The 227104-nt window shown below is 43.9% G+C and overlaps 2 protein-coding genes and 2 pseudogenes across 4 annotated transcripts; 2 read left to right on the top strand and 2 right to left on the bottom strand.

Annotated features, from left to right (window-relative positions):
- The first annotated feature begins 14530 nt into the window (after positions 1-14530).
- Positions 14531-141269, top strand: Ralgps2 (Ral GEF with PH domain and SH3 binding motif 2). Of its 3 annotated transcripts, none has more exons than XM_032915575.1 (20): positions 14531-14553; positions 45852-45991; positions 51621-51725; positions 52694-52744; positions 65591-65674; positions 66217-66306; positions 70545-70637; positions 75469-75595; positions 110271-110408; positions 110525-110615; positions 113082-113149; positions 114639-114774; positions 115334-115485; positions 121913-121967; positions 124468-124545; positions 125913-126018; positions 127856-127948; positions 135031-135136; positions 137337-137428; positions 140163-141269. In XM_032915575.1, the coding sequence occupies exons 2-20, from the start codon at positions 45935-45937 to the stop codon at positions 140190-140192; spliced, it is 1752 nt and encodes a 583-aa protein (XP_032771466.1). In that variant the 5' UTR covers positions 14531-14553; positions 45852-45934; the 3' UTR covers positions 140193-141269. The 3 variants fall into 3 exon arrangements, with proteins under 3 accessions (XP_032771466.1, XP_032771468.1, XP_032771467.1); XM_032915576.1 differs by lacking the exon at positions 14531-14553 and adding an exon at positions 14742-14971 and having other exon boundaries at positions 140163-140523; XM_032915577.1 differs by lacking the exon at positions 124468-124545 and having other exon boundaries at positions 140163-140523.
- On the bottom strand, positions 85557-99108 carry Angptl1 (angiopoietin like 1). Its single transcript, XM_032915579.1, has 4 exons — positions 98289-99108; positions 89442-89635; positions 87533-87803; positions 85557-86211 (listed from the first exon to the last, which is right to left on the bottom strand). The coding sequence occupies exons 1-4, from the start codon at positions 99106-99108 to the stop codon at positions 86024-86026; spliced, it is 1473 nt and encodes a 490-aa protein (XP_032771470.1). The 3' UTR covers positions 85557-86023.
- Positions 141270-163707: 22438 nt separating the features above from the next.
- LOC116911648 lies at positions 163708-173347 on the top strand (annotated as a pseudogene).
- Positions 173348-199226: 25879 nt separating this feature from the next.
- On the bottom strand, positions 199227-200854 carry LOC116911646 (annotated as a pseudogene).
- Between the last annotated feature and the right edge of the window lie 26250 nt (positions 200855-227104).

Here is a 227104-nt window from a genome sequence, read left to right as displayed (position 1 = left end):
GGAACATCTTGGTAATGGATCTTAAAGGGAACATTTTCTAGTTTGATATGGGATAGTTTTTTTTTAATGAACACTTTGCCACAGTACATATCATTGTACAAGAAACCATTCCATTAAAAGACTAAAAATGACCAACATTTTATTATTTTTCATGATTCAGTGGGGTGGATTAGAGTTACAGTCTCTATTCTAGCTAGTGCCGGAAGAACTGACTGCTGTGTATATAAGAGAGTCCAAGATGACCTTACTGAAGCAGAAGTGCTTAAAATAGTGGGACTTCTGTACCCGAAATCTTGATTCCTTTAGAACCTCCCAGTATTCTCCTGCAGAGGATAGTCAGGAGTTTGTTTGTCTGTCTGTTTGTTCTTGGTTTGTTTTTTGTGAGACAGCTCAAGGGCTCCCAAGCGATGTCACAAGCATCAAAGCCCAGGTCTAGAAATCTGTACGTGGGAATCTGTTCTTCTAGCTGGGCTGCCTTGTCTGGCCAGCAACGGAGGAGGAAGGGCCTAGCCTTGCTGAGACTTGAAGTACCAGAATGGAGGGGGGGCCCCACCTGCTTAAAGGAGAAGAGGAGGGAGGATGGGGGAAGGATTGTGGGAAGGGGTAACCTGGAGGGGGTGACCAGGAGGGGAAGCAGGCATCGGGATTAAAATAAATGAGTAAAAAAAATAAAATAAATCCCACAGCCACTTCCATTGCAACCTGGTGGCCGCAACAGGCAAAGTCCCCAGTAAAGAGGGAGGAACAGAGTGAAGCTTGCTGGGAGAAGATGCGGGATGTGAAGGCCATCTCCCCCAGCCCCACACCACAGCCAGCCAAACTTGCTTAGAATTCTGATCATAAACGAACATTGGATGTTAGCTCAGTGTTAGACGGTTGCCTTGCCTGTGCAAGGCTCTGGGTTCAATCCCAAGTAACCACCATTACCACCGAAAGGAAAGAAAAAAGAAAAGAAAAACAAAATGACAACCTGCCATACGTGGCCCAAGTCTCATTAGGGAGTCTGTGGAGTCAACGTGTCTGCCTGTCTGCATACCAAAGCTGGCCCTGAGGAACAGCTGCCCCCAGGACATGTGCTCTGAGGACCTCAGCATACCACAGACCAGAGCTGACTGTCATTTATCCGCACATTGATGCTATTAGCCTGTCCTCATGTTTCTTGATGCCTTTCTAAGAGCATTATCAACCACTTCTCTTCTTTTGTTTTTGTTTTTAGTTTTGCTTTGTTTTTCAAGATAGGGTTTCTCTGTGTACTCTATGTAACCCTGGAGCTCACTCTGTAGACCAGGCTGCTTTCTAACTCAGAAATTTCACCTGCCTCTGCCTCCTGAGTCTGGGATTAAAGGTGACTGCCACCATGCCTGGCTCAACCATGTGTGACATCTGTATCTGTGCCAAAATTGGGAAGAGAAAGGTAGAATGAAAGAATGAAGGGAATTAGAAGCTGGGTGTGGTGGTATATGCCTTTAATTCCAGCACTCGGGAAGCAGAGACTGGCAGATCTCTGTGAGGTCTACATAGTGACTGATCTCCAGGCCAGCTACCACTACATAGTGAGACCCCATCTCAACAAAACAAAACAGTCCCTACTCCAGCTTGGCTAGGAACATCTTCACAGGTTGTGCCCATGGGAAGGAACATGATCTAAAATACCAAGGCGAAGCCTGCCCTGCATTTCACCTAACAATGCCGTGTAAACCTTTGAATTTTCCACAATGGCCTGGTGGCTGCCCAACCCCAGATTTTCTTCCTGAATCTACTGAATGGCTTTCTCTTCTCCTTGATGCTGCCTGAAGTAGACAGATTCCTTCAGCTTGAGAGGCACTCCATTTTTCAAAGTACAGAGCCTCTGGGAAAGTTAGTAAGAGACCACAGCATCACTCTCAGACTGCCTCAGATTCACACCCACCGCCATTACTGAGTGCAGTATGAAGACCAGGTGTAAGTCTTCCCACGATGTTTGCTGGGTTCGTTGCTCCTCTCTCACCGGCTTGTTGAGGAGCTAAAGAGTTGAAACAGGCTTGAAATGACCCCAGGCACCCAGGGAGCTGTCAGCTCTCCCTGGGTTTTACTCTCACAGATAATTTAAATCAGATTCCCTTCCCCCTAATCTGCTAAGGGCATCTCCACGGAGGGATTGGATGTTTGATGGAAGACAGTCTAGGGGCAAAGTAGGAACCAAAAGTGAGAGAGGTGATAGGTGGACAAGAGGAAGAGGAGGGTGGAGTTTTAAGTACTAAGGAAAGAAAGCTAAGGCCTTTGCAGGGTGGAAAAAGCTTGAATGGGTGGGTTCCTATGATTGGAGCCCTTGGGTCCCTCAAGTAAAAGGACGTAGTAAGGTGGGAAAAGGAAACAGACAGAAAATGGAAGAAGGCCCAATACACAGCCCACACACTAGCTTTGTCTAGTATTTGCTTGTATCCAGAAAAGGAGGAAGTACTTTCCCTCTCTTTTACTCTTGGACTAATCTCAAATTTAACTGTATTATAAGTGAATAAAATGCCATGGACAGTATTGAGGTCCCAGCCATCATTTATAATGTTGCTTCAGTGGGGAATAGTTCCTGAACTCCGAACGCCAGGCTTCTGTAGCCTTTTTGAACAGAACTTGTGAGTTGGGGGCTGCCTGTTTGCTGAGGAGGGAGGTTGCGGATGAACAGGCCAGACTGAGCTGATGTTCTACAGTCAGATACTGGAGCGGTGGTTGTAGACTGTTTGGGCAAATGACACAAACAGAACTAGGTCATGAGTCCCCAAATCCCTGCATTTCCAGTTCACAGTTTAACCTTCAGAACCAATGATATTCAGTGAAATAAGAAGAGTGATGGGGGAACCCGTGGCGGTGGCACAGGCCTTTAATCCCAGCACTCCGGATGCAGAGGCGGGCAGATCTCTGAGTTCAAGGCCAGCCTGGTTGCTCTACGGAGTGACTTCCAGCAAGGGATACACAGAGAAGCCTTCTCTTGAAAACAAACAAAAAGCGATGTGAATTTAACGTGCCGTACACTACAGAGCACACACTACAGTACATACAGCGCACACAACACAGTGTGCCCTGAAGTGCTATACAGGTTGAAAGGCAATGGAATCTCAGTTTGTGGACACTGCCGCCCAGTGAGAAATTGGTAATTGGAAACTGTCCTCTCTGTCCTCACACGAGCTGTTTGGTTGGAGGTTGGAGGAAAGCAGAGGCTGGGTGACACTTTGCTGTTCCTGGTGGATGAATCCAGAATCAGTTGGGAGGAAGGCAAGAGGCAGAGAGAATAGGGAACCAAACAGCTCGCTCTGGCTATACTTTAAAGAAGCTGCGATTCACCACGTAGAGATGTAAAGCCAAGGAGTCTGTCCATTAACAGTGTACATTCATGCTGCTTAGTTATGTGTCAGCAAAAGCCTCCCCTGTGAAAGACAATGGGGCTGGGGTCAGAAAGAACTCTGTATTTCAAGACAACCGTGTCTTCAAGGGACTTAGGTCTGTTTCATGAAGTTACCCATAGTTGGGTATGGTGGTACATGCATATAATCCCTGCATTCTGAATCAGAATCAGGGAGAAGAGGAGGCCAGCCTGGGCTGTATGAGAACTCATTTTTAAAACGAAGTCAACAAACAGAAAATAAAATGCAGCATAGAAAGTTCTGTGGAAATGTGACACCAGCTGGCACAACAATGGTTTCTAGAAATTCTATTAAGCACATTTTAAAAGTGGGTTAGTCTTTGGTGTACGAAGAAACCCAGATGCCCAGCGTGAGGGTGGACGTGCAGGGGACGTTGGTCTTTTCACACTTTTCAGGATGAGGAATTACTCAGGTTGCCCAGAGCCTGGTGAGACCACTGACAGAGCAAGGAAGGAGCCAGACTGAGACTTATTAAACACCAGACTGACCAACGAGACATTTCCTGATTCTCCTCCCCCACCTCTGTCCTTGCTGATAGATCCACTCAGAAAATAAATTCTATATCAAGGGATTGGCATTTTCCACTATAAGAATATTTTGGTGTGTGACCAATATGGGTCCTGACTATTCTTCTAAGCCTCTCTCTTTGTGTGTCTCTCTTACAACACTTTCTTTTTATTTAAAAAAAAAAAAAAAAGATGTCTTACATGTTACAGTTTCTCCATTCCCAGCTCATTTTACACCAGCTACAATTCTTGTTCCTTCCTGATGACATTCAGGGAAACTCCGAGTCTCTTACTGATGTATCTGAAATCATACTATAGGAAGAATTATGTTGAAAGGCTTTCTATCAAAAATAAATACTGGGGGGTGGGGCTGGAGAGATGGCTCAGTGGTTAAGAGCACTGACTGCTCTTCCAGAGGTCCTGAGTTCAATTCCCAGCAACCACATGGTGGCTCACAACCGTCTGTAATGGGGATCTGATGCTCTCTTCTGGTGTGTCTGAAGACAGCTACAGTGTACTCACATACATAATATATATATATTTGAAAATAAATACTGTACTAGTGGTTGAATTTTTTTTCTTTTCCTGGTAGGCACAGAGCCCAGCAGCAGAACACTTGCTCTGAGTTCAATTCCCAGCACCTCAAACAAAGTAATTATTTTTCATCCTGAGGATTCGGTCTTTATCCTTTTTCTCCATTTCTTGCTCTAGATCTTAATTCTTATTTTTTTTAAGATGGAGATTATTATTTGCTGATTATACATTTTGTATGGTTAGTTGAATCGGATTCACATCTTACTTAAAACCTTCACAGCTAAGCATCCATGGGGGCTTATGAAACCTAAGGAACACGTACTGCTGCCCCCACTAACAGGAACACAGGACTGACCATCAGATTGAACACCGGAGGAAAAGAAGTCAGAAAGAACTCATAGAAGGATGGGACGCAGCTTTGTCCTCCTGAAAGGGCACAGGTGCCGAAAGATGGTTTTCCTGACACCCTTGCATGGCCAATCTCCCTGAGACACTGAAGAGACGTGGCAGGAAATTCTGCAATGTGAATTTGGAACCTACTTTGGGTTTATCCCATGCACAGCTCGGGAAAGGATGAAGTGTGCTGATTAAATGCCGTCTGAGTGAGCCCAGTTAGATCTGCTTGCTGAGCAATTCAGCCGGTTCCCATCTCCAGGAGTGTAGCTTGGGTGTGGCTGTCATATCGATGGCCAGGGGTTGGTGATGCATGCAGAGGACTGATGTCTGAAAGGCAGTGTCCCCAGCTCAACGTGGGACAAGGCAAATGCAGCCCGGTCCACACAGTTACCCAGGGGTCCTGGGCAGCAATTTGGAATCAGAAGGAAGAAAATGGAGGCAGTATAGGTTTGGTACCATCGTGTTAGTAGCCAACATCTAAATTAAGTTTAGTGATTCAAGAAATGCTTGGAAATTGGCATAAGGGCATATTTGCAAGTAACGGTCCCTGATGTTCTAAATCGCTGCTCGGAGTTAATGTTGCTTCTGTGATATTAGCTAATCAGAATAAAGGATATGGAGACTAGGGAGAGTACTATCTTAATTGTAAAGTAAGGGATGCTAGCTGTGCAAGGAAGATTGTTGACTGTGGTTTACTAGGGGAATGATGACTAACTCTGAGTTTACCAGGTTTCCGCCATAATATTATTTCTACTGGGATAAACTGTGGGAGTATTCATAAATAAAAGATCGGTTCTTAGGGAGGAGGGTCAGAGACAGTATGTACATCATAGTTGACATTGATGTACATACTGTCTAGCAAATGGTCTAGTTAAAGGAAAGGAGTTACACCAGCTTAAGGTACAGGCACAGGGACAGGAGCAAGGAATAGACAGGGCGGGCTGGTGGGCCCAGGAGCCACCCCTCACGCAGCCTCTGTCCCTTTTCTGTCTTGTATTCTCCACTGGAGATGGACTTGCTCCCCTGTTAATTTATCTCACTTCTCCCATATATGGAGAGGCTTGGCTCCCAGAGTCAGCGTACTGTTTCATGTGATTCTGTTCCACATTCCTAGAGAAAGTGGAAAGAGAGTATGGCCTCGGGCGTCTCTGCTGGGAACAGTGGAAGGGTGTTTACCAGTTCACGGTAACTTGGAGCCATCATTTTAGCCAAGACTACAGTGGTGGCTGAAGTAGGATTATGAGGGCCAGTTCTCCATCTGTGGATGAAGGTTGGTGATACAGAGCTCATTTAGCATTTGTTAAGGTCCTAGGCTCTGTCCTCAGCATTGGAACACACACACACACACACACACACACACACGATATAAAAACTGAAAACAGAGGACGGTGTAGCTTCAGAGATGCCAAATTTAGCCACCCCTGTTCGTGCATGTCTTTGCTCCCAGCACTCAGGAGGCAGAGGCAGGTATAAGTCTGTCTGAGGTCAGCCTGGTTTTTGTAGTAAGATCCTGTCTGCCAAATCCAGGAAGAGTAGATTTATGTATGTAAAAATTCATCAGGAGCAGAGTGCCTGGCCAGCGACGCCTTATGCCCTGCTTACCACCAGCAAGCTGCAGGTGAGCTGGTGTTCTTGCTTTGGCTTCTCCTTGTCCACAGAATTCACCTCCAGCCAGAGGTAACCATTCAGGTCAGGCCTCAATTGCTCTGAATAGGTATTGCTCATTTAACACAGAAGACCCCTTCAGAAGTACAGTTCAAGGCTAGCCGCTATCAGAGAGCAGCACACTTTTGAAGTCTATGAACCACCGGTGTAAGATTTATGTGAACCCCAAGCTCGTGTGCGAGCTGCTTAGTCCTCACTTGTGAATAAATGTTTATACATAAGGCAGCACGTCCAGTAAACTTGTCACACAATGTACACGCTTCCTGGGCCAGGTTTTCAGTGGGCATGAAGTGAATGGACATGGCTAGAGGGATGGCTCAGCTTTTAAGCATGCTTTATCTTCTTACAGACGGCCAGGGATCTGTTCCCAGAATTCATATCGCGCATCTCGCAGCTGCCCAGTAACTCTAGTTCTAAGATCCAGTGCTCTCTGACCTCCGAGACAGCTGCAGGCGGTACACATAAACACACAGGCACATACACATGAAATGAAATGAAATGAAATAAACACATCTTTAAAAAAAAAAAAAAAAACAAGAAAAGGAGAATGTGTATGAGCACTGTTCATTCCTAAGATTCAACCAAAAACTGACTACAACATGGAATGGCCTCTGTTTACAATGGCTGTGGCCTCCCCTCCCCTGCCCTCCCCTTTCTTCTTCCTCTCCCTTCCCCTCTGCTCCCTTCTTTCCCTCCCCTCCCCTCCCGTCTCCCCTCCTTCCCCTTCCCTCCCCTTTCTTCTTACCCCTCCATTCCCTTCCCTTCCCCTCCCTCACAACTTTGTTTTGGTTTTGTTGTCAGTGATGTTTGGTTACACATGGCCGGGAAGTGTTGATGAATCATCTTGCAATGCTCTAAAGCTGTGGTGGGAACTTAGGTTGGCTTGCCCATTTCAGGCTGTCGGTTGCTAGATTCTTCCAAGGCCCTTGACCTTCCTAATGCTGCCACCCTTTAATACACTCTTGGAATCTGTCTCTGGTCTCCAATGCTGGGGTTACAGGATTTTAGTCATGTGGGTGCTGCTGGAGATTCAAAGTCATGGCTTTGTGCTTATAGGAAAAGTGCTTACCCACTTAGCCATCCTCCCAGTCTTCCATTTTAAATTTTCTTTTATTTGAAAGGATTCTGAAAGCAGTTCAATTCTTTGGTATTCTTGAGCTTCCATAACGTAAGTAAATTATAGAAATTACTTTTTAAACTAAACATGTGCTGGGTATCTCATATATTGCATGGTTCATTGTTATCATTCAGTGTTTTGTAAGCCTCATTAACATATATGACATTGTACTATGATCGACAGGAACACGTGAAGCAGTTTACTGGGAACAATATACCATGGGGATATGAGTCAGAATGCCTCAATCTGAGGCCAACTTTGCCACTTCCCAGTGGCATGACCCCGGGCAAGGCATTCAACACTTTTGAGGTGCACTATGAAAATGTATTTTTAAAAGACTGACTTTTCAGGGTCATCATGAGACTTAAAGTGACATTACATAAGGCATTGGCTGTCAGGCCTGTCTATTGTAAGTGCTCAATAAAAAATGAATCTAAAGAAAGTTATAGGTTATCTTGTCCAAGAACTTATAGTCTACTAGGAGACTTAGGAAATGTATGTTTTTGGCCAGGCGTGGTGCCAGATACCTATAATCCCACCAGAAGGACAGAAGCAGGAAGATTCTTGCAAATTCAAGGTCAACCTGGGTCCACAAGCAAGTTCGAGGTTAGCCAATGCTACACGAGGAGATCCTGTGTAAGGGGGACTTTACAAAACTGGAAAGAAATGCACGATAAACCATTATCTAATAGACTGCCAAAGCCAGAGGACTCCATGTGTGACCTCCACACCTCTGTGAAGGGAGAGATCATGGAAGAAGCAGAAGGTGGCTCTTTAGTTAGATCCTAAGAATCAGAGAGAGCAGAGGGAGGGAGGTGTGTTGTGAGCAATCAGAGTGTTATTTTGTAAGGAGAAACAAGAATTTGCATATTTAAATCAGCCAAAGAACCTGGACTACTTACTGAGTAAACCGGCCAGGAGGTGAATTGGTAGGGTAGACTGACTTATGGCAGTTCCCGAGATGCTACACGGGGTGTGGGGCGTTGAATTGGGTGGTGCGGGAGTGGGGGGTGGGGGTGGTGGTCAGGATTCATGATAGAGCAAAAATGGTGTAGGAGGACCAGCTCATTGTTTAAGGTGAGAAACGGCTTACTGCTTAAAGGGGATTGCAGCAAGTCTGACGACCAGAGCTTGGGTACACACACACATACACAATAGACATGTAGTTACATCTTTATTTTTTCTTTTTAAGAAAATGATGTAGGAAAAAATGTGCGCCGGTCATTTAAAGCAAGGAGATCTCGTAGAAACACTGCCTTCCACCCAGGGGCCAGGATTACAGGCCTACAGCCACACCTGGTTCAAATGAGAATTTTCCTGTTGGTTTTTTTTTTTTTTTTTTTTTAAAAAAAAAACCTTTGAGCAGGGTGTGGTGGCACAGGCCTGTGATCCCAGAAGCAGAACAGACAGGAATTTAAGGTCATTCTCTGCAGTATAGTGAACTTGAAGCCAGTTGATACTACATGAAACTGTCTCAAAACCAAAAATAACAAAAGATTTTTTTATTGGACACAATTCTGAATTTACAGAAAGATTGTAAATGCCCACTCTTTACCCACTCACCTGCTGTTAAAATTTTATCATTACGTATATATACATGCATAAATAATAAATGTAGACACTATTTTTAAAAATCACATATACACCTTGGCTTTTTACTTTTGAATGCTTCAGTGTATATTCCTAAGAATGTAACCAGATGTAACCAGTCATTACTAATGTTAGTGTCTTTAGTGAAGAGCAGCAATCTACCATTAGCTCCCCTGTTGACCCAGTAACGCCCTTCATTTCTTTCTTCCCGTGGAAGTCCCAGCCTAGTAGTTCATGTACTGCTTGGTGTCACACCACGTCCACTCTGGCATTTTCACAGCGTTTGTCTTTCGTGACATTAGTTCAACGGAACCAAATGTTGCTCATGGGGGACTGAGCATCACTGCCCCATTCAGATGCCATCTCCAGAGAATCAGATCCGAAGGCAAGTGACGTCTGTCTGTCCCTCATCTGTGATCCGACTGTGACTGACTTTGCCCTTGTAGCTAATAAACGGACAAACTCCCTACGACTATGCATGCATCTGGCTCCTCAAGTATACTCCCTCCTAAGGCTCACGGATGCTTCTCTCCAGGCTTTGCCATTTACTGCACAATGGTCTTTTCCCACCCTATGCTCTATCATAAGAACATTTCTTCTTATTCCTATTTTTTAGTAGGGTTTTTTTTTTTAATAGTGGTTGGGGACAAACTCAGGGTCTCATGCATGTTGTCAGTACTCTACTTCTGACCTGTATTCCTAGCCAAGCTCTTTATTATTAGTATGGATTTATGAATTCCTTTAAAAAAATTGAATCTAATTGATATTTTAAAAGGAAATGGAGGTGATATTGGACAATGAACTTCTCTTTCCACCACATCTGAAAAGTTATGCTTAAATTCCTCATAAGGAAACTTGAACGGAATTCACTTACTTGGAAAAAAAGCTATCAGATAAATACAATTATCCAAACTTAAAGACACAACAAAAGGACTTTCTGCTAAATAGATGGCCCCAAGTCAGAGCTGTTCTCGCATTCTTGTTTCATTTCAAATACTATTTTTTCCCAGAGTACTCCACATGCTATAAGGCAATTCAGAGGTAGGTGTGTGTAGGGGTATAGGTGTGTGTGTGTGTGTGTGTGTGTGTGTGTGTGTGTGTGTGTGTGTGTACATGACTATAGCAAGGCAGTGCTACAGTAGCAGGGACAGTACCAGGACAGCAGGAACCTCAGTTTTCAGTGTCAGATCTGTGATGCTGCAGCAAGAGAGTAGCTAAGACTGTCTATTGAATGGTTAAGAAAGTAAATATTCTCAGCTCTGGAGGATACCCTATGTCACAGTGGGCACGTCAGGGAAAGGTTCAGCCACACTGTGCTCTGTTTTCTTGTGATACTATGGACCAAACGCAGGGCTTTGAACATGCCAGAAAAGCACGGTACTGCTGAGTTACAAGCAGGATGGTATTTTATTCAAGTAAAAAGATAGTGAAATTTCAAAGAACAACAATCAATGAAAATGGTTTAAACTGTTTCTAGTACTTCAAGATGAAAACCCAGCTTATCTAGGATAACTAATTATAACCAAATCCCTCAACAGCTTCTTTAATAACCATGTCAGATAAATAATTGCTGAAACTGTCTTTATTCCTTTTAATATTTATTTCATGTATATGAGTACACTCTCTTCAGACACACCAGAAGACAGCATCGGATCCCATTACAGATGGTTGTGAGTCACCGTGTGGTTGCTGGGATTTGAACTCAGGTCCTCTGGAAGAGCAGCCAGTGCTCTTAACCACTGAGCCATCTCTCCAGCCCCTGAAATTGTCTTTAATGTTGAAAAGTATTTAAAAACTCAAACCACTTACTTATACGCAAACTTGCCCCTGAAGAGAATTCCGGGAGAAATGCTAATCATCTTTAAGTAAATAAACCCCTGCTGACTCATGTCTGACACAGAATTGATATAGAATTTCTCTTGTAAGCAGTGGCTTAATTGTAAATTACTTAATATGGAGCTCAGATTTGAATACTCTGTTGACCAACCTTATTCGGAAGCTACAGCATGTCTTTCTTTCTCCACTGGGTGTCTGAGTCTAGCGGACTCTCCTCAAACCATTTTCTGTGGAACCCTTTAAGGTCCTTTCTTATGTCTGTCCCCTCCCAGAGAGTTGTGAGTACCCGACTTTGCCTATAGTTTAGATCAGCGCATTGGAACCATGACAGGTTTCTTCAAGACGTCTGTCTGGTTGGTTTTGACAATGAGATGCATTGTTTGTTGATCTGCTTTTTGCTGTGGCGGTGTCTTGCCTTGGAAGTGCTAATTCTCTATCTAAATGGCTCCCCTGGCTTACCCTTTGGAAGTAATGCATAGTGATAAAACTGTTACAGGTGACTCCCCTGGAATGACTTCTAAGCGTATTGAATTGTTATCGATTTCTATTTTATATAATAGCACTTCTGTTATGCCCATTAGCATATTTTTGTTCTCAGACTCTGCATATTTCCTCTCTTTTGGCAAAAGCAAATGAATCTCATAGAGCAACTTATAGAACTGCAAAAAAAAATATAATGCGCTGGTAAAGAAACTTTGTTGCAAGCAGTCATTGCTTCATTTGCATATGAATGGATGGGGAACAGACCTTGAGAGATAACTCAGTTTATAAACAACAGAAAAGGAGAAGCTGTTTTCTATCCTTTTGGATTCTGGAGCTAGGGTCTTATACTGTAGCCCTGGCTGGAAGACATCCTCCTACCTTAGCCACCTGAGCCCAGGGATTACAAATCAAGTACCACACCCATCTTCTCTGTGTGTGCACACTTGGACACCTTCCACCTGATAGAGGCAGGGCCTCTCTCATTTCTACTGATGGGTTGGTTGAACAGTTGCATATTCTAGGCTACCCGGCCCAAGAGCTTCCAGCCAAAGTCTGCTGTTTCTACCTTCCATTTCCCTGCAGAATTTCAGGGATTACACGTGCTTGCCACATCTAGCTTTTTACTCACCATGTAGGGACTGAACTCTGACCCTCAGGCCTGCCAGCTTTTCACCTTCGCCTCTTGAGTCATCTTCTCAGCTTCTCCCACTTTTTTTTTTTTAAGAATTATTTATGTATGTGAGTACACTGTAGCTGTCTTCAGACACATCAGAAGAGGGCATCAGATCCCATTATAGATGGTTGTGAGCCAACATATAGTTGCTGGGAATTGAACTCAGGACCTCTGGAAGAGCAGTCAGTGCTCTTAACCACTGAGCCATCTCTCCAGCCCAAGTTGTTTTTTTTTTTTTTTTTGTTTTGTTTTTTTTCAATATATTTTCATACAGAATTTCTCAACTTTATCAAGTTCAGAATACACTGAACTCTTAAGGTTAATAAAAATGTGTTTTTGCAGGCTGTCGACATGAGCAACCAATTTTGAGTGAGTTATTCCAAATTCAGACATTCCGTAGGCATAGGAATCTATGGTACAAATTCGTGGACTCTTGGGCCTTTTCTCTTCAAAGTTGGAGTGAAAACTTCGGTGCTTTTACAGTAAACTGTGAAAATTACTGGCAGATGTGGGGACATGGGATCTTTGTTTTCATGAAGCCCCAATTCAAATTTAAAGTAGCTGAAAGACATTTATACTAAATGAAATTACCCGAGGTGCCTTACTTTTTCTATTTTAAAAGCAGTTAATAACGGATAATGGTATATATAATATATTATGTATATATATAATGTATACACATATATTTGAATGTACTTTTGTTGGCATATAGCCATCCACCTTTTCCTTAATCTCTTATTAACTTGGGGAAAGAAAGATCATACATTTACTCAGTAACTCAAAGGTCCCCCCCCCCCAATTGTCACTTCAGTTTGTTGTTTCTTTGGGACTTGTAGGAAATAGCATCTAAGTGAAAACTCATAATTGTCCTGAAGCCTTTTTCTCAATAGTCTGTTTCTTAGCCCCACCCCTTTTCTTTAGCCTATACTCAGGTGAAATTTTCTTTCTTTCTTTTTTTTCCTTCTTTTTGGTTTCTGTGCATCTATCAATGGTTCCATCACTATTGGTGAGACTTCCAATGTAAAATGGAATAAAAACCAGCACTGGGCTTTATTGATTTTCCTTGCTTCGTTTCTGTCTTACACCTACTTTTGCATGTGGGTGAATGAGCAATCTACATTCTCCACAGAAGGCAGACAAAGGGGACAGTGGTTAACTTTCTTCTGCATAAGAGAACAATCCGTTGTTTTTATTAGTTATTATAGGGAGGAAGGAAATCAAACGAACACTTTTGGTCCCTTCACAATCTACATTCGGTGCTGCTACAGAATCCACCCTTTACTGCACATTGCCTAGAAAAGGACCGCATCTATTCCAGAATGACCAAATGATACACCAAGGTGGCTCACTGAAAACCTTCCACTAAGTCACACTGCATCAAATGGTGCTAAGTTTAAGTAGGCCACCTAGGTGCATCCCGTGAAACAACACCCTTCCATCCCCTTTCATTCGCAGGAAAAAATTTTCACCTTTTAGAATCACGTTTCCGCAATGACGTGAAAATACAGTTCACCTGGAACTCATCAATCTGGGACTGGGGGTTGACAAAAATTCTGTTATTTGCTCATTAAACCAGGGGCAGCCACCCTGCTTAACACCTAAATACGCCGACCCAATACTTCCGGCATGATAATGTGTGAGAGTACTGCCTCCATCATTTAGGATCCCACAGCTGTGGGTTGATTCTTTATATTTGCAGCCCCTCCACTTGTTCGCCACGACTCCAAAGGACTCCGCCCGCATGGGCTGGGTATTTGATCTGGGGGCCGAGCGTATCCAGACTTTTGTCCTCTGGCCTGAGCGGTGAGCCGCGCCCGCGTTGCAGGCGCCAAGGAGACCCCGTGCCGGAGCAGCCGCGGGGCCCCACCTGTCCGTCCCGAGCCGTGGCTCGTCCCTGCGGCCCGCGCTGCGGCTGCGGCTGGGGCACGCGCCGCGGACACCGGTACGGGCGGCAGTTGGCCTCGGCGGGCACAGCCCGGCGCCCGCAGCGTGAGCCGAGACCCCGGCGACCCGGCGTTCCCGGCCGCGCGAGCGCGCTCGGTTGGTGCGCGCGCCGCTCCGCCCCGCCCGCCCGGCGCGCGCCCTGCGCGGCCGGGGTGGATCCGGCGCACTCCCCTCCCCGAGCGCCGGCGGCGGGCGCTGAATGAGAGACGCCGACTGCTCGGCTGGGCGAGCGCTGCCTCGGAGCTGCGGGCGAAGCGGAGGCGACGGCCGCGGCTGCACAGGTCGGCGTGGCGGGCGGCCGTGCGGGGAGGCGCGGGCAATGGCGGCGGCCGCGGTGCTCGGCGCGGAGGGCGGGCTGCGGGTCGCTCGCGGTCCCGCGGTGGCGGAGGCCCCGGCGTCGCCTCAGCCTTTCAGGTGAGCCGGGGCCGGGCCCCGCCGCGCCAGCCACACCCCCTCTCGGGCCGGGCGCCTGCACCCCTCACGGAGCCGAGGCGGGTGACCTGTTGCGGGGCCGAACCGCCCGCGGAGCGCGGGGTGAGCGGCGCTGCCGCCGCCGCCGAGGCCGCGCGCGGACGGTGGGGGGTGCTCCCGCACCGCCGCGCTATCTGCCCGCAGCTCCTGGAATTCCTTTGCTGTGTGGGCTTAGGCGGGCTCGTAAACAGCGGGCTTGGGAGGCGATGGGGAGCTGACCTGGAAGGGAGCCCGGACCTGTGCGCTGCCGCGGCTCCCCGCCCCCCTCGAAGCGCTTTTCCTGCCGCCGTGTGCGGTGTAGACGCAGGCGGGTTTCAGGGTGCGTGGGCGTGTTTGGGAAGAAGCTGCGAGCTGATAGGAGGTACCTTAGTACGAATGTTAATTTGTTTGAGCTGGGAGGGTTGAGGGAGGTGGAAGAAAGGGGCCTGATGGTGGCTGTGGAGGAGGGGCGTTTGCAACCCAAAATCTCTCTGCAGAAAGCGCTCCACCGAAAGCATCCAGCGCCTATTGTTTAAGATCGGAGGACGAAAGCACCGGCAGCAGTTAATTGAGCCTTTCCCCGTAGGTGCTCTGCATCCTCTCCCCCTCCCCGCCCCTTATAACGCTTAAGTGACTATAGAGCTTTGTTTCGGTGTCGCCGTTTGTTTTATGAATTGACTTTGGTCTTGTTTATGTAATGTTTACCATCCGGTGGACTCGAGGTCGTGTGTCTTTGAAGATGACCATTAGAATTTGGTGGAACTTTTCCCTTGCATGAAGGAGTACCGCAGTGCCACAGTTCGTTAACTTGCAAACTGTACAGCCTGTCCCACCCACATATGATTGTTCAGGCATCACAAGTGTAATACTGTTACTGCAGAAGTGGGATTTATAACCAAACAGAATTACTTTAATAATAATTACCTCTAGTGAACGAGTGTGGTCATGAAGCTTCAGAATGTGGAAAATTTCTTGTCTTGGCCATATGTATACATTAAATGTGCTTATTAAAGTTCCCTTGAGTGATTTTTAAGTGTAGTTATTTTGAGTTTAAGTTCTGGCATAGTAATTTTGAAATAGTAAGACCCAGTCTATCGATCACACCATGCATTGATTTCAGAAATTTGACTTTTTCTGGAAATACTGTTCTCTGTCTTTTTTTCCACCAGATTGCAGCAGAAGTTGAAAGATCTGCTTGTGTCAAGATCCCAGTATACTTTTCTGATAATACAGTATCGGGGGATACACCCAAAAATTCTGAGAGAAAATAAAATTTAAAAGATAATTGTGAACCAGACTTGTGTGGGTAATGCAATTTATGTAAAAAAGGGCATAGCTTTTTTAGTTTATTATGCCCTTACACTTAAAATTGGGGCAGTGGTTGCCTTCAGTGAAAGATGGCTTTGTTGATAATATTAATTTGATTGCAACTTGAGACTTTTTTTGTTTTTGTTTTGGGAGACAGAGTCTCACTGTGTAGCACTAACTGTCCTGGAATCCACTGCATAGACCAGGCTGGCTTAAACTGACTGAGATCTGTCTGACTCTGCCTATGGAGTGCTGGGATTAAAAGCTACTTTCAAGCTTTTGTCCAGATTTATTCTACACACATGGAGTACTCCTGCTTACTTCTGTATCCTGATAGATGTGGAGGGGACACCGCAGAATAGAATAAAAACACACGTGTGTTGGTGATGGAGAGAGAATACGTGGGCAGGTCTGTTAGAGTAAAAGTCAGAGTGAAAACTCAATGCCTTTCGAGTTAGGACATTGTTTGCATTTTTCCTTTTGAGATCAGCTAGTGAATAAAAGCATCAAGACAGTCGTCTTAAACTGTGGGTATGTTTATACACACTAGGTATCTGGTTTCTAAACATACTCTAAATATACTCTACCTGGAGTCAGAGGGTGTGTGGTTTCTAGGTGGCTAAACAATTAATCTGTTGGCTATATATACTTAAATGAAATGTGTGCTGAGAGTCTTCTCTCGGTATTTACTTGTTTGTAAGAGTCTTCAGAGAAGTAAACTGACACCCTCCCTCCAAGGAAACAGGGAATCTTTCTGTGAGAAATCTTACCGGGTGGGAAAAGTCTGAGAAGAGATTAGTTTATGCTCTGATTAATGAACACGGTGGCACACATTGGTGTAGATCTTTGCAGATTTCAGAGCTTTAGAAGTGTTTATGAATATGTCGTTACTTCTTAGGACTGTCAGTAATTAATCTTTACCCTAGGAAGGTTATTATCTCCATTTCCGAGGGGGACCAGCTCTCAGTGACCCCAGACCCAGACCATTCTGTTACTAGAGTGTGATGTCCCGCCTCTGGAGTGTAGACTTTTTGGGAAGATGCACAGCTAAACACTTAGTGTACTACTAGCTTCCAGAAGTTTCCAAGAAGCTTTTAAAGGCTAATCTAGTAGTTGAGATTGCCTTGCTTTCTCTAAAGTCCTGCTTTCCTTTGATCTGGAAAACAAACACACAGAAGGTTTTGAGAACAAAGTGCATTAAAATGGATCTTGGGTTTTGGATATGAGCTTTCGTTTAACATTTGCATCTGAGGTAGTTACTTCTGCCTGCGTTTCACATGTTTAATAGTTATTTAGTGTTCAATGAAAACATAATTCAGATAGCTTGAAATAGGTCCCCTGGAAAAGAGTGAGTTCATTGCATTACTCTAATTACTTCCTTAAGTGTGTTTTAAATTCCCATTAGTTCCTTTTTAATGAGGGAATGAAGATTGGATATGATAAGACTTAAGTATTTTTAATTAATCTATACTCTTTCCTTTTTCATGCTTTATAGTTTTATTTTCTTTGGTTTCCATGTTTTACTCAAGAACTCATTCTTAATATTCCAGATGAGTTTTAATCATCAGGCTCCTCCTCCCTCCTCCTTTCCCTGTTCCCCTCCTCCCTTCTTAGAAAAGTACCTAACACTTAAAACAGTGTTCAATTATTGGTTAGAGATTATGGCCAGAGAGTAAAATAATTGATATTAAATGATATGATCACTTTGTTCTTTTTTTTTAAGTTAGTACTTTAATACAGTTGAAAGTTGTCCTACAAGACTTTTCATAAAAACTTTGGTGCCTTGCCTCATCTCTTTATGACCTCCTTCCAAGGTCCTGCTTGATATTATCAGCCTTTTCTTTCGATATTTTGTATCTTGTTTTCTTTCTTCTGGCATGAGTGCATGGCTCTGTAGTTTTATTTTTCAACTTTAGATTTTTTTTTTTAAAGAGTATTTACTTATCTATTTATATGAGTACACTGTCACTCTCTTCAGACACAAGAAGAGGACATGGGATCCCATTACAGATGGTTGTGAGCCACCATGTGGTTGTTCGGATTTGAACTCAGGACCTCTGGAAGAACAGTCAGTGCTCTTAACCACTGAGCCATCTCTCCAGCCCCACCTTTAGGTGTTTTTTGTTTTTTTTTTTTTTTTTTACAGTGGCTTTGCTCTAGGACTCCTGTGGTACTTTGAACTGGTGTATTCCCTGTGTTGTGATGTCATGCTTTTGATTACAGGTTCGTTGTTTACATCATCATGGCTCTGTAAATATGTTTAATAGTTGAACATCGCAGTGTACTATGAATACATTGCTTGGCGTTAGGCTGTTTTCTTCTGTGATTTTACTCACTTTATTATTTGTCCTTACCTTTTTCTACAGTCTGTCCAAATCTACAAACACAGAGGTGATAGGTATTCAAACTTTTTAAAAATTGGGAAGGGGCCTTCTAAGCCCTCTGTTCTTGCTCAGATCCAATGTTCCTCTGCACTGGAGCTGCACAGCTGAGTCTGTGGCACTTGTGACAGGTGTCCTGTTTGACTGCATTGGAGCCCATGCTCTCTAGAGTCGTGTCTGCCCCCACCCCACCCCCGCCCCCAAACCCCTTTTCAGTTTATTTTCTTGTTTGAATGAGTTGCATCTTTTGTTGACTTTTAGATGTCTCACACTTATAATTCTACCACTTGAAAGCTGAAGCAAGAGGATTTCTGGGAGTTCCAGGCTGGTCTGGGCCAAAGTGTGAGAGAGATTGTTTTATAACAAAGTTATGCATGGCAAGATGAACCTTTTGAATTGTTTATGTTGCTGAAAATACTTTGTTCCAACTTGATCACTGTCTGGGCTAGATTCTGAATTAAGATTTAAGATGATAAATTTTCCTTGAAACTGAAGGGAGCACTGTGAAGAAGAAGGGAGCACTGTGAAGAAGAAGGGAGCACTGTGAAGAAGAAGGGAGCACTGTGAAGAAGAAGGGAGCACTGTGAAGAAGAAGGGAGCACTGTGAAGTAGAAGGGAGCACTGTTTAGAAGAAGGGAGCAGTGAAGAAGAAGGGAGCACTGTGAAGTAGAAGGGAGCACTGTGAAGTAGAAGGGAGCACTGTGAAGTAGAAGGGAGCACTGTGAAGTAGAAGGGAGCACTGTGAAGAAGAAGGGAGCACTGTGAAGAAGAAGGGAGCACTGTGAAGTAGAAGGGAGCACTGTGAAGAAGGGAGCACTGTGAAGAAGAAGGGAGCACTGTGAAGTAGAAGGGAGCACTGTGAAGTAGAAGGGAGCACTGTGAAGTAGAAGGGAGCACTGTGAAGTAGAAGGGAGCACTGTGAAGAGAAGAGCACTGTGAAGTAGCACAGTGGAGCACTGTGAAGAAGAAGGGAGCACTGTGAAGAAGAAGGGAGCACTGTGAAGTAGAAGGGAGCACTGTGAAGTAGAAGGGAGCACTGTGAAGTAGAAGGGAGCACTGTGAAGTAGAAGGGGCTGCTGTATGATTTTTCTACCTTCAAAAGTTGCTGAAAAGTCTTAGTATCGTTCAGAGTTTTCTTCCTTTACATGTGACATGGCCTTAAGATTTTTTCCTTTGTCATTAGTATGTCTGATGTATTTTACGTGTCCGCATGTCTTCATTTTTTTCTGCCCAGAATGTGGGGGGTTGTGTAGCCAGTGTGCTTTAAGGAGCTGGAGTGTGAGCAGTGGTTTGTTCACTAACCCCTAGTTTGCTCTTCTGTAGTGGGAAAGCAGCTGCAGGTGGCTTGCAGGTGGCAAGCTTGTGGTTTGCAGGCCTTGATCTAGCTTTGCATGTGTTTTACCAGCAGAGCATGCTGCTATAGAAATGGAAGAGAAGGTAGAACATGGACAGAGACATGATGGTAATCACTTTAAGTACTCTCTTGAGTGCTTCTGTTCACTGTATGGGAATTGGTCATCAGCGGGGAGTAAGGAGAAATGGAGAATGTGTGACAGATTTGAGAAGAAAATATGACATCATCAGAGTGATGGAGGACTATAGCAGGAACAGTAGTGTGGTTGCCAGGCTTCCCTGAAGAGATATTTCTGAATTTTGTAAATTCTCACTTATATTCTCTCTCTCTCTCTCTCTCCTCCCTCCTCCCTGTGCCTGTGCCTGTGCCTGTGCCTGTGCCTGTGCCTGTGCCTGTGCCTGTGCCTGTGCCTGTGCCTGTGCCTGTGCCTGTGCCTGTGCCAGCACATGTGAGAGATAGATGTGTTGCAAGTACATGCCACATGTGTGTGGAGGTCTTTGTTCTAGTCTTCCCCCTGCTTTAAGACAGTATCTGTTGGCTACAGCCAACTCAGGCTAACTGGCCTGCTTTTAGGGACTCATTCTCCTGTCTCTGCCTCCCATCCTGTCCTGTAGCCCTGTGGTTACAGATGTGCATTGCTGCCTGTGTCCAGCTTTACGTGGGTTCTGAGGACTCAGACTTAGGTCTTCACACTTGCTCTTCAAGTGTTTTACCCACTGAGCTATCTCCACAGCTCCATGGATTTTGCGTTCAGAACTTTACTAGGAAAACTCGTAAAGTTTATAAGGTATCTTACTATTGATTTCTAATATGTAAGGTAAAAGATCCCTGCTCCCCTAGGTCTATGAAGCCCTGGATCACCTGGAACTTGCTGTCTAGACCAGGCCAACTTGAAACGCTGGCCGTCTTTCTGCCACTCGAATACTGGATCACGGGAGTACCCCACCATGCCCATAAGCATTTTTTTTTTTTTTTTGTCTTTGATAAAAAAAGATTGAGAAACATTTTGTAGTGTCAGTGTTAGGTTTTGAAGTTTCTAAAACAGAAGTGTTGAGCTCATCTAGTCTTTGTGTTATAGGTAATCATAGATATTTTCTTGATTAATAATAGGCTGTGTTGTGCTAATGCTGCTTTCTTTTGAGCTCTTTCTGTTCTGGACTCCACAGCCTCCACTTAACTGTGATGTACTCTTCCCACTCCCCAACCTCCAGCTGGATTCCACTTGCCAGTGTCTTAGAGTTTGCTTTTTAAAATGTTCATTTATGAGATGTATGTGTATGCATTTTGGTTTTCTTCAGTTTTCCTAAGTCCATACACTATATTGTAAAGCATTCTCTCTCTCTCTCTCTCTTTCTCTCTCTCTCTCTCTCTCTCTCTCTCTCTCTCTCTCTCTCTTTCTGTCTCTGAAACAGTTTCCTAGGGGTTATGTACTCTGCTCAGAGGGTGAAGGGTGAACAGAAAGGTTCTAGAACTGAGGTGTGTCCTTGTGATGGGGTACTTAAATGCACCCCACATGTGCACGGTCCTGGGTGTATTCTCCCTGGTTCCCACTTAAAAGTCCTAGAAGAAAATATGTCTGCATGGCTCTGGTAGGTGCAAGGGTCATTTGTTGTTGTGTTTGTTTGCGTAGAGTACGAAAAGCACTGTTCAGAAGAGTAACGATTGGTAGTGTGCATTAACTGTATCAGTTCATCAAGTAGTAGCATTAAGAGAACAAAAGGGCAAATGGCAAATTAGAAAATGTGCTTGTAGTACTTATCTCTGCCAGAGGGCCTGCATTGAATGTACTTTAAAGATGCATCCTTGGGAAAGCATAGCAACAAACGGGTGGAGGATCTGAAGAGGTGTTTACAAACTGAAATGTCCTAAAGGCCAGGGTAACAGATCAGAAAGGTGCTGCTCAGAGAGACATTAGACTTGGAGAGTCCGTCAGTAGCATCTGCTAACACTCTGCGCATGCTAACACTCTGCGCATGCTTTTGGATCCAGCAGTCATTGCAGACTGGATGTAACCTGTCAGCTGCTGGAGTCCTTTCGGTCTCTGCAGATGGAAGTTATGAGTAGGTGAAGAACTGTTGGAATGACCAAACTGAGTGCCTCAGGCCTAGGAGCCAGAGTGGCAGACCCAGCTATAGCCCCAGTCTGTGAGAACTGAGTGCCCATTACACCAGGTTTAACCACAAGCAATAGTAGTAGCCAGCAGCCACAATGGCTACTCCTTAATGTTTCAGTTCCTGTCCAAGCCTCTCGTCCTGCTTTGGGTATTGGACCTATCATCCATCCAGTAGTCAGTGTTACAGCTCTTGGTCCTACCGAGGGTGTCATGACTGTTACCCTTGAGACTTGGCAGGGTCCTGAACTCCAGCACCTGTGCCCCACAGTTCCTCGCCTGGGCCGGGCTCCTCACTGCTCGCCCTCCCTCCAGCAGTCTGCACTCTTCAGTTATTTCTGGCTGTCGCTGCTTCCTGTTGCCATTGCTCTGCTGCATCTATTGCCGAGTCCTCTTCGTGTGACAAGCTCACCGTGCTGAAGGTGATAAAGATCACGAGTGGCAAGGACTGAGAAGCCAGGTGTGGGCCTAACGTTGCAGCACTAAGGGGTCCACACAGGAGAATGTCTCTTGGTTGACTCTAATGAGCAGTAGTCTGCTTCTAGCCAGGAAGGAGCGTTTGACAAGGGTGTTTACAGGTGTCATGGTACTGCCTTCATGCAGTCACAGGCCTCCTGCTGAAAGTGCTCCCTCTCTCCTTCCACCTGTTATATTCATAGGGGCTTTCAGGTCAGCCCTGACTAGAATAGAGCTGTAGCGGTCCAGAACTATGCCTGGACAGCAACTGTTGCTGTAGTGTAACCTCCAAGGCAAACCTAGAGTGCATAAAGCAGCTGGGTTGCTACTAGGGCAGCCCACTGGCTGCCAAAGGGGCTGTTTGGCTGGCAGTCTTCTGCTCCAGGCAGCCAAGCACCAGGGAAGGCTCTGACAACTGTCAGGGAGTCAGATCGTCCTGCCCTGTCTGAGTTATGTAATAGAAATAAATATTCATGGTGCTTACAACGAAGATCTACCATGGACTTCAGCAGTGCTTTGATATTATTTACCAGTGCTGTGTGGTCTTAGCCAAATATAGGTCAGGTCATTTTATCTGTCTCAGACATAATAGACATCAGACAAATTACAAGTGTGTTACTACAGCAGTTAGACTGCTTGTACATAACATTTCACATCCCTGGAGTAAGTGAAGGATTCTTAGGTATGGCACTAAATGACACCCAGCGTGTCTGCCATCGAGACTACAAACCATCTGGGTCACAGGACAGTAGTGAAAAGCAGCCTTCCCTCTCTTACACACATAGCCAGGTGTTCTCTAGTATTTAATTTGGGTTTAAAAACCAGAATGATTGACCTTCCTTAAAGAAGGAAGAATATTAGCTTGAACTTCGTTTCTTTGTTTTCCTTTGCTGCTTCCCAGCCTCCCTGAATTCACTCTCCCGGCTCAGTAGACTTCTGGTGGAGTGTAGAGGGTTCTGTTGGTTTTGTTTGAACTAGCTTTTGTCCTCCTGCCTCTGCCTCCCAAGTGCTGAGACTGTGGGCATGCATCTCCTGATCCTGGGTTTTGCATGAAAACTAATTGTATATAGTAGTGGAGCTCAGCGTTGGACTCAATTCTTTCATACATCATGCACCAATCAAATCGATCCCTGTCTGTATTCTCCCCTGCCAAACTCCGCTAACAACTATGCATTCAGGGGGACTTGGTGTGTGTATAGGTTTTAAAAATTTTAAATGCACTTTTCTCTTTCTCTTTTTCTCCTCCCCTCCCTTCCCTACTCTCTGGTGTGTCTGTGTGTCTGTGTGTCTGTGTGTGTGTGGTGGGGGCATGGCAACTGTGTGGAGGTCAGGGCACAGTTTCATGGATTCAGCTCTCTTGGACCTGTATGTGGGTCTAGGGATTGAAATGCCAGTCTGCTGTGGCAAGTGCCTAAACCCGGGCAGTGGTCTCACCAGCCCTAACTTCCCTAGTTAATCTTTTGTCATGACTTACTGTATCTTACTGATCTGAGTTGCTACTTACTGTACATCTAGGAATACAAATAAAAGTGACAGCACCCTGACTAGAGGTAGTAAAGGGTGAGAAGACGGAGACCTTGAAATCAAATTAAACCTTTTTTTGTGTGTGTGTCTTAGATTTCCTTTGGTGAGATCTGTTGTTGTTGTTAGTCAGTCATACAAGTTTTAAAATGAATTTGTCTGTGTCTGGAGAGTTGGCTCAGTGGTTAATAGCACTTGTTGTTCTCTTGGAGGACCCAGGTTCAGTTCCCAGTCTGTCTGTGTCTCCAGTTGTTTCGGTAAAATTAAAAAAGCGTGCACGTCCAACTCTTGAGAGTTCCCACTCCTCAAGGATCCGTGTGCTCTGACTGTTTCTCTGTCAGCCGTTTCCACTTACTGTCCCCTCTGCAGGTTGTTACCACGCCTGTTACCACATTAGCCCCAAGCATTCTATAGCCTAGCATGGCTTCCTGTCATGGACTCTGCTCATACTCCCAAATACACAGTGAAGTCATGACTCAGCAAACTGGAATCCAACAGATTTATGTGTTAAATGCTCAATGAACAATACATCCACACAGTTAACTTACAACCAGTTGATAAGGATATAAACCACCCACCTAGATAAGATATAGTTTATCTAGACACAGAAGTCCTGCACACATCCATCCCTTAAGAATAGTCATAACAACCTGTAAATGTACAGAGAGAAATCTTAACGTCCGCCTCCATGTTCTCTCGGCTGCTCTCCCCTCTCATCTCCTCTCCTCCAGTCTTCCCCTCCATTAAAACTTTTCTCCCGCCCACCCTTCCTTCTCGTCCAATGATAGGCCTCTTTCTGTCCTGTAGCTGCATAATGACATCAACCTACATCCAATTTCAGGAGATATGACACTTCTTAGTGTATACATATACATGCAAATAAAACATACACATAAAATAAAATAATCTTTTGAAAAAGATGATTCTGTGTGAAAATGCATTGGTGAACTAGATCTCTGTCCCAGTTGCTTCTTTTACAAACTGGTCATACTGTAGACTCATTGTAAAACTAAATGAAAATTGTAGGGGTCAGGTGCTTTTCACTACTGTCCTGTGATCCAGATGTTTTGTGACCTTCGAGGCAGACACGCTGGGTGTCATTTAGTGCCATACCTAAAAATCCTTACTCCAGGGATGTGAAATCGTATGTTTTCTCCCGATGTACATGTAGTCTCACTGCTGTAGTAACAGACTTGTAATTGTCTGATTTCCATTATGTCTGAGACAGACAAAATGGCCTGACCTGTATTTGGCTAAGACTACAGCACTGGTAAATAATGTTAAAGCACTGCTGAAGTCCGTAGTTTGTCGTCGTTGTAAGCACCATGAATATTTAGACTCATCAGACAGGGCAGTGTTAGTGAAGTACATGGAGAGCGCGTCTCTGAATCGCAGGGATTTGGTGCAGCTTCTCGTCTCTGAGATCAGTCTGGAGTTTTGGTTTACTCTTCCACTTCTGATATAGACGGATAGATAAGAATTGATTAGATCTTCCCTCGCCTGGCATTAGTTTAGAATATCTGTGTATATTCTGTGGCACCTCTGTGTGTGTGCCAAAACCTTAGTACACAGTGTAGGGTTTGTAGGTCGGTGATTTCAGGTGTGATCAACAGAACTCTTAGTCCATATGTGATCAGGAGTTGTTGTTTAGCAGTGACTTCTGCTTCTCTCACAGCTTGATATTCCATACATTTGTCTTTTAAGTCAGAATATGAGTGAGGGTACTGAAACAAGTATCCTGAGGGGTTTAAGATAAGCAACTGGGATATTTTTTTTGTTTAATGTGTACATAGTACTTGGGAATGCTACACAGGCATCATTGCTTACAACTTGGTGAAAGACAAAACCTTATATGTAAAACTACAGTAAATAACATTAGCTAAGACCCAATTACATGTCAGCTTAGAGAGTGCTGGCATTCCATGGGTGGGGCACCCAGGAGGGGAGTGGCCTTAAGGAAAGGGCATGCTAAGTACTGACGATAAGGCAGGAAGAGTTAGTCCTTGGCATGGATGGGGTGGGAAGTGCAGTTTCATTAGAGGTAAGGCTAGGCTTTGAAATCCCGAGGATGAAGCAGAGCTGAGGAGCACTGGGGGACATGCACTTTTAGCTACTGACTCTTGAGTTTCTCCCTCCATTTTCTTCTCAAGGCTGAAGAAAGTTGGTGATTGAAGATTGGAGACATCTAAACTGTTCAGAATGTGTCAACAAGAAAGATGTCTCTTACAAATATATTAGACAGCCTTCTTAACAGAAAAGCTTTAAAAACAGTGATAGAAAACAGCACTGCTGGGTCTGGAGAGATGGCCCTGTGGTTAAGAGCTCTGGTTGCTCTTCCAGAGGTCCTGAGTTCAATTCCCAGCAACCACATGGTGGCTCACAGCCATCTTTAGGGAGATTTGATGCCCTTTTCAGGCAGGCATATGTATATGCAGCAGAGCACTCATATATTAAATAAAATAAAATAAAAAAGAAAGTAACAGGGCTAAGTTTTTCTGTTTCTATTAACTAATCTTAGGTAGTTATGTAGTAGAAAAAAAATATAAATTTTTATTGCAGTAAAAGAGCTAGAAGGTGGAGGCCAGAACTCATTTGCCAAAGTTTTTTGTTTGTTTGTTTGTTTGTTTTATTTTCTTCTTTTGGTTTTTTGGTTCTGGAATTCAAACTAAGGGTCTTACATGTTGTAGGCTAGTATTCTCCCAACTGAACTATATTCTCAACCAGACCAGAGGTGATAAAGATTCCTCTGTGTGTGCTTAGACTTCAGGAGATTCACAGTTGTATTACTGAAAACTTCTTTTGTTGTACTTTTTCTCCAGCCAGTATATATAGCTAGGAATTGGCTACAATGTTAAAGTCTAGTGTGGCCCAACAGAAAAGCTATGGGAATGAACCTTTCATGTAATTAGAGTGAGGATTGACAGCAGACAATGGGGTTTCCTTCTTTTATTATTATAAATACAGCATAGAAACTCAGAACCCAAGGCCTGTATGGTAGAAGGACTGATTCCTACTTCTGCAGGTGTCCTCTGACTTTCACATGCACATTGGTTTGTGCACCTGCACATACAAGAACAGATGAATGATAAGGACATAAAATGCCATTTCAAAAATTGAAAAAGCAGTACCCAACCCATGTCTTAAATCTGTGATGCTGCTGTAAGTTACATGATCTCCTTAGTAACAACCCAATGTGTATTTATAGCTGCTTACTTACTATACCTAAACAGATTAGAAAGACTGGCAGGATATTTGAGCTCCAGATTAGCGGTTTATCTGACTCAGTGTCTCAGACATGCTGATTATAATTCTGGGCTGCCTATGTTCCTTTGAAGGGACATCTGCCTTTTCCACGGTACCCTGTAGAACTCCATAACTGTGCTTTATGGCGTATAAAACTGTATCTCAGCAGATGGTTCACAGTGGACATTTGACTTAAAGGTCACTAGAAATGGCTAAAACTCTGTGACAATGTGGGGTTATTTGGTTAGGGAAAGTACAGACAGTTGTAATAAACATGGAGTTAATTTGCTCTCAGGCTGTGTGAACTGAAGTGAAAGGTTGCATTACATTAGAGCCCTGTAAAAACTAGTTTCATGGAATGGAAGTAATTCTAATCAGAAGTTGTGAGTCACAAGAAACTTAAAAGTGAGAAGGAAGCTGTTCGATAAGCAGAACCAACAGCAACTTGGGAAAGAAAGGGCTTATTTCAGTTTACACTTCAGACAACAGTTCCTCACCAAGGGAAGTTGGGACAGGAGCTCAAGCAGGGCAGAAAGCTGGAGGTAGGAGCTGATGCAGAGGCCATGGAGGGGTGCTGCTGACTGGCTCGCTCCTCTGGCCTACTCCCCCTGCCCATGGATGACACCACCCTCCATGGTCTGGGCTTTCTCCCATCAATCACTGATTAAGAAAAGGCACTACAAACTTTCCTGGAGGCATATCTTATGGAGTCATTTGTCCATGAAGGTCTCTCTTCTCAAAACAACTCGTCAAGTTGCCATAAAAACAGCTGGCGCAACTACTGTTCTTGAGACTCTCAGCTAGAGTTAATTTACCTGTAGTTACTTATTTCAAAAAGAAGTACACAGTGTGACTAGCAGTACTTGATATTTATTGAGCACTAAATAGATACATGGTGGTGCTCTAAATGTTTTTTTTTTGAAGTGTTAATTGTATTATTAAAATTTATTCAATACTTTTGTTAAAATGTATTTTTAATTATTTGGGAATCTCACATCATATACCCCAATTGTGTTTACCTCCCAGTCTTTTTTTTTTTTTTTTTTTTTTTTTTTCGAGCTGGGGACTGAACCTGGGGCCTTTTACGCTTGCAGGCAAGCGCCTACCACTGAGCTAAATCCCAACCTCCCAGTCTTTTTATGTCTGCCCCTCTCCCCTGTGACTCCTCTTCCCCCTACCCCCAAAAAGGAAAAATAAGTCTATTCATGTTGTTCATATACTCACCAGAGGATGGTCAGATTCCCAATGGCCAGCTCCCCAGGAAGAATGAGTCTTTCTCAGCCCATTTCAGAAGCCAGTAACTGAGAAGAACTTTGTGGTGGTCTGGGAGGGGCAAGGCCAGCTCTCCCACACCCAGCAGCATTAATACGACTTCAGGCAGCAGCCAGGCTGCAGACATCTGTGTGGGCTTTGGCAGTAACATGGGCTTCAGACATCAACATGGCCCTTAGCTGGATCAGACCCGCTGACCCACTTAGGGCCGTCAGCAACTGCGCGGGCCAAAGGCCTCAACATTGCCTTCATTGGGTAAACTTGCCACTTACTTCATCAGATGGTTTCCCTGAGGCAGCAGGACCTGAAGACATCACCAAGTCATCAGAGTGTCAATAATGGTCCTTTGAGGAGGTCCAATTCAGAAAGTGAAGCTTTCCTCATCCCTCATTCCTTTGTTGCCCAGAGACAGGGGGATTTGGTGGCCAGGTGGCAGGTTAGGGGGCTGTGTCTATATAAGCTCCAGGCTGATGCACAGTGCCCGCCAGCTGTACTTGGTAATGACAGCATATCCACCAGCTCTCTCACCTTCACCACCATCAGGTCTCCAGTCTGTCTCTGTCCCTTACTCACGCTGCGTTTTTCTCTTTCCCACCTCCCTGTCACATGTTTGTGTATTGCAGTGACGCCAGCCTGCCCTGGCCTCTCGGCCCAGGGTAGCACTGGGTGTCTTCCACCTGCCCTGCTGGTCTGAGCGTTTTATTGGTATAGCTCGCTGGATCTTCGCAGTGACTTGGTGCAGTACTGTTAGCTCCATGGTAGAAGTTGAGGCACAGAATGAGGAATCAATTTGCTCAAAGTTATATGGCGTGTAAATGACACTGTGGTAAGTTAGTTTTATTAGTTTTACCAGACCTAATGTATGGCATTTTGTTACATGAATGAAAAAGACATACTGCAGAATGAGAGAGATTAAGTATCTAAGGAGTTGTGTATGAAGAACTCTGAAACTCTCAGGACCAGCCAACAATCTGATTTTTAAACAATGTGCTAAAAGCTTGATAGGCACATCACCAAAAAGATAAACTGTGTATGAAGAGATGCCTTTATATTAATATTGTTACTCACTAGCAAAATGAAAATTAAAATCATAGTAAGCTACCATCATGGAGCACCCTTCATACCAAGTATGTGAGAGAAAATTAGAATTCTATATATTGAGTTTGGGACTACCGTGGTATAACCTCCTTAGGAGGAATTTTCCAGTTATTTCACTCACGGATATTTGATGGAGATCAGGGCCGTCATGCCGAGTGCTCACAGAAGCCTCATTTATGATAGCTCCCCTGCTCATGGGTATGTAGATGAATGAATAAACTGATGAATTGTGAACGATCCATGGGCTATGGCGGCGTAAAGGCATGAACCAAGGTAGAGCGGCCGAGTTGACTGTCCAGAGCAGTGTTCTCAACTTTCCTAACGCTGCGACCCTTGGACACAGTTCCTCATGCTGTGATGAGGCCCCCCCCCCATAAATTTTTGTTGTCATTTCATAACTAATTTTGCTATGGTTATGAATTTTAATGTAAATAACTGTTTTCAGTGTGAAGGGGCTGTTTGATGCCCAGGTTGAGAACCACTGCAAGTCCACACAAACAGGCTAAGTGTAGGAAACAGACATGGGGGTGGCTGAGCACGTTCACCGCTTTCATTGTAGAGGCAGAGGTTTTCATGCATGTTACCTGTGTGTAAAATCTCAATCCGTCCGTCCTTCCTTCCTTCCTTCCTTCCTTCCTTCCTTCCTTCCTTCCTTCCTTCCTTCCTTCCTTCCTGTGGGTTCTTGAGACACAGAAGACCCTCTGTAGCCACCCAGCCCTGGATCCCACTGTGTAACCAGCGTGGTCTTGAACTCACAGTAGTCCTTGCATAGCCTCAGGAGTATTGGGATTACGGGCAGAGCCCTCATCACTCCTGCCAGTATAGCAAGTTGTTTTTAAAAAGTTTAAGAAATGATAGAGTAAAGCTACTTCTAGGGCTGTGAAATGGTATAAGATTGTACCTTTCACATAATTACTTTAAATACATACAAAGTAAGAAAAACTTGAAATTGTGTTCTTAGAAGAGTCTGGTGTGAAGGTGCATATTCTTATTGGTGCTCCCAGCTCTCAGGTGGCTGAGGTGAGGGAAGCAGAAGTTTGAAGCCTGCCTGTGCAAACCCTGTTTGCAGTTGGCCCTCTGTCTCCCTGGGGACATTTGGCTTTTATAGTTATCACTGGCATCTGGTGGAGAGAGGCATTATGTACTGCCAAACAGCCTACAATGCATAGCAGATCCTCAGCAAAGAGTTAACCAGTCCCACCTGCCAGAGTTGAGGCAGAAACCCTGAGGAAGTCAGCTGGCTGCTGTCCTTACACATTCCTGTGCCGAATGTGTTCATTGGCAGAACCAGTTGCAAAGCAAAGCCTTTGGAGAGATTGTGCCTTAGGTCTGTGGGGGAGTGGGGGCGATGTATGGATAATATATTCCTGAGACTTGGATTTATAAAATAACCAGTGTCAGGTCGCTCCTCCATGCTGCAGTGTTTTCCCATCTAGTGCGAAGCCATCCCTCATGCATGCAGTTCCCCAGCCTTGTCCAACAGAGGCCGGCCAGTACAGCTTCGGTTTAAACTATGGGCTGGGTATAATTTTTTTTGAAATAATTAGTGACTGTTTAAAGCATGAAATTTATATTTAAGACCAATGAGTCAAAAAGGCCTCTTTGGTCAGGTTTTTGCTGGTATTTCATAAATAGTCCAAGACTTCGATTCCCAGATCGATCTTAGTTTTTTCTTTTTCATTTAACTGCTCTTTAAAAGCAGAAACTTTTACCTATTTGTTGAGGTCTCCTGGTATTTCAGCAGTGTACACAGTGTGTAAATCTGGTTATATCTATCATTTCTTTGTGGCAAAAAATACCCAAACTACTTTGCTCAAACTGTTTGAAATATACGGCACACTATTGTCTTTTACCCATTTAAAGAGAAAGGTTGATGTGAGAGAGAAAGATGAGGGTCCAGTGATGATATGGTTGAGGCACTGAGCCCTAAGTCTTTGCTTATGGGGATGGGGATAGTCACTTCCAGGAGTTTGAATTCAGTTTGATTGGGATCTTGAATGGAGCTTGCTGCTCCTGCAGACTCCTCTCCCGTAGCTGCTCCTGGAGGCTCATGGTTGCTTGGTGTTCGTGTAGAATAGTGTGTTTGGGCTTGCCTTGCGTGTTCTTCTCTTCTGTCATATCACAACTGTGTTTGTTCCCAGACCAGGAGTGGCCGACTCTGTAAAGGTGCAGTACTATCTGATGTGGCCCTCAAAGACTACTCAGTGGCCTGTGGGGTGAAAGCACAAAGGGCTGTGCATGGGTGAATGTTCCACTGAGGCTTCCTGTGCAGAACTGCGACTGCTTGGTTCTGTCAGTTCTGGTTCTGTGTCAGCACTTCCTCTTTGCTGGAGAGTGTTTGGGACTGGCTCCCATGAGGAGGACAGTTGCAGTCGGAAGAGAATGGTTCCTTTCCCTGTGCTCATTCTTATCCATGGTGATGTGGAGCAAGCAAACAGCATGGACTTTAAGAGCAGAATCATAAGACAGCCTTAGCTAGCCCCTTCATTTCTCACACAGCCATGTGCAGAGAGCAAATTTGGGCAAGTTTTCCTTTGAAAATAGCCTTGGAATAAGGCTTTCCCTTCTGCATTTGGAGCAAGGCAGTGAGCTCTCCGCTTTCTCTGCTTTTAAGGTTCCCTCTCTAATCAACTACAGATGTTGCTTAAATAACTTTCTAAAGTAAGATTATTTTAGCTGATTTTTATTAACTTACTTCCTTTAGAAAGTCTTCTACAGTTGTATATTCATGAACATAGGATTTTTTTTTTCCTTTTTCTTTTTTTTCGGAGCTGGGGACCGAACCCAGGGCCTTGCACTTGCTAGGCAAGCGCTCTACCACTGAGCCAAATCCCCAGCCCCAGCTTAGGATTTTTTAAAATACTTATTCAGTACACCTTTTTTTTTTTTAACACATTGAACAGTCTAGTGGCCTGTTCTTCCTGATCTTTCAGTTAGGATGTGCTTTCTAGAGAAGAGCACGTACTTCTTCCCATAGCAGGAGCCTCTCAGCGGTCTCAGCGGTCTGTGAGGTCTGCTGACTATGCTTTATGTACATATATGCATCCTCCTTTCCCTCTCCAAATTACACATGCCACTTTATCCATTCTTAAGGCTTCGTAAAAATATTTCCCCTGGTGGGCGATGGAAAGAGAAAAAGGAGGCCATGACTGACTGCTCTAGGTCTGGTGGAGGAGAAAGTTTGTTGTAGATCTGTGGGAGAGCATTGCCAGAGGCAGAGACATCTGGGAGACCCCTGAGTGAACAAGATCTTGAGCTGAGCCTTGAGGAGAGGAGGGAGGGGAGAGAGGAGAATTAGGAGAGGTCGAAAGGGGAAAAGGATTTAAAGGACTTGCATAGCCAAAGGGGCTGGGTTATATACAAAAGGGCAGCTGGGAAGGGCAGCCCAGCCCCTGGGCTGGATTAGTTTAGGGTATGGGGCAGGGTATGCCAACCAGGAGGACCATGTCATAGGAGGGGATTGAGGGATACTAGAACTTGGCAGCCAGTGTCTAATAGACACTTCAGTTAGCCTTGAGTGACAGGTTTGAGACCTCACCCAGGGGTGGCCCATAAGCACAAATTTATACTCTGCACGTCTCTGCATGGATTCTGCTTGCTAAGACTCCTCTAAGACGGGAGATTTTTCTGTGAATTACCTGACATTTTCTCTTTGGCAGACAAATACGAGGTTCCAGCAAATGAAATGTGACAGAAGCGGTCCTTTGTTGGGAGGAGGAGGAGACTATGAGAAGTAGGAACTTCCTAGAGACTGTTGACCTTTTCCACCCCGAGCCCTGTAACTCCACTTCATCATTGGCATGCTAGTATTTACTTTAGAGGGCTATTAGAGCCAATAAAGGACAATATTCAGTGTCCAAAACACCTACCTCTCACTTTTTATGCAGTAAACTATCTTTTCTTAGTCATAACATGACCAGGAAGTTGTTCAGGAGTAAACGCATCATCAGAGAGCTGGTTCTTGGTTCTCAATAAAGACAGTCTAGCGGGAAGCAGACTAGAGCATCATCTCAAATATTACAGCCATCTAATGTGTTTGTAGGAGTGTCAAATTGAGGTTTAATTTATATTTTCTTAATGACTAATTGATAGACAGTTTGTATGTGTGTGCGTATGTATGTGTGTACATGTGTGTGTGCCTGCTCGAGGGTTAGTGCATGTGGAGGCTAGATGTCTTCCTCACTTTTTCCCCCTGTGTTTTAAAGACAGGATCTCTCACTGACCTGGAACTCATTGACTGGTTGGTGAACTCCAGAAATCTGCCTGTCTCTGGCCTCCCAGCACTTGTGTTGGGAGCTTGCCTGAGGGCTTTGGAGTGGATGTCAGAGATCAGAACTTAGGTCCTCATACGCCTGTGACAAGCACTTTACCCACCAAGCTAGCTGTCTGCTAAGCGCTAGGAGGAATCCTTCAACTGAGATTAATTAATTTAAGGGGTGTGTGTGTGTGTGTGTGCACACGCACCAGCGATAAAAATTTTGTAAACATAGTAATTCCTTCCCTTAGTATTAGTTACCAAAATCTGCAGATCTTCAAGTACCCTAATTTAAACAACAGTGCAGTTGCTGGGCATGAGAAGATTGTAAATTCAGGGTCATCCTGGCAACATGGGAAGGCTATCAAAAAAATAAAATGTTACAGTATTTTCATATAGCCTGCGTACATCTTCTTAAGCCCTAGATTATTTGCAATATGTATCTTTTTAGGGAATGGTAAAAAAAAATTACATGTCCAGTGCAGTTTTTCCTCATATTTTATAACTCGTTGAATCTGGACCGTAGAAGACACATTTATGTTGCAAACCAGTCACTCCTCCCCCTCCTTCCTTTACCTCCTTTTTTGAGTCTGGGTTTCATACTTGAGCTTATTACACAGCCAAGCCTAGCTCTTGTCTCCCGCCCTGTCTCTCACACACTGGGATTATAGGCATGTGCCAACATACCCAGTTTGATCATTTCAAATTAGTGGAGGGCTTTAGCTGTAGCTCAGTGGTAGAGTGCTTGCCTTGCATACCTGATGCTACAGGTCCACTCCAGAACTGCCAGGAAACAAACGCCCACTCTTAGTTAATGGGATGCTTAACGCTAGAGAGTAGTGTAGTGTTCATTTGGCTAGTTGGATGCTTGTGGAGTAGGTCTCTAGTTTTCACTTACTGCGGTTGTGGCTTTCACCGTTCTGTGAATGACAAGGAGAGCATAACGTGATAATTTATAATTTGTGCTGAGCAGAGATTTGAACCCAGTCTATCGCCCAGTAAGGCACAGGCACATTCCAGTATGATTTATTAGTATGTTATGCTGTGTAGTAGCCTTTGTTAGACGTAATTCATAGTGACCAGGAAGAAATCTAGAAGTTAATATGTGTTATTTCAGACTTCGTTGAATCATTAACTGTTTGAAAAGCTAAAAATAAAATTAATTATACCTTAATGTTTTGTGTACTATTATAATATTTTCAAAGGTGGGGATCTTTCAAGGTGTTTGAGGCAGATCTTGATAGTATCAAGAGTTTATTGTACTTGAAGTTATCATAAAGGTATCCATTTGTTAGAATGACTGACAGTGTTCTCAGTCTCTTTATCTGTATATTTCAACTTTTTAAGTAAAATTTGCAAGCTTATCAGTTAGCAGTGCATTTATAAGAACTCATTCTTACTGGAAGGCAGGATAAAGTCCAGACTTTCGTCTCTGTGACAGACTGTGATCACTCTTTATACCAATTTCTCCACACTTGGTACTCATACTTGAATTTCTTTCTTGAATTTTGTTCTCTGTTACACTCAAGCTATTGTCTATCATATAGAGGTTTTTTTGTCCCTCTTAGCCTTTGTTTATACTATTAACTATATTGTTTGTTCTTGTAATGAACTGCTGTTAAAAGAGAGTGAGCAAGAGAACAGACAGACAGACAGATAGATTAGTTATTTATCTCCTGCCACTCTGTCATTTTCAGCAGTTGAGCATATCAGAAACGATTGGTAAGGAAAGATGGTCTGGCAATGCAGAAAGTGCCAAGGATTAGCAAACAGATACCCAATTAAAACCCATCTCTGCCGTCAACGGTATAGATTGGCGTACATGATCTCAGCATTGGGTTGGTGCTCTCTCACAGAAAATCTTGAGAAATGGAGTGAAGCAGTGGGTTAGCAGATATGTTTATCTTTTCTTTCTTTCTCTTCCGTTCCTTGTAACACATTTGAAAGCTACGGCATTGTTTTCATCATGTTACAGCAAGTTTCTGTCGCTATGATTCTCCATTGGGAGCAGAAGGGTTGAGGAGCATGCCTAGGAATGAGGTGGTATCAAAATGCTGAAAGATCTGGAATTGGAAATACAACCTGAGTTGAGATCTTTAAAATACCTTTATCTTTTCTGTAACGTCCATCTATGTTATTCTTTCCTTTAGCTTCAGGTAAAAGTACTTGTATTTATGTAGCTCAGCCCAAAAAGCCATTCATGAGCACATTCTGACTGACTCTCCTGTTACCGAACAAGCGACTTCTATCGCCATCTGTTGGTAAGAGCTGTGCTTTTTATTAGACATGTAGTTTGCTTTAATAACTGAATTTTTCAAGCTGAAGAGTATTGTAATTCAGGAGAATTTAATTTCCTTTCTTTTTTTTTTTTTCTTTTTTTCGAGCTGGGGACCGAACCTTCCAGGGCCTTGGCTTCCTAGGCAAGCGCTCTACCACTGAGCTAAATCCCCAACCCCTTTAATTTCCTTTCATATTATGTATTTGGAAATAGTATAAACTAGAAGTAAAATTATAAGAATAGCATACCAGGATTTTTCACGGAAACAACCAAGAAGATAGGTAGGTACATACATACATACATATATACATACGTACACACACACACACACACACACACACGTGTGTGTGTGTATCGTATCGCTTTAAAATTATGTATATATTTTACTAGAAGATTTTTTATAGGTTAAAAAAAGCTATTTTAATGCCTTTTATACACATATGTACAACATGTATGCATGTGCATACATTAAGGAGCTGGGCCGTAGTTAGAGAGACTGAGAAGTCCCAAGACACATCCACAGCAAGCCAGAGACCTAGAAGAACTGGCCGTAAGTCAGCTTTGTTCCCACGCCATCGTGTTCTCTCATGGTTCCACAGCAGCATGCTTTGCCAGACATTTGAATCTACCTGGGATTCAGTTGGGTTGTCTCCATGCTTTGATTGCTAGTGTTATATAAGCATGCTCAAACAAACCCTCGGTATACAGTATTGTGAGTCAAGTGGAGCCACTTCTAAGAGCCAGTCTTGAGCACAGAATCTGACCAGAATGTATAAACTCCCAGCAAAACTACATAGCAAAACAATGTTTAGAGCACATTTATTTATAGTTAACCTATGTGCATACTTTGGTATAGTAGCGGTTAGAGTTCTTTTCTTTTTTGAGATTATAATATAGTTGTATTATTTCTCCTTCCTTTTCCTCCCTCCTATTTACTCCTTCTTATTCTTTCATATTTATGGCCTCTTTTTCCACTAATAGCTGATGTTATATATATAAATTATATAATTACGTAATATTATGTATAAATTATAAACATAAACATAGACTGCTCACTCTGTATACTTTTTAAAAGAATTCTTTTGTTATCATAAATTACAACTTCGTGTGTGTATGGGGGTGGTATTTATGGGCATGTGCCCACGCTGGTGGTGGGCCGGTGTGTCAATGTTTTACCTTTAATACCGTGTGCTGTGCTCCAGCTCAGGCACTAAATGGCTACAGGATAAAAGGGTAAAAGAAGCTGCCTCACCCCTCCCTTCTAATTTAATATGCTGACTTAGTTTGGAAAACCTCCTTTCTCACACTTCTTAATGTATGCCTTAAGCATTTAGAAACAAACGTAAAGTATAAATAGACGCTTAGCTTAAACAGTCATCGAGCGAGTGAGCAAAGCTTCCTGGGAAGTGGTTGGTGTAGTTGTTCTGACGTGATACTCTGCACATGGAGTAGGTTCACCTAACATCTCCAATCTCCAGCGCTTTCCCCCTTTGCTTCTTGGGTGGTGTGTGAAATTGCTAACCCTGTTATTATGGTTAGCTTCAAGCAATGGGAGTCTGCCCAGAACTCGTTTTCTCACACTTTCAGGGTGTGCTCATGTCCATGTGAACTACTACCATTGTTTGAAATTCTTGCTACTCTCAGATTTAGAGTTAAGTACAGCTTATATTTTTACCAAGGATAAGTGACATTTTAGTCCTGAACTGAGAATATATTTTATATTTTTGAATAAGCTGATGACATTTATAGATACTAAATATTCTTAGAAAATCTGAAACAATAGGAAGCTATTATTCAACTGGTAGCATCTGCATAAGTCTTCCAAAATCTGAGAAACTCTAAAGTTTGAACCAGTTAGAGCTGAGCAGGTTCAGCTGACTTAGAAGGCAGCGGTCAACATTGGAGGTCAGCACCCGCAGGGGATCATCCTTAAAGCCAGTGGTTTAGTATTGCATGGGTATACCACATACTGAAGACTTAGTGTTCTTATTAAGTATGTAAATTCATCTCCTTTGGCCTTACTAAATAATTTACCCAGAAAACATACTTGGTTAGACCTAAAGTTGAGGCTCCATATCCCCTGTTTTTATACTGTACTGTTTTATTTGACCTTTAAGCAAGGAGAGCAGTGTGAATTATTCATGGATTCAGGTAAATTACATTTTTTCTTTTGATATTATCTGTTAGAGACTGTGACCAAGAATTCTGAATTAGGTGGAGTGAGGAAGGCTGAAATCAAAAGGCTGGAGTGTGAACATTCGTGGTTTGAAGGAAAAATGTCTAAAGAAGGGTCCTGAAGAAAAGAGATTGCAGAACGTTGATGGGAAAGGGCTGCATGTCAGTTTTGTCTTAAAGACAGGACTGGTTTCCTGGAGTCATTTTCTTACAGACACTGCTAATGATTCCCAGTACCTGTCTGTCCCTGCTAGTCTACATTTCTCTGCCGCACGGTTGAGACTTGTATAGTCCTGCTGCTTTGGCTCTGCCCAGAGCTCGTCAGAGTTTGTTCATATGTGGCAGGCCGATGTTCCGTGTCATCTCTTTTCTTCATAACGCCTTTTACATTCGTGTGTTTATAGTCTACTTTTTCCTCTTGGTTTTGATTTCCTCTTACTCCTCAGCTTGTCTTCCTTTATTCTGTAGAAACCATCTGATCCTTGAAACTGAATCACAATACAGTAGTTTCTGGAACTTTGATTTTCTTGCTCCTTTTATTCCTAGCCATACTTTAAGTTTGATCAGAATAGGAGCAAACTTTTAAGTTCCCCCTCACCTGTCCTTTTTTCTCCCTCTTCAGGCTGTCCATCTCAACATTGTAAACTTGGTCAAGTTGTTAGCCCTCTTTAAAGTGGTATTGGTAACCATTTGGTGTATTCTTGTCTGGGGAAGCCAGTTTTTCCCTCTTGTTCCTTTGTTGCCTTTAGCAGTTGTTTGTGTAGAGCCGAGGCCTCCTGTGTTCCCCTCTCCCCTTCACTCGCACATGTCTCTTGTGTCCTGGTTTGTATCGGTGGGACATGGAGTGTAGCTTCTGACATATCCTAGGAGACACACTCTCACGGCAAACTCCCTGATCCGCTGGTTCTTTCTGTCCTTTCTTGCACAAGTTCCTTGAGCCTTAGCTTGGAGTTGTGTTGTAGATGTATCCAATGGGACTGGGTTCCACAGCTGCATTTTGATTGGTATTCTGTAATGGTCTCCATCTGTTGCAAAGTTTCCTTGATGCAAGGTGAGGACTAAACCTCTGTGTAGGTTTAAGGACAAATTGGTTATCCAATACCAAATGGTCAGCCCTGGAGACATATATGCAAGTTATATTAAATAGGCTAAACAGGTTGTATTTATGTATAGACATACATGCATCTATGTAATAAAAATTATGAAGAAAGAGGCTGTCAATTTGGACTAGAGTAAGGAGGGGTGTGGAGGGTTTATGGAGGAGAGGAAAGGGAAGTGTATATTTATTTATACTAGCAATAAAAAAATTTAAAAAAAGGACTACCTTGGAGGTTCATTGGGTGTACTAAGGATAAGATACTTAGTGCATGGCCTCCTAGTAGAAAAGTACCTCATAAATGTTAGCCTCATTCTTGTATATTATATTGTTGTGTCCAATGTATAAGATGTATGACCAGGCTTTGTATGAAAATAGTTGCTTAGCCTTCCTTATACAAGCAGAATGTTGTTATGAAAAGGCTGGTATTAGGAGTTGTGAACTTCTAGAACTCTTTGGCAAAGCAGCAAAAACATTAGTAATCTTAAACATGGTTAAAATAGTTATTTCTACTCTGAAGTTTTCTCCCAGTTAGTGTAAACTTAAACAAGAAATAGTTTTTCAAGTTTTCTTACTATCTGAACTATTGTGTGGTACACTAATCTTTTGAAGATGTATTTGTCGTCCCCCACCCCCTGCTCCAGCTGAAAACCAAACTCAAGGCTGTGTGCTTGGAAGGCAAGAGCTCTACCACTGAGCTCTTGCCAGTGATCCCCCAACCCTTGTTCTCCCTCTCTTAAAAAAGTTTTGGCTGTAGTTGTGTGTGTGCATGTTTGTGTAGTGGGGAATGGTATGTGCATGTGTGTGCAGATGACGGTGGCAATGATGATGGTGGCTGCTGGAAGTAGAGGTGTGAGGCTGTTCACGCAGGGTGCTGGGCACCAGTCCTCTGCAAGAGCAGCATGGGCTCCTAACCGCTGAGCTAGGTTTCTAAGTTGGTGGCTCTTTTCTCTGAGCACTTTGAAGCCCTTACTTCTTATTAGTGGTGATGTGAAATCTTCAGGATTTTGTTGTTGTCCCTACATAAGTAATTTGCCTTTCAATTCATTTGCATTTAAAAGAATTACTTGCTGGTTTAAAGCAGGACATGAAGAATATGGTTCTTTTTGTTTGTCTTGCTTAAGGGTGGTCCCATCTTCGGAGTTCTGGAAATTCTTTAGCCTTTGTCTTCAGCGCTTGCCTTCTTCCATCATCTCCTTGGACCTGCTCTCAGGGTGCTTAGGGTTTACTCTGTCTGTCACTTCTTACATGGTGTCCCCATCTGGGCAGGGCTTTGACTGTTACTTTTCTGTGTGTTTACTTCATGAGTTCTCTCTTGGGTAGAGTTTGGTATGATGCTTCTTATTAATTTTGTTTTAAACTCTTATTTCTCTTTGCCTTCCCTCTTTGAAGGCTAGCGAGTTCAGTCCTTTGTTTGACTGTTCTATATTATGTGTTCCTTGCTCAGATTTTGTTTTCACTGTCTGTCTGTATTGTAGAATTACAACTGTTGTGAACTTTATTTTAAGGCAGGGTCTTACTGTGTAGTCTTGCTGGCCTAGGGCTCTTTATGTAGACCAGGGGGACCTCAAAGTCACAGATCTGTCTGGCCATGTGAGCATATTTAATGTGGATTTCTCATGTTGAGGACCTTGGGCCATGATGGTAGTGTAAACTCAGATTCTGTGTCTGAGATAGCGTACCTGGAATAAGGAGGGGGAGGGGGTGTCTTCTGACCACAACATTAGCCCAGGCCAGCACAGATGAGTTTGCACACCTTCCTCTGCCAAGACACATTTTCCTCCAGAGCATCTTGCCACCGATGGGCCAGGCTTTGACCTCTCTGGCTCTATTTCAGATGGAGATGGGTGGGGATAGGGCTAGAAGGAGAGTGTATGCCCCAGTTCTATTTTTATTTTTTAGTGGCCTAGTCTTTTCTCTTCAACTGGGAGTTAGAATTCAGACTCTTATTCTAAGTTTCTCATGAAGCACAGTATGTTTTTAGATTATTTTGTCAACTGTGTTGCTAGAAATGCTCATCACCCATGGTAATTAAATGACTAAATCTTAGCGTCATCTCGTGGGCTTGTGTAAAATTTGAATACCATTTCCGGCACCTTGACTGCTTGTCTGGCTTGTGTATAATCCTGCCCTGTGTGTGGTTGCTTTATTCAGGCGCTCCCTCATTCTTCCAGCAGGAATGTATTAGGTAGATAATTAGGGGGAATACATATATATGAATATATATGATAATTAGGGGGAATACATATATTACATGCACATGAATGCAAAGATGAAGGATGGTGCTCTTTCATTTTCTTTTTTAAAATGCCATTCTTTAACGTCAAGAAACTAAAAGATGATTAAGGAAAGATAAAATAAGCAGTGTGAAAATGCCACTTTGTGCGAGATGTTAGGCAGGGAACCTTTTATAACCCAGATCTCTATCAGAACCTATTCTTGTGAAATTTGTATCACAGTAAATTGAACTTAGTGACCTATAAAGAGTAAACACGATCACATAGGCTGTCCCAGAAATGGCGGCAGGAGACGGCTGCCCTTCTTACGGAGCTCTGTCCTAAGCAGCTCAGTGTCAGTTACACTCAGCATTTTCATGACAAACTATAAAGACAACCTGTTAGAACCGCACTGCACAGGCTGCTCACACCTCTGGGGTGTCCCTGAGTGGCAGAAAGCATAGCTTTAATTGTTATTTAAAATAAATGTTGAAGGAAAACAAGCTGTCCTTCATGATTTAAATACGGAAGAGCGCTGTCCTAAGGGTTGCTTTCTCTTGCTGAACTGACGTCTCACTGTTGCTGCGTTTCCTTTTGTTATTAGTCTGTGTATATGCCACGGCATGAATGGAGGCTAGAGAACAATTCTGAGAGATTGGTTTCTCTCTTATCTAATGTGGGTTCCAGGTTTGAACTTCTATATCCAGGCTTGTGTGACTGCTGCCTTTCCATGCTGAGCTATCTCACCTGTGCAGTTTTTATATTTCTTACTTGTTATGATCCATTTGAATATTTAAAATGTAAGGTTTCTTTTTCCTGAAGCAAACACAATATTTTTAAATTATGGGATATCATTTCACATCAATTCCAGTAAAAGCTGAAAGCAGTTTGCTTGACACCAGATGACCTAACAGTATTTGAGTCAAACTGGAATCATGGGACTTTGATGAAGATAATGCAGATGCTTCTGCTGTAAACAGTCACCATGATGGCAGATCATTCTATGAAAAAGCCACCCATATTTTGATCCGATTCATAGATACTCAACATTTCATTGGTTACTGAATAGTATACATTTATTATTATATACATGAGCAGGATGAGGCTGACAGTTAATGGGTGTTGAAGAATAAAAACCAACAGTACAAACTGAAAGTTTTCTGATAAACTTCAAACTAGAGTAGACTGTATAACTGCAGCTAGAGGAGAGATGGGGAGGCATCGGAAACCTTGTCGTTATAGACTCAAGTCTGGAGACTTCCCTAGTCAGAGTAACGAGTCAAGAAGTAACAGCATAGTGGGATCTGCAAACCCAGCAATGATGACATCTGAGCCTGGCAGTAAGTCTCTGCAAGTCATGTTCCCTAGTGGAAGTCTTACAGTATAGTGTTCCACATAGAGAAGGGTGTATTTGTATACATAGACACAGGAGCTAAAGGAAATGAAGTTTAGTTACAAGCAAAAGCCACAGTAGGTAGCTCTGCACCGATCAATTGATAGGGAATCTTTTTGTCAACTTTTTATCCCTTATTTGCTTTTTTTTTTTCTTTTTTTTGAGCTGAGAACGAACCCAGGCCTTGTGCCAAGCCCTGGCAAGCCTCTACCACTGAGCTAAATCTAACCCCCTTATTTGCTTATTGAGGGAGAAAAAAACATCCTTTGTTTGGTATTGGAAGCACCCTGAAAAGATGGTCACTTTAGAGGCTAGCTGGTTGTGTGCAGTTTGAGGATCTAGTTTGTGAACTGAGGCAAGAGTCTTAAGAGTACACGCTTCAAGGTTTCCTGTCTAAGGACTGATACTGCTTGTTTGAAAGAAACCAGAAGGCAGCCAGAATAAATGTCTTTAGAAGTAGAAAACAGAGTAAGTTGAAATTAGTTGAACTTAATTAAGAAAATGGTTATTGTGATATTTGTAGTCACAAATGAGAACACTGCTTTATATTCCTAGGAAAATGAGATAAACTACAGTATATATTTGTCTCATTTGATTTGTATTTTTTTTTATTAGTTTGCCAGGTAATGGATTTAATATAACTTATTCTCATGAAATCTCATGAAATACTTTAATGACAAAAACTGGCAAAACCAGATATGAGGCTAAAGGATTACCATAGATTTGTTGCCAGCCTAAGTTCTGTAGTAAGTTACACACACACACACACACACACACACACACACACACACACACACACACACACACACACACACACACACACAGGGGGGAGAGGGAAGAGGGAGAGACCAAGCAAAGAAAACCTGATTCAGGTGTATTGACACTTATTCTAACTGTGTATTACCTCTATTCAGTAAATAGTAAATGTAATGTAAAGATTAAGATTAACATTAAGTTATTCTTTTTGCAATTAAATCAAAATATCTTTCTTAACACTAGGGGGCTCCCTAGATTTATGGATTCTTGTTATATGTCACACAGTAAGAAATCATTTGAAAACATTTCATTACAAAATGAGTGTTGTTGCCAGAAAATATCAGAGATCAGCTTGGGATCTATAGTAAGTTCTAGACCAGTCTGGTCTGCAGAGTAAGGTGCGGTTTCAAAACTACCCCCGTCTACCCCAGGAGTAAAATTGACAGCAGGCAAAGAATACCTGATTGAATTGTATTAATATATAATTCACTATAAACCTGGGTTTTAAAATACTTGTTTAAGATTGGGTCTTACTGAGTAGCCTGGGCTGGCCTGAAACTGGGTAGCCTAGGCTGGTCTTGGGCTTGTGACCTTTGATCTTTGCCTCCCAGGGTCAGGGTTACAGGCATGGCTCAATATACCCAGCACAAGCTGTTGTTTTCCATAGCAGGGCAAGTGTTAGCCTCATCCTAGCCGTGGTTTGTGAGGGTAACAAAGCCTGTGTGGTGAGATAGTGTGAGCTAGAAGGAAGTTTCATATTTATTTCCATACTGCCTCTGCAGATGGATCCTAGATCTGATTAATTCAAATGTATTTATTTTAAAAATTGTAGAATGGTGTTTTGTTCCTCAAAAATACTAAGGCAAATCTGAAGAAATGAAGATAATTTAACATGTGCTTGAAAGCTGCTGTCGGCAGTTATAATTTTGTTTGAAACCCCAGGAGCACGATTTGGTTCATCTGAGAGACATTATTTCTTCTGTGTTAGGATTTTCACGCTGCTCACCAGATGTACTCTGATTGCCTGCAGTGTTTACACAGTCTTGTCTTTTTCCTTTCTTTCCTTACATTCACTGAGTTGATAATGAGAAAGTCCGCATCCTCATTGCATTGTCGCAGGACAATGTACCATGCGTAAGGCATCTGTGCTCAGTTTTCTTCACCGCAGCTCTGTGAAGGACATACTCACTGTTGCCCACTTTATACATGAGAAAACAGTACAGAAAAGTTGTTATGTCATATGTAGACTTTAAGCAGTCTTGCTTCAGAGCTCATGATTTCTTTGGGAGATGGAGGGGAGTCCGCACTGGGAATCGAACCTAGATCCTTAGACTTAGATATTATACTACCAAGCTGTATCCCCAGCCTCCCTTCCCCCCTCTAGTAAGTTGTCTGGTGCCCTTGAGTTTGTGATTATCCTGCCTCAGACTGCTGCCTAGCTGGGATTTCCAACTTGCATCACTGGGTCCAGCAGTGCCTGAGCTTTGTAGAGAAAGCGTAAAATGGACTTGATAGAGTATCGTGGACAGTTCAGACGAGGTGTATGGTAAATAGTATAGAATACTCAACTTACAGTTTCTTTTATGGTAAAAATAGGTATTTAAATTTGGAAATGGACTCAAATAGCCCTGTTATTTTATGGAGAAGAAGAAATTATACTGTGTTATGTAGGAAAGCTAACAGTAAGATCTCAAGGGGACTTTCTGATATCAGTAAGGTAGAAAGAAGTAGCGGTCTGAATGGAGAGGATGCCTGGCTAGCTAGCATTTTAGATGAGCCATAGTTCTCTGTCCTCACCTGCCTGCTGCTGTCCCAGAGGCTGTTCTCTATGCTCTAGGGGAATAGTGAAGGCATTTTTGTCAGATTGTGAGTATGGTATTTTCTCTTAATTCGTGTTTTCAGTGGGGTGATGGATTGAGGGTATTCAATAAACCTTATTCTGCTACACAAATGAACATGTCTTGATATGTCCTATAATATTTTTAAGTGTTAGCGGTATCTTGGTGGAGAAATGATGGCAAGTCTCTTCTATATTGTTAATTTAGAGGTTGCATCTAAATCTTGAAAACTGAACTGAGGGATGTATTACTTTGTCACATTTTAAATGCTTGTTATTTAGTTTAAACTAAAAACACTAAGCAGTCTGATTCTTTCCCTCATGGCATCACTTAGTGAGTGAAGTAATAATTTTATTTCACGTATGCTGACTATAATAGTGAATACTGACACCATTGTACTTCTGATCCTTGGAACACACTGGTGTCCCTAGTGTGTCATTGGCATGGTTGTTTTCTTGAATTTAGAGAAAGACACACATCTTAATTTCTTCCTCTTTTTCCCCCCCCAACAGGAATGATGTATTTGTGGCCTTGGACATGAAGTAATCAGACCTCTGTTGCTGTTAACATAGGCTCAGGGGCTGATGAGGAAAGCATGGACCTAATGAACGGGCAGGCAAGCAGTGTTAATATCGGGGCTACAGTTTCTGAGGTGAGAGGTAGCCTTGTTACAATGTTTCTTACCCTGTTTTCTAAACTTCTAAACGTTACATTTGGTGACATTTAAAAATCACTGTGAGTGAAGGCCTGGGTCACTTCTACAGCTTGTCTTCAGGTACTCTTTCTTAGTCATCAGACAGAGTAATAGATTTTATTGTTATGTCTTTGTACCTTGGTCATATCTGTCCCCTTCCCTCTTCTCCCACTTGGTAGTTTCCTTCCCCTTACAAAGAGTGTTCTTTAGCTTTTAAAACACACACACACAAACACACAAACACACAAACACACACACACACTTTCTCTCTCCCTCCCTCCCTAGGTTCTCTATATATGAGAAAGACATGTAGTGGGTTATCTTTCTCCCTCCCATTACCTTCTCTTATTTTCTTCACCCACCCCATCCCCTCCCTCTTGTTGAGACAGGGTTTCTTTCTGTAGCCCTGGCTGTCCTGGAACTTGGTCTAAAGACACTAGTCTTAAATTTGAGATCCACCTGCCTCTGCCTCCCGAGTGCTGGGACTAAAGGTGTGTATCACTACTGCCCAACTTTCCCTTCTATAGATATCTTACTCTCACTTAATAGTCTCCATTCAACTTTCAGGTGCATGTGCATACATGTGTATTTATATTTAAATATAGATTTTTCATAATCCAAGAAGAGCATACAGTATTTGTTTTTCTGAGGACTGTTATTTGTCTGTGTGTGTAGTGTATGCAAATGAATGTACAAGCTCACATGCGTGTGTGTGTGTGTGTGTGTGTGTGTGTGTGTGTGTGTGTGTGTGTGTGTGTGTGTGTAGGCTGGAGCAGGACATTGGATGTCTTTTCTACCATCTTTTGCTTTACTACCTTGAGACAATGCTGGTCACTGGGCTGCTGAACTCAGGGCCTCTTAGAGAGCAAGCTCTCTTACCCACAGTGCCATTTCTAAGGGTTTGTCTTTGTTTATTAATTTGTTTTGAAACAGTTTCACTGTATAATCTTGGCTGGCCTAGAAGTCATTTTGTAGAACGGGCTGACCTCGAACTCACAGCACTCTGCTTGTTTCAACCTCCCAAGTGTTAAGACAAAAAGGACATGAGCTATCATGCCTGCTGTTTTAGTTGGGGTTCTCTAGAGTTACAGAATGTCTCTATTAAGGGAAATTTTTGGAATGACTTACAGTCTGCAGACCAGCTAACCCAACAATGGACAGCTCTGAATTGGAAAGCTAAGAATCTATTTGCTCAGTCCCAGGAGGCTGGTCTTTGAGCTGGTCTTCTATATAAGCTGGAATCCTGAAGAAGTAGGTTCTAACAGATGTGCTGACAAGTAAGTGCAAGCAGGGAAGAAGGACAACCCTTCCTTCCTTCTTGTGTAGGCCTGAGCAGAAGGTATGGCCCAGATTAAAGTTGTGTACCACCACACCTGGACCTAAGCTTGTCTTTACTCGGAACTTGCTCTGTCCCAGGCTGGCCTCAAACTCAGAGAACTGCTTACCCCTGTCTCCTGGGATTAAAGACCTGGGCCTAAGCTTTTGTGGCCACTATGTCTCAAGATCTAAATGAGAAGTGTGTGTCATTCCATGTTAAGATCCAGGTCAAAAGCCTGTGTCTTCCAGCCGCAGGATCTGGATCACAGTGTGCCTCGTTTCTGGATTGTAGTTCAGTCCAGATATAGTCAGGTTGACAGCCAGGAGCAGCCGACACACCTGCTAATTAACTTTAGATGCTTTTACAGCCAGTCTTTGATCCAGGACTAGCCTCAGGCTCCTCCTTGGTACCTTGTTAACCTGTTGTGTGTGCACTGGGGCGCTTGTGTGTAGGCCAAGAGGCAGTGGTAGCTGTTAGTTAGCCTTTGTCTTCTCTGCTTGTTTATGTTTTCAAACAGAGCCTGTCCTAGTTTGCTTTCCTTTGCTATGATAAACAACTTGGAATGAAAAGAGTTCCATTTGGTATACAGTCCATCACTGAGAGAAGAGAAGATAGAAGCTTGAAGCAGAAACTATGGAAGAATGCTGCCAAATGCTGCTTACTGGCTTGCTCCCCTTGGCTTTGCACAGTTTGCTTTTTTAGACAGGCCAAGCCCACCTGTCTAGAGATGGTACCAATCTCAGGGTGCTAGGCCCTCCCCCATAAATCATCAGTCAAGACAGTGCTTTACTGCCATGTCCACATCCAGTATGGATGACAGTCCACGTCCCGTATGGCACTTCCTTAATTGAGGTTCCCATTTACAGATGATTCTCACTTTTGTCAAATCAGATAGTAGAAGCTGACCAGTAGGGTCTTTCCCTGAATCCTGAGCTCACTGGCTCAGTCAGACCAGCTGGCCAGGACCCCAGGGACGGGATGACCTAAGCTCAGGTCCTCATGCCAGCCCTCTATATTTTCTTTCTACTAGACTTAATTCCCATTAGTACTGTTTAAAATTTAACATTCTGTTCAGAGAATATCCCTTCTATAGATGTTCTGTAGCCAGCTGGTGTTTCCCCCTTCTGTTACAACTTGCCTGTGTCAATTTTTACACATGGGTTTTTTCTTTCTTCCAGTGTTTCCTTTCTTTAACATAGAAATGAAATTTTGTCTTTCAAGATACATTTCAAATACTGTATTTTAACAAATCCTTTTCCTATAAGCAGATGGGAGTTATTTTTGAAATTGTAACTTAAAAAACAACTTACATTTTCTTATATAAATTTGTTCATAGTTTTTCTTCCATGAGACAGATTGTTTGTGTTTAATTGTTATATTATAGCCATATTTCTTAAATATCGCATGTGTCTTTGGTTAGTGTATTTGTAACTGTGTATCCAGAGACACCTGCTATAATTCACTGGAAGCAGTGTACAAATATCAGATAAAACAGATCCTTTTACTTGCATTAAAAAATTGTTTCTTCTAAAAGTAAGTGAATTATGTTAGGCTTCAGGCTAATATACTTTCTGTGTGACAGGCGAGGTCATCAAGGTCTATGTTTTAAATAGTTCTAGTGTGGCAAAACAGTATAATTAAAAACACGTACTCTCTGCTTCATTCTGAGTTTTAGATTTTTAGCATATCCATGCAGATTTCCTCAGAAGTGCTAAGTTTTGGGATACTTAACCTGAACCAATTGACCTCTTTCTTAATACTGTCTGTGGCTTTTAGGCCACTGATTTGTCAGACAAGTTTATTATTTTTAACTTGAGCTTCATTCAGGTTGTCAGGACGTAGACAGAATGCAGTTGTATTCTTTGCTGGAGCATCCTGTCCCCTGTCCATTTCCAGTGAGTGCTCGTTCCTTTCCGGAGCCTGCTGGTCTGGGCCTACTCTGTACCTTCCAGAGCTCTTCTCTAGTTAGCCTCCTCTAGAACGCCCACTTAGTTCTGGTGACGGTGCTCATTAGTTTTCCAGGCCAAAGTTCCAAAGTCTTTACATTCCGTCACCAGAACAGTTACAAAGTCCTAAAAACCACACAGTCAGATTAATCACAGCATCAAACCCACTTTGGTACTGTTTTCTACCTTAGCTTCATTTCCTGTTGCTGTGGTAAAACATCTGCACAAAAGCCATTTTAAGGAGAAAGGACTTATTTGGCTCACAATTGTAGATTACAGTCTGTCACCGTGGGGGAAATCCAGGCTGTAGAACCTTGAAGCAGCCAGTCTTGTTAGATCCTGAGTCAGGAGCACAGAGCAGTGAATTCTCTGCCCTGCTGAGCTCAGCGCACTTTCTCCATTCCTGCACAGTCTGGGACTTTCTGCTCCACTGGCCTTTTCAGGCCTCTCACTTCCCAGGCTCCAGCCCTTCTCAGGGTGCCAAGCCAAGTGCTCTCTGGGACCCTTGGGTTCTGGGGCTTCTGCTGCGAATGAGGCTGTAACTTTACTAATGCTACTCCTGGATTCTCTGCAGAAACACCATCCTACCATGTGGTGCAAAGCTTCAGCTACTCCATAATCTCTTTATTCCTTCCACTCCCGTGCCATGTAGGGCACTCTTACACGATGTTCAGCTTCCAGCGTGAGATTCAGCCTTACCCCACTGTGGGTGGCCTCAAGGAAACACTTCCCAGAAAACTTTTCCTCAGTGATGCTGGACTCCTAGGAATCCCAGATTGTTCTTCAGACAGGTTTATCCTGTAGGTCCTTAATCCAGAATATTACGTGAACAGCCCCGCTAGTCTATGCTTTGTTGAAACTTTACACCCTAGACTGCCATTATCTACGTTTTCTTTCAGCATCCTTACTGTCTAAGCTGCCATAGAACAGCCCTGTAAGTTCTGAGCATCCAGTGGCTTTTCTAGCGCAAAGATCCAGAATCCTTCCCCATATCAACATGGTCAGGTCTGTCACAGCAACAGCCCTACTCTAATGATACTGGTTTTGTTGTAGTTACTTGTTGTTGGGGTGATAGATAAATAATGTGACCAAAAGCAGCTCGTGGAGGAAAGGGTTTGTTTTATTTTACAGACTGAGTGAAGTTGGGCAGGAACTCAAGGAAGAAAACTAGAGGCAGGAACTAAAGTGATTCCTTAGAGGGAAGCTGCTTACTGGCTTGTTCCCAGCACCCTACCAGGTTTCCTACACAGCCCAGATCCATCTGCCCAGGGGTGGTGCCTCCCTCAGTGGTGGGCCCCATATGAATCATCAGTCAAGAATGCTTCACAGACATGCCCACAGGCCAGTCTGATGGAGACAGTTCTTCACTTAAGCTCCCTGTATGAAGTTGATAACCAGGACCAACCATTAACAACAAGTACACTGGCTTATGCCATTATTTAATAAATGGCATCCCTATTTTCTTCTGATATATGTAACCAGAGTATTTTGTTTCTCCTCATTTTAAAAGTTGCACGTTTAAATGCCTTGCATGATGGCATTTTGCTCAAAGCAGCTTCATGAATAAGGATGGTGCCATGACCATGTTGTAGCCATTGTAGATGTGTGAGTAGATGGTGATACTGATAATTGACAAGATTGTTTAACAGCACTTTGACAGTATCTGAATTGCTAAGTGACGTATAACTTCATTGTACACTGTTTTCTTTACTTCTTGTTAGAACTGCATAAAATCAGAATGTTTGAAGAGATATGCAAAAGAGTGACTTAACGTAGGAACCCAGAAAACACAAACTCAATGTTAGTTTTCCAAATTTCTGGCTTTATATAGCATTTCTCCAACCAAGCAGCATGTGTGTGCATGTGAACACACGTGTGTGTGTGTGTGTGTGTGTGTGTGTGTGTGTGTGTGTGTGTGTGTGTGCGCGTGTGCGCGCATGTACACGTGCGTATGTGTATGCATGCATGTTCATGTGGTGTGCCCATGTGCATGTGGACACCACAGGTATCTTTACTCTCAGCTTATTTTTGAGCGATCCTACCACTGGATCTGGAGTTTTGTAGCTATTTAGATTGGCCAGAAAACTCCATGGATCCTCTTACCCTGTGCCCTGCCTAGCCCTAGGGTTGTGAGTGTACACCCCACCTAGACGTTACATGGATGTTGAGATTCCAAGTTAGATCTGCATGTTTCTCTAGTGGACATTTTGCCAGTCAACTAGCCTTTCAGCCCGAGTTCCTCAGTTTTTAAAGGCCTGTCTACTTTCTGTGTCATGGGCTGTGAGACAATGTTTAAAGGCTGTGTTTTCTTCCATCTTGTCAGAGAAGTAGCAGCTCTGAGTCATTAAGTGAGAAGGGCTCTGAATTGAAGAAAAGCTTTGATGCTGTGGTATTTGACGTTCTTAAGGTTACACCAGAAGAATACGCGGTAAGCTTTCTCTCGATTTCTAGTTTTTGCATGTAATTTACATCCATCATCATCATCATAATTATTGAATTGGAATTTGTGGCCTCACAGATCTCCTCAGAGGAGGAGATGGATTTTTTAAAGCTGGATCTAGGAATTGTTGGGGAATAGCACAGGAATGGCACGTGAGGGGTAAGGACAGCTTGCTTTCTGAAGGGTAACTGCTTGTTACTCCGTGACATAGAACAAAGAGGTAAGAACTTGATCACTACTGTGCTGACTCCCAAGCACCTATTATCACAGCCACAGTAGTATTTTGGTTTTTTGTTTGTTTGTTTGTTTGTTTTGTTTTTTACTGATTTGAAATTTAAAAATTGAGAACTGTGATTTCTCAACCATTGGAATATGAGTACTATAAAATTATCTAGAAAATCTTTTTAACTGACATAAGTGTTCATTTATTTAGGTTTTTTGATCTCTTTTTATTAGCTGGTCTTGAACGACTCCTACATTCCAAGAGTGTGTTTTTCCTTTCCCTTGTTTGGAGTATGTGTTTCCTTTCCCTGGTTTCTTCTAGTAGCAGTTTTTTATTCCATGCATTACTTAATTTGTGTGAGAAGGGTTCATACACTACGGTGCGTATGTACTGGCCTGAGGCCACCTTAGAGCTGGCTCTTTGCCTCTGCCATGGGAAGCAGAGATTAAACTCAGGCTGCCAGTCTTCTGCTGAGAGAGCTGCTGAGCCATCTCATGGATGACAGTGCCAAAGTATGTCCCCTTCCCTGCCTTCCCTAGGAAGGAGATAACTAGGAGTTAAATCTAATGGCAAAAAGACTAAATTGTCTATTTTTTTAAGTCCTTAAAGGTTACGTATTCAGTAATTTAGTGTAGAGCAGAAAGTTTATCTTATTTTGAATAAATTCTGTTTATTTGTATTTATTTGTATATTGCCATTTAACCAAACCAAACCAAACCTTTTTGTCTTTCAGGGTCAGATAACACTAATGGATGTTCCAGTGTTTAAAGCTATTCAGCCAGATGTAAGTAGTTTTAAGAATATTCCTTTGAAAACAATAAACCATAGTATCCTTTTTGTATTAATTATTGAATGTCTAAAGCTTGTAATGTCAGTTACCTATTGAGTCCTTAGAGACTCAGCTGCCAATCATCAAAGTGCATTCTTCAGTTGTAAATGGGACGTTTGAATCTCTTGGTTACTGAAGAAAGTAATAGTTTTACAGAAGTGTTTGGTGGTGGTGAGACTTTAATGGGAAGGTGAAAATTAGATATAACTTAGTAATCTTTCCATCTACCTTAATTTTGCAATATGACTTATTTTAGCATATTTAACTTTTAAAAATTATTGTGTGTTCATGTGTTGTAAGTGGTGTGATGTATGTGTAGAGGTCAGAGAACAACTTTTATGAGGTCAGTTCTCTCCGCCTTCATGTGCCATTTGAACTCAGGGCCAGGCTAGGTGGTCCCTATGTTGGCACTTTAGAGGAGGACCACAAAACATATTTTTCTCCCAATAAAAAAAGAGACTTAATATTACATATCTACCTACTCATTATAAGTGGGTGTGAGTGTGTTTATAGCTTATCATTTTTAAGGCCTGTGGATAATAATAATTTTGCTTCATTGATGAGGGAATAGTGAGAGTTAATCCTTTATACACAGCTGTCCTGGTTTATTTTGTATTGCTGTAACAAAATGCCTTGATGCTGGGTACCTTATATAGAGGAGGCTTATTTAGATAACAGTTTTCAGAGGCTGAAAGTTCAGAACCAAGAGGTATTATTTGTTGGGCTTTGAGTGAAGGCCTCTGGCTGCTTCACAATGTGGCAGGAAAGTAGAAAGGGAATGGCATATGTAGCAGAGCCAAGCTTGGGTGACTTTAGGACACCCACTCCTGAGAGCCACCTCACCCCTGCGTGCTCCCCTGTGCTATAAGATTTCCCTAAGACTCGGAGAGCCTCCCCTGTCTCCCTCACTGGAGACTCAGCACAGCCCCATACTTCAGAGATACATTGAAGTCGTATCTAAACTATAATAATAGCTCAGTATTGACAGTGGGCTTAGATTCCGAAAAGACAGTTCTTGTGCTTAGTGAGTAAGAATATAAACTTGATTCTTGTCTCCCAAACAAAGCCACTTGATAATTCATTATTGGCTCTTTGGGAATAGTATGCAGTATGTGTTGTGTTATATGCAATCCGTAGTGACCCTGAATACTGTAGTAGCTAAGAAGTCCAGTACATCTGAGTGTGAACAGGCTGTGATGTCTTCCCATGTAGGCTACTTGCTGTGTTAGTATCTCAAGTTTGCGGCCCATCAAGGGAAGGGAGGGCTGGCTGCGTGACCTCTGGGCCCTGATTTCCATAAGCCCATGTTGTCCTCCTCTAACAATGCAGAGGGGCTAAAAAATAGAGTTGCTGGATTAATGGGAGACAGAGAAGAACTGTGTACTCTATAAATAATGGTAGATGGAGAATGATTGTTGTATTTAAATGATCAAAACAAAACCCCGTTTTTCTTGAGAAGCCCTTCACGCCTCCCCTCCCCCGCTACCTTACTTCAGCAGTCTTCTAAGAATCATGAACCATTTTTTCTTTTGAATGAAATAATATTTATTATTGCTCTTTCACCTGACCCATAACCCATGGAAATCTGTTGTCGTTTATTTAACCGTATATTATGTAGTAGCCACATTATACAATAAAAAGGGACAGGTGAAATCATTTGGTGATTTATTTAACTTCCAGTAGCCAAAATATTTCAGCTTGAAATCAGAATAAAATTTTTATTGAGTTATTTTATATTTTTCTTCCATGCTAAGTTTGTGGATTCCGAGTTTACCATTAGATGACTGCATTCTTTTACCTGGAGTACCGTCTTTGAGGTGCTCTGAAATGTATGACTAGGAGCTTGGACATCGTATGCTCCATTGTTATTTTGAAGACATAGACTTACATTTTAAGAGGGTCCCCCCCCCTTGGGACATCGAACAACACTTTAAACTGTCAAGCTGATTCCCACTCACCCACCCTTTTGAGACAGGGTGTTAGGTAGCCCAAGCTAGCCTGGAACTTAGCACTGTGGACTCCTGGTCGTCACTGCTCTCCGTCTACGTGCGGTGACTTTAGGTTGCACCCAGTTCTGTTGGTTTTACCTTCATAAATCCCTAGTTCTCGGCTGTCAATCTAAGATGCCATCTTCTCTCCACTAAGTCACGGCAGTGCTCTCACTTGATCTGTGTGTGTACTCCCCACTTTTCTGGTCACTGTGCCCAAAACCCAACAGAACCTACTTCCTGGAGGAAAGATTTGGGCTTGTGGTTTGAGAGAGAGTCTAGCCTGGTGGGAAAGCATGGTGGAATAGAGCGGTTAATACTCTGTGGGCCATAGAGCAGAGGAAGGGGTATGCTGGCACTCAGCTGGTCTCCCCTTCAGCCCATGGCACGGCGCTCCCCACATTCAGAGTGGGTCTTCCTTTTAGTTAATTACCGTTGGAGAACCCTCACAGACACACCTGGACACATGCCTCAGTTCCCTTTGACAAGGCCTGTAAACCATTACAGGGAACTTCCGCTTTTTCTTACCCCTGAGGTCTGTTTTGTCAGGTAGCCATGGTAAGCAACATTGAGATACGCTCATGTGACCTCTGCTCAAACCACCCCAGTGGTTTCACTTGCTTTGAAGATAAGCAGGATCAGAATCTCTTCATTGTTTTGCCCTCTTCTTGCTTCTAAGCACATTTTCTACTCTTTCTGGTCTAGCAAAATGACCTCCTTTCAGTCCTTCATCCCGAGCTCGGCCTGTCATGCTTAACTCCTTCTCTCACCGTGAGATGTCTGGTGACGTTAGACTTCTTTGCTTTTCTGCAGACTCCTGACACCTTTCTGATTTATACTTGTCATCTGACAGAACTGTTTACATTGTGATGTAGTCAGTGTACCAAGTGTCTGTTGTGTGTCAGACGCTGCTTTAGTTGCTGGAGACGCAACAGTAAAACATGCACTGAAATTTGTTCCCCAGATTGCATGTTCCAGTGAAGTGAGTTAAACAGTGTTGTGGGAAAAAGAAAGAGGAGAACAGGACAGGAGGTGTAGTGGGTTTCCATGTTGGATGATGTCATCAGAAGACTCCACTGAGAAGCAGTCTTCAGGGAGGCGAGGCTGCACACTGTTAGTGTGTTTGGGGAAATGTGTTTTGGTGAGGAACCAGTGAGCAAAGGCTAGTGAATTACAACCCTGTAAACTGGGTCAAAGGGCTGTGCACAGGCGAGGACTGGAGTGAGGCTGGGTGGGTGTGCTCCCCTGGAGACGTTTGTTGATGAAGGTGGTAAGCCCTCAGGGAAGGTGTTTTTAATTATGTGTAAGTTTAATTATGTACCCTCTCTTGCACTAACAAACAGGTCCTCTCTTCATCCGCAGTTGCTTTTTTATTTCTCTTCTTCTTCTTTCTTTTTTTTTTTTTTTGGTTCTTTTTTTCGGAGCTGGGGACCGAACCCAGGGCCTTCCGCTTCCTAGGCAAGCGCTCTACCACTGAGCTAAATCCCCAACCCCCTTTCTCTTCTTCTTTAACACTTGCACAGTCAGTTGCTATATGCTTTGCTGCAGCCTTTAATCTGTGTCCAGCACACAGTTCTAAATGCATTCTTTCATTTTGTTTATCTTTATTTTAAAATGGTGTGGGGAGCAACCTCAGGGCCTCACAGTGAGGCACTTCACCCTCATGCTAACGAAGGACATTCCCTCTCTCTCCCCTCCCTGCCCCTTCTCCCAACCCTACCCCGCCCCACACACCCTGTGTCTTTAAAGGTGAAAGGGTTGGTTTTGTTTTTGTTCAGTTTCTGAGGTTTAGTGCACCATGGCAGGGAAGGCATGGTAAAATGGAGTCATTTTTGTCAGGGTTGTCCAGAAAGTAGAGAAAGGGAAATGCCAGCACCTTACAAGTTTTTTTAGAAGATTTATTTTTATTTTGTGTATGTGTGTGCCTGCATATGTGTATCTGCAGCATGTCATGCAGTGCCTGTGGAGATGAGGATAGTGTTGGAGCTCCTGCTGCTGTAGATCATGTGGGTGCTGGTATCCAGCCGAGGCCTCTGCAAGAGCAGTAATGCTCTCAGCCACTTAGCCGTCTCTTTAGCCCATCTCGGTGTTTAAGCATTTCATTTCACATACACTTAGAATGACCAGTCAGAGGAGTTGCAGCTTTTGTCAGCTTTGCTGTTCATGAACTGTGCCGCTAATGTATTCATCTTTGACTTAAAAAAAAAAGTAGCTTAACCTGGCTGGGGGCTGGGAGCTGGGCGGTGGCAGTGGTGGTGGTGGTGGCTGTGGCGGGTGACAGTGACGACAGTGATGACTTGAAACTGCCAAGTCTTTGAGTAAATCTCAGAAGTAGGTGATTTGAGAACCAGAGCTCAGGTTATATGTAGATATGGCAGTCAGGAGAGCTTCTGTCAAAGCTACAGCCGTCTTCAGAAGTGGTAACAGTAGAGGGCCTATCACAAGTCACGTGCTTATGGATCGTCACCCATACAAAACTTATCTGGTTTAGTGGCAAGAAACTTTGTTTCACTTAGTGGTGAATTGAAGCAGTAATTATTAACTATTTCCAGCTTCTTAAAACATTTGTAGCCATTTTTAGAAGTCTGTTCTTAGTGTTACCTGATTTCTAAAAGTGACATTCTTTCTGTGAGCAGAGACTTCTGTTTTGTTTTGTTCCCTTCTACTAATGTAGAATATTTTCAAGTTTCTTCCATAACACTAAATCTTCCAATACTGATTAAGGACAAAAAGTTAGCTGAGAGGCTTTATACAGTCATTAATTTTTAATACTTCTGGCACCAAGCTCTTATTAAATTTTTTCTTATATACATGGATCTGGTAGTTCTGACTTCTCTTCGGATCATGAAGAAAACTGATACACATCATAGGCTCTCTCTCCATGTGTTATCTCATGCTGAAGCTTCACCTGTACTCTAATAAAAGTTCTCCATTGGGTTGATTCCTGTTCTGTTGCTGTGGTAATATTCCATGACCAAGCAGTTTACAGAAGGAGTTTGTCTGGAGCCTCTGGTTCCAGAGGGTTAAGAGTCTGTCACAGAGAGGGGAGATGGCAGCCAGGCAAGGTGTGGCTGTTGGAATGGAAGCTGAGGGCTCCTTATCTTGAGCTGCAGGCACAAAGCCCAGAGAGCAGCCTAGCAAGTGTGAGGCTTTTACTCTCAGAGCAGGCCCCATACTACCCGAATGCCCCCAGAACAGTACCACCAACTGGGAACCAAATACTCAAGTGCCTGAGGCGGTAGGGGACATTTATTACTGAAACCACCTACCCATCCTACTACATTCACAGGATTGGGGTAGTTCTGTCTGTTGTGATTCTCTGATGTTCGGCAAAGCTTGTGTTCTTCTGAATTCATTGTTGCATTTATTGTGGAGTGGAGTTTCTCTTCAGGGTGAGTTTTGTATTATTTGGTATAGGGTAAGTTATGCCAGAAAGCTGGCTTAGAATCCAGTAGCGACTGTCTAGTATTTCCATAAGCCTTAATTAAGGGTTGAATTGTAGTTGAAATCTGCGGTATAGTCATTGCCCTGCCTCTTAGAAAGTTTCTGTTGCTGTGATAAAAGAACATTCTCAAGACCACTTAAGAAAGAAGGGGTTCTGGGGCTTAGGGTTCCAGAGAGAACCCATCACCACCGCGGTAGAAAGCCTGGGGCAAGCCAGCTGCTGTTGGAGAACCGCAGCTGAGAGCTCACATCCTGATCCACAAATGAAACAACACTCACTGGGAATAAATATCTGGAGGCCTTTGAAGCCGTAAACCTTCCCCAGTGACAGGCCACCTCCGAATTCTTACCAAGGAGCCACCAACTAAGGACCACATATTCAGATGCCCTGTGTGGACATTTCATTCCAACCACCACACAAGCTTCTCATGGATTCTTAAAAAGGACTTAAAACATTACACTCGTGACAAAAACTCTACATTTTAATTCTAAGCAATCACAGAGCAAAACTATTTAGAAAAGGCAGTTCTGTCTCTTCTATGCACTGCCCAGTCCAGCCCAGTAGCCACAGGCTCAGTAGGCCAATCTGAAGGTCCTGATGAGTTTGGGATATTGTGGATTTTTTTCTATTTTTACATTAGGTACTTTCGGAAATTGGAAAACTTCAAATGTAAAACACTTCTTGTCTAAGCCTTTCATATAAAGCATATAATTAACCTGCATAAAAATAAGGCATGATCCACTGGTAAAACTTCACTGTCACTGTGAATGTAAATTTATTTAAACCTTTTATAGTAGATTTAATAATATTTATTTTAGTATGGGACAATGCTGGATAAACCTGTTAGGCGCGTTGTCTAGGTACAAGTAACCTAGAAGTGTGCTAAAGTATAATGAATGCGGGACTGGGGAGAAGGCTCAGCGGTCAAGAGCACTGGCTGCTCTCTTGCAGGTCCTGATTTCAATTCTTAACAACCACATGGTGGCTCACAACCTTATGTGATCTGATGCCCTCTTCTGTCTGATGTTCTCTTTTGTCATGCAGACATGTATGCAAATAGAGTACTTATATATAAATTATAAATCTTTATATAGTGGAGGGCATGTATAAGTCATATACAAATTAATTATTTTTATGGTTTTTAATCGGCGGGAGATCCTAGAACTAGTCTTGTTAGATACTCAAAACTGCCTCAGTCTTGTTATTTACTAGGAATAAATATGGCTCATCTGTGTGGTTAGACACTCTGCAGATTGTGGGAAATGCTAGCTAAATTAGGGAAATCTTATTAGTTAATTAAGAATCTTATTAAAATATTTCTGAAATAGTATTAAAATATTATCCTTTGAGACATTTCTTGTAGGATGTGTGAAAGGCTTTCTCTGCAAATATTTTTATGTCTGCCAAAAGACTATAATTTTAGCAACATAACAAAATTTTAAAAAATCTCCTGTTTAGTAAAAATATTCATTGAATTAAAATGTAAGCAGGTCATGGGCTTAGAGAGTGGGAGCTGTGGACCATCGTATGTTAGAATAGCAAGGAGCTCTGTTAGAAGCACGATGCAGCTGTCAGTGTGTGTCTGCTGTGCTTAACTTGAGCTTCTTAGGATGGTCAGGTTCCCAATGGGACCAGGAAAGGCGAAGAAGAAAAGTTGTTTTGGCATTTGCTTCTGTGGAAGCAGAAAATAGCTTCTGTCTTTATCCCTCATCTCAGTAGCGGGGCAGCACTAACAGACATGTTGGGAAGAGGGAGGGAAGGCCTGAGTACATTAGCAAAGAGAGCCTTAACCCTGGTTGGGGTTTTGTCTTTATTTTTATTAAAAATGCAAACGTGCTGAGTACAATTGCATCCGTATAACTGGGTACAAGTGGATGTCCTGTCTCTTTAAAGCTTCCACTCACTCTGAACACAGAGCTTCCTCACCAGCAGTTAACCTTCTCATGGACCCCCTCTGTCCTAGTCGCTTCCCAGTCCTCACCCCAGTCTTTGGGGTCCCACTGATTCTTTCCTCCCTCGAGCTCTATCTACATGCTGGTCTATATTGGCCTTTTCTCTTCTTCTGTCTATAGGTAACCCTACATCATCACCCTTAGAGCAGTCCTTTTAAGAGTGTTGGAACCTACAAGACGTAAGAGAAGCTGTGACTCCTGTGAATTGAGTCATTCTCTCATAGGGTAGGTAGCCATCAGCTGTGGGGTTTTGCCCTCCCTGTGCTTCTGAAATAAATGCAACTAAAAATTGATCTTGATAGGTAATGATTCACAGTGAGTCCATGCCTGTTCTGAAATTCATTTTGGCATCTATTATGATTGTTTTACATATTTGAAGATTCTCTTTCCTGGCTATGCTTAAGATGGCAAGTTGAGCACACTGGATGGAATGTTGTGTTTCGAGGCTGATGGGGAGGAGGGGGTGCGGGGGTACTTATACCCACACAGTCCTGTCTGTTCTTACACTAGACCCTTACAAAGTGTTGTTTGAGTCATTGACTCACTTCAGTTTTGGGGTGTTCGTGTGAGGTGCATTAGTACAGGTTTCTGTGTGACCAACGCATCGGTATAAAGATGACAGAGCAAAATGCATTTCTTGCGTGATACTATATTAATATTTGTAGGAAGATCCTAGAGTCTGAAACAAAAAGAGCGAAGAGACCATAGGGAAGTTTTAAATTTTCTGTTTTGCTCCAAGAGCTCAGATAATTGTAGTTTGTAAAGTGAACTAACAGCATCTAGATTAAAGAAAGAACAGCCGAGGGAATTGTTGCATGCAGAGTAACCAACCCTGGCTTTCCTGACTGAGCTCCCCTCAGCCACCAAGTAGCCTTTGGAATATTTCAGGTTGTTTATTCAGAATAACCCCAGCTGTGTAAGTTATAAGAGTGGTTCTGAAAGGTGTTCTTTTGGAAGGAAGAGAGAGAAGAGAAAGAATGGAAGAAAAGAAAAGAAAACATTTGCAGGTTATTATGGTGCCTGTTTATAATCCTAGCATCTGGAAAGCCGAGGCAGGAGGATTGCAGTGAGTTCAAGGCTAGCCTGGGCTATATATAGCAAGACTTCATCTCATAAATGCTGTTTTTCAAATTGATCTGCATTAAGTAAGTTAGGAAATGCTGTCGGAGCAGAGGCTCCCTGTTTGGGATCCCAGTACTGCCGGGGGGGTGGGACAACGACAGACAGACAGACAGACAGAGAGAGCACGAGTGGGCCAGTACACATGGACGGAGGCCACAGGTCAATGGTAGATACCCTCCTCTTTGCTCTGCACTTTGTGTTTTGAAGACTTTTTTTTTAATGTGTATGGGTCTTTTGTCTGTGCACCATGTACACGCAGGCCAGAAAGAGGGTGTCCCTGGAACTGGCTGTTACCCAGCATGTGGGTGCTGGAAACTGAACCAGGTCCTCTGCAAGATCAGCGAGTGCTATTTCCTGCTGAGCCATCCCTAGCCCTGCACTTTACTACTATTTTTGAATAGGTGCATCCTGCAGTGCCTCCCTGGGAACTGGGCATTGAACTTGGGTCCTCAGGATGGCATGGCATTCGTTTACACTGAGCATCTTCCCAGCCATGTATCCATTATTACAGTGTTCCTCAAAACGAGGGAACTTGTTTTCTCACAGAGAAATGAGGGGGCTGTTGAGAGGTAAGGTAAAGCAGGGCAAAATTGTCTTTCCGTCCAGGCAACTATGAATGCAGGCCAGCATTTAAGAAGAAAGTGGGGAGTCCTGATACAGTTCCAGCTTTGTAGTCCATTAAATAGATTTTTTCCACCTTTTAAACACTGTGGATTTTAGATAACTATAAAACATAGGAAGTTGTAGAAAATAGTACAGATACTAAAGATTTATAGAAAATTGCAAAACCTGTACAGAGAAATCTTCCGTACCTTTTACCTGGTTTCTCCTGCAGTTGCATCTTGACTGTAGAAAAGTGATGTTTGTGCCATGCTTGTTCGTGTAGTTCTGTGATGTTTTATCATGCATGCAGATCTGTACTGTCTTATATACTGGAAACGACTCTTCCTCGGAGCCGCCCTCCCCCTGCCCATTTTAAGTCACAGCTATCGCCCTACCTGCACCCCCACCCTCATCCTGACTTCTTGACCCTTTCCTCCTCCCTCTTGATATTTCTGACTTCTTCTCTTGGCTCTTCCTAAGATCCCAGGATTACTCTTTACTTTTAATCAGTGGGTTTCCAATTATGGTTTTTTCCTATGGCAGTTTGCTCAGTTGAAGATCTGTTTTTCTTTATTGGCGTTGAGAAATGAACCCAGGGCGCCTCACTAGTATTAGACATAAGCTAGGCCACCAAGCTACATCCCTAGCTGTTCTCTCGTTCTCTCTCTCTCTCTCTCTCTCTCTCTCTCTCTCTCTCTCTCTCTCTCTCTCTCTCTGTGTGTGTGTGTGTGTGTGTGTGTGTGTGTGTGTGTGTGTGTTGCACATGCACGCACATATAGGTATGTGAATGCTACGGGCACTTGTGGAGATCAGAGGACAGCTTGCGGGCTCTTCAGACCCTGTGAGATTGCGTTCTGGTCAGGCAGCAAGCAGATTTAGTCACTGTTTTGAGCCTGTGTCTACCACTCTCTGGGAATGAGCACACACAGCAGCACCTCTGAGGGTCGTTCCTGTCTGAAAAGGGTCTCCAGTCTTCCTTATTTTGGTTTTATTTTGCTGATTGTAGAATTCTAGACCTTTGAAGGTGTGGCTTTCAGTTGCCTAATAGCATTCTCTGAAGATAATTTGTACTTAAAAAAAATGAACATAAGATTTTGTTGTTATTGTTTTTAATCTCTTTGTCTACAGGATCCTGCTTTCTTTAATTTAAAACATTTTTTTGCTTCTATGCTTTGGCTTCTCTTCCACATACTTCATCTGTGTACTAAGCCATAGGAAGGTCAGTTGTTATCTTTAAGTTCTTGGCCATTTTCTTGTATTGCTATTTTCTTGCATCTCAAGGTTCTTGTTATTTAGATGTTAACACATAAATTCTTACTTAACACCCAGTTAGTATCTTTGTGAATTTTGCCAAGTGGGTGTTGTGTTAGTCAGGGTTCTCTAGAGGAACAAAACTGATAGAATGAATCTGTCTGTCCGTCCATCTATCCATTCATCAAATCCATCTATATCTAGAAAAGGCATTTGTCAGAATGACTTACAGGCAGTGGTCCAGTGGCTGTCTACCAACAGAAGTTCCAAGAATCCACTAGTGGTTCAGACCATGAGGCCAGATGTCTCAGCTGGTTTTCAGTAAAACACTGGAATCCTAAAGAAGCAGGCTCTAATGCCACTGAAGGAATGGACTTGCCAGTGAGAGTGAGGGCAACCAGGAAAGAGCAGAAGCTTCCTTCCTCCATGTCCTGAATATAGGCTTCCACCAGAAGGTGTGGCCTGGATTAAAGGTGGATCTTCCCACCTCAGAGATCTGGATTAAAGGTGGGTCTTCCACATCAAATGATTTAATTGGGAAAGTGCCTCATAGGTATACCTAGGTCCTTAGGTTTTAGTTGATTCCAGATGTTGACAACCAAGAATAGACATCATAGATCCTCCCCTTGTCTACTTGACTCACAGACATCTTATTTCATGCTCCATTTCCAAATTAAAATAATAACCAGGTAATAATTATGCCTAACATGATATAAATATCCTACATACAACTGCAAATTCTTTATAATTTTAGAATTATGTGGTAGTGTCCTTGAGGGGACATTCTTTTAGTATCTCAAAAATTAAATACAGTAAATGCTGATACTCTCCTAACTGGTGCTTACACTGCATGATGAAGAAATCATGGAAAACTCAGAATAATCTGCACAATACGTTTTGAACAGAATATAGCAGGTATAATAAATTTTCTCATCTATTAAAGGGTAATGATGGCCTATTTTTTTCTCAGATTTCTTTTGTTGCCTACTCAAAGGGTTTTCTTTTTTTGTTATGGGTCCTTTCTCTGATGGTTTTTGCTATATTATAGAACCTCTCTGATAGACCTAAAATTTATAGACAGAAACTCTCCTTTAAAATCAGATGAACTCAGTTCTACTAGCACACATGTGACAGAACATTTTGAATGGTGGAGTATACTAGCCACGGGGGTGTGCTTCATTTACATCAGTATGATATGGAGATAATAATCATAATTTTGAAGCAGCGAGGCAAAAGTGACATCTTTGAGCTATCTGTACCAGTTGTAAGTGTAGTTTCTTTTGTATCACAAAGAGTACATATATTGTTCCGTACTTTGCAGCCTATGTTTATAATTATGAAGGATTCAGTTATTTTTATTTTATGTGGATGGGTGTTTTGCCTGAAACCACATCTGTGTAGCTCTTGAGTGTGTGGTGCCCACAGAGGCCAGAAGAGGGCACTGGAATTGAATTTACAGATAGCTATGAGCCACCATGGAGGTACTGGTTAATCAAACCCTGGTCCTCTGTAAGATCAACAAGTGTTCAACGGTTGTTTGTTTGTTTGTTTGTTTAAATACAAGATCTTGAGCCATTTGATTTCTATTCTTTTAGACCATTAAGGTGATCAAGAACTTCCTTATTAAACAGGTTTCTTCAAATATTTGAAATCAACAACTGTCAGGTCAAAGAATAAGATGTTTTAAAACGATTAATTGTGGGGCTGAGAGTTGGCTCAGTGAGACCAGACTCTGAATTCCTAGCGCTCATGTGAAAGACCAGACTAGACTGTCTGTATACCTGCGCACTTGGTGGGGTATGGCTAAAGGGACAGATGGACCCTGGGGTGGCTGCGGATGGCTGGCTATGGCCAGTTCCAGGTTCAGTGAGAGACCATCTCAAAAACTGAGGTGGAGAGTGACTGAGAAAAGCACCCAATGTTGGCCTCTGCACTATACATCCACCTGTCCATAGCAAGCCCAAAGCACATGCATATGTGTATGTCACACCATATACTGTACAGAGGAAGAAAGAACAAGCTACTTGGAATGGCTCTGATGATTGAATAGGTTTGAGAGTCAGCAGTGTTTATTATGTATTATGAGATAGTCAACCAGAGGGCACTACATCATACTCTAAGAAATAAAAGTTTGTTTATATTCTTTTAGATAATAATTTCATGTATATATTTTAATTTGTTTTAGCTTTTACAGAATAATTAGTATTAGGTAGTCCTATTGGCTGTTCCAGAAAAGAATATACATAGTCTTTTTTTTTTTTTTTTTCCCCCCGGAGCTGAGGACCGAACCCAGGGCCTTGAGCTTGCTAGGCAAGCGCTCTACCACTGAGCTAAATCCCCAACCCCTATACACAGTCTTTACTGTTTAAATTCCCTGTTATAAGAAAATGAGCTGTTTCTTATATTTAATTTATACTTAATTTTTGTTTTAATTTTCTAGGAACTTTCAAGTTGTGGATGGAATAAAAAAGAAAAATACAGTTCTGCACCAAATGCAGTTGCTTTCACAAGAAGATTTAATCACGTGAGTTGTGCTTATTGGTGAGGGAGGGCTTGGCTGTCCTTGGTTGTGTATGCACACGTGGAAGCCAGAGAGTATTGTCTAGTGCCTCCTTGTATTCTCTTCATCACCACCACCCCATCTTCAGACAGAGTCTCTCAGTGAACTTAGAACATACGGATTGACTGTCCTTGCTGACCAGAATCCTCCTGTCTCTGCAGACCCTGCACCCCAGTCCCAGCCCTGTCTTCCCAGCTTTTTACACCAGTGCTTGAGATCCAGACTCCTGTGTGTGCACTTTACCCACTGAGCCGTCTGCCCGCCCCTCCCTTCTCACTGAGCACTGGGCGCAACCTCTGAGCCAGCTCTCCAACCCCATCACAGAACTTTTAAGTTTTTATTTTGTATTTCATAATATTTTATTTTAGTTGTAAGAAAACCATAGCGAAAGAGAGAAGAAAGTATGTTTCAGAAATAACTATAGCAAATATATCAAGAAGAGTTTAATGCTAATTTTAGTCTTGGAATTTCTTGCCCTTTGGTTATTTTTTAATTTTTCGTTCCAGGTAAGCTTTTGGGTTGTAAGAGAGATTCTCCATGCTCAGACCCTGAAAATAAGAGCAGAAGTTTTGAGCCACTATATCAAAACCGCTAAGGTAAGGAAGTGTGACTTGATCAGACATATTTTAAGCGACTCTCTGTTTATTGGTCCTGGAAAATGAGGCCTGATGAGTATATTAAGCGCCTCTTTTCTCTGCCTTTTTCTTTGTGCTTAGTCATCCCCCGGCCCATTTATGTAGACAGGGATTAGATTATGGTAAATTACAGTATGTTGCTGGAGACAGTCAAGTAGTATTCACTTGGAGAATACAAAATGCTTTTCCTTACTGGATTGTTGTTGGGGCTGTGCTATTTATTTAATTATTTATTTAAATTGTGAAATAAACCACCCAGCTATATAGGAAATAAGACTTCGCAGGGTGTAGAGATGGCGTGGTGTTGAAGAGCACTTGCTGCTCTTGCAGAGGACCAGGTTCACTCTCCAGTACACAGTTGGTGACATGGTGTCTCCTCCTCACCGCACGGTCACCAGGTGCTCAGTCGATACATGGGCACATGTGTACATGAAACAGGACACACAGACATTTTTTATTGGATTTTGTTTATTTACATTTCAAATGTTATCCTCTTTTCCCCACACAACCACCTACCCCTGCCACCTTGTGCCCTGACATTATCCTACATTGGTCTCCTACAAGGGGACCCATCCTTGGCAGGACCAAGGGCTTCTCCTCCCATTGGTGCCCAACAAGGCCATCCTCTGCTACATATGCAGCTGGAGCCATGGGTCTGTCCATGTGTACTCTTTGGGTAGTGATTTAGTCTCTGGGAGCTCTGGTTGGTTGGTATTGTTGTTCTTATGGGGTTTCGAGCCCCTTCAGTTCCTTCAATCCTTTCTCTAATGGGGACCCTGTTCTCAGTTCAATGGTTGGCTGCTAACATTTGCCTCTGTGTTTGTCATGCTGTGGCTAAGCCTCTCAGGAGACAGCTATGTCAAGCTCCTGTTATTCATGCACTTCTTGGCATCAGCAATACTGTCTGAATGTAGTGGCTGTATGTATATGGGCTGGATCCCCAGGTGGGGCAGGCTCTGAATGGCCATTCCTTCAGTCTCTGCTCCAAATTCTGTCTCCATATCTCCTCCTATGAATATTTTTGTTCCCCCTTTTAAGAAGGAGTGAAGTATCTGCACTTTGGTCATCCTTCCTCTTGAGCTTCATGTGGTCTGTGGATTGTATATCTTGGATAATCCCAGCTTTTGGGCTAATATCCACTTATCAGTGAGTGCATGCCATGTGTGTTTTTCTGTGATTGGGTTACCTCACTCAGGATGATATTTTCCAGTTCCATCTATTTGCCTATGAATTTCATGAAGTCATTGTTTTTGATAGCTGAGTAATATTCCATTGTGTAGATGTACCACATTTTCTATATCCTTTCCTCTGTTGAAAGATATCTGGGTTCTTTCCAGCTTCTGGCTATTATAAATAAGGCTGCTATGAACATAGTGGAGCATGTGTCTTTGTTATATGTTGGAGCATCTTTTGGGTATATGCCCAAGAGAGGTATAGCTGGGTCCTCAGGTAGTACAATGTCCAATTTTCTGAGAAACCTCCAGACTGATTTCCAGAGTGGTTGTACCAGCTTGCAATCCCACCAACAATGGAGGAGTGTTCCTCTTTCTCCACATCCTCGCCAGCATCTGTTATCACCTGATATTTTTATCTTAGTCATTCAGACTGGTGTGAGGTAGAATCTCAGGGTTGTTTTGATTTGCATTTCCCTGATGACTAAGGATGTTGAACATTTCTTTAGGTGCTTCGTGGCCATTTAATATTCCTCAGTTGAGAGTTCTTTGTTTATCTCTGTACCCCATTTTTAATAGGGTTATTTGGCTCTCTGGAGTCTAACTTCTTGAGTTATTTGTATATATTGGATATTAGCCCTCTATCAGCTGTATGAATGGTAAAGATCTTTTCCCAATCTATTGGTTGCCATTTTGCCCTAATGGCAGTGTCCTTTGCCTTACAGAAGCTTTGCAGTTTTATGAGGTCCCATTTGTCAATTCTTGATCTTAGAGCATAAGCCATTGGTGTTTTGTTCAGGAAAATTTCCCCAGTGCCTATCTGTTTGAGACTCTTCCCCACTTTTTCTTCTATTAGTTTGAGTGTATCTGGTTTGATATGGAGGTCCTTGATCCACTTGGACTTAAGCTTTGTACAGGGTGATAAGAATGGATCGATTTGCATTCTTCTACATGCTGACCTCCAGTTGAACCAGCACCATTTGTTGAAAACGCTATCTTTTTTCCACTGGATGGTTTTAGCTCCTTTGCCAAAGATCAAGTGACCATAGCTGTGTGGGTTCATTTCTGGGTCTTCATTTCTATTCCATTGATCTATCTGCCTGTCTCTGTACCAATACCATACAGTTTTTATCACTATTGCTCTATAATACAGCTGGAGGTCAGGGATGGTGATTCCCCCAGAAGTTCTTTAAGACTTGAAGACCTTGAACTTGTGTTCCCCCAACCTCTGATTCCCAGTACTAAGATTATAAGTGGGGCCCACCAGGCCCTCCTAGACTCTAGTTTAAAAGGATAGTACACTGAGGAGTTGTTGAGAGGCATAGGTGATAAATAGAGTCGGAGAAGCGGCATGGTTTTCAAATAACTCGAATTTCAGAGAGAGGAGCAGAACATTCCACAGAAAGGCACTAAAATCAACCTGTCATGACTCGGAATCCATGTCCAGTCTTCATCATTGTTTGTGATGCTTGCAATAGTCAAGTCTTCCCTCGCCTGTGAATTGAAAGGTGATAGAGTAAAGCAGAGGAAACTCTGCTTATGATTTAAGCTGGAGTTCTTCCTGTATTTTCCCTGATCACAGGAAACAATCTTACTCTAACATTCTGTGGCACTAGGTGGCAGGACTAGTCTTCCACATGTGTAAGATTTTACAGAAATGTTAAAGGAATTTTTAAAAGCATTCTTTGTGAAAAATTTTTAACTAAACAAAGTAATGGCTTTCCTTATAGGTTCTGAGAGTTTTTTTCATTCATTTGTAGGTTTTTGTCCATACAGCTTACAATTTTTTTTAACCAAATGATTTCTCTCCAGATTCTTTGACTTATATTTGACAGCCTGCAAAGGCCAATAAAGGTAACTTTATTGCCAGCCCCAATGCCCTAATGTTTTCCTTATTATTATTTAACCATATTCGACATTGTCTTTTGTGTTTATCTTGTAATAAAAGCTCATGCCTTTCTCTTTAATATCTGTTTTAGTCAGTATTCTCTAGTGAGACAGAACCAACAGCATTCTGTACAAACACGAAAGTGAGTCAAATACAAAATGCAAGACAAGGTTTAGGAAATCAGCTAACAGTATTGGTGGGGCTGGCAAGTCTGATAACATTGGGGCATAATGATAAGCCGCAGACTCAGGCAGGAGCAGAGGCGGAAGTGTGTCAAGGTGTGATTTCTTTTTTCCCTCTTGGTCTGCATGTTTAGGCATCCATCAAGTCTAACGTGGCACTTAGTCTCCAGTAAATGTTTACTGTGCGTCGCTTTAGTGACTAATTTCTCAGCTGCATTTTAGACTTCTGTGAAGGTTATATCCTGTTTCACGTGTATTGTTTTGTCTTTATTTGCTTTCTTTTAATTAAGTGCCCACTGTGGGGCTTATCTGATTGCTTGCAAAAACTGTAAAATGACTAAATTTTAGTACCACTTTTAGGGTAGAAAGTATTATGTGGTGTTTCAGAAATTTTGAGAAACTAACAGCAAATGTATAGTGGATTTCTTGGGAAATAGTAGAACTTACTGTTGGATGTTTACATACTGTAAGAACAACATGCTGTCAAGGGTCTTGAGCATGAGGAAGCAGGAAATGGAGGGGAGCACTAAAGACAGCAAATTGGAACCTAGCCCTGGGATAATAGGAGCACTGGGCAAGAAACCAACCCTAGTAGACCCACAAGATAGATGACCAGTCATATTTCATTGCAAGGGATGCTCACCAGGACCAAGTGCATGGCCGTTACAGTCATGCCAGTTAACCTTGGTACTAAGCCATAACTTCAGCTTTGAAAATATATTACCCATTTAGAGTTGGGCTTATTCCCAGAGCTGGGGTGAAAATGCCAAGGTAGAACATGGATATTATATTATAGGCCAAAAATAATTTACTGGGTACCCTAGAAGACAGTTCTCAATGGTGACAGTAACAATACATAGTTATACCATTCACTGCCTAAACTGTGTTCATCTGTATTTTCCTGCATTCATTTTTCTCAACAAACAATCCTTATCCCCCCTTTTCTTAAATCTTCAGAAACTATATGAACTCAACAACCTTCATGCTCTTATGGCTGTGGTTTCTGGCTTACAGAGTGCACCAATTTTCAGGTTGACTAAGACGTGGGCGGTGAGTAACCCTGCATAGTTTAAGGAAACGTAGACTTCTGTGCAAAGTAAAGATTTTGTTTCTTTTGTAAGTCTTAGTAAGACGAATATAACAGATAAGAATTTGATGACATCACATGTGATATTTACCTGATAATTAGCACTTAATTGGGTTCTATTACTTTGACAAAAACAAAGTAGGATTTTTGGCATTTGTCAGTGTTTATATCCCTGAGTGGTGTCATACCATACTCAATCTTCTGGGTTGCCTCTTCTTTCCCTTTTCTTTCTTTTATTTCTCATTTTGAAACTGAGACCTTGTTTAAGGTGTCTGGAGTTGTAAGCCTGATAAATCAGTCTCTAACACACACACACACACACACACACACACACACACACACACACACACCCATAGCCATATACCATGCTGAAAAGATTACTATATTTTTAAAAACATTAATGTGTTTGTTTTGTTTTGTTTTTCCAAGATAGGGTTTCTCAGTATAGCTCTGGCTGTCCTGGCTGACCTCGAACTCAGAGATCCACCTGTCTCTGCCTTTTGAGTGCTAGTATTAAAGGCATGTACCTACTTGCCAGGCTGATTAATACGTCTTAATGCTCTCATGCTAAAGATATTATTTACTCTATAAATTCCATTAGCCATTTTTTTTTCTTTTAATTTTTTTTTCGGAGCTGGGGACTGAACCCAGGGCCTTGGCTCAAGTGCTCTACCACTGAGCTAAATCCCCAACCCACAGCCATTTTTTTTTAAGACAGTATGTTCCTATATAGCCCAGACTGGCCTTGATGTGGGATCTTCTTGTCTCGGCCATTTGAGTGCTAGGACTCTAGGTAAATATTACTACATCCAGCAAAAGCTTTTTTTTTGTACTATCGTGTGTGTGTGTATGTGTGTGTGTGTGTGTGCATGCGTGCGTGCACGTATGTTTTTTGCACGTTTTCACATGTTTATGTGTTAATGTGTGCATTTTTTTTTCTGAGACAGGGATGGTCATTGGCCTGGAACTCACCAGTTAGTCTATGTAGACTGGCACTTGAGCTCCGGGGATTCTTTTGCCTCCACCCCTACCTCCCCACCTCCCCACCTCCCCACCTCCCAGGACTAGGATCACTGAACTCGTGGCCTTGTGCATTCGGTGCAAGTACTTTACTTGGTGTCTAAAGATAGGTTATGTATTAAAGGTAGTTTTTATACTGAAAAATTATTAGTGTGGAAGAGCTTATAATCTTTATTTTTCTATGATAAACACTCGAAGAAAAGATTTTTCTACTTTAAAAATTGCTTTTAATTATGATGGTCTCATACTTTCAAATCTGAATTCCATGGGTGGGGTAGAAATGACTGCAAGTACACAGTTAAGAGCTCCGTCTTTAAATTTTCAAGGAATTAGACTTTATTTATGATGTGATTTTAAAGTGGGATATATTCCCTTCAAGTTATTTTCCTTGAGAATATTTTTTGTTAGCCCCCATGTAGTTCTGTTAAAACGGGTGTTTTATTTGGTAGCAACTCTACTAATGTATAATGAACTTAATAAACTTTATAAGAATTTCATTCCTGTGAGTGATAGAGATCCCATTCTTACATGGCTGATGGTCTGCTGGAGAGAGGTGAACTGTAATTAAATTGTATGGAAACAAGTTATTAGAAAAAAATAGGATGAAAAGGAAGATAGGGCAGAACTGGGGTTAGTAATGTAGGATGAGGTTATTGGAGAGCTGGACGCTGTCAGTTCTCCATCACTAGATACCTAGTCAAGGAAGGAAATCACGGACAGGAGAAACAAGTGCTGTAGGAAAGTGGGTCACCCTTGGAAAATATTTTAATAGGCTGAGTACAGGGAGAGCTTTTAACACAACCATTGGATCTGATAGTTGGCACAAGTGGTGTTGCTGTAGTGGTGGGTGACAGACTGATTGGAGGTGAGAGTGGTGGCAAAGGACTAAGTCAGTAAGTGTAGAATGTGCCATTGAGAAAGTCTGTGGTAGCCTGGCAGTAGCTGGAGAGAAATAGGAAACTAAAGGTTTGTGGCACATGGGTTTTTTATTTTGGAGATGGGATCCATGACCTTCAAGTTCTGTACGCTATATTAATACTGTTTAAAATAGGTTTACTAAGCCAGCTGAATGTATTAATTCACAAAAATCTGTATTTGGGACAATTTCAAAGTATCACTTAAAAACACCATTGGGTTGCAAATATGGTTAAGATGGTAAAGCCTTTTTTTGGATTCCAACACCCATGTGTGTGTTAGTAGACGTGTACCTATCTGTATTCCCAGCACATGAGGAACTGAGGCGGGGGACTCCTGGAGCAAAAAGGCTAGCCAGGCTAGACAGAGCAAGTGAGAGACCCTGTCTCAGTATATAGTGTCAGTTGTAATGAAAGATGACATCTGACATCATCTCAGGCCTTGATAATATATTTACATACACACACACACATACATGTGCACATACGTGGCTAGAAAAAAATCAAGGGCCCAGAAATAAATTAATTTGCAGCCATTTTGATAAAGTGCATCAGCACGTTAAGAAAGGATAGTATCTTCAAACGATTGAGAAAACTAGATATTAACATTTTAAAAGTTATTTATTTTATTTTATGTGCATTGGTGTTTGAGAGTTCAGATTCCCTGAATGGAAGTTTCAGGCGTGAGCTTTTGTGTGGTTGCTGGAAATTAAACTCAGGACTCTGGGAGAGTAGCCAGTGCTATTAACCACTGAGCTATCTTTCCCACCCCTGCATATTACATTTAAAATGAAATTGAATACTATTTTATAACCATACGGCAAAAATGAGTGCCAAAAGGATTAAAGAATTAATTGTAAGATCTAAAGCTGTGAAACTACAAGAAGAAAACATAGTTCTAAACAGTTACATTTCGAATAGGACTCCCAAAGTGTTGATAACAAAACTGAAAAATGGACAAATGAAGTGATTCTGTCAAGCCAGAAAGCCCTGCCTGGGCAGCAAAGCAGACAGTCAACAGGGGGAGGAAGTGCTCTGTGAGATGGGAAGATACTTGCAATTATGTCTGGGAAGAGGTTAATGCCCAAACAATAAGAAATGCAGCCAGTGCAGTAGCAAGAAAATAATTCATTTAAAAATGATCAAAATATCTGTACAGATGTTTTTGGAAAGAATGCACCCAAATAACCAATAAGAGTGTGGGAGATGGCCAACTCCACTAATGATCAGGGTAGTGCAAGCCCAGCCACAGTGAGGAACCACCTCACCTACTAGGCTGCTTGCTACCAAAAAGATAAGCAGTCACAAATGGTGCGGGAACCAACCAGAAAAGGAATGATGCGTACCAGTGGTGGGAAGGAAGTGGTGCAGCCATGACACAATAGAAGTAGAGCCGAAGCCGAACTGGTCCAACAAAGGGAGCATTTGTCAGGATGGGGTGACTGGAAGATGGTTGTTGTTCAGTGGCAGATGCAGAATATATTTGAGATCAGAAGTACCAGCCTAGTAACTATGGGTCATAATGTTAGATTATATACCAGAAGAAAATCTTAATAGAACCCAGAAATAGATCCTTGCTTTAGATCTCCAATGCAGGACAAAGAAAGTATCATAAGTTGGTATCAGGGTGTCTACTGTTGTGATAAAAACCATGACCAGAATCCTGGGGAGGAAAGGGTTTACTTCATCGTAGTTTTCAGTCACGCTCCATCACTGAGGAGCCCCAGGCGGGGGTCTGGAGACAGGCACCGAAGCAGAGGCCATGGGGAAATGCTGCTTACCAGCTTGCTGGGCTTGGTTTCTTGACAACTGAAGGCTTCCTGCCACATTCTACTCCACCCACTCGAATCATTAATCAAGAAAATGGACCACACACTTGCATACAGGCCAGAAAATACTGATGGATTAGGTGTCAGAATGGTCCATTATCAGAACCAGTCTCTGAGACCCCAGAAACAGAAACAGAGCATCAATACTTTCTTTTACTAGCCATGTCCCTGACTCTCAGTTTCTGTCAACTCTAAATAAATACACAAACTTTTCTGTTAACCTGACAGGAGAATTAGATGAGAATTTTCTAAGTGAAGCATTTGCTAGTACACAAAGAGCTAATATTTTAAGGTGTAATAAAAAGTCATGTGACAAAATAGTATCTTCAGAGGTTTAAGAAAAAGAAATGTTGTCCATGGTCTTTGGACTGATGACAGAACAGAACCAGACAAACACCCGGAAGCTTGCCTCTTACCTCTTTTGATCATTTGCAGTAATCTCGAGGGCTGCACATTCCTCTTCAAGCCACTTGACAGTCTCTTGATTGTGCTACCTATGATAACCTCTGGCCAAGAAGAAAATCCATTGCCAGGAGTTAAAAAGACAAAACAAACAAACAAACAAAAAAAAAAAAACAAAGGCCATAGGAGGATCCCAGGTTCTGTTAAGACCAGTCACAACTTGACTTGTCAAGAAAAGTTGTCACTTATATCACAGAATTGAGGGTTTCTTAGTGATTATGAAAGAATGACTATTGAGGTAGTCAATGAAAATATTTGGGCACTTGAGCTGAATGTATATACATAATTATTTTAAATTAGATAAAAACAACAAAATTGTTTAATTCATAAGTTGGAGTTCACCACTTAGGTTCATCTTTGTGCATATAAAGGTGAATTTATAAATACTGTGAGTTATAAATAACCTGTGTCTGAATCTGTTTTATTTATGTCCTATCACTGTAAAATTAAGGAAAGTATAATTTTGAAATTAAAGCCCAGATTTAAAGTAAAACAGCTTTCATCTATATCTATATCTATACAATAAGATGGAACTTGTAATAACTTAGGCTTTTCTGTTTGCTTTTTAGTTACTAAGTCGAAAAGACAAAACTACCTTTGAAAAATTAGAATATGTAATGAGTAAAGAAGACAACTACAAAAGACTCCGAGACTATATAAGTAGCTTAAAGATGACGCCTTGCATCCCCTACTTAGGTGAGTGATGTCACTGTGTGTCTGTTTCCTGTGGTGGTTGCTTTTCCTCAACCAGTCACTTTTATGAAATGAAAAGTAATTTTTAAAGTACATGTGTCAGATTTCTAAGCTGAAAATAATAAGGTAGAGAAGTATTTCCCTTGTTCCCTGAAACGTTTTTCATAATAACCTAGCCCTTTTCTTCAGGTTTTCCATAGAGTGTAACAGTAACTTAGAAATGGGCTGTGTGGTAAGTGACACGTTTTAGCTATTTTAGTAATGCTTTTAAGGACTGACACAAACGGCACCTTGTCATGAAGCTTAATATTTGAACTGAAGACATTGGTCCGAGCCTTAGGTAGTGGACAGTGTGAACTCTGAGGAGGGTTTCAGTTATTACTGGCTTGGCTGTTTGCCTAATGAATCGTTTAAGTGTGGGGTTTAGCTTAGTACATGGCAGTTCTGTATCTATTTTTTCTTTTTCTTTTTTTTTTTTTTTTTTTGGAGCTGGGGACGAACCCAGGGCCTTGCGCTTGCTAGGCAAGTGCTCTACCACTGAGCTAAATCCCTAACCCCTCTGTATCTATTATTAGATTAAGAGTCTATCTTATATAGCTTGAGGTATTAATAAGCTCCAAAAACTATTTAAATATCATAGTTTTTTCAACAAAATATGAATAATGCTTTGTTGAATCTTGAGTTAAAAGAGGCCCCAAATAAACTGTACTTTTAAATTTGTATGTAAATTACAGACGGAAAATGCTGTGGATGACGCATACCTAAGTACAGCACAGTACGCTGGTTTGACTCTCAAGATTCAGCAGATGATGAGCATTTGTTTCTTCTGTCTCGTCTACCTTTCATTAGTTAGCTACGGTAGACTTCAAGAGAGCAGTTTCTGAGAATAACTATGTGCGTTACTTGTTTTGGATACTTCAGTGTCTCCTTTGACGTCTTTGTTAGTGACTAAAAGGCGGGCTGAAAAGGTGGTATATAAGCGTCCGTCTGTCAGAGAGAGCACCAGTCTTAGGTCACAGAGAAAACTTAACTAATTACAACATGGTGGGATGTCCCAGGATCCCTCTGGTGTGGGTCTGCATTTTGCCTTGTCACTGGGGTGTCATGAAGTCTCTCAGGGAGGCGAAACACAGAGGTGCTAGGCTATGTTTCTTTGGACTCACAGGACAAACAGACACGCTGCACGGGGAGGCAAACATAGCCTACGATAGCCACTTTGTCCAGGGGTGGGTGTGTAGGAGGAGGGATGGCACAGGCTGGACTGAGGCTTGTGGTTCTCAAACTCCTGAGCACCTAGATGCCAGTGGCAACCACAAAGAATTGAAAACGAGGCTCTTGGGCCTAAGATGAGCCTGGGGTGAGGGGTATTGGGACAATCTGGCTCAGCTCTCGATAAGTGCCAGGATGCAAGGGGCCTTCTGCAGGAGACTTAGGCATGGCTCTGTATGATGAAGGCTTTCTCAGGGCAAGCCTTGATAGAGGAGACAGACAGTCCTTGCTTGTCTACATTGTTTATTCATGTTGGTAAAGAATGCATAGGACTTACTCAGGGTGAACCAGAGATTAAATACCTCTTGCTGGAGGGGATGCCCAGGAAGGTAAGCTTGTTGGCTAAACTCTGGAGACCCATCTATATACCTCATTAGCAGAGAGAACTCTAGGCTCTGTGCTACATGAACAGTTGTCATGGTCCTCTTAAAGGGGTGTCATAGTCACATGCTCTAGGCCAGGAACAGGTCCAGAACAGATTCAAATGCCTACCATTCTCAATTATGAGAATTGCTGGGGGTCCTTAATCAGCTCAACCTTAACCACTTTCTCTGTCTGGTGGCACAGTTCTTCGTGCTCCGCTCTCTGGTAGAATAGAGATGCATTTCACACCCTGTTGAAGGCATAAGTAACCCAAAGCACTGATAAGTGGATATTGGCCCAGAAACTTGGATTACCCAAGATACAATCCACAGGCCACATGAAGCTCAAGAAGAAGGTCGACCAAAGTGCAGATGCTTCAGTCCTTCTTAGGAGGGGGAACAAAAATATTCATAGGAGGAGATCTGGAGATAAAATTTGGAACAGAGACTGAAGGAATGGCCATTCAGAGCCTGCCCCACCTGGGGATCCAGCCCATATATATACAGCCACCAAACCTAGACAGTATTGCTGAAGCCAAGAAGTGCATGCTGACAGGAGCCTGATACAGCTGTCTCCTGAGAGACTCAGCCAGAGCATGACAAATATACAGGCGAATTTTAGCAGCCAACCATTGAACTGAGAACAGGGTCCCCGTTTGAGGAGTTAGAGAAAGGATTGAAGGAACTGAAGGGGCTCGCAACCCCATAAGAACAACAATACCAACTAACCAGAGCACCCAGGGACTAAACCACTACCCAAAGAGTACACATGGACAGATCCATGGCTCCAGCTGCATATGTAACAGAGGATGGCCTTGTTGGGCACCAAAGGGAAGAGAAGCCCTTGGTCCTGCCAAGACTGGACTCCTCCTCCCTCCCCCTGCCAGTGTAGGGAAATGAGGGGTGGGGAAGTAGAACACCCTTATAGAAGGAGGAGGAGGGGGATGGGGCTTATGGACAGAAAACGGGGAAAAGGAATAACATTTGAAATGTAAATTAAAAAAATCCAATAAAAAAAATTTTTTTTAAAACTAACCCAAAGTTCTGTGTAGTTAATGACTGTCACTACATTGGTTTTTGTTTACAGTCATAGCTTAGCTCTGTCCATATTTAGGAATGTAATGTGGGGGAAAGAAAGAATAAAGGAGCTTTTAAAACCTTGCCTTTGTGATCTGTAAGGGCCTTAATAACCCTTTGTTATATGGGATCATTAGACTGAGAATTGGTGATCCTTGGTTCTAAGAAAGCTCAACTATGATTTTAATCTTCTATGATTAGATTTCAATATATTTCTTTTTGAGTCAGGTGATACCTTTAATCCACCTACTTCAAAATTGAGAACCAAGGGCCCTAGAGTAGAAATCTGACTTACAGTCCTAAGAACTCATCTATACTATCCACAGTCTAATGGTTCTGTCTAGCATGCTCCAGTTACACCTGCTCAACTCACTAACTCAGAAAGTTACTGATTCTATGATTGCCTTCTCAGTGAATTGTTTTTCTATATTGAATGCCATAATTAATTATCTTCTGGGGAAATTTTACTTAGGAATGAGAAAGTGACAGATTAATCCTATGTTCTGCTTTCCAGTTCAAGAATCTTTGTTCTACATTGTTTCTTAGTGGAAGTTGAATGTGTGCATATGTGTTTGTGTGTGCACAAAGTTGTGTATATTCATGAGCCTCTGTGTATTCAAAGAAAAAGAAGGGAAGTTGCCGAGCAAATCTGGAGAGGTTTTCTGATGGAGACAGCCCCTTTTCTCCCTGTCTTAGGACCTGAAGCACTGCCATTCCTTTGGGTTCAGGCAGACAAGGCAAAACTCTGACATGAAGGTGTTAATTTGTAGAACATACCAGGACTGTTTTCTTTTCTCTATGTTCCCTTTCTTTTCATATGTGCTTGTGTCTTGGAGTTTTACTTTCCCTGTAACCATGCTTTTGATTACCTAAGGAGAAGGACCCATTGTTGCTCTCTGCTGCTCATCATGCTGTTGTGTCTCCTCACTACATAACAGCGTCCTGAAACTTTCTTCTGTGTGCTCTCAGACTTGATCTTGATTTTGTAATTAAGATGCTAGTTATTTTTGCTCTTGGAAATTCTCCACAGTCACTCTTGGCCCACCTCCGAAACCTCTGGGCTTTGTTTCGTTGACTGCTCGTGCTCGCGCTCTCTCTCTCTCTCTCTCTCTCTCTCTCTCTCTCTCTCTCTCTCTCTCATATGACATGTAGTCATATAAAGAAATCTGCATAATTTTTTTACACTATACTCTTGAGTACAGTAGAGTGATCTCAGGATTTGAAATATTATTTAATAACTGCTCTAGGTTAGGCCTGTATGTCTGTCTACTTAATTTTTAGACACTAAAGTATCGACCTGAGTTATTTACATTGGCTCCTGGTTGAACTGTGCTCTGTGAACTCTTCCCCCTTCCTGCAGAGAGATCCTCATCTCACCTTCTATTTTAGTTCCTCACTGATGTCGTCTGCACACCATTCTTTTGCTGCTGCCCATTACAAAAGGAAGCAGTTCAGTACATGTTTTGTTCAGGGGCCTCACCATGTAACTCTGGCTAGCCTGGACCCCATAGAGATCTACCTGCTCTGTCTGGTACAAAAAGTGTGCTCCACCACACCCTGCTCGTACATAGTTGTTTGTTCTGCTAATGACCTGGTCCCTTTCTGACTTTCCCCATTGTTCAGCAGTGTTGTTTTTTTTTTTTTTTTTTCCGGGGCTGGGGACCGAACCCAGGGCCTTGCGCTTCCTAGGCAAGCGCTCTACCACTGAGCTAAATCCCCAACCCAGCAGTGTTGTTTTACTTGCGTAGAATATTTATATGACTCAGCACTACAGCCTGAAGTTTTTGTTCAGTCAACACCAGCATTGACTCAGCCCCGTGCTTGGTGCTAGATGCCTAACAAGAAATAAGATGGACTTTGTCCCTCCTTTGTGGATTTAATAGGACTTAAACACAAACCTGTAGTTTATTATATTTCACTTCTTCCCCTTCTTCTGTTTCTATATTCTGTAGGAAAATGAGATGCATATGTCTAAGAACTAAAAACCAAAGGGAAGTTGAATCTGGGGATACATGTATGTGAACTCAGCAGTCAGGAGAGAGAGACAATAGGATCGTGAGTTTGAGGCCAGTCTGGGTTACAGAGCAAGGCCTGCCTTAGTTGGGAATTGGCATGGTTCTGTTGAGACGGTATATTTAAGCCCCTACATGATTTTATGTGTTAGTCCTCTTATAGTTCATCCCCACTTTGTTCTGTGAAGAACACCCATTCTGGAGGAGAAGATAGGGTCCGTTTGACATAAATAAACCCTTGGCAGACTTGACAAATGAACTTGTCACATGAAACTTGTCACATAAGCAGTTATGACTCAGTTTACTTTCCGGCTTGAAAATTGTTCTTTACTGATAGGGACAGTTTTGTTCAGCGTTATCTGTCAAAGTGTAGGTACTTTTCTTTGTTTTGTTTTTTAAGTTTATTTGTGTGTCCATGTGCTTGTGTGTATTCTCTCCTTGAATATAGATGCACATTTGTGAACGACAGTTTGTCATATCCCTTGGAAGTAAAGTTAGAGATCCTTTCAGATGCCTAGCTTGTCACAGATGCTGGCATCCAAATTCCCATCCGCAGGGTTGCACAGCAAGCAGTCTTAACTGCCGTGCCACCTCTCTAGCCCTTGGACTTGGTTCTCTTAAGAAAATACTGAGGTAAACCTCATATGACTTACTGACTGCTTAGTTTACATTATAGACAAATGGTTCAGGTTTTTCATTTCAGATCTGTTGTATTGACGTGTGTTGAAGGAGGATTTACTGCTGATTTCCATTTATACTGGCATTTCATATTTAATTTCATTTTAATTTAATTAGGTCTTGATTTAATGTTCCTTGGTTTTAGAATCCTACTCATGGGAAAATAGACTTAGAACAGCTTCCAAAACAACAAGCTCTTATAAGATTGTGCATTTGATGGGACAGATTCCACTGAAGATGTCTGAAAGCAAATTCTCACTTCACTGTTCTTCTCATACTCAGTTTTCACAATGCTTCCCTTTCTCCCTTTTGTTTGTACAAGTTCTTAGAGAAAGGAGGTCATCAACCAAAAGGATCTGTAGTGCATAGAGAAAGGGTAATTGCTAAATAGCTGTTTCCTAACAGAGGCATTCTAAACCACTGGTGTTTTGGGGCCATGTCGAGGGCTATCAGTGGTCAGCAAACTTAGTCCTGTCACACGGTCCTGAACCCATATCAAGGTGTAAAAGAAAAACCTTGACCTCTGTTCTACAGGAACACATGACATACCAGCACACACATGCTAATAATGCATTTTTAATGCTAAAAAACATTAAAAGTTAGTAACCAAAACCAATCATTCATTGTAAAGATTTTTCTAAAGGAGTGTTAGGGATTTATATAGTAATGAGATTCTTCCATATTGCCAAAAGTAATTCAACATGGACTACATTTCAGGAAGTAGAAAATACTTTCTTGGCACTCCACTCCACTCTTAAAAATGGTCTCTTCTGTTGGTTTGCATTCAAGGTTAAAAAAAAAAAAGTGGAAAAGTAGTCAGTTGGACAATATAGTCAAGAAATCTTAAAACAAGGCTGCAGTTTGTGCTGAGAGGAATAGTTTGGCAAATGTCAAGGAAAACTTCGTTTTATATGAGAGTTGTTGCTTTGAATCTGAGAACCATTAGCAGCATTCATTTGTCCTTGTCACTGGAGAGCAATCTTAAGGGGCCTGTTGAGGAATTTGGCGTGGAAATTCCACTTTGCCGTGGAGAGAAAACTAGAACATTGCTCAAAAATAATTTAATTTTGTGAAACATGGTAAATACTTTTTCATGTGTATTTTCTAAACCTCATTTCTACTTAATCCATGCCACGGGAAAACGCAGTAGTATAACCAAATTAGAGTTTGTCCTGAGGAGGCCGTACTTCTAGCACTGACAGTAAGTTAGAGAAGCAGCGCACAGAAGATTGGTAAACTCTCCAGCCCCATGGTAGACATCACATAAACTGTTTTGATAAACAGATACAATTCTCCCCATCTTAAAGAGACCGCTCTTCCATGTCCCCTCTATATTTCAACGGAAATATCAGGTTCATGTGAGGACTCTGTTGGAAGAAATGCACTCGTGGTCTTTTGCCCTGCAGTGTTGGGCTCCTGCACTCCTTGCTCTCTAATACGTTCCTGTTCAACCCATGATGCAAGGCCTTCATTGTCTTTGGGTTGTTTTGTTGTTGTTTGGCTGGGAGATTTTATCATGTAAATAAAAAGAAATATTTAATAAATATTTGTTAATTCAGAGGATCCCTATCTGGCCTGTTTAGTTGTTTTAGAAACTTTGAATTAATCTCTGTTGTGATACAGAACTGTATTCATGTGGCATGTTTGCGGTTCTTTAGGTGCCCGTGTGTGTGCGTGTGCGCGTGTGTTTTTGTGGGGGAGGTGCTTGCCCAGCTCTACAGAGCTGGGACTGTAACAGCCCTGTTCCAGGGTACATGGAACTGAACGTGGCCTTCACAACAAGGACTCTGACAGATCGCTTCACCTCTGAATGGCTGTTTCTTGTGTTAGGAGATGGGTATTATTTCTCATATTGGATTTTTCTTTTTTTCCTTTTCTTTTTTTCGGAGCTGGGGACCGAACCCAGGGCCTTGCACTTGCTAGGCAAGCGCTCTACCACTGAGCTAAATCCCCAACCCCCCTCATATTGGATTTTTAATCCATGAAAGTTAATGAAAATTTTAAGGCATACCTAAAATTAAAAGAACCCTCAAGCTATGTGTTTTATTTTTCAGGAATCGATTTCAGAATATAGTTTTTAATATAGTGTTGGTGTTAGAAAAGTTTGCTATATGCAATTCTTTTTTTTTTTTTTTCCCGGAGCTGGGGACCGAACCCAGGGCCTTGCACTTGGTAGGCAAGCGCTCTACCGCTGAGCTAAATCCCCAACCCCTATATGCAATTCTTAAGGTTATAATTCTCAGTAATTTCTATTAAGATATTTCAACAGGTCCTGCTTCTTGCAGTTGCCTTTGTTGTTGTTTTGGGCTTCTTTAAGACCTGGTCTGGTTGTGTACCTATGCTAGCAGGCCTTGAGTTCAGGCTCTTCATATCTGTTCATGCTGTCTGTCTGTCTGTCCAGTCTTTCCATTCCCCGTCCTCATGCTGAGATTGCACAACATGCATGGCTAATGTATTCCCCTCCTGTTGGAGATTGAACCCAGGTCTTCATACATGCTAGACAATCTACCCCGAGCAGCTGGTCCTGTCCTGTAATTCTTTCTGTAAGAAGCTTGCCTTTTTCCTTTGATAAAGCGCTACACAAAAGTCACTGACAGTGATATCAAAATCTCTAGTGGTGAGAAACATGTAGGTATTTATGTTTTAAGAATTTTACTGTATTTTCATTTCTTTGGTTTAGTAAGTAATATACACTCAGGGTTAATTTTATTTATTTAAATTTTTGTATTTACTCATTCATATTGGGAGGGTATACAGAAGTCAGTGGACAGCTTGCTGGAGTCAGTTCTCTCCTTGTACTGTGTAGGTTCTGGAGAATAACCTCAGATCATCAGACTTGGCAGCTGGTGTCCTTAGACACTGAACCATCTTGCTGGCTGTGTTATTTTGACTTTATACCATGTTCTAAACCAACAATAGAGCACATTCTGTCATTTTCTTGTGGATTCTGAGATTGAACTCCTAGCCAGTGGCACATGGCTGTAGGTTTTCCTGTCAGGAGAACTTCGGTCTCCTTCCCCTCCCTCACACCCCTTTTACCCTTGCTCTTGTTAAGTAAGTTTAAAGTCCCGCAGATGTCCTTCTTTCTGTTGTGAGGATGGCTGCTCTCAAAGACTTGTGACAGTTGGGGATGAAGTGAGTTAATATTCTTGTGCTTATGGTTCTTTTTAAGAGGTTATTAAGTTAAAAAAAAAAAAAAGCAGATATTCAGAAGTGAATGCTAGCCATAAGCTGAATTCCTCTTGTTGACTCTTGTATACTGTGTTTTAATAACAACTGGCATTCAACCATATGTGCCTGATACAATTAATGTTTGTCAGTTCTTTAGCTTTGGTGGGTTTCTCTGGGTAGCCCTGGCTGTCCAGAGCTCGCTGTTAAAACTGACAAGGAAAGCGCATGGATCACTGTGACTCATGCCAAGTTGGATTGTTCATCTCGGGGACGGGGCTGGCGCATTTTCATTAATAATGCAGATGGTACTTCAGTCACCTTTCTACCTGCCCAAGAGCAGACCTGCATCAGCTGTGCAGTAGAGTAGAATCCAGCCATAAGTTGAGGCAGTTTGAAAACTCACTTCTGTTTTCTATTTTATGCTTACTTTCGGCTCGTTCTGGTTTTAATTCTGGGACAGTTCTATAGATTTGCCTTTGATGTCAGGTGAGGGTAAGTGGGATGCTGTTGATGACAAAGACGAATACCACTGCAGCCCAGTTAGGCCTGTGACCAGCGGTTTTCATTGCTCTGTGATGTGAGAAGCGCTGGCCTGTGGACTTGTGTTGTCTGGGTGGCTGTCTGTGTGACTGCCCCTGTGGGCAGGTGGCTCATCTTAGTCCTGGTTGTGTTTTCACTTCACCATTTGTCTCACATCTTTAAAGTCTCAGCTTTTCAAGTAAGTTAAGGGTTGGCTGATTAGCTGTAAGAAGTGAATAATTTTTTGGGCCCCGTATTGGTGTTGATTGAGACAGTGAGTTAGACAAAGTAGGACAAAGGTCTAGTCACACACTGTGAAGTAAAGTAGCAGTTGGAACCTGCCAAGGCCTATGGATTTGGCTCTAAGGCTGTTGTGTTCTCATTGTTAGGAAAATGTATTTAAGTGATTGTTGAACTTGTGTTAGATGTAAATATAATAAAGCTGTCCATTCTTTTTCACAAGTAACAGACAATTTTTTTTCCTGCCATCACTATAGATCAAACCCAGGCCTTCACTCATGCCAGGCATACACTGTGCCACTGAGCTGTACCCCTAGCCCCCAAGTTAGGTATTTTCTTTTAAGGTAAAGTTCAATAAATTGGATAAGGGAGTAAGGAACACATAATTTAGAATCATAATTCAGATATATTAAAAAATGGTATAGTGGTGATTTTGTGATACCGGTACCCTATTATTTTTGTCATTATATAACGTGTATTTATTAGCATATCATGACTGTTAAAAAATTAACTTGTTTTTATGCATTCCCCATTTAAGCAATGAGGGCGTTAGTTATGCATTGTTAAAGTGATACATTTTGTACTTTGTGTCCTAAATTATTAGAGGAAAATCATTACAAGTGATTCAAGCATAAATTCAATTTAAATTTTTATTTTAAAGATTTATTTAGTGGAAAACATTTTCTAGTGGCAAAACTAGACATTTTTCTCTAGTTTCCTGTCTGTATTTTCATAAATAAAATGCACTAATTGGCTGAACTCTTAAAATATTTTTTCAGTGGAAATTAGAGCAGTCTTATATTTTTTTAAATAAATCATTAAGTATCTTGAACATGTATTTGGATTTGATTCAGAATAAAGCTAAGATTGTGGCAAATATTTACATTTACCAATATTCAGTCAATATAAATTTTAAAATAACAAGGACTTGAATAATCTTCTGTAGCACATTGAAGGAAAATGGAACTATATTCACAGATACATTCTTATAGTAGTACAATGTATTTTACAAACTGTACCTGTAAAAATGAGTTGTGCAAAGTAACATGATGTTTAGACTTGGGGAACCGGACGTGAAGCTCTGTGTCATTTACTTGGAGCCGTCAGTCAATGGGTTTGACCATCATCTGCACTGCTCTCAAGGAGTAGGACCCGCCTCTGTACTCAGCCCAGAAAATTCCATCCTGGTGCTTGCTTCTGTAATGGCCACCTCTGTACCATACACCGTTGAGGTTAGAGTGTGCGCAGGCATTGTACCACCAGCCTCCTTTATGGAAGTGGGCGCAGTTTCCTGCAGGAGAAATACAGACAGTGAAGTAAAAGTCCTACCTGTGGCACTTGCAAACTGTCAAGGCTATGTGCTTTGCTCGGAGCGGTGTGAACGACTGACTCCAGCAGGGTTTGTCTTGGTTTTTAGGGTTTCTAAGGCAACCTCAATGTTCTTTGGGAAGAACAAGTTCTGGGGAAAGCCAAAATAAAACCAAGCTACACCCACTTGGAAATGAAACTCTGACTAACACTCATATACTAGCTGGACACCTACCATGTCAGAAACCATGGATGCTAGAGACTCAGTGGGGAACTAAAACTTTTACCCATTGGAGGTTAGGAAACAAAATGTTTTATTAGGTGGTGATAAATATTCTTAGAAAAATGAAACCAAGTAACATTTCTTAGTTCCTGTTTCTGCTGCTGTGATAAAACTGTGAGAAAAGCAACTTAAGGGGCAAGGAGAGGCTAAAGGTTCATTTCAGCTCACAGCTCCAAGCTACCGTTCCTCAGAGCAAGGAAGTCATGGCAGCAAGAGCTTGAGGGATTTGGTGACGTCACACCCATAATCCGGAACACAGAGCAATGAAGATGTGATGCTAGTGGCTCAGTTTGCTTTTTGTATTCTTATACAGGTGAGAGGCCTCTGCCTAAGGAATGATACCACCCACAGCGGCAGATCTTCCTACCCCAATTAACTTAGTCAAGATAGTCCCCCAAGAACATGCCGTAGGCCAACCCAACCTACACAATTCCCAGTGAGATTCCCTTCCCAGGTGATTGTGGATTATGTCAAGCTGGCAGTAACACTAGCAGCCATATTAGGGAACAGACTGTGGCGGGCATCAGGCCCTTGGGTGGGTACTGTTGTCCAGGGCAGGTTCTTATGAGATGGCATCATCTCAATAAAGGCTTATGGGACCAAAAGAGGTCAACCACTCAGCTCTATGGTCTAAGAGTATGTCTTAGATGGGAACAGAGGTTGTGAAATGCAGCACATTTCATAACATAATTCAAGAGTGTATAGACTTTTAAATTTAATCTACTATACTTCTGTCTTTTTAAAAACACATTTCTGTACTGATAAAGAGATACCTACCATGAATACTGACTAAATTTTGTATTCAGCTATTACCTTACCAAGTAGCATGTTGGGCACTATTTTAACTTAATTCCCACTGGCAAAAGAGGAAGAAGAGAGACAGGACTGGAAACCTACCTTCCCTTTGACTATGTCCAAAATAACCATTTTGAGATTTGAGAAGCATTTAGTACACTTTAGTAGCTTTGTTCTATTTAATGCACAGAGCTTGTTGACTGTACAGCCTTGTTTGTTTGTTTACCTGTATACATATCTTTATCTCTGTCCAGCGTGGTGAATTGTTTACCATTATGCCACATCATAGAATCCCCAGCATTCCCCTGGTAAGTCCCCAGGCGCAGTCTGTAGTAGTCACTTTCAGGCTCGAGACGAAAGCTGCTGTATTCCGCATAGACCTTCTTCTCACTCCAGTCTTCTAATTCAATCATCAGCTTATAATTGTCTTGATTACTAAGCTTGTAGATATTATCCAGTCCAAGCCAGTACTCTCCATCAATGTTTCCAAACCCTTTCTGTTGATAGACACAGAAGCATGAACATATTGGTAAGTTTAGATGGTAAATGTTGCTACTGCTACAAATGAAGTTTAAATACTGAGCAGAGTGAGGGGTGTCCATGCAAGGTGGTGTGACTCCATGGTAGGCGGCCTCATTTCTGTTAGTGCGTTTTGGTTCCACAGTGCCACTTTCTTTTGCTTTGCTTTATTTTAATGCCAGTGTTAGTTTTTGTGGCTTCAAATGCTACAAAGAGTAACAGCAAAAGACAATAAAATGTATTGATAGCTCCTAAAAATATTGACTGAAATACAGTGTGTTGAGAGCATGTGATACTGTACCCATATTATGCAAACAAAGTGTTTCTAAAATCATGATCATTGTTCAGTCAAAATGATACTGTGTGTGTTAAAACAGGTAATCTTTAATTTTATTATAAGTAAAATAGGGGTTGGGGATTTAGCTCAGTGGTAGAGCACTTGCCTAGCAAGCACAAGGCCCTGGGTTCGGTCCCCAGCTCAAAAAAATAAAATAAAATAAAATAAAATAACTATTATAGTAATATTTATAGTTTACCCTGTGAAAGTTGTAAATTACTGTCTGAAACAAATGGACTGAATTATTTTAATAATTATTTGACATTGGACATTTGCAGCAGAATAGATTTAGTAAACTTCATCTTAACACTGAAAGTTTGTCTTCAAAACGATTGCAAGGAAGTCACACACATACACACACACACACACACACACACACACACACACACACACACGAATTTGTAGCAGTTACTTGTTTAGAAATTTCTGGATATATTAACGTTTTACCCTTAACTGCCAGAAAAAATCTCACCTAAGAATGAGTAAGCACATGGTTACTTCACAGTTTTGAGCACAGAAGTTACCCTCTAGAAAATCTGTTCTCTCCTGTCTGCTGTCCTTAACTGATATGTAAATCTCACTCACAAATTACCACATAAACATCAGCGTTACCAGTAGACCAGTTGTTACTTCCTCACACTGGTATCACATGATCTGGTTCTGTCTGGAAATCTAGTTGTATTCATACCACTACAGTATATGTCATGATACAACTTAAAGCATGGCTATTAAAATTAATTAGTTCAAGAGAAGGAATCATTTTTAAAAGTTGTATAATTTGTTATTGCTTAAATACCACACAAATCATAATCAAAAAAAGCACTTGCATTAAAAAGTGGAATTGGAGGACTTGGAGATGGCTCAAAAAAAAGTGGAGATGGCTCAGTGGTTCTGAGCATTTCCTGGGCTGGGTTCCCAGTACCCACGTGGCAGCTCACACGCAGCTGTAAGTCCAGTTCTAAGGGTTCTGACATCCTGGTGTGCACACGTAAATGCAGGCAAAACAGACTCACAAGTAAATAGATTTTAAAATTTGAAAATGAAATTAAGTTACCTTTCAAAGTTATCCAGACTCAAAAGAAAAATTTAAGGTTATCTTTAGTTTTCTTTTCACATTTTAACTTTGGCTCCTCAACTGGAGAAGAAAATAAACCTTTTGCTAAATGATGAAAATCAAATGGAACAGTTCTGCTTCCTGCAGTCTCGCTTACTCCTGGGGTGGTCAGTATTGTGAGACCTCTCCGGTCTACCTTCCCCGGGTCTGAACTTGCTCATTTACCTTATAGTTTTCCCAGTTTCTAAAGAAATTGACAGAGCCATCTGTTCTTTTCTGAATAACAGTCCAACCCCCAGGATCCAGACTGTTCTCACACCATAACTGCACCGGACCGTGGCTGTTTTCAGGTTTAATCATGTAAATCCCACTGGCTGAGTGCCCGGCTTCTTTTGCTTGCTGACAGTCTTTGAATGGTCCTGTAATTTAGATATTGATATGTGAGAAATGTAAGAGATAAGTATTAAATAGTTGTGAAATCAGGCTTCTTACCTTCATTTGCTTCTTTACAGATAACTTCACTTATCTGCTGTGTGCATAATGCTCTATCAAAGCTGAGGAAACTAATTAAAATGATAGTGAAGCTGAAGGGAAGGGAAGGGCAGCATCAGGCCCAGGACTCAAAGTATTAGCTTGTCTCATCTCCCACTCTCCTCTGCTCTGTACACTGCAAACGTGCACTCCTGAAACACCGTGTGTCGTGTCAGTTCTGTTTTTAACAAATGTTTTCTCAAGCCCTGATCTTTATTCTAGCAGTGGCTTAGTTCCTGGTGCTTCAGTTCTCTAAGCTGAAGTTTGTTCTGATCTTTGCTATAGTAGATACTGAGCTGAATGACTATTCTTACCAGCTTTACTTTTTATTACATTTTTGCAAAATGCCATGGGATTGACTTGCTGGTATTTATATAGGTATTTTCCTGGTGCCAGGTTTATAGTGTCTGATTTTTTTATTTCGAGGGAACAAAGTTCATGTGTTGATGGAAGTGGAGCGCAGCCTAGTAAGTTCTGACAGTGTTAAGCCTTGTGTTCCCTTTTAGGAGCTCAGTAGTATTCGTCTGTGCACTCACTAATTGCTAAGAAGTTCTGAAATAAAGAAAGTAGAATCCTCTAAATTTAAATAATCTTAACTTTCCCTCATATCTATAAAGAATACATGTCAAGCCAGGTGTCACGCCACCCATTTTTAATCGCAGAACTCAGAGGCTAAGGCCAGATGATTACTGCAAGTATAAGGTCAGCGTGGGGCATATAGTGAGCTCCAGACAGCCTGGCTGCAGTGGAGACCCTGTCTTAATACTAGAAAGCATGTAGGAATGTTGGTCTCAATGTCTTCCCAGGAGACTGAATGAGTTATGGCTGAGTGTGATTCTCTCATCAGAGCTGCCCAGTGACCCATGACAGCTTATGCTGTTGCATAGGTAATAGCTAGTTAAGGTCTCCTCCATGCTCACTTCTGCTCCCAGGTAAATTCTGAATCGCTGCGTACTGTCTGCCCATTTATTTCATAGTATTCGCTGGGCTGTATTGTTAAATTTATTATTCTGTGCAAGAACGTCAAAGACAGCCTGCAGGAGCAGGTTCTCCCTATCAGGTAGGTCCCGGGGATCGATCTCAGGTGTCGTTTGGTAGTAGGATCTTACTTCCTAGACATTCTATTTTTAGCCAGCTAAGATATTTCAACTTCTTAAAAATGACAAAAACATGATGTTAAATCATTTATAGGATCTGATTTGTATACTGTGGGATCTAGAGAAAATATCGTCTCGTTCTACAGAACATCCTTACGTTTCATACTACGCCAAGGTTTCAAGATTTTTATTATAAAAGCATACAAAAATTATGACTCAGAAAAAATTTATGCTAAATATAGATATATTTGAACAGAGAGTTTTAAAGTCATTCATCAAAGATTTTTTTACTGAATATTTTAAAATTATGATGTGTAATTTTTAAGTATCTGAAAATAGTTTAGTCAGTGTTCTTAAAAGAATTTCTTCTGTTCTATAATTTCAATAGGATGGCTGAAGTTTTAAGAAGTGTTCCATACGTTGTGCTAATAACATAGTGTGGTTCCCATTGGATCTTGCTAAGATAAATTAATTTCATTGTGTAACTGTTGTTGTGTCTGTCATTGGAGGAGATGCTTAGGGAATGTGAGCTCTTCCTCCTGGATTGCCCCTTAAGGATGGACACTGTGTGTTCCTCCGACTTCATGTCTCCGTGTTGTAACTGGGCATCAGGCAAATTTGCTAAGTAAATGAATAAGTCTTTTAATTTTAAATCCAAGGGAATGGAAAGCTATATATAAAAACGGAGTGAGTCAGATTCTTTACTCCATTTTTTTATATTTTCATATATAGCTTTTTCTTCTTTTTTTTTCTTTTTCTTTTTTCTTTTTTTTGGAGCTGGGGACCAAAACCACGGCCTTGTGCTTGTTAGGCAAGCGCTCTACCACTGAGCTAAATCCCGAACCCCCTATAGCTTTTTCAAAATTTTAAAATTATCAGTGTCCATCTGTACTATAGATTACTAGTAAAAGCATAACCTGGAAAATGGCATCTTTTAAAAATAACATCACAAGGGCTGGAGAGAGAGCTCAGCACTGACTGCTCTTCCAGAGGTCCTGAATTCAATTCCCAGCCACCACATGGTGGCTCACAACCATCTGTAATGGGATCCGAGGCCCTCTTGTGGTGTGTCTGAGGACAGCTACAGTGTGCACATATACATAAAATGAGTAAATCTTTTTTTAAAGAGGTGACGTTAGATAATTGTGTTTTTGTACTCTCAGTTTCATTGGCTCATTTTTCTCTTCTGAGATTTCCTTGTATTTGTGTCTATTGTGAAGACCTCCAGAGTAAGTGCTACAAAATAAATATTTTTTAAAATTCTTGTTTTTTGTATTCCCTAGTTAAAGTTGTTTTTCATTTTGAGATGGGCTCTCACCCTGTAGCCCAGGTTGGCCTGGTACTGGTGATGTAATTCAAGCTTTGAAGTCCCAGTCGCCCCGCCTCAGTCCCCAATGCTGGAAGTACAGTCCTTTTTGCTGTAAGTGTTTTTTTGTCCAGAGTTCTCAGTCAAAGTATTCAGAGATTCCCTTTACTTTTGAGACAGACTTTGATCTCCAGAACCCCGTGCCTCAGCTCCCTGAGCGCTGGGACTGTGGTGTGTGCACTGTGCTTATCTCTGCTCAAAGCTTTCCACATAGTACTTAACAGAGCCGCCATCACAGGGACCCTCAGTCCCTCATCTTCACATGCAGAAGCAATGTACTGAGTATCTTCAGGACTTGTATGTGATCCATACATGCTCATTGAACTGTTTAGGACGGCTAGTTGAAGGTTACAATATAGTCATTTCTGTCACAGAGAAGTAAGACGTTACTGAACAGTCACGGTGGGAAGGCTCACACATGAGAAGTAATGGCTGAGTTTAGCCAGTAACATACTTTACACTCGGCTGTGTTACATGCAGCACAAATCATTATTGTGGGGGGGAAAACCATGGTTACTCATGTCACCCCTTTTCTTTCCCTTAGTCACATAAGAATAATTCACATTACAGAGCTGTGTCATAGTCAGGCAGAGGAGAATCCTTACGTTTCAGGTAGGATGACAGCTGTAATGTCACATGGGAAGGAGCAGTGGAGAGGAAAGTGAAGTGGCCCCTAGCCCCACCCCAGGTTTCTCTGCATGTCGTGTGATGCCTGACAGGTAAGCAGAATTCACAGGCAGAACTTTTTCTTTGTTGGCCATGAATGGTTTGAGTTCACTTGGGGACTCTCAGATACTAAACTATTTCTGATGGTGGTCATTTTCAGAATGTTTTTGGTTGTTTATTGTCAATTAAGAGCCTTTTCTGGAGAGTGGCGAGAAGACTCAGACTAACTTTCCTTCTGTACAGTTATAAGGACTGATTCTGGATGCCAGCATTCACGTAAAAGCTGGACAATGTAAGTTTTCAGCACTGGGTTGGGGGTCAGAGAGAGGCAATCCCAACCAATTTACTCAAATCAGTGAGCTTCAAATTTAATGAGAAACCTTCATATCTCAAAAAAAAAAGGCACATGGTGTTGACCTTTGGCCAAGCACAAATGAAAGAATTTTTTTTAATTTAAAAGAGTTACCTTTTTGAATCTAATGCAGGCTAGACTATTTTCCAGTCCAGAGATAGATAAAGAACCTTGGGGCTGGGGATTTAGCTCAGCGGTAGAGCGCTTACCTAGGAAGCGCAAGGCCCTGGGTTCGGTCCCAGCTCGAAAAAAAAAAAAAAAAAAAAAAAAAAAAAAAAAAAGAACCTTGAGATTAAGTGGGAGGTGAGAGAAGTGATAAGAAAAGGTTAGTTCTAACACAGCATGGCTAAGCATCCTAATGAGGTTTCAAGCAGAACACATGGTAAGAATGAATTAAGAGCTGAGATAGAACAGGAGTTTGCTGTCTTCCTATCTAAGCTTAGTGAATCAGAGTTGGACCATTGGGAGTTGAGGGGCCTCATTTAGGCCACATGTGGGCTGCATGCTGAAGTGTGTTTAGTCTTACACAGCTGTTGTACGTTCCTGTGTCTGCAGTATAAATGACAGGATGATGTTTATAGCCTCAGTCATGTGCTTGATGGTTTTACTTAAAAACAGTCATGGTGGAATTTCTAAAGTTAGCCACATTTTGTTCCTGAGTTGCTACTTTTAGGAAAGTTAGGGTGTCTAAGGAGCATGTTTTATTTTATTGTAAATTCTTATTTTAAGGCCTGGCGCTACTTAATGACACGTGAGGTACTCTGTGGGCATTGCACATAAATGCTGCTCCTGTCTGGTGGGTTCCATGTTCTGTGATTTGGGACTAAACTTTGCAAGTTGAAATCTTACTGCCTGCACTCACATAATAGGTTTGGAGGCCATGTAAAGATTCTGTATCAGCGTGGTTTTGTTAAATACTGGATAATGATTTCGATTTTCTGCTACTTAACATGTGTTTAGATGTTTAGATAAGTTGGAGAATTCTAGGTTATCTGAGTCCAGTTTTCACTTGCTACACCTTCCAATACAGGCGGCTTCACGGATTGATCCGAGTTTGGACAGCGGACCTTGTATTTACCTTCCAGGTGTTCATGAGGCTTTATTGATACAAAACCTCAGGAAATTTTAGTTCAAATTATTCTGTGGAAGACATGGATAAAATTAGCAGTACTTTTTCTCCTTTTTAGAAAAGACAGTAGATATCAGAACTCAGTTTGGGGTTTTATAAATATACCATTAGCTCATTCCATAATGTTGGTCTTGGCAGAAACATTTTCTTTTTTTTTTTTTTTTTTTTTTTTTTTTTTTTTTTTTTTTTTTGAGCTGAGAACAGAACCCAGGGCCTTGCGCTACTAGGCAAACGCACTACCACTGAGCTAAATCCTCAAGCCCCAGAAACATTTTCTTATTGTTGCTTTTTTTTGCTCTAGAATTAGAAATAGGTTTGGGGTTTTTTGGTTTTTTTTTTTTATAGAAACTAACTTTTTTCTCTGGATCACATTTAACAAAAATTCTTACAACTACTAGTACAAACTTATCAGCTTTTTTTTTTTTTTTTTTTATTTTCGGAGCTGGGGACCAAACCCAGGGCTTACGCTTGCTAGGCAAGCGCTCTACCACTGAGCTAAATCCCCAACCCCGCAGCTTTATTTTTGAAAATTTAAATTTAGCTTGCTGCTCTGCAGATTATCAGACAAATTTACCTCTGGTTCAGAAATTTGTTGCTTCAAAGGGTATACACAGGCAATACCAGACTTTACACTCAGACTTTATCTTGAGTGCAGAACCCTTTTCTTGAATGCAGTAATCTTGAAATAGGATTCATTCATCTCCTGTGATACACACATTTTAATTCTTCTCTAAAGCAGAAAACTAGCTTTTGTGTGGTGAATTTGACTCTTCCTATTCCTCATATAGATGGAGTTTTTGAGCCAGCTTTTCAGTCCAGCTTAATACCTTCTCTAGGTAGTATGGATTGTGTGTCTCTGTCATGCACATAGAGACTCTAGAATGACTACCTACGTGTATAACACTGCAGTGAGCCACTTGGTGCTAGAGCATGTATGAGCACAGTAGCCACCTGTGTCAGAGAGCATGTGTATGCACAGTAGCGAGCCCTCTCTGTCAGAGCCTGTGTGAGTACAGTAGCTGGCTCTGTCAGAATGAGAATTGAAGGGCTTAGGTTGCTAACTTACGTAATTTTATGATACTCTTGCTGCTCTTAACACTTGTTTTCATGAAGGTCTTTAGATTGACCATGTTAAGAGGCTTTGCATTATCAAATCATCTAATGTTTCAGCACCAACAGATGAAATGCAGGATCCTTCTGCTGGAAAGGACTTATGTTTTAGAATGCATTTCACTTAGATGGGCCGCGGGTATTTGTAAAGGTGAGATAATTCAGTAAATGTGTGTGTTACAGACAGTAGAGGTATTCGTGGATATAAACACCTACTCTAGGCCTGGGAGGTCAGCAAGGGCGTAAGGAGGAAGCCCTTTGCATCATGGATTCATTCATTTGATTTCATCCTTACCATTTGGATGGAAGTCCCAGAATTATTAGAAAGAAGGGAGTGGATTTCTTTGTTGGAACAAGTGTTTATGAAGGCGGCACATGAAAGGAAAATGAGACTTTCTTGTAGTGAGAATTCTGGAATTTTGTTTTTTAAAAAAACACAGAACTATTATGAGAATGTTTTCATTTTAAACCCAGGTGTGGGGATGTGAGGCTGCTCTAGCAGAATCACAGCTTTGCCAGCTGCAGATAGTTTCTGCCATTGTGCAACATTTGGAGTTCTGGGAGCGTATATAAATGCTAGGGCCCTGAGAGATGGGGCGCCTAGTTAGTTATAGTTAGTTGGTGGTGGTCTCAGTTTGTTAAGTACTCATGCACAAAGAAGAAACAAGAAGAGGAAATTAGATATCCTGATATTAGATCAAACTTGCCCCCAAGGAACTTGAGGCCCCTAATCAGCAGGAAGTTGTCTAATGAGGCCATCACCCCTTTCCTTCCTCTCTGTTCCTTTTTCTCTCTTATCTAGTATTAGGGGTTCAAGGGGTGGAAGAACGAAGAACCCACGCAGTAGCAAAAGACAACTATACTTTCTTTTTTTGGAGAAAGTTGATGAGCAGAAGTTTGTCTATGCATACTTTACAAAAGAGGCTCCTTGCCAGTGTATAGAGTACATTGCAAGGGAGTAACTGTTGGACGCAGTTAGCAAGCAGTTGCACGTTCTCAGTAGGAACCAGCATTTGGTGTCAGGCATGGCTGTAAACACTCAGTACTAACACTGCCCTTCCCATTGTAGATAAGGTAAGAGAGGGCACAGGCGCAGCATGGAGTGTGAACACTTGCTCCACTCTTGTGGGCTATCTGGATCTGAATTACTGTTTGGGCTCTGAATGGTAAAAGTGGGGACTTGAGTAGAATTCAGGTGACTCTGTTTATGAGACAGGTGAGAATCAAATAGATAAGTCTGTCTGAAAGAAATTTGTCTTAAGAATATAATCTTCGGAAAATATACTGATTACCGTGTTTATAAGAGGAAAAAAGAAATGTCTAAAATGTTAACTGTTTATTTCTGCTTCTTAGACTGTTGAGCATTTTTAAAAAGATGGTTGGTATTTCTGGATTTTTGTTTAAACAAATACATGTTTGTTTTGAAACAGTTTGTCTTAGTAGCCCAAATGACCTCAGTGTTAGGAACTCTGAACTGCCCTCCCCAGCCCTTACTGTAGTTAAAGGAATGCACTACCCACGCCTGTGTCCTTTATGTCATGATAATTGTTTCTGTAAGGAAAACATTGGTAAGAAAATGATTGTTTTAGGGCTTGCTTACTTATTCAAATACAATGAGCACACTATGCCAAACTTGGTTCAGCAGGAATGCAAGCAAACAGATGTCAGGAACTCCAGTATAGTGTGATATAGGAAACAGATAAAAAAGAAAAGAAAGAAGTAGCCTGGGATTTGGAGAAAGCCGTTCAGTACTGTCTGTCTGATTCTTGGAAGTCTTAGGTGAGCCTTGATCACTCATTTCAGTAGAGGAACCAGTGGCACAGTAAAGAGTCTCTTACACCAGGAGGGGCAGGTAGCCCTTGACATCCTGAGATGTGGGGAGCCCTAAAATACAGAGTCTGGAAGACAACTTGTTCACAGTGGCGATAAGAAGACTGGAGTGTGACTGTATGGAAGCCAGGCGCAGGGGATGCCACTGCTGCAGACAGCCTTGTGCACTAGTTTCCTAGTGCTGCTTTTCTGTCCTCCTTTTCATTATGTAAATGAGCTTCATTTCTCCTTCTGGGCCTCTGAATCTCCCACCCCTCCCCCATTGTAAGGAAGCAATGATGTAAAGGGCTCAAGAGAGTGACTGGTGAGACAACATGTGACACATGTGACAGTAATAAGTGAAGCATAGGACTCGTTCACTGGTTGGTCACCCAGAGTCAAGGCCCAGAGCAAAACAGGGAGAGGAAGGGAGGACACTCAGGATCATTTAGCCTTAGAAAATAGAGTCAAAGGTAGGCTTTGTAAGGTGTTTTGAAGTTGGAAAGGAGGAGGACCTGATTAGACTTAGAGCAGTGTAGGAAGCATACTCTGAGTGGAGATAAGGACATACCATTGCAGGCTTGAGGATAAGGGGGGCAAATGTTAAAATGTCTTTTTGAAAAGACAGCAAGAAGGCAAGAAGAATCGGAAAGGGTTCTGAAGGGCGGAGAGGAAGTGGAGCTGGCAGCAGAGCGGGAGGTAGAGTGAGTTCCTTTAGGTAGTCTGTCAGTGGTCATTCTCATTGACAGCAGCCTCTATGGTAAGAACTCGGGTGGCAGAGTCCTTTCTGCCACGGGACGAGGGTGGGGGGTCGGGGGAACTATAAGCACCTAGAAACTTACAGCAGGGAGAAAAGATCTTTTATATCAAATCCTAATATTACTTTAGAAAGTGATGTTTTGGTTGAGCGCGACATCAGCACGTAAGAACTAGGACGTTCTAAGAGTATTGTCGCATGGATTGTACAGCATGGCAGCTTCGTTCTTCCATTGACCAGGAAACAGTAACTCACCTTCATTGATGAAAGTCACTGCTGGAATCTTGAAAGGGCTTTTTGTGGGAGCTGTTGCCAGATCAGGTGGTGGCATTAAGTCTCTGGGATAACCTGGATCCCTCTGTATCTCATTGCCTGCCAGCAGACCAGGGGTGTCCTGGTGGCTGTTAGGAATGTGTCGTGGTACCACCTGGACAAGAGGGGGAGACACGTGGGGGTCTTGTCGGGAAAATAGCCTCAAGCACTGCTCTTCCAGTACAGTGATCATCACAGACTGGTTATTGACAAGATCAGTCAAGGAAGCGTATTTCACCTCTAGCTCCCGGTATCGTGTTGCCATCTTGAGCATTTCTGTGGTGACATTGAGGATTTTGTTTTCCAGCTGGGAAAGTTCGAGTGAGTTATCTCTCTTACGGATGATCTCATGTAGTAGCTGCATATAGAGTTGAGTGACTCTGGAGTTCATGTTCCGGCTCTCCTTTCTCAGCAGCTTCACCTCATTCACAATGTTCCCATCCACATCCACCACCAGCTGCAGGACATCTATCTCTCGTTTCTGCCTAGAGAGCACATCCTTCAAGTTCTCAAGGTCCATCCTGGTGATCATGTCTTTAATAGTGCCTGCATCCTGACCTTTGGTGTTGACACAGATTGGCCCTGTTATTTTCTGTTCGGGTACCAAGAATGTATATGAACATTTCTTTGTTTCCTCTTTACCATCTGTAGCACGGGGATATCTCCTTTGGGTTGTTTTTTTTATTTTGAATTGTCCTCCTTTGCAGTGACCAATGCCCAGTAGGAAGAGTACCACACTTAGGATCCAAACAAAAGTCTTCATTTTGAAGTGAAATTCTACCACAGCGTCTTTTGATGTGAAGCAGTAAGTGAAGGGAAAACAAAAAGAATTAATACGAGTTTACATACAAACCAAAAGTACATTGAGTTTCTATCTCATCCCTATTAGAATAGCTATTACTAAAAAATATGGCAGGTGCTGGCCAGGATGAGTGTGGAGACACATTCTATACACAAGCAGCGGGACTATAAACTAGAACAGTCACTACGGGGGTCCGTGTGGCTCAAACAGGAAGTAGAACCATCGTGTGGCTGAACTGTTCTCCTCTGTCTAAAAGGCCCTAAGTCGGCACACCTCAGAGACACGTGCTTACACGTGTTTACTGCAGCACTGTTGACCACGGCCAAGTAATGGCCTAGGTGTCCATCAAGAGAAGAATGAAAAAAAATGTCATATGTATATATGTAATATATACATTTTATATATTCTGTATGTATACAGTGCCTCAACCAGAAACAACAGAATCTTGCAGAAAAACAGAATCGAAGTCATCTTACTAAGGAAATAGACCAGACCCAAAAAAGCAAATGTCTTGTATTTTCTCTCTTATACATGGAAACTAGGTTTTCTGTAGACACACATGACACATGACTTGAAAACAGGGAATTATGAAAATAGATTATTTGGGGAAAAGTCTAGAGTAGAAAATAGAGCATGAACGTGGTCAAGATACATGATATACTTCAACAAAAATACAATGAAACCCAGTGAATATAAAGCTAATAATTTTTAGAGCAGTAATATTAAAAAAAAAAAAACAAAAAAAAAAACACCTGTTAGTTATGGTAACACATAGCCAGAAGCCACTTAAGGAGAAAGAGTATGTCTTGGTTTACACTTTTAGAGGGATAAGAATCTATTCTGGTGGGGAGGTCTGGCAGCAGTGACAGGAATTGAGACGTCAGACCAGCAAAGACACGGAACTAGACATGAAATGGAGCTCTGAAATCTCAAGCCCAGCACCAGTGATTCTTCCTCCAGCAAGGCCACTAACAGTGCCACCAACATGTTTAAATACACACCTATAGAGGACATTTCTCATTGAGACCACTACAGCATTTAAGGGGAAACTTTTCTAAAAAGGTGTGTATTAGTAAATTAGATTTAGCATGAAGTTCTAAGTTCACTGTTAGGTTTGTATCTTGACATTTGTTTGAAGATTAGACCCTTCTCTTGACGCTCTTACAGCTGCCACCTGTCGTCTTACATAGTCTCTGTCTGCTCCCAGGTTCTCAGGAGATTTGCACGCGTGCCTGTGCTGTAAAAGGCACAGTGCAAGACTTACGGGCGCTTTAAGACCCCACTAGGAAGCTCACTGTCTCAGGGCTATGAAAATAGCTTGTGATGTATATCAGATATTAGAGTTTTGTTGGGTTTTTACTGCAGACTCCACGTGATCTTACTACTCAGGGTTTTAAATTAGAATACTATAAGATCAGTTAAGTTGGTCGTCTGTAATAAATACTGTGATTTTTTTTTTAACCTACCAAGTCAGACATTTTAGAGCAATAGAAAGTGGAACAGTTTTTATATCATCTGCTTTTGAGACTAGAGACAAGTTTAAGAATGACGGATGTTCACAGTCATTGTGGGTAATTGTGTTTCCTAAACTGCAGTCATGTTTATGCTCTAGGTTATAGGTTACTGACTCAGCTGGTGTATTCTGTTAAGAAAATCTAGTGGGTTGTATTTTAGTGAAAAAAGACAAAACCCTAATTTTCAACAAGCATTACCAAATTGGATATAAAGGGCCTTTTTGTACCCATGTGTGCACTAAGGGCCAAAGCCACACTAATATTAGAAACAGGTCTACAACTTTGGTTTCCTGGCCCCAGTTAGTAGCTGTAGCAGCAACAGTTACGCCAGAATGTGTGCTTGGACTGTGCCCTGTGGGCTGGGGCAGGTGAGAAGTCCCTGTTCTTTAGAGTCCGGCACTGGAACTCTTTTCAAGAACCTAGATTTCCTTCTTTCTCTCTAGTCGACTCCCAGGTGAATAGTGCAGTTGACTGGGGAAGTAGACATGGGCAGTGTTCCTGGGCCTACTCAGGTTCACAGGCAAGCTTCCCCAGAGCAGCTCATGCTGTCTGCTGTTTGTAAGGCTAGCAAGGGTGTATACCCAAGGAGCTTCTCTGAGTGCCTTTTTTTTACCTCAGCCTTTGTTTCTTGATCCAAGAGGTCGACCCCAAGTTGTGTTTGTGTGGTTCTGACAGCACAGACTAGCACTACTGAGTGCCTGCTGAGTGCTCTGAGGCATCATTGTCCTCAGTCCTGCATCATACTGCATCATCCTCACCACAGCTAGGTGAGGCAGGTGATTCTACACTCATCTAACCAGGAAGTGATGCCCTAAAGTGTCTGATCAGTAACCACACAGCTGTTAAAAGGTAGAGACAGAATTTGAACCCAGGTCATCTTCTGGCTGGGTTCATGTTTTTAATTAACTTTCATCATATGGCTCCGCTTTCTAGACTACTTTTTGTTGGGGGTGCATTCTCTGTAGCAGGCTGAAGAAAGAGGCAGCATCACTTTCAAAGGAAACATCCCAGAGGACCAGAAACACTCATAACAGAAGGCACCCTGGCATGGGCTGCTTGTAGCTCTCCCTGGCCTGTTCACTTGTTATGCAAAAGCATGTGCAGGCCGTTCTTACACAGTCTAGCCTGTTCTACACCCCTTGTTGCTGCCCATGTGTGCTCTATCAGGTGGTGTTTATGTAGTCTGTCTTACAGCATCCCACACGCACAGGCACACGCACGTGGACTTTTCTTAGTGAAACATGGGCTTTCAGCAGCTGTGCAGACTACTGTCAGCCTGCGCAGAAAGCCAGGCCCTCGGCTGGTGTTCCAGGCTGGTGGGGTGTTCAAGAAGAGAAGTAGTGAACAGTGAGGAATGGGAAGAGCCGGAGCTACTTGGAGAAATGCCATCATCTACTCAGAGCTTTCTTTGCTGACTGGTGGCAAAGGCGCACACGGGAGAACGATAGCTTCTGTCCTGTGCTGTGCCTTCTGACTCTAGGAAATGCAAACCTGACGAAACATTGTTTATCACAGGACATCTTTACTCTCCAAGAGGTACCTGTACTAAGACTGATGGCGTGTTTGGAGTTATATTTACAGGGAATTTACCTGTTTTATTAAAATAAACAGAACAGTAAAATAAAATTAAAGCCATTATCCTCTGGGCAAGTACTTATTATTTTTCCTAACTCGTTTTAATAAAAGGACAGAGGAAGTGTTAGGGTCACCAGGATTAACAATATGGACTCAGAAAATGTCAGTACTGAAGACTTGACTCAAAATTATCTAAATATTTTCTAGAATGAAATAAGCTTCCAAGACAAGGAAACTTTTAAATTAAAACCGTGAGGACTATTTGGGGTTTTGGTCTGTTCTGACTCGCGTCACTCTGGTTGGTAAAATCGATCATTAGATTTAAGGTGACATTAAGGGCTCCTTATGGTTGCAGTGTTTATTCTGTGCTTCCTCGTTACATCGGCGATGATCTCGTCGTCTCGTAACCTGCAGTTAGGAGACCTCTTTAAGTGGTAGACTACATCTACCTCAAGCGAAGAACTGAGTTTTACAATTTATTTACTGTCACATTGTCTAAAAATAATCTCTTATTTAATGTTCCCCACATATGTTCAGTTTTAAAAGTGAAAGATCCCATAAATCTGTGTTACCTCATAAAACCTTTCTATTTATGTTAAGGTTTTTTCCTAGGTCTCAAGAGAATGTTAAAAATTAGTTTCAGTACACTGAAGTTTGGACTGTGCCTTTGCCTGGTGCCTTTAGAAAAGGAAAAAGTGTGTGTAGTTATATTCCTATTCTTAGTATTTCTCTCCCCTGTGTGGCCGCTGTAAGGAGAGTAAACGCCAAGATAGCCAGAGGCAGGGAAGTTAGCTGAGAAGCACTGACTGGCCAGAGGGAAGACCTTCCTGATTGTCTCTGTGTGTAAGGAACTGACCTGAGAATAGCCTGGGAAATGTCCCCAAAATGGACAAATCATTTGTGATTTACACTCACGCACACACAAACATGCACGCACACACACACACACGCACGCACACACATGCACGCACGCACACACACACACACACTCACTCTATTAGATGCCTGTGTAAGGCACGGGAAGATCTGAGGATGAATGAGAGACTGCTTCTCTCATGGCAGCAGCAACAGAGATGACGATATTTCAAATGGAGTATGACTGGGAATTTTATCAGACTCTGCTGTAAAATGTTTTTAACAGGGCTCATAGTTGAGAGTTTTAATGTTAACCAAAGTTAAAAAACCAAAGTTTTGAACATTACTATTATTTGTTTTATTGAAAACTCCTATCACTAAAGAGTAGAAGTCAGGGAATCCTCCCATCGTAACAGGCTTGCTGTGTTGGTGTTAAAGCTTCCTGTTGGTGAGTAGTAATTTCATAATCCTCATGATCAGCAGAGCCAGCCCTGTAGAGTGTTGAGGGCTTGCTCCTACCTCTAAGGGGCAGTTATTTTAAAACAGGCTTTTGGCCTTACCAGTTTTTCTTCAGTACTGACATTTTCTGAATTCATATGGTTAATCCTGGTGACCCTGATACTTCTCAATCCTGACCTTGAAGGAGATCTTAATATTGTTTGTGTCAGTATTACTTTTCCAAGTAATTTCCAGTTTTAATCCGTTGCCAAAATGAAATTTCTGTTGTAGGAAACTCTTTAAAATGATTAATCCTAACATGGAATACCATAGATTAACTTAGAGTCTCAGAAGAGTTTTGTTGGTTGTAACTGAGATTTTGTTGTAAGCGTTCAGCTGACCAGCTCTTAGCTTTGTTTTGTTGCCATACTTTGAAAATCGCAGTAGATGTGTGCGTCTTTCCACACACACCGTCATTCAGAAGAGAAACTCACAGAGCTCACAGTTGTTCTTTATCCTACATCCTCACACCGTATGAGCCTTAGGTAGTTTTTAATGAGTTACTTGTAAAACTTTAATGTCACTAAAGCATTTGTTTTTAGAACCCAGCATGAATGTCTCAATCTATAGTCACATACTAACTTGAACCTCAAATAACACGGCAACCATCATGAATCACTTCATGGCTATTTTTACAGAAGGATGCAAAACAAAACCTTCAGATACAAATCAACATCTTCTAAAGTTCCCTGGGAACTCTCATACTTTCTAATACTAAGAACAATGATGCATTTGACATAGAATTTTGAGTAAGTCTAAGGGAAATATTAAAATACCTTTGGTGTCTGTTGAAAAAAGCGTGTCCGTGAGCTTGCGTCCTTGCCGAGCTCTCTGAGATCAGTGTGGAAGTTTGTTCGTCTCTGACTTCAGTGGTAACTGCATTTTTGTTCTGACCGGTGAATCCAGGCAGTAAGGAGCGTCTCTTTGCAGCACCGATTGACTGAATTGTTGGGCCACCTATGTAATTTGGGACTGTGGACTTTCTCTAATGCAGCCGAGAAGGCATTGTGCCTATGCTGTCTGCTGCGTGGGGAAAGGCAGTGACCCGCTGCAGCCGACAGACTGTCCACCCAGTCCAGAGTGATTCCCTCTCGTTCTCAGAAGACTCTAGTTCAGCCCACATATTACGTCATTAGAAGAGTGCTGGAGCCAGGAGGGGGTGGGACCCTCCTCCTTAGGATTTCCTCTCTGTAGCCCTAAGTGGGGTTGGGGGAGCTGGATCAGCGGGAGGTTGAATAGCTCTGAACAAGGAGAGATTGTGTGCAGGTTGAAGGAAGGGCACCATCTGGAAACAGACTATCGTAGTTCAGCAGGCAATTATAAAATAAACATTTTAGTCTGCCTGCCACAGAGCCTTTGCCTTAGAGGGGGAAAAAGAGAATTCCACTTTAGAAGTAGCTGCAGGCTGTAAGGAGATGGACTTTCCCCGGAAGCAGCCACCAAACAGTGCGGGTCTGACAGCCTCCCGGAACACTTAAAATTATAAGGAATTGTGTAATGTTTCTTAAGAGAAAGTTGCTTTTATAACTGGGCCTTTAATCCCAGCACTCGGAAAGCAGAGGCAGTCAAATCCCTATGAATTTGCGGCCAGCCTAGAATACACAGTGAGCTCCAGTCCAGCCAGGACTAGTAAATGAGACCCTGACTCCTGACTCACACACACACACAAGTTGTCTTTATATGTAATCACCTAAAACAAGTGAAACTGGTAAATCTAGTGAAAAAAATCCCGAGTTCTGTGTTATATAATTAATACTTTTTCTGATCGTAAGCTCTGAGATAAGCAATCCTTGCCTGTGAAGTTATGCCTGTTCCTCACTGTGGCTGTGAAGAAGCACCATGACCAGGACTACTTGGGAAGGAAAGGGTTTGTGTGGCTCACGCTTCCACACCACTGTCCATCATCAAAGGAAGTCCGGGCAGGAACCTGGAGGCAGGAGCTGAGGCAGAGGCCATGGAGGATGCTGCTTACTGGCTTGCTCAGCCTGCTTTCATAGCACCCAGGACCCAGCCCATGGGTGACTGGGCTCTCTCACATCAGTCACTAAATAAGAAAATGTCCTATGGGCTTGCCTGCAGCTGGATCTCATGGAGGCATTTTCTCAATTGAGGCTTCTCCTCTAGCTTGTGTCAAGTTGGCAGAAAGCTAGCCAGCACAATGCCACTTGTCAAAATGATGTCATTAGTTGGTTGTTATCATTTAAAAACAAACACAACCCTGAATTAATGGGGGGAAAAAAAAGATCCAAAGATCTTTACTCCCCGTTGACTGTGCACTTCAGATGGGTCACCACCTCTTCTGGCCCACCATTTTCTCCTGTGAAAATAAGTTCCGAAGAGCAAAAGAGTACGGGTTAAATAACTATGACTTTTCATGAAACAAGAAATATTTAGTAACTCAATAGCTAAGGAAACCCAAATTTCCGCATCTTCAATAGCTGGGCTGAGTGCTCAGTGACAAGTAGTGTTGGAGTTTTTAACCCTTACCCTAGAGCATCGTGGTAAGTCAGTCAGTCTTCCTGACTTAGGTAGTTGCTGAACGATGCTTCTGAATGAGCCCCTGGGGCTCCTCCTACGACACATGCTGTGTGTGTTCCCCCCTTACTGCTCCAGCTAGTCCCGTTGTCCTGTAGGACTTCAGACTAGCACATTCACATCTTACTCACTCGGCAAGGTCGTTACCGCCTTCATAGAAGCACTTCTTAGAACTCCTCTGGCATATTTAAATATCTATAATGGGCTGCAAACTATAAATAATAAATAAGTAAACTAGAATCTAACAGAAAAATGCTGATGACTACTGCTGGTCACTGTGTCAGCAGCGCCTCACTGTGGCCATGGGGGACTATGAGGCTGTACTGTTGCCGTCTATTTTTGTGTTTTGTTTTGTTTTGTTTTGTTCTTTTAGAGAAAGCAAGTGATCAGTTTTCCAGGACCCTTTTCAGATTTTCATGGGGACAGATAAGATGGTAGCTTCTAACCTCTGGTTTGTGTTCACAGTTGCCGAGTGGGGTTTCGCTGACTACTACATCTCAGATTGAGTGAGATGGGAGATGGTTCCTCTGAACCTTGTAGTTTGGGAATTACTTAGCTTTCTAACTCGAACAATTTCTACTACTAACCAACATTTTTAAAAAATTGGAGTGACAGAATTTAGAAACACATAATACTTGATTTGGCTTGTTTCATGGAGATCAGTTCTGTGCAAAATCCTGAAAAGCAGAACTAAGGAAATCCAGAGAACATGCTATAGAGCGAGGTGGATGACAGGCAGCGGAGAAAAGTAAAAGGAGCTTCAGAGGACGAGGAGCTCGGAAAGCTGAAACTAGGAACAGTCAAGGAGAGTGAGGTAATTAATTACACTGCTGCAAAGAGGGGGAAGACTTAGCTCAGTGGTGAGTGTTTGCCTAGTGTGCAAAGGCCCGGTCTGACCGACCACTGCAGAGACGGCAATGCAAAAAGAGAAGCTGCTGCAGTGATGAGGTGGTAGGTGAAGGCCAACGGATACTTACAGTGTTCCGATGAGGAGTCGTGAATTGTGACATTGACTAAAGATAGTTCTCAGTACCGTGATGTAGGGACTTTGTTTGCTAATGCTAAGACATCTGAATTTAATGGTAAATATACCTAAGAATATGTCTTGATTATACTTTATTTCAACGTTGTTTTCATCCTTTTGTGTATTGGTATGTAAAAGTGCACATCATGATCCAAGTGCGAGTCAGAACAGTAAACTCTAGGCGCTGAGACATCGCACTGTTTTATACAGTTGGGAGTGAGAGGGAACCACGGATGGCTGACTAAGGTTTAGCATAACTGAGAAAGTAACATCAGAAGACTCTCGATGTCATGATGCAGCCTCTCAGAAGCTGTAGAGTGCACCGCGGTGCCCTAGCATAAGAATGTGTAGCTGCTGTCCATCGGGCTGGTCCTGTGCTCGAAAGCCACTGGGAGCTGGTGGCAGAGCAAAGGTGAATGCTTGCCCATGTGCGGTAAACCCCAGTGCCCTGTGACGAGCAGCCAGGGTTTGTGGCTGACATGTGCTTTGGGAGTTGGCTTGCCTATCACTCCGCGTTCCCGTCTTAGGGCTCCTGCTGCTTGGCCCTTAACAAAGAAGGCACGATCTGGAGATGTATGTATTTTGCATGCAGTGAAAGGAATGCCTTTTGAAACAAGATCAGGTAGAGCAGAGCTCCTAACCCACTGGGAACAGCTCGACTATGGAAGACAGTTTACATCTACTCAGGAGTTGTTCACAATTTCTCCAGTAATTCTCTAGGTGTGGCATGCTGTTGCCACAGAGTTTTGGATAAAGAAACAGACTCAAGCCAGCTGGGGTGGCACCTCTTGGTCTCAGTAGTATGGAGGCAGATGAGTTCGAGGACACCTGGCTTTCATATCGGGTTCTAGGCCAGCGAGAGCTACTTGGATCCTATCTCAAATGAAAGGAAAAAGAGACTCAAATTCAGATATATATACCGTAGCGAATAATCTGTCTTATACTGATTAAAAAGACTCATAGATAATGTACACTTAGAAATAAACTTTGTTCTTTACAAATTTTACCTTTTTATGGTTAATACCAGTAAACATAGTTCTTAAATATCTTTTAATTTTTATATATAAAATACTTTTAGCATTCCTAAGTTACTTGTTTTTCAGACAACATCATTATTACCGTTTTAAATTGCACAGATACTGAGTCCTGGACCCAGGACAAACCACATACATACAAAATAATGTGCCAAATGCAGTGTTAGGTGAGGAATTAGAGTACAGTGCTGTGTAGGTCAACTATGTATAGCATAGGCTGTCAATCATCCTGTTAGAGAAAGCTGCAGAGACTGCGTGTGGACCCTGCTTTCTCAGTGATGGCATTGGGAAACATGTCTCATGAACCTAACAGAGTGGAAAGGCTAGGCTGCCTTTAGGAAGTAGTGATGGGCCTTGTTTTACGGGTGTTATGGTAATTCCAAGAATGCTGAAGCTTTTTTGGCCACTTAATGATCATAAATGCTGTCTGAGTTGTTTTTCTTTTTAATCTCTGAATAGGGGAATACAAATTTCTAATCTCAAGGGCCTAAGAAGGAAAGAACTGTACCTCTATCATTCTGAGTATAAATTGTCAAGTTGGTAGTTCTCTGCCGTTACTTTCAGTGAGAGTGCTGGGTAATGCAGGTTCACTCTTGCCCAGAGAGAATGTCAGCAGCGTGTAGACATGCATTCAGTACCTAGATTTGAGTGCTATTTCTAGTTCCTGGTACATTTGACACAATAATCTAAGTAGCAGTGCCTTAAATTCTGTGTCGTTCATGAGACGTTAAATTACTAGCCTTGATAAGCTTGTGATACCCAGCTGATAGTGTAGAAAGAGAGTTTGTGTGCATTGGGCTGGTTTATACAATTGGTTTTAACTTGGGACAGTCAGTCAGTGACAGACAGAGGTGATGGCTGTGCAAGATGGTACAGGCTGCACTAGATGTGACCACCAGGGCTGACCTTCCAGTGGGGAGTGCACGACCTGTGTCTGCCTGAGTGATTCACAAGCTAACTCAAGACAGTAACAGAGAAGAAAAACCAAACCAAAGAAAGTTTCTCCCAGTGACCTAAAAATAGCTCTGATTTGGGTTGGGATGGCAGAGTGAACCCTCTGACACCAGGAGCTGTGGTTCTGTTGAGGCTAATTGTTTGTCTCAGGCATTTGCAGTCTCGAGTTTGTCTCAGGTGTTTTGTTTTTTTCATGTTTCTAATATTTTGAGAACTTAGGAGGTGCTTCCTTACAGGAGAGCCAGGGCCTTCTCACTATTTCCTCACTCCTACGGAAACAACCACATAAACCCAGCAATACCATTGGCAGATACTGTAAAATGTTTTTCATATTTATTTGATCTTACAACCTTGCGTTTTAGTTGAGGGCTAGACGACCACTGTTACAAAACCTTTGTAACATCACTTTAAAGAGGAAAACAGCTTTGCAGTTACCAGAGTCAGCTGTTGGAAACGTAGACTAAATGTAAATCTATTCGCTAATGATTCACATTGTTACATATTTGCTTATAGAAATCTCAGAAATGTTATTTCAGTAGTATTGTTCTCTTTTTACAGATACAGAGTGATAGATACAGTAATCTATGTAATATGTAATAGATGCAATACTGGTGTAGTCATTACCTACTTCTCAAGTGACTTCCAACCTTACAGATTGGAACTTCAGCTAGTTTATAACTGCCACATTTACAGAGAAACTTCTGGGCAAAGAATACTAGCGCCGCGTTATGAATAGCGTTCATGTATCATATTTGGGAAGAGTTGTCAAACTTAGGGAAAGAAGGCATGGTCTGTAGACTCAGGGAAGTTCTTTAGATAAAATAAAAACTGGAAAATGGGTAATGCTTGACTACAAGTAAATACTGAGTGTCAGAGATTAAAATGGCCTTCTCTGCCTCTTTGCCTATTGATGTGGACTTTAATTGCAGTCCCAGTCTTTACTTGAAAACAACATGGAGAGACCTGACAAGGACCTTGGGTTTGTATGGTCTGACCCCAACTCTAGAGATCTCAACCCCAAGAGATCATGTTATATTAATAATGCACTGTAAAGAAAACATACTGGGAAACACACAGGTTGAGTTTCCTTCCCTCTTGATTTACTTGAAGTCGCCTGTCTGGCTTCCGTTGCAGGTATCTATTTGTCTGACTTGACCTACATTGACTCAGCGTACCCGTCCACTGGCAGCATTCTAGAAAATGAGCAAAGATCAAATTTGATGAATAACATTCTTCGAATAATTTCTGACTTACAGCAGTCCTGTGAATATGGTGAGTTAATTTCAGTTTTGGTACCACATGGCCTTAGCTACCTTCAGTGACATTTCTCTCGAGTTTTCAGCTACTCTGTACTTTCCTTGAATAATGGTTTATCATCTTTTATCTAGATATTCCCATGTTGCCTCATGTCCAAAAATACCTGAACTCTGTTCAGTATATAGAAGAACTACAAAAGTTTGTGGAGGACGATAATTACAAGTAGGTTCTTCTTCAGGTTTGCATCCTTTGTCCTTTGAATCCTTTCATCTGACGCTTAGTCATCTAAGTGTGGAGTCTACTCTAGTGCCAGCCAGTGAGCCATTAACGGTGGCAGCAGTAATTACATGGGTTTCTTTTAATCACTTGATACAACTGGACCAGTTTACAAACTTCAGCTGGTTTTTTTCTTTTTTCTTTTAATTTAAAAATAGTGGAGCTTTTGAGCCAGCTGGTGCTCAGCAGGTAAACACGCTTGAGGGCAGGCCTGACCATCTGCAATTGATTCCGTGTCCCACGGGGTGAAAGGTCAGAATCGGCCTGCATAGGTTACCCTCCCTCAAAAAACAAATAAACTTTAAACACATTTTAACATTCTTAAGTTGTGGAGAACAGACATTCAAAATTGGGGGTTTTGTTTTTTGGGTTTTGGGGAGTTTGGTATTTTGTTTTTTTCTTACATAATGGGACTGTTTTCCTAAGGAAATTTTTATTTTTCTAAGCAGAAAAAAATTATGCCATTTACAAAATACAAAAAAAATTTCCTTCTTAGAGGGTTATTTTTAGGCACATCTTTGAAAGTGTTTCCATGATTTGAGGGTCTACTTAGACTTTTTGTCTCTGAGTTGCTAAGGTACCGTGGTAGGACCATATTTAATCTGTAGCACACAGTCCTTTAGGAGGAACCCTTAGGCTGGTAACCATTTCCGGTACTCAGCATCCTTCACATCACAGCTGCCGGTAGAGAGGGCGATGCTTCTTGTTTTCCTTTTGGTTTCATTTGTTGATTTTTTTTTTTTCTTTCTCCCTTCATCTGCGTATTGTTTTTTGGAAAGTTGTAAGGTGTTTTCTTCTGGTATTAAATATATGAAGCTCTTAAAATATTTTTAATGCACCTAAAATTGTATTGCTTGAAACCTTTATTACCATTTTCTTCCCCATATCATATAACTAACACTTTAAATTTCTCCCTTAACTTTTACATAAAATGTTTATAATAACTCACGTGAACATAATATGAGGTCAGGTTGGCTTTTTAAGGCTGAAGGTTCATAGACCTCCTGCCTGTGTTGTAACTGTTTTGAGTTTGATGGTCTGGGTCTTAATCCTTACCCTGTTTTCCTGTGCATTTAGTTACTAAGGTAGAATTTATATTTGATAAACACGTTTTGTCTAGGGAAATGAGATCAATTATCTTGATGTCCTGAAAATTCAAGATACAAGTATTTATTACTCTCTCTCTTCTGGCCAGAGAAGCTGACTGATGTACAAAGAGTTAAAGTATTGTTAAAAGAATAGGCCAAGCTAACTGTACACAGTTACAGAGAGAGGGAAACTTTACTAACTGTAGCAAGATTGTGATAGAGTTTTGATTTGTTTAATTAAAGCTAGTTGTTTTGTTTTTGAGACAGGGTCTGTCTACTAGTTCTAGCTGTCCTGGAACTCACCGTGTAGACCAGACTGGCCTCGAACTCAGAGGTCCACCTGCCTTTACCTTCTGAGTGTCAGGATCAAAGGCACTGGTGTAAATCTAATTTCATTTTCCTGAAGGACATAGATGTAGGTAGACCAGATATTTCCAGAATGACATGCGACAACCTTCATTTTTATAGGCAGGCAGGTGCATTGTACTGACTTGGTTTTCCTTGGTAGTCAGAACCAGAGCAACCTTAGCTGGTATAGAGTAAACTTTTGCCAGTTACTATGCTAGTTGCTTAGATTAAAGAAGCAAGGAGATAGTGTACTTGTCCCCAAAGAACTCAGTCTGGTACATGACACATGCCTAGTACCGGTGGAGGTCAGAAGAGCCTTAGACGGTAGTGCATCTCCATGTGAGTGCTGGGACTCTAGCCTGGCTCCTCTGGAAATCAGCCAGTGTTTTTAACCACTGAGCCGTCTCTGCCCTCTTCGTGTGGTCTTTGTGGTGGGTGAAAAGAAAGTAAGAAACATTTAACTAATAGAAATGGCATTTATCCAAAGGCCTCTCTCTGTTAGGCAACTTCATTTACTATGGCCAGCATAACTGTTACAGACAACATCAATGACTTCCAACCAGGTTGAAAAAAAAAACCTTCATTTAGTACCTAGTTTTAATACAGAACAGGTTTCTTCTTGTTTGGAACTTGGCTTCACTCTTAGGAGAAGGAGGTTTGGTACTATTGATACCTGAGGTAGCAGCCGGTCCCTGCCGTGCTTTCATACTGGTCAGTGTTCTAGCTAATCACTGGAATGTAGCCAGCTCCTCTTCTGTTCTGTCCTGCAAGGGTGAAGGGTGCAGTGCTAGGAAGAGCAGGCAGGCTGTGTGCTCAACAGAACGAGTGCCGGGGGTGCCGTCTGCTAAGTCATTCCCTACACTGTCAACCACTGAGCCATCTCTCCAGCTACCTATTGTGTTTTTTGTAAGAAAATGTGACTTTGATATTTTTCCATTACTCACTGTTTCTTATGTTTTGCTCTTCTGGAATGTAGGCTCTCCTTAAAGATAGAACCAGGAGCGAGTACACCGCGCTCAGCTGCCTCCAGGGAAGATCTGGCAGGTTAGTGCATAACTGTTGGTCGGTGCACAATTGCTTGGGGAGTGAGCTTCCAAAGTGGGTCCATTATCAAAGGTAGACCAGGGAACCTGATCCCAGAGGACAAAACTACACTGTAGAGTGAGTGAAGACTTTGCACGGCTTACACTGCTACAAAAAAGTACCTTTTAAAAATTGTCAGTATAGGGGTTGGGGATTTAGCTCAGTGGTAGAGCGTTTGCTAGAAGGCCCTGGGTTCGGTCCCCAGCTCTGAAAAAAAAAGAAAAAAGAAAAAAAATTGTCAGTATAAACCTTCAGCTAAGCTTCCTAGTACAGATTCTAAAAACACTTGAAGGCCTGGTTGGTCGGTGGGGGATAAGCTACGTGACAGTGTCTCCGTGACAGCGTCTAGATGAAGTGCACTGTGAGCAGGGAGAAGTAACTTGGTCTGTGCCTCTCAAACGTGCTTCTCATTCCTTTGCTTGTTTGTTTCTTTTTTTAACGGTTTATTTTATGTATATGAGTACACACCAGAAGAGGGTATCTGATCCCATTACAGATGGTTGTGAGCCACCATGTGGTTGCTGGGAATTGAACTCAGGACCTTTGGAAGAGCAGCCAGTTCTTATAACCTCTGAGCCATCCCTCCAGCCCTACTTATTTGTTTCTTAAGACAGGCTCTTACTGTATGGTTTGTGCTAGCCCCTAGCTCACCATCCTCCTGTCTCAGCCTTCCCATTGTGGGATTATAGGTGCACACTTCCATGCCCACTTTTTTTAGACATACTGTCACTCACGGTATAGCCCTGACTGTCCTGGAACTCCCAGAAATCCACCTGCCACTGGCCGCTGTCTCCCGAGTGCTGAGACTAAGGGTGTGTGCCCATTTAGGAGGAATTTTGAAAGCTATACACTGTGAGGTGTTTGTTATTCACATAAATCAATTCCAGTGTCAGGCAATGTAGATAATCTCTAACTTGAGCACTTGACCTAGCCTACACATTTCTTTAAGTGAAACTCAAAGCTATGTATAAAAAAGCCTGGTATCAAATTGAAACCACTGAATCTAGGATTCAGAAGACCTAGGTATTTAATCCAGATTTTGTTTTTGAATTAAGAGACGAAGCCTATCGCTTTTTCTTCTTTTTTTTTTTTTTTTTTTTTTTTTTTTTTTTTTTTTCAGAGCTGGGGACCGAACCCAGGGCCTTGCGCTTGCTAGGCAAGCGCTCTACCACTGAGCTAAATCCCCAACCCTGCTTTTTCTTCTATATAAAGTAGGGAATTATTTATACTGCCTTTGTTTAATATACATAAGAGAGATAAAAAATTTTGTATAGTCGGATATTTGTTTTAGTGCTTGGAAAATAAGTATTTCTTCAAGTCAATTAAATCGAACTAACAGGATCTGAAACTTAGGCACAGTTTTATTATGAGAGAGGTTTTGTTTTTGTTTTTAAGGATCCTTAGAAAGCTTGTGATGATTTTTCTCTGTCTTCTCCCCTTGAACTCTAAGGTCCTGACATAGGAGCCTCGCCACAAGGCGGGAGGAAGAGCAGTGCTGCCGAGGGAGCCTTACTGCCACAGACGCCCCCGTCCCCTCGGCACCTCATTCCACATGGACACAGGAAGTGCCATAGCTTGGGTTACAAGTCAGCAGTTTTTTAAGTTGTTTATATATGGATTTATTTTATTACTCTGTTAGTAAAACATGCTTCTGTATTCCGTTTACTTAAGTAGAAGTTAGGTGCTTGTGTGATTGCTTTTGTTAATGGTAGCAGTCTTCAGAGTCAGTAAAAAACTGCCTTGTTTTCCTAAAGGGATTATCTTTCCTTACACCTGATTTTGGAATTGAGTGTTCTTAGCAATGTCCATATTTGAGGAAGATAAATTAGGAGTTTAGAGAGCTGTAGTAATAATACACTGAAAGTTTCTTGTTAAAACTTTAACCTTTTATCAAGAGCTATAATTGTCATAACAAATACAAGTAATAAATTAAGCTATAAAAATCTGTTATATTCATATTATATATATATGTAAATGCAGTTCTTAGTATCATTAGGTCTGCACTATGGATTCCTCAAGGAGGTATGCATACTCTCGGCGGACATGGTCCTGTTCCAAAACAAACTCTGGAAACAGTTTTGATTGTCTTCTGTATCCTGAACTAGAAACCTAGGAAGTTATAAAGAATGTTTCTCTTGTTTCTAGTTTCATTCATAAGATGAACACAGCAGAATTTAAGAGTGCAACGTTCCCAAATGCAGGGCCAAGGCACCTGCTGGATGATAGCGTCATGGAGCCACACGCACCATCACGAGGCCAAGCCGAGAGCTCTACACTTTCCAGTGGGATATCCATAGGTGAGACACTCACTGGGGCTTCCAGCTGCTGCACAGTAAAAAGTGAACAAGAAAAATAAAACAAAACCAAAGGACCTCAGTGCAAAAACATTAACTCTAGCACAGTGGCTCTCAACCTTCCTAATGTGACCTTTAGTACAGTTCCTCATCATGGTAATCCTCCATTGTATATATTTTTGTTGCTACTCCCTAACTGTAATTTTGCTACTGTTATGAATCTTAATGTAGACATCTGATCTGTGACCCCTGCAAAGGGTCGTTAGACACCCTCATCAAAAAGGTGAGACCCACAGGTTGAGAATCACTGCCCTAGTATAAGCACACACAAAAATGGTTAAAAACAAAGGTACAATTAAATATAGGATGGTGGTAAATAGGTGATAATTATTTGAAAACTGTTACTAGTTTTAGCTCCGATGGAAGACTTTTAAGGACTTTGAGAAAAGACTGTAGGCTCCTTTAATTGGTTGGTTAGCTGTATGCAGTTTGGATATGGAAGTGAAGAAAAGGAGTCAAGTGGGAATCCAAGTCACTTGGATTAAGCAGCCAGTTGGCTGGTGGTGATCTTACCACACAGGACTGAGAGAACCAATGCTGACTGCCGGCATACATATTGAAAGGGCAGATGAATTTTGCAAATTGAGAATTTTATTTTGAAATTACTCTGTCGTTTATAGAGACGTCAGGTCACTGGATATGTGGATCTGGAGCTCACTTTGGGTAGTGTCAGGTCTGCAGCTATATGAAGAACAGCAATCGCTCAGACTGTAAGACTTGTTTAGTTGACTCAGATGTAGTATAATAAGTAAGGATGTCCTCACATACAGAGGTTTATAGAAGTTACTTTGAATAGATGATGAACTAACAAAGGAAGCTGTGAAGGAGAGAAACCAGATGTGCTATTAACGAAGAGGGAGTTGTTGGTGTGTGTGTGTGTGTGTGCGTGTGCGTGCGTGCGTGCGTGCGTGCGTGTACATGTACGTGTATGTGTGCGTGCGGGGGTGAGGCTGTCCTGGGGTGTCCTCCTCTGTGATTCTTTTTTTTTTTTTTTTTTTTTTGGTTCTTTTTTTTGAGCTGGGGATCAACCCAGGGCCTTGCGCTTCCTAGGCAAGCGCTCTACCACTGAGCTAAATCCCCAACCCCTGTGATTCTTTACCTAAGTTTTGAGGTAGACTCTTTGACTGAAACTGGAACACACTGGCAGCAAAACCTCGGGATCCTCCTGCCTCTTCCTGCGTGTGCTGGGATTACAGGCGTGTGTTGCTCTGCTGACCTGAGTCCTAGGGCTCCAAACGTGGGTTTTCATGCTTGGACAGCAAGTACATTCCCACTGAGCCATTTCCCCAGAGCAGAAGAGGGGAATTCTACACATGTCAGTATGTGGTGTGACACAGAGCTCAGACGTTCTGTCAGTAAGTTTCCTCAGATGCCTGAAATGAGCTTTCAGCTGTGATTTTTGAGCCTGCAGCCAGGAGCCTGTCTTGGTGGAAGCATGCAACAGAGTAAACCATCCACCTTGAGTTGGAAACGGACAGAGCATGGGCTGGGGTCCTCAGGCCCGCTCTAGAACAGTGCCCTCAGCGCCCCACCATCCGCCAAGAGGGCCAAGCCTTTAAACAGCATGGCCCTCTGCAGGGTAGCCTAGGTCCACACTGTAGCAGATTGGTGCAGCAGTAATCCCAGCATGTTGGAGGGGCTCAATCTGGAGGATAATCTAAGGTATAAGCCAGATTCTTACCTTGGGGTCAGGGGGAGGCAGGCAGTAAAAGATGAAAATGAAAAATTAACCATGTTCACGTGCAATATTGGTAACCTTAAATGAGCATTTTGTAGTAGAACCATAGGTGCAAAGTCCTGATTAGAGTAGATAATTTGGTTTAAGGTCTTTTGGTGGTGGTTTATTGTTGTTCTTGTTTTTAATAATTTTTGTAAAGAATTTGCAAATTTAAAAAAAAAAAAAAAAAAAACAGACCCAAAGTCTATATATCCCAGTGGAATAGCTATTCTCAAGCTGTAGAACCTCACACTAAAGTTTACATTTTTTCTGTCACTATTTTTATGCACTTATCCACCATCAAAAAAGAGAAGGAAAACCCATGATAGAGTTGAATGTCTTCTTTCTTGTTTTCTACATGTTACATGTACCCACATGTATATTTTTACATATTAACATTCATATATTATAGGCTAGGGTTCACATAGGAGGGAGAAGATACAGGGTTGGTTTACTTTTTTTTCTTTATGAGATTACATGGCCTCAGTATTACACATTCTAGATCTGGCCATTCTCCTGAAAACTCGGTGGTTAATTGTATATATGTGCTAGATTTTCATTGTCGGTTCATCTGTTGATTAATAGGTTGGTTCCATGTCCTTATTGTCATGAATAAAGCATCAGTAAACGGGGGTACAGACGCCTCTGTGGTAGGATGTGGCATTCTCTGGGTATATGCCCAGGAGTGCAGTAGCTGGGTCATGCCCAAACGGCTGTCCACAGTGGCTGTAACTTGTAACCCCACCAGCAATGAATGAGGGCTCGCACATCCTCTCCAGCATTCTGCTGGCTGAGGGGATCTCGAAGTTTTAATCTGAGGAGAGGCTTTTGGTTACAGCTTCAATCTCCTTGCTTGTAGTAGGTATGTGAGTTATTTATATCTTCTGAGTTTAGTTTTGGTAGATTGTAGGCATTTAGAAATTCTAGGTTTCCCTGCTTTTTACAGAGTATAAATCTTAATAGCAATCTCCAATAATGTTTGTTATATGTTGTAATGAAACCTTTGAGCTCTAATTTTGTTAATTTATGTGTTTAACCTCTTTGAAATTGCCTGTCAATCTCACTGTTCTCAAAGAACCAACTGATTTTGTTTATTGCTCCCTTAACCTATTTCATTAATTTTTTTCTTTATCCTTTATTGCCATTTACTGTGTTTGGGGTTGGCTGCTTGTCATTGAGAGCCTTGGCGCTTTTTGTTAACTCTTTTCTTTCTTTTTTTTTTTTTTTTATTAATTTTTTTTTTCGGAGCCGGGGACCGAACCCAGGGCCTTGCGCTTGCTAGGCAAGTGCTCTACCACTGAGCTAAATCCCCAACCCCTGTTAACTCTTTTCTAATGATTTATTTTTTCTTTTCTTTTTTATGTGCATTGGTGTTTTACTTACATGTATGTCTGTGAGGGTCTCAGATCCCCTGAAACTGGAGATACAGATAGTTTTAAACTGCCATATGGATGCTTGGAATTAAACCTGAAAGAATAGTCAATGCTATTAACTGCTGAGCCATCTCTCCAGCCCTACCTCTTAGAGTTTTTAATATGAGCACTTATTAGCTATCAGTTTTCCTTTTGGGACTGCCTTGGCTGCATCCCAGAGGTTCTGATAGGTTGTGTTTTCTTTTTTTTTTTTTTTTCTTTTTTTTTTTTTTTTTTCGAGCTGGGAACCAACCCAGGGCCTTTGCGCTTCCTGGGCAAGCGCCTACCACTGAGCTAAATCCCCAACCCCATTGCTAAATCCCCAACCCTTGTGTTTTCATTATTGTTCGTCCGTAGGCATTTTTCTATTTAAACTGTTCATTCAAAACTGTTTGTTTGTTTTTTTTTTTTTTACTTCTTTGTTTTAAAACTTTTATAAATCGTGCATGTGTATGTGCCGTGCAGAGGTGTGTGCCTTTCTGAGTGCATGGCCAGCAGATCACAGAATCAGAATATGAAGTCAGATATTGTGCAGGTAGAGTTACAGATGGTTATGACCCTCTGAACATGAGTGCTGAAAACCCAACTCAGGTCCTCTGAAAGAGCAGGACAGTCTTAATTTTAAACCTTGAGACATCTTTCCAGCCTGTTTTTACTTTGTTTTTAATTGTGTATATATGTGTGTCAGTTTATGAGTACATGATGCTTGTGCAGACAAATGCCCCAGAAAGCCAGAGGCAACACCTCAGCTAGCCCTGGAGCTGGAGTCTCAGGCACTTGTGAGCTGCCCAGCACACATATTCAGGGAACACAGCTCAGGACCTCTGCAAGCGCAGTATAAGGTCGTAACTGCTGAGCCATTTCTCCAGCCCCCATTTTTTCTTCTTAAACTGTGTTTTATTATCTGGTCACTATTTCTTTTTATAATTAAAAGGTATACCCATGGTATGCTCAGTTGTGGTTCAGTTTGTCACATTGCTCAAGGGCTGAGCTATATTGAAATAGCCCCTCAGTGTCAGTAGAGATTTACCATCTGAGCGCCTGACTCTTACCTGAGAATTCCAAACCGTGACCACAGACCTGCTTCCGAGCCTCCAGCCCAGTTAAAAAGTTTGTTATTCCAGTGGAATCTGGTGTGCTACTTGAGAAAAGGATTCTGTATGCATATTCGTCTTCTCCCTCTGTGTGTTAAAGTTATCCTCTAGCTTAGCTGCAGTTTTTATTTTTGTTGTGAGCGTGTCTTGTCAGAAATGTAGATGAAACATTTATGAATCTCCATGGAGTAGGGAGGGGGATTTATTGAACATTGGTTTCACGGGTATCGATTGCAGTTTTGTGGCAGCTGTTTGCCAGATGATGGTACTTTTCTTGGTACACTCAGCCAAGACAAACGCAGGGTCTCTTATTCCACATCAGATACTACATGTGACACAGGTGGGTTGTGGAATGGCTACAGAGGATCAAGGAGGCAAGGAGTCTCAGCTGGGAAACCAGAAGTGAGGTGACAGACCAGCAGGGGTTCTGTGGTGAGGGGCTACACACCAATCAGACCTGAGCTATAGAGCCGAGTCCAGGGACAAAGGACAAGGCACGACCAAATCCAGATGAACGAGTGAGCAGACAGATGGCCGGACATCCGGATAGAGAAGCAGGGGACAGGCAGACAATGAGTAGAGTAAGTCATCTCAGCAGTAAGAACAGAGGTGAACCAACACCTCGAGAGTCAGGGTCCTCTCCCTGTCTGCCCCTCGAGGCACACCCCAATGGTCAGGTAGTTGGTGGGAGCTGGGGCTATCAAAGGGGCTATAATCTCTGCATGAAATCAGGGTAGGAAGCCGCCCCTCCTTGATCTACTGTCGCCATTAAGTTCTTGGGCATGGTTTTCCTTACAAGGTCTGAGTATGCCCGTGTATGCTCCCAGTCCCAGTACACACTGGTAGATTTACAGGGTGGCACCATTTCTACTCCATGACACTTCTCTAAAACGCCCAAGGCATTTGAATCCCAGCACTGAAAAAGAGTCCTGAGAGGAAATGACTGAAGTGTGACGTTCTCAATTTGAAGTAAAGACTCAATACCCCATGACTATTTGCCCAGGAGACGTGAGAAAATAATACAAAGGCAGACCTAGAAGAACACTGTGGGAAGTTCTTGGACTCAAGCTGTGTCCTGCTACTTACCTGTGTTGTAACGCAGTGGTGTTCCAGATTATGCTATGCCCTGGGGAACTCCATTTCAAATCTCATTAGGCTGTTTATCCTCATCATGGTATATTGGTTTCAAAACAGGAAATTAGTATGCCATGAACTTCTTTCAATTTCAGTTAGGGTAAACTTAGTAAGAAAGAGTGCTTGCTCTGTACACTCTGATGGTGGAAGATTGAGCATCTGATTGGAGGTAGACCAGCTCTCTTCACTGAGCTCATCTGATTGGGGGTAGACCAGCTCTCTTCACTAGGCTCATCTGATTGGGGGTAGACCAGCTCTCTTCACTAGGCTCATCTGATTGGGGGTAGACCAGCTCTCTTCACTGGGCTCATCTGATTGGGGGTAGACCAGCTCTCTTCACTGAGCTCATCTGATTGGGGGTAGACCAGCTCTCTTCACTAGGCTCATCTGATTGGGGGTAGACCAGCTCTCTTCACTGGGCTCATCTGATTGGGGGTAGACCAGCTCTCTTCACTGAGCTCATCTGATTGGGGGTAGACCAGCTTCTTCACTGAGCTCATCTGATTGGGGGTAGACCAGCTCTCTTCACTGAGCTCATCTGATTGGGGGTAGACCAGCTCTCTTCACTGAGCTCATCTGATTGGGGGTAGACCAGCTCTCTTCACTGAGCTCATCTGATTGGGGGTAGACCAGCTCTCTTCACTGAGCTCATCTGATTGGGGGTAGACCAGCTCTCTTCACTGAGCTCTCTTCACTGAGCTCATCTGATTGGGGGTAGACCAGCTCTCTTCACTGAGCTCATCTGATTGGGGGTAGACCAGCTCTCTTCACTAGGCTCATCTCCAGCCCTTGTGTCTTGTTGTCGTTCTTTGTTTTTGTTTTCAGACAAATAATATTTGACCCAAGCTGTCTTTGAATTTAATAACCTCATGTCTCCACCTTTGAAGCATAGAATTATTATTAGTATTATTAACATTATTGATGTGTGCCACCAGAAATTTTATTTTTGAAATATAATTTTATTTATGGAAAAATCACTTATATAACAATAATAGAACAACTTCTGGTTTTAGGGAGCAGTGATGGTTCTGAACTAAGCGAAGAAACCTCATGGCCAGCTTTTGAAAGGTAGGAGAAATGATTCACTAAAACTGCTTCAAACGTATTTGGTCTGTCTTAAAGAACACATGAATTTGAATTTGAAGAAGTGCATGTTACATATCACTAAGCAACTAAGTGTTTTACTGGTCAGAAAAATTGACAAGTTGACATTCAAGTCTGGAATTGTACCTGAGAATGGCCATTGGGGATCTTTACATGTGTTTATTTGGTGTCTTTACATGTGTTTTTGAATTTTTGAAATTGTAATGTAGATTTTTTAATAAAAATTTTTAAATAACCATAATTAACTTCCATATTGCAAAATGAGATTATTTCCTTAGGTCTGGGTAATTTAATGATAAGACATTTATTTATCACTTTGTCGCTTTCCTAAGGACAGAATGACAGCTAACTTACAATTACAAGACTGATGTTTGACATAAAAGTCTGTGTAGTACAGTGCTGTACTTAACTGCAGCGAGGCCATGTTGCCTTCTCCTTCCTTACCTTTAAGCTATAAACTGTGTCATCTGGGTGGAGATGAAATAGAAGGTCTCCCTGAGGCTAATGAAAAGTTATTCCAATAGTTGTTTACCTAACACCCATTTGAAGTCTTGTGCCAGTACCTCAGTATCCTGAGGCTCTAGACATTTGATGTGGCAGAAAGAGTTGCTCCACTTTTATGTGTAAACCAAGATCTGAACTTGTAAGCAGGGAGTGCAGTGAAGAGATGGGGGCGGGGGGAGTTGGTATTTGTTATGTAGTACTAAGGATTGGACCTAGGGCCTTAGACTGAGCCCTTAGATCATTGTTTAGATTACATACTACTCATGTTTAAAAAGAACATTTGAAATTATGTTTGAGTCATTTTAATTTCAGACTGCTTATTGAAAACTTGCTCTTTAAAGATTTCTCACGAGTATGTTATGAAGATTTCACTTTTAAACACTCTACTTTTTGATCTTGTATACATTGAGTGTCCCATTTTGTTGTGTCTGTTGGGGAATTTGTAACAACTTGGTTTTATGTGTTCTCTTCTGAAGTTTTACTTTCATCTTTCTTACTTTTTTAAGGTTTGTTTTTATTTTGTGTGGATAAGTACTTTTGCCTGTCTGTATATCTGTACCCTTTCCAGGTCTGGCACCCGCAGAGATCAGAGAGGTGTCCGATCACCTACAAGTGCATTGCAGATGGTTGTGAGCCACCATGTGGGTGCTGGGAATTGAACCTAGGTCCTCTGCAAGAGCAGACAGTGCTCTTAACACTGAGCCATCTCTCCAGCTCCCACTTACTTTCTTTTAATTTGAGTTTACCTGAAACGGAGAAAACATAACAATTACATTGGGCTTGTTCTCTGAATTTGTAAAAAGTGTCTTTCCCTCAGGAAAAAGCAGAGCATAAGTCTTGGTTAAGATGTCTATTATAATTTCTAGGCTAACAGTATTAGCTAGCAGTTGTTTCTTAGGGTGCTCAAACTGATATACACGGCTCAGTATGCTGTTGCATTAGTGTGCTCTCATCCCCGCAGGGACCTGGGAAGGCAGTTTCTAAGGTCTTAACGCTCATACCTCAAAACAGTGATTTTCTTGTATAATAGTTTGTTTTACACACATTTGCCACTAACGTGTCTGTACTTGTGCCAATTTAAAGCAGTGGCTCCTCATCTGAAACATTTTGAAAACAGCTAAAAAATGCAGCCCAGAAAGATGTCGACAGTAGTATTGAGATAGATACACACACACGCGCGCGCACACACAGTAACATGAGCTATACCTTCAGTTTCTGAATCGTTCTCTGTATTTTAGCCACAGTTTTCTCCTCTTATTCCCTAGAGACACATCAAATTCCATAGTAGTTTTTACTTCAAGTATCATATATCACATGCCTTTGACTTCCCAACTTTCCCAAACAGAGAAATACCATTGTTTCTGGGTATATTTCCTGTATCAAGTACGCCATGACCTGGGATGAATGCTGGTTCATACCGTTCTTATCATTTATTGGCCTTGTCAGTTGATAGGAAATTAAAAACTACCTACATTTACTCCTTAGTTTGTCTCTACTAGTTTACTTTGAGTTATAATAAGAGCTTTTCCTCATTTACTTTAAGTTTATAAGCCACACTACTTTTAGGTGTCTTCAGAGGGACATATAATAAAATGAATTACTTATGCGTGTCTATATGTCATGTTTAAACTGGAATCCAAGAAGAACAAAGGGCTTAGGAGCACTCTTCAGGGTTCCATGTTATTTGGCCATAAATAGTTCTTAGCCTTTTGACAGATGTATGAAAACGAGTGCATGTGTAACCGTATAATAGAGCATGTACTTTAGACCTGTGTTTCTAGAAGCAATGGAAAAATTTAAATGTGTTGCATGTCTTACAAAAGAACCCTGTCTTGCTCTTTTTAAGGATTAATGTAGAAAACTAGATGACATAGGAAACTAGAATACTATACTAGGTATTGATGATATCCTATGAATAAAAATATGTGTAATGTATACAATTTATAATGGAATCCAACAGGAACAGATTATACCATTCTCTCGGCCCGGTGACAAGAATGCCACGAAATGGCTATCGAAGCCACATGAAGGCCAGCAGGTACAATCCCCTGCATCAGGGGCCATAGAACTCCCTTCTGCTGTTGGTGGCTGGCTCATATGGGTGTGGTCTGACATTTTTTCTCTTCTTCCTCAGCTAATTGGTTTTAAAACTAAACAAATTGCCCACAAAAACTTTCTTTCCAAGATTTAATGCAGTTTAAATCTGAAGTATTCTTTCTCAGTCACGGGGCTAATTATTAAAAAGTGCATTTTATGTCACATTTTAAAATGCTGCAAAGTTGTTTGTTCTTTAATGACACACCTTCTAATGCTGCTAATTATGAGCTATGTAAAAAATCAATTTTTCAATCAGTTGAAATCAAAGCACTTATTTTACTGAGTTTTCTATTTAGCTGGGCCTCTCTGAGCTATTCTAGCTGTGGGTAGCATGCTGGTATCTAGCTGATGGTAGATGCATTGGGGCGGGGACAGTAGTAACAAAAAGCCACCTCAGAACAGCACCATAGGAACTCTGAGAAGCAAGCCCTGTCAGCTTGATGGTATCTCATCTCGAGTGTCCCCTCCCTATAAACAGCTGGAGCATGAAATTTCTAGGTTGTCACTTTGAAGACACCTAAATAATCATAAAGAAAAGTGAGCTTCTACATTCTTGGCTGTTTTAAGAGTTGTACATCTCACAACACATCACCAGAGATTCGCATTTAAATCATGTTTTAAATATAGGCTCTTAAATCAACTGAGGAAAGACATTAAAATGATTCCTAACATATGAAAAGGGAATCCTGAGTGTGAGGTTTTTCTCTGTTAGAGATAGACCAAAATCAAACACTAAGCACTAAGCACTGGTAGCTTCTGAATGTCACTAAAAATTTCCTAGAGAAAGCCAGTTTCTAAAAGCAGGTGATTGGCACAGTTAGTTTTATTTCAATGCTTTAAAAGGAAGTGTGAGTTTTCTGGGGTTTCTTGGGGAGGTTGTTTTTGCTTTTGTTTGTTTTAGCTTGTTATTTTTCTGTTTTGTACTTAAATACTTGTAACAAAACCCTTGTCTCTCTTGCCAATAGTTTCTGATGGTTTACCACAGTGATGTACTGTGGCATGTTAACAAAAAAAAATTACCTTAAAATTTTAACTAATCAAAGTAAATTGCTACCTTCTCTCTTAATTGCATTTGTTGAAATATGTATTGAAGTGTGATAAAACATCTGCTGGCCTTAATAACTTCCTAATTAACCTTTATGACAGCTTAAAACTTTCAAATCAGTAAGTCTTTAAGATCCTCAGTATCTTACCAGCTCTCAATAAAGTCCTAGAGGTTAAATGTGAGAATGATTGGATTATTTAGGGCCCTCTGGGTGACCGAGGCAGACTCACTCTTACCACTTGGTGTTGGTCTCGTTGTTACAGTTCTGCAGAGTCGGAAGACTTGGCGGTGCACCTGTACCCAGGGGCTGTTACTATTCAAGGCGTTCTCAGGAGGAAAACCTTGTTAAAAGAAGGCAAAAAACCCACAGTAAGATTCATTTCTTGAGTCATTTAACTGATACATTTTCCTTTTTCTTCTCTCCACCCCCACCCCCCTAACCCCGCTTTAATCCTGGACAAGGAAAACTGTTCTTAATCAGGAGGGTGAGCACATAGACAGGAAGTGTACTTGGTTGTCGTTAGGGGTATTCAGGAAAGAAGACTGCTTGGATATGGGTTTCATCCAACAGAAAGCCTGAGTGATATTCCACCATGGAGTCAATTGTGCTAAGTTCTGCGGCCCTGTTACGGTTTTTATTCTGACCCAGGTGGTTACTGTCTTTTTCCCTGTTGACTTGGGCCAACCTCAAAGTGTTATTTAAATTATTGGCTCACAGGAAATGAAGACAAAAGGCAGAGGGGCCAGGGCTCTAAGCTTCCAGATTCCCTTGCTCTGTTTCTTAAAGTACTAAATCTGCCATATAGGTTGCAGCTAAATCACATTTTAAGCATACTTAAACCAAATAATCCTTCACTTCTCTTAAACTTCTGAGGTTATTCTTATCCAAAATTATTTTTTAATGAACCCTGTTATTAAGAGATAACAGTAATAAGCTGGGTGTGGTGGTAGATGCCTTCAATCCCAGAGCCTGGTCTACACACTGTTTCTACCTCAGCAAACCTCTTTGAATAAAATATGAACGACATTAGGTTTACTCCTGAAAAAAGTCTTTCATATTGGGCAGTGGTGACGCATGCCTTTAATCCCAGCACTTGGGAGGCAAAGACAGGAGGATCTCTGAGTTCAAGCCCAGCCTGGTCTGCAGAATTGAGTTTCCAGACAGCCAGGGCTACACAGAGAAATCCTACCTCAGAAGAAAGAAAAAGAGAGAGAGAAGAGAGAAAAGGAAAAGAAAAAATTGAGTTTGTCTTTAAATAGATTCGGATTTGCTGAGATTCTCGTAACGAGAGAAAGGCCGATTTTGTGGTTCTGTGAGGCAGAGAGTGTGTGCTGGGAACATGAGCTTTTCCTTTAAGCCAGACTTTATTTTGTGCAGGAATTACAGAGTGACATAGTAGGGAGTGTAATAAAACTTTGAGGAGTGGGTATCTTAATAGTTGTCTGTAGAGAAAGAATACAATGTCTTAAGTAAAAGAGTAAAAAAATTAAAAAGAAAAAATATTAAGAAACTGGTAGACACACTCTTACCAGTTGGCATAACTGTGCTTCCCCCCACGATACTCTGCTCTTATGTGGTGCCAAGTAGCCAGATACAGTTAGAGGTTCGGATTCATCAGGAGAAGGTGAGGGTGTGGAGTGAAAGTGTGAGACTAGATAGAGTGCTTGCCTAGATAGAGTGGGATGTAGGCTGGGTGGGAAATGTGTCTGTGTATGTACATGTTCGTGAGTTTGTACTTTTTCGTACTCGTGTGCATACAGTTGCACAATTCTGCATGCAGGTGGCCAGTATCAGGTGTTCCCCATCACTCCCCCTTATTTTTTGAGACAGGGCTCACTGGACTACAAGGTACAAGTGTAGGTCACTGCTACACTGGATGGCCAGCAATCCACTTCCCTGTGTCTGCCACCAGATACACCCAGCTTTTACATGCTAGGGTTCTGACGCAGGTCCTCATGTGTGCACACCAAGCAAGCACTGTACTGTCTCCCTAAAGGTTACAGAGTCTTGAAGAATCAATCGCTGGATCTACCACTAAAGTTTGCTCACTGAACACAATGGGGATATCTGAGGTGCAGACATTAGAAGTGTTGTAACCTGCCTCTGAACCCACAACTCCAGTAGCTAAAGCAAAAGTACAGTGCTGTCCCAAAGAAGTGGAAGTCAAACTCTCTCAGTAGTTACCTGTGTGTTTATCCTCCCCAGGTAGCATCTTGGACAAAGTATTGGGCAGCCTTGTGTGGAACACAGCTTTTTTACTATGCTGCCAAATCTCTGAAGGCTACAGAAAGAAAGCATGTAAGTATTCCTCCTCAAAATCCTGACCTTTGTTTCACAACCTCTTCCTGGTTATACAGAAAACACCACTAATAGGACATAGGACCACATTTCTCACCCACCAGCTCTCATGCTTTCTCCTGTCATGCAATATTGGAGTTGGAAATGTGTGTAAGGGCCACTCTGGAATGTGTGTGCCGTAAACAGATGCCATGACCAAAGTAACTCTTATCAAGGACAACATTTAATTGGGGCTGGCTTACATGTTCAGAGGTTCAGTTTGATATCATTAAAGTGGGTACATGGCAGTATCCAGGCAGGCTTGATGCAGTAGGAGCCAAGAATTCTTGATTTTGTCTAGAAAGCATACAGGAGAAGACTGGCTTACAGGCAGCTAGGATCAGGGTCTTAAAGCACACACCTATTCCAACAAGGCCACACCTCTAAAAGTGCTACTCCCTGGGCGGAGCATATACAAACCAGCACATTCTACTCCCCGGCCTCCATAGGTTTTTTCAAACACATGAGTCTATGGGGGCCATACCTAAACATAGCACAATGCAAAATACATTTATTCCAACTTCAGAAGCCCCCAAAAGTCTATAGCAGTCTCAACAGTGTTAAAAGTCCAGAGTTCAACATCTTTTCTGAAATTCATCCAATCACTTAACTGTAATCCCCAAAGCAAGACAGGAAACCAGCTGGGCAGACTCCTAACTCAACCTCTCCATGTCTGATGTCACAGTGCTCTTCAGACCTCCAACTCCTTTTTCATCCTTGTGGACTGCAACAAAGTTCTTTCCACTGGGCTGGTTCCACTCCATCAGCAGCTTTCCTCAGAAGATAGCCCACGACTCTGGCGTGTAGAACATGTTGGGTCTGCAAGGCAACTTCATTGTTACAGCTTCTTGTTTCAATATCTGAGACCCACACCACATGATCTTCTGGGCTCCTCCAGCTCTGCCCTCTGTAGCACTCTAAGCTCAGGTTGACCCACTCCACTACCTCTGCTGTTCTTGGTGATCATCCCATGGCACTGGCATCTCCAATACACTGGGGTCTTCCGCTGCAACTAGGCTTCACCAATAGCCTCTCACAGGCTTTCTTCATGTTGCCAGGCCTCAACTCCAAATGCATGACCCCTTCAGTCCTAGGCCTCAACTACAACTGAGGCTGCATCTTAACCAATGCCCTTCCCTGGCCTCTCACAGTCCCCAGCCTCAGCTGTTCTCCATGACCTCTTCATGCCTTCAAAACCAGTACCACCTGGGTGACTCTTACACATTACCAAGTCCAGCTGCAGCATGGGGTACAACCTTGGCTATCTCTGGAACACAGTGTGTTCTCAGAAAACACTTCCCAGAAGATTTCACCTCAGTGATGCTGGTCTCTTCTTAATCACCACTATTTTCTTAGCTCCAGCTAACCAGCATCATTTGTCCCCAGTATCTATTCTGGACTTTAAAGCCAGAGTCACAAGGCCAAGGCTGCCGGGCTCTGCTGCTTACTGGGGCTGGAACATGATCACCCTTGTTTATTTCCAGCTTTCTGCTTTCCAACTCCCTCACTGCCTAGGCTTGGCCGACCTGGGACTTGCTCTGTAGATTGACCTTGAACTCAGAGATCTGCATGCCTCTGTCTCCTGGGATTAAAGGCATGTATCACCATACCTAGACTCAAGCTTTTCTTCACCTACAACTTGGTCTGTCCCAGGCTGGCCTTGAACTCAAGAGATCTGCTTAGTTTTCTCACCTGGAATTAAGGGTATGTAGCTCCATGCCTGGACCTAAACTTAGCTGGGTGGGATCTTGCCCCAAAGTCCCGCTCCCTTAATCTATTGTCTCCTAGAACACAGGACTCAGTTCAATTCTACTTCCTGCTGCCCCTTTAATACTTGAACCATACATTTTATGGTTTTCCTTGTAAGCTTGCTACACTTGTTCAAAACGCCCTTCATGAGACCTAACCAGAGAACAAAGTCTCTGATGGGCATTTCTGAGACTTCTTTTGTCAATGCAATTAACATAAATCTCTTTACCTTAGACTCAGGTAGACTCTTCAGACAAGGGCAGAAAGCAGCCATGTTCTTCACCAAAATACCACAAAAAACAGTCTCTAGGCCAAATACTGAAATTCTTCTTTACTGAAATCTCTTTGAGTCAGGACTGCACAGTTCAAATCATTCTCAGTAACAGAGTCTTCCACATTCCTACTAGAATAGCCTATTAAGCACCAGGTAAAGCATTCCACCTCTTTCCAAATTCAAAGTCTCCAAATCCACATTCTTCCAAACAAAAGCTTGGTCAGACCTATCACAAAATAACCCAGTCCCTGGTACCGACTTCTGTCTTAGTTAGGGTTTTGCTTCTAAGAACAGACACCATGACCAAGACAACTAAGGACAACATTTAATTGGCGATGGTTTACGGGTTCAGAGGTTCAGCCCATTATCATCAAAGCGAGAACATGGCAGCATCCAGGCAGGCATGGTGCAGGAGGAGCTGAGAGTTCTACATCTTGTTTCTAAGGCAAACAGAAGAAGACTGACTTCCAGGCATCTAGGATGAGGGTCTTAAAGCCCACACCCACAGTGACACACAAGGCCACACCTCCTAATAGTGCCACTCCCTGGTCCAAGCTTATACAAACCATCACAGTGTGTAAGGGGCCACATTGCAATGCCTTGGAATCATTTGTATGTTTTTGAGTTTTTTGAACGCTGTTTTTTCATTGCAAGTGTGAAAATGATAGATTACAACTATCTACCATGGCATCAGACCTTTCTCAGCCCTGAGTTTGGGTTAGAACATGGCTCAAAACCTTTGCCTTATAGCCTCAGTTCCTGGTATGTAAATTGGAAATGAAAACAATACCTAAAATTCTACCCCATATCTGGGCATGGTGGCACATGCCTTTAATCCTGGCACTCGAAGGCAGAGGAATTACGACCTCTGTGAGTTTGAGGTCACCCTGGTGAGTCCCAGGACAGCCAGGGCTCCATCGGGAGACTGTCTCAGCAAAAACAAAGAAAGCAAGCTGTCTCAGACTCTGAGACATGGCAGTGAGGAGTGAGGTACAGTGTGAGTGGGTACAGTGGGCACTGCAGTCTGCTTCCCTACTACCTTCCATGTTTCTCTAGAAGTCTCTTGGTGCTCCTTCTCTGGATATAGTCTTTAATTATGGAATGATTACTTTTTACTTAGTATACCAACTATTAGCTTTCATTATGACACTTCAAACAAAAGTTTTGTTTTGTTGATTATCCTTCCCCCAACTCTCCCCAGTCTGCCCCATTCTTCCCACAGAAACCCCCTTTTCCCACTGGCTTTTGAGAATTTCATATACAAGTACACTGTCTGTGAATTACTTCTGTCCCAACTCCTCTTGTGTCTCTCCTCTTGAATTCCTGACATTTTCTTTTGTATATACACATATACACCCTACCCTTGATATGCAACCTACCAAGTCAGTCAGTGGTGGTCTTATTTATCTGTATTTAGAGATGACCACTTAGGCCTTGTCCCTGGGACCTTGGGGGTCTGGGGGGTACTGAAAAGAAGATCGCCATGGGTTCAAGACCAATGTGGGCTACTCTGTGAGGCCTAGTCTCACAAATGAAGGAGGGGAGAAGAAAAATAGTTGATGATCATTCACCATATAAACCTGTGTTGGAGTTATTATTTTTTGGCCTGGAGAGAGTAAACTTGGGAAGGAAGAAGGGATGCTGTTTTGTATATCTCTATTGTTGAAGTTTAAAAATAGAAGCATACTGATGATACTAAAAGATTTAGGTAAAGTGTAGTCATTGCAAAAAAATTACAGCTATATTTAAATCTGTCACTACATGGTAATGATTGAACAAATGTGTTTGATTGGTTAAAAATTGGAAACCAAACCTGCATGTGTAAAAAAGAAAAGTTGTGTATTTGTAAAGTAAGAATAAACCAGAACAGTAGAGCAGGAAGTGACTGGAAGGTAAAATGCACTAACCTTAGTTAGATTAGTTAGCTGGTCCCCTTAGTTAGACGGTCCCCTTAGTTAGACGATCCCCTTAGTTAGATGGTCCCCTTAGTTAGATGGTCCCCTTAGTTAGACGGTCCCCTTAGTTAGATGGTCCCCTTAGTTAGATGGTCCCCTTAGTTAGATGGTCACCTTAGTTAGATGGTCCCTTAGTTAGATTAGAGTTAGATGTTCCCCTTAGTTAGACGGTCCCCTTAGTTAGATGGTCCCCTTAGTTAGATGGTCCCCTTAGTTAGATGGTCCCTTAGTTAGACGGTCCCCCTTGTTAGATGGTCCCTTAGTTAGATGGTCCCTTAGTTAGATGGTCCCTTAGTTAGATGGTCCCCTTTAGTTAGACGGTCCCTTAGTTAGATGGTCCCTTAGTTAGATGGTCCCTTAGTTAGATGGTCCCCTTTAGACGGTCCCCTTTAGTTAGATGGTCCCTTAGTTAGATGGTCCCCTTAGTTAGATGGTCCCCTTAGACGGTCCCCTTAGTTAGATGGTCCCCTTAGTTAGACGGTCCCCTTAGTTAGATGGTCCGTTAGTTAGATGCTCGCTCATTAGGAACAATGTAAAGACTGCTGAGCCTGCATCAGCTGTGAGGTAAAGTTACATGTGTGCAGTAGGCAGGCCCTGTCAGTGCTTCCGTCAGTACCACAATTCCTCATCTAAGGAAAACTTCTTCGTTATCTTTGAATACGTGAACAAAGATGTTGGTAGAAGAATATTTCTATAATGGTTACAATAGCAGAAATCTGAAAATACACAAAATAATTAACAGTAATTGTCTTAGGATTTTATTGCTGCTAAGAGACACCAGGACCATGGCAACTCTTATAAAGGAAAATGTTTAGTTGGGGCTGGTTTAGAGCTCAGAGGTCTGTTATCATGGCAGGAAGCAGGGCAACACAGAAGTAGGCAGGTGCAGGAGAGGTAGATCTGCATCTGAGACCTCAAAGCCCACCCCCAGTGACACACTTCCTCCAACAAGGACACACCTCCTAATAGTGCCAGTTCCTATGAGCCTGTGGTGTCATATTCATTTAAAACTACCACAGCGAGGGGCCTGGAGAGATGGCTCAGTGGTTAAGAGCATTGACTGCTCTTCCAGAGGTTCTGAGTTCAAATCCCAGCAACCACATGGTGGCTCACAACCATCTGTAATGGGATCTGATGCCCTCTTCTGGTGTGTCTGAAGACATTGACAGTGTACCCACATGCATGAAATAAATAAATTAAAAAAAAAAACTGCCACAGTGAGGAAAATTATTGATCAGTTTTTAAAAAAACACAAATCAGTATAAATATACCCAGATAGCATGAAACTGTCAGTACCAGCACATAAAAGACTTTTTCCAAGCATAGGAAGGAGTTTGCGAGGCATCACTCCCTAACGCGACTGACTCCTGTGGGCTTCAGCGGCTTAGGAACATCACTATTTATAGCTCGGCTTTCTTTCCTGTGGGCTCACAGTGCTTGCCGGTGCAGCAGAAGTTAGGTAGCTAAACTGTCAGGTGTGCCATTCTGTGGTATTTTCGATGTCAATTTTATAGCTTCCTGGTTTTCTTTTTAATGTTTGTGCTACTAACATTACTTTTGTATTGTAGTTATTCCTTTTCCAGTAATTTTAGCAGTAAAAGATAGTAGGCAGACATGTTTACCCTCTTGGAGTCAGAAATAGCACATTGCCCGACTGTCAAGGCCTGGGCTGTCCTTGGTCTGGTGCATCTTGCATTTCACTGTGGTCAGTGCTCTGCTTCCCTTAACTTGAGGGGTTGCATGTGCACATGTGCACTCTCCCTTTTTTAAGACAGGGTCTCACTATGTCGTCCGGGCTGACCTAAAACTCACGTAAACTAGGCAGGCATTAAAGTGTGCAGCACCACAACCAGCTGCGTGCGCAGTCCTAGGAGCCAGGTCCTTTGCTTTACTGCTGACAGTCACTGTTGGTGCCTGACGTTGTCGTCTATTCCTTTTCATAGTTGAATAGGCCTGTGTTCTCTGAGCTGTCATAATGCATCCATTCCAGTGTGCTGTGGGTACTGTTATGTACAGACTCTCGGAGGAGGGTAAATACCAAGCTTTTCCAGAAAGGACAGACTAAGTTTCCTGGTCACTGGGAATGATGAGGCTCCCTTTGGTCTTTGCTGCCTATGTGCATAAAGCCTATTACTCTGTACTGTTGTCCCCTTCTTTTTTTTAATATTTATTTATTTTATTTATATGAACACACTGTCACTGTCTTCAGACACACCAGAAGAGGGCATCAGATCCCATTACAGATGGTTGTGAGCCACCATGTGGTTGCTGGGGATTGAACTCAGGACCTCTGGAAGAACAGTCAGTGCTCTTAACCATTGAGCCATCTCTCAGCTCCTGTTGTCCCCTTCTTGTGCTTTTCCTTGTACATAATGCCTGAGTAGACTGCTGCATGTTCATTTCACCAAGGCACACTGCACTAGTAATTACATGGTAGAAGTGTTGCTCATTGTTTTACTGTGTACTGTGACTTCTGGCAGTTTTGTTTTGTTTTGTTTTGTTTTGTTTTGTTTTAAACATGCTGCTAGGATTGAGTTGCCAATACTGAAACACTGGTTTTTTTTTAATTTCTGTTACTAAGATTAACCTTATTTCTGCTCTTCTTAGCACCCCTTTCTCAATAGAAAAATAGTTAACTGTGAAAGTAGCCAGCACTCCTAAAGTACCTCCTGTTTTATTTTGCTTTTTTAAATCTGTCTTGCTTTTGCAAAATGCAAGTAGGAATTGTCTGATAGGCTCCCTGGCACATGAGACATTCTGGCAGAAAGTGTTGGGATGCAGCTTCTCTCTGTGGTAACGCTGTACTAGTAGAGGAACACAGAATCCCAGCATGCCTGTTGCAGAGTGGAACCGGTTGGGTGTAATGAAAGTTGACTCTGGAGATGACTGGACTGAGGCGGGCTACCTAACAGGGCGTGCTGAGCTGAGCTGAGCTGAGCCAGCCGTCAGTCACAGCTTGTCTCTCCTGTGGACACACTGACAGTAAACTGCCCAACAGTTTTAACTTTGAGAACTGGTCATAAAGTCACTGGTCATCTGTTTTCTCTGTTTATCTCTCATCTCAGTTCAAATCAACGTCAAATAAGAATGTGTCTGTGGTGGGCTGGATGGTGATGATGGCCGATGATCCAGAGCATCCAGACCTCTTTCTGCTGACTGACTCCGAGAAAGGTGACTGTTAGACTGGGGTCAAAAGTACTGCAGACTCTAGCTCCTGGTCCTGGTCCTGGTCCTGGTCCTGGTCCTGGTCCTGGTCCTGGTCCTGGTCCTGGTCCTGGTCCTGGTCCTGGTCCTGGTCCTGCTGTGTTACCAGCAGAGAAGTAGTTGAGGAACTGTATCTATTGGAAGGACTTTTATTCCATGTTGTGTTTTAAGCTTTAATTAAAAGCCCAAGGAATCCACATCATGGCGTCTATGCACCATACTTTGGACAAAGGCTCACCATGCATAAATGCAGAGGACCCGTCATCTGTGCCCAGCAGTGACATCATTCTCTTACTGTTGCCCTTACGTAACTCCCACTGTTACTTGAATTGCTTGCTGAGCTCAGACCCTTTCCTAAAGTAAAGTACCCTACGTAAAGTGTATAGAAACGTATAAGAATGGACCTTAGGAGTTTGAGAAGTGGAGAAGAATGGGAGCGTGCGTGTGTCAGAATTATGCTGCTGGGTGTGCTGGCCCTTGGTGGCTGTCCCAGGGTCCATCCAAAGATCCTGAGAACTTGCTCTCTTCCTTCACAACAACTACCAGCTGTTGATGACAGCTACCACATAGGAGTCCAGCTGGAAATTCTTGTACATCTGTTCCAAATCGTCCACTTAGCAACTCTTACTAAAATAGATTACCTTTAATTAACTTCACAACTGAATGTTTACATCTGTTCAGGTGTGGTTTTTGTATGAACAAATAACTTTTCATGTATTATAATTTTAAATTAAAAATTAAATTTGTATGTTAGACGCAAGAAAAAAAATCACCCCAAATTTCTTAGTAGTTGTAAATCGACTTACAGAGTAAGAGTGCCTTGTTCTCAGCTTTCTAAACTAAAGCCTCAGTCCCTTAGAATCTCATGGGTATTCATCATAAACCTCATTTTTAAAATGGGATCACTTGTATTGAGTTTTGCTAACAAAGTCTTTGGTTTCCTTCCATCTTCTTAGCATACATCATCAAATTATTTCAGAATACACAGATTTTTTTTTTTTTTTTTTTTTGGTTCTTTTTTTCGGAGCTGGGGACCGAACCCAGGGCCTTGCACTTCCTAGGCAAGCGCTCTACCACTGAGCTAAATCCCCAACCCCCAGAATACACAGATTTTTATGGTCTATACTAGCAACAGTATTTACTAGTGTAAATTGTAGCCTTGACCAGTGCACTTGAAGACGTTTTTGTTCAGATTAAATAGTAATACTTGATCTGAATTCAGCAAACAAAACAGGGCTCAGATGGCTTATGAGCACTCCATGGAGAAAGACAGAGCTTCTGAAGGTGGACAGTTCTTCAGTAGCATCTCAAAGGAAACACTGAATAAATACTGCTGAGTGGAGGCTCTGCACCCCTAGAGGGTGAGAGGGGGATTCAGCAAGAACCTAGATCTGTGACAAAAGAAGAGACAGCTGGGCTCAGCATCCTGCAGTTCCCAAATCAGCACTCGACTTACGCCTTACTCATTTAATACATGGAACTGTGCAAAATGCCCTCATCACGTTCCGGTCTTGTCATACACTGAATGAGATGACACACAGGACCTGCCAGGTTCACACAGGGATACTTTCCAGAAGAGAGACACGTCCTGTCTTCCCAGGGCTGGAGATTTGAGGCTCACTGGTAGAGCACTTAGCAAGTCGGAAGCCCTGGCTTCCAGTTTCCAAGAGAACCCCCCAGAAGATCTAAAAGTCTGCAGTAACCTTGGCATATGTCTTAACAATATTTATGTGATATAACTGGCCATTTAATGTAGTTAGGAATGAATGTTTAAGTGGTAGATGTGTAGAATCAGTGACAGGTGAAAACTCCGTTCTACTTGTAGAGGAAACATTGGATGTTACTATCAAGAACCAGGGTGGAGGTCTAAGGACATGAACAAAGTCACAGATTCAGAACACAGAGAGGTGCGGGGTGACAGTATCACAGAAATATCTAGAGAAGCAGTTATTTTAATGGACATTTAGGGTACCTTAATCACCTTTACTGTGTGCACAGTAGAAAGGTGGGTCTGAAGAGCACGTGGCATACATAAAGAGGCCTCCATCGGGAAATTCTGAAACTGAGCTCTGTAGTCAGATTTCATTCAGTCTTACATATTTGGCAGGAATATTATATGCTACAGTCTTTAAATTTATTATTTTCTCCTTGCTTTTGGCAATTATAGGAAATTCATACAAGTTTCAAGCTGGCAGCAGGATGAATGCAATGCTGTGGTTTAAACACTTGAGCGCGGCCTGCCAGAGTAACAAGCAACAGGTGAGCATTCCTTCTCCTCCTCCTCCCCTTCCTCTTTCTCCTCTTCTTCCTCCCCTTCCTCTCCTTCCTTCTCCTCCTCCGCCACCGCCACCGCCACCGCCACCGCTGTACCTGTGACCTTTAAACTTCCATTTGTTTATTTAAGAGACAGATTCATGACATGCTAGCCCAAGCTGTCCTGGAACTCACTAGTTAGCCCAGGCTAGCCTCAAACTTGTGCTCCTCCTGCCTTAGCACTAGTATAGCTGAATAATGTTCTTAATATTTTTTATTATTCATTGTTTATAGCAGTCAGCATGACATGAAGTTCACGATTTAGAAAGATATAAGTAAACAAAACTATGTAATACAGACTAAAGAGAGAGACACAGGTAGGTAACGTGACTGAGCCTTCTCAGAGACAGCGGTGCTGGGGAGCTGGTAGGAAGGAGCAGGCTTCGTAAGAAAGGGGTGAGGGAGGGCCAGTTCAGGGACAGCCAGTACAGTTAAACGAGAGCCTTCATGATATCTGTGTCTGGGGCAGAGGCAGCTCAGAAGGTGATGCTTGCACAGGGCTCTGGTTTATCTTTGAGAACAACTTGAATTGGGGTCCTGTGTTGCAGTGGGGCCATTTCAGCTTTATTGCTTAGTTTTATTATACTGAGACCATGGTGATCCAGTGGAAAGGCTTGTCACAAAGGAGCGCCGTCTAATGTGCTGCCTTCCCAGCACCTTCTTAAGAGATGTCCTGGACCACAGAAAACCCACTTGTACTCGTGGACACCACTGCGAGCTTTTCTGGTTATACGTATTTGGAAATCACAACTTCGCATTTACAGTATTCCTTTGTATCGTCAGTGCCTATCAGCAGATAATTGGAAGTAACATTATGCACTACAATTTTAGAAGGCTTAATATTGCTTTGATCTTTATCCTGTTATATCAGGTTATCTATCATGACTCTTGATAAATAAGGAAACAGGCTCAAAGACACTAAATGACTTTGCATTTCCACAGGTCAGCAGGCACAGATACATTTGCTTTTCCCTTATGTCATTGGGATGGGCTTTTTAGTCACAATTATTTCAATGACGTATGGGGGAAAGTTTGGTTTAGCCTTTAACAACCTCCTTGTAGGACTTAAAATGCAAAGGATTTTGCCCATATGAAGTTAGTTTCTAGGGCAGAATGAAGGACAGACCTAATTTTGCCTATGATAAATGAGCCTTTCAGATTCTCTTCATGCTCCATTTTTTTTAATATAGTCAGGGGTATTCATTTATAAGAACATCAGGTTCCACAACTAATCTAGATGTGTATGTAGAGCAACATAGAGAAGGCTCAGACTTTTTACTGTGTTAGTAAACCTTCCTACATCACACAGATGTGCAGAACGGTTTTGTTTCTGAGTGTTAGCAACTTTATAAATAGAACCCATGAAGTTTGAAAATTATTTGAAGACCCTAACTCAAAGGCAAAAATACCTTAAGACACATTTGGGTGATTTAAACATGAGGCTCACTTTGTTAAAATAAAGATTTCTTACCATCTAAAGATCTGGGAGCTTAAACACATGAGCATTTGAGTTATAATTCAATTGTGTTGTCTAGTAGAATTCTTCATGCAAAAGCTAGCATGTCGGGCTAGAGAGATGGCTCAGTGGCTAAGAATGCTTGCTGCTCTTGTAGAGGACCAGAGTTCAAGTCTCATCACCCACATCTAGTGACCCAAGTACCTATGACTCTAGCTGCAGAGGGTAACAGGTTTCAGAGAGTCTGCTGGCCTGTGAGAGCCACTGAGCCTCTTTGAGGATGAGGAGGGGACCGCAGACCTTCCAGCTCTGCCAGCTCCTAGGAAGCCTGGGCTAACTCCTTGGAACTCTCAGTAGCCCTTAGGTTGGGAATCCTTGAGTTTGGGAGACTGGAATTGTGTCCCATGGTCAGACACTTGACCAGACATACAAGGAATCAAATACAGTGTAATCTCAAAGTGTTAAACTGTTACATATATGACCTGTTTATTTTTAAATCAGAAAGTGTGAGATAATTTTGCCTAATAGATCTGACTCTTTATTATTTCTGAGGTCCTTCATGATTGCTATAAAACTGTCCGTGTAGCTTTTTTTAATGTACACAGAAAAATTGATGGTAATATATGGAATTCTGTTCTACAAGATTTGCCATATTTCTTTGATTCATTTATTTATTTTGGGAAACACCCATTAGGCCCCTGTAATGCACAAAAACTCTGTGATATCCAGGCACATCAACTTGGAAAAGCGTATTAACCGTGATTTTCTAATATGTGACTAGACTCCATGTTACAAACCACACAAAGCATCTTCTATCAAAGTCCCTTTAAAGGACATTTAAACTGTGTGGTAGCTCGTGCTTACATGCCCAGCACTCACAAGTTCAAGGCTGGCCTAGGCTAAAAGTTTGAGACTGTCTCAAAAAAGATACATAGGTCAGAGTGATTTGGCTTGGCAAAGTAACAAGGCAAAATACATGCTAAATTTGGTTTATTCAATTTTTATATAAATTGTTAAACACAGATTGTTTAACAGGAAACTCTATTTTATGTATAATATTACCATTAATGTGTTACATTTCAAGTCACAGAGCCCTCAGCCCAGAGTGCATTTGGGGAGAAGAGTCACTTGGGAACGTTGGGACAGGTGTGTCAGTGACTGGTAGAAGCGGCTAGGCAGTCAGTTTGGAGTGGTGCAGTCAGTGTGGCTGCTTGTATTTTTTAGGTTCCTACAAACTTGATGACTTTTGAGTAAAAGCCTGAGAAAGAAGAGGAGCGCTGTTCCCGTGTGGAGCCAGGACCTGCCGAGAGCCCCAGCCGCACCATCCCGTGCCAGGAAGAGCCCCCAGGCTCCAGCCCAGCCTCCGGAGCTCAGAACCAAAAGCACTAATTTCAGGGAATGAAGTGAGATGTTCCCAGAGAAAAACAATGGAGTTGCAAAACAAACTGCCATGAACTACGCTCATCTCCGAACTGACCTGTGGAAACCACTGCCTTAACAGAGTGCGAGGAGAACCGACACCAAATAGTGTGTGTGCGCGTCTTCTGGCGGTGCTGTGCTTGGAATAAATTGTAGCTAATTTGCATTTCTTTTAACTTTGTACTAATTCTGGAGGGGAAACCATCTTTTTAGATACACTTTAAAACGGAAAAACATTTCTTACGGATTCCATCAGGAGCTGTTTAGGTGCAGTGAGAAGTCCTGTGAGGAACAGGCCGACAGCCCACCTGCAGGGTCTGCTCAGCCTCTGCTAGTGGCTCCCTCACTCCTACAGCAAGACCAGGAGTGACAATGCGGGAGCTGTGGGTGCTGTCTGGGCTAGGGCACGCTTTACCTTGGATGAGGGATGCGTTTAAACACTACAGTTTGGAATTCAGTGCTAGAAGGAGAATATGATTCCTGCAGAGGAGGTACAATGGCCGAGTGTTCACATGCCAGCAGGCACAGTAAACACGGATGTTTCTAACCACAGTTAAAGTTTAACTTTCTGTATGAATTCATTGTTGGGCCCAAATCCACCTAGGAGCATGGTGATCCCGTGCTCCGGTTTCTGTAGCCTTTTCTCGAGTCAAGTGGATTCTCCAGCCACAGGCGTCATCGCCTCGGGGAAGACCCTGGTGTTCCCCAGGGTGTTGCCCTTTGCAGTGTTTAATGTGCAGTATGCCAGACTTATTTCTTATTGAATTTGTTTTTGTTCAGTATGAGGTTCAAAAGCATTCGTGTTTAAAAGACTCTTCATGTATATGTATGTATTTTATTGTAAGACAAACCAGTTTTAAGAAGAATAAAGGCAAAGTTTGCAGTTCTAGGAATTAAAAATATAAAACCTTTTCTCGTATGACTTCACACAATGTACCAGAACATTTTTCAGAAAGTTATTCTCGCTCCCCAATCCGAAAACCATGTTTTGTTAGTAACTGACCAAGTTTGAGAGAGCTGTCCCAAGCAATTACACATTTAACTTTTAAAAGGAATGCTGGATTTGACATAGCTTAGAATTTTAACCAGAAGTAGCACTTGACTGCTGTGGGGTTGGTTCCCACTTTCATAGTGGCCCCGTGTGGAAAGGCCCTGACTGACGGACACCTCCTAGCAAACTGCTCACTCTGTCAGTCTCATGTAGTCTCACATTTGTGTCTTTCAAGAACTGTATACTTAACCGGAAGTATTTTATCACCACGTCCACGGAGCTTGACTAGAAAATACTGTCTGCCGTAATTAGCTAAAAAAAGTTAGTCCAAGAGAAAGGGAAGAGCCTTTGAGGATTTCTGATTTGAATAATTCAAATATGTTTGTCATGTGACAGAAATACCGTATTTGGGGTTTCATTGACAAGCAGAGGAAGGCAAATGTTGCCTGTACAGAATGATTTTTCTGATAATGGGGTCTAAGTTAACCCAGTTGGGTATCCACAGACAGAGTCTGAGTGGCCGGCTTTATTTTCTTTTTCAAATCCCTTCGTTTATTTTGATCCAGAGTAATTTTTAAATAATATGCACGCCGTCTTTGAGGTACTGTGAATGAGAACCCTGTGGCTGTTGTATTACTACTTCATCATGAAAAAGCTAAAGCTGTCACATTGTAGGTGATCACAGTGGTGGAGATAGGCAGCCAGCAGAGTCCAGCCTCACAGAGAAAGGGCGAGGTGGAAGCTGTGTTCAGTACACCCAGCTCTGGACACTTACGGATGGGTAGAGAAAGAACCGAATTCAGATTTGATTAGCCAGGCTCCTGGCTGAAACTAAAACTCTTTGTACCTTCAGATTTGCTCTAAGGATCAACCATTGATTTTTAGAATGGTTTTAGAACCCGTGAGGAGGAGATAGAATAGGTGAGCTTTATCTGTAGTTCACCAAATGGTATTAGATTACAATTGAAGCAAAGAAAACATTGCCAAAGAGTAGTGAATATTTGAGTATTTTACTTATTGGAGAATGAATCCTATCACGCTCACCCTCGGTTGTAAATTAATGATTAACTGGGTCATTTCCCATGAATATTAAAGCCCGTTTGCTTCTCTCATAGCCAAGGAGAACTTTTAGAGAAATTCAATTAAAATCTAAACTTTATAAACAGACTGAATGGAATATTGTATGGCCTGGTGCAATAGTGTGTAGCACTGGCCATATCTCATCTGACAATGAATTCAAACACAGAGGCTTATTTTTCTGTCTTTAAAGTGCACCTGTGACGGTGACTGCATGATGTCCCCAAGCACTGCTTTGGGTTTCACGTGCTTGCTTTTCAGAATATTGCAATCTGCTGTCTAAACTGTAAGGATCAGAAAACTTGATGGAATACGTTTTTCAGTTTGGTTTCATTCAGTGTATACTTGTGTTAACAGTTCAAAAAGAATCCAACTTGGGACTGTATTTTTCTGTCTTCGTAGACATGTTTCAGTGGCAATTATTTTTTCTGTGTCATCAGTACCATCTGCCATTGTGCCCCCTTCTGCACAGTCTCTTGCTCTTGACATTGAGTCAGTTACAATGTTCATAACTGCAGATTTGTTTTAGTCTTGGAGATTTATAAGAAGCCCAACAAGCAACATTGTTATCCAGGAGGAATGTAGCCGTGCTTAGACGCCTCCCTGCATGGTAGAAGCATGGGTGAGCACAGCCTCATCAGTCTGTGGGGCTGATTTACCCATCCAGATGACCTCAACATAAAGTCTTTCTTCATGAAGTTAAACCTGTGAAGTATCTGTGTTTAAAACTGAGGCATTATATTGATTGGAAATCAGTGCTAATTAGACTTACTAACTCATTGGCTTTTTAGGATAACATACCCTTCCCTTTTATTGATGGACGTTTCTTTCCAGCTGGGTTTAAGCCATCCTATTACCTTCCACAGACGAGACCTGCTGGTATTGCTTCATGGAAGATTGGCTTTAATCAAAAGAAATCCTATGCCTCCGGCGCTTGTAAAAGAATTGGATCCTTTTGAAATGGATGCTGAAGTGCACTGTGCTGACCAACAGCGGTGAACACCGCCACTGCTCAGAGGGTGACAAAGCAAGCAGTGGTTGGAGCGTGTCTGACTTGGGCCTCCTTGTAGGGCTTGTGTTCATTTTCTTTTATATCATTTCTTAGAAATGTAGTACCATCCTAGTTTTGTAGCCAAGAGGGTATTGCTTCTTCAAGCCTCTGAGGTACAAGAATTGCTATTAAACAGTACTGATGATAAATTCCGTGCGAACCTTTTCAAAATGATTTAAGTACCTTTTGGATTTGCTTCCCTAAAAATGGCTTGTGTCTAAATTGACTTTTCAATTTGAGAATCTACTGAAGAGATACACACCAGCTCCTCAGCCCGGTGAAAGCATCTGCTTTTTTCCTATCTCCAGCCGCAGTGTGGGGAAAATTGGGTCAGTGTCTTAGCAATTTGAAGGCCAGTTTTAGGATGAGAGTGACTAAACACCTGCCCTCTTAACCCTCTGACATGAGGGGCGGGCTGTCCTCTCCCCACCCGCCAAATCTAAACGGTCGTAAAGAAGACTCTAGACATCTAGATACTCACAGTCCTCTGCTCTTAGATCTTAATTCTTTTTCAAATAAGCCTGCCTCCCTGTTGCTGTCCTGTCCAGGAATGGGAGAAATAGATCCACTCAGATCAACCTTCTGATGAGCTCTCAATGTTGGCTTTGAAGAGCCTCCGTCTAGCTGAGTGTACCTTTATTTTGTGTGGTTTTGAGCTTAGGTTTAATGATAAGACCTGTTGGGGAAACCCTAAAGGAATAAGATACACACGGAAGGAGTTGTTGAGATTTTCTAAAATACCATGATGGCCGTCTGTTGAGCCAGAAATGAAACTTACTTCAGTTTCCTACTTCACACAGAATGGACAAGCAGTCACTTCTCCTGCTTGTCACTACTAACTTGAACATATGTGGGAAAGTTACCACACTAATAATAAATCAGGGGGAGACTCAGCCAGGGCAGTTTGAAAACACTGTGCTTAAAACATTGAAAGTCCAGGAGATACCGTCATCTGAGTAGGAACACTGTTTTCAGGGTCCTTCTCGAACAGACACATACATACACATAGTCTCTGGACACAAGGAAGGGCTAGCTGCTCCTTGGGGGCTGTTAGCAAAACTTAAAGTCTGACAGCCAGTTGGTCTGCAAAATAGAGTTAAGGGAGTCCATGGAGAGCTTGGGGATAGGAAGACAGAAAACACCAAATATTAGCAGAATATTTCTAGTGTTCATGCCAAGTAAAAAAGGTCAGGTCCCTGAAGATGTCACCTGAAAGAACTACTCAGAATAGGATTCCAAGAAGTACTAACTTAACGGGTGTGACAAAGGGAGATAATGGGACACGGAAGTCTCTAGTATTTCTGTACCTTGACTGCTGACTCTCTTCATTCTCCAACAGCCTACTGAAGGAGCTAGAAGGAGGAACTCAAACATCTTAGGGATAATTACCCAAAGCTAATAATACAAAAAAAAAAAAATCACAAGCCATTTTATTCTCTGTTCCAGTTAACTTGAGGTACTTAATGATGAAGCATTTGCTTGCACTATGACCTCCTCCTCGGGTGACGTGCGACTTGGTTCCTCTCTGGTTTTGTTTCTTTTTAATATGCAAAAGTGAGTGTGTGATCTTCAGTGTGTTTGCATAAGCTAACTTAAAATGAATTTAAGAACAGTTTTCTGAACTATTTCTATTGAAATAAATGACTTAAAAGTGTAGATTGTGTAATTGTTTTTATTACCGTATTTGCACTTAAAATGCAGTCGGCTTGGTAGGTTCGGTTTGGGTTTTATAACCTTTCAAGAGAAATTAATAAGGACAGTTGCTGCAGAGAAGATTCTGCCCAGAAGGAGATTGTGCTCCAGCATGCATTGTAGACAGAGGGATCTTCTCTCCCCTTCGACCATGAGCAGTGCCCCCGAAGGCCTCATTGCCGAAACTCTACCCTGTAGCTTAAGGCACAGCTTTCTGACTCCAGTACTAACTACTGAAGCTTGAACATTATGTATGCTTGGCAGACTTTGTGCCACGGAGGTATAGTCCTTGACTCTAAGACATGAATCTCGGTTGGTTGGGCTGGCTTTTTAAAGTGGGCCTTGAATTTAACATCTTCCTGTATGACCCTCTGACCCTCTCAAGTAGCTGGGATTACAGGACCATACCACCACCACCAGTGTGTCCAGGCAGCACTGTGTGTGTGTGTGTGTGTGTGTGTGAGACACAGACTCCATTGCCCCACCTGTGGAGCTTTCAATTGATACACATATATACATGTGTGTGTGTGTATTTATGTGCCATATATATGACTTCATTTCCAATAATTTTCTCCCCTCCTTAGTGACCTTTGAAAACTCAGGCTTTTTCACAGAAGCCCAAAGAGTGTGACAGCTCTCTAGAGGGTCAGCCCGTCCTGCCACCTTGATCATGCATCATTTCCCTCAAATGCATAGGTGGGTCTTCAGGTTCGGTTTACTGTATAATTCACTCGTCACTAAGCCAATACCACATTGCTTAAGTACTGTATGACTGTATCTTTTTCATCTTCAAAATCCCCTAACTGTTCCCAAGTTCTATCTCCAGGATCAGCTTGTCCAGTGTAATGAAGTCATCACTGTCACTGGTTGTAACTGCTTTGGTCTATAGAGTACTTTGAGAATTAGCAGGTTTTTAAAGTTAATCTGTTCATCCAAGACATGGCTGGCTGGCTGTTCAGGGCTTTTACTGCCCCTCCAGTATTATTTCAGTTTTCTTGTTAGTGGTCTTGTATATCTTTTATTAGCTTAAATGTAGGTAACTTTGTCTTTTCTTTGACTTTTTTGTTCATTTTCTCTTACTTTCTCTCTTAGAATGCTATTATAAGGTGCTTATGCCCAGCAACTCTTCTTGAAAGTCAGATTTTTGGTGGAATTAACTACAAACAGAACAGTTGTCTCTTACGGCCTCTCTTTAGCTCCGTGTGTGTCTTTCTGTCTGACTTGCACACTTGGCTTAGACTAGCATACAGTGCCAGGTCAGATGCAGTGAAGACGCAGTGCTCAGTGGACCTCAGGAGTGGGTGAGACAGATGGAGAGGTTGATACTCAGGCAGAAAAATGAGTCGCCATTATCTCTGAGCTGCCACGGGTCACTCATTCTAAGTAGGATGCTGGGCCCCGGGGTATGACAGAGTCTGTGGAATCAACACGCAGTTTATACTACCGTTTCTGGGAGCAGCTTTGTCCCCTGGGAGATACTTGCCAGGATAAACTTGGCATGGCTGGCAAAAGGGCTCTTTGGACACCGAGCAGGTAGAGAGGCAAGGGCTGCTGTGAACTACAGATGATCACTGGCTCAATGTCCGTGATGCCCAGACTCAACCCCTGGGCTGCGTGGTGTCAGGCCTCATAACACAATTGATGTTGACCTTGCTTATGGGAAAAGTTCAGCTTGTGTCCACTTTCCTTTCCTCTTAGAAGTTCAGCCTAGGGGTTGGGGATTTAGCTCAGTGGTTAGAGCGCTTGCCTAGGAAGCGCAAGGCCCTGGGTTCGGTCCCCAGCTCCGGAAAAAAAAAAAAAAAAAAATCCTAAGAAGTTCAGCCTACTGTGCTCAGAAAGCAGTGACCTGCGCTAACACAGCAAGAACGTATTCGTAGCCTGAGCTGTAACGTTAAGGTATTTAATGAGGGCCAGCGAGCAAAGAGCTAGAGTTCTGAGACGGTTCAAAGTCCAGACACGCAAGGAAGTCACCCTTTGTCACTTACATAGTCAAGGTGTTTATTCTGTTCAACAGCAGCAACAACAAAAAACATGAGCTGAAAGCTAAGTACATCAACCTGAGGCAAATTGAATCGAGGGCCTTCTAAATGATCACGTCTGCTAACACATCTTCCTCTCCAGTCCTTCTAAGTCTAGAAAAGACTCTCCTGCTTACAGGATGGCATTGGCCATCAGTGTTAGACCAGCTTGTCTATTAAGCTAACCTTTGAGATAAATCAGACGCTCTCCCCCACCCCCATGTTGTGCAAGTATTATAAAAGCTTGTCCTCCTTGAAAAAACCCAAGCAATACAAAAAGTCACAGGACAGAAGTTGGCTGTCCCACCTCCCAGGCTTCCCCTCCATAGTTAATAAAACCATTATCCTTGAGTCAGTTCCTAGGATCATTTCTTTCTGACGCAGACTCTGGGAACATTTTCTACCTCTCTCAATTAAATGTCTATCTTGGGACCCTCTCCTTCGTTCTAGTTCACTGCCGTCTGAAAGGGAAAGTGATGCAGATTTGCTGATTTGCTCTAGTCGCACGGGATCAGAGGCAGCATCCTAATGTGGCATCAAAGGGCGTTCTTGCACGAAACAGGTTACATAAAGAGTCTGAAAGCTGACTAAGTGAGCTGGCATTTTCCACTTTCCTATAACAGATAAGCAGCTCCAGATGTCGGACGCCTCAGCCCACGCATCCCCTAGATGAGACATGAAATTGTCTGTAGTAACCATTTGGGGCCTATAAGATGGTGATTTCATGTGCCTTTTCCTGGTACTTTTCTTAAAAGCAAGTCAAACCTCACAAATTATTTCAGGTCTTTAAAAGGCAATCAGTACTGGGAAGGGTTGGTCACATAAACACACGTGGGTGTGACCCTTCAGTAAATGTTTTTCTGGTGGTGAAGAAAGTTTTTAGTAGACATTATTAGAAACTAAAAGCAGCTGTGCATAGCGGCACCCATCTTTAATCCCAGCACTCAGGAGATGGAGACAGGCAGATTTCTGTGAGTTCCAGGCCAGCCCTGTCTACAAAGTAAGTCCAGGACAGCCAGGACTATACAGAGAAACCTATCAAGAGAGAGAGGAGGGGGTAGAGGGAGGGAGGGAGGAAGAGAGAGGAAAGCAAAGTGGTCCATCTTTTAAAGATACATTTATTTTCATTTGTATATATGTATGAGCCTGGGTACATCATGTGAGTACAGTGTCCACAAAGGTCACAAGAGGGTATTATAACCCCTGAAGCTGGAGTTACAGATGTTTGTGAGCCACTGTGTGCTGAGAACCGAAACTGGGTTGCCCCCAAGAGCAGTGAGTGTTCTTATCCCCCAGGCCATCTCTGCAGCCCCCTGGCGGTAGCTCACTTCTGCCCTTCAGTTCTAATTTTAAGATACTCCATTCCTACCTCATCTCCATTCTGTTGTCTTTGAATTTGTTCACATAAGAGGCATGTGTTCTATGGTGGTTCTGATTTGATTCCCTGGGTTGAATTATAATATAATAATAAATGTATTAAACTGTCCGAGTTAAGCAGGTGTGGAAGAGGACCTGGGAAGAAGCAGCAGGAAGCACCAGCCGTGTGTGGCCCAACTAGATAAGTGATACATCTTACGGCTTCACAGTCAAATGTAGTTGGGAAACATTAAATGGAAAGTCAGAAGTTTCATGCCAGTCTGAGTTCAATAATGAAGTCGGGTATAATCTCTCTCCATTCTGCCCAGAATGTTAATCATCCTTCTGTGTAATGGGTCCATACTGGGTACACTATTTGCCCAGTAGTCATTTGTTACTGCCTTGGGGTGTGTGTGTGTGTGTACATATATCATATGATCTCATATCATATCTCAGCCCCTTTATTCATGTAACCTGTTTCACTATAGAGGCCCAGGAATGGGAGAGTAATGACAGTAACAGTTCAGATAAGCCAACGAGGTAAAGTGGAGGACAGAAAGAAACAAGATGGCAGTGTCACTGAACTCCACAGTAAGAACGTGCTCTTGAAATCATGAAAAAAAAAATTGTGCAAATTTTGGTACCAAGCCAATTGGCAAAAGTCATGGCCATTGTGCAAGATACCAGGAGCAATACATGTCTTCCTAGTAATAACTGAATATTAATCCCAACACTTGAGAGGCAGGTGGTCCTCTGTAAGTTTGAGACTAGCCTGATCTAGCGAGTGAGTTCTAGGACAGCCAGGGCTACATTGAAAATAAAAAACTTTAGAGAGAGATGGGGGAGTATGAAGAGGGGGAGATGGAGAGACCGGCCAGATAGGTTAGAAAACAATCCCACTTTTTGCTGTCTTCAACAAAACAAAACCAAACAAAAAACCCAAAAGAACTCACCAGCGAAGATAAACACTATCTCAGGATAAACGGATAAAAGAAGGTATTCCAAGCCACTGGGGCTAGGAAGCAAGCAGGCATACCTTGCTTCTAATATTTGACAAACTTTAAAACTGGTCAGAACAAAATGAAGCCACTTGATACTTATCAAGGTAACAGTCCACCAAGAGAAAATTAAAACACATGTGTACCAAAAACAGGCTCATTCAATTTCATAAAAGCAAGAATTATTAAATCACAGATTAATCCCCAAATAGTAACTTCAATACCTTCCTGTCATTATTACACAGATCAGCTGGACACTCCCCCATAAAAAAAGAATAAACATTGGATTTAAAGACACCACAGATCAAATGGACCTAACATGTATGGAACAGTCACCCAAGTCCAAAAGAATGCGCATCTTAGCAGCCCAGGGAGCCTCTCAATACAGCACATTCGAGGGCATGAAATAAGTCTCAATAAATATATGAAAACTGGAGCACCATCCTGTATTATGACCACAGTGGGATGAAGCTGGAAATCAATAGCAAGAAAAACAGCAGAAAATAGACCAACTCTCAGAGGTTAAAAACACTATTAAATGATAAAGAAAGGAGACCCAAATTAGTAAGAAATAAAAAGGGAGAGATAACAGGCAGGTAGGACTTTCCGAGTCATAAGGCCATACTTTAAAATTGTATACTCCACCAAATGGGAAAATCTGAAAGAAATTCATGAATTTCTAGATGCATATGACCTCCAAAGTTCAACCAAGAAGATTAAGTAATTCAGGTATACCTATTATAAGCATCAAGATAGAAGTACTTTAAAATCTAACTTTAAAAGAAGCTCAGGGACAGATGGGATCAACACAAACTTCCACCTTCAAAGAACTGATTAGTCAGTCTGAACAGGAACACTGCCAAACTATTTTCCACAACCAGTACTATCCTGATACTAAAGTTAAATAAAGCCTCGGCAAGAGGGAGAGGGAAAGGAAGAAGTACAGACTAATCTCCATGGTGAAAACAGACATAGTAATAATAAAATACAAACCAAATTTTAAGGGATGGTTTGACTCCCATAAACCCAAATGTAAAGTCTATATTAATGGACTCAAGGGCAAAAATTATGTTGTCGCCTCAACAGATCTTTGAAAAGATCTTTGACAAAATTCAACATCAAAAATCCCAGAGACTAGATAAACATATCTTGGCATGATAAAGGCTATCTATGACAAACATAGCCACCACTGTGTTCATAGAGAAAAATGCAAAGTGTTCCAACTAAGATCAGGACAAAGGTGTCTACTCTTCCACTATTCAGTATAGTCCCTAGAACCCTAGCAAGAACAATGGGCAAGAGGAAGGGTTAAGGGGATACAATTCAGAAAGAAAGAAGTCAGAGCATCCCTAATTTCAAATGACATGATGGCAACACTTTCCTCAAAGTGACAGATTGGCAGGTTCGATTTAACACACTCAAAATCAGTAGCCTTTTAATATACAAAGACAAACATACTGAGAAAGAAACCATTCACGATAGCAAAACAACAACACAACTCATAACCTATCCTAGGAAGTGAACTATTTATACAAAGAAAACATGGAAGGAAAAAGAAGATGGAGCGATACCCCTCCTCCATGCTCATGGATTGGTAGAAAATGACAATTCTACCAAAAACAATCTACAGAGTCTATGCAATTCCCACCAAAATTTCAATGCAGATTTTCACAGAAATTAAAATGTTTTAATTTATATGGAAGCTTGAAAGATTCCATATAGCCAAAAAATTCTGAACAATAAAAATATCACTGGGGGTATCCTGAGTCATGGTTTCCATGACACCACAAAACCTTGGTAAGTAAAAACTGCATGGCTCTATCAGAATTCTATGTACCTATACCTACCTGAGATTTTACAAAGATGCCAAAAAAAAAAAATACAAATATACAAAATAAAAGAAGAGTCTCTTTAACAAACATGCTTAGAAACCTGCATTCACATGTAGGATGAACATCTCTTACCCTGCACAAAAACCAGTTCCTACTGGATCAGAAGGTTGAAGGTTATGCCTAAAACTCTGAAATTTCTGAAAGGAGCAATAGGGAAACACTTCCAGAGAGAGCTCAGAGAGGGACGTTCTGAGCAGGATCCCAGGAAACAGGACCAATAGTTCAAACAGGCCAAGTGTGGTAGGTCATGCCTTTAATGGTAGTATTTGAGAGGCAGGGAGGGGCAGGCCTCTGTGAGTTCAAAGCCAGCCTGGTCTACACAGTACAATTCAGGCCAGGAAGAGTTATCCAATAAAACTCTGTCTTAAAAGAAAAGAAAAAGTAGAAATATGTCTGCCAAATGACTAGCTGACATCTCCTGGGGGGTTGTATCATCAGGACTCTAGCCTTTGGCAGAGAGATCTGCGTGTCCATCCATGTTCACTGCTTCACTGTTTACAGTGGATGGACATGGAAGCAGCTAGATACCTAGCAACTGACATAAATAGGTAACAACATGTACTACATGTACACAGTGTAACAACATGTGCTCCATGTACACAGTGTAACAACATGTGCTCCATGTACACAGTGTAACCAGAATGTGCTACATGTACACAGTGTAACCAGAATGTGCTACATGTACACAGTGTAACAACATGTGCTCCATGTACACAGTGTAACAACATGTGCTCCATGTACACAGTGTAACAAAAATGTGCTACATGTACACAGTGTAACAACATGTGCTACATGTACACAGTGTAACAAAAATGTGCTACACGTACACAGTGTAATAAGAATGTGCTGCATATACACAGTGGAATTTTACTCAGCTGTGAAAAACAATGAAATCATGAACTTTGCAGGTAAAGGATAATGCTAGAAAAAAAATTGTACTGAGTCAGGTAATGTAGACTCAGAAAGACAAATGCTACAATCAATGTTCTATCTCATGTGGATCCCAGCTCTGAATCTTCAGATTCAAAGCAGCTCTCAGTCCTCATCAGAGAAGATTCTTCTGGCAGTAGATAGTGTTTAAGTCAGAGACTCCCAACAGGTCAAAGTGCAGAGACTATGTGTCTGTGGAGTGTTCAGCCATAAATGAGATGTCTGTCGCGCACGCGTGTACACACACACACACACACACACACACACACACACACACACACACACACACACGCACACCACAGAACTTTCACTTGTTAAAATGAACAGTTCACCCACCTGGATTAGAATGGAGGAAGGGCTGCTTAAGGCTTCATGCCACCCGGGTTCAGCTGAAGCGGGAGCTGGGGACAGCCTAGTGTACACGGAAAGCACAGTGTCCCTGTATCTGCTCTCAGCTCATGTCCAGTGACCGCCATGGCTGAATTATCTCAGACTCAGCCTGATCTTCAAAGCCAAGCTGGTCAACCAGTCAGGTTCCAAAACCAACATCTGCTGTAGAAGAAACACAAACAAGTCAGAAGCTATTTTTGGTGCCTGGAACCAGTCTAAGATGTTAATGTGAAAACAGGACCCTTTACCTTCAGATGTGGAAGAAACGAGGGCTGGCGAGCAATGCTTTGTAGGTCGAGTCAGTGACCCTCTGCCAGCCGCGGTTCTCTGGGGGCCATGTGTTACGGCTTATGTAACTTGAGTCATGTTCAGTCACTCAAACGTGAGGTTATAATCTCCATTCATGTCCAAAAGACAAATAACTGTGCTCGTGTGATCATGTCTGCCTGGAACTTTCTTTTGAGTTCAGAATCAGTCCAGAGTATACCTGCTGTAACTTGACTTGAAGCCTGAATCTAGGCTGATCTGCATTTTCAAGTGTGGTAATGGGCTACATCTGAGATGTATACCATCTACAAAGCTCCTTGAATGTGCACACACATGCGCCCATTTTGGGGCTGCACGTACACGGTGTCTCCATCACTTCTGCGTCTTATTTTTATTTATTTATCTATTTACTTTATGGAGGGGATTGCATGTGCCACGGTTCAAGTGTGGAGGTCAGAGAACTACTTCTAGGAGTTGGTTTTCTCAGATTCCAGCACACAGGTCTTAGAGAGCAAGCTGATGTAGTCAGGCTGGGTGAGAAGCACCTTTACCTCTGAGACAACTTGCTGAGCCTGCGTCTTACTTGTCTCTCACTGAACCTGGAGCGCACCGATTGGCTAGACTGGCAGGCCAGCCAGTACCAGGCATCTGGCTATCTCTACAGCTGCGGCTCTGGGATTGTATGGGTAGTGGGAACCTGAACTCAGGTCTTCATGCTTGCATGCCAAGCACTTTAACTGAGCCATCTCTCCTGCCCCTCCTTGATTTTCCCTCAATTAAAATGGCCTCCTTTCTAATATTATGTTAACAAAAAAGTGAACAAAACAAAAACCAAAACAAACCAAACAAACAAACAAAAAACCCTAGGCTGATATTCTATTTCCACTGTTAACTAAAATGGCCCTTAATTAAAGATTATTTCTTTAATCTGGTAACAGGAAGGCCTCTCTGCATTCCAGAGACTTCCATGGGACTCGTGCCGCTTCTGCCTGTGACAGTTCAAGGCTTCTGCCTGCTTCTGAACTCCCAGAAGGGGAAAGGACAGTGAAGGAGACATACCCACAATGAGGGTGTTACATGGGGAGGATTTTTCCAGGGATGACAACATACACAAGTTTAGATGTCTGTTCCCAAAGGAGGTGAAGGGGTTTGCAGCTTCATGTAAATCGTGAGAGGTAGCTATTTCCCCAAGTATCTAATCCAAAGAGACACGTCTGTTTCCACTGTTAGACCACATTCTACTAGCACTGCCCCCTTTCCCATTCTGTATTATCGTGCCGCTACTTGATACAATTCTCTCCTTGGGGATTCATTCACATCAGTGGTTCTCAGCTTCAGTTTACCGTCACCTGGGGGAACTGTTCAAGCTCCCAGGTGCACAGCGGACCACGAACATCAGATGTTGGGAGCCAGGATATCATCGAGGCGTCACTCTCTTTCGCAAACACGCTGTGGGACTTAAAGGTATATCTGGGAGGAGAATCCTCCATTGCGGGTCTCTACACATTCTAGTGCTTCATATAAGACATGATGTAAGGTTCTCGAACTTCTGAAGACGACAGAAGCCCTGGAGGTCTGCTGAACGCTGTTTGCTGGGTCTCACACACAGGCTCTGATTTCCTAGTAGGCTTGGGGGTAGAATCTACAGATTAATTTTCCTAACAAGTTGATGTCACTGCGGACGCTTGGAGAACTGCTGGAGATCAGAAATGAGTCACCCTGCTGAGTGAATGTTAGCCGGGGAGGGGGGTGGGGGTGGGGGGGTGGGGGGGTGGGGACACAGGGACGGACACGACACAACACCATGAAGAAAGCCATCGTGTGAGCTGGAGAAGCCAGCAGCCCAACCTACTCAACCCGGGACTTGGCTGCCTTGACAGAGCTGAAGGCTGGGCCGGGGCAAACTGCCCCAGTAGTAATGAAAACCAAGGGGAGGCTGGAATTGAGAACCCCTGTTGAACCTGTGTTCTCCCTGATGCACCCTTCCAACTTAAAGGAAAGCACAGCTTCAACTGTTTGCAACAACGGATGTACAGGAATCCTCTCAGAGCCACAGTGACTCCTGCAAGCTGGCCTCTGACAAAACCTAAATGTTTTGAAGCAACGGGGGACGGGGAATGTTTCTATTTGAATGCCTTGGGCACAGTAGTGCCAACTTACCAGTCACTGCCACTGATTCCTTGCCAAACTAGGTGCTGTCACGCCGTACTAAGAACCAAGACTCCATTTATAGACAGGGAAGTTAGCCCTTGTGCAGAGCTGATCCTGTCTGTGGTCACAAGAGAAAAAGCTGGAAGGACCCCAGATCCTCCAGGACTCCCGGAGCTGCAAAATGAGTCACGGAGGAGGAGCTTCTCTCTGGCCCTTCAGGTGTCATATTCTTTTTTCAAAGAGGAAGAGAAAAGAAAACTAGGGAGGGGGCGGGGGTGGGAGAGAAGTGAGAAGAAAAAAGAAACAGGCAAGAAAGAGAAAAGGGAGGAAATAACAAGAAGGCCATTTTACAGACAGCCCAATGGATAAAAGAGACAGAGGTCAGAGGTCAGGGAGGGCTGCTACCAAAAATGAAACAAAACAACAACAGTTATCTTCCAGCAACAACAGGAACTACCGTACACATGAACTCACAGCTACTGAGACTACACTCAGAAGATCTGCAACAAGCCGGTTAAGATCCAAGCGTGGAGAAGGGCGGAGCTCACGAAGTCCCGCCCCTAGCTGAGGAGCTCTTGGAAACAGGTGGCACTGGGAGTGGGGAGAGCCAGTTTTCCTTAGGGATTCAGATCCTGAGAGGGGGTGGAGGGGTGGGGTGGGGGGTATCCGTGCTTCAGTGGATGTACGTACAGCCATGAGCACTCCGTGGACTCGGTGAGGAGCAGGAGGAGGAGGAGGGGGAGGGGAGAAGGAGGAGGGGGGGGGGGAGGGGGGAGGAGGAGGAGGACTGGAGTTTGGACAGGACCAAAACACATTATATTATTCACATATGAAATCCTCAGTAAAAACAAATCAACAAAAGGGAAAATAACCATTTACAAATGTTGATGCTGGCAAGCTGGCTGGGGTAGGGGTGCGGGGGGGGGGTGTTAAAACACTTGCTTTGCAAGCCTGACTTCCCGAGTTTGATTCCTGGAACCCCTGTGAAGGTCAAAAGAAAGACCAAGTCTGGTAGTGAAATGGGAGGTGGAGACAGCAGACACAAGAGACCCTGCTATCTCAATAACGTGTAAGGGGAGACCTAACTCGTGCAGGTCCTAACACCTGCCGTGACGTGTGTTTATCTATCCTCGCTCACACACACGCCCACACAGTAGTAACTTAAAGATACTTTTAAACATACTTTTATAAATCCTGGTAAGGAATTATATGATTGCAAAAAAAAAAAAAATATTTCAGAGCTGGACAAGTAGAACACACTCACAGTCCCAGCATTTGAGTGGCCAGAGCCAGTGGAGGAATCGTAAGTTCAAGGCCAGCTTTGGTTATATAGAATGTTTGAAGCCAGCTAGCCCCTGCCCAGAAATCTCTCATGCAATTTCTGCCTCTACACCCCACTTAATTAATTTTGGAAAGCATAACAAAGTGGTGTTGGTTATCCGGCATAAAATAGGGGAAAGAAATATCTATTCCTTATGATCTGGTATTGATATTATTACTTAATCTTAAGCCTATGGAGAAGCAAAGTTTCTTGCTATTCACCAAAGAAGCCATCTTTTGCAGCCTATTGAGGCCTACAGAGACCTACAGCTGGCCAAAATGCAAAGAAATGAGTCTGTGGAGAGCCCTGCCCCAGGTATGGATCTGCACTGCAAACCCTACGCCTTGGGCAAGTGTAGAAGAGGGTTGGAAAGACTGTAAGAGTGGGGGATAGGGCTGCTGCCCACTAGATAATGTCAGTAGACGAAGAAGCTGTACCCATGAAATCCCAACAATACAATAATACAAACAAACCTGGATAATAACACCGGGTGACGTGCCAGTGTTGACAGGAAAGTTCACAAGGTCCCATCTCTAGATGAAGAACTACAGGTAATCAGTGTCTGGGGTGAAGAGAGAATCAGTCTTCACGGGGATGAGGCCTCCCTGATGGGTTATCAAACCCCAAGTGGTTAACACACACACACACACACACACACACACACACACACACACACACACACACGGGAGCAACACTAAATGGACTCATCAAATGTATCTGTATGTGTGTGATGTGTATTTGTATATGTGTATGCATGTGTGTATTTATGCAACAATAAAGTTGTGAATTTGAGAGACCATTGGGGGACATGACAGGAGTTGGGATGGGGAGAAAAAGTGGTAGACATCATGTAAGCACTTATACATGATATTATAAAAAAAAAGGTTTTTTTATTTTAAAAAGAATCATGAGGGCTGGAGAGGAGGCTCTGGGGCTAAAAGCACTGACTGTTCTTCCAGACGACTTGGGTTAAATTTCCAGCACCCACATGGTGACTCACAACCATCTGTAACTCCAGTCCCAGGGGATCAGATGCATTAGTCTGGTCTCCACATGTGCACAGCCATATATGGAGGAAAAACACTCATACATAATAAATAGGTAGATAGTAAATGCACAGACAATAGATGATTGGTAGATAGAAGATAGATATATGATAGATACATAGATGATAGGTAGGTAGGAAGATAAATGATAGATAGATAGATGATAGATTGATTGATAGATGATGGATAAGTAGATAGATGGATAGCTAGACAAACAGATAATAGGTAGATAGATAGATTATAGGTAGATAGATGATAGATGATAGGTAGGTAAGTAGATAGATAAATAGATAGACTGATAATAGATAGGTAGATAGTTTATAGGTAGATAGATGATAGATAGGTAGGTAGGTAGATAAGTAGATAGATGATAGGTAGATAGATAGATATATAGATAGAGAGAGAGAGAGAGAGAGAGAGGGATAGACAGATAATAGATAGATAGGTAGACGTCCAGTTTTCAGGGTCCCGAAGAGGCGCTACCTGAGGGTCAAGGGGGGGGGGGAGAAAAGAAGGAGACCAAGCAAGGTTCTGTTGTCAAGGTCTCGTTTATTGAGAGGAATGTACAGCAGTTAAAGCTCTGAGGCAGGAATTGAAGCAGGAACTGAAGCTTAGGGTGGGGGAGAATTGGGAAGTGCCCAAGGATATAGGGTGAATCACTAAACTGCAAGATACCCTCCTTAAACAAAGAGGCAACAGTCTTCTGGGGACATGTTCTTTGAAAAGGTCGAACCCTTCTCAGGAATCTGCTCAGGGACATCCGGTGTTTGCTCAGGCTGAAACATCCTGTGATTGCTCCTGGAATCTTCCTGGGAGAGGCTTTTGTCCAACAATCTCATAATCTTACAGCAGCCATCGTAGGGGTGAGCATCGGTGGCCATATAGCCCAGAGTCACATAGCCACCTTGAGCTATACAGTCACAAGGCGGCCAGGCCCAAATCCAATATGGCTCCCTACAGATAGATTATAGGTAGATAGATGATAGATAGATGATAGGTAGGTAGGTAGGTAGGTAGGTAGATAGATAGATAGATAGATAGATAGATAGATAGATAGATAGATGGATGCTTGGATGCATGGGTGCATGGATGGATAAATGAAATGAGAAGACTGGCAAAGTAGCTCAGTGAGAAAATGTGTTTGCTACCCAGCCTGAGAGCCGGAGCCCCTCATGGTGGAAGGAGAGAACTGACTCCCACAAGTTGCCTTCTGGCCCTGTACATGTGCCATGGTGCACATACTACACATAAATAAATAAAATAGAAATATTTTTAAAGTAGAAAGATGAGACCTTTGCAGAACATGGGAGTAGAATTTCCCAAACCAAACAGATACACTAGGAAAAAAAAAAAAAAGGGACCCTGGCCGGGCTGTCTCCTTTGTCACCTGGAGGGGGCCTGGGGAGCCCCGATCTACCTTCTGCCCCAGGGCCTGTCTGTGGAGACTCAGCTAGAAAAAGGAACTTGGTGTTTACTCACTCTGGTAAGTCAGACCAGGCTACCTGGTTTCTGAGTCCCCTGGGAGATAGATGTGCTGCCTCTAGGGGTCAGTGAGGGGTCATAGGTGCCCTAGCACAACAGCCGGCCCCTGTCTATGTTCACTTGCTAACAGCTCAGCTTGTTCTTAAGCTACCTTCTCCCAAATGGTTAGCACCAGATTGTTTCCCTCTTCGCTTTTGTTTTGAAGTGCCTTAGAATAATTATGCTTTTACCACAAGTATTTACATTCTGTTACAGACTGAGCGGCCCCTCTCCCATAGTACACCAGGGCAAGGCACTGCCGGGGTATGCAGTAAATAGTTACCAAGCGAAGCCAGTGCTGCTTAATTAAGTAAGCCCTCCTTTGTGCTTGCCCTCCCTCTATACTATGAGCTACCTCAGCATCCCTGCAGGGATTGACACAAAGCAGCCCCTCACCCCACTGCCAAGAACTTCTTTGCAGCATTTTAATTATCCATTTGCTGGTTAGAACATCCACCTAGATCAGTGGTTCTCCGCCTTCCTAATGCTGAACACAGTTCCTCACGTTGTAGTGGCCTCTAACCTTAAATTATTTCACTGCTACTTCATAACTGTAATGTTGCTACTGTTATTAATTTCAATGTGAATATCTGATATGCAGGATATCTGGTCGGGAACTGCTATTCTAAAAAGAAACCTGCATCTTTCATTCTCAGGAAGCGTACACTTAGAATGTCTAATAAAACCAAGATTTAGAGGCTGGGAAGATAGCTCAGTGGGTAAAGTGCTTGCTGCACAAGCCTGAGGACCTGAGTTCAACTCACCAGCACCCCTGGAGAGGAAAAAAAGGGCAGTTGACTGATAGTGCGAGTCTGTAACTCCAGTGCTGGGAGGAGACAGAAACAAGAGAATGAAGACACTCGACCCTGACCTCCGGCCTCTAAGAGTATAGAGTGGGAAGGCACACCCATGAACCATGAGTGCACGCACTCCGACGTGCGCTCAGAGAGAGAGAGAGAGAGAGAGAGAGAGAGAGAGAGAGAGAGAGAGAGAGAGAGAGAGAGAGAGAATGTGCTGAATTCTGGCCTTATGGCAGATTCTGGGAAATTTGAAGTTAGAATCTCAGTCTTGGGGCAATGAAGCAGCGAGCAGGGAGTGGGCGTGGCCAAGCCAGGGAGTGGGCGTGGCTGAGCTCCCAGTAAGTGCCCATGTGCATGAGATAGGCATAGTTAAGAAGATGGGGAAGGAACGAGAGAATTTGAAAGATAGGAGAAGGTGGAAAGAATTCAGTAGAGAGGCACAGACAGTTTAAGTGGATGCTTATTTAGCAGAACAAAGCAAGCTCTCCGGACAGAAGTTGGAGTGGACTATCACAGAGTGGGAACACTGTGTTCTTTGTTGTGGGTTTTAAAGAAACTTTGATGAATTTTAATGAGCTGGATATCATATTCATGGGATAAGGTGAGCTTTTTTCCCTCCTAAATCACGATAGACTAGATTTACCTGTAGGGAGTCCCCCTCCCATGATCCTCTAGAAAAGGCCACACATTAGTAGGCACACATATGGCAAAGTGCCCAGGCCCTTCAGCTTTTGGCAGAGCAGGAACAACTGGCCTACAGCCTCAAGGCTGTTTAACCACAAAGCGGGTGTCTTGGCTGTCAGGAGACAAGGCTGGGGTTTTCTTGGTTAACTCGTATCTAACTCCTTGTGGAGACTGCTCAAGGTCCCATGTTGATTTCATGGTTATCAGGAGAGAAACCTGAGACTGTCCTGAAAGCTGGAACCCAGGTTTTACATCAAACTGGTGTGCTGCACAAACAGAGCAGGACCGAGGCCGTTCGAAGGGCTCCCTTCCTCCAGCTCCACAGCTCAGATAGCTCCTTGGCTCGGTGAAGCATCTGCTCTCCTGCCCACCTGACCTCTAGGTCCCTCCAGAAGCATTTAATGAAACTTAACCAGTTTAACTCAGTACAGTCACTGAGGCTGGCTCTGGCTCTAATCTTACTCATCTTCTGCACAATATATCCACTATTCCTTCCAATGACCTTCTGAAGGTATCATTTCTTCTTGTAACTCAAGAAGTGTTACTCTAAGGCTCAGAGAAGTCTAGGAATTCACCTCTAGCCACCCAGCAGACAGATAGAGCTAGGATGCGAGCCCTGGTTTCTCAGCCTCAGAGAGTTGTCACTTCCATGCGACCCATGCCCAGTGCCACGAAGCCTGGGCAGGCAGAGCCAGCCAGAGTCATCACTTGCAGTTTTAGTGCCCAGAGCTAGTAGCTCAGAAGCCCTTATGATAAATTGCATAACACAAGGGACAGCCCGGATGCTTCCTAAGCATGAGTTCTCACCAAAAGACAATGTGGACGCTGTCAACATGTCTGACTGAACTCTGTTTTTCTGTCTGTGCTGGGGCACTGCCTCCCTGTGGGCCTCAAACCATGCTGCATCTGTTCCCTGGCATTTGACAAGTTCACCACCAGCACAAAGCACGGAGTGTGCAGCACAGACACTCCCAGGCTGCCTGAGTGTGCTACTGCCCATATTAGACAAGGAAGTCCCGAGCATACTTACTCAGGCCAAATGCTATGGCCTAAAGAGTCGTCGTCTGGGGAAGCTGGGGAAGGAAGAGGGGAGAGTTGAAGCTCGTGGCCAAGGTTTAGGACCACAGGAGGATGGAGCGCAGGGAGTAGAGGGTGTAGTTGAGGCTGGGAAGAGTTTGCACTGATGTGCCAGGGCGTGAGGTGAGGTGGGGAACAGAATTAGAGCCCAGTCGCTTAGGACTTCAGCTGCCGGGATGAGGGCTCAGAGAGAGGATGCTGAAGGCCAGGCTGAAAGAGGTTGTGGTCCAATGGAGAGATACGTGGCCTGTCTGGACATGAGATTAGGGCTAGAAGCTTCTCCATGTCTTTCCTCTCCCCTCATAGCTGTTAGAAAGAAACTACAGGATCCCTGCAGTGGCTGTCTGTGTGTAACCCTCGCTTCCTCAAAGGACCATGACTCAGCCCCTTAAGCAATTGCAGTTACAGGTGGCATAGGCCTTAATCTAGACACACATGAGCTAAGGGGCTGAATCTTTCTCCTCTCATCCTGCTGCCTGGGATGCAGAGGCAACCTGATTGCTAGCCCTTGATTCAGGCTACTCATCAACTACATGGTCTGGACTACTCCAGCCTCTCTGGAACCTGAGAGAGAAGATTCCTGCTTTGTTTTGGGGACCCAGACTCTTCAGAACCCCCGCCATGCATCTATGGCATCAAGATTCCCCCCTAAAAAAATCTGTTACCCACAAGAACAATTTGCTCCAACATTCCTCTTGAGCCACTAAGCTTGAAAATTTACAAGCGGTATTTTGCAAGAAGAACCCACATGCCCAGGCAGCGCTGCTCCTGCTAATTAGCCCATCTGTTGTCAGGATGCCCTGGTCCTTGCAGATTACACAGTGCCCAGTTTGGAGGAAGAGTGGGACAGTCCCACCCCCATATTCCCAGTATCCCCGTGTTCAGCATCCATGACACTAAAATTCGTCACCTCCACTGGCCTGTTTTCTCATCTATAGAAAATGCACCACGCAAGACAGTTTCTCCTTCCAGAGGTGACTGAGGCCAAATGAGATAACAGACAGCTGCTCCAGGCCTAGTGAGGGAACCCTGCAGCAGACAGCAGACACAAGCCTGAGAAGTCGGCTTCTGTGTCAGTGGGAACTGACATCCACAGAACCCTCAGTGTGTTTGTGAGGACCTGCCATGATTAAACGTGGCTACTCGGCTCTGACAAATGGCTGAAGGAGAAATCCAGCAAGTCTGAGGTGGGGTCATTCTCAGGGGAGGTAAGTCAGACTCGTTTCCAACAGAAGGCTCCACTCTGACAACAAAGAGTGACTCATAGCTCCTTAAGGTTATAACCTTGCTGTCACAGAGCGTTCTTCTGAGGTGTTTATACCCTGGCGCCCTGCATCCGTGCTGCAATGGAGGTCCAGGTGGGAATGTGGGGGTACCATTGGGTCCCTTCAGTAAGAACCAATAGCTGGGAACACTAGAAGAACCCTCCCACAAACGATCCGTCCTCCCATCCCCCTGTGCCCTGGGCACAGAGAGCAGAAACTTTACCATTTCCACATGTGCCTCACAGCTGTGCGTTTTGACATACGCTGCGGTCTCCAACCCTCAACGCCCATCCCATAAACGAGGAGTGGCTGTCCACATACTTATGATAATGAGAAAATGGAGTCTTAGTTTAAGAACCTTGCCCAAGCTCGTGCATTTAGCCAGCACTTGAATGGAAAGTGGCGCTTGGCTGTGTCTCCTACACACACCCCTCCTACAGCCTTGAGGTAAGCCCGCTCACTGCTGCTCTTACACCGCCTTCCAAGATCAGCATTTTTTTTTCCCACAATGGGATTAAAGGTGTATAGCCCTATATGATGATTGGCTATAAAAATTACCTTTAACTGTGTAATTGGGAATAAATTTAAGCACCACAAGCCCTAATCAGCCTAGAATGACAGTTAAGTATAAACAAAGACATAGGAAGGCACAGCCAGGGGTGGTGTTTTGTGCTTGTTGCTAAAGAAAGTACAATGGGACGGCGAGTCCAAAGTTATACAACACAACGGCTTCTGTTTTAATTTTTTACAGTCAGGGCTCTCTTTGGTGTCTACAGAACCCTCTTTCTCTCCACCGCAGCGATCCAACTGCCAGAACTTCACCATGTCTATTCTCAGGATCTATGCCAGAGAGATCCCTTTGTCTCCCATGGGAATCCCACCGTTGAGGTAGATCTCTATACCACCAAAAGTCTTTTCAAAGCTGCAGTGCCCAGCGTTGCATCCACTGGCATCTACGTGGCCCTAGAACTCCAAGACAATGATAAGACCCGATTCGTGGGGAAGGGTGTGACAAAGGCTGTTGGGCACATCAATAACGCTATTGCACCTGCTCTGGTTAGCAGGAAACTGAATGTTGTGAAGCAAGAGGAGATTGACCAGCTGATGATCGAGATGGATGGCACGTAGAATAAATCTAAATTTGGTGCAAACGCCATCCTGGAAGTGTCCCTGGCTGTCTGCAAAGCTGGTGCTGTGGAAAAGGGGTGCCCTTTACCATCGCATTGCTGACTTGGCCAGCAACCCTGAAGTCATCCTGCCAGTCCCAGCTTTCAATGTGATCAACAGTGGTTCTCACACTGGCAACAAGCTGGCCACACAAGAGTTCATGATCCTGCCTGTGGGGGGCATCCTGTTTCCGGGAAGCCATGTGCATTGGAGCAGAGGTTTACCACAACCTGAAGAACATCATCAAAGAGAAGATGCCACCAATATGGGCGATGAGGGTGGATTTGCACCTAACATGCTAGAGAATGAAGAACCCCTAGAGCTGCTCAAGACTGCAATGGCAAAGGCCGGCTCCACTGACCAGGTTGTCATCGGCATGGATGTGGCTGCCTCCGAGTTCTACAGAGCCAACAAGTATGACCTGGATTTCAAGTCTCCAGATGACTCCAGCCTACCAGTACATCACAGTGGACCAGCTGGCTGCCTGTACAAGTCCTTCATCAAGGGGTGTCCATTGAAGACCCCTTTGACCAGAACAACTGGGATGCCTGGCAGAAGTTCACAGCTAGTGCCGTCATCAGGTGGTGGGGGATGACCTCACAGTGACCAACTCTAAGCAGATTGCCAAGGCTGCAGGCGAGAAGTCCTACAACTGCCTCCTGCTCAAAGTGAGCCAGTGACTGAGTTTCTGCAGGTGTGTAAGCTGACCTAGTCCAATGGCTGGGGTATCATGGTGTCCCATAGATCTGGGAAGACTGAGGACACTTTCATTGCTGACCTCGTGGTGGGGCTCTGCACTGGGCAGATCAAGCCTGGTGTCTGATCTGAGCACTTGGCCAAGTACAATCAGATCCTTAGAGTCGAGGAAGAGCTGGGCAGGTCCTTCAGGAACCCACTGGCCAAGTAAGGCATGGACTGGAGATCCCTGGAGCTACCAGATCCTCTGTCCCTGATGTCATCCAGGTAGCTCAAGGCTGGCCCAGTGCTTGCCCCTCCCGTGTCACTGCTTCCTTAGATGTCCACCTGACCACCTGGAGCACTGCTGGAGACCCCAGCTTTGTAATCACGTGACTGGTCTGAATCATTGTTTCTGTCACCTGACTTCCCAGCTAGTGTCTGGAGCCCTCAGGACTCCAGTAATCTCTAGGGTGCCCATACCGTCAAGATTCCCCCAATGGTTTACATGCAAAAATATAAGCCACAGAAGCCCAGAAAAAAAACTTTTTTAGAGTTAGGAAGGTAAATGAACTTTACCAGCACTGTCCACCATTGCAGATACCTTTGTTTACAGGGTTATTTCAGTCACTGAGTTTCCCTGTGGTTGAGATGCTGCTCAATTAATGCATAGAGGGAGGGAGTGCCCTGCAGCCAAATCACCTTCCGAAGGGGGAAAAGGGCAGTGTATAGGAAAGGCTCAACATGTGCAAAGTTCTCAGCAGTGGGAACCATGGTAACTGTGGGGATGGGATCACAGGGTGATTGATGGCCTCTGGCTAGATCAAGGGAGTTCAAAGGGCATCTATGTCATCTGTGGTGCAGGTCTGGAGCCATGCCTGGCTATTAACAGGCAAGTTTCAGAAACCCCATGCAGTCAGTCCTTACAAGATGAACCAGGCTGCAAGTAATAAGATTCTCTGCTGACCCAACTCATACAGCAGGATGCTGGGAAAACAAGAATGCCCTTGAACCAATGGACAGTGCGGACATATCTTTCCAAAGCTGCTATCTTGGACTCTCTTTCCAGTGTGTTCCAGAGAGAGTAGATTCTGCTTGGGAAGCAGGAATCAGAGGAAAGGTATTGAAGGAGGGATGTCACCCCCAGATCACCACCTTCCTCTTCACCTCTCCAAGGTCTCCACAGGGTCTTCTATGCCCCTTTAACTCTTATCAGGTCACGTGGTTTATACAACTCACACCTCATCTCTAGCTCTTTATCTTAATCTCTGTCTCTTGGTCTCTCGTTAGACTTGGTGCCATCTAATCTTGATGAAGTAACCCATGGACTCTTCATCACTGCATCCCAAGTCTCTACAAAGGTGGAGTGTGTCTTGATCTCAGTTCTACTGGGAGGACCCCTCTTGTGTCCTCTCTCCAAAGACAGACACCCTTCCCCTTTGTCCCCAAATGCTAAAGGGGCTGTCAACTGCCCATACAGGGAACACATGATAGAGATTCCACAAGGACTAGAAAAATGTGGAAGGAAAAAGAAATTCAATTCCTATTGGTGCGAAGTAGAACGTGCCCACACAGTGGAGCTCACCTGTACAGGTATCTCATTCTCTAGTACCTGTGGTGAAGAGGGTTCCCTAGCCCACTTTACTATGGTCTTAATCATCTGAGGCCACTAATACAAAATACCCGAGGCTGGTTGCTTAAACAACAAAGGAAGTTCTCGTGGTCCTGAGAGTTGCAAAGTCCCAAGTTCAAGATACCAGCAGGTTCTATTCAGCTAAGCATTTATTTCATGGCATATAGGCAGCCATCTTCTCTGTGTCTTTACACGACATGGACAGAGAATTCTGGACACTTCTTTAACGAATAAGGACACCAACTGGGACCATGGAGAGGCCCCATCTTTGTAACTTCATCTAAACCAAAGGCTCTACCTCCTCCAGTACCATTTGGCTTTAGCAGTTGAGCTCACTGGGTCATGAACTCAATAGTTCACACCTAAGACTCTCTGCTAGGGGGGGAGGTGAGCTGTGTACAGTAGACTACAACCCCAATGGCAGAATCAGGAGGGTTTTGTTTTTGATTTTCGAGACAAAGTTTCTCTGTGTGTAGCCCTGGCTATCCCAGAATCCAGTCTATAGACCAGGCTAGCCTCAAACTCATAGGGATCAGCCTGCCTTTGCCTTTCAAGGGCTGGGGTCAAAGGCATGCACCACCATGCCTGGCCCGATCAGGAGTGCTTATCTGAGCTTCTAGTAAGGAGTAAAGAGGGAGTGAGAGCCCTATATGGGGACAGTTTTGTAAGGACTGTCCAGGGTCCTTTCAGGCCACAGTTATACATAAGACCAGACCTTTCCATCCCCATCTGCTCTGCCGGACTCTCAAGCACTGGCCTCCTCCAAGAAGGAAAAATTAAAAACAAATTCTCAAGTGGGTTGCTAGTATTTCAGCCCAGCAAATTTTACTTTCCGTTAAAAGCCACCAGCTGTCATGTGCTTGGCTCTGAATGGAAATTACTTGCTCTCAAAGAACCTTTTTTCAGTTGACGCCACTTACGAGTTTTATTTTCTTCTAATGAAAAATGGATTTGCGTTAGTGTCTCTGTAATGTCAGGAAGCCCCTGGACACACGCCTGCCTGTCTTGATGAGCTGCCCTGCCCTGAGGAAAACTAATTGCTCTGGCAGCCAGCTTGGAAGATTGACACTGTGGTCAAGATGGGGCATGGAGGGACAGACGGAGGGAGCCCCACAGAGCTTCTCCCCATCAAGGGAAAAAAGGTTTCTTTCAATAAACAATGCTTTTAAGTGCTAAGGAGGAGGTCTTGGAAAAGGGAGTGAATAGTTTAATGTGATTAACGATTTCCAAGGAGGCAATTCTTCAGCGCCTTGGACACACATGTCCACAAAGCCTACTGCTGAAGGCTAGATCCCCACCAGACCTCTGCTCAAAACAGTGGCCCCACTGTGCGAGTAATCTAGGGCCTTGTCTGTGGTGATTAGGATGCTCTCTTCATGACTCTCAGAAACAAAACAAACCATCTGGTAATTGTCCTCCTCCTGAGAGGTTTAAACAGAAGGACTGAGAGATCAAAGCCAGCTTGACCTAGACTCCCCCTTCACCACAAAATAAAATAAAATAAACCAAAGTGAGAACAGTAAGACACAACAAACTGTGTTAAAACAGCAGAAAGACAGAGGCAAAGCAAGCAGCTGGGACTAGGGGCAGGTTGCTCACCAGACCCTAGTGCCCCTGACAACTGACACTGACTCCCGACTGAGCCCCCAAACCCAGAGCCTGCATAGAGACTTTAAGCAGAACTCAGAAGGGCTCTCGCCCCCACTGGTCTCCCCATACACACAACCAAGGCACACCCGTGTCTTAGAGATTTTTATGGAAATGGTGGCCTTCAAACCCAGGCTGTACAGAAGCCCCAGGCAGGCCCAGGCAAAAGCTCTCAGCCCCACCCCACCCCCATTCCTCTCTCCAGCACGCAGCAAGGGCTTAGACGTGTCCAAGATTTTGTGAATAATGTTTCTGACAGACACTACAGCCTTTTCCTCCTCCCTGCGTGTGGAGAGCTCAGGCCGCCCCAGGGAAGACTCCCCAGCCAAGCAGCTGGCTTCGGCTCTGGGAACACTAAATTCTGCCTGCATTTCTAGCCAGGCCTGGTTACTTTAGAATCCCTCTCCTCCCCGTCTTTTCGAGCGGGACCAGCCAAGGTATTCGTCATCTTTCTGAGCTACCCTGCTGGTTGATTTATGTAGACGCAGGGCAGAGGCCAGGAGTCAGGAGCTGGAGTGATGGGTTCTTCCATCACCCCAGGGGTCACCAAAAGGGTGACCCTCGGGATCAAACCTCCACTCAGCTCAGACTGAGGATAGCACAGCCTCCACAGCCTCGGGTGAGCAGAGACGAGCTCTCGACTTTGTCCTGGATGTAAGGCATCCGTTAAAGAAGTGTGGCTGCATGTGTCTTTCACTGGGCTCCACCTAAAAAAACCCTTCTAAAAAAAAAAAAATCCAGCCTTCTCCTTCAGGACGCTGGATGCTGTCTCTTTGGCCAAGGAGAAAACAAGCAACAGATGATGCCCTCGTGGACACGAGGAGGCCAAACCTGAATGTTAATTATCTCCAAATATGTGCGGCTCCTTCCAGGCTCTCTGGCTCTCCCCAGAAGATCCATGATTGGAGCGCTCTCCCAGAGGCTGGGGACTGGCTGCAGATACTCAGGAACTCATCAGAAGGTCTAATTGCACTGACAGGGTAATTGCTGGGCAGTGTGTTTAATACGCCTGCGGGTGATTTTGACTGGCTGAAACTGGCTGCTGCTCTAAGTTCGACTCCCACTTCAGCACTCCCAAAAGATCGACTGATGCTGTCATCCAAAATGGAAAAAAAAAAAAAAGAGAGAGAGAGAGAGAGACTCTTTTTAATTCCATTGCATATTAAAGTATGAGCTCATTGGAATATATTTGGAGAGACTTGGCAGCCCGTGTGTGTTTACAATTCCTGGACGCAGGGCTCTGGTGTGTATCAGAAACACTCTTACCTCCTCACCTTCCCTACGAAGGTGAACCAGTTCCAAGAGTCTAAAGTTGCTTTCTTGGTAGGTAGTACCCAACATTGACTTGGTTTAGCGACTGACTGCATCCTCAAGACCAATGGCCAGCAAGAAAGCTAGGTCTCTGGGTGTTCTGGTAACTATGTGAATGCTAGAGGGGCTCCCCACCAAGACTCATCAAGGCTGAGGCAGCCACTGGGCTGGAGCAGACATCAGAAGTTCCAAATTCACACCGCTCTTTCCTCAGATCCCATTTCTACTCAGTGCGATCTCCTGGGTAGAAGACTAAACTACCTATGGTCCCTGACTTACTTTTACTAACCCGGGATTCTTTCTGAGGCCTTCCAGAGCAGTATGGAACCGACATGGGCTGCCCGGACTCCCTTCCAGGCACCGTCCCGTCTCTGTGGCACCCTTCCCGACACTGTCCCATTCCTGTGGACCATGGGGGAAGCTTTAAAACACACCAATGCCTGGTCTCCAGCCCCCAGGGATTCTGTCTAAACCAAGCTGAGGTCGAGCCAAGTAGCAGAAGCCATACAAAGAATCAGGATTGATTCTTATTTTTTTTTTAATTACATTTACACTTTTAAAATGGGGAGCACGTTCACGAATACATTCATGGACTGTCTCTGAGTAACCGAACTAAGGGGGATCTTAATTCACTTGCACATTTCCCTTCATGCCCTCAATCTTCTCCAACAACGCAAATTGCAATGAAGTAAGTTAGTGCTTGGAGGGGCCGGGGCCGGGTGTGAAGTTACTGCCCGCTAGACAGACACCCAGAGCGGAACTCCACCTTCCTCTCCACCTGATCCTTGCCCTGCATCCTCAGTTCTGAAGACCGCATGGCAAGCAACCCACACTCTTGCCCCCACACAGCAGAGGCCTGGCCTTCTCCCACGTCCCTGAGTCCATTCATCCCGTCGCTCAGTCACCGAGTTTGGCTTTGTAATATTCTCCACGGTCTCTCTACCCGACCCTGCCGGCACCCGCTCTCTGCTCTCCCGTTTTGGGCTCCCTATTTGCCTGCACTGTTACATACAGGTGGAAGTGGCTCTTCCTCAAGTTGTGTGGAGGCTGAGGCATGCGCAGGGCCCCACACCAGGCACCTAGGCTCGGCTCCGCAAACTGTTGCTTCAATCACCTGCTTTAAAACCCCCCACTGGCAACTTCTCATCCCAGAGCTCACCCCAAGCAACAGCAGGAGTCAAGCCATGCTCTTACTGAGTCTCTGCTTGCACAGCCCCTCACCCTGCACCTCTTCCCGTCAAGGCCCTCTGCCTCTGGGCCGCAGCCTGGGATACTCCTGATGTGGCCATACCATCCATGCTACCTGTTTTCCTCAGCATGACCCCTGCCTTGCCAGAGTCCTCTGGACCCTCCTCCTCGGGCGCCTTCAACGCCGGACCCTCAACATCCAGTGTCCACTCTGTTCCCACAGACTTTAGGGCCGTTGTCGGCTCACGTGGGTTACTCTGCTCTGTCTGTCTGACCACTGTTGTTTTACCTGCCAGTCGGAGCCTAAATTCTTGCACCATCTACACTGCCTACCATTTCCCAAGCATTCTGTCCTTGAGTTAAGCAGTGAATCAATCATTTTGAGTCTTTACAAATATGCAGCTCTGTATAACTCTTCAAAGTGTGTGTGTGTGTGTGTGTGTGTGTGTGTGTGTATATATATATATATATATTTTTTTTTTTTTTTTTGGAGCTGAGGACCAAACCCAGGGCCTTGTGCTTGCTAGGCAAGCGCTCTACCACTGAGCTAAATCCCCAACCCCCCAAGGTATTTTGTATGTGTATTTGGGGTTGTATTATGTACACACACACGCACTCACACGCACACACACACACACACACACACACCCCACAGTTGCTTTCAGAAGCATGCCTGCACCATCTGCCTTTTCAGAGCGGGGAGTCAGGAGAGATGGTGAAGATATTGTACAGAGTGATCAGGGGACCCTGATCTCACAGGCTTGTGGGGAAATCTCAGCAGGCCTGAGCCGTGAGCTCCCTCCACCTCACTTCTGTGAGTGTGTGCTGGGCTGTGGCCCACAAAGAATGGGGACTGCGAACCCCTTCAAGTCCTGCTGTTCTCCATTCTCTGCATACATTTTCAAGCCAGGAGATAGGAAGTGGAAGCCATGGCCCTTGGAGGATCGGCTGCTCTGGGCCATACAGTTGTCTATTGTTTCTAAAGAGGTCACGGACTCAGTCCATGTGGGTCTCCAGCCTCTGCAGCCTCCAAAGAGACCAGAAACCCACTGATCCTTTCTACTTTAATTAAGCCTTGGGGGGGGGCAGCCCAGGGAGCAGAATGTAATCAGCTGAAAACGCAAAGCCACGTGCCTTCTGACTCCCGGGCCAGTGGGTCTTCCAATGACTAAACCCGTGGCTCTGGTCTCTACTGATCAATCCTTGTCTGAGGGACATTTCTCTTCAGTCAAATGTCTTGAAAAGAGCTCCCTCCCTGTTCATCTGTTGCCCATCCTCGTTGAATTCTTCCACTCAGTCTGACCTAAAGAGGACCCCTGCCACCATCTCCACTCAATCAGGAGAGAGATATCCTTATCACCCCTTTCCAGAATGTGCCAGGGTAGGGCTATGAAGGTTTGAGAATTCCCTGCCCACCCCACTCAGATTCTTCTACAAGCTAGACTCAATTCCTGGCAGACACTGCCCTCCAAGAATCAGGAAGTCACAGCGGAGCTAGAAAGGCTTTTAATTAGCACCTACAACATGGCCAGCTCCTGTGCTAAGAGCTGGTCAGGTAAACAAACATTCAACATGGCTCCCTGACCAGACAGAAGCATTTGCAAGAGTGTGACCCGAAATATAGATGAAGTAATATTCAGAAAATATTGTTTCCAGTCGGAAAGCCAGCTGGCTTCTTGGAGAAGATGGTGGCTCCAAGCTGAAACTTGAGCGTAAGGTCTGGACAAGAAAAACTGCTGATCAGGTGAGAAGTGTAATCAAGGCAGGAAAGGTAGCGTAAGCGGCAATGACTTGCACGAAACTGCCGAGAGTTTGCTGGTCTGGGCTCTGTGCTGGATAGCTTTATGTCAACTTGACAGAAACTAAAGTCATCTGAAAGGAGAGAACCTCAATTAAAATAATGCTTCCATAACATCCAGCTGTAGGCAAGCCAGTAGGGCGTTTTCTTAGGGATTCATGGGGGAGGGCACAGCCCATTGTGGGTGCGGCCATCCCTGCTCTGGTTGGTCCTGGGTTCTGTAAGAAAGCAGGCTGAACAAGTCATGAAGAGCAGGCCAGTAAGCAGCACTCCCTCATGGCCTCTGCGTCAGCTCCTGCCTCCGGGTTCCTGCCCTGCTTACACATTTCTACCCTCACTGCTTCTGATGATGATCTGTTCTGTGGAACTGTGAGTGAAATAACCCTTTCCTTCCCACGTTGCTTTGGTTTCATCATAGCAATAGTAACCCTAAGACAGGCCCGTGATAAGGAAGAGTCAACACTTAGCGGCTACAGTGGGGTTGGGTGGTTCAGGCTGCAGAGAGAAGACCAGGCGAAGGGGACTCAGCCTGTCAGTAGCTGGTGTGTGTTACACTGGGCTTATCCTTTAGATGACAGAATGAAGGATGTTTCCTAGGAATGACGTCTCCTACTTTGGGTAAGGAACAATACTACATCTGTGTCTTGTCCAGAGATAGCCCAAGTTAGACTTTGGGTTTTACAGGCACACAGACGGTCAGACAGATTGCGCTTTATGATCACAGAAAGGCCGGATCACACCTGCTCTCTGAGAGATGTGTTTACATTTCAGCTCCAGCTTTCAAGCTCTGTCACCGCCTCCATAAATCTCCGAGTCTCCCTTCACCTACGGAAGATGATTTCCATGATAATTCTCCCAGCTGGGTATGGTGCGTGGGCCTGTAATCACCAGCGCTGCTCGGAAGGCAGAGGCAGGAGGATCACCGCTCGTTTGATCGAGGGGTCTGTGAGCTGTCTCGGCACCTGCTCCGTTCATCAGCAGAAGCGGGAAGAAGCTATGGCTGAGCGTGTGGCGCGTGGGTTTCTCCAGCCAGAACAAGGCTAATAGGAAGCCCAGCGTGATCCTCGTAAACCACGGGCTGCTCTCAGCCCTGGCCTGGACCACTAAGGAGTTCTGCAGGAGCTGGTCTGTCCTGGCAGCTGAGCCTGGCTGTGAGATGGAATCTTTCTGCTACCTAGTCGCCACAGCAAAGTGGTTCCCAGGAAAGCCGTGGTCACCCGGCAGTGAATACCAGAGGCTCAGGAAACACACAGGCCCGTGGGCTTTCCAGGAACTGAAATCTTGGCCAAGCCTAGAAAACCTAAAACCTGAGAGGTAAGTAAGTCTGCTGACAGTGCCGTCCTGACCCAGAAGGCTAGGCTGTTTCTAGAATCTAGAGGCTAGGTTCTAGATCAATGGTTCTCAATCTGTGGGTCTCAACCCCTTTGAGAGCCAACCAGCCGTTTCACAGGGGTTGTGTGAGACCCGCAGAAAACACAGATACTTATGTTACAATTCATAACAGTAGCAAAGTTACAATTATGAGGTAGCACTGAAAATAATTTTATGGTGTGGGGGTTAGCACAACGTGAGGAACTGTATTAAAGGCTCACAGCATTAGGAAGGTTGAGAACCACGGATCCAGATGAATAAGGTGGCTGAGTTTATTCTTCACGAAGCACTTTCCTGCTGGAGTTGGGGACACCGTCCTACACCACTGTTAGCAAGACTGGCTTCTGTGGTTTTAAGACATCGTCGGTAAGAAAGTTTAGACTCATGTAGAGTCTAAGGAAACGGGATTTGTGGTGTGTGCTATTTGAGTAAGAAACAATCAGGGAATAGTCCCCGTTCTCTTTCTCCTGTCTCTTCATCTTCATGGAAGAAACTGAGATGGGGGGTGAGGGGGCAGGCTAAAGAGCCTGGGCCAGCATCAGAGTGAGAAAGGAGAGAGCCTTGGAAAAGCCTCCCAAGCAGCTGGCCTCACTGCTCCCCTAAAGATGACTCCTCCCGTTCCAACTTTCTGTTTAAGGAGCCATTTCTAGTCTTAGTGACAAGGTGGAAAGCAGCTCCACCCTGGGGACAACACCAGGGACAGCTGGTGGCTGAGGCTTATCTGCTGTGTGGACACCTAGGGACTGGTGCACACTGTGGGGTTGGTGACACCCTCCCCAACAGACCTGGCCACTGGCCAGAGCTCCTGCCTTGTGGAGGGAGGATTCAGGGAGTAGGAAGTCCTCTTCAGTCCTGTCCTTGTCAACAGCCAGTCACATGACCTCACCGCAGGAGTTTCCGAAGCTCTTCCTAAGCTCTGATCTGTGACGTTACCACCATTGACCTTGCAGCACTAAACCCACCTCTCTTCCTCACTGAGCCATTTCCACCATCTTGACTTTGGGCTTCTGCTTTGAACCTACTCTCTCCAACCTCGGTTGATCTCCCTCATCCCCTTTACATGCCTCTGGAAATCCTTTTATTCTAGGGGCTGGGAAGATAGCTCCATTGTTAAAGTGCTTTCTGCGCAAGCCTGAAGACCCGGACTCAATCTCCAGCACCCACATTAAAAACAACTGAGTGTCGTGCTCGCTTCGGCAGCACATATACTAAAAACAACTGAGTGTGGCAGTACAAGCTCATAACCCCAACATAGGGAGGCAGGGGCTGGTGAGCTCTGGGGTTCCCTGGCCGGGCAGCTCAGCCCTAATGAGTGAACCCCAGTGGAAGCCTGTCTCAAAATTCAAGGTGGATAGCACCTGAGAAATGACCCTTGAGAGCAATCTCTGACCTCCACATACATGCATACACCCCTTCCCCATGAGTATGCTCATGTGTGTGCATGCATGTGTGTTTCTGTGTATGTGTGTGGCTTGGGGGGGTTGGGGAGATGTTGTTGTTTTGTGTTTTGTTTTTGAGACAGAGTCTCACAGTGGAGCCCTGACTAGCCTAGAGCTTGCTGGGTAGATCAGACTGGCCTCAAACATTTACCAACTCCCCTCCCTCTACCATGAGCATGCTGGGATCACATACACAACTACATCGAACTCCTAATTATTAATCATACCTGTCAGAACCCTTGGCTCTCTACCAATCAACCTTCCTCTAAATATTTATGTACATAGCTAATAAGATAAAATTTTACTCCAAACTCCAACTCATACCTCTTAGAATGGACAGAACCTAAACCACCCAGTGGCAGTAAAGGTGTGAAACATCAGGGACCTGTGGTCATCACTTGGGGAATGACAAATGCCACGGCCATTTTGGAACATAGCTTGAAGTTCTTGCAAAGCTAAACGTACTTGTTCAAAGGACCCATCAGGCATGCTCCTGAGATTTGCCCACATGAACTAAAAATTTTTATAGATACCCCCCCTAACCTGACAAAGGATGTTTATAGCCATTTGTACAGATTTATGCAGAACTGTCAAAACTTAGAAGCAGCCACCATACCCTTTAGATAATAAGTAAACACCCACACCATGAGCTGAATAGAAATGAACCATAAGGGGTTGGGGATTTGGCTCAGTGGTAGAGCGCTTGCCTAGGAAGCTCAAGGTCCTGGGTTCGATCCCCAGCCCCGAAAAAAGAAAAAGAAAAAAAAAAAAAGAAATGAACTGTAAGCTGTGAAACTACGTACACAGTAGTTTGAATGGGAATGACCCCTATAGGCTTAATATTTGATTGCTTGTTCCCCAGTTGGTGGACCTGTTTGGGAAGGATTAGGAGGTGTGGCCTTGTTGCAGGAGGTGTGTCACTGGGAGTAGCTTTGAGGTTTCAAAAGCCCACACAATTAGTTCTCTCTGCCTCGTGCTTGTAGATCGGGAGGTGAGCCCTTATGTACTGCTCCAGCACCATGGCACCCTTACTGTTACCTCTCTTCAACATGATAATCACAAACTCTAGCCCTCTGGAACTATAAGCCAGAAGTAAGTGACTTATTTTACGGGTCATCATATCTTATCACTGCAATAGGAAAGTAGCTAACATGGAGGAAGTTTACACGGATATTCCTAAGAGAAAGAATCCAACCTGAAAAGGCTTCACGCTGCTGGACGGAGCTGTGTGTAACAGTCTGGGAAAAGCGAAAAGATTAGCCACATTAAAGAAGATCGGGGGCTGGTGCGGGGAAGGGGCCAGGAGGGGGTCTATCTGAACAGTGTCTTTCAGGCATGGGAATCATTTTATAGGATGCTATGTGGAGGATATATGTCATCAAACGTTTGTCTTGATCTACAGAATACACTCCAATAATTGACCTCTGTGTAGACTATGGACTCTGGGAGATGAGGATGCTTTGGTCTGGATACCACTGTGGTAGGGAATTGTGGGAGATGTCATGAGCATATGAGGGAGGGGCATTTATAGCCACTCCCCTACTCTGCTTCACTTTATTATGAACCTAAAACTCTTCTACCTAATTGTTGGGGAATCTTTTATTTGTTCTGTTTGTTCTGTTAAGACACAGAGTTTCAGTGCATACCTCTAGCTAGTCTGGAACTCCATGCATAGACCAAGCTGGCTTTGAACTTGCAGCACCTCTGCATGCTGGGACTACAGATCCGTGCTACCACACAAATGCTCTTAAAACTGCTCTACAGGGGTTAGGGATTTAGCTCAGTGGTAGAGCGCTTGCCTAGCAAACGCAAGGCCCTGGGTTCGGTCCCCAGCTCCGAAAAAAAGAAAAAAGAAGAAAAAAAAAAACTGCTCTACAATATAATCCCTACCAGGCCTGGAGGCACATGACTAGAATCTACCACTCAGGAGGTTAGGCAGAAGGATCAGAAGTTCATAGCCAGCCTGGGCTACATAGAGAGATGGAAAAAAGAGGGAGGGAAAGGAAACCTATTAAAAATGCCATATGTTTAGTAAATCAAATTTTCACAAATATTTAACATTTATTGCAAATTAAACACCTCCAAGCGTTTAATTAAATTTATAAATAGTCGTTTCTCTTAAAGAGTTGAAATATATTAAACATATAAACAAAACACCATGATTCATCCCAAGCTGTTTAATACCCTTGTGCCAAAACCAACCATAAAACTCCCAAGACTGTGTATATTTCACTCTTTCTTATCCTAAATTCCACACCTTCCCAGGGTGCCAATTTTAACACCTTCCTAGGATTTCAGCGACTTTTTACCAAATACTATTTTTTGCCTTCTTAGGGATTTTTAACAACCTTACCAGACCACAAGAAGAAAAGAGAGCCACCCTGAACTGTCAGGGCTGCACACGTCTGGGACTCTGCACTGCTGGTTCTGGGTCAGGATACAAAGCTGGGCTGCAGTGTCCAGATAGTCCACCTAAGGGAGCTTCCTGTATGCAAGTAACGGACTTAGCACCCCTGCCCTTTAAGGTGTTGGTAGCCCTGACCATCCCCGGGGAAATGAAGTTAGTAGGATCTGGTTTGGCCACCATCTCCCATCCATTGGTCCACATTCATGATGGACTGATAGCATAATTACAGCGGAGTGTCTCCTTACTGGGGTTGAATCAATTTACAGAGCTACTAAGGGAGGAGGCAGAGCATCCATTTGGGTCATGTGTAGGCCCCTGGAAATACATGAAGACCTTTCTTTAGTCAGCAAACTCCCAAGGTTAAGATTCGAGATTGCTTCGTCTATTTTCTCCTGTCTGCAGACAGAAATAAGCATCTATCCTTTACAAAGAAGAATATATTAGATTAGGAAAAAAAAGGTCCTGTTTCTATTCAATGTCCCACGTAGCAAAGTCAGAACAAATATATCCACACCCCTTTTAACCAGTCCCCATTTCTCTGTATAGGGTTTGGGTGTTTTAATGAATCGACCCTCTTTCTATGTAGTAACCTGTTCAACTGTTGAAGTTTGACATGGATGGGGCCTCTTGTTAGCTCCTCTGTCCTGCAAGACTGGCCCTGACATTTTCTTTTTTTTTAGAGAGAAGGGGGGAGGGGGGGGAGGAGGGAGGGAGGAGGGAGAGGAGAGAGAGAGAGAGAGAGAGAGAGAGAGGAGGGGGAGGGGAGGGGGGAGGAGGAGGGAGAGGAGAGGGAGGAGGGGAGGAGAAAAGCATTATATATTTATTTGTTCCTACCATTGTATGTATATGCCTACATATATTCGCGTGCGCCGTGTGCATGAAGTAAGAGGGTCCCCTGGAACTGGAGTTAGAGGTGGTTGTGAGCCACTGTGCAGGTGCTGGGGTAGGACCTGGGTTCTCTGCAAAAGCAGCAAGTGCTCTTAACCACTCAGCCATCTCTCTAGTCCCATTGCCCCTGACATTCTAAAAACCACTTTGACCAGCAAAAAGAACACATTCCAGGTTCATCCTGTCCCCCCCGCCCCCAACACACACACACACACACACACACACACACACACACACACACACATCCTAACACATACAATCAGCCATCCTACAAGGACTCTTTCTGGGAGCTGGGAGATGGTTCAGTGGTCAAGTGCTTGCTATACACGAGCACCTGAGTTCAGACCCCAGCACCTATATAAAATGTAGCATGTGAGAGTAACTCGGGCACTAGGGTGAGGAGGTGTGGAAACAGACAGACCTTGCAGGGTCACTGGCCAGACGAGCTAACTGAAGCAGCAAGCTCCAGGCTCAACGAGATGTCTTGTCTGGAAAAGTAAGATGGAGACCGATAGAGCGAGACACCCAACGTCCGCCTCTGCCTTCATGCATGCACACATGGGCACACACATATATACCCACAAATGCACATATGTGCATAGAGCACACACCCTGTAAAAACCAAAGTGGGACATTCTGACTACATGGTGCTATTGTGAGCCCATGGGACAATGTGGAGACGGATACTGATTGGCTGGTGACAGAGACAAAAGGCCAAGGTCATGGTTCGTACTCTTATCAATGAACACACTGTAGCTTCTATCTACTTTTCTTACCCATGAGCCTTCAGTGACCTCTGATGCTTTCTCTACACTGACCTATGCAATGCCTCTTTTTCCCCATCCTTTGTTGTGGGGAAAGGAGCTCCCCACACCTACCTCCCAACCAGAGTCTCACCACCTCTCAGGAGGACACGCCCTGCAAAGCTCTGGCTTCCAACTGCCCCCTCCAGCACACGCTGAGAGGAGGGAAGAGGCAGTGGTCCCTTGTTTTTAGGAAGAGTCTCCTGATGGAATGGCCTTGCGGATGGGCGAGGTGTATGCAGGAAGATCATGGAAGTCCTTTGTGAGTCTCCTGAACTATAGCTCTGAACTCTGGAAGCAGCGACGGATAAGGGAGGAGGACTAGAACCCAGGAGCACTCAGCATCTGGATTACCGAGACTCAGCAGCCTGGTTCTGTCCCCGCCCCCCTCACCCCCACCCCGCGTGCCATGGTACTGGAAATTCTGACGTGCATGGGGCTTGGGGAAAGTTTGCATTTGACCCGTTGAGTGTGAGGTGTTTCCTTTCAGATGGAAACATCCAGAGCCTGTTGTACGCATCAGTTAGCGTCTCTAACATGAAGCACAGGCAGAGGAAGCTTCCCAAGTTGGGCAGGTGGTGAGGGCTGCCTGCTGCCAGAGGATGCTCTCAGAGGCTTCCAAGGCTTGGGCCGCTGGCTTATACTGCTTGGGAAGACTTGGAGACTCTTCTGTTTTCCTAATTCTCATTTTGTCTGAGTCATTGCCAGGTTTCCCTGATGTTTTTACTTAATATCAGAATTCCAACCAAAATTAGGCTGGGCCCCAGAGTAGGGGCTGACCACTTCTCTCTGTTGCCAGCCCTAGAGAGCAGGAAAAAGTGGTGGATACCTGGAGCCTAGGCTACAGAGGCTCTTGAGAAAGTCCTAACCATTCCAGAAGATTCTCTATCCTTCCCCCCAGCTCTTTTTTTTTTTTTTTTTTTTTTTTGGTAGACTCTAGAGTCCTTGGACAGAGAGCAGAGGCCAGCAAAAGAGGAAGGTTCCCAAGGAAAGCCACCTCTCCCGCCTCACAGCACCTTAAGTGTCTGAGGGGCAGAGTCTGACCTGATCATCACGTGCCACTAGGAGTCAACCTCACCTCAGGCAGTGACCAGCGCCATCCTCAGAGAGGACGCTGCTGTGGTCCTTCTGGACCCGCTGCCCAGGTCCGTTCTCATCTGGGGTGACACACTTGCGTCAGACAGTGAGGCCGTCTGTTTTCACTCAGTCTGGACCACAGCAGCTTGGGTCTTGTTTGTTTACCTAATTTGGTGTTGGGTTATTTTTCTTCCTCCTTTCTTGATTGCAAGAAAGTGCCAAGTGCAATCAGCCCCTTCCACAACACCGCCGTTCCTGTGCGGAGCCAAAGTCAGCCTGGAAAAAAGATCACTCCCCCAGGCTCGGGCTGTGCCAGAGGCCGGGTCTGAAGCCTTGTTCCTCATGGTTCTGGACCATGGACCCCACCCACTTTGTTTGGGCTTCTGACACACTCCGTCCCTTCTCATATGCAGCTTGAGTTCTGTCTGGGTGTACTTCCTGTGTGTCTATACCAACTGGGGTCTCAGAGCTGAGGTGGGCTGCCATGGTTTCCAGCCCGCAGCAATGGGTACGTCTCATAATTCTCAAGACAAAAGGAAAATGTGGCCAGATGCTGCCTCCCTCACACAAACGGAGCCAGAAGATGTGCATTAAAAAGACAATTACCTCACCGTGAAGGAATGATGGACACAGGAACAGGACACATTCACTTTGATCAGAACCTTACAAAGAGTGACGTGGATGTTGGGGGGTGGTCTGGTGCTGCTTATATGTATATGCTAAGTTCTGTACCCCAAGATCTGGTTGCCCCCAAGACGAACAAATTCCTACATACACAGGCCTTTGCTGTGCAAACCTTACTCTCCAGTTTAAAACCTATTGGTTCAATGAAACTGGCAACAGCCAATGACCAGGGGGAATAGAAGTGGAGTTTGAGTTGCTGGTCTCAGAGTCACAGGTAGGGACCACGAGGAGAAGGAGAAAGGAGAGGGGGGGAGGAGGAAGAGGAGGAGACAACAGAAGGCTCCATTAGTCATGATAGGCCATCAGCACACGTCCCAGTGGATATCTCCACAGGTCACCAGAGTACTGGAGCAGAAATAACCGAGGAAGATTCAAACAGCGTGTACTGGGGAGCACAGTTGGGGAAGTGGCCAGTCTAGGGTTGGAGAATTAGATTAGAGGCAGTCCTCCAGTAACTGCACAGACCTAATAAGTAAATCAGCGTGAGTCTCGTTCTCTTGAAGCTGGATGAGGATAAGCAGAATTCACATTAATTTACACATGGGCACATTTACTTTGATCAGAGATTCACGTAATGAATTCACAAGACAAAACTTCGCACTACCCATATAATTTTTATGTACAATTTTATGTATGTATGAAAATAAAGAGAACTTTGGGAGGAGAAAAATCCTGAGTATGTGATGGAAGTCCTCCTGTGAGAGGCCCTTGGTCCCCTCAGTTCTCCCAAGAGCACATGCGTGTCACCTGACCACTGCCTTGCTGCTCCAGTGTCTTTCAACCCTGTCTGGGATATGAGTCCCAGTTGACCCCAGTGTGCTAACTGGTTCCTTGGGTTGCCCAGAAATGAGACTTTTGCTGTGTGGTCACCCTCACTAGGTCAGGGTGACCTGCCAATCATCCACACAGATACCTGGGATGCATAGGACACAGCCTTCAAGCCTCAGCTTGGGCTCCACCAGCGAGCTTGGCCTTTTCTAGTCTGCTTCAATGTGACGTACTCCTCACTGCCTGTGGGGCAGCCCACCGTAGCAAGCACAGCTGTAAGTATACCACCTTCCCTGCAGCAGCCAGTATGGGTTTGGCAGACTGCTTGATGCGTGTTGGTGGGAGACATATATAAAGTAAATAGACTGTAGCACTCCGAGGTATAGATCTGAGGAGGCCTAAGATAGCATACCACTCCCACGTTTACTTCAGCCCTCGTCACAGTAGCCAAGTTACAGAATCTGCCAAATGCCCATTATCAAATGGATGGGCAAAGAAGGCGTGATGTGCATATGCAGTGGAGTTAGACTCAGCCATATGGAAGAATGGAATTACGTCATTCGCTGAAAATGGATGCAACTGGAAAGCAGCATATTAAGTCAATGAAGCCAGACTTCAAGAGACGAATGTCATGTTTTCTCTCACTCGTGGTGTCTTAGGGTTTTACAGCTGTGAACAGACACCGTGACCAATGCAACACTTATAAAGGACATTTCATTGGGGCTGGCTCACAGGTTCAGAGGTTCAGTCCATTATCATCAAGGCAGGAGCATGGCAGCCTCCAGGCAGGCATGGTGCAGGCAGAGCTGAGAGTTCTACATCTTCATCAGAGGCTGCTAGTGGAAGACTGACTCCCAGGCAGCAAGGACAAGGGTGTAAAAACCCATACCCACAAGGCCATGCCTACTCCAAGAAGGCCACACCTCCCAATGGTGCCACTCCCTGGGCCAAGCATACACAAACCATCACATATGGGTTCTAGATTTTATATAGAGACATAAAATCATATATATGAGATCATATATATTTACACATACATGCACGCACGCAGACACACACACACACACACACATCATAAAAATAAAAGACTGTGTGAAGGGAGCAGATCAGTGGGGGCACGGAGTAGAAAGGGGAGAAAGTAAAAGAGTGAATATATTTACAGAACCCACCACTCACTGCACAATAAATATGCACCAATTGAGCACAGTGGCCCACACACCTGGAAGGCTAAGGAAAGAGGCTCACTGCGTGTCTGAGGCCACAATGCTGTGCAGCGCTAAGATGGGGCTGGAGCGATGGTCAGTGGTGGGAAAGGACCAGTGTTCTGTCTTCGGCACCCACAAGACAACTCACAACTCTTAACTCCAGGTCCAGTAGATATGGCGCCCTCTTCTGGTCTCCAAGAGCACTGCATACATGGACAAACATTGCTGGCAGAAAACACCCATACACACAAAATAATGAAGTCTTCTCTAAAGCAAAATAAAATAAAAAGTAAAGTAAGTTGGAAGAGGATGAGGGACCTCCTCAGGATTCCTCAGCGTCAGAGTCAGCAGATGAGCAAAGCTTGGGTCTTTGGTGTTTCTGTGCTGCTACAAAAGGGATAAGGACCCAGGCATAGACCCAGCAAAGCGCTCTGCCGCTCATTCTGTCTCAGGTGGGCAGGGCAACTACAGACAGTCCCACCGATTAAATTTAGTGGAGTTTACTTAGCAAAACAGAAGTGATTTGGGGAAATGGGATAGACAGGTAGGTTCTGAGGACTCCGGGCAATGGTGTCTTACGTTGGCATCTATGGGATAACGGAGGGAGATGCAGAATATGACTTATCTTGCCATAGCTTAGCTAGCGCATCAGTTATGTCATATACATGTCTCTTGCTTTCATGCCATACATACATACATGCATACATGCATGCATGTATATATATACATATGTACACACACACACACACACACACACACACACACACACCAGTAACATCTTAGCAATCTACAGTGCCTCCTGCAGCTACCCATAGCTTAATCATGATTAAACTCCATATTGGCTTTGCCTGCTAAGCCTCGTGCACCAGTAGCTGGTTCATTCTGATGGCCTCTGGACATTCATTTCACAGAGGACACTCGTGGAGCCTCTAGCTGAGCATTTATTTCACAAATCAGGCATTGGGTTAGCCTGTTTAGTCAAGAGGTGGGACAGTCTCCCTCGGCTTTATCATGAAGTTGAGGCTCTTCTCCTTGACATCGGCCATCCGCTCCCAACGGTCCTTTGGAGAGATAGTCCCGGATGCTGAGGGGACAGACTTAGAGCTCCTGTGGCACAGATCACAATATGACAATGATAAAGCGTGAACTTGTAAGAGGTTCTGGGCTGCACACCCTTCTAGGACCCTCTCTCTGGGGTTCCTATGCTTTTTTCTTCTTCTTGTGGCAATGGGCTCAAACCCAGGGCCTTGGACATGCTAGGCAAGTGCTCTCTATCTGGGCCACATTCCCAGCTCCTCTGTGCCTCTTGCCATGATTCATGCTGCCCTTCTCCCTGTGGTTTCCCTGGAACATCATGGACTTGGAGAGAGTCTGCCTGGGTTTCCTTCCAGCCCCACCAAAAAGACAAATTGGAAACAATGGCCATGCCTCTTATGAGTACTTTGAGGTTCTTGACTACTTCTTATAGTCAGGAGGGAGTCATTAAATGTCCATTTTACAGGAGGGAAAATTAAGGCTGGAAAGGCAAATGATTTGTTCTGCGACACCTGGCTAATACGTGGTGTGACTGCAAACTCCGTTACTCCTCTGCTGGAGCACACTGACTCCCCAGCCTGGGTCACACCTGGGTGACCTCTGTCACTTCTCAACCCTTCTCTCTCGAGATCTCGTGCCTCTTCCCTTGCTCTTGTAACCTGGACTGAGACTGGGCTGAGCCTGAGCTGTCCTACTGCTCCATGCTGCTTGGCATCCAGAAACAGAAGAGCACTAGCCATCGGCCCTTGGGAGTAGGTCCCTGGAACAAGCCAAGAAAAACGTGATGGTTTGTTTCTTCATCTACTGGAGTCTGTGAGGAAACAAGGCAGGAGTTGGCTCGCACCACACCATCTGCCTAAGACCCCCATCTCCTAGAGTTTTCTCTGCCCTAAAGGGGGCCTCTTTGGGCTGAAAAGGTGGCATGGTGGTTAAGAGCACTTGCTGCCCTTGCAGAGGACCCCAATTCACTTCCCAACCATCCATAACCCCAGTTCCAGGGGATCCGATGCACACATATGGTGCACATACGTATGTGCAGGCAAAACACACATATAAGACACTTAAAAGGGGGGAGGTCTCCTTCCCAGGAGCCTCCTTCCTGTTCCAAATAGACAACCAGGAGAAAGTAACCGTGACATATTTGACGTGAACTTTCTTGGAATGGGACAGTAGTGTGTTACTTTTAATTTTATATGACATTTTTATTGACATGGTTTTTACAATAACATTAGAAGGGCTTAAAGGAAAACAGCCAATGTGTAATCCTACCTGTTCCTCTTACACAACCATTTCCATGTCTCTCTGCCCCTTTGTCATTTGTAGCTAGAAACACTTTTTCTTACTTAGTTTTAATCATAGTGTTTATACATAATTTTGTATCCTGTTTATTTTACTTAGAACTAGATTGTAAACATGTTTCCACACTCCTGAGGGTTCATGTTGGTCCCTCCAGACATCTGTAATCTATTTAATGCTTTGGTATTGGGGTGTGCGTATGTGTCTGTCTGTCTCTCTGTGTCTCTTTCTTTGCTCGTGTGTGTGTGTGTGTGTGTGTGTGTGTGTGTGTATCTGTGTGTGTGTGTACGTGCCTGTAGGACATAGTTGTTTCCTAATAACCGAAAATTGAAGTTCGTCTCATAAACAATTGTGCTATGAACATCTTTGTGCAGATAGTGTTCCTTTCCTGGGGTTATCTTTTGGGGCAGGTCAGGCTCTTAAGCACTGAGATTTAGGCATTGAATGAGCCTCGTCCACAACAGCAGGAGTGGCTGTCAGCCCTGTAGAGTGTCAGTGGCACTGTCTCATGAGACTTGACCATGAGTAGGTACCACAGTCCTTGTCACAGATGAACGGACAGAGGCTTGGAGAGATGAGACCATTAGTCTAGCTTGTGGATCTGGGACAAAGAAACTGAATCCAAATTTCCTGGTCCAGAAAACCATTGGCTACATCCAGCCGCTGACAGCATTTCTCAAACTATGAAGTGCTCTGCAAAAGCCAGGCATTAAAATGATCGTTACCTCCACCTCCTGGAGCTTGGCGTGAAGCCCTGTGCCGAGACACCTCAGATCCGCCACATTGCACACTCAGTCGTCACGAAGGGCCTTGGTGGGAACAATTGTGAGAGCCCTGGGCCCACTCTCCAGTTTCTAACAAAACGTGAACCTGATTAGATTCCACTGGATGCCCTCACCCTGCGTGTGCAAAGAGACAGCTGCAAACTGTTCCAACGCAACCCTCCTGGAGTAGGACAGACCTGGGACAGACAGGAGCCTCCAGCTTTTCCCACCTGGGACCATGGTTCAGGACCACTCAGGACTGTCCTTATGCAAGCATGAACTCCTGGTTTTAACGTGCTGGGAGAGAGGAGATGAGGAGGAGACAGGGAGGAATGTGGGGGGAGCGGGGGGCAGGGGGAGAAGGATCTAAACTTTCTGGAAGTCAAATACTCCCCAAGAAACATTTCAATGTATAAAAAGCTGAGAAACATATGGATTGAATTTTCCCAAAAAATACACATGGATTCAAAAATTTAAGGATGAGGGCGGGGGTTGGGTTCTTGTTTGGGGATTGGGTATTTTACCCCCAAAGCACATTGCAGGGGAATTTTACTGGCCACCAAACAGCTTAAGACATCCGGAGATGTTAACCAGCCATGGAGTCATTCAGGTGACCCAGCACCCAGCTTGCTGTGTGCTGTGGGCTGTCTAGACTGACTCTCTGTGTACTCTCTGCCCTGAGACACATGTAGCCCCAGGGGATGGCCTTGCCCTACCAATGCCACAGTGGCCTCCAGAGGCTGCTTGCCTGAACTCACCACTATAAGTTGCAGGCTGTTGGTTAAAATTAAATGGAGTCCAGCTGACATTAACCTCTTTGATTCTTTGGATCATGACTTCCTCACATGGAGAATGGGATTGATCATTGCACCGATCTCCTAGAGTTGAGAGAGTTAAATGGGTGAGAACTTGTAACATGCCCTGAGCTGTGCCTTGCAAGCCTCTAAGTACATGACATTAATCATGCTGAGGGGCCAGCGAGATGGCTCAGCAGATCAAGGCACTCGATGTGCAAGTCTGGAGACCTCACTTCACTCCCCAGACTCCACACGTTGTCTCTGACCTCCACGGGCATGCAACATCCATGCCTAATACATGCACACACAATAACAGTAAACAACTTCAATAGGACTCGAGGCTAGGCATCGAGGTGCACGCCTTTAACCCCAGCACTTGGGAGGCCAAGGCAGGTGGATCTCTGTGAGTTCGAAGCTGGTCTGGTCTACAGAGTGAGCTCCAGGTCAGCCAGGGCTACCCTGAGAAATGCTGTCTCAAAAGACAAAAATGTAATTATTATGTATATGAAGTATATACATCAAGAATCAACTTGTGTGGCCAGGTTAGTGGTGGCACAACCCCAACACTCAGGAGGCAGAAGCAGGGAGATCTCTCTTACTTAAGGCATCCTGGTCTACATAATGAGCTAATGAGCTCCTAGCCAGCCAGAGCTACAGAGTGAGGCCTTGTCAAAATAAATAATAAATAAATAAATGCATGCATGCATGAGAGGATAATAAATACGTAAGTATAAGATGTGGGCATTCCAGGGGTTACTGCCAATCAGGCTCTGTTCTGGAAGCCAAAGCAGGTCACATGACCTGTGAGCTCTTCTCTTCCCCATTTCCTTGTAATAGTTCAAGCTATATTTCCACAAGTATGCCCCTGTGTAACCTGGCAAATTAATTCAAATGTCAAACTGGATAAGAGCCACCCCACATACATCAGTCTAGTTCCACCCTGATCCTGATCCTGATCCTTGCCACCCCTGAGAGCGTTTCTTAACAACTGCTTCTTAAGAGCTTCCTTTGGAGCAGCTACAATCCCACCTAATCAGCTATCAACCTGACTTTTTCTATTTCAGTCTCAAGTTGGTAACGGTCATATTAGAGTCCTGAGTCCCCTTGAGTATAACAGCTCCTGTGTCCTCCAGTCTGACGGCCCTGCTAATACAGGCAAAGAGACCATCACCAGGGGTGGCACTGTCTTTAGAAGCTCTTCTCCCCCCCTCCTCCACACTTTAAAAAACTTAACATCTGCAGGGCTCCTGGGATCTCCTCCCCTCTCCAAGCCCCCTCCCAGAAGAGTGGGGGGTTTGAGAATGTATTTTATTTTGTGTCTATGGTGTTTTGGCTGTGGGTCTGTCTGTGCACTCTGAGATCAGAAGAATGTATTAGATCCCCTATAGCTGGAGTTACTGACGGTATGAGCTGCCATGTGGGTTCTGGGAATTGAACCCAGGCTGTCAGGAAGAGCAGCCAGGGCTCTCTGAGCCATCTTTCCAACCCCAGTAAGATCACTTCTGAAAATTAGAATGTGAGTGTCCTCTCACTGAAATGTACTGGCCTCAGGAAGGGTGAAGGAGACTAGCCTCTTACGTGTGTGTGTGTGTGTGTGTGTGTGTGTGTGTGCGCCTGTGCACACACATATCCATTCTCTCCCACAGGAGCATTCTGTCCAGAGAGAACCGACACAAGGTATCCGCTTGCCTGTCTATTCCTGGCACTGGCTGAAAAAATACCAGGTATTTTTAATGGCAAGAGAACCCCCAGAGCCAAAAATGGAAAGTAAATTAGAAATCAATCAAAGTGGGAGAAAGCAAGGCTGGGCAGTACTGAGGGAGTGGTCAAACCCGGGGAGAATGGCTGTGTGGTACCGTGGGGGAGGGTGGCTATAACACAGGTCCTCGTGGCCCATACTCCATCAAAAAAAAAAAAGAAAAGAAAACCTTCAAGGTGTCACTGTGGGCTTGGACAATAGGGGTGCGAGTCACAGTCGGAATATCCTGGTGTGGTTGAGATCGTGAGTGAGTACTGGAATCATCTGTAAAAAGGATGATCCCTTGTGTCAGGCCGGTTGAAGGGTTAAGCTAGGTACAGCTCTAATGCTTACAGTGGTGCCTGGTGCACAGCATTGTGTTGTCCCTTGTGATGACTGATTGTTTTGTGACCCACGGGTTCTGGGAAGGAGACAGTCTTGGTAATAATTTAAATAGGATTCTTTTGCCAAGCTGACAGTGCAGGAACTTGGATTCAGGCTGAAATCAACTGGAGGAAAAACAGAAAAATATGACCTTTCTTCCACATGTGAACCCGTGAGTCAAGAGACTCATCTGCTAAGCCAGCTCCTATTCCAGGGACAACAGCATCTTAAAACTGTTAGGAGCAGATGGTCTCCAAGTGGACTCTGATATTTATTAACAGTTTCTTGTCCCCCCCCCAAGTAATAGATCTACCCTTCCATGTTCATCTTTCTTAGTAATGTTCCAAACAAAACTGCAGCCTCTGAAAGATGTTTACATGTAACCCCCAGCATCTGGGAATGCATTCTCTCCTGGCAGAGTATGTGGATGAGGTTGAAGAAGCCAAGGTTGTCTTTACTAGGAATCTTACTCTGAACTCTTCAGAAACATCATCCAAGTGGACCACAAGAGACCCTCAAAGCAGAAAAGGCGTCAGAGAGCAGCATGGGAAGGACATGGCCTCCACGGTCCTGCTCTTTATGATGGGGGAGGGGCCGCTGATGCATGAGGGCAGACTTGTTAGAAGTCAGGAAAGGCCAGGAGCACGCTATCCCTGGGAGCCTGGACAAACATCCAGTCCTGACCTGCCGACCCTTTGACTTTAGCGCAGTGAAACCCGTGTTGGATTTCCGATCTCTAAACCTCTAAGAACCGAAATCTGTGTTGTCTAAAGTGTCTCAGCTTAATGGTTCTAAGAGCAATACAAAACAGACAAAAATAACCCAGTGTTAACACTCACTGGAGGCAACCCTAGTTTTTGCTTTCCTGAAGGGTTCTCCCTTCCCCGAGCCAGTACTTGTCCTGTCCCTCTGATAGTGTCCTTTGCATTAGAACAGTGACATATTGAGTGAATGGCCTGGTGGCTTTGTTCCTTTAGCCATGTCCTGCTTCTGCACAGAGGTCATCAGAGGTCATCAGCACTGTCTCCTGAGATCTTCCATAGCCTGAGTCTCATCATTTTTCTAGACTTTCCAAAATCTTTCCCAAGGGACAGGAGTATTCGTGTGCGACTGACTGGTTAAAACCTAGAGTTGCTGAGGTTGCCACAATGTAGTTTCTCCTAAACCATGGGTGGGAACACATGTAATGGTCTTTCTAGATTTAAAAATGAAACAAAGCAAAAATCAAAACCAGACACCTGTCAGTAAATCTTAACATTTGACCTAGGGCAAGGGAAGTATTCAGTAGGTAAAAGCAACACTACTATGTCACCTGATAACTCAAGTCCAGAGCCCTAACACCCAAGTAAAAGCCGGACACCGTGACAGTGGCATGCATCTGTTATTCCACTCCTCCTAGGACATGTGAGATAGAGGCCAATCCCCTGGAAGCTGGAGCACTAGCTCTCCCGGAATATACAGTGCAAATGATTCGAGAGACTGACTGCCTCAAACGGGATGGCAAGGGAGGACCAACCCCAAGGCTCTCCTTGCTGTGGCATGAATGTGTTCTCACAAGCATGTAGACACCCAAGAATGCACAGATACACACACACACACACACACGCACACACACACACACGCACACACACACAGAGATTGAGAGAGAGAGAGAGATTTATTCAACTTAAGATGAGAGAAGAGCTAAGAATAGCTAGAAGTTTGAAAAATACAACAGAAACAGAAAGAAAAAGAAGGGACATCATGGTGGAGACAGACAAATAAGAAAATAGGAAATAATGAGAAGTGCATGGAGGAAGTGAAGCCCTGCAGCCGTGCACAGCTGGATGCCACTCTAGGTCGGATGGTCAGAGAAGAATGCTGGAACCAGCTGGGTCTCGATAAGGAGTTTATGCGTCTTGGAGAGTCAGGCAAGAGCAGTAGGGAGAGGAAAGTGTTCCACTTGTTCCTTCTGGAGAGAGTGTAGGGCTCCGGCATAGGGGCTGAACTAGGAGAAGCACCATGAAGAGAGTCCAGAGCAGTCTAGTAAGACCCTGACAGGGAACGGGGGTCCAGGGGAAAGAGGAGGTATTCAGAATATGGAAGGACTGGACATTTGGTGACAGTAAGTGGCAGAGGAGAAGGGAACAGAGAGGGAGTGTCAGGGAAGACTAATTTTTTTGTTACGGGAGTGCACAGTTATGCCATTTTCTTCGATATAAAGAAATCAAGAAAGGGAGAGGACCAGGTGGCCAGAGATGCAGATGAAGGAGGCAATTTATAAAGGGTTCAAGGGCTTATCGTCCATCATGGCAGAGGGGCGCGGCCACGAGAGGCGTGCGTGGCTGCAGGAGAAGAGCTGAGAGCTCACGTCCTCAGCTACAAATATAGTAGAGAGAGCACACTGAAACTTTAAACTCAAAGTCCACCCCCACTGGTGTAATTCCCCAGCCCCAAGCGGCACCGGTTAAAGCTCCCCAAACAGCGCCACCTACTGGAGACCCAATGTTTAGAGGCGGTTACCAGCCCTCCTCTGAAAGAGGAGTGCCGCACCTGGCTTGGTGGCACACTGGGACGTGGATCACAAACGCCAGCCTTCCCCCCACACCTGTACTTATGTTTCTCCCTTCGTTGTACACAGGCTCCGTGCGCTCTTGTAACGCCCGTTACTGTCTCCTGTCCTTTCCCGTTGCTATAGGCATTCTCGTAGGTATGAAGTTGTATTTTTCCTGTGCTTTTACCCTGGTCATAGGCATGGTCTGGAGCCATGTCTATTCAAAGGTCCAGATTTCAAATACCTAAATCCTCATGGCCCCACTGAGCCCATAGGATTTCCATGAATTTCTAGATGAAGAGGTTGAGGCAAAGCTGCCCCCGCTTCAGTGATGGGAGCCGGTCTGCCTGATCCCCACCTTCATGTCCTCCTCCCAAACTTTCAAGTGCACAGGCGCTAACGCCGAAAAAGATCCATGGTGTGTTTGTTTACCATAATCTGGCTCCCAAGATGGGAATGAGGAAGAGGTCCCACCTGCATTTGGAGTGACAGAGGGACGCACACAGACAATGAAGACCATGCCAGAGACAGGGACCAGAATGACCCATCAGAGGGGACCTTTATACCCAGGCCCATATGTACATCAGGGAAGGACCTAGTTGGTGTGTTCAGCAGGTCCCCAGGATCGAGGTCACTCAGGTTCTGTGCTCTGTGCTCCCTTGTACCCCAGGAATTCTCCCAACTTGGCCACACTCTGCTCCAGCTGCGGCTTCTAGGGCAGACTCAGACAGGCCGTGCCTCGCCCAGGGTCACACAAATAGACCTGGGAGTCCATGTCTGGAGCAGCCAAACAGCTGCAGGAACCCCAGAGGTGAGACAATTTTTCTCTTAGGCTGCCAGTTTCCTCAGCAACTTCTTCCAGAAAATAGCCCAAAGCTCAATGTGTGTGTGTGTGTGTGTGTGTGTGTGTGTGTGTGTGTGTGTGTCCATGCACGTGTGCATGTGCATGTGTGTGCCCACACGCATACATCCTCAGGCACCATTACAGGCTCACCTAAACTCTAAGAGGTGCAGAGAGAGGCTGGGAAGGAGTAGGAGCCAGGGGAAATAGTGTTGATCATCCAAGGCTGGAGGAGAAATGAGGCACAGAGCTGCCCTCAGGCCTTGGCAGGCAGCCCTCACCTCTGGAAATGAAGCTCAAGTATTTCTGCCTCTCTTCTCCTGGGGCTTCCTGTTTCCTATTTGGTCTCTGGTTTCCAGGCAACAGTGAACACCCCCCAAACTCCTGACATGCACGGGCCCTTCTCTCTGAAGCCGGCATCTCTAACGAGTTTCCCATCTGCCAGGTCTCCCAGGGCAGCTCATCCATTCTGCTGTCTCCGAAGGACAAAAGCAATTGAAGAGGCTCTGTGGTTCAGGGCTGTGCACGCTTCTCCTTTTGTAGGTTCCTCCAGTTTAACAACTCTTCCTGCAAAGTCACTTTGGCCAGCTTGGGGGCCAGGCGTGGAGAGTTAGGGTTTCTGCTTTGATTTGGAAAAAGCACTGAATCTGGAAGGTGCTCCCAGCTCAGAAGCAAGGTGGGGGAGTCGGCATGGGGCCCCCCCACTGCAAAACTGCTGGCTGGTAGCTTCTCTCCGGGAAGTGGAGAGAAAGGTGGCTTTCTGGTTGTTTGTGGTAGACTTCAGGTGACTGTGACACTGGCCTAGGTGCCTGTGACCTGGTTTCTGAACACGGAGGGCCCGGTGGGAGTGCAGTGTAGAACTGAAAGGAAGGAGAGATGTTGAACAACTGGCATCCGTTTTTATAGCGTTATACAGTTATGCATAATTTCATAGTTTCCGAAGTTAAGAAACACTTCAAAGCACAAAGTACAAACAACAGTCCGGCTTGTGCTTCCCCTCAGAGACTTGGGCTCTTGGGGGAAACCCTCCTGTATTTCCTTTATTTTATTTTCTTTAAAGTCTTAGAATGTTAACTGCACATTTCAAAAGGCTGTTAATCAGGGGTTGGGGATTTAGCTCAGTGGTAGAGCGCTTGCCCTAGGAAGTGCAAGGCCCTGGTTCCGATCCCCAGCTCCGAAAAAAAAAAAAAAAAAAAAAAAAAAAAAAAAAAAAAAAAAAAAAAAGGCTGTTAATCTTGATCTAGTTTTCAGTTTAGACATTCTTTATTGACTGTCACCAGAAAAGATGAAGATTTATCTCTTTTACATACACTTTCCTGCTACACACACACACACACACACACACACACACACACTCTTCCACTGACCCACTTAACCACCAGCTGTTTGACAGTAAAGAGTGGAGAGGGGACTTCAAACCACAGTTGGTTGCGGTGTCAACCCAGTGTCCTGTAGCACAAAACAGCAACAGAGTCTGCCGTGATTAGTTATGCATTTTAACAGACTACAGCGTGTGCGTGTGTGTGTGTGTGTGTGTGTGTGTGTGTGTGTGTGTGTGTGTGAATGTGCAGACATCTGTGTTTCTGCCTATGGAGGTCAGAGGTCAATACCAAAAGTCTTCCTCAGATGACCTTTATGTTATTTGGCGCAGGATCTCACTCAAAACCAGAGCTTGCTATTTGAGCTAGCTTGGCTACACAGCGAGTCCTAGGAATCCTCCTGTCTCCACCACCAGCTCTGGCAATGGGATTATAGGCATATACTCTCATATCTGACTTGCTTTTGTAAGTTGAGTGGCTTGGGATCAAAGCTCAAGTCCCAGTACTTGCACAAGGACTTTAGGTGCTGAGCCAGCTCCCAAACCAAAAAGTAAAATATTTTTTAAAAAAAAAAAGTATTATGTAGAGCTCTGCCTGCATATATGCCTGTGTGCCAGAAGAGGGCGCCAAGATCCCATTACAGATGGTTGTGAGCCACCATGTGATTCATAGCTGGAAATTGAACTGTGGACCTCTGGAATAGCTGTCAGTGCTCTTAAGCGCTGAGCCATCTCTCCAGCTCAAATATTCAGTATTTAAGTATTCAGCATTAAAATAAAGCATGCCAAAATGCATGTATTTACTACACATCAATCAAAAAGTAATGCCAAAAAATACTAACCAATATTTAGTACTTGTATTGTTTCTAGGTTAATACTACTCCAAGTTAAGTCTGGACTCATCTCCTTTCTAGTAGAGTCCCCACCCCATTCCCACCTTAGGGACTGCCTTTATGGGACTAGAGGAATGACTCGGTGGTTAAGACCACTTGATGCTCTTCAAGAGGAACTGAGTTTAGTTCCCAGCACCCATGGCAGGCAGCTCACAGCTTCCTATAACTCCAACTCTAGGGGATCTGACCTCTAAGGAGACCCATACAAACACAGAGAGACACGGCCGCATATGTCTATGAAAACTAAAGATGAACCTTAACTAAAAAATAAATAAATAAATAACTGCCGTTATTGTTTTGCTTGAATTTCCGTGTAATCTATCATTCATCTCCCCATGCCACACCCCGAGATGACCCAAACCCATAGCGGGATGTTTTTATGTTTTTCTCGGAAACATCCCTCTTTTCAGAGGATTTATTTACTTTTTATTACTTTCATAAGACACCACTCAAAGCAACAGAAAGCATTGTGGAGAAATGAGTCCCGCAGCCAGGAACTTAATCTTGAGTTTTCAAGAATACAGAGAGCTGGAGTTAAAGGAGTTACGAGCTGCCTGGCAAGGGTTAAATTGGGCTCACACTTTAAGGGCTTATAGTCCATCATGGTAGAGGGGCGAGGGAGCCAGAGGCATGTGTGGCTGCAGGAGCAGGAAGTAGAGAGCTCACATTCTCAGCTACAAACATAAACAGAGAGGGCAAATTCAAACTTTGTAAAGCTTTAAACTCAAAGCCCACCCCCTACTGATGTAATCCCAGCCCCAAACCGCCCCGGCTAAAACTCTCCAAACAGCGCCACCAACTGGACACCCAACGTTCTAACGCAGGACTGTGAAGCTCATTTCTTATTCAAACACCTCACCAAGCTCTCAACCCCTTGCTTCTATGCGGATCTGCCATACTTCCTTCCCTTCAGCACTGTGCTGGAGCTTTCTAAAATCCCCTCCTAAGTTCCTCTTTGATCCTGCTTTTCTCTGCCTTGGCCCACTCTTCATTTTGGTGGAGTTGTTCTTTAGTAGGGTCCTGAGGAAAAGGCGAAGGGGTCCCTTTGAAGGCACTGTTCCTTGTCACCTGGCTTGTGTGCTGGTCAGCCACCTTAGTCTGTCTTCATTGCTGCCTTATGTATGTGACTTCACCTTACCCAGCCCATCTCTGTGTTCTCGATGCTCAGACAACTCGAGATTAAGTACCTGGCTGCGGGTCTCATCTCTCCGCCGTGCCTTCCGACCAGTGATTTATGAACGTGGCACTGAAACTCCAGTGTGCTTAATTGACGATGTGCTCTCGCTCTCTGGTCTTTCCCACTGAAACTCCTGCAGTATGACATTTGACCTTTCTTATTCTCCGTTACTTTGACTTTTTGTTTTACTCCTGAGAGATTTCCACAATTGATATTTACAGTCCCCAGTGGGATAAAACTGTTATTAGTTTCCAAGAGTGGTTCCTTAATCAGCTGCATCTGTCTCTTTAAATGGCACCCTTCCCCTTTAAAAACAAAGAACAAAACAAAATAAAAAGCTGTGCCTTAAGCTGGGCACGGTAATGCAAAAACAGGCGGATATCTGTAAATTAGACACCAACGCTAATCTACATAGTCAGACCCTTGGAAAACACCAAAGGACAAATAGAAAAAACTAAAAATTTAAAAAAGTTTAAAGAGAAAGAAAAGAAAAGAGGGGGAAAACTGGACTTTGATCTTTCTAAGGATCACTATAATTATTTTAATGGTTTGTTTTTTGTTTTTTATGTCTACCATTCCCTTTGTTACCTGAATCCCTTTCTCTGTTTATTTTTGTTAGTTTTTGGGTCTGTCTTTAACATTGAAACATTGTGTAATATGGCTTTAAAAAATACAAAAGCTAGGGCGGGAGTGGGGGAACACCCACAACAAAATGTGTGTGTGTGTGTGTGTGTGTGTGTGTGTATGTGTGTGTGTGTGTGTGTTTAAAGAAAAACCCTTCAGAAAAAAAATTAAAGTATACAAACTCCCTTAAAGGAGACAAAAGGTAAATTCGTGATTATAAAAGGAAAAATCTCAAATTGGATTGCATTTTGCTGTGCATCGTACTTTGTAGACGACATTTAAGGACCTGGAGGATACTAAGGAATCAGTTGGCATTGAGCCTGGTTTTCGCTATAAACATCGCATAGCAGTGCTTCTGTTTTTGAGTTAGTTTCTATCTGTGGAACTGATCCCTGTTTATTGAGAGAAAAGGGCCTGTCCCTGCTCTTGGAGTTTAACTCGGGTCACTAGGATCCCTGCCGATCAGGTAACAACCACAGTCACCCAGAGCCAATGGATCTCCTGTCTCACGCCCCAGGAGAAACAGGAAGCACAGGTGAGCAGTAAGCAGAGTGAACACAGACTTACTAAGGAAAAGTTGGTTTCAAGGTGACACAAACCTAGAGTCACCCAGGAGGAGGGACTCTCAACTGAAGGACTGTCTCTGTCTGGAGTGACTTGTAGGGAATTTTCTTAATCGATATGTGATGTAAGGGGGCTCAGCCTAGTATGGCCGAACCCATCCCTAAGCAGGTGGGTCTGGACTGAATAAGAAAGCAGGCCGAGCAAGCCAGAGGAGCAGTAAGCAGCATCCCTCCATGGCCTCCGCTTCAGCTCCTGCCTGAGTTTCCACCTCTGCCTCCCTTGATCGTGAACTGTAGCTTGTAAGTCAAGTAAACCCGTTCTTCCCCCAAGTTGCTTTCGGTCAACGTTTTATCATAGCAAAAGAGAAGCAAACTAGGACAGAATCCTGAGAGGGAGAGGGAGGGGCTCCACAGATGTCGTATGGTTGGAACTGGGAACTGAGGTCATCTTAATCAGAGCTGGTCATTTTTGAGATCACAGTGACCAGAACCAGCAAGGAGTCCATGTCTTACCCGTACTCTTTTAGCCCAATCAGAGTTACTTGTCCATTCATGTGAGGAGTCACATGTGCCATAGACTAGTTTATGATCCACCATGGTCCTGGCCTTTACTATCCAACTGGGGGAGGGGATCTCTAAAAAACATACACGTGTATGTGATATATACTGATATCATATATATAATATATATACACATAATATCATGTACTGCATTTTCCTGTGTGTTGTACTTTCATATATATGTATATGATGTATATGTATGTATATGGCTAGAAATATATCTATGGCTGGAGAGATGGCTCAGCAGTTAAAAATACTTGTTGCTCTTGCAGAGGACCCAGGTTCAAGTCCCAGCACCCACATGGCAGCTCACAACCATCTGTAACTCCAGACCTGGTGGATCTGATATCCCCTTGTGGGCTCACTGGGCACCAGGCACGCACGTGGCACTCAAACACATGCAGACAAAACACATATACACAAGATAATTTTAAAAATATTTAAAAACCTCATGTACAGTAAAACATTCACTGTAAGCCCAAAGCTGTGAATAATATTAATTTTTCCATAGGAGGATGGACTTTAGAACCCAGTATAGACTTCTAACATATACGAATTCTACTCGCTCATGTATGCTACAGCAGAGTGGCGGCTGTTTTAAACTTGAAAAAAATTAGTAAGGTTTGGCATTCTGGTTTGTTATGTTTTCCCCCTGCTCTGGAGGCCCCAGGCTATCTCGGGTGTTGAGTGGGGCTGCTGTAAGTTATGGTGACAGGGTATGGAGCCTACTGGGCTCTTATCCAGCATGACCAGTTTTGTTAAATCTAATTTAGTAGCTATAGGCCTTTTTCTCTCCGGCTGGCCAGTTTTCCACAGAGAAATCCTACAATAGCTCTCTTGGATGGTAAGCAGCAAGGCTCCTCCTCCACATAAAGATCGCAGGGAGCCAGAGCCACAAAGCTGCCTTTGCCCAGCACAAGTTGCGGCAGGTGCATGCCCGCTCTGGGCGCAGGCGAGCAAGAGGCGGCAGGTGCCTGCCCCGCTCTGGGCGCAGGCGAGCAAGACCGCACCCTCTGCTGCTCACCTGTCCATCATAGAGCAGCTTCTTCCTGAACTGTGAGACCTACATGGTGGCGTGTGGCTCCAGGGACTTTTTGCTCTCCACCCTCGATTGCGCCTGGATCTGGCCTGTTTCTCCAAAGGATGAACTTCCTGTCTTTTCCACAGGAAAAGAGAAGAGGTGGGCTCTACCGTTCCTGACCACCGCTTGCTCCCCTTCTCTGCCTGTCTTTACTGCCTGCCGAGGAGGCTGGCGCCCACCTCTTCTGTTTCCTCTCTCTCTACTCCATCTTCTACGTGGCTCTTGGTGTCTCCTGCTTGGTCCTTGGACATGTACACCTCTCTTATTTCGTAAAATTTCTCAGATGGAGTTTGGGGAAGGAGGAGAAAGACTGTGCACGTTCAATGAATTCTGCTTAGCCCCCGGGTCGTGTTTCTCTTTTGTGAAGGCTGACAATGAGGCTGAGTCAGGCCCTCGCCCTTTTCCAGATTCCTCCCCCTCCTCCACTCTATTTAGAAAGTATTTCTTTAGTGCCCTACCCGTCCTCACAGTCTGTGGAAAACTCTTTGTAAACAGACCTGAGTCCAGCAAGAAAACACTTCTAATTGGCAGATTCCAGAACTCAAAGCTAGGTTTTTTTGGTTGGTTTCTTAGTTTTTGTTTTGTTTTGTTTTTTTGTTTGTTGTTGTTTTTCTGCCAAGCTGTGATTGTCTATTCACTGACCAGATTATAAAGATACCACGGGCAACGCCTTAGTTCATCGTCTAATAAGCCTGTTTATCTGGTCGTCCCTGTTGTCAGCATCTCCACCTTCTGCAAAGCGAGGTGTCTTTTTCTTCATCCCACCTCGTGGGGAAGATAGTTTGAAGGGCCACAGGAAGTTATTTGCTTCCTTAAAGCCTTTCGCAGCTGTATAGACTTCATGAATTAGGTCCTCCATGCAGATGATGCCAAATTTACCAAAAGATCGAAAAATGGAGGAATTATCTGTAAGGCAATGCACTTTTTATTGATTCTGACATAGCCTCGCCTGTAGATGAGCGCATTTACTGACTTCAGGTTGGGGTGCCCCCATGCAATGTACGGTTCCACAATCCTCAGCATGTTAACTGAAGCCTTGCCGAGCTTAACAAAGGTGCCATGGAGGATCTGCCGAGGACGTAGCAGCTGCAATACCTTGCGCACCTTTGGGCTAACTCCATTGACACCTCGGATTCTGATGACAAACGCCAATTTTGGTTCTGTGGGCACATAGAGGTTCCCAGCTTTCCTTGCCGTCCTAGCCTTGCGAATCTCAGTCGGGTCCGTCTGCCTGCACTCCTTTGAGAGTGCTTTGCCGTCTCATAGATGAGCTTCCTCCGCGCCTTTCCCAGTGTCTTCAGGGCAAGCTTCTTCCTCAGGCGCCTCACCTTCAACTCTGCGAAATTCCTTCGCTTTTTCTTAAGGGTTTCTGGCGCCGCGGCAACCTTCTTTTTCTATTCTGGTACAGCCTCCAGGGTTCCAACCAGAAAAGGGCAAAGCTAGGTTTTAAAATCAGGTCTAGAACTCATTCTGTAAGGAAAGAATAGGACTGGAGAGATGGCTCAGTGGTTATGAACACTGGCTGCTCTTCCAGAGGTCCTGAGTTCAATTCCCAGAAACCACATGGTGGCTCACAACCATCTGTAATGGGATCTGATGCTCTCTTCTGGTGTGTCTGATGATAGCTACAATGTATTCACATACATAGAATAAATAAATCTTTTTAAAAAGAAAACAAAACAAAACAAAAAAACAAAAACAAACAAACAAACAAACAAACAAAACAAAAAAACACAGTCTGTTGCAAGCCTCTCGCCAGTTGGGAACCAAGAATTCCAAACCAAATAGCATTTGCTGTGAAGGTTACCAACACGGGGATGGCATTTCTTTTACGCAGAGATTTTCAAATAGCCATACTACAGTAGCCGTGAATCTTGACTAAAACCTAACCCATGTATGACTTTGGTCTTTTCACAGCTGCAAAGCTGCAATTTTCTAGGAATTTCAGAAGAAATCCCATTTAATTAAAAAACATGCCTTATCCCTCTTGCGGAACCCTTATGGCTCACACGTTTATCTTACTGGATTCTGAGGCTAAGGAAGGGAACTTCCGAGCCACCTGCGATCTCACCCAAAGGAGGGGGAAGCAGCTAAAGTGCCATAGCAACACTTTTCGGGTGCAGCTTGAGAGCCACCCAGAGGGTGCATATGGCTGACAAGACGCTTAAGCTTCATCACACTCGCCCCTGAAGGGCCACAGTCATGCTCTCCACTGTGTCTTATTTCGCTGAAGCACCTCACCTGAGAGAGGCTGAAGACATGGACTGCCCTGGGAGAGGGAGGGAACTGCCGCAGCCGGGGCATCATGGGTAATGAAAGCGTCTGTGTGGGAGCTCCAGAGGACCCTCAGAGTCCTCTCGGATTCCCAGCTCCCTGTGATTTGACTCTACCAATTCAAACTCCAGTAGGCACTCGGGACCAGGATGTCCTCGGGAACAGTATTTTCCAAGAGTCCCTGAAGTGGACCAACAAAGTCAGAGTCTTTGTTGCATAAAATTGATCTGCTCAGTCCCTGATTAAGAATGGGACCTTCATGGAGGCTGCAGCAGGGCTTCCAAATCCCTCACAGATGCCTTCCTTCTCCGGGAATAAGAAATCAGAACTCCTGGGAATTCTAAGAAGCTCTGCCATAATATTATTATCAAAATACTCCTAATATTCTTTATAATCTTTGCTCATTCTCATATTTATTAGTTTATATAATATATAATAAATATTAAGTTTAGGGTATTTAATTGCACTGCTGCCTATAAGGAAACACTCAGACACTGGAAAGGGGCAATGAACACTGGAAAGGGGCAGCGAACACTGGAAAGGAGCAGTGAACACTGGTCAGGAAATACTTAGATAACATAATGTACTATTCAGATCTCCAGTAAGGGAGCCAGTGCTCCACAGAACCGTGGTTTGGAACTATATGAATCTTGGAATTTTTAAAAACTACCTTTTTTTTCTCCTTCCGTGTGTGTGTGGGGGGGGGTCCCCTGCACTGTGGCATGTACGTGTGGAGGTGAGAGAACAACTTGCAAGAGTCAGATCTCTCCTTCTACCATGTAGGTCCCCCAGATTAAACTTGGGTCATCAGACTTGGTGGCTGTTTGCCTTTACCTGATGAGCCAATTTCCAGTCTCTCAGATTTATTTATTTATTTTCATTATTCAGCATATTTTTCTGTTTGTTTGTTTGTTTGTATGTTTGTTTGGGGTTTTTTGTTTTTGGTTTTGGTTTTGGTTTTCGGTTTGTTTGTTTGTTTGTTTGTTTGTTTGTTTGTTTTTTGAGACAAGGTCTCACTCAGTAGCGCAGGCTGGCCCTAAGCTCTCTTTGTCCCTGAAGCTGACCTGTAGGTTACATCTGCCACCATTGTCTGAGCAGCTGGGATTGCAAACTTGCACTCTCAGACCCAGCCCACTCACAGGACTTGGGACAGTCTAGACTGTACATATACATTTATTACCATGTATTTTACTTTACCAATAGTTCACAGCACCAGAAGAGGAGAGGTCACAAATACTCAAAGCCGCTACAGTGAAAATGATTATATAGTGATCATCTCTCTTCTGTATACCTTGGTCATTGTTCCCCAAAGTGTCAACCTTAGCCTTCAACTTGGAGGTGTCAGCTTTTTGGTGCTGCTGAGGATGGAATGCCATCAGAGTCCTTAAACCTCTGGTGTTTCTGTGTGGATGTCAGGCTTCGGTGCTCATGGGAAAATTAGAATCGCTTTTTCTCACTTTTCCCAATCGATCTTTCCTGGGGTCAAGAGTTGGAAGACATTCCTGAATGGAAATGCTAGCTGGGGATGTTCCGTGTCTAAATGCTAATAGAAGACCAAGCAGAGTAGCATCCAGTCTGGTTTTCACAGGCTCCAGGCTAACCAGGGCCCTCCCTCAAAACCAAACCCAAAACAGAATAGTATCCTGGATGGAACAGTCTCCTGGCCCTCACATCCTCATAGCCACTGGGGTGCCACACGACCAGAGAGCTGTCAGTCTCCCAGCCCTGTTCTGGTTTTCAAATTCAGCTTTCATCCAGCACCTTCTATGTACCAAGGCTGTGCGAGGAACTGGTGACACATAGACAAATAAGGTGCCACCTTGAAAGACGACTGCATCAAAGGAACAACAGGGGGTGCAGTCTGATGGGGCCAGAGGAGAGGGTAGCCATGACCCTACTCTCTTTTCCATCTCTTCCTGCTACCGTGTCAACCCCACCTCCAGGGATAAACGCTGCTCTCCTCTGAAATGTGACCACAGTCTAGCCCGCCCTTGTTCAGAGATAATATATATCATTTCCCTCCACCGTTCTGGTCAATCGGTGGCATCCAAAGGAGAAGAAGGTGAGAGCAGGTTAGATAACAAGGCTGTGTTCTGCTCTGTATCAATTTCGTGGCTGTTCAGTCTCCAGAAGGCTGCACGGTCCTGGAAGGAGAGGCAGTGCCCTGGAGAGTCCAGGACTGAGTCTCGAGACTGAGAGTTGCTCTTTTTTCCTTTGGAAGGAGTTAGAAGGAGAGGACACTCCCTCTCCAGAGGCCCTAGGAGTTGGGCAGCAGAGAGCGAAGATGGCAGCTCAATCTGGAGGAGGACGGGTAGTGAGGAAGGAGCAGTGGGTCCTGTGCGAAGGGAGATTTTGCACAAAGGTAAGAAAGGGCAGTTAAACCTGAACACCTTACTTGCAAGGGTCCTCCAAAGTTTCCAGAAGGGGGACCCCAAAACGATCAGTTTTACACTTACAAAATCTGGAGGAGTTACTATGCTAGCACAGTAAATTCCTGTTCCATTCTGGCATCCCTCAGTCACACGTCTTCAAGCCGAATGGAGACTGGGAAGGCTGTGGACAATGGTAGCCTCTGGCTAGAGAGAAACTGAGCTAGGAATATGTTTATTTATGTGATGTACAGTCATTTCTGTCGAGCTAAAGCCATGCCTGGTGGTACCTCCTTATTTAAGTCAATATATAACAAACTGCAGCCTAATTTGGGCTGTTATGCCAAAGCTAATTTAGGGGTCCACTGAGTCCTGGGGGCAGCTTCAGTCACAGGTAGCTCCTGGATTGAATATGGCAAAATACCAAGTGGTAACCAAGTAAGTTTATTGCCCCACTTCTGTTTCTTTCCACTCAGTGTTAATCTGAACACATTACAGACACAGCATTCTGATTGCCTAAGTATAGAACCAGAAACAAACGCTAGTTATAATCTTCAAATTGACCTGGGTAGTGGTGGTACACATCTTTAGTCCCTGCACTCTGGAGAGGCAGAGACAGGCAGATCTCTGTGAGTGTGAGGCCAGCCTGGTCTACAGAGTGATTCGAGGGCAGCCAAATCCACACAGAGAAATCCTGTCTCAAAACAATAGCAAAAATCTTTAAATTGGCCATGATTTTATCTTTTGGCACTGCCTGGCAGCACACACAGGTGAGCACTGTACACGGGTGAGCACTGTACACGGATGAGCACAGCCTACTTTTTCTCCATTAGGGCTGACAGGACATAATGTGAGAATCTCTCATGAACTTGTAAGCCAACTGGAAGGCTGCAGGCTTAAAAGCAATATTGCATACACTTTTGACATCCACCTCGTAGAAAGATGGCACCAGCTAGTTATTCTCTTTTCTTTTAAATAGGAACTGACATTGTTGTAGGAAGTGATTATCTTTTCATCCAACATAGATGGAAAAAACATTGCAGATGTACACCAATTTAAAATGCTAATTTCTGGATTTTTTTATGTTTCTGGTATTTACCTTTAAAAATTCATAAACTGATGTGACATGTTTTTTCATTCTAAAAAGTGTTTACTTGAATGTGGTACTTGGTTATTTTTTAAGATTTATTTCCTTTCGTTTCACATACATGGGTATTTTGCCTGCATGTTTATCAGTGCATCGTGTGTGTGTGTGTGTGTGTGTGTGTGCAATGATGCCTGAGGAGGTGCTAGAGCTGGAATCACTGACAGTTGCAAGTGTCCAGGTGGGTGCTAAGAGCCAAACCCAGGTCCTTGGGAAAGACAAGTGTCTAACCCACTATTCAGCTCTCCAGTCTTCTGTTAGTTTTCTCTCACAGAGACCTCTAAGCTTCAAACTCTGTAAAATCTAGATCTGTGTCTGGCCCAGGTATTGGCCATAGCTGTATACCAACAGTCAGTCCCAGTCTTAGGAGCTCCATTTGATCCCTAGCCCACGCCCTCTGAAGTCTCTCTCCTAGTCCTTCTCTCCAGACCCTGGAAGCCATCTTCACCTAGTGACTCATCATAAGCAAGAAGGCACATGGGCCAGTGAGACATCCATTTGATTGACGGACGTCTAGGTGTTTCCCTTCCAAAAAGGTCTATGTGGCTGGGCAGCTGGGTGGCTGGGTGGCTAGGCAACTGGGTGGCCGGCCATTGTATTAGCACCGCTTGCCTTCTTGTTTAGGGAAAGCCTCAGAGCTATGGTCTGCCTAAGCCGGGACACCAGCAACACCTGAGGCTGAGTCTCTGGTAGTCATGGCTCAGTGATAAAGGCACTTTCCATCCAATGATGATCTGTGCACGATCCCTGGGAACCTATGGAAAGGTGGAAGGAGGGAGTCAACTGCCTCCCACACGTGTGTGTGTGTGTGTGTGTGTGTGTGCACGTGTGCACGCGCGCACAGAGAAACAGTAAATGTTAAAAACTATCATACAAGTCGGGTGGTTTTGGAACACACCAGAGACAGTAAGCGGATCTTTGTGAGTTTGAGGCCAGCCTGTTCTACTGAGTGAGTTCCAGGATAGCCATGGCTACACAGAGAAACCTCGTCTTGAAATCCCCACTCCCCCAAAGAACCCAAAACAAAACAAAACAACAAAACAACAACAATCAAAGGAACAGGACCAGCAGGAGTCTGTGGTAGACTAGGACCCCATGTGTACCAGAGGCGCATATGGCTGCATATTTCAGTCTGTTGTGACAGACCTCCTGCCTGCCCAGTGGCAGCCCAGGTGAGTGTGGACAGAGCTAGCCCATGCTGCCCCTGTGGCTCAGCTCAGGAAAGCCCGTGATTCGCCACACCGCAAGCCGAAGACCCTCACCCTCACTATTTGTCTCTCCGATCTAAGGAAGCCAGCTTGTTCCCAGTCTCAGAGAGGATTTAGCAGTTATTTCAACTGTACAAAAAAACCTCAGAGAAAGCTGTGGGTCCCATGACTGTCTCCCATCGCAGTTCTCCTGGTCAGGCCTAAGAGGACACTGACCCCGTGTGGCCATATGTAGAAGTGCAACGGGAGAAGGAAAAATTTACTGTCTCCTACAGTTTCAAGTCTGAGCTGGGCCGGGATTTCACCAGCCACCTGAACTCATCTAGGAGGTGGGCAGCTGTGTTTCATGGAGAGGTAGCTTCACGATGTGCTCAAAGCACACAGTGGATTTTGTCAGGCTGAGAGGGAGCCGTGTCTGTTTCTCACTCTTCAGGCCTCCTTGCGAGGTATGCCCCAAACAGAGAGTGTTCTGTTAGCAGCACGGAATAGGCAAACGCACACATTCCTGGACTGTAGGTGTTGGCTGGGCCTGAGCAGAAGCAGAAATGTCAGACAGCACGCAAAGGGGACAGAGAAGCCAGGTGCTGCTCAACAAGGGTTTCTGTTAGGCCAAGCCCTGCATTGAGTGTTCTAGAGGTGTGAATTCCCGCCCCCAACTCTGGGTTCTTTCCCTGACCATAAGTTGCCTAGAAGGAAGTAGTCTGAGTTCTACAGTCAGGGCTAGAAGGAATCTGGAGAGATCCAAGCAGTTGTCTCACTCCTCACTCCATTTAATTCCTGGCACATTTTGTCAGGCCCGTTCTGGACCTTTCTTCTCCTACCTTGTGATAAAGCTTCTGTAAGAAGATGCCATGCCTGGGAAGTTGAAATAGCTATGTCTCGCATCACAGACACTTGAGATATAAGAAGCCAAGCTGGGGGTTATAAAACACAAAAAATACACACCGAACAAAGCCCTTGGCCCCAGAGTCTGTATGCCAACCTTGGCAAGCCGTAGCTTCCAAAAATAAAAACCAAATACCTCACCAGCTCCTGTCCTACTTCCTCAACCCCCAACCTCCACACACGAATGCCCCATACAGCAGAGCCACCCCCTCAGCAAGTGAGATCAGGTTACCCCTCACTCACACCCCATGCAACAGAGCCACTGCCTCAACAAGTGAGACTAGGTTACCCCTTCCCAATGCCATCCCTGCTTAAAACTTTCCTCTGGCATCAGAATAAAGGCAGAACAATTTCTCTTACCTGGAGCTTCTTGCTTGTTTGCTCCGGCTTTTTGTGATGGTTGAGACATGGTCTCGGGTAGCCCAGGCAAACCTTGAACTGTCTATCCTGCCGTAACAGCTCAAATAGTGTAATTACGTTAGAACCTTGGCCTGTACCTTTAGGTCAGATCCCATGGCCAGAACCAAGCCATGCCTCCCTGCAGCTCTCTCTGGGACAGAGTTTAAAAAACAATGCTACTTGACAGCTCTTAAATTATAATACCTGATTCTTCCACACTTTGCCATGTATGTATGCTATGTCGAAATAAATCACATGATATGAAACTACTTGCTACTTCTAAAAGTTATAAAAGTCACATTTCATCTGTTTGGGTTTTTTTTTTTCCCCCTTGGGATTGGTCCAGAGAAGACTCCTCGGGGACGTTGCTCAGGAAAATACCCAAAAGTCTGCTTTCTGAGGAGACTTTCCGCCACTCTGCAACCTCACCGTCCTTCTCGGTGGCAACTACCTCTATCCCTCCCTCCCTCCCTCCCTTTTCCCCACCCTCCCTGTCTTCCTCCCTCCCTCCCTGTCTTCCTCCCTCCCTCCCTCTCTTCTTCCCTACCTCCTTCCCTCCCTCACCCCGTATCTCTCATCCATTCTTTTTCTTTTTTAAAAGATGCCTTTCTGTTGTTTTTAATGATGTGTGTGGGGCCCTTGGAGGCCACAGGTATCAGTTCACCTGAAGCTGGAGTTCCAGGTTGTGCGAGCCACGAGTGCTGGGAACCGAACTCAGGGTCTTTCTAAGAGTTTACCTGCTCCTAACCACTGAGCATCTCTCCCACATCCTCCTTCTTTCTCATAATGAAGCTTCTCTCTCCAGGTTTAAAGGGAGGCCTCTCCTTCCCTCTAAGGCCTTGTTATGTTTAGTTCTCCATGTATCGTATTATTTCTCTCTAACATCCTCCTGCTCCAGCCTGGGCCAAGGGCCGTTACGTGTCAGCTTCCTTTGCAGACATCGCTGCTGATCTTCTGTCATCACTGTAACAGGTGACACTGTTAGGTCCCCAAGCCCAGGTCTGGGACCATCTTAACCTTGCCCCTTGCCTCAGCCACATCATTCGCCAGTTTCTTCTGCTACAGGGAGGCTGAACAACCTCCCTGCCTAACTGGCCTCTCAGGCCGCAATGTGCAGGTGATTCTCTAGGGTTGTGGATGGAGCACAGGTCCTGATGGGCTCTGGGTTCCGAGGTTCCATGGCCACAGGTGAGCAACTAGACACCACCCTACGCTCTCTTCCCGTTTAACATCGCCCCCACCTGTCCCCACTTTGTCCTGTCTCCTGTCTGGATGCTAAGGCCTCAGTTTCTATCTCAGTTTCCCTGCCTCCTTTGCTTAGGCTGCTTTATCTGCTGGAAAAAAGCTAACAGAAATAGAGGACAGACATGATACCTGGGATGTGTTTTTTTAAACCAGAGAAAAAGTGTGGGCATGAGAAATGAAACACAATTGGCAAAATCCGGGACTTTCTCGAAGCTGGGAGACACATTCACTGAAGCTCAGTGTACTGTACTCACTGTTCAATAAAGCTCAATATTTACATATGCACGAACATTCCCTAATAAAAACCTTTTCAAAGGTCTGGGCCAGGTGACTCTTCTGTGCCTCTGGGATGTCTGTCCCTGTGTGTCACCTTCTCTGAACTCCAGCCTTTAGAGTCCTGACTTTCATCCAATTGTCCCGGGGAAGACACCAGGAGTCAGAGAAAAGCTAGCACAGTGCTTGGCACAAAGAAAATTCTAAGCATAATTTTTAATTGAATAAAAACCCCACTGAGCCATGACCCTGCGGTAGTAGTGTTGATGCCCAAGGGCCATGTTACCCTGGTCTGGGTTACTGCCTGGGGCCATGTTGATGTCTGAGGGCTGTGCAGAGCTGGCCCTGTGCCTCTCCTGCTGTTCAGTGGTGAGGGTAAAGGAGAGATGGCCCTGCCCCTCACCTGGGCTGCACAGTAGAGATTGTCCTAATGACATGGGCACTGCCCTTCCTGGCTACGGCACTTGGATGAGCTGGACCAGCCCCTCAGCAGGGCGATGCTGGAGTCCTGACCCTGGTGGATGCAGGAGAGTTGGCCCTGGTGGTACGAGCACAGGAGAGCTGGCAGGCTGACCAACTCAGCTCCCACCCAGGCCCAGACTTTGAGCTGGCTCACCCCAACATCTACCTCATCTATGAACTGCTGGGGTGCGTAAAGGGGCCAGTCCTGCAGAAACAAAGGTGCAGCATCTCCATGACACAGGGCAACAACAGGCCATCTGAGGAGTCCCAGTGAGGATCCAGTATTGATGGTGTAGCAGAAGCCAGAGACTTCAAACCAGACCAATGACTCATTGGAATGAACATTTGCAAGTGAGCTGTTTGGGCAGAAGGGTAGGTGTGACATACTATGACATACTGTGACATACTATGACATACTGTGACATACTATGACATACTATGACATATATGACATACTGTGGCATACTATGACATACTGTGACATACTGTGGCATACTATGACATACTGTGACATACTATGACATACTGTGACATACTGTGGCATACTATGACATACTGTGACATACTATGACACATATGACATACTGTGACATGCTATGACATACTATGACATATATGACATACTGTGACATTCTGTGGCATACTATGACATACTGTGACATACTGACATACTGTGACATACTATGACATACTATGACATCCTGTGACATACTATGACATACTATGGCATACTGTGACATACTATGGCTTCTACGGTAAGGTTCTATCTGTTTTCTTTTGTGGAGGAGGTTGCAAGGGTGGAAGGCAGATATGAAGGGATTGGGGAGATGAGTGGGATTGGGGTGCCCGGTGTGAAATTTACAAATAATCAATAAACAGTTTTTAAAAATCCCACTAAGGCATCTTTGTTGGCAGAAAGGCAAATCATTTAATACATGTTGAAATAAAACAGAACATACCATTTTGCCTGGAGTATAGCTCCAGAAATCCTCAACATAGGACACTGGGTTCCAATAAAGATGCTGGCTCTTGAGGGAGTAAGTGTCAGTGGTTAAGAGAAAAGCAAGTTTAGACACTAGGCCTCTGTTTAGGGAGAAGGGTGAATGGGTGCGTGATTTAAGATGTTAGAACCTGAGGCAGAGTCAAGTTCATTCCGTTACCCGGTCGGTATTAGTTCAGTGTCTGTCTGGGATTGGTCTGTCATTCTGAAGACACCTTTTCTCCAGAGCAGCCACCAGCACGAGCTTAGGAAGTAGAAGCACATGCTTGCTGGCCAAGTGACAGAGGCAGAGGTCCCTGCTGAGGACACTCACAGCGAGAGAGAATGGGGCAGTACAGGAAATTTTTGGCAATCTGGGCCTCATCCGGGGTAGGCTTAAGGGCAAGTTCTTTCTTTTCTTTTCTTTTTTTTTTTTTTTATTGCTTTTGTGCATTTGCTTATGTTTTGCTTGCATGCTCGTGTGATCTGAAAACACCAGAACAGGGCCTCAGACGCTGTGGATCTGGAGTCCCAGAAGGCTGTGAGCTGACGTGTGGATGCTGGGAACCAAAGCCAGGTCCTCTTGAAGGGCACTGGTGTTCTTAATCAGCGAGCTCTCTCTCTCCACTTTAGTTTCTGACTGAAGTTGGATTCAACTCAAGTGTCCACCGTGGGAGAGCGATTGAATATATGGAAACGTAGAGTGCAGCCTCGCTTGTTCTGCAACACAAAGGACATACAGTGCAGTAGCACACAGCGCTGGGTGAGTTTCTCACAGTTGATGGATTAGAAGCTGGATCGAAGGGGACATAACGAGGATCCCGCTTACATGAAGCTCTAAGGTGGGCAGCACTTGGCAGGGCCCCTGACAAAATAAACATCAGAGGTTCTTTGGGCCACTGAAGCTGTTCTTTCTCTCCCTGAAGCAGCATTTACAAGATTCCTTGTGTATAAAATGTATATCATGCACACGAGGGAGTTAATTTCCCCCTATGCAATAGATTTTCATATTCAGTATTTGTATACTATTAGAAACAGTTTTTTGATAGGACCTCAAATAGCCCAAGCTGGTCACATACTATATAGCTGAGGATGACCTTGAACTTTTGACTTCTGATTTTCTTGTCTCCCCTTTTCAAATGCTGAGATCACAGGACTGTGCCTCCATGCTTGGTTTACCTGGTTCTGGGGATCAGCCCAGGGTCTTGTACACGCTAGGAAGGTAATATGCTAACTGAGTTACTGTCACACAGACATTTTGTTCTCTGATTCTCAGCAGAAGGGACAGAGGGGTGGCAGAGGCTTCCTAAGAGCTAGGCATGTCCTGTCACAAAGCAAACATTCATAACATTCATAGGGCCCTGTGCCTGCCTGTGGCCCTATTGCCTGTCCCTGTGCCTCTCTGCCTGCCTGCCTGGCCCTGTGCCTGCCATAGCCTTGCCTCTGCTCACTTTGGGACTCTGCTGGTTTATCTCTCTCTCCCCTTCACCTGAAGCAGAAACTGGCGGCCTTTTCTTCTCACCCAGAGGGCTACCATCCCATTGGCTCTCTGTCTTACATACCTCAGTGTCCTCCTCCCACTGAGAACCGCCATCCCCTTGCCTGGCTCAGGCTCTCTATTCAACGTATAGCTCTCACCTCACGGAGAATAAGAGATAACTGATTCAGTAGCTAAATATGATTGATTCACATTGCCCCAAATACCACATTTCAACGTGGCAATGATTTCATGGAGTTCTTATGATTACAGAACAAAAGACGGTCCCCAGGGAAGGCATTTTTAAACCACACTGGTGGGAAGCTCATAGGTGGATGACAGCAAAGCCAGTCAGTCTATGCTACGGGCAGTAAATGCTCTTTCATGACATTCTTAGATTTGGGCTGGTGGAAGCTGATGGTTAGGCCGTTAAAACATTCTGAAATGATGTATGTGGCTGTTAGGTCAGACAGCACTGGACAGAGAGACGCTATTAAAGGGACAAATAGGGGCTGGAGAGATGGCTCAACGGTTAAGAGCACCCGACTGCTCCTCCAGAGGTCATGAGTTCAATTCCCAGCAACCACATGGTGGCTCACAACCATCTGTAAAGAGATCCAATGCCCTCTTCTGGTGTGTCTGAAGACAGCTACAGTGTACTTATATATAATAAATAAATAAATCTTTAAAGGGACAATTAACCCAAGATAATTTGACTCCGGATCCGGACCACGCTAATGTTCCAAATGTTAACTGGTCAATCAGGGTTGGGGACTCTGGAAACTTCAGGTCACATGACTCAGCTTTCCTTGCCTGGAGCACGGTCCTCCTGCTGCCTGGAGCACGGTCCTCCTGCTGCCTGGAGCACGGTCCTCCTGCTGCCTGGAGCATGGTCCTCCTGCTGCCTGGAGCACGGTCCTCCTGCTGCCTGGCCGATCTCCCAGGCTGCCCTCCTTGCACAAACTTCAACTTACCCAAGGCCTTCCTTGCTTCTCTGTCTCCCCCAGGGAAGGCACAGGGGATCCTGCATGGCCAAGCTCCTGCCACCCTCCCAATCCCTCCCAGACACATCCTGGCAACTTCTGTGAACACAAGCCCTCTGCTGTCTTCTCAATCAATACTGGTTTTCTTTAAGGTCCTACTCCAATGCTACATCCTCTGAAAAGCCTTCCCTAACCATCCCATCCTCCTGCTATGGGTCCCAGCAGCAGCCATTTGTCTAATAAACAGGCAGCCTCCTTGTTAGAAATCAAGACAGTGAATGACGAGGACTTCAGGGGTTTCCATTGTCCTGGGGACAGGCTGTTGAGACCACAGAAATGCAGAAGCAGCCATGAGTGACAAGACGGGCATGGGGGGGCTGGGCGTCACTAGGGCTGTCACTCTCCTGAGGGCAGGACCGCAGCACCACCATGCCCTGAATGCCCCATCCATGCAGCACTGGTCTAGACCACAGAAGCCAGGGTTTCCCATGTGTTAGACAAATACTCTTCTAACTGAAGTGCATCCTTAGCCTCATACTTTGCGGTTTTCTTTTTCTTTCTTTCTTTCTTTCTTTCTTTTTCTTTTTTTTCTTTTCTTTCTTTTTCTTTTTTTTCTCTCTCTCTTTTTTTTGTGTTTTGTTTGTTGAACAAATGCTTTTTAATCAATATATTTTACAAAGACACTGGAGAATCATGCAGTGCTGCCTGCATTGGATGCAATCCTGGGCCACAAACCTGCAGACTCCTTTACAACTGCACCTGTGATAGCAGAACCTTTTATCTCCCCTTTATCATTTACTCTGACCCCCGGGATTACCTTTCAAAATAAAGTGACACCCTATCTTTTCTTCTGTATGACTTTCATTGTTAAATTACCACCACCGGGTGGACCTTTTTCCTTAGTTCTTATTTGCCTTTTTAACGGTGCCCACGCCAGCAGCAGGACGTCAGCCTGTCCTGTGTTGTCAGCACAGTTGATCACAGGGAAATCCAGAATTTCACTCCAGAGGACCCGCCACATGTCCTTACTTCAGCCCCTCAAATGCCTGGAAAGAGTGAGAAAAGAGATCATGACAAGAGACCTGGATAAGAACTCCGTACCTGGTGTTCTCAATGGTCTCCTGGGCAGACCTGGATGATCTAGCAAGTGAAAACATCACAGAGGGGCACTCTTACTTAAAAATACTGTCATCTGAAACTCAAGTAGCCTACTACCAGGCTCCCACTGCCTGAGAGTTCCGAGAACAAGGACCCAGAGCCCGTGGTCTGCTGCCTGTAGGTGCTCAATAAACACAGAAAGGCCGTTATAGTGGCACTCTGTACCACAGTGTGGATGCCACACTTTGTATACGCAGCGCCTACTGAGAGGATTCTGTTGTCTGCTACGGCCTCTGTTAATGTGTCCCCTCCAACCCCATGGGATAAGAAAACAAGAGCCGAGGCAGGGGAATGGCTGCATGGGCAAAATACTTGCTGACCTAGCATGAGGACCTGAGTTCAGATCCCCAACACCAACATGAAAAGCTTAGCACGGGGAACAGAAACAAGCAGATTTCAGGACTCACTGGCGAGACTAGCCAATCATCGAACTCCACGTTCTGTGAGAGACTCTCAAAAACTAAGGTAAAGAAATGCAGACACCCCAACATTAACCTCTGGCCTCTGCACAAACACACAGGCACATTCCACCCTCACACACAGCAAAAAAAAAAAAAAAAAAAAAAAAAAAAGGGGGAAAAGAAATTTAGTGTGGTGAGATATGGAGTAATATGGAAACTGGCATTTCCTCAGTCGTACATACAGGACGTAAATGAAAATGTCACTGGAGAGCACTTCCGTCTCTCTAAGAAGGTACCTCCTCCTAGATGCCCCAACTGCCCCATTCCCACCTGGCGGCAGGCTGTCCTAACCTCTCCACGGTTAGCACCATGTAGCTGGCACATAGGTGTTCTGTGAGAGAGTGGCATTAAAAAGGTTACAGTGAGACTCTGGAGTCCACGTCTAGCTCCTGCTTGGAAGCTGGAAATGAGTCAGAAATGAGTTGCAAATGTCAGAGCAGCCACCGAGGCGCAGGATCAGAGCTCCCATCTCAGCCCCTCCCACAGCGGACGCTGGGGTTCAGAACCACACCCCATATTGCTCTTCAGAGGGTGAACAAGCCTCTTCCAGGATTGCAGATGGGGCCCTGGAGAGGATGAAGTTCAACTCCCCCCAAATCCCATGAATAAACTCAGTCTTCACTCCCCTTCATAAAAGGAGCTCTGTCCTGGGCCGCCCTGGGCCCGCTGCTCTCACCCTCAGAGGCTTGTGTTGTTGGATGACCTTTGAGCTCTGACAAGGACAAGGAAAGGCTCTGTAGGCAGTGTTTGACTTGTGGGTGGTTGGCCATTTTTTTTTCTTTCATGGCTACAAACTATCGACTGTTGAAAAGTTTGCATTTACTTGTGAATTGCCTGTCTGTGTTTGTGAGTGGAGGAAGGTAGGACTGAAAGGGTCGAAATTGTTTTCAGTTCCTGTGTACGTTTCTCCTGGGCTTAGCATTTCATTGAGAATCCCATGTTTTATTTCTGTGCCATGACATCATTATTTGGGCACTTTATAACCTGAGGTGTAGAGAGCTGCCCTCCTTCTGGAGTCAGAGGATCACATGCCATCGCACCCAGAAGTTAGGACATGATCCTGGATGAGATCCACTTAGCTCTGAGGAGGAACACAGAGACACTGTGTGTAACAGTGACGAAAAGGAGTTCAAGGCAGACATTCATTTTTACACACTATTTCCTTGTAAGCTAGAGAAACCTGTAACGGATTTCTTTCACTGATCCAAAGCAAAATCAGATGTAAAATGCAACGAAGAGAAAAGCGAGGGCCAGCAGGATGGCTCAGTGGGTGAGGGCGCAGACATGACGATCTGAACTCAGTCCCCGAATCTACTCAAAGGGGAGGAAAGAACAAAATCCAGAAAATTGTTCTCTGACCTCTAGACATGTGTCACGGCAGACATGCACCCCCTACATACACATACACACCTACACACACTATGCACACACACACACCTATACACACACATACCCTACACACAGCTACACACTTACACATATCACATATACCTATCCACATGTACATACACACACACACGCCTATACACACACACCATACACACACACAGCTACACACCTACACATATCACATATACCTACACACATGTATACACTCATCATGCACACATACACATACAGGCACCTACACACACACACACACACACACACACCTATACACACTATGCACACACACACACCTATACACACACATACCCTACACACAGCTACACACTTACACATATCACATATACCTATCCACACACATCATGCACACATACACATACAGACACCTGCGCGCACACACACACACACACACCTATATACACACACCATACACACATACATAGCTACACACCTACACATATCACATATACCTACACACATGTACACACGCATCATGCACACATACACATATAGGTACCTACACCTACACACACACACACACACACACACACACACACACGCGCGCGCGCGCGCGCGCGCGCACATCTGACATTCTGGACATGTTGAAAATAATTAGCATTGCTCTTCCTTGGTCCACTGCTTCGCTGGCCATTTGGATGCTCTATCGCTGACAGCTGGGCGGGGCATCAAAGCAAAGCCCATAATTCCAGTTGTTTATAAATTCTTTAGGAGCCCTTGGGAGTGAACTGTGCTGTATTTGCGACAAGCTGCCTCTGCGTTACTTCTGACCAGCTCCTGGGAGGGCAATTTCATCTCTATGCAGGACAGAATAACCTTTATAAAATTATCAACAGGACATAAATGTAATCAAACTAAATGTCCAACAAGAGGGCACGAGTTAAACAAATTTCATCCTGTCCTCAGCATAAACTAGCAGAGACTTCTAAAAATGTGATGGTAATGTGAAAAAATATTGTAATAAACTGGGCCTGGTGGTGCCCACCTGCAACCCCAGAAATTTAGAGGCTGTGGTTAGAGGGTATGAGTTTGAAGACAGCATGAGCTGTCTGGGGGGACTGTCTCAAAGCACACACACAGAGGTGGGAGAAGTGGGGGAGAGCACAAAGAATATGTATAATTGATATGTTGTTAAATTAAAAATCAAAAGTAGATTTTAGGACCCGGGGTATAGCTCAGTGTGGAGGCCCTAGGTTCTCTCCCCAGCACTACAAAATAAAAACAAAAAGCAAATGTCAAAAGAATCCACACAGGAGTCCTGGGAGAGACAGTAGAATAAATACCTGTGTGTCTTTGGCTCTTTTCCAAGCCTCACATAGATAATAAAATGAGCCTTTGTGTCTTTGTTTGCCCAAGGTGGCCCCAATCCTCCTGCCTCGGCTTCCCACATGCTGGGATTATAAGCATGTGCCAACTATTTCCAACTTCAAAGGGTGTTTGTAAAAGTGTATACCTGCAAAAATAGATAAAACGTTTTAAAAAAAAAAATCTTTCAGGCGCCAGGTATGGTGGCTACACCTGCCCTTGAGAGGTAGCGTCGGGAAGATCACAAATTCAACGCCAGCCTGGCCTACGTGTGACCAATGAGACATGTTTGTTTCCAAACAAAACAAAAAAGATCAACATGGATGAATGATCCACAAAGAGTCCCAGCATGCCACTGGAGGCAGAGCCCAGGTGAGGGTCGTGCACAGGCATGGAAGCCATCCAGTCGGTGTAGGCCAGTCAGAACGTGCCATGAAAAAGGCTTGCTTAAAAAGGTGAAATTGGGGACTTTGGTGGTTGATGCCTTTGATCCCAGCGGAGAAGGCAGAGTTCCAAGCAGGTAGTCTGCATAGCAAGTTAAAAAAAAAAAAAAAAAAAGACAAAATGGCGAAATTGTTAGAATAGCTGGTGTTTGAGTTTGTAAGAAGGTGGTACAGTCAATTGGCTCAGCTAATCAGACGGAAACAGTAAAGACAGAGGCTCCTCAAAAAAAACCAACGAGAAAGGAAAACTAACGACTCCCTCTGAAACAAAATGAAAGCCCCCGGTAAGCAGGAAAATACATATTAATTAAGGTCCAATCAGAAATGCCAGCTCTCCCCTCCCACCCGCCCAAGGCAGGGACCAACACGTTGGAAGAGGGTACAGTCCTTCAGGTACAGTCCTGAAGTTGTGATGGTGCGCATGCTCAAAATCCCTAAATGTACTCAAAATCCACCCTCTGGGGTGCCAGGGAAGACCATGGATGAAGAGGTGACTCAGCAGAGGCGTGAGGAGAGGGGCGCTGGGGGAAGTGACGGACAAACCGGCACTAGAGAACTCAGTGTGGGCCGGGTGGCTGAGGCAAGCCCTCCAGAACTAAAGATGGTTCCGGGGTGGTACCTCGCTAGTGCCCTCTACTGCCAAGATTTAACATGGTGCTACTTAGCACAGCCTCTGGATCCATGAGTAATCTGCAGATTCAACGAAGTCTGGGTCGGAAAGTTTAGGAGTTTTGTGTTGTATACTGAGCGTAGCAGACTTTTTCTCATCCTTATTCTGTGATCAATACAACTATCTACATAGTAATTATTTATATATTGTACTAAACAAAATACATGTGTACATCGTTGGCAAATAACCATATCCTTTTATAAAAGGGATTTGAGCAGATTCTAGTCTCCAAAATCTAGTATGTCAGAGACAGAGGGTCTCACAATTGATTGCCTACTGACACCAAGAGCTGATCCTACCTCTAAGACCCAATATCATTTTCACCGAGCCGGTAATAAAGAGTAGATTGGAGCTAAGGGGCTATGAATAAAAATAGGTGAAAGATCTTCTAGGTAAATAGAAAATGAGATAATATACTTAATATTCTCGGCATAGGCCTTGTCGAACAAATAAATTCAGGGGTAGCCACTATGATGGGTGATTACTTGGACTTAGCCAAGGCCTTTCCTTTTTCTGCTTTTTTGAGGAGCTAAGTGAGTTCTCAAAGACGACAACTGTGGTTAATTGTTGGATTTTCTGGAAGACCACAGGAGTTTGACTGTGATGTATACACATGGCAACTCGTGCTATGGGCGGTCTGAAGGCTATATGACAGCGGGGAGGACATCAGGTGAGACCGTCCATCAACAGAGTACTATGGTAGTCCAGGAGTGTTCGCAAGCCTAGGTGAATGGCTGAGGTGTTAAGTGGAAATGGGTCAACTATGAGTCACCCCCTTCCCCAAATCACTCAGGTGTCTCTACCACTATCCTCAGCCATAGCAGGGAGTGACCCATCAGGCCTTAAAGGGCAATGACCCCTCATAGAGTGCCTTATGAGTTGGGAAACTTGGAGCTGCGTGTGACAGAAACTCACTCGCAAAAGCCTAGACATTTGACATGAGTTAGGAGTTCTAGAATTAGTTGTTCAGTGGCTCGAAAGGATCCAGAAGTCAAAAATACGGACATAATGCATATGTTAGCAGTGTGTGTCTAAACTGGGTCCCCCACTTTGTAAAACTGTATGAGTCTCTAATGGCGAACAGAGGCATACCCAGAGACCCAGAAGTTCCATTCCTAGGTATGTCCAAGCACTCTCAGAGCAGAAATGGCTCACAGCAGCACTGTTTTAAATAGCCCAAATTAGGACCCTTTCTATGTTCCGGTCAAGAGTCAAAATGGATAAATAACATCACGTTCTCCAAATAAAGTTGTATTCGGCGATGAGAATGAGTGATCTATAGTGATAGACAATGTGGGTAAATCTCACGGCATTAAAAGGAAGATCTCAGATGCAGAAGGGTGGCGTGTGTTTAGGAAAGGGTTGTATCCATCCGGACCAACCAGGTCTGACCGTACTGGTAGTTCTCAACCTGTGTGTCTCAACCCCTTGAGTATCCCAAATATCTAAGGGTCCCAAATCAGATATTCTGCACATCAGACATTACATTATGATTCACAACAGTAGCAAAGTTACGGTTATGAAGTAGCAACAAAATAGTTTCGTGATTAGAGGTCAGCACACCGTGGGAATGAGCGACTATAGTAAAGGAGTGCAGCACTGTAAGAAGGTTGAGATACTGTGGTAGAGAACCACTGGCTCTGTACTAAGACCTAAAGCAGGAAAAGCTATCTTCAACGTCAGATGTTAAGACAGAGGCTGCCCTCTGGTCCAAGCAGAAAGAGAAGATGCTAGTTCCATAAAGTTGTTTGATCTGTGGCCTTTCGTGATGCTGTACGCTTGCAGTTTCCCACGCATCTACTACATTTCCAAAAAGGAGAGTATGAGTGCCAATGTGCCTCTGAGGCCCCTTGTTCAACATTTGACCTCACTTTCAGCCTTCCGCCCCCATGGTTATAAAGTTGCTGCCAAACTAGGCACATTACCTATTCCCTGAGCTGCCCCTAACAGCAGGAAGTAGGGTGGTTTAAGCTTGTCTTTCTCCTTTCTTATACAAACTGTCTTTATCATTCTTAGTGTGTGCTTTATCAGTGTGGAATATACCCAGAATGCCATGCAGCCACTGGTGGTGGCCATCTCTACGAAACTCTGTACTCATTGACTCCCATTAACTCTCTCCAACTTTTAGTAATTTCTATTTGACCTTCTTTTTTTTTTTTTTTTTTTTTTTTCTTTTTTTGAGCTGGGGACCGAACCCAGGGCCTTAAGCTTGCTAGGCAAGTGCTCTACCACTGAGCTAAATCCCCAACCCCTCTCTATTTGACCTTCTAACTCTGACATTTGGGTGGCTCTAGGTTTTCATGGAAGTGTCATGTTTCTCATAGTAGTGTGTGTGTGTGTGTGTGTGTGTGTGTGTGTGTGTGTGTGCACGTGCGTGTGTAGGCTGATGTCATTATGCAGCAAGGTGGGTCCAGGATAGGGTGAAGCCTATCATTGGATGAGAAGGAAGGGTAGGTGGGGAAAAGTCAAGGAAGGAGATGACAGAGGAAGATGATTCCAGTCCAGGAGGTCTAGGTCAATTATCTTGTCTAGGTGGGCAGTTTCTATCTTTATTGGCAGTGAGTTTATTCTGTGGATGTATTATGGATTGAGTACTTAACATATAAATCTAATTGCTAAATTACAAGTTTCTGGAACTTTGATTTTACCTGCCAAGGGGACAGTGTGTGAAAAACAGCTGGCAGAGAAACAGCTGGAGCGCACAGCTCCCTCGGATCCATTCCGAGTGAGAACATGTGGGAACTGGTTCTGACACCTTTTTAATCTTACAGCAACATATGTAAAATATATATATATATATATATATATATATAAATTTGGTTTTTCAAGACAGAGTTTGTCTGTGTAGCTCTGATTGTCCTTGGGATTAAAGGTGTATGCCACCACCACCCAGCTATTCTTCTCTTTTAGCAAAGAGGAAACCTTTCCTAGAAGCCCTGCAGAGAATTTTTCCTCAGGTGCCATGGGTTGGGATAGGTTTAAAGCATATTCGCTAACTAAATCATCTGCCCGGCATGCCCAGCTCCTAGCAGAGGCTACTCCACCATGAGAAGTAATAACTCTTCTTTCAGTGTGAAAAAAATGATTATAACATTTCACAAGAAGAGAAAGTTGAAATGCACATACATGTGGAAACTAAACAGTACACTCCTAAATAACCAGTGGATGGAGCAAAATTAGAAGTTATTTTGTGATGAATTAAAACAAAATCACAAGATACCGAAATGTATAGAATATAGCTAGCATAGTGCATATAAGAGATTCAGAGCTGTAGTTTCCTATATTTAGAATAGAATGAGCCAGATCAATATAAGGGAGAGGAAAACACAGGTTGCTAGGGGAATCGAGAGGCAGGGTACTCAGCTTTTCAGCAGAGATGACATTTTAAAGGATGAGTAAGGCTGGAGGAAAGTGGGAAGGAACTCCTAGCAGAACCAAGAGTCTTAGAAAAAGCACAGAGACGTGAACGGACGTGGAGTATGCCGTGTTGGACAGAGTTCATTTTTTCCCAGAGTGTAAACTATATAGAAAGACAGGGAAGGCTGCAGGGCCAAGTGGAGCCCTTGAAGCTTCGTGGGCTCCCGTCAGAGCTTTGACCTTTGGCCTTTGGGTCACTAAAGGGTGGTAAGTGATGTGGGGAAGGTTTCCTTTAAAACAAGCTTTCTAGATGAAGGTTTCTATGAAGATTATTTATTGGGTTGCATGGGAGTGAGCTGAAGACAGGAAGACCAGAAACAAAATCGCAGACAGGAAGTTTAAGCAGCATAAACCTACCTCTCACATTTGTCCCTTGCAAACCTCTGGAGGTTGAGAAACACGGGGTGTAGGTGTTGGCAGACATCAGGCAAACCTGCAGGCTGCTTCCTTGTTTGCAGATGGCAATCTTGCTAGGTTCTTCCTTGCAGAGAGCGGAGACCAGCCATCACTCTCTCATGCCTTTGTTTTAAGGGCTCCAATGTTATTCGTGAGTTCCCCAAAGTAATGCCACCCCATTAAGATCTTAGACAGAACATAGGATGGCGACTCCGGAGAGCCAGTGGTGTGGTCCAGGTGCCTGAGAGCTGTTGCTGTTGGCGCACAGCTCTGACGACCTGAGCTCCGCAGCCTGGCAGAGGGCAAATTCAGTCCTCACCTTTTCTGTTTATTCAGACTCCCTGGAGCAGGGCGGGTGACGCCTACCAACACGGTGGAGAGTTACAGTCTCTGCTTGGGCCATTCCTTCAATGTTCTGTTCTGTGTCTCAGCAGTGGGCACAAATTGAACTAATGGTGTAGTTAAAGGAGAAGAAAACAGGGTTAACATAGCAGTGGTGGGGCTGGGGAGAGGGAGTAGCTGGATACCAAGAAATTTGGGCTCTATCTTAAAAATGTGTGTGTGTGTGTGTGTGTGTGTGTGTGTGTGTGTGTGAGAGAGAGAGAGAGAGAGAGAGAGAGAGAGAGAGAGAGAGAGAGAGGAAGCATACATGCACCACAGTGTGCATGTGGAGGTCAGAGACCAAATTGCAAGAGATTCTCTCCTTCTACTAAATGGCTCTCTGGTTACCAGGCTTAGCAGCCAATGCCTTTACCTGCAGAGCCACCTCCCTGGCCCTCGGGTACACTCTCAAGCTATCCCCACCCCACTTTTGTTGAGCATCATCCTGAAAGATCAACTTAGTATTATCATTGCTGCCAGAGATTTGCTAATGTCAACGGAAATCCTGGCACTCACCACTTAGGCATCCTCTGTCTCAGGGGCCTCCATGCCTCACCTCATTACCCCCATTTCAACTGCAGGATCCCTGAAGGGTACACCAAGTTTGTCAGTGAGGTGATACTCCTTTACTTCTACGCTTATGGTCCCATTGTGCCAAGCACCTTGGAGTCTTTCCTTCTGGGCCACTTCCTTGTTCCACAAATATCTACCCTCTAAGAGATGGTCATGAACCATAGGAATGAAGGCCAGATTTCCACTCGTATGTTTTATTTGCTCAATATTTATGTGTGTCTGTCTGTCTATAGTCATGTGCTACACAGTGGTGGTTCAATCAATGACAACCTGAATCTGTAGTTGTTGTTCCATACATTATAATGAAGCCGAAAAATTCCTATTACCATCCTTGAGTAAGTCCATTCTCTGATGTTTGCACAGTGATGAAATTTCCTGGTGGTGGACTTGTCAGATTATATCTCATCATGAAGCTGTGCATCCATATCTCTCTGTCTCTCTCTGTCTCTGTCTCTGTCTCTGTCTCTCTCTGTGTGTGTGTGTGCGCGTGCTCACGCACATGTGAATGCACGTATACACTTAAATTTGGCCAGTGGCTTGAAGAAGAGGACAGTTTCTCTGGTCTGTCCTGTTTCCTGAGGCTTGTGATAATCTTATCTTGGTCTACTTTGCTGTATTCCCTGTGTGTCTGAAAGCTCCAGGTGTTCAAAAGGTCAGGCTCACAGGAAGGAGCTGTGGAGATCTGGTCTACTCTGAAGAGGCAGCTGACCTGCACCGGGTGTTGTCTCCCTGCCCATCTTCATCCTTGCTCACTCTGCAAGAAATGATTGGCTTCTTGTAGAAGGCCTTCCAGAAACCAATCCACTCATCCTGAAAACAGAAATCAACCACCCATAATTTGTTTGAATTCCATATAAAATCATCAGTTCAACTTGTCTTTGTCCTATAATGACACCAATCTTGTATATCCGGCCTAGGACACGATCCTGACAATGATCGTCAGCTTTGGTTACAATAAAGTACACCGGTTATTTCTCCAAGAATCATCTGAAGGTAGCTGTTTTATTGAGCTTTTAACACTCTGGGGAAGAGTTTCCTGAAGCATTCATTGCCGAATCTAGGATCCGCCCAGAAGGCGGAGCTCACGCCCCAGCCACGATCTGCCCTTAGCGTTGGTGCTGCAATGGTCGCAGGAGAGACCCCGGCTACCTGCCCTGCACAGGCTTCCCTTTGCAGAGCTCTAACACTTTGGCTGTACCGGCCAGACCAAAGCCCCTCAGAACCTTTCAATCCCAATAGGCCAGAGATCCTCGGACTGCATTTTGTCTCCCCGGAGCAGCTAATGGGTAGTTCTTGGGCATCTCAGCAGCCAGACAGACACACAGCCCAACAGTAAATTGAGTTCATAAAAAGTGAAGAGTTTCGGTGGGACGTACTGATGCTCACCTTTAATCCAAGTAGGTAGAGGCACGTAGATCTCTTGCGAGTTTGAGGGTAGCCTGGTCTACGTGGTGAGTTCCAGGTCAGCCGGGGCTACATAGTGAAAACCTGTTTCAAAAGCAGAAATGAAGACAAAGACCTTCTTGGCTTCCTCCGCAGAGAGAGCAGGTACTAACTACTCAGAGCATGCGGTACCGTCCTGGCCATACTATAAAATGGCTGCCTTGGAGAATTGGCAATTGGGATTTGTAAGAATTATCTCTGCTCAAAACGCAGGAAAGCCATATATGACACTAGACAGGGCCACAGCAAACTGGAAAGTGTTCAGAGATGTGGCCCCCGGACATTTACCAAGGATGCATACCGTAACGTAGTATGAAACTTGGTCATTAAACTGCTCTTGCCACACCAGCAATTAAGGGAATCACAGTTGTGACAGCCATGTGCCTCAGTGTTCTCCCTAACCAGAAGACTTTCTCATTATTGTTTTCCTTTTTTTCCCCTTTAATATGCAGACTTTAAAAATAGATCCAAATAGATTTTACAGTGGGAGAAAATGGTCTATACTATCTTGGGAGTGATGATAGTCCTTTAATATTCAGGTATAATAATGTTAACTCTGTAAATGTACTAAAAGACAGTGAATCACATGCTTTAAACTAGTGAACGATGGGATGTATGTTATATCTCAATAAAGCAACTCTTTAAAAAATAGTGTAAAATATTTTAAAAAATATTACAAAGGGTAGAAAAAAATAACAGGAAGATTTCTACCAGTTTCGGAACACGCGGCCTGAATGACTCACTCAGAAAAGAGCTGCCTGCCTCTGTGTGCGTAGGCGGTGCGTGCTGCTGCCCTGGGATATGAATGACTTGCTCACGTGGTATTGGCAGAGGTGCCCTGTGAGGGGTTAGTTGGGCAGTCCACTGCCATCGGAAAGGAGAGGGCTGGGGACAACTCTGAAGACCTAACAGCAAAACGAAAGAAAACCAATTGTCCTATCGGGAAAGAAAGGCCGAAGCTACTGCCCATGGAGAGCTTCTTACGGGGAGCAAGACTTCCCAGAGGCAGCCGAGAGCAGTCTCTTGCTCCTGGCAGAAAATGGCAGAACGTGTGTGTGCTTCATTGCTACCTAAACTTACTTACTCTTTTCCCCGGGCTTTAAGGAGGAGTTTTCAGAGGGCCCTCCTTAACGAGTTTGATGTAGAAGTCGCTTGATCTGTTTCAGGGGGATCCATCATGGTGCGTGTGTAGGTTCAAAGAAACAGCGTGTGTAGCCTTTGTGTATGCAGGAGCTGGGAGGAAGTGCTTTCTTAGCACCTTGCATTTGCTGGAGGCCTGGGACTTAACAAATTGACGGAGGCTTGGAAGTTCTGAGGCAGTTCTCAGAAAATGGTTAAAATGATACCGGGAGTGAGGGAGGCACCTGGTCCTGTGGCACCTGCTGTCCTCAAGCTTCTCTTACAGGGGGCCATGTCTACACACCCATGTTCAGTGCTGGCTGTACAACACTGCCTTTGGCATTAAAAGGCTTCGTACCCATGGGAAGAGTATCCCGCAAAGCCTCAATAAACCAAGCCACCAGAGAGGCCCGCCCAAAGCACTGGGCTCCCAGGAGTTCAGGAAAGGTTCAGGAAACGGCTGGAATGCCCATGGAAGCTCTCAAGGCCGAATGCATGAAGAGCTGTTTAGCACTGCTGTGGCTGGGTGAAGGAGGATGCGCACTGGCTGGGAAAGGTGTCTGTGGAAGGGAGTTTAAGGGCAGCACTAGAGAGGCATGCTGGAACTGTAAATGCCAAGCAGGAAGGTTCCTGGTAAATTGTGCAAGCCCCATGCTAGCTTCTGGTAGAGTTCCACACTTGGGCTAGCAACTAATATTCCCCTGCCGAGGGTGGTCCACTGCCCTTCATGGGAGGGACAGCCAATTTCCTACTCTGGATTCAACTCCATGAGCTGCCACACAGCATACCTGGAAAAAGTGCTCCATTACATAAAGTCACAGCTTGTGGCTTTAAGAACATTGAAGTTTGGGGGCAGAGGAGAGAAAGGCCAAGAGGAGATTAGCTTAGTTCTTAAAACCACAAGGCATCCCGTGACTGGAAACAGTAAGACAACTCTACTGACATTCTGACTTCTAGAAGGATCTGCTGAGCCTGAAGGCTTCTGAGGGATGGGGCCCTCCTCATCTCCAAATGACCAAAGTTTAGTCTGATGCCTGGCACTTAACATGTGTTCGGTAGACAAACGAATGAGTGAACACACCTCCCTTGCGTGATCTGTCCAGGATAACGGTTGTAACTTCTCATTGACGCTGCACAACCGTGGGTTCATACTGTTAAATTCCATTCCCATCCAGATTTTGCTCACCCCATCCTTCCTCCCTGATGACACCAGTCCACACTCTTCCCAGACTCAGATTCAGAACCTGCACTGTATAATTTATGTGTCCTGTCCTCCTTGCAGGGGCTTCCTGTGTCCTAATTATGCATGCTCCTTTCTTACATGGCCACATCCGCCCGGGCAACACTGAGAATATATTGACTGTGAGTTTTGTCATGGGCCTGAGGGGCAAAACCCAATGTCATGGAGAGTCAGGCCTGGTTGCTGGTGCTGGTGCTGGGTACCACAGTGACAGGGAGCCTTCGTAATGTAGCCTGGTGACCGGAAAACTGGGAGATAGATTAGTTCTGTGCTAAAGCCCTTGACACAGAGACTCTGAACCCTCTGAGGAAGAAAACTGTTTATACCAGTATGGGGGATGCACGTGAAATATGCACCTGACTGGATTGCTTCCATGAGCCAAAAACCCTCCTTCTCTGAGAATTCTTCACCACTGAGGGGCATCATCTCCTGCAAGCCAGGCTTCGAGATGAGCAACAAGAGAGGCAGGGTCCACCCTCAGTGTCATTAGAATGACGGGGAAGACAGAACACTGTCAGTCTCACGGTCTCAAAGGAACCGTTGACTTCCTCTTTGGCTTCATGGTTTTCTGGCCCAGGAAGAAGAGCTGGCTGCAAGCAGACCCATGTTCCTGTTGAGAAATAAGGCAGATTCTCATTACCGTCCAACCAACCTTCCCAAGAATTGTGCTTTCCATTGTCAGATGATAATGACCTCAAACCTTTTCATCTCCATCCAGTAAAAAGGCTGACACAGAGCCTTCTGCACTGCCCTTTGTATGCCTTGAAGTGATTAATGCATCCAGCAGTGATTAAAGCTGCTTCTCCTCACTGAGTTGTCTGGGGTTGGGCATCAAGTCTAATAGTT

Source organism: Rattus rattus, chromosome 10 (genome assembly GCF_011064425.1).
Source record: "Rattus rattus isolate New Zealand chromosome 10, Rrattus_CSIRO_v1, whole genome shotgun sequence".
Lineage (NCBI taxonomy): Eukaryota > Metazoa > Chordata > Mammalia > Rodentia > Muridae > Rattus > Rattus rattus.
The sequence above is the reverse complement of the archived record's forward strand: the minus strand, read 5'-3'. Positions and strand labels throughout refer to the sequence as shown.

Bases quoted from the DNA above. Each gene is read 5' to 3' on its own strand.
- Ralgps2 (XM_032915575.1), top strand. From the start codon at position 45,935: ATGGACCTAATGAACGGGCAGGCAAGCAGTGTTAATATCGGGGCTACA. The intron at 70,638-75,468 runs GTGAGTAACCCT...TTTGCTTTTTAG, and splicing joins GGTTGACTAAGACGTGGGCG to TTACTAAGTCGAAAAGACAA. The intron at 110,616-113,081 runs GTAGGTTCTTCT...TCTGGAATGTAG, and splicing joins GTGGAGGACGATAATTACAA to GCTCTCCTTAAAGATAGAAC.
- Angptl1 (XM_032915579.1), bottom strand. From the start codon at position 99,108: ATGAAGACTTTTGTTTGGATCCTAAGTGTGGTACTCTTCCTACTGGGC. The intron at 87,804-89,441 runs GTAAATGAGCAA...GTCTATCAACAG, and splicing joins GAAACTGGGAAAACTATAAG to AAAGGGTTTGGAAACATTGA. The intron at 86,212-87,532 runs GTAAACAAACAA...TTTCTCCTGCAG, and splicing joins AGATAAAGATATGTATACAG to GAAACTGCGCCCACTTCCAT.